This window comes from Mustela lutreola, chromosome 1, assembly GCF_030435805.1.
Source record: "Mustela lutreola isolate mMusLut2 chromosome 1, mMusLut2.pri, whole genome shotgun sequence".
NCBI classification, from domain to species: Eukaryota; Metazoa; Chordata; class Mammalia; order Carnivora; family Mustelidae; genus Mustela; species Mustela lutreola.
In genome coordinates, this window is record NC_081290.1 from 8,132,637 (window position 1) to 8,420,994 (window position 288,358).

Consider the following 288,358-nt stretch of genomic DNA (forward strand, 5'->3'; position numbering starts at 1 on the left):
ATTCATCACATATGCCATGATTTGTAATGCGATGTCTGCATATGTATTTATTTCTTTAGTATTTGTCTTCCCCACAGGACTCTGAAGCCAGGGCAGGGGAAGAATGGGCATTTAGCCGTTCTCACTACCATGGCCTGTAAGGGGTGTTATGGGTCTGGTTTTCTCACTGAGCATATTTAATGCCTACCAGGGTCTGGATAGACGCTCAGTACATTTGCCCAATAAACACAAGAATGACAAAGTTACAGCATGACCTCAGGAAATCAATTTTCACGAATTCAATTAAAAGCAGCTTTTATTGAATTCTGACTCCCTGTGAGGCCTGAATAGAGGGATTCAGGAACTGTCTGCACCAGCATTGGCATCTAGAGCTTTATAGAAAGGGTGAATCTCGGGTCCTAGCCTACCAAATCATGAGCTGTGGTTTAACAATGTACTGGGTGGCTCAGTGGGTTAAGCCTCTGTCTTCAGCTCAGGTCATGATCTCAGAGTCCGGGGACCGGGATCGAGCCCTGCTCAGCAGGGAGCCTGTTTCCCCCTCTCTCTGCCTGCCTCTCTGCCTACTTGTGATCTCTGTCAAATAAATAAATAAAATCTTTTAAAAAAAAGAATAATTAGATTTGGGATCTAATCTAAAATAAACATAAAGGTACACAGAGTTTTAAAATTTTAGAACAGTTTTAAAGTAAGTACAATTGCCTCACATAAAAAAATTAGTGATTAAAGGTAAAATCATAATGATATGTAATAAACCCATTCACAGTGGTGACTCACATGTCAATTATGTTGTCTTCAAAGGCCCAGTGGACTTTCATGCAAAAAGAATTTTTGCCTTTTACTTATTTCAATAGAGTTCATTGATTTCCTGTTAATCAAGATTTTAAAATATCAACTGAGGTTTACTTTAGAATAAGCAAGGACGATTTAGGAGGAGCCCAGCCAATAGCCAGAATCCCAGGGCTGATCAAATGAACTTTGATTCAAAGCAAATAATGTTATAAATTCCATAACTGATCTGGCATTCTCATTGACATGGGAGCCGTCTTTATCAGCCTGAATGTCATAAAGAGGGCAGAGAGAGCAAACTCATTCCGACATGCTAGGGCATGTTTAAGTTCAGCATTTAACATGCCAGGTAGCTGCCAAATAGGAATCTTGCATATTAAGAAAATTTTAATATAGAGACTTAACATATAGAGTTGTACTCATTAAAATTTTTTTACTCATAGTATTGAAAAAACAAAGTAAAGTATAAATTTGTCTTATAAGGCCCCAACTCCAGAACCTAAAAATACAAAACCATCCATGAATTACTAAAGAGAGTATTCAATTGCATTGGGTATGGATTAAGTAGGAAGCCTGAGCTCCCTTCCTTTCGATTGTGTAAATACTTCAATGAGCAGAGAACAAAGTTTCAGTGAATGTGAATTCAGGGCACTCTGCAAGAATACAAGTGTCCCAGGCTTCGAAAGGAACAAGAGACCTGTGGAGGTAATACTCTGGCTGAGGCAACACAGTCTAGAGGAATCCATAGGACTGGACTCAGATCCTGGCACCCATCATTTGTACTGAGGTTCATCTAAGAGTAAATGATAATCATTACCTCAGAAAAGTTTTAAAGGATTCAATCGAGTCCAAATTATTCATGGGAGTCACTATTAACAATGAAAAGAGGACACTAGAATTAAGACTATTTTGAAAGGTAATCAACTCTCCAGAAAATTCCAAGTACTCACAATGGTGTAAAATACCTGCATCTTAACAGCACTCTTAGCAGAGGGTAGCTGCGCATGCCTCATTCATTCAGTCAACAGATATTGATCGAGACTCCATATGGCACTGTGCCAATGACTAGGGACACAAAAGGATATGAAGATCTTGTGAAATGGAACTTAGAGTTTACTAGAGAGAAGTGGGTTCTTTTTAGAATCATAGTCATACCACCAAAAACTATATGAACTGTGGTCAGTATTATGGAAGTGAATCAGAAGATGCTATCGGAATAGACATCAAAAAAAATTAACTTAGATCACAAGGTTTAAAAAGGCTTCTGAGGAGAAAAATAGCATTTCATCTAAGACCCAAAGAATGAGTAGGGAAGTTGGCCAAGGCAAGGAGTTGGGGTAGTCTCTATAGAGGAGTCCACATGGATATAGCTTTGAGTTTGGCAGAGCTGGCACTATTGGACGAGTTGATACTGCAGAGTTGTGTGAATCCAGATGAAGCTAAACCATGAAAAGCCCTTAGGGGTATTTTATCCTGGACCCAATGGGCTGCTGTTGAAGGATTTTAAACAGATGAATGATGTAGTCTGATCACCTTGGCTTCAATATGGAGGCTGAATTAGATGTGACAATAGTGAAAACAGGGAGATGAGTTGAATGAGGGAGTGTCTTCAAACACAGGAACATAAATTTTCCTTTAGCACATTTTTTTTTGTGTGTAGACAACTTTGCCGGAGCATGAAAAACATGAGGCTTGCTGGGGCTTTATAAGCTCACACTCAAGTTCCCTTTTAGACCACTTTAAAGCATGCATTTGCTGAGAGATTCACTAACAACTGTACCTGTTGGTTCATTTGCTTACAACAAATATTTATTAAGATTTCTCCTGTACTAGTTCCCATCCTAGGCACTGGGAATAGAGCAGTGAACAAAACACATGAAGACATTACTCTCTTCAGTCTTACATTCTGGTGGAAGAAGAACTTCCACAAGTAAACAAATAAATACATAATAGAGAATATGACAGTACTTATGAAGAAAAATAAACCCAAGCGGAACAACAGAGTAAGGGAGAGTGGTGAAAATTTGGGGTAGCTGAGGAAGATCTCTCAGGTGAAGTGATTCTTGAGCACAAATAAAAATTAGCTTATTTAGAATCTAAGAGAACTTCAGGGAGGGGAACATAATTAAATGCAAAGGCTATGAGATGAGTGTTGCACTTAATATTGTCCAGGAACATTCTGGAATTATGGCTAAAATTAATGTCATTGCATCATCATCACCATCACCACTTTCCTCCTCCTCACCACCCCCGCAACCAGTACCTCCATCATCATCATCATTCTGTAACTTGGAAAAGCTTCCTCAAGGCTTCATAGTGAGAACCAAAGACCCAATAATTAGAGTAATAACCGACAGACAAGGTTCCCTCATGTCAAAGGAGAGAAACTTAAATTTTAATGAGGCTGAATGATTAAGAGGAACCAAACCAAATGCACAGTGTAAGATGACAAGCTTGCCCCAAATTCAGCAAAATTTGCAAAAAGACACCTGAAAATCATTTGTCATACCCTTGAACAGCTCTCCTTCTGAAACTGCCACCACAAATAGTGAACTGTATCCTCCCTCCGACTCCACTCCTGAACTTAGAGCTTGGGACTTGAGTCTGACCAAATTATAGGAAGGGCACAAAACTGGTAAGTTTCATGTATTCAACCTGAAGCCCAAACCTTCCCCCTTCAGAGTACACTTTTGGTTTATAGGCAAATGCTGTATCTCTTCAGCGGGCAAACTGCAAGGCAATAAAGTCTTCCTTGTCTCTGATCAAATCCTTGCCTTCAAGGATGTTTCTGTTGATAGTAGGGGATGCTGTTCATATCATTCCATCAGAGACAGGCTTATCAGAGCTTAGAGTTCACCAAAAGTCCAAATTTTTCTTTACTTCCTGGTTTTACAACATTTTGGTTTTAAGTTTGGAAAAGAAATCATTTTTTGAGATATTTCCAGTCTTCAGCAGAAATAAGAATCAACTGAGGCACTTAATAAAAATGTCCATTCCTGTGTCAAGATTTTATTATATCTAAAGTGGAGTCCAGAAAGCCACATGTGTAGCAAACATCCCAGATAGTTTCCTGATGCAAGTGGCCTATGGACTGTGCTTTGCAAAATGCTATTGAATGTTTTTTAGTGATTGAGATTTCATACCTCTCACGGTTCATAATCACTGCCATCATTGCATATCTGTGCTCAAATTCAATAACGGGGGCCTTAAATATTATTCTCCAAACAACAAAAATGATGGATGAGTCAAGAAGAACCAACCTTAATCTGAAACCGATGGAGAAGTGAAATCAATGAGTTCCCATTCATTGTCACTTGAAGTATGAGCTAATGACCCATTAATAATTTTTCTTCTTCAACATATCTCAGTTTTTTATTTGGCCTCAATGACGAATCTTCTTCTACTAGATTAAGGAAGAATCCTTCAAATGTTATTTATAATAAGTTTGTTATCTGGCATCCCTAAGAAATAATGTTATGGTTAATTAAGATATATCAAACATGACTTACATAAACATAGTTTGTTTTCAAAAATATGCTTGGCCTTTTTAAAATTTTTTTTATTTTTCATTTTTTATTTCTTTTCAGTGTAACAGAATTCATTGTTTATGCACCACACCCACTGCTCTGTGCAATCCGTGCCCTCTATAATCCCACCACCAGGCTCACCCAACCACCCATCCCCCGCCCCTTCAAAACCCTCAGATTGTTTTTCAGAGTCCATAGTCTCTCATCTCCTTGTCCAATTTCCCTCAACTCCCTTCTCCTCTCCATCTCCTCATGTCCTCCGTGTTATTCTTATGCTCCACAAATAAGTGAAACCACATGATAATTGACTCTCTCTGCTTGACTTATTTCACTCAGCATAATCTCTTCCAGTCCCGTTCATGTCAATACAAAAGTTGGGTATTCATCCTTTCTGATGGAAGCATCATACTCCATAGTGTATATGGACCAATATTCCTTATCCATTCATCCATTGAAGGGCATCTTGTTGTGTATTCATCCTTTCTGATGGAGGCATAATACTCCATAATATATATGGACCACATCTTCCTTATCCATTCATCCGTTGAAGGACATGTTGGTTCTTTCCACAGTTTGGCGACTGTGGCCATTGCTGCTCTGAACATTGGGGTCCAGATGGCCCTTCTTTTCACTACATCTGTATCTTTCGGGTAAATACCTAGCAGTGCAATTGCAGAGTCATAGGGAAACTCTATTTTTAATTTCTTAAGGAATATGCTTGGCCTTTAAGTAATTCTTCACAATATTTCAATATGCCAGTATTATAATAATGAACATTTACTATCTGTGCTCAGAAGTGCAAATTAATAGATAATTTTGGTTAATAGAGTGCTAGGTAACAGAAAACTGAAATAACTATACTTCTTCCTTCAAATATTAATATTTGCAACATAAAAATGTGCTTTCAAAGAAATTTCCCTTGTCTTTATATAAAACATCGATTGATATCTTTATCTTGCTTAATTACTGGGTAGCAACAAAGTCTTTTCTACACAAGCTTCATGCCAAGATGATTATATTCTATTAGGTTTCCAATCTTTAAAAAAAAGTTACTGGATCATCATCCTGTTTTTCTGCCTTAGGAAATAAAGTGAAAGTGATCCTTAATATAGGTCAGCTTCTTGGATATGCAGTGGGTTTTTTCTCTTCCCAAGTAATTATTAGCTCTCTTTATTAACTCATTTCAAAAGAATAATAAGGGCTGGGAGACATCTACTGTCTTCAAAAACATAAACTTGAGATTCACATTTGTAGAAACATAACAAGGGGTAGTAAAGAAAACCTTAATTTTAGATCAGACTCTGAGATTCTGACCTTCAGATGATTTCTACTTTTTATGTTTTTTTCAAGGTGCTTCTTAAAGTAATTAGAATTATTGTGATAAATAATTTTAGTTGGAAGTTAAACTTGAAGGTAGACTAATATTTTTCCATCTGTGTATAGCATTTTTATATTTGGACTCAAAACTCAGAATAACTCTTCTCCCCAATCTACCTACACACCGACATCCCAGGAAAATGGTAACTCTTTAATCAGTTGTTTGTATTGACGATTATCTTGGCCCCAGTTTAAGCACAAGGATTTGGGGAAGCAGTTGTTTTTAAAATTTTTATTTATGCACCTGAGAGAGAGCACACATGCTTACGAGAGAGAGAGAGAGAATGAATGAGCATAGAGAGGGGAAGGGGCAGAGGGAGAGGGAGAAAGATTCTTAAGCAGACTCCATGCTGAGTGCAGACCCAACCTGGGACTTGATCTCAGGACCTCGAGATCATGCTCTGAACCAAAGTCGAATTGCGTGCTCAACCAACTAAGCCATCCAGGTGCCCCTAAGCACACAGAATTTTTGAACAGAATCACAATCATTGCCCCATTTGGCCTGTCAGTTCTTAAAAGACAGTTGACCACAAAATCCAATGAGCTCAAATTCTAAAATCATAAGTAGAATTTTCATAGATGCAGGCAAATTTATTTGGGACCGAGCCTCACGCAGCATCCTGCAATCGAGACGTCAGTGAATCAAGATGTAGTTCTGGGTAGAGTCAGGGCATTTATGGTTTTTCTTCATTTCTCCTCCGCCTTGCCCTGGGAAGTTTTGAAATGAGAAGGGCCAGTGAGTCTGATTCGCAAATCTCCTGTCTTCAGATTATGTTATAGCCCCCAGTGACTCTTTCATGATGACCAATCATTTCCCTTGAAGACAATGAAGGATTTGGTCTTAGCTTAAAAGGTCGAGAAACTAGCATCAGACACTGTAGCCTTTTGGGAGAACAAGAATTTATACAAACAGCAGACAGACATTTTGAGCCTCTTCTTAATCACTTCTTCAATTTCACATAACCTAAGGAAAAGCCACCCTTGTTCTCCTCAGTGTTGTCCGTGGGAGATCATTACACATACACACATTTAATTTTAAATCCTATGTTAAGTGTTTTCTCGGGCCAAGACTTCTTAGCAATATATCCGTTTCAAACATTGTAGGTGTACATCACCAGTTCAAATGAAAGCTTTAGGCACAGTCCTTCCAAAGGGGAGATTCAAACATAGATTACCTGGCAAATGGAGGTATTTATATTCTCCGTTAAGATTTTGAGTTTCTGTTCTAAGCATTGCTTAGACATTCCTTTGGTTGTGCTTTTTAGGTCCCCTGTATGAGGAAGATCAAAGGAAGAGGAAGTTGATCTTGTAAAATGGTGGAAGGACTATAATGACCCAAGACAGTCTAATTTTTGACTTCCTGTTAGCAAAGGAAAAGGCACGTGTCTTTTGAGTTTTTTGGCTCGTCCCAGTCTGGAGCTCTGCTGTGGCGTGTCCGTAGCAGTGACGCAAGACATTGGAGTAATACTGGAAGTTAAAATCTAAGTCTTTTATTCATTCCCCGGAATGCAAACTCCATGAAAACAGGAGTATGGGCACAGGGTTCATATATCTAGAAGGCTTGGAGAGAGGCAGGCACAATATTCAATAATATTCACTGAAGCAAACAGGAGAAATTTACTGAACACTTACCAAGTAAAAACATCCTTTGAGCACTTGTGTAGACTACAAAGATAAATAAGATACAGAAGTTAACCTTAAGGAATTTCTAGTCTATTAGGGAAACTTAGTAAGGGTCAAAATAAAAGATAATAATAATAGGTAATATTGAGAGGTATTGGTTTTGTGTATTTTAATTATTTTAAAAATTGTTCCATACCAATTTAATATAATCTAAAGCCCTGGAAAACACTCTGATATGTGTTGCGTGCTAAATAAATATGAAGAGTTATTACAGTTAAAAATGGCTTTGTTATCTCTGAAGAGATCTAATGCTGGAAACACTATTTCAAGAGGCTAGATTTCCACAGTGCTCTAAAGAGAAGATGGAGGCAATTTGCAAAATCACTATCTTGACCTATCTGCACATTAAAATCACCTTCAGAGTTCTTAAAACTCCCAGTATTCAGGCTGAACCCCAAACCACAAGCGTCCCTATTTTGTAAAGCTCACCCAGTGAACCCATTGGTTGAGACCTTTGTTTCTCATCCTGACTGCACGTAAGCATCCCCAGGAGCTTCTAAAAACCAAATCTCACTCCAAGAAATGTTGATTTATTTGTGTTGAGTAGGACCTATGCATAGACATATTTCCTAATCTCATTTTTTTAACCGTTCTTACTTGAATTCCAGTTAGTTCACATACAGTGTAATATAGTTTCAGGTGTGCAATAAAGTGGTTCAACGCTTCCACACATCACCTGGTGCTCATCACAAGTGCCCTTCTTAACCCCATCACCTATGTCACCCATCCACCCACCCACCTCCCTTCAGGTACTATCAGTTTGTTCTCCATGGTTAAGAGTTTGTTTCTTGGTTTGCCTCTCTCTCTCTTTGTATCCCCTTTGGCTTATTTGTTTTGTTCCTTAAATTCCACATAGGAGTGAAATCATATGGTATTTATCGTTCTCTGACTAACTTATTTCACTTAGCATAATACTTTCTAGCTCCATCCATGCCCTTGCAAATAACAAGATTTCATTCTTTCTGTGGCTGAGTAATATTCTGTGTGTGTGTACATGCGTGTGTGTGTGTGTGTGTGTGTGCGTGTACACCACTTGTTTAACCATTCACCAGTTGATGGGTACTTGGACTGTTTACATAATTTGTTATTGTAGATAATGCTGCTGTAAACATCAGGGTGCATTGTATCCCTTAGAATTAGTATTTTTGTATTCTTTGGGTAGTGCGATTGTTGGGTCATAGCATAGCACTATTTTTAACTTTCTGAGGAACCTCCACTTTTTTTTCAGAGTGACAACACCAGTCTGCATTCCCACCAACAGTGCAAGAGGGTTCCCCTTCCTCTGCATCTTTGTCATCAGCTCTTATTTCTTGTGTTGTTGATCTTAGCCAGTGTGACGGGCGTGAGGTGGTATCTCACTGTGGTTTTGATTTGCATTTCCCTGATGATGAGTGACGCAGAGCTTCTTTTCAAGTCTGTTGGCACCTATATGTCTTCTTTGGGAAAATGTCTATTCATGTCTTCTGCCCATATTTTAATTGGATTATTTGGTTTTGGGCTCTTTATATATTGTGGATATGTCATATCAGCTATGTCATTGACAAATATCTTCTCCCATTTGTAGGTTGTCTTCTAGTTTTGTTGATTCTTTCACTTTATTTTGATGAGGTCCCAAAGGTTTATTTTTTGCTTTTATTTCCCTTGCTTCAGGAGACAGATCTAGAAAAAAGTTGCTTTGGCTGATGTGAAAGAAGTTACTGCCTGTGATCTTCTCTAGGATTTTTATGGTTTCAGTTCTTAAATTCAGTAGTAATGTACACCCAGGGTCGATATGCACAGAGTTAAGGAATAGCAAGAAATTATCTCTAATTGTGGAGAAAATATGGTTTTTGTCATTGCCTATTGTCACCGGTCATTTCTTTGAACTAAGTAATATCCAGTTTAAGAGACTACTCTGTTGCTGTGAAGTGTGTAAACTTGGCGATTCACAGACCTGTACCCCTGGGGCTTATAATACATTATATGTTAATAAAAAATAAAAAATAAATTTTAAAAAGAGAGACTACTCTGTTTAACTAATTTTTCCCAGTTGTAAGTGGTTATGAGGATGATCAGAAAGAATTTCTATCCCTGAACCTTTGACAGGTTGGGCCTGGGCAGGCAAGAAGACTATCCTGGAATTCTTGGCCCTATGAGCTGGCATGCTTACCCTTAGTCATCCCTCTTTGATGGAAAAAGTCTGGGCATGAATAGCGTGCAAGCGTGTGTGATCATTTCAACACAGATGTCACTACCTATACAAACCACCATCTGGAAAGGAAACTATTTACCCCTTGCACATCTTACATGGATAAAACAAAACACTGTGTATTTCAACTCTCATGTGTTTGTAAATACTTCTATTGTGTAATGCATGATACTGTTTGGATGATCAGTTATCAGAACTGTCTTATAAGTGGATCCTTCTGATGTATCATAGCACCTGTTTATAAAGAGAAAGTATTACAAAATCGACTGTTTATTGAAAGACCCAGATACCCTCCATCAAGGGCAAATCACCAGCTTTAATTTTTAAAAAATGTAAATACTAGCATTGCAGCTTTACAATCTTGAGAATTTGTGTGATTTAAAGGTAGAACTGAGAACTAAAAGCAAGCTGAAGGAAAAGGTGGAATAATTAAGGGAATATGATTCTAAATGAATCATCAGCAAAAATTCTAGTGTTTTTGGAGAAAAGAATTGAATCATCCCTTGGCGTTACACTCATTTAATTCAGATCACTTAATATAAAAATTTTCTTATGCCTTCAGATAATTTCACATTTCCGTTCAAATGAGTCACAGGAATGATAGCCTAGGGCAGTTTATTTTGCTAGAATTCTTATCTTTTTTTTCTTTTTTTCAGTTCGGATCCACCTCGACAAAATGTGACAAGTTATTGTGGATTTATGACTACGAAGATCTTCTTTGGAGAAGGCAATTTTGTTGAGAAATGGTATCCAAGATACCATCGCATTTACTGGGGTTTTTGTTCAGCTTCCTTGCATATCCTCTGATTATAGCCTCAAAGGCCAACTGTAGCGTTATAGACCAAGGAAAAGGAAAAATGGATGCAATGGGTCAGCTCCTCCTGGTGCAGACCCGGCTTCCCCTGAGAGCAGTCCTTGTTTAGGTAGAAGGGAAGATCACACACATGTACTAAACATCCCTTGGACATGTCATCCATGTGATTCTCACTGCAATCCCAGAAGTATGGACAGAGAATTATACTGATTTTAAAGGGTAGAAAAAAACTATTTGCGATGACTAAAATGTATGCTGTTAAAATTTGTCATCATATTAATTTTATAGATGTGAATACATAATTTGAAAAAATCGACACCTATATTCCCATCCAATTAAGCTCCTTGTCAGCTAAGTGAGTTATAGGCATTGAGAACAGTACAGGCATAGGAAAAAGAAAATCTGAAAGACTAGACTCAAATCCAAACCTCAAATGTAAAGTCAAACATACTTGGGAAAAGGGATTTTTTAAAGTATGTGTCATATATTCTATTATTTGAAACTTTGAAAAGCTTCATTGCCCATTGATACCCCACTTTCTTTCTTCGTCTTGAACAAATTTTCTTTTCTGGAGCTGGGCACAAATGAGGGTCTTGCTAGTTGTCTGAAGCAGCAACCTAAACCCTTCCATCTGGTGCAAGTCTGGGAGCCGGAGAAGAGAGGAAAAAGATTAACAATCAAAGTCTTCATAACTTTTGAGCAGAAGCTTCCTTAAAATGTGCTGGGTGAGAGAGGACATTGGTGGTGGTGCACAGTTCCTCTTGGGACAGTATGGAATCTTTACTAGACTGTAAGATCCTGACTCATCTGCCCACTTCACCAATCCAAGGCTCCACATCTACCTTCTCCCTGTCTAGGCTCTGACCATACAGTCAACCTTTTTCCAAAGTGATTTTGTAGGCAAGTGTGAGATTATTAATGTTGTAGGTTGTTTTTATTTCCCTTGTTGGGAGAGGTAGAACAGAAACAGGACATGCCACTGGATTGTAATAAATGTTGACTTAATATATTTTTTAAAATAGTGCTGAAAGTTCTCATCACTTCTCAGGGGAAAATGTAATGAAAACTAGGATTTCTTTGCTAATTCATGGAAGGATTCTACACTGCTCTTAGAGTAGCAAAGGTAGCTGGAAATCTCTGTGGCACGGGGATGTTTTATCCCTTTCACACTAATTTCCATGTGAATTCTTTCTTGACTCAATTTTCTTAGGATAATAGTAATATATGCCTATTGTAGAAATTTGTAACATATGAAAATGACTTTTTACAAAATACATCTTCCCACAGTCCAGAGATAATCAATAACAACCTGATTTTTACTTATTTCCCTTCTCTCTCTTCTCTCCCTTTGCCACTCTTCCTTTCTCTTTTTCTTCCTTTCTCAAGAATGAGATGACACGGAATAGTGTTTATGGGAATGTGGAGATAACCAATCTGATCTCCCTTCAAAAACTAGTGTCCTGATCTGCTGGAACACATGAAGCTAGCAGACAGACAGAAGACTCTGACGTCTGCCACGGTGTTGGAAAGGTGTGGCCATGGCCAGGCATAGCAATGGGTGTGAGGGCCTGCCCTTTCAGCTCAACTGCCCACAGTCTTGGGGCCAGAGCCCCTTGTTGGCCTGGCTGAGACTTTCCCAGTGTGGAACCACGGGCTGAGTCTCCTCTTACCCAGTCCTTCTTCCCTCTCAGGAGAGGTACCAGACTGGCACTGCCATCTGAAGTCTGTCCCCAGGTCCCATCACCCCTCTCATTTGTCTTTCACAGACATTATTCTGCCCCCAAGACTTTGCTTCCCAGAGGACCACCCAACACAGTTTAATATCTTCATTCTCTTGCTTAATATTAAATCGTGAGCCTCTCCCAATGGCATTAGAGTATTTTCATAAACATCATTTGCATTTTATGGATTCATTGTATGAAAGTATAGAATGTCCCCAGCTTTTTGCAATCATAAATAATATTATGACGACCATCCTTGTTCAGATTCTTTACATGATTCTGAGATTTTTTCTCTTTAGAAGGGATTCTTCAAAGTATAATTAGCAGCTTAAGCTTGCTGAATTGTGCCAAACAGATATTCAAGAGGACAGTATGAACATATGTACTAACTGGTGTATTCCCCGTTAACTGAAACTTAATGCTCTTCAAAATGGTTCAACAAATAACTTTATCAAGAACTCTTTGCTCACATTCCTGATTTTTAATCACTGCAGTTCTTGTTGTTGTGGGGTTTCCTACAAGGTTGCGTAAACCACTGTACTTCCTCTTCCCCATTCCTGAAATCCAGCCTCTGAAAGCAGAACAACCAGCCCTCTGAGGGGGTGCTGGGTCTTTTCTCCTCATACTTGATGACAGTGTGTCTCTAAAGACGTCAGTATGCTGTACTGCAGCCGTCAGGACTCCAAGGAGACCCAGTGTTTCACTAAAAGGAAATGCTTCATCTACCAGTTTCCCTTGAGGCCACCTTACACTGGCCCAGGATGATCTGGGAACGTTGTGCATTTCTCTGCTTTCTCCTGCCCAGGAGGACTTCTGACAAAGATAGAGAAAGTCATGCCAAAAATTTCCCAGAAACCCAAAGTCCAGAAGCGTAACTGGTTTAATTACATGGATGAGAAAAAACAATTCACCCCAGATGTAATTTAGAAATAAGTAGATGTGGTTTGAAGAAATTATTTAAATTGGAAGTTACTCCTAAGTAGCTCCTAGTGATGGCAAAATAGTCTTTTTTGAGACAGTAATAACAGAAGGCACTTACGGGGACTTTAGTATCTGCCGAGTATTATGCTTAACACTTTATATGTATTAATTCCATCAATCCTTATAGTAACATTATGAGGAGGGATTACTGTAAAGACAAAGAAATGGAGGCACAGAGAGATTTGGTAACATGGCCAAGCTCCCAGTTTAAGTAAGATGCCCAGGGTACCAGAGCCTTGACTGGAGCTCAGTTAGTCTAGATCATGAGCCTGTCCCGTTATCCCTCTACTGAATTGGCATGAGAGGCCACTTCTGTTTAATTTATTAAAAATGGTGATAGAACAAGGACTCATATGTTCATAAAAATGACTAAAATGACTTAAAATGAATAAAAATGAATAAATAAATAATGCTTTAGGCAAAGGCTCTTCTTTATTATGGAATGAATGGGGCACCTGGGTGGCTCAGTGGGTTAAAGCCTCTGCCTTCAGCTCAGGTCTGATCCCAAGGTCCTGGGATCAAGTCCCACATCAGGCTCTCTGCTCAGTGGGGAGCCTGCTTCCTCCTCTCTCTCTGCCTGCCTCTCTGCCTGCTTGTGATCTGTCTGTCAAATAAATAAACAAAATATTTTTTTAAAAAAGAATATTTATTATGGAATGCCAAACAACAAATGTAAAAGAAATAATGGATTAGAAAAATCACCAGTAGAGGGCGCCTGGGTGGCTCAGTGGTTAAGCCGCTGCCTTCGGCTCAGGTCATGATCTCAGGGTCCTGGGATCGAGTCCCGCATCGGGCTCTCTGCTCAGCAGGGAGCCTGCTTCCTCCTCTCTCTCTCTCTCTGCCTGCCTCTCTACCTACTTGTGATTTCTCTCTGTCAAATAAATAAATAAAGTCTTTAAAAAAAAAAAAAAAAAAAGAAAAATCACCAGTAGATGCCAAAACAAGTGGGTGAGATTTTGGTGAGAAACAGTATATTAACATAGTCCAAAAATATCTCCTTATAAACTAGTTATTAATTATGAAGAGGAAAATAGTAACAGCTGTGAAGAAATCTAATGGATAGACAGTACCTTACCTAAATGATAGAAGTTAGCATCACAAACATTGAGATAAATTAATATCATGCAGTTCCTAATATACATCAAGAAACACAATACTACTTTCAGCATATTTTTTCCAAAATACACATGGATTTAATCACAAACCAACACCAGAGAAATCTAAGATGAAAGACATTTTAGAAAATAGCTATACTGTAATCTTTACAAATGTCAAGATTGAGAAGCTGAAGAACTGTTCCAGATTTAAGGAAATTAAAGAGACTTGAGAACGAAATGCAACATGTGAACCTGGATTAAATTCTGGACCAAAAAAACTAAAAAGAGAAAGAAAGAACCATAGAAGACATTAGTAGGACAATTGATGAAATTTGAATATGGAAGGAATATTGGATAATATTATACCAATATTAAATATCCTGATTTTGATAACTTGATTATAGTTATGCAAGAGAATATCCTTATTCTTAGGAAATAAATACTGAAATAATTAAAGGCAGAGCAACACAATATCCAGAACTTTTCTCATATTTACAGAGAAGGAATGATGGCAAAAAGGGGATGAAAATCTCATGGGTTAAATCATGACTGAACCATTTGCCAAAGTTTTTTTTTTTTTTTTTTGTATTTTATTTTTTTTTAATTTCTTTTTTATTTTCAGCATAACAGTATTCATTATTTTTGCACCACACCCAGTGCTCCATGCAATCCGTGCCCTCTATTATACCCACCACCTGGTACCCCAACCTTCCACCCCCCGCCCCTTCAAAACCCTCAGATTGTTTTTCAGAGTCCATAGTCTCTCATGGTTCACCTCCCCTTCCAATTTCCCTCAACTCCCTTCTCCTCTCTAACTCCCCATGTCCTCCATGCTATTTGTTATGCTCCACAAATAAGTGAAACCGTATGATAATTGACTCTCTGCTTGATTTATTTCACTCAGCAGAATCTCTTCCAGTCCTGTCCATGTTGCTACAAAAGTTGCCAAAGTTTTTTATTGACATTAAGAAATTTCTTTTATTTTATCCAAAATTTAAAAAATGATTGCCAAGGGTTGTAGTAAAGGAAAATTTTATACATCCTCAACTTTATTCCAATAATTTAACTTCAGAGTATTTATTCTAAAGAAATGCCTTGGAGAGACACAATGGTTTTATTATGGGATATTCATCAAAACTGGTATACAATTTTGGAAAATTGGAAAAAACTAACACATCTAGTGATATAGCTTTGTTTTACAATTATTCTGTCATTAAAATGCTATTGAGTATTAATGATATGTTAAAGTGCCATTAAATGGTAAAAACAAGATGCAAAATTTTACACCCAGAATGACTCCATTTCTGCATGTGGATGTACATACAAATATACTCACAATCCCATACACATAAAAGGTTACAAAACTATAAATTAAAATGTTACTGTGGTGATTTTAAGGTGTAGGGGAGAAGGTAACTTTTAAACATATTTTTACTTGCATTTTTACTGTACTATGAAAATTTTCTAAAAACAAATATTTTGTAATTAGAACAACACATTTTGTTTTAATTATTGTTTAAAAACAATCTGAGGGTTTTGAAAGGGCCGGGGGTGGGAGGTCGGGGAACCAGGTGGTGGGTATTATAGAGGGCAGGGATTACATGGAGCACTGGGTGTGGTGCAAAAATAATGAATAATGTTATGCTGAAAATAAATAAAAAATAAATTTAAAAAAATGTATTTTGTAGTGAAAAATAATAATTATAAAAACAGATAATTATGAAGACAAAGAGTATATCTTTAAAGAGGTAACAATAAATTATAATAAAATCCCTGCTCTTTTTACCCCCCCATTATATACTGTAACTTCTTTCCAGTTCCACAAGCCCCTGCTGCTGAATATGGTGGGTGGTATTTAGAATATGACCCATAAGCCCTCTCTCTAGTAGAACATTAAAGGAGGTCATCGAGAGGAACTGACCACCAGTTGACCCTTTAGCTGAATCCAGACAACTGGAGGCTCCTCACCTCCTCCACTGCCTTGGGAATGTAGGTTCTGCACACCCATTTACAAGGATGAAGCCTTGAAAGAACAAGAAGTTGTGGAGGCCATCCGGACTACGTATGTGACTGAACCCAGTTAAAATACCTGTATAAACTTTTAAGGTTCTTGCAGGTGAGGTGGAGATCTACTCATTACGGGGCTGCCCAAGACAAGCCTTGTCTGTAAGTTCCCTTGTTTATCAAACTTGTCACCTACCTGAAGTGGCCTGCCTCTTCCTTTGGACTCATAGCCCTTTATGTAGAGGGCCCCATTTTTTAACCAACACCCAGGAATCCTTTTACTATTGCTGTAAACGATGTAGGGCTGTTATAAAGGGGCATGGCCTTATTGCATTTGTTTCCTGAAAACAGAATCAAGCCTGAAACCAAATGTTGCTCATTCTGATAAGAAAATGCAGTGTCGTGGGGCACCTGTTGGTTCAGTCCATTAAGCGTCTGCCTTCAGCTCAGATCATGATCCCAGGGTCCTCGGATTGTGTTCCCTGCATCAAGCTCCCTGCTCAGCAAGGTGAGGGGAAGTCTGCTTCTCCCTCTGCCCCTCCCCTAATGTGCACGCGCTCTCTCTCTCTCAAATAAATAAAATCTTTTAAGAGAAAGGAAAATGCAATAGAGTTTATTATGATCTGTAAAAAGGCATATTCTTATTATATGCTAAATTTTCATATTTTCAATGTCAAGGACTTTGAAAGTTCTTGTGAAAGTCCAAATTCACTTATTTTTCTTGTGGTATTTCCAAGGTTTTCCAAGGTTAGTCCCTTTCATGTTATATAGGCCCCACATTTTAGATAGTATAGGCCTGGAATCAGAAAATAGTTCTGTGATTCTTTAAATTTTTTTCTTTGTCATTCAACTCTGGTTGTATTTGTCTGTAGTTTTATCAGCACACTGCTATAAAAACTATGCATATTTTGCATATGTGCCCATGTGTGTTCATGTGCCTAAAAAGGTGGACACTGTATCTGTTATAGTCTTGGTTTGGGGCTGTTTTACAATCTAAATCGGTCCTAAGGAGGAATCACTACTTATATTACTCTACTAGTAACACATGTTGAACTCTTCTACTAAGTACCACAGTATGACAACTGGCCAAGTATGTATTAAACATATAAGCTACTAGAGATTGGGCCCCAATCTCTGGAATAGTACAATGGAGGCTATGATCTGTCAGAGACTCTGAAGCACAGATCAAGGATGCAGAAACAACATCATAAGGTGGCATTTTATTTCAACTACAAGTCCTCCCTAGTTTTCCCAGTCTTGCTACATTAAGGAGAGTAAATTGGTACCTCTGAGAAGTCAGCTATGTTTTGTAGCCATTCATTTAAACCCTCCTACTCATAATTCTTCAATTATGTGACACTACTGACAAATCAGGAGCTCTCTTGTGTATGGGGAAGGGGGAGAATAAATTCTCAGTATATCTCCTGTGCATGTTCTTCAGTTCAATCTTCTGCTTCATAGCCCAACCCATGTTTTAGAAAGAAGCACTACCTGTGATAAGGGGCATATTTATATTCCCACAACCAGATTCGTCCATTGTAATCTCAGCTTCATCTTATGTAAGCACATGACTCACATGCATTGGTCCCTTTCCTGGAATTTGGGATGAGAGCCAACTCTCAGTTATCTGTGGTATGAGTGCCAGAAATGACTGGAAGAAATGAAATCCATCAGTGATTCCCAACTTTCATCTAAACCCATAGTTTCGACTTCCTCTATGATCCCAATTTTCTTTTACTATTGATTTTAATGAACATAGAAAAGGCCATGCAGAAAAGCATAAGGTCTAGTAAATAAAAAATTGTTAAAAAACCATATGATCATTACAGTTGAATGCTTATCATTTCCATTCTTCACAGCCAAGATTCTAGATAAGTTTTTTTCTGAGCAGCCACCACCAATTCCTTTAATCTAGGGCAATCTGACCTCCATTTTCATCATCCATTGAAAATACTCTTTCAACCCTCTCAACATTCAGAAGTCAAAGCCAGTGGCATTTTCTCTCCTCCTCAGGTTTTTTTCTAGGTTCCTTTTGTACTAGACAGTGTTGTAAATCTTGGCTTTTTTGCCTCCTGACTTTCATGTCATTGTGTTCACTTAGTTGCCATCAGCAAATCCTGTTGATAGGAAGTAAATTCTAAAAACCGCCCAAGTTCAAACACTTCTCATCACTGCTGCTACTACCATCTTTGTCTTAGTCATGTTGTAATTTAAATGGGTGATTAAAATTACCATCCAGCTTATCTTCCAGGTTGGTCTTGCCTCTCTTTAATCTGTCTTCCACAAAGCAGATCAACTGATCTTTAAAAATACAAATTATATCACCACCCCATCACTTACCTTCCACTTACCCTCCAGTGGCTTATTGCCTTGTTAACAGAATGCAAAGCCTATCCCCTCTAAAGTTTCTATCCTTGCCTATCTCTCTGACTTCTCTTGTCCCTGTCCATGAAGCATTCTCCAGCCACACTGATCTGACTGTCTTTTGAACATTAAAGTCCTTGTACTTCCTGTCCAGGTCGAAAACACTTTGGTTCCACAAAGTTCATGCGGCTGCGTTCATTCTCCTCATTTCTCCATGTCTCTGCTCACGTGTGACCACAGAGATGGCTCCCCGACCACCCTCGCTATAGCAGCCCTGAGGCCAGAGTATATCGTGTATTACTACCTTGTGTTGAAACTGCCCATGAGACCTTGTGCAAGTTACTCTGTGCCTAAGTTTCACAGGAGAAGTGAGTCTTACAAAACTAGTCACATACCTCATAGAGTTGTTATCAGGATTTAATGTTATTACATTTTAGGGCTTAACACCGAAAAGTAAGCCCTATATGTGTTTGCTAATATTCTTGTTATTAGTATCCATTTATTTTCTTGCTTTTCCCATTAAAATACAAATTCCAGGCATTACCTGTCTGTTTTTCATTTATTCTTAGGATATAGAATAGTAAAACACAGACTAAGCCTTCAGGAAGTAATTGTCAAATAAATGAATGAATGAAAATATTTCACCATTTCTTTTGCCCTCACTCACTGGCTCCTTTTCTTTTACCAGTTTCTTGCGTGAAGATATTTCCTTGGAGTCACTCATTGGTTTCCTTGGCATTTTTCTTCTACCCTCACTCCTTTGAAGTGTTTAACTTGAAATATTTCTCTGGCTTCAGTTACACTTTCTGTGATGGGAGTTCCCACAATCACATCTTTAGCTCAGCCCATAAGTCCAAGCTCTACACTGGGGAAGCACCTCTAAGTGGATGAAAATGTGGCCTGAGACTCGGGAGACCAGGCAAAGGGTGTAAGTCCTGTAACTTTACTTGCTTTGTGACTCAGAGCAAACCACCACCTTTCTGGAGACTATATCCTCTTGTAGGTAATAATTATTAATCTCTACCTTCCATCTTAGATAGTGCATTGAAAGAAAGAGCTAAAAAAAGTAAAAGTGTTCTGTAAACTGCAAAATAGTACATATAATTTTGAGGTGCTGTCAAGTACCTCCAATATGCTATTTATACATCTATCCTCTGCTGCTGTCTTAGATTCAACATATTTCAAAAAGATTAATTTCCTTTTTCCCCAAACTGAATTTTGACTTTCTCTCATTTTTTATATGCATCACTAGGCACTTTTCATTCTCCCTCTGTGGTATGTCTAAAATTTGCAAATTTTAGATTATGTCTCTTAAGATTATGTCTCTTAGATTATGTCTCTTCTCCCAGACATAATCTTACTCTAAGCTTTCTTCGGTGTACATCTAGGGAGGTCACCACAGCAATCCATTAGTGAGTCTCTCCGCTTCCTGCCTTTCTCTCAATCATTCTCAAATAATCTCATTTCGATATTCTCAAAATCGCATGAGATTTCTATTACTGCTGTCACAAATGGCCACGAGTTTAGCAGCTTAAAATAGAATTTCTTGTCTTATAGTCTTGTAGCTCAGAAGTCCAACATAAGCCTCACCCAGCTACCATCAAAGTGTTGGCACCAGGTAAATATCAAGTTATTGACAGTGCTACATTCTTTTCTGGAAGCTCTGGGGGAGCATGACTATCCTTGCCTTTTCAAATTTCTGTAGGTCACCTGCACTTGTTGACTCATGACCCCCTTGCTTCGTTTTCAAAGCTAGCAACTGTGGGTCAAATCCTTCTCAGATCACAGCTTTCTAACCACAGATGGGAAGATTTCCCTCTTTTTAGGATTCAGGTGATTAGACTGGGCCCACTGAGCTAATCCAGTATCATCTCCCCATCTCAAGGTCTCTAACTGTCATCCCATGCACTGTTCCCTTGGCCAGACAAGATAATATAGCCACAGGTTCTGGGGATTAGGACATGGACATTTTCAAGGGATAAGAATATTATTCTGCCTACCACACCAACATAGTGGTGTCTCTTCCCTGACCAAGAGCTGAAATGATTCCCTATTACCCATTAATGTAAAGTTTATCTTCCCAGTATGGCTTTGAAGACCCTTCAAATTAAATTCTTAGCTATTCCAAAATAGAGATCCTGTACTACTATCAGGATAATCTCCCTGATTTACCTTAGATATGCTATAATTTTCCTAGTGTTTTTGCTGATTATTCTTTCATTTGACATGTCCTAAAATCAATCATTCCTTTGCTATCAAAGTCGTGTCAATTTTCCAAATCCACCCCTTCAATAAAACTTCCCAACTGATACCACCTTTCTCTAAATGGTTTGATATCATGTTGTTTGTGTTTCTTCAGAGGTCATTCACTCTTTCTCTGGTAATAGCACACTGGTTTTCCTTTGGGGGAAAACTTTTTCCCATGAGATTAAAAACTTGGTGGCTTCTCAAATGAAATGAATTTCCCTCCTGGTCGAGGGGTGAGTCTGTGATCTCCGCTAGGCAATCATATGTATCTCACAGGCACCCAAGAAGTAAAAATGGTTGGAATTCACACTTTCTAGAAGGAGCACACTGCTAACAAAATCACTGGAATTATCTTGGTTCTTTGGCTTTTACTTTAATTCTATCAAACCACCCATATCCTTCCTACAAATTTTTCTTGGTTAGGCCAGAATCATTTTCTGTTTCCTAAAATTCAAAGAATCCTAACTGCTGAAGGCTTGCATTGTTCTTTAAATGTATTCACAACTTCAAATTCTTTTTTTAACTACAGTATATTTTACACTTCTTTTGAATACTCCATAACCCCTTGTATATTACTAGATTTAAAAAATGCTTTTCAACAAATATTGGTTGAGTAATTCATAAAATACTGATTTTTTTTTTTTCCCAGAATGAATTGTTCCTGACAGCAAGTTGAGGGCAAGGAACATGACATGAGTTGCTTTGGTATCAATCCTACCATCCCCAGAAGGAGAAATAGAAAGACATTGCTCCCTTCTGATAGATGGATTAGAATCGTCACCACTCTACTGACTGTATTTTTTATGTATAGTTCCTGTATCCCCAATGTTTTTGATGATGTGGTCACACAGCCTCCATCTGGTTAGCATGTAACGGTCTACTCACAGTGCCTGTATTAAATGAGAATAAGCTGTGTTTATTTTCTTAATAGGTATATTGCACTTCAGCCTCATAGGAAATATTTGGAAGACTTTTCCCAAATATTTCGCTGAAATTCAGATAGATTGAATGGGCTCTCTGTGTTTGGTTTACCATGATGAATAGTTACCACTAGCTGGTCACCAGATGGGATATTGAAAAGAGACCCATGTTTTAAGTCTCTTTTTTAATAAGTCCATGTTAGAAATTAATGGATAGCACTTATGTTTTATAATATTTTGTGACCATTTGAGGATAAATATGTTCTAGAAATTGTCAAAGTCAAATTAAGGACCTATAATTTTCATCTTTAGAAAATTGTGATATTCTAACTCTGGTTTCCTGGAATTTTCTTCCTTCTGCAGAATCTCTTAAAAATGAGTAGTTTTGACATTGCTGTAAAAAGTTGAGAGTAATCCTCTCTCATATTTCTTGAAAATGAGTCATTTGACACCTCCAGAGGATCATACCAGATTTTCAACCTAAAGTACAGGAAGGATGAAATTAAATTGAACTAAGATAGAAATGTTTTATAATGAACAATGTTTTAGGGAAATATCAATTATTGAACATGTTACTTTTGAATGTCTAGTGGATATCCACTGTATAGTGGAAATGTTACATAGGTAGCTGCATAAAGAAGTCTAGGACTACAATAGCCAAAATATGGAAAGAGTCCAGATGTCCATCGACAGATGAATGGATAAAGAAGAAGTGGTACACACACACATACACACACACACACACACACACACACAGGGAGAGAGAGCGGAATATTACTCAGCCATCAAAAAGAATGAAATATTGGCCTTTGAATGACATGGATGGAACCAAAGGGTGTTAAACTAAGCGAAGTAAGTCAGTCAAAGAAAAACAAATACCATATGATTTCCCTCATGTGTGGAATTTAGGAAAGCAGATAAACATAGGGGGAGAGAAGGAAAAATAAAATAGTATAAAAGTAGAGAGGGAGGGGCACCTGGGTGGCTCAGTGGGTTAAAGCCTCTGCCTTCAGCTCAGGTCATGATCTCAGGGTCCTGGGATCGAGCCCCACATCGGGCTCTCTGCTCAGTGGGGAGCCTGCTTCCCCCTCTCTTTTTCTCTGCCTGCCTCTCTGCCTGCTTGTGATCTCTGTCTGTCAAATAAATAAATAAAATCTTTAAAAAAAAATAAAGAGGGAGGCAAACCATAAGAGACTCTGAACTACAGGGAACAAACTGAGGGCCGCTGGAGGGGAGGTGGGTGGGGAGACGGGGTAACTGGGTGATGAGCATTAAGGAGGGCACTTGAAGTAATGAGCACTTGGTGCTCAATGCAACTATGGATCACTAAATTCTACCCCTAAAACTAATAATACACTATACTAACTTGAATTTAACTAAATTGAATTTAAATAAAAATTTAGAAAAAGAAGTCTAGGACTCGGAGAAAATATCTAGGTTGAATCACTATATAGATGAGAATTAAAGGCACAGAACCTTATGAAATAAAATAGAGAGTGGATATATACAGAAAAATGTCCCAGATGGAGACCTGAGGACATGCCAGTGGTGGGGGACGGGAGACATTAAGGAAGATCCCACAGGAGACAAAGCAGCAGGTGAAAAACAAGGGGAATGTCATGTTCCAGAAGCCAAGTGGAAAACGTGCTTCCGAGTGTTCTTTTCCTTAGCCTTCTGGGTTCTCAGACTTCGAATAGAGTCAATCTGAGGGCTGTGAGATTGCGAGATTTCATTTTACAAGAATTTTTGTTTCTCCTCAGAAAATTCTAAACTGCATCTGAGCCTTAACTCACAGGATGCCTCTGCTGCCTGACAGGGCCAGACCTCGGGGAGCAGTAGACCTTACTTCTCATGCCAGCTCCACCTTTTACTACCACGGTGCCTCCGGACAAACGATCTCCCCTCCCATCAAACGATCAGAGTTATGCCTCTCTGCCCTATGCATAAGCTAATGAAACGATTCAAGGAGCTGATCAGTGGGTAGAGCACGCTGCAGGTTGTTGAAGTATGTACCAAGGACACCATCACTGGGACTGAGGTTCGGAGGGACCAAACTTTCTTGCCCTGGAGGTCCACAGAAGCCAAGCCTCTCGGTTGGCCCATGCTGAGGGAATCAAGAGACACACTCCAGCTAATGTGTCCTTGCATAAATTACTTCTCTGTAGATATCAGTTCTTTTTAGAAATACTCTTTTTAAATGCTCCTTGAAAGTGTTTTAAAAATAATAATTAAAATTTTATAATGAATGTAGCTCTTTTTTTAATATTTTCTTAATTTTTTTATTTTTTATAAACATATATTTTTATCCCCAGGGGTACAGGTCTGTGAATCGCCAGGTTTACACACTTCACAGCACTCACCAAAGCACATACCCTCCCCAATGTCCATAAGTGACTCTTAATCTCACAAAACAAACTGAGGGTTGCTGGGGGGGGGGGGGGATGGAATGTAGCTCTTTTTAATTTCAAAGAAATTCTTCATGGTGGTAAGCCATAAATATAATAAATTTATATGATGCTTTCCCAAATGAAGACTATTATCTTTCTACCTTTCTAAGTCTTTATATCTAAACACACTGTAGCCCTGTCACTATTTTTACTTAATAAGAAAAAAAAAGAAAAAGAAAAAAGAGAGAGACTCCATTTACCAGTGAAACTCTTTAATGCACAATACATAATGCATTTTTATTTCTTAGTTGTGTTTTTTTTTCCAGTTCCCAACAAAAATAAATAAACATTAACATCTTGTAAAGTACTATATTCTCCTTCAATATCTTAAGGTACACAATTATCAAAGTTGATATTGAACACAAACAAATTGATACAATTCAGTACTCTGATAAAATCCATTGTCAAATAAGTTAGCTTAAACTGTATGCAATACAACTTTATGTTCCATAGCATCTTCAATATAAACTGTATACCAAAATGGCTCTTGAACTTAAAAAGTGCAATTACAGAGTGCAAAAACAGCAAAGAGGAAAATATACGATCTTACAGTTAGTGCCATCCAGTTTGGATAACAGACATGCTTTAGACAAAATTACTTTTCGCTAAAACATTAAAAATTTACATTGCTTTGCAAGTTGTTACTCCCTTTCTCCCATATGAGTAAGAGTAGAAAAAAATCAGAAAATATTGGGCAGCAAGTTAAACACATTTTTTCCCTCCAAAGTCCACAAGGTGGACACTGGAGCAAAAATGACAATGCGGATCAGACATGAGCTTTTCAAAACAAGATTACTGAATTCAACAGAAATTAGAAACTAGTATGTGTATTTCCAATACAAAAATTGACAATCCCTGACAGCATTTGTTCTCAGTACATTGGATAAATATAACCTCTTCTAGAAATATATATAGTTAGAAATCTGTAAAATAAAGAAGATAAATATGAACCCAACTCTTTCCATTGTTTGTAGGAAATGTATATTGACGGCAACCATCTGCTAGGTGTGCTCAGCATTATCCTCATTAAAACAATTGTTTCTGGCCTATTTTCACCCATAGAACACAGTCTAGGCCATATCTCTTTATTATTTAATATCCATTTATAAATGAAGATTTAGATTTTACAGGGGCTAGTTTCTTGAGCATCCTTAAGATTAGAAACACAGCAAACTATTTACAATTAGTTACATACATAATATGAGTTGATATGTTTAAGACAAACCAAGATAACTCTCTTTTTGTAAATAAAATATGTGAATTGCTGTTGATTTCTCAGTAAGTCAATTTGCTTTGACACCATCAAGATCACTTAAAATAGGCAGACTCCATTTACATCTAGTGGGTGTCAGTAAGGATGTGTAGGACCTAAAATGTGTTCTTACACAGCACATTTGACTTCAGCTGGATTAAATGGGAGCCAGAAATATCCTTTTAGATCTCACTGAATTTCATTTTATTTCTCTTTAGCTTGTTTTTAAGTTTCATATATTTTGAAAGAGCTACAAATGACTATAGTTCTATGATCGGGCTCATGAGTACATGTGTATTTGTATATGAATCTGTATATTTTATATGTATTTTATATATGTATATTTTACACACACACACACACACACACACATTCTTCCCCTAAAGGTAAGGGACCAGATACAATACTTTGGGAAAGAGTCTTACAAGAAAACCAGGGTACCAATGAAGGGATCCATATGGAGACAAATCCTGGCACCTGGCAATTCAGAAGTCAGCCATGATTCATTGTCCCTCTGTCGCCCTTGCACCTGCCAGGAAAAAAGGCAGGAAAAGGATAGACCCTCCCTGGCAACTGCGGTTCCTTATGTGGTTGCCCCAAGCACCCTTCTTAACTCACGGAGACCATGTGCTCAAACACAAGGAAAACCTGTCTCTTCCCCCCAGAATAAACAAAAGACAGAAGACAGGGCCCTGGTTTCATCTCAAGTCTCCAAAAGAAGGCATTTAGGTTAAGTCTCTACATTTTACAAGTTTTCAAATGAACTTGTTCATTTGGGAAAATACACTGTGATCTATTTCTTCCATTTCCTATATCAGGAGATTATTTTAAACATATAATCTTAAGTTGTAGAAGGAGCTACTTAACTGCAATGTTTTAAGTTAAAACTCTTTCATAGAAGATGAAATAATTGTATTTCCATCTTTGGACAACAGATAGAATTCTTGTCTTGTGCTTTAAACTTTGGACTATAGTCCCTCAAACTTTGGACTATAATTTAATCTTAGGATTCTTAGTCAAAGTCCCTACAAAAAGAGGTACTCTTGAAGAGAAGCCCAAATGTGGGCTCCAAGTGTGGATTTTTTTTTTTAATTGTCTTGTGAGCAAATTACATCACATAAATGTACTGAAAAGAAAAGCTATAAAATGCCTACTATTTACATGAAAGATGGTATGAAATGAAGTTGTCAATTCATTTAATGCAAGGAGACATTGGAGGTGGATGACGCATGTCCTCAGGAGCTGTGAGGTGGAATAAGGAGCTGCCCACCTGCCTTCCCGAGCACTAAACACAGCCACAGGGAAGGATGGGGGTAGGACGCAGTCCTTCCCAGTTTAGGTTGTCCCCAGTGTGTAGCCTTTAGCCCAGGATCTAGACTGGCTTCTCCTCAATTCCCATTGCATTAGTGTTTTAATACATAACTCCATGCACCAAGTCATACATCAAACTACAATACGGTCAAACCAATCATTGTTAATTGGAGGAGTAGGAAAATACACTTATTGAGTTGATCTGACCATATATTTAGGCTTAACAGAAATCTGTCATCTGTGACACTTCCTGAGCTACAAACTAGACATCATTCACTCCAAGACATTGTGTAGCCAGCAACTAGCTTTGGAGCTAAGGCATTTAGTCCCAGGAAATTATTTCTTACAAAAATATTGACTTTTTTTCTACATTATATATTTCTTATACATTATATATTAGCAAATAGTCTGTCAAAAATAAAACAAAAATAAAAAAATACAAGTATATTAAAAATGTATCATTGTAGACTTAACATGTGATCCAACATAAATATTATTAATAAAATAGGAATAGTAACATTACTAGCCATGCTATGACTCCCTGTCCATAGCTTAATGGCCTCATTCAGACTTGTGACAATGCTGGATCCCTTGACGTCACCCTTTCGTATTCTTTCCTGGGTTCTTTACTTTTCCGATTTCTGTACCTAGAAATATTCAGAAATGAAGCTGTTAGCACCATAGTTAATAGTAATAAGAACAAAGCTTGCTAACAAATAAACCAACATGTGGACTCAAAAGGTGCATCAGCATAGTGTCTCCGGAATGATGAAGGTCAACAGGTTTAGGTTGGACAAGAGGAAAAAAAAGAGGGAGAAAGGGGAAGTGTTCTGTGGTCAGTTGGAAGAGGAAATGGTGAAACACAGTTAAAGGACTTCTCTGAGACTTTAACATGTCATGAAAATTACAAAATTCCAGAAGAGCATGGGACCAAACGTAAGCCTGGGTGTTTCATTCTCTCTCTCTCTCTCTCTCCTTTTTCTTTCCTTCCTTCCCTTCTCTCTCTCAGTATCTCCCTCTCTCTCCTTCCTTCCTTCCTTCCTTTTTTCTTTCTTTCTCTCTCTCGTTCCTCGCTCCTTCCCTTCTTTCTTTTTCTTTCTTTCCTTTCCTTTTTTCTCTCTTCCTCCTTTTCTTTCTTACTTGTTTCTTTTTCTTCCTTCCTTCCTTCCCTCTTTTCTTCTTTCCTTCCTTCTTTCTTTCTCAAAAACCAGTATTTCTGGGGCACTTGGGTGGCTCAGTTGGTTAAGTGTCTGCCTTTGGCTCAGGTCCCAGGATCAAGAATCACGTTGCTCAGCAGGAGCCTACCTCTCCTTCTCCCTCTGCCCCTCCCTCTACTTGTGATCTCTCTCTCCTCTTGCTCTGCTCTCTATCTAAAAAAAAAAAAAAAAAAAAAAAAAAGAAAGAAAGAAAAAGAAAAAAGGAAATAGCAGAGCTAATAGTAGAGTTAAATCCATATGTTCCACCACTAAAACTTCTTCGTAAATATCATTGTAGAATCTACCTTATCCTTCCAAATTATACTTTGTTCATAGTTTTATCTAGTTTGTAAGTCTGTATTGTTTAAAAATAGTCTATAGAAGCAGGTGCAAACCCCCGGCTTACCATCTGCAGAAGTAGTATATGGAACCAGCGACTATGATAAGAAACAAGATAACGAGAATCACAGTCAGCGCCACGTATTCTTTGCTCAAGGGCTTTTGGACGGTTAAAAAGAAGTGCTCGCATCGGACACCAGTGTACCCCACTTCACACCTAAAGAAAAATACGAGAAAAAGATCAGTTATGTAAAAAAGAAATTATTATTATGAATTAGTTGTCTAAGAAGTAATCTCACACTGTCTTGCAAGAATTCAACAAGGTTTGCCAAAAGTTGGGAGACAGGAATCCAGATACTGACCCTAGAGCAGGGCCAACATTGATAAAGGGCACCTCACTGCTCAAAGCTCAACCCTGGGGGTAACAGGACAAGCTGGCTGAGGACCTCCAATGGTGTTTGTAAGGTTTGTAGGGGGGAGGTGCTTTTTGTCTAAATCAGTGCAATTAACTCATAAAACAGGGCTGAGGTAGACGTCCAGTGGAACTGCCATCGCGACAAGTATGAGAAAGAGCCACCCACGCCTTCCCCACTCTGCAACCCTGAAGTGTCTGTATGATTGGAGAGCTACTGTTTGTTCCGTACCTTTAAAAAACTCACTTAATGAAGTTCCTAATAGCTTGTATAACTGCCTGCTAATAGTATGTATAGACTACGGCCCATGGAAATAGAGGTCAACTTCAAAAACTAAAAAAAGTAAAAAAATAAAAACCTAGAATATAGGTTTAGAAAAAACCACAGTTTTTTGTTTGGTTTTGGCATCTTACCTGCAGTAATTCTGACCCATGTCCACCAGGTAGATGCACTGTCCGTGCAAACAGTAGCCGTTCATGTCGGAGTCACACTTGGTTATTGACACTTGAGCCATACGTGGGTTGTCTTCTACCTGAACTGTGATGGGAATGGAAAGCTGGATATATTTTGCGGCTTCCTTTAAAGCATTCCTCCCCCTTTCTTATGATAAACACTGAACTACTGTAGCAAAGTACGTCAGGTGCCAATCAGCTGAAGAGAAATTTTAGGAGTAGGAAGTCGCTGTAGTTATCACATTCTTTACACCAATAAACAAACATTTGGCCTCTAAGGAAAATGTCCCACAGACTAAATAAACAAAGTAAGACCTGGGGATTTAATTCACAAATGAGAATCTTGAAGGACAGAAAAAGCAATTTTAAGACACACAAAAATCATTATCCTCCACACTTGTTCACTTAACCCAAGTTTGCCTGATTTTTTTCAAATCTCAAAATAAGTGTGCTGTACGTTATTCCAAAAGCTATTGCAAACTAAATCCATTAATTAATTCAAGAGAACAAAATTCTACAATGGGTTTTAAGACAGGAAGGCATGTTTTAATGCGCATTCCCCAATTTTTAAAAAATATTTTATTTGTTTATTTGATAGAGAGATCACAAGTAGGCAGAGAAGCAGGCAGAGAGGGGGTGGAGGGAAGCAAGCTCCCCGCTGAGCAGAGAGCCCAATGTGGGGCTCCATCCCAGGACACTGGGATCATGACCTGAACCGAAGGCAGAGGCTTAACCCACCGAGCCATCCAGGTGCCCCCGCATTCCCAAATTGTCAAGGCTACTGTCAAAAACACCAATCAAAGCCTCCTCAACATCTGTAACCACAAGATCTGAACTACGCAAATCCTGACTTACAGGTGTCTTGGATAGACAAATACAATAATGAAAACAGGAGCCTCATTAGAAATAGTGTTGGAACCTGTATATAAAATTCACTTTAGGATGATTTGGCTACTAAAATGTGAAGGATGCTTATGAAATAATCAAACAATAGCATTTTGATTGTAATACTCCTGCTCCAACAAACAAACAAAACAACAACAACAACAAAAAGGAGGGACTCAGACCAAACTTCTAGAGAGCCCAATGATGAAGGAGGACAAGAGAACAAAAATACTATTTTGAGGGGGTACATACACCCCAAGGTTTATGGCAGCATCACCTACAATAGCCAACCTATGGAAACCGCCCAAGTGTCCTGAGGAAAGGACAAAGTGGGGTGACAAACTGAGGAAGGGACAAAGAAGCGGTATATACATACGTATACATGGGTGCGTATATGATGGAATGAAACCTTGCCATTTGCAGTGATGTGAATGGAGCTGGAGAGCATTATGCCAAATGAAATAAGACAGAGAAAGACAAATACTCTATGATTTCACTCATATGTGGAATTTAAGAAACAAATGAGTAAAAGGTAAAAAGAGAGAGAAAGAGACAAATCAAGACAGACTCATAACTCTAGAGAACAAACTGATGGCTACCCGAGGGGAGAGGGTAGGAGAATGGGTGACACAGGTGGTGGAGATCACTTGTGATGAGCACCGAGCGATGTATGAAGTGCTGAATCACTATAGTGTACACTAGAAACTAATAGTACATTATATGTGAACCAACTGGAAGTTAAATAAAACTAAAAACAAAACAAAACAAAACCTAAATAATGGAGTCATAACACAAAGGAGAACAAGAGCGAAGGTGAAATTATTGTGGGAAATAGGTTGGTTCCTCAAGACAACCCTCAACTCAATACTCAGATAAGATCTAAATTAGATCTCCTCTTCCAGTCCCGTCTATGTTGCTACAAAAGTTGGGTATTCATCCTTTCTGATGGAGGCATAATTCTCCATAGTGTATATGGACCACATCTTCCTTATCCATTCGTCCGTTGAAGGGCATCTTGATTCTTTTCATAGTTTGGCGAGCATGGCCATTGCTGCTAAAAACACTGGGGTACAGATGGCCTTTCTTTTCACTCCATCTGTATCTTTGGGATAAATACCCAGGAGTGCAATTGCAGGGTCATAGGGAAGCTCTATTTTTAATTTCTTCAGGAATCTCCACACTGTTCTCCAAAGTGGCTGCACCAACTTGCATTCCCACCAACATTGGAAGAGGGTTCCCCTTTCTCCACATCCTCTCCAACACACGTTGTTTCCTGTCTTGCTAATTGCTATCTCAATGTGGTTTTAATTTGAATCTCCCTGATGGCTAGTGATGATGAACATTATGCTGAGTGAAATAAGTCAAGCAGAGAGAGTCAATTACCATATGGTCTCGATTATTTGTGGAGCATAACAAATAACACAGAAGACATGGTGAGATGGAGAGGAGAAGGGAGTTGAGGGAAATTGGAAGGGGAGGTGAGCCATGAGAGACTATGGACTCTGAAAAACAATCTGAGGGTTTTGAAGGGGTGGGGGGGTGGGAGGGTTGGGAGCCTCGTGGTGGGTATTATGGAGGGCACGGATTGCATGGAGCACCGGTGTGGTGCATAAACAATGAATTCTGTTACACTGAAAAGAAATTTAAAAATAAATAAATAAATAAATTAGATTTCCTGGACCACATCCAGAGTCCTCGGGAGTCCTGGAGGGAACCAGACCACGCATCACTTCTCTTTGGATTCTATGCCTACGCACGGTGGTTGACAGGTATTAAGTACTCCATAAGTATTTTCTGAATGAATGTTTTAACTAGAAAGAAAGGGCATCATTTGTCCCTTTTATAAAAAATAACAAAATATATTGATTATCTACTGAGTACAAAGTTTAAATTTTCCCATTTTAGCCCGGGATCCAACCTCTAATGATGGATTCACAGCAAAGCCAGATGAAATCAGAATCTTATTTCATTGTTTCCTATCTTCTTAAGATCTAATTTTTCTATATAACAAGATGCCCAGTCCCTCTCCCACCAGTTAGTCTTTTATATAAAATTTCCAGACCACTAGTTCATAAGGGCATTAAAAAAATGATTCTAACCTAGCAGTTATCCCCCCCTTTCTTCTACGCTATCACATATCCGTCCTCTTTGAGTACATTTCTGTTACAAACGCGTGATGTGCTGATGCCCTCTGGCAAAGCTGGGCTTACCTAATGCTGTGCAGTTATCTTCAGATTCTCCCAGGATGCACGAAGGAATCACCGTGGTGCCCAGAACTGCTTGGAGAAGATGGAGACCTATTTATTGGGGAGGAAACCAAATATATAAATAGTGCTTCAAAGAAAGAAACCCTGATTAGATTTCCAGATAACCACAGTACTCTAGGGTCATTTTAATTATTTTAAGAATTCTAATTTGATTCATCAAAACCATAAAAGAAACTAATTCATGAAAACAGGCACATCACTGAAAATAAATGAGCCCCTGGCTCCCTATCCAAGGGTGAAAAACTTGGCATAACATTCCTGGTTACAGGGCTGACCTGCTCTAAATGTCAAAGACCTGATTGTGAAGTTTTATTTCTTAAGAAGCTTAGCAATTGATATTGGAGAATTTTCACTATTTTCATCCTCGGAGTATTCAGAGCAACGCTCCAAAGTAGAACCTATCAACAAAAGAAGGCTTTAATCAAACTCAGGTTCTATTTCCGGTGGCAACAAAACAAGACTCTCAACCTTAGATATGTTCCTTGTTGATCTAAGTGCCTACATTACTCTTTGCATGGTACTACGTGCAAAAGTAGGTGTTAATTAATAAAATGTAATCTAAGTAAAGTCAGAACATATCCTATCTAGTATGGGAATGAACGTCCATCCTACATGAACCACGGAGCCCCAGAACCCAGTTTCCATCGGCCCCGCAAAAGTCTGAGGTTCTTTATCATGTATTTACCACTTAAAGATAAACGTTGGAAAACAGGCTCCAGAATGACTCCAGTAGTTTCTGACTTGCAGAGAAAGCAAAAGAAGGATCCTTTAAATTGCACCTGAAGAGGATTTAGCTGCTTCTGTCTAGGAGTCGAGCGTTTGCCCTTCACCCTTCTTTCTAGTCGACAGGAGTAACGGTTGTATAGTAAGTACTAATGGCAGCGAGACCATTAGTTGCCGTAGTTGGCAGCATAAGTGTTGCCAGCATAAGTTGGCAGCATAAGTTAACACTTATGAACACGGACCATGCGCAGACGTGGTTCTTATCCTCCTCATCATTTCATCCACTCGACGAGTCTCGGGAGAAGATGCTACTGTTATCCCCGCTAGACATGAAAGAAAACGGAGCCAAAGAGAGTTTAACTTTCCCAAGGGTGCATAGCAACGCTGTTAATGGGCCACATCATGAACTTGGAAAGGGGCAATAATACTAGAGGATAATAACCATCACCAGACAAACCAGGGTAAATATAATTGAAGCAGGGTATTTAATCCCGTAGGGAGAAAACAAAATATGATGGAAAGGCATTCCTGGGAGAAAGTTCCAGTTATGTGATTTTGGAAAACTTAATTAACTTTTCTGGGTCTCAGTTTCCTCTACCTTCCAGAGTTTGGGGGTGAATTAAATGAAATGATGTTTTTCCAAAATGCCCAGCCTACTGGAGACTCCCATCAGAGTGCATGATGCCCTTGATCCTGCCTCCAGTTTTAGCACTGCACGTGGGTAGTGCCCTCTACTGGTCTCTACTAAGATTACAAATCTCTTTGTATTTGGCTATTTTAAAGAATGATTTAATCCACTTAAGAAAGGATTTTATTTTTTTATTTTTTCTCAACCAGAGATGTCTATATTTTAAGCATATTGCATATTATTGAGGTGCTAAAAACGGAATTACACATCAGCATCATAGCTTATGGTTTCATAATGTTTCAAACTTGACCCTTAGAACAATCCTATTAAGTAGCTATTAACCCCAAACGACCTAGTGCAGTTAAATTAAATGTCTTGTCCAAGACGGAGTATGTTGTTAGTGACCTTAGAAAATAAGAGTTAGGAATTCATCTTTGTTCAGCAAGTCTCATAATCTTTCAGTGATTTGACAACACTGTTTGGAAAAGTTGAGAACTATCTTCTCACTCCATACTTCTCCTGCAATAAAAATACTGCTTCCATCGGTCTTACAGGAAAAATAAATCATCTTTCTTAAATGCCAAAAAAAAAAAAAAAAAAAAAAAAGGCTAAAGTCTGGATTTCATTGTCATTCTAACAGAGATAGAAAAAAGATAACTTTGTCTACATAGCCTTTTGTGGAAGGTGGGGCTAGATTCTCATCCAAGCCAATTTTGTTCTGCTTCTCAATTTGATTCTGCCATGAACTTTTTCTATCAAAGAATTAAACCCTCTAACTCACACAGTCCACTCCACACAAACTGGCGCTCTAGATGTGTGTTTTTACATCCTTGACACGCCTATGCCTAGAAGCTTCCTCAACTAAGAGAAAGGCTTTGGCCAAAACGTTACCAATTCTCTGGCCAACCCGAGGGCCACCGGGCAAACATCCATTTGAAGCTCTTTTCTCCAGCTTTTGTGGAAATCAGAGACTAGCCTTTCCTGTTTGGATTTGCTGACAACAGCAACCTACAACTATTACAGAATTTAGCTAATTGTCTTGGGGTTTTGCTTCTTAGGCTTTTTTTTTTTTTTTTAAGGTTTTTAGTAGTTGTTAGTTTTCCCACTGGTTCCACCTGGTCAGGCCACAGGTGAAATATTTGTCTTTGTGAATTAAAGAATGTTCAGTGCAGGGCGTGCCTCCACAAAAACTGGGCTCTCCTAACCTGTGACGCTCCCTTGGACATAGTCCATGGCTTGGGGATGGTTTCTATGAGAATCGTCTCATGAATTCAACATCCGGGTCTTTTACAGATGAAACTGTACATACTTTTAAATATTTTTCTCAGATGAAAGGCTGCAGTTCCATCGTGGATGTACACAGCCAAGCAAATAGCAAAATGGGTGCGAAATCCCAGTCCCTCTGCACAGCTCTGTTGCTTTAAAAGAGTGATTCTCAGTCTTGCTTCATCTCTGTCCCACGCCCTTGCGAACTCTGGCAGAACAGGAGGACGAGCAGATCCAAATATTGAAAAAGTCAACCCATGGAGAATTCTGACTGATATCCACCACCCTGTCACCCTTAAGAATCACCACTCATTATTTTAAAATTATACCGGGAAGGAATAGATGCTCAAGTCCTATACATATATTTCCTTAATCTTAGAGGGTTTTGTTTTGTTTTCTTTTTTTTCATGATTTAGTGTTATTTGAACAGTGATGGCTTCTGATTCAATTGCAAATACTCTTTCTGAGTTTTTAATCCTTGACCACAGGTCTCTGCTAAGAAAATAATTCACTAGGATATTAAGGATCTGGGATTGTGTCAGTGTACCAGAAAACAGATCGGGTGAAAAACTCTAAGTAACAAAAGTACCTCAAGGCCTGGATGGCTCAATCGTTAAGCGTCTGCCTTCAGCTCAGGTCATGATCCCATGGTCCTGGGGCCCGCATCCTGCTCCTTGCTCAGCGGGGACCCTGCTTCTCCCTCTGCCTGTTTTTCCCCCTTCTTGTGTTCTCTCTTTCTCTCTCTCTCTCTGACAAGTTAATAAATAAAAGCTTTAAGAAATAAATGAATAAAGTATAGAGGAATTGTGTGCAAGGTGGTATGGGGTAAATGATCTGTAAACTCAAAAACTGGCTTTTGGGACTCTGTTCCAATAATGCTATAAAAGTCAAAATTCCTTTAGAGGCCATTATTTCTGTCAAATCTCCAAATGCGTTTTAGGAATTCGAAGCACACCCCTACATCTCTCCGCCTTCACCTTTCAGAGACTGTTTCAATGACATCGCAAATGTGCCAGCAGGAAGTGGTGTAGGTGACTCACAGGATACAAATCACCTCTGCTCTGTGAGTCAGGGCCGAGCCTACATCCTTACACAATGCTGGGCCCCGTGCGTGGGAGAGGCGGAGGATCTTCGTCCGAATGGGGGTAGTAGCACTCAATGCCATGGGCCCCCAACCACTAAGAAGTGTTTGCCCAACGGGAATGCCAGAGGTGGGAAATGTCTTTATTTCACATGGTTTCTTCTGACCTGCCTTCCTCACAACTCCATAGAGGGGCTCATCTAGAAGGAGCCTGGGATCCGGTGATGGGTTGACTGACTGGCCGATTCTGTGAAGTCAACTGGTAATTCTCAGGGATAAAACGGCTCTCCCCAATAACAATGAAGCAAATCAGAGCGAGCCCAGGTAAAAGGAGATCGGTACAGAATGAAAGGAATGCACCTCATTTTCCCACTTTGAACTTTTTTAGAATATTTAGACCAGAACAGTAAACTCATAATGAATCATAATGTTCGCCCAGCCCAAACAGGGAGCAAAATTCGCTTTGTTCATGCTTTTGGTGTGGTCACATGCCTCCCCTGCTCATGGACTGTTAGTTTCCTACCTTCTTCCACGCAGACTATAATTTTAGGATTTGTATGTAACATAGGAGGCTTGTAGGGTCTTGTGGGTGAATAAGCCTTCCACATATCCAGATGCCTTCTCATTTAAGATTAAAATCCAAGTATTAGAAAAGGTCTGGCTTCACCTTGGCACAACAGATCCTGAAAAGAACTACTGTCAGTGTTTCTTAGCAACCGCCTACTTTTCAGAGAACTACAGAGAGAGAGAGAGAGAGAGAGAATATAAACCTTGCCTTTTTCCAGCCACCATTCTCTTCCTACAGTTTTTCAGTGTTGACCTTATAACTAAGCTTCCTTAAATAATAAATGTAAAAACCAGCTATAACTGTTTCAAATAACACAGGATGAAACCAGAAATTGGTATGTTACAAATAAGGACTTCTTTTAATTTTGAGTTGTAAAAGGTAGCCATAGAATCTTCTTGTCAGATGGCAAGAAACGATTTAATAGGCCAGGCTTTTTAATTCATAGGCATTAAATAATACTCTTCAATTCTAGTAGTAATTCCTAAATCATACTTCAGTGTGCTCATACATTTTAGTCTGCATACAAGACCGTACTTAAAGCTATTCAATCATGAAATCAGTGAGTTAAAATGTGAAGATATAGTTTATTTTACCTAAAAATGGATTTAAAGATGCATATCTTATTCATAATGGAAGTGCTCTCCTAAGAGAATGCATATCAACTCTCGTGGAAAGGGTACGATTTATATTCATCTGGGTGTTTGGAATTTTGTGATGAAGAGCTCTCCATATGGGACTCCCATTCTCTAAAAGCCAAAGATTCATCTCTAGAGTAGTATTTCCAATGTTCTATTGAAAATCCTTTTTTTCTTCAAGAAAAAACCCTTCCTACCTTTAGTCTCATCCATCTTGCTCCCCACACCCATTCCTACTGACCCAATTCAGACATTGAAATTATTATTAGATTATTATATCGAGAGACAAATCTCCTAAAGGAGCAACAGTCTGGAATGTTTGCCATAGGCCTTCTTTTCATCATGGCCATATTGTGGCCTGAAGCTTTGAGTACTTAATGGTATTTTTAAAAGCATACTAATGAGCATATCATTCATTCTTTATAGAAGCCTACTATTGAAAGTGAAATTCAAAACAAATAGTTTTAAATAAGTGAACATCAAAAAATGGGTACATAAAAGGTCATTTTAAAAGCCTCAAAGTCAATTACTTTTTTTCTTTCATAGAACCTATATAATGCAACTAGCACTTTGGAAGCTCTAAGAAATTTTACTTTGCGAAAATGTATTTTTTGGTTAACATGGGAAACTTCAACTTCAGTGAGAAACACATATGCAGCTGTGGTGGAAAGAGTGGAAAGGGCTTAGTTATGCCCCATAAACGGGAAATAAGGGGAGCCCCTGAGCCTCGACTGACTCCTAGTAATCACGTATCTTAAATTATATTTGTCCAATAAATATTGATGTTTTTCCGTATGCAAGAGATTGAACAAAATGCTGAAAGGAAAATAAATGCAGAAGACAGAGTTCCTGTCCTCAACTGAGTTAACAGGCTAGAGACGTGTGGGTGTGCAGGAAAGGAGAGAATTCATAGGTGATGCCACGTTTCTGAAAATACCAATGGTGGTGCCGTAGAGAGTAGAAGACATTGGCAGAACAGTGGTTTTGTGGTGGCAGCTAGTGGACAGGAAGGGAAGACCTCATGAGTAAAGGACTTTGAGGTTGTAGTTCCTATATAATCTGTTTCTACTTAGGAGACATTTGGGAATACCATTCTTGAATAAGAGAAGACAAATACATTTATGCAGTCTATTTGAAAGTCATATATGGAAATATGACCATTAAAGGCATAGGAGCCATTCACATGTTCCAAGGGAAATGATATGGAATGGAAAATACCAGAACTTGGGGAAAGAAGTGATGAGAAATGGATAGAAATGGCCAAAGGAACTGGAGGAAAAAGAAGTTCAGGGTGGTGGGATCCAAGAAAGCACTAAGTTTTAAAAGGAAGCATGCGGTGGTTAGCAACACAATGATTGTAAGAGGTATAAAGAGTCATCTTTCTTCAGGACAACTGGTGCTAAAATCAGCAATAAAAATTTCTGACTTGACTTTTTTTTTTTTTTTGCTTTTTTAAAATTTATTATTTTTGTTAACATATAATGTATTATTAGCCCCAGGGGTACAGGTCTGTGAATCGTCAGGCTTACACACTTCACAGCACTCACCACACCTCCCAACGCCGACTTGATTTTTTTAAACACTAGCATTGATTTTGTATTTGCATCCAGCTTACCATTAATATTAATTTTGTTTGCCTTGGCAACTTGAGCACTGATTCAGACTGTGAATTATGAGTGGTGACGTGTTATAGCAATGGAAAATACACGAACCTAGTGGTTCTCAATCTGGAGTAAAACTGTCCACCAGGGACATTGGACAATGTCTGGAGACATTTTTGTCTGTCACGACTGGGTACGCGCTACTGACATCTAGTGGCTAGAGACAGAAGTTGCTGCTAAACACTCAGCAAGGCCTAGGAGAGTTGGCAACCAAGAATTACCTGGTCCATAATGTAAATAAAGCCAAGGCAGAAAAAACCTGTACTAAACCTGTGAGGTATGGAGTCCACTTCTTGTCCAGGTAATACTGTCATCCCCCTGCTCCTGGGTTTCCTTATCTCTGAAAACAGACCTCAGGAATGGGGTAGACTGGGGCAGGGGGAGGGGGGAATGGAATTTAGATTAGATTACTCTAAGGTTGCTTTCATGTCTAAAACAATACTTCTCTTTCTCTTACTATCCATCGTCCAGTCATATCACTGCTTGATGGCTTCCTCTCTGTCTCTCTCTCTCTCACACACGCACACAGTGCAGATATGCTTGAATTTCATTAGGCATACCATCAGTGAATACAAACTATATTAAGTGACAGAAAAAAGAAAAACAGGGAAGAAAAAATATTAAATTTTATTATTAAACATAATTGAATTTTCAACAACCATGGCTTAGACTCAAAGTATTTTGCCTCTCAAGCACATTTTCAGAAAACAGTTTTGAAGTCTACAGATAGCGGTGAGGACTCTGAAAAAAAGTACCATTCCAGTCATGCAGCCAACAATCACGTAGAGCATTTTGGTCAATAACAGTATGGACGGTCAAAGAGAAACACGGCAGGAGTCAGGAGACAGGGCTGACGCGTACAGTCGAATGTGAAAAGTAGGACCAGGGATGGGCACCTCGCAAAGGAGAGAGAGGCGGCCTGCAGGTTCACTTGGGGGTGGTGGGAGGAAGGAGGAGCAGGTCACTAAGAAGGCTTGAAACTTCTCTTCAGTCTTAAAGGATGAGTAGAGCTTGCGCTAAAAGTAAAGTGTGAGCTCGGACACAGCAGAGGGCATGGAGTATTCAAACACGGAACCTTACAACCTGGCTTACTCACTTCTTTGGAAGTCTGTTTTCTCATTTGAAAAATGGAATTGATAAGACGCTTCCTAGCTAAAAAGGGCATTATTGTTAGGATCCAATGAGGCTTTTTCAAAGAAAGTACTTGATGATGACCATAGCTCTAATTTTAAAAGTGCTTTTTATTATTTTATAATAGCATTATATTTGTCACATCTATATACAATAACCTGAAAACACTTTATAGATGAGATACCTAAGACTCAAAGAGGAATAAATCTTCCTAAAAGTATGAAATAAAGGAACAGAGGTATGGACTCTGTTCTTTACACTAGGTCTCTTGACTCAAAACTATAAGGTTTGACATATATAAACATGTGTGTGTTTATCTATATATATGAGAAGGAGGCTTCCGCCTCCTTATCCTGAGGATATTTTCAGAAGGATTTGTTTTTCACTCACTTTCATGCCTCAAATTGAAAATTCAGTATATTTTATCTAAGAAATTATAGGTTAACATTTCTTTTGGGACAATTATCAAATCGTCTTGTGTATCATAAATACTATTATAGGGGTGTCTGGGTGGCTCCGACGATTAAGCATCTGGCTCTTGGTGTCGGCTGGGGTGCTGGTCTTGTTCTGAGATCAACCCTTGAGACCAGCTCTGAGAGCAGAGTTGGCTTGGGATTCTCTCTCTCTTTCTCCCTTTGCCCCTCCCCCCACACCCCTGCTCTCTCTCTCTCTCTCGGCAATGAATGAATAAATCTTTAAAAGAAATTATAATTTATTTTATAATTTTAAGTATAAATAGTGTCCTTGTTAACAAAATCACAGCTTTCACCTAGAATGTCACTGAACCTTTATTTGCCCTGTAACTAAACACCAACTTTACATCAACTGCATTGTCAGAGGACACTGAATTAGTTGTATTAGTTCGTTTTTTCGAAGTTCCCAGAATTGCCATACCAAGGTGATGGCTGTCAGCGTGCTCCTCCCTAAAGATCTCTCCTATTAAGGCTCTGGGGAGTCTTCCCATTGTCTCCAAAGGAATGTTTCCAAAAGCAGTCACAGCCATATTACTTAGACTATTTGCATAGGCCTATATTCAGAGTGAAGCTTGAGAGTTGTGGGAACCACGCCTTAACTTACCATCTCTTCCAAGAGGGTTTCTCACATTTCATTTGCATCTCTTAACTGATCATTAACCAGAAAATCTAAGAGTCTTGGGCAAAAATGGATGGAGGCATTCAAATTCAATTTTTCCAAAGCAACTAAAAGTGAATATTGTCTTTTTTTTTTTTTTTTAAACAGAGAAAACATATTTATTTCCTCAGTGTTAATAGAAATATATTACAGGGTCACCTGGGTGGTACAGTCAGTTGGGCATCTGACTCATGGTTTCAGCTCAGTTTGATCTCGGGGTCCTGGGATCCAGACCATGTGGGCTCTGGGCTCCCTGGGAACTCTGCTTGGGACTCTCTCCCCCTCTCCTCTGCCCCTCCTCCACAGCACTTGCTCTCTCTCTCTCTCTTTCAAATAAATGAATCTTTTTAAAAAATGTGCTGTAGATTCCAACTTAGTCCCTTAATAATACTACATTAAATTCACAACACTATAAAAAGATACAAAGAATAAAAAAGACATAGATACCCTTCTCTTTGATTGATTTACTTAATATACATCAGGCAAATGCAGAAATAAGGCCTCAATCAAGTGATAGAATGACTATGTGGGGGGAAAAAGCCATTTCCTGGGAACCGTGTTGATGAAAAATGCTGCAATATGTTAAGTAAAAATTCAACTATTAAAGAAAATAGTCGTGTGCTATCTGGGCCTGGTTTTGAGTGATACCATAAAATACCATTCTTATACATATGCTTGTCCCCATAACAGGTTTAAAGTTTTGGGGCAGCCCCCAGACCACCCTGAAACTTCCTCATTAGAACCTGTAACTTATATTCTGATTCTGATAATTAAGCCCCTTCGCCTCCCCACACATGTTTCCAGAACAACCACGCTGTTTACTATTTCTAAATCCTTGTAATGCATTGGATTTCACTTAGGGTTCGTCTCCTCACTTGTCCTAGGGCTAATCATACCTACCTCATACAATAATAATTTTTTTAAAGATTTTATTTATTTATTTGACAAAGAGAGAGCACACGCACAAGCAGGGGAAGCGGCAGGCAGAGGGAGAGGGAGAAGCAGGCTCCCCACGGGGCAGAGAGCCCTACTACGCAGGGCTCCATCCCAGGACCCCAGGATCATGATCTGACTCAAAAGCAGAACAGACTAAGCCACCCAGGCACTCCTCATACAGTGATTTTAAGGAATAAATGAGATGATACCTATAAAACACTTGACACACAACATGGTTAGCTCGCATTTCTTGGGCTCTGCTCATTTCTTTCCCACTTCCTGGATTTGGGCCCCCGTGCTGAACCACACACCCCAGTCACCCAAACTGCTTACATGGTAAGATGCTGGAGGAAAGCAGGCAGGTGGTGTCCATACTCAGGCAGTTCATAAGCTCTCAGAGTCAACAGTCAAGTTCTGAGCTGAAGCAATGTCTTACTGAGACCTGTGCTTCTCATATTCTCAGGCAAGAATGTTTATTCTGCTCAGGTCTCAGTTGCTGTACAAAGAAGTAGGACTAACCTGTCTTGGAGATGGTGTTCAGGAACATGCTCAGAAGCCCATTTGGGTATCAGTCAAAGTGTGGGCTTCTAGATAGGGAGCCTTTCTAAACATTAATTGCAGAACTCAAGATGAAAATTGCTCTTCTTTGCTCTGGAGCAGTCACAAAATTAAAAACGGTATTTCAGTTCTACAATTGTAGATTACTTAGAAGTGTGTTATCTAGTTGGGAGAACCTCAATCCTTTTACATAGTAGTCAGTAAGCTAAAAGTGCCAGCAAATCCAAGTGTGAACCTTCTCAGTTCAGCCCTACTTTTCTGCGGGAATTTGGGTCATACTTTCCCACTACAGAAAGCAAGAACATCAATATGAAATATTTATGAAATGTAAAAGTGACCAACTGATCGTGTGAATGTGCAGCAATTTAAGTCCATATGTGTTGGAGACAAGAGGATGAGCTGAAGTCATCTACATTTTCTCCCACAGTCATAAAGAGACCTAAGTTGCACACACACAAAAAAGTATCAAAATATTTGTGAAATCGGAAACAAATTTCTTTTCAAGAACAGACATCTGGGGAAAGTATTTCTAGGTAATCTTTTGTTTGGCGTGGGGAGGCAATTTCAGAAATGCCAGGTAGCCTTGTCTTTTTTACATGTACTTTAGAATAAAACTATTGGACTTGCAGACCTGATTAGGGTATAGAGATATGATAGAGAACTTCAAACAGGAACTTTCCTAGTGGCAGAGAAATATCTAAACAAACTGGGAAAACAGAAACTGACCTAGCTCATTTGGAAATGGGCTTGGCAGCTGATGAAATAGGTGAACTATAATTAAGTAATGCAATAAAGAAGTTAAACACTTTCATGACAACAAAAACACACACAACATACTCTCTAGGTGGGTAGTAACCAGGTTATTCATAGGCTCTTGCTGTCTCAAATCAGAATATTCAATGAGTGGCCCAGAACAGACACAGACATTGTTCCGATGCAACCCTACAGGTGGAAGGGAAAAAACAAAACAAAACAAAACAAAACAAAACAAAACACTGAGCCATTCTGACCTCTAGGTTAATTTCTAACTCTAGGAAGACTGTCTGTCACCTTTCCAATTAATTGTATTCCTTTCACAGAGCCTTCAAAACAAAGATAGAAAAGCCACATTATTTACTCAGAATCTTCTAGCAAGTCATTCTTAGCAGTTTTGGCAGACACCACAGATCCAGTTTCTACTTCTCTTCCTAAACGTGTACAAGTAAGTCCCAACTATGCATAGTATGCGTGTCATTAGGTCTCCAAGCCCTCAGATAAGGCGTGTCGAAATAATGATTTAACTGTCACATCCTGCAGAGGTAGAGTTAATTTGTTAGGGGAATTTGCCTCACTGCAGCCCCAAGAGGAATGCGGGGCTGGCAACTTTTATTTCCTTATTAAAATTTTCCTATACACCTCCTAATTCTTCTTGAAATGGGGGGAATTAGAGAAAAACCATATATCTTTTTCCAAACCAGAGGCGTCACGAAGGATTTTTTTTTTTTTTTTCCCTGTTCACAAGAACTGAATCATCTCAAATACAGAAAAGCAGGCATTAAAATGCACTTATCAATTACAGGCTATGGGCAGCGATACGCAGCAAGAGAAAAGTGCGGGGTCGGCCTCCCTGGGCGCGGGCTTTCCGGAGGAAATCGGAAACCTCCAGGTGCTGGGGGTGCAGGGGCTGGCAGCCCCGCCAGGACCCGCCCAGGCCCCTCCAGCTCCAGTTCTCAAGAGCAACGTTTGAATCTGTGACCCCCGGAGCTCCCGCAAAGCTGCCCCCGGAGACGCCAGCGCCCCCAGAAGCTCGACCAGACTTGATGGAGAAAACTGCCAAGACCGGAGGAAAAGCACTTCTTACCAAAAGGTCTCTTTTGCAGGGCTCTAGTCTCTACTCGCGCTCTAAGTCCCTGTCCCCCCAACAAGACAGAGCAAAACCCGGAATGTTAACCGGGCTTCCCCGGTCTCCGGATTTCTAGAACTGGCAGTTTTCGAAAAGAAAGAAATGAGGCTTTTCAACGTTTTATTCGGCCTGGCACGGAGCCGCACGAAGTGCTGCTGCCGAGCACTGAGGGCAACAGCACGCTTTTCAGTAAAACACCTCCGGCAGCCCGCACCCCTTCCCCGGCCCACCCCGTGCAACGGCCCTGCCCTCCCCCGGCGGGAGCGCCCCACGCACGGGCGGAACCCGCGGCGTCCCGCGAACCCGAGCGCACCCCAGCCTCGGGGGGCGAGCGAGCGCCGGGCGGGAGCGCCCGAGGCCGGCGGGCGGGGCGCCGAGCTCTTACCCAGGCACAGCAGCAGCGCGGGGCCGCGGGGGGCGCGGGGGGCGCGGGGGGCGCGGGGGGCGCGGCGCGGCTCCATCCTCCTTCCCGCGGCGAGCGGCGCAGGGGCCCGGGCTGCGGGGCCGAGGCGGCTGGAGCGCACTTCGGGGGGCGGGACCCGCGCGGGCTGCGGCGCGGCGGCTGGAGCGCGGCGGAGAGCCTGGACGGGCCACCCGACGGCCGCGGGCCCGTGACGCCAGGTGTGTTCGGCGAGTGAGCTCCGCGGCCCGGCCCGCGACCTTTATAGTTCGGGGAGGAGGGGCCAGGGCCCCGGGGCGAGGTCCGAGGAGGCCAGTGTCACAATAGGCCCCGGGGGAGGAGTGGCCGAGACGGTCCGGATGTCACCCTCCCTTTCTGAACACCTGGACGCTTGAGGAATGAGAAAATGCCCTCCTGGCTAGCCGGGGACGACTCCCCAAACTTTTCCATCTGCGGCTCGACTTCTGCGGAAGGAGCCGGGGAGCGGGGACCAGACGGATCGGTTTGCTCTGGGGGTCCCCTGCCCTGGACTGCGCGGTTCTAGCTGCTCTGCGGGACAGGCCCAGCTTGCATGGGTCCGCGCACCGGCCCGCGCTGCCCTCGCCGCGTGCGCTTCGGAGGGCCGTGCGCGTGGGGGACTCGTCACGCCTCAAGTCGGTCTTTCCCGTCTGTACCTCCCCTCCCAGCGGCTCTGCTTCCAGCTGGGGGCAGGCGTCTACCTTTGACCCTCGAAGTCTAGTCCAGAGGAAAAGCCCTGCGTTATTTTTCCCTCTGTCCTGTTTGTCATCCACCAGCCTCTGCTTTTGATGGTGCTTCCACGAACGTTGCCTTAATCCTCTCTCCCCTGAACAAAATCTGTCCATGACGTCCGGCTGCCCTTCAGACGAGCCGGGCCCAGATGTGGCCCAAACCGTCTTTTCACCCTCGGCTCCCACAAGTTCACCAGACGAACTGCCCCACCTCCGCGAGGCTGGACAACTCTCTATGCCTTTGCTTACGCTTGCCCTCCTGGCTTCGCTGATGGGGTCACAGTTTAGGGTAATGGTTGGTGTTTACTGGCGCTCGTGTCAAATCCTCGTTTTGCTGTTACTTCCAAAGGGCCTCGATTTCTTGAACCCACAGGGATCTCTTTTCACGCGGACCTCTTACTGCTTGGGTTGTTTCTCTGTCCCCTAAGCTCGTAGATTTTACATCTGGGACTTCACATGGGATGAAACCACTTTTGATTGCTTTCATTTTTTTTTTTTCTTGTTTGTGAGTCTCGTGTTCAGATCTATATGAATACATGAATTGTCTTACTTTTTCTTGTATTACCTGTAGGGCGTAAGAAGTGAGTCAGTTTAGCAGTAATGAAAACATATTTGAATGGAAAGTTGTATTTGCTGGATGATGATAGCTCCTTACCTTTCTATGTTTTAATTGTTTTCTTTTTATTCTTCTTTCTTTCTTTCTTTCTTTCTTTCTTTTTTTTTTTTTAAATCTTGGCCTTTTTCTTCCTCATCCCAAGGGGTACCTGGTAATGTCCAGAACTCTCACCTTGGAAACAACTACTTCGTCCTTCCCTCACTGGTGAAAACCATGGGTTTTGCATTTAGACTTGTCTGCATGTGAATGAAGTCTTGGACAACATATTTCATCTCTCTCTGTTTCCTCATATGTAAAATATGGATAATATTATCTAATAGGAAGATAATGCAAGTGCTTACCGCAGTGCCTAGCACAGAGCTGGCATGCATTATAAATACTTATTATTGTACATAAACACTGGTGCATAGGATGATGGTACCTGGTCAGTATTCATGAGTTAAGTGAATTAATGAGGGTAGGGTTAGAGACAGGATTTTGAGTTCCTAAGTCTTGCTTCTGAACCTACCTGGAAAACAGGCAGTAACAGGGGCACCTGGGTGGCTCAGTGGGTTAAGCCTCTGCCTTCGGCTCAGCTCATGATCCCAGGGTTCTGGGATCGAGCCCCACATGGGGCTCTCTGTTGAGTGGGGAACCTGCTTCCTCTCTCTCTCCCCCTGCCTCTCTGCCTACTTGTGATCTCTGTCAAATAAATAAATAAAATATTTAAATAAAAATAAAAAAGAAAATAGGCAGTAAGTGACTTCTCACTTAGCTTCTCTTTCATAAAAGAACTAGTGTAGCCAGGAGAGATGGCCCTGGCTGTGGGTTAGCTTCATGGAGCATTGATAGGGATCACAAGTTTGGTAAATTTAAATTTGGAAAAGGGACCCACTGCTGGCTATGTAATGCCTTTTGTTTTACAGATTGCATGGGGAAAAGGAAGAGCTCAAGGGACTCAAAAACTAGAACAGAAATCCCAACCATTGGGTGTCCCCTGGAAATGTTTCCTTATTCAGAGATGCTGTCAGATACTTGCAAGGAGTGACAGGAAGAAGAATCTTATTAGTCCTGATTAATGTCCTGTTTCATCAAATATGGTGTCGTGCTCTGTGCTCAAAAGAAGGATAGGGTGGGAAGGCCCTGGGGAGAATGGGGTCAGGCTGCAACAGTCAACTCCGTGGTATTAATACGTGGGGAGGAATTTTTTCATTTTGTAGCTGATGCCTTGCAAGCATGAGATATCATCATGAAAAAATCCCAGTGCTTATCCCGAAATTTTCCATGGCAGTGTGCTCTCCTCTGCGCTGATTTCACATGGTGTGAAGAAATCTTTTCTTTATTGGTTCTATGTTTACTCAATTTTCTAGCCATTAGTTTTTGAGAATGACTCTGTCATGACACATCAGGGAATGTTTGCTACTGCCTCCGCAAAACAGTCCTCTTTTTTTTTTTTTTTTTTTTTTTTAATAATTGGGAACAATTTTCATTAATCGTTCATTTAAATATATATACATAGTCAGAAGTACAATCATAATTCCTCTTAAAGGCACACACTTAGTTCAAGACAGGACAGTTTGAGAAGAAAATTATGAAGTCATAGGGAATTTCTTAGCTGGGAAGAGACATCAGTTGGATCAGCAATCCCCAATCTAAGTATCGTTGCATTGTGATGATTTTTCCAAGGGCTTAGTAAGTCTAAGCAATATCTATAAACTAAATATCTATCTATCTAATGCTAGTTTAACGTATTGAGCCTTTATTGTGATGATTAGAATATATTCATTTTAAATTGATCCTGAATTCAAGGTGGCTTGGTGGTATATTTTTTCAGCTGATACATAACTAACATGTAACCACCTTTGGGGGGGTCGTGGGGAATATGCTCTAAAAAGAATGTTTTTACATTAAAAGGAGGTCCTTTTACATGTGAGGAACCTGGACTGGGGACTTACACGTAAAGGCCCAGACTGGTGTCAGCACTACGGACCCCAGCCAGAGTGGGCCCCAGGCCTGATCAGAGAGCCAGCATCTGGCCTCAGATGAGAACTGAGAAAGTTTGCAATAATTTCATCTTTAGGGTTTTCTCTCAGGTTAGCCCTCTTTGGGACTGCAGCAGGCATGTGTTTATTATGAAATCACTGCTTTTCAAACTGACAGCTAAGCATACCTATTTTGGTGAATTAGCTTTTATATGACACAAAAGGTTTCAAGTCTTTTTTTTTTTTCAGTTTTCTTTTTTTTTAATTTTTTATTTATTTATTTATTTTTAAAGATTTTATTTATTTATTTATTTATTTATATTTTTAATTTTTTTCTTATTCTAATTTTTTTAATTAATTTTTTAGTTTTTATAAACATATATTTTTATCCCCAGGGGTACAGGTGTGTGAATCACCAGGTTTACATACTTCACAGCACTCACCAAAGCACATACCCTCCCCTTGGCAAGAATCACAGAGATGGAATGGTATTGGATTGCTTTTCTACAGGGCAGGCATTGACAAATCTAGGAAAGTGTCCAAGATCAGAATGCTAAATTTAATATTTAAAATATAAGACCTAGGGGAACCTGGGTGCTTCAGTTGTTGCACTTTGGCCTCTTGAGTTTGGCCGAGGTCATGATCTCAGGGTTTGGGTCTGGGATCAGGCCCCAAGACTGGCCCCGTGCTTGGGGCAGAGTTGGCTTGAGATTCTCTCCCTCTCTCTCTCTACCTCTGCCCTTCCCTCTGTTTTCTAAATAAAATCTTTTTAAAACAATAATTTGAGAGCTTGAACGTGAATTCTCTTCTGTCAGATGCCAACTTTTGAAAAAACATATTTTATTCTAAATTTCGTCATATGGGGCCTTTTTAACAAGTTCCATCTGAATGAAGAATTTATGTCTCTTATGGTAATTTATTTAAATATATGTTTAAATTAAATAATATCTTATAAAATACAAATAAAGCACAAACTTCTAAGCAAAATTCTGGGCTCTCTATTTCCCCATAACCTCCATAGGACAGTGAATGTTTTGCTTTTCTCCTTGACCAAAAATCAACAGAATACAATGCTATTTAGGTACATGTCTCATTTATTCGTTTGTTCAGCAAACATTTATGAATGTGTCTGTAATGGCATTATTATATTGCTTAGATCAGGAGAGATACACAGTTATATCCCTGAATCCAAAGAACTTTTAAGCCACTTAGAGATAAAACAGAGAAAAGGAGAAACATATATTGAATGTAGTGATAGTCTCTTTTATTTAAATAGCCTCTATCATAGACTTTTTTAAAAGGGTCTTTTTCTCTGGACTAATCCATTCTTAATAGATAAGTAGTTTAAGAATTTAAAATGCTGTGTTGCCTGGGCGAGCGTCTGCATTTGGCTCGGGTCATAATCCCAGGGTCCTGGGATCTAGTCCCACATCAGGGTCCCTCATCCGTGGGGTGTCTGCTTCTCCAGCTCCCTCTGCCCCTCCACTCCACTTGTGTACTTTTCATGTGCTCTCTCTCTCTCTCAAATAAATAAATAAAATCTTTAAAAAAAAAAAAAAGAGTCACTTATGGTTTGTCTCCCTCCCAATCCCATCTTGTTTCATTTATTCTTCTACCCACTTAAGCCTCCATGTTGCATCACCACTTCCTCATATCAGGGAGATCATATGATAGTTGTCTTTCTCTGCTTTGATTCAAAATGGAAAGTTCCCTTGTTTTTCTTTCTGTGTATAATTAAAGAAGTAGAAAAAAATAGAAATTGAGAATGCTTTCAAGTCTCCTAAATAGTAAATTACATTTTCTTATTGAGTTACCTGGTAATTTGAGTTTTTTCTTAGATTAAAAGTGTATGTGTGCTGCCGAAGCGAGCACTTAGATTAAAAGTGATTCTGGGGCGCCTGGCTGGCTTAGTTGGTGTAGCGCGCGGCTCTCCATCCCCGGGTTGTGAGTTCATGCTCCACGCTGGTACAGAGATCACTTCAAAATAAAATCTAAAACAAAAAACAAAAAAGTGATGCCAAAACATTTGAAAATTTACATAGCATTTAAATGTTGATTGAATGGTGTGAATGGCTAATTAATTGATTAGATGAGCAGAGTCACTACGAACAATATCTTCTGTTTAATTTGGATCCAGGACTATAGGCGGAAAGGGACATGAAGGTACTTGATATTTGTTCTTAAACCTAAATGTGTTGAGCCTAATAATGCTACTGATAATAGTAACGAATATTCATACCTAACATTTTTAACCACCTCGGGAGCTTAAAATATATTTGCTTATTTATTCCTCAGAGCAACCCTATATTTTATTCCCACTTTACAGATGAGACTAAAGCAAAAAATATTAAGAAATTAGTGCCAGGCCCTTCAGCTCATGAACAGCAGAGACAGGATTCAGATCAGACAGCCCAATGCTAGCCAGCACCACACTCCTCACCCCAAGCTCAGCTGGTTTTACCTGTAACGTTTAGTGCCTTGAAAGTGTGGGGTTTGTTTGCTCTGTGTGGGATGCTTTCATATATTTTCATCAAAACAACGTGTTGGGGGCATCTCTAGTCTCTAACTACTTGCAAAGAGCATTCATGTCCCTCTGTGAATAGTTTTTATACCCTCTCATTAGGAAGGACATTCTATGTTGTTGTTTTCCTATAAAAGAGAAACACAGAGAGAGAAAGAAAGGGAGAAAATCACAGGTGCCAGTCTTCCAGCTTCTAACACAAAAGCACATGTTAATCTCTCTTTTTGACTCTTCACTGTGCCTATGGAAAACATGTTACTCTAAAAAGGTCTCATTAAAACGGCATCTGTGAATCTCATCAACAGAATCCTCCGAAAAATCCCTCTCTAATCCCAGAATGGAAAAAGATCCAGATACTATTTGATCTGAGTTGCTGGCAGATTCTGGGGTTGCTGCTCCTTGGACTTGCCCTGAATTGCGCCCTCGTCATAGAGAAACCTCCCCTCCCGTCACTAGTGCGTGCCCACAGAGCATTAATCACACACACAGTGATGATGAATTAGGAATGCCGCTCTCCCTATATATAGCACTGCTCTTTCACGGTGAGCTGACGCCTACTTGCCTCTAATCAATCAATGCGGCCCGCATCCCTGCTGCTACTCCAACATTTTATGTTAAAATGTTAACTTCCACAAAGTCATTGATAAAATAATCATCTCATGTTTGGTCAATCAGCAAACATGTCTCTTACCATCACGATTCAGCCTTTCACGAACTTCGCATTGTACTGCTTAATCATTTGTGTGATCATTGCAGGATTACATGTGTATTTACGTGGTTTTAGAAGTTTTGAATGTTAGTGTTCTTCTCAGGTGTGAAAGAAGGAGAAACTATACACAACAGATATTTAAGCTTGAAACTGTCTCGTCTTTCAATCTCCCCAAGTTACCAGAATTGCTTTCTAAATTTAAGTTTCAATAAGCTTTACTTTATGAAGCCCCTGGGGTAAAACTATCTAGAAGACAGAATGGAATGCCACAAAAATCCTGGGAATGTTTTATGATTGATATTCTTTTCTTGGTTTAGCATGACCACTCACAAACAAGTAAAAAATTGCTAGCAAAAGCAGCAAACAATAGCTATCAAAGTCTCTATTTCAATGTATGTATATTACTGGTAATATTTGACTTGGAAAATGTTGCCAATAAAATTACACAAAAATAAGATTACACTTTATCTTGCAATGTACCTTCTCTATGAGGAATTATTTATGTATATTGTTAATACTTTGTTGCTTGCTGACAACACACAGGTTCTCATCCATCGCTGCATTTGAAAATCACTTGGTTGGCTTCAGAAAAAGTAGATGCTTGGGCCTTACCTACCCAGAGATTCTGATTCTTTGGTTTGGGGAGGGCCTCAAATAAATATATTTTTATACACAGACAGCCTTATGCTTTAACCAAAATATGGAAGAAGAGAAATAATACTAAAGCGCATATTTTAGATTCAAGTTCTATTTCTGACTGAAAATAAATTGTTGGGTGATCTTGTAGAGATCACCTAACTGCTCTGGCCCAGACTCTTCTTGTCTTTAAAATGTAGGTTTGAATTACATGACATCTAATGGAATGGCTTTCTATGACCTCTGTAATACGGTACTAAGATGGAACCACAGTTTTATTATCCCTCGACTGGCTGTGCCTTTTAGCATTGAGCAATTTTAGGCAAGTGTGCAAATGCATTGACTTAAATATCCCAGAGTGATTGCAGAGATAATGTCCTCAGGATATGCAAAAGTAGTTCATCTTCTAAACAGGTTTCTCCACTTTTCTAAAATCTTGCCTCAATCTCCCCTGGATCTTTGCTTAGGACTTGTCTTCCTATTAAAAAAAAAAAAAAAAAAAAAAATTCTTTCTTGGGGCACCTGGGTGGCTCAGTCGGTTGAACGTCCAACCCTTGATCTCAGCTCAGGTCTTGATCTCAGGGTCATGAGTTCAAGCCCCACTTTGGGCTCCAAGCTGGACACAGAGTCTACTACAAAAACAAAACAAAACAAAAAAATAATAAAAAAATAAAAAGTAAAATTCTTCCCTTTGCTCACAACTTAAGAATCATGAGCTCCATAAACACACACACGGGAATATAAAAATTAGAAAATCTAGGTCCAATTGCAGATAAAGATGACTGTATTGTTATATGACCCAAACCACATTCATAAAGTTTCACTTTCTGGTGGAAAAACAATGTAAGACTTACAGATAATTGTTTCTGTCTTTCATTCAGCTCAGTATTTTCATGGGAATCAAATGAGATAATGTTTAATAAAACTGTGATGTGGATTGCTGATATTAATAAATATCAGACATGTATTTCGTGACAGGATATCTAACAAAGTCGAAGAAGTTTAGAGGACAGCCAGGCTGGTGCTGCGCTCCCCTAGCAGAAAGAGGAAGTGGGAGTTCCACAGAGGAGGCAGACACATCATTAGCTGGAACAGTGAGGTCAAGACAGTAGGAATGGAGGAAGAGATTTAGCAATTATGAGGTCACTGGTAACCTTTCGGGAGAAAGTTCACTCTAATGGAGAGGGCAGATGTCATACCAGATATTACCACGTCATCTGTCTTCTGTGAGCCTCTACACAGGCCTCTCATAAATGGTCAAAACCCAGTGCAAAACTCACATGGTAGAGAGGAGCCCTTCCACATGGGCTTTTGTTCAATCCATACTGAAGTCAAATGACTGGGAGAGAAAAGCTGCTCCTGTTGGGTTTTCGCAGGACATGCATTTCTTAACTTTTCCTTATTTCATTTGGAGGGAAACCACAAACGATTTCTTTTTTCCAATATCATGTAGCTCTAAGAAAATAGCCTCATATACTGTAACAGAGGGATTAGGGACAAAGTGATTTTCTGAGCTATTAAGATTCTATGCTTAGGATCTTACTCACTCCTTATTTAAATGCATCGGTCTCGCCTCTTATTTATTCCTTTCCTGCCTATCCCTATTCTACTTTGTGTGTGTGTGTGTGTGTGTGTGTGTGTGTGTGTGTGATACAAACAACAGATACTTACACACACACACACACAGATATTCATACAAACATACAGTCTTCTGTGTGTCTTTGGTGGGCAAATCTGACTGCAGAGAATCAGACATGAATCGACCTCCTCAGTCTTTATATGGTGCCCTTGGGACTTTGAACATAAGATCGGAAAAATGATGACATGAAAATATTATCAGTTTGGTCACTCCTGGACGCTACTCCCAAGTTCCTGAGACTCGTAGACTGTAAATCCAGACTCGATATTCTTCAGAACTCCTGTCATCTCACCAATCAACCCCACAAATGCCCTGAAATAGGATTAATTTTCTTTCCTCTAAGGGCACCTCCTAACACATACCTATTCGTGAAATCCAGTGATCTTTCTACCTAGGTACCAGAGGAAACCGTATTTTGGGCCTGTTCTTCTTCGTTGAAAGCAACTGCATGCCTTAGATTTTATGAAAAATGAAGTTAAATAAAACCCAAGATCTCGCCAAAAGAAAACCTGAGTTTCACATAAATTTTGAGCCCATTTCTTAGGGGTCTTCTGTCCCATACCCAGATGACAGAATGTCTTTGGATTTGGAAAGCATATCACCCGAATGGCTGTGGGTTTCCAGAAGGAATGGCTGTAAACTGCTTTTCCCTTTGCAGCTACCCTGTGTTGACCAGTCTCTTAATTGATATTAAAGCACCCAAACATGAAGCCACCTACTCTCGGTTACATTATCTGTCGTGCCATAAAACTTAGCAGTTCTTCATGCATTCGTTTCTTTGCTTCTCCCACTAAGAGATAAATTCTATGAAGAAAGGGTCAACAACTATGCTTATTGAATAATGTATATGCTAGGCCATGCTCTAAACCATGAAATTAAAAGTTTTACAACAGTGCCTGGTAAGTAGAATTTCCTCATGAAGTATTGACTATTATTACTGTTAGTAGTGGTTTAAAAGTTGTGTTCTCTTTATTTTTTTATTATTTTTATTTTTAAGGAATTTCTACACCCAACGTGGGGCTCTAACCTATAACCCTGAGATGGACAGTTGCATGCTTTACTGACTGAGACTGCCAGGTGCCCCTAAAGGTTATATTCTTAATACCAAATTCAAATATTCTTGAAGTCAAAATCATGCCTGATTTTGCTGCCTCTAGTTTACTGTCTTGCATATAGTTGGAACCAAATACATATTTGTTGAATGAATTTGCTGATTACCAAAGCTGAATTCCATATTATAAATTATAGGAAGAGAAGGAAGTTAGGTTGGGACTCAGTTGTCCTATATTTGGTAGTGATCAGACATTATGATGTTAATAATTATTGCCATTGTAATTCCTATTATATTAATGATGGGCATATTATCCCAACTAGCTCCTGGACAGGTTTGTTAGACAACTATGAATCAGATTTAGGGCTGATGGTGAGGAAGACTTGTCCATTAAGTAGCCCTCCTATCAATAATTCTCTGCATTCATTAGTACCACTTTCAAGTCACAATGCCATATGATGGGTTTGGGGTGGACCATTAAAATCCTACTGATCAGAAGAAATACTTTAAGCAATCTTCAGAACATGCTGAATAAATATTTTGAACCACATCGAGACTGGTCAGATGATGCAATGACATTTTCTGAAAACACTGCAGCTTCCTTCTATTGGAAACCCACCAGTTAGGAGCTCAACCAACCCAAAACCCTGTCTCCATGTGAGAAAGGACCAGTGGACATTCGGATGCCCATTATTATGAAAATGAACACAGGAATGATCCTGAGACCCGAAAGATGAACATACCTGCAATGTTGTTAGAAGAAGTGGCTTCACCGTGGATTAACTAAATTATTGTTATTGCCACATTTTCCATTTGAAGTATCTGAAATACTTTTACTTGTGCATCCCTCTCTGATTCACTTAGCAACCGTAATAGAAGGCATAAGGCAGCCCGAGTTCTTCAACAGTCTTAGGTTTGATATTAAAACACTTTTTTGATAGACAGGAAACCATTTTAGCATGGAATTTATAATTAATAAATTATTAAAAATTTAAGAGCCATCATACTGCTTTTTTGACCCAGCTACATTTTTTTTCTTGCTAACAAAAATTCTTGCTTCCAACTTCCTCACCCACTGGTCTCTTCATGTGTTCAACCATAATTTTTTTTTTCTAAATACAGTTTCATTATATTTTACAGAGAGTTGTCATCATAAAACCATTTTACCAAAATGTGATCATTTTCATGAGGTTCCTCAACCTCACTGAGTAGGTAGACTTTTCTTGACTGAGACTACAATCATTTTACAGTATGAGGCAGCATACCCAGGAGTGTATATTTGTATATATCTTAAAATTTTAAAAACAATATTTTATCTTGCTCAGGTGTACTCTTGTACAGATCACCTAGGAGATGTCTTCTATTTTATCTTATGTGAAAGATTTAAAAATTGTAGATACTCATTAAAATTTATTTAATGACACATTGATTGGGTACAATATGCAATTTAGAAGAAAAGCAAGTAAATAAGCAATGGTTTTCCTATGGATCCCGGAGCCCTATGAGCTACGTGATGGGTGGGGGACTCCGAGTCTCTATAGTGGTCAAAGATAGGAGAAAGACCATAGGTTTCTGGGGTGGATGGATTCTATGTTGTTACTCGCACTTTTGATACATTTTGTTATGTATACAGGTCTTCCACATAAAATTTCACTTAAACCGATATCATTGGTTAAAAGTTTTGGCAATAACCTCTGTACATTATGATAAAAACCACTGCTTCTGAAATCACTATATAAAATAAAAGATTTCTCATATGATGTTCTATTTACTTTAAATACCTCGAGTACTCGAGGCACAAAGTTGCAATAAAACTCGTGTTTGCCTGGATCCTTAGCATTTTCTTATAATGCAAGTTTCCTTATATTTTATGACACTTTATATCTGGCATCAGAATTTTGGAGTTTATGTTATAAACTTGTGTTAATCCGGTTAGATAATTTACATGGATTTTAATCCCTTTGCTCAAAATTCACTGCTGAATTTTGGGCGGCCACTGTTTTTGTTTCTGATAAGTGACTATATGTATTCTTTAAAGGTTAGGATTGTTTAATGATTGCTTTATTCTTCATGCTTTTGGCGAAAAATAGAGCATTTTCATTTCAGTTAATAGGAAAATTCAAATATTTCTTTAGACATTATCAGTTCATCAAAAAATGGAAAGAGATTGTTTCCAGAGAAGTATGTGACATTTTAAGCATAAAAGTGACATTCCACAGTTTTAAACTAATTGGAAAGAACTTAGACTGGTTATTAGAACTTCCTAAAATCACATGTCTTTGGAACAGGGAAACAAAACCAGTTTATAAAGATGAATCAAGATTGGGATAGAGTTGGGGGAGGAGAGGCATAGGAAGCCAAAGAAGGGAGAGATCTTGTATTGATTGAATATTCACTATGTATGAATAGTATAATAGTCTGTCTTTTAATCCCACAACATCTTACTGAGTAGATGTAATAATCACCAATTTACTGCGACTCAGATAACACCTCCAAGGTCATGCAGTGGTGGTCATGCTAGGTTTGTTAGATCTAAAATTCCTGGCCTTACCTTGTAGTCCCTTTGCTTCCCAAGACCAGTCTACTGGTGTGTGGTTCCCTCAGTCGTCCTCCCCCCTCCTGCCCAGGCACAGGCTCTCCTGCTGATCAGGGTCAGAACCTGATCAGAACATTCCTCCTGTTCTCCCTCTCCTTGGTCCTCTTCTGGCCAATCCCTTTGCGGTTCCTCCTCCCATTTGGGGGCCTATCCCACCCTTTGGTCTCAGCCATCTTGTTCCTTGGCTTGCACTTAACCCTGGTTTAGCTTTAACTTTCGACGACAGGGCGGAAGGCTGCCTTGGGTTAATATGCCTTTTGGTTGAAAGCAGTACTAGAGCCCCACTGGGTCATTCCTCCTACAAGAAAGACATCTCCTCAACTTATGCTCGACCTCCACGAGTAGAGGATTAACATGTATGCAGACACTTCACCTCCCCATAACTCAGGCTTTGGTGAGAAAATACTTAGATCTGAGATTTGAGGGTCTATATTGGCATGAAAATTAGAGGAGCTGGAGAATTGAGAGGCCCAAGGGAGCAGACGGTTTGAGGTGAATAACTATCTCCCAATGAAACCCTCAGGAGCATGCAGAGCTGAGCCACCCCGTTCTCCCACTCCAAGCCATGTATCAGGTAATGAAGAGGGCCATTCAGAGGAGATGATTGTTGGGTGTCATTTGCTTGAAGTGGGAAAGAACTTAGTGGTTGTGAGTGAAAGACTACTGAGAGCATAGAAGGCAGAAAACTCCTAATGTTTTCTAGAAGGGTTTCAGAGGCGAAACAGAAAGTGCAGGAATTGTGAGTAAGTCAACCACAAAGCTATAATATCCGGTTTTGTAGAAAACTGAGGGTATAGGGACGCAGTTCCTTTGTGACCTAACAACAGATTATAATGCTATTGAGGGAAAAGACATTTCTCCTTGCTTTTCAGCCTGAGTAAAAGAAAACAAGGAAGAGCTTTCTTCCAGTGAAGTCTAGATCCTCAGGAATGGAGGTTTGTTGCACCTAGAACCTTACTGACCATCTGGAGAACTCTGGTGAACAGAACGCCCAAAAGAATCTCCTCTTCTGTAGGTCAGAGAAGGACATGGGGAGGGGACTGAATTTCTCCAGGCCACACTAGAAAAGCCTGAGGAACACTTTTAAAGTGTCTCTGCTTTGCCGGAGGGTGAAGCAGGCTCCATATTTCGCACTTTTTTCATATCCTGCAGCACCTGGCTCTGTGCCTGGGAGCATAATCAGTGCCCTGTCAATGTCCTTCAGGTGAGTGAAAGGGTTGGGCATTAAATGGAATGACACCTGTGAAAGCATGAAAGAGGGGGAGGCTTAAAAGCATGGACTTGGAGCCAGAGTTCTTGGGTTGAAATCCTGCTACTCCATTTACCAATAGTGTGACTTTGTCACTTAACTTTTTTTGTGCTTCAGTTTTTCCTGTAGGAATAATAGTATTACTGTGTTTTTAAGATCTTGTGGGTCTTCAATAAGCCTGAAGTGTTTAGAACGGTGCCTGGCTTCTTGTAAGAGTTCAGCAAAGTTTTGCCACTTGGAATTTAGCATTTTGGAAACTATAAACTATAGAAGGTTTTCATTGTTTTTAAAATGACTGAGATTGGATAAAAGGCTAATGTGATATGGTAAACCCACGGCATTCGATTGTTTCATAACTTAAGTCTGACTCTTTATTTTCAGTACCAACCCAGTGCATGCAAGATGGACTCTTCTCTGGAGCATGTGCCCCAAAACCTTGCCCTCAGCACCTGGCACCTCATGTAATTTCATAGTCATTATTTATTATTCTAATAAGAACTATAGGAACAAGGATGACGTCTGTCTTATTTCTGGAACCTAACACAATAATAGCTTAAAAATATGGTAGGTTTACTGTGGCAGCCACAATGCTAAGAGCTTATATAATTGACATCAATTAATATCTCATTCAATCTTCAATGCTTTGAAGCTAACCATTATTGTAATAGATTATTGATCAAAAATATTCATTCCCTTACTCCCACTTTCATATGTAGAAGGTACTTCCCTACCTCTTGAGTCTACTTTCAGCCACGTGACTTACTGGGACAAATGGGAAGTGAGCAGAACTGGGGCAAGCTGAGGCTTGGGAAGCATGTGCATGGATGTCCTTTCCTTCTTGCACCTCTGCCGTTACCATGGAAACCCACGGTTGGTCGAGCCACTGGTCCCCAGAGTAGGATGAGGGACATGCAGAACAAAGACCCAAGTCCCTTGCTGAGCCGAAACCCGTAAAGATCAACCCTCCTCCAGGCAGATTTCCGACTCACAAGGGAGCCCATCCAAAATCCACAGAACTTCCCGGCTCCCTGAAGAAGCACGTAACCTATCAATTTTAGTAAGTTGTATTTTTATTTTCGCTATTTCAAAATGTTTTTATGTTCACTTGAGACCTCTTTGACTTTTGTATCATTTAGAAGCGTGTTATTTACTTATAAAATATCGAGGATTTCCCAGCTATTTTTCTGTTACTTACTTGAAGTTTAATTCCACTCTGCTCTGAAATCATTCTTTATATGATTACTATACTTCGAAGTTTGTTGAGTTATGTTATATGGCCCAGTATGGGGTCTATCTCCATGAATGCTCCATGTGAGCTTTAGAATAATGTGCTCTCTGGTTCTGTTGGGTGAAGTATTCTATAAATGTCATTAGGTCATGTTGATTGATATTTTCTTCATGTCAACTGTATTTTTCTACCTGCTTGACCTATTAACTACTGGAAGAGAGGTGCTGAAGTCTCCAACTATCATAATGAGTTTTTCTATTTCTCTTGTCTATTTCTTCTATCAATTTTGGCTTGCATTTTTAATACTCTGTTTTTAGATGCATACATATTTAGGATTGTTTTGCCTTCTTGGAGAATGGAACCCTATATCATTAACTAATGCTCTTTTTATCCCTGGTAATTTTCCCTATTCTGAAGTCTGCCTTTTCTGACATCAGTTTGTCTCTTCCAGCTATTTTTCATTAGTGTCAACGTGGTATGTCCTTCACCATCCCTAAACTTCTAACTTTTCTGAGTCTTTGTATTTAAAATTAGTTTCTTAAAAAAAAGAATTTTTTATAGATGCTGTGTAGTTGGGTCCCTAACAATCTGTCTTTTAATTGCTGTATTTAGACAATTCTCATTTAAATTGATTTTTTATGTAGTTGGTTTAATATCGACCATGCTTGTAGCTGTTTTCCACCCATTGTATTTGTTCCTTGTTTCCATTCTAGGCTTCTACTATTTTTCTGTCACTTGCTTTGTTCGTGTTTTTTCTTGCCTTTTATCATACCTTGTAATTTTCTGCTGGAAGCTGGACATTATGTATCGGGTTATAGAAACTGAGGTAAATAAACTTCCATGTGAGGTTTTACGGTAATTTGGCTAGGAGTTGGGCTGTATGTAATCTTTGTTGCAGTTGTAGGTGTGGAGGCTTAAAAATTCCTCTAGAGTCTTTGTGTGTGTGTGTGTGTGTGTGTGTGTGTGTGTGTGTGTTCCCTCATTGCTTTAGGCTTCCCTAAGTATTCCTCCTCAAAGAAAGTCTGCATATCTTGCAGCTCTTTCTGCTATAATCCACTCTTTAATACTGGAATCCCATCGCATTGCTATAAGGTGTGTGGGAAGAGAAAAGTTCTATAATCCTATGATGAGATCTACTTTTTCATGAGTCTTTGTCTCTGGGTTGTGAACTTGACAAGTATTCCTTAGCTTGTTTTTTCCTCCGTTAGATGAGTTAAGAAGACTAGAGAGAACTGGAGTGGTATAAATGCTCTTGCCCCAGGTGGGATAAGGCTCTGGGGAAGTATTTCCTGTGGAAAATAGGCATTTGTTATGGAGAATGCTCTGCGTGTATTTCTGTCCTCAGTCAGAGCCAGGAGGGTCTCTTTCTTACCTTTTCACCAAGGAAGAGTTATGGCTTCTGAAGCTAAAACCCATTAAAGGACAGAGCCTCCTACCTGCGCCCCCCACCAACACTACAGCCCTTAAACTTTTCTCACTTCCACAGTATCCCATAATCAGCCTCTAATGAGTCATCAAAATTACCATCTATTTACTAGTAACACTTGATGAATTACCTGTTCATCAAAATTACCTAGTAGTGTACGGCTCCGAGGGCTTCCGCTTCAGATAGAAGCAGCAGATCCCATCTCTCTCCCCATCTGTCTTCTTAGATTTGGGGGTAGCAGTGTGTCCTGGGACCTTAGTTCTCTGAGAGACCCAAGAAAATTTGTTTATTTTTAGTTTGTTCAACTTTTTCTTATTGTAGGTCGTAAGTGTTACCTTCTAAGCTTTTAACATGCTGGAGCTGGAACCAGATAACCATCAAATCATTTTTTAAGTAGTGAAGATGTTAGTCATAAATTACATTCTTACTTGAAATAGATTAATCTCATTCTTAATAGCAGTCCTCAAATAAGCTCTATTCATACATTTTCCAATTTGTAAAAAAAACCATTAAAATAATCTGAGACACAACGATTTTGCCATTGACTATCAGAAGACTATGTGTATTCATCTTCTATCTGTGAACTTATTATTTTACCCTTGGCCCTTTCCCATCCCACATGGAACCTGCGATTTTAATTATGTGGCAAAATCTTTAGTACATCAGAGATCAGATAAAGACAACTTCCAGAGAAGAAGTGCCTATGAACTTATAGTTTGTACCCAGAAACAAAGACAATGTTTGACATGCAAAGATACCATGTAATAACTTCTATTATTTACATCATGTAAAAATAAACAATAATTATGTCATAGATACAGTTATAGGAATATACTGGTAAAAAAAACCACAGGTAAAATGCTTTGGATTTCTTTTATTTATCTATTTGAGGAAATTTTTATGTATTTAAACTCATTCTATTATTCCTGATCATCTCCTTGTTTGAAAAGTCATATAGGTATTGAAGACACACTGAGTAAGCCCCAAGAGATCTGGCCCAACTGAGAGTCATTCCCATTTGAAATAAAAACATGGATTAAAGCTAGCAGTTAGCCTGTTCATATAAGTACCAAATGGACTTGGAGAGATTACAGAACTGTGATTTGGTGGCAGGATCACCCTGGGAAGCCATGGTGTAACCCAGGAACAGACTCAGATCTGTGTCTGTGTTGGAATTTCTGGGCTAAGCAGAAAACCAAAAACAGCCACAGGAATGGAGTGTGCTGCAAGGAAAGAAAATCTTTAAGTTTTGAGTGGTGGTGGACAGACTGTCTCTTCCCTGAAATGAGACAAATAGGGATTTTCTCAAAGGTGAAGATGTTTCCGGGAAGTCCTCTGGCTGACAAGTATAGGGACTGGACTAGATCACAAAGGACTAGTGCAATGTTGTATTTGAAGATGCAGCTGGGGTTGCAGAGGCAGACTGCCATCTACGGGTGGAGGGCAATTTTTGTCAATAGACAATAAAATGGATCAGATAACTTCTTGAGGGTATTGACTCTGCTAATGATGATTTTTTGCTTTTTTTAAAAACTTCATTCTTAAACTCCAGCTCCTACACATCTTAGCATCAAGTTGTTTAACAAACTCAAATCAGTTTTATCTATAGAATGGAGCTAACACAATATGTATCGTAGGATACTTTTGAGGTTGAAATAATTTCTTACATTCAGAAGAATTCCTGGCCCATGTAAGTTATTTAAGAAATATGTCAATTCCCCCTACACACACCACACACACACACACACACACACACACACACACGGTAACCAAGAAACAACTCTTGTCTATGATGAAGGTCATAGATAAACAATATATGCCAAAATGTCAGAAAGGACCCTTTAATTTTATTCCAAAATAAACAAAACTTTAGTAGATATAAACTTCCTCATTGTGGAGAATGTTGCAATGCTGTAACAGTTTAAGCAATGTTTTCATATATGCGTAGTTGTTGGATATCAGAAGGATACTTAATTATAAACAATGACTCTTCAAAATTTAGAGTGGGAAGATCTTTTCCTTTTATAGAAGAAGGTTAACAATAGGACATTTTTTTGAATGTCTAAACTTTGGGGAAATAAGTAACGAAAATAAGAGTATATTTACCATCAGGAACAAGATGTGAGAAAATTTTACATTCAGCTGTTTATATTGCCCTACACATGTAAGCATAAAGGACAAAAAGAAAGAATTAATTTTAATGATTTATTTCTCTTGTTTTAGTTTACCTATTAAGTGTGACATCTATCTTCGTTTTGGTTGTTAATTGAAGTCAATTTAATATTGTATATGCTATAATATAAACTTTGTAAGCTGAAGCTTCATTTTTTCCTTAGAATTATTTTTCAGAAAGCATAACCATTATAACAAGCTTGAAATAGCTGCATATTTATTTCATTCAAGGACATATGAAGTTATTAAATACAATAAAATCCAGAGTAGAGAATCCGTGAAAGCACAATGTTATTCATCTAAAGTTATAGAAATTATAAACACCCATCCTAAACAATAGCAACATTGTAGGCAACCTGAAAGATTCCAGCATCTATAAATTCTGTAGTCATCTACAAAACTGCAGATTAACTAATGTCGACTGCAAATACTCCTTACATTATTTATTCACTTAAACCTTAGCCATAGACCACAGGACTTTACGTAACTTAAACTATAACATGTAATATAATAATGTTATAATTAAACTATAACACATTTTACAAACAATTACTTATATTTACAAGTTCGTTATTTTTTCCTACCTTTATTATCTCTGCTGGATCAACTAATTGTGTTGGTTTCATTAGTTTGAGAACAAATTTGCACTATCAAGATAAAAACAATACCATCTGAAAGAGAATGGGCAATGATTTGTGTCCTGAGCTGAATTTTCTCCTTCCAAAATTCATATGTTGACATCCTAATCCTCAGGCCCCCAGAATGCAACTGTATTTGGAAACAGAGTCTTTAAAGAGATAACTAAGTTGAGGCCTTTCAGGTGGGCCCTAATCCAATCTGGTTGGAGTCTTTCTAGGAAGAGGAAACTTGCACACAGAGAGGTATCAGAGCACAGAGCAAAGAAAATGTGAGGCCAGGGCAGGAAGGCAAGCCCAGGAGACAGACCTCAGAGGAGACCAAAGCTGCCAATACCTTGATCTTAGAGATCTCAGCCTCCAAAACTATGAGAAAGTAAATCTCTGCTCTTCAACCTACCTACTCTGTGGTACTATTTTTTTTAAGATTTTATTTATTTATTTGACAGAGAGAGAGATCACAAGTAGGCAGAGAGACAGGCAGAGAGAGAGGCAGAGAGAGAGGGGGAAGCAGGCCCCCCACTGGGCAGAGAGACCCATGTGGGGCTCCATCCCAGGACCCTGGGATCATGACCTGAGCAGCAGGCAGAGGCTTAACCCACTGAGCCACCCAGGCGCCCCCTCTGTGGTGATTTTTTTTTTTTTTTTTTTTTTACAGTAACCCTAGCAAACTAACATAGATTTGATTCTTACAAACCCCTAGGAGGAAGGTAGAGTTATACTTTTTTTAATTGATTGTTATTTTATAGAAAACACCACCACTACCACTGTAACAACTAAAACACAGGAAACAGCGTTTGAAGCTGGCAGTAAAAAACATCAGAGTCTTGCCTTTGACCTCCAAGTTTCTTATTCCCTTACTGCTCATTATGTACATTGTGATTAAAACCATATTTATGTTGTACATATTTATTTTATTGTCTAACTGAGTATATTGTTATTAAAAACAGTTTATAAGCTATGATAGGGAAAAAAGGCAGAAAGGGAAAGAGAAAAAAAATACAGGTTTAGAACATTCATAAGGAAAATATTTCCACTGAGCAGATAAAAACCATGACAATACCTTGCCATCAACTTGCATGGCTCAAAGTAATAATCAAAGTTCATGCAGATAACACGGAAGACCTTAAGACCTGTGATGAGACAACAGAATGACTGGAGGCACATTGTCAGCACCTAAGGAAAATATGGAAGGAAAGTAAACTTTGGTATAAATGGACACCTTTTCAAAATCGCAAAAAAAGACAATATACTTAAAACACATAGGTCGCATAGAGAACAGACTTGAGAAACACTAGTGAAATCCTGTATATAAGCAAAATTACGGGGCAGAAAATCTTAGTTTCAATTTTGCAGTAATGATAGAAAGTGGAGAGACTACAGTATTTTGAATTAACCTCTCCACTGAGAATAGCTAGAAAAACTGAAGCAAAATGAAAGAAGACATTGATCTGAAGGCATCAGACAGTGGACCAAGCAGTAAGAAACGGAAGAATCCGTATCTGGGGAGAGGGTGGTGAGCCCCCCTGTGGATGGCTCTTCCTCAAGAGGATCCCCCCAGCACAGAGAATAGAGGATGAGGGACTGAAAACCTGAAGGGGCTATTGACACACTTATGAGAATGGGGACAAAAATTAGACTTTAGAACAAAAAGGAGTTTCCTTGTTACCAATTGTCCAGCCTTTCACTGGGTACTTGAAGAGTTACATGCTAGTAGTAAGAAAGAACCAGAATAAACCTGGTCTTCTATTTTACAGTCAAGGAAACTGATACTCAGAGAGGTTAAATAATTGGCCCAAAGTCCTACAATGACTTATAGCAGAGCTGGTATTTGAACCTCGCTAGTCTGGCTCCAGAGCTCATGTTTTTTATTATCATACTACAGTATTAAGTCTTCATAATATTGGCATTCTAAATACAACAACAACAGCACAAATGAGACTTTAGACCAATTTCACATATAAATTTTGATACAGAAATCTTGAAAAAAAACAGAAAAAAATTTAGCAGCACATTAAAAGAGTGATATAAGAAGAGCGGGTATGATCCATGTTAACAGTGCAAAGAGGAAATTTACTAATTTAATTCAAAATATTAATACAAGGACAAAATCATAATAATCTCCATAGATGTTAAAAATTCTTTTGATAAAATGCAATATCCACTTTAAAAAAAATACTTTCAGTAAAACACAAATGAAAAGATGTCTTAATAATACATTAGATGAACTCAAGAGTCTATATTATGTTAACAGAAACTACTAGATATATTTATACTAAAGTGTTAAATGAGACATTATTATTAGCTAGTATAATTATCAGCATTAGATGAGAGAAAGAAATAAGAGGCAAAATATTTGTATAGTGGGAGACAAATTTATCATTAATAGAAGAAATGATTTTCTATCTTTAAAAAACAAGAGAATTATCTCAAACTATTACAATCAAAGAGATTTCAATAAGACAGCTAAAATGAATTCAATTTATAAAATTTGATGGCCTTTCTATATAGAATCAACAGCCAGTTAGAATATAAAATGGAAGAAGATTGGACGTATAAGAATACCAATATGATTTTTAGTATTTATGAGTAACTTTCATAAGAAATGTGCAATAGCTCTGTGAACAAAATATTAAAATGTTATTGTTTGATATAACAGAAGACTTGAATCAATTGAAAGATGTAGCCTAGTCTTGGACAGAAACACTCAACATCACAACAATGTACATTCTTTCTAAAATAAGGCTCTGCATTTGATACAATTGCAAGAAAATAACAATACAATTTTTAAAATAGACTAGGTAAATCAATGACATGAAACAGAATCCAAAGACAGAAAGCACTATGGGAGTAATATAGAATATTAAGGTAACATTGCAGAGCAGTGCATAAAAACAGAAATTACTCAAGAATTATTGGGAAATTCTGAAAGGCATTTAAATAACAAATGACTTTATTTACTTCCTCCTTGCACTAAACCAAGTTTTAGAGGTATTACGTTTTAAGCCATAAAAGTGTTAGGGAGCACCAGAAAAGTGTGCTTTCTTTTCTTTTCTCTTTTCTTTTCTTTTCTTTTTCCTCTTCTCTTCTCTTTTCTTTTTCTTTTCTTTTCTCTTTTCTTTTTTCTTTCTCTTCTTGTTTTTCTTTCGTTTCCTTCTCTTTCCTCTTCTTGTTTTCTTTTTTCTTCTTCTTTTCTTTCTCTTTCTTTCTTTAATTTTAATTTTTTTTTTCCATAACCTCAAATGAAAGTTTCCTCAAGTGTGGAAAAAGAAACAGAAATCATAAAATAAAAGTTGGATAAATTCAATTACATGTAATGTTACAGGTATCAAAAAGCACAATAAAAAAATTTAAAGACAAACAACAAATATTTGCAAGACATGTCAAAAGAAAAGGGGTAAATTCTTTCTATAAATGGTGCCTTATTTCTGACTTATTCATCTGCCCTTGGGTTGATAAAGAAATGGAAATACTAATATCTTTTAAATACAGGAAGAGGTAGGTCTGAACTAGCAACCCCAACTTAAGAACCAGCTATCTGATTTCTGGAAGCTCATCTTTCCATATCTTCCATATGTTTCCACTTCTGCAATGTGATGTATGTGCACGGATAGTCCCTGCAGGCCTATTTGCTGTGATGACACTAGAGGCAATGTAAACGACCATCCAGTGGAGACCAGTTGATTAACAGTGTAAAACTCTCCAATAAATGATGCAGCCTTGGATGTGCTTTCATGAAAAAAAATCTGCAAAGATACATTAGATAAAAAAAAAAAAAAATAGTGTATATAGTATGGTTTTCTTACCTTGTAACATGGAGACCCCAAATGTTTGTTTTAAAACACCATTTTTGGGGTACCTGGGTGGCTCAGTTTTAAAGCATCTGCCTTTGGCTCAGGTCATGATCTCAGGGTCCTCAGCGAGCCCCCATCAGGGTCCTTGCTCAGAGGGAAGACTACTCTCTCTCCCACTCACCCTGCTTGTATTTTCTCTCTCATTGTGTGTGTGTTTCTCTCTGTGTCAAATAAATAAAAAATTTTAAATAAATAAATAAATGATATAAATAAAAACAAAACACCATATGTTTAAATGTTTGCTCTAGTAAACTATTCACTTTGTCACAGAAAACAGGTATAAAATAGACCCATTATGTCAGATTTCACTGGATTTTTGTCATCTCAATTACATCTAAGTGGTTTGAGTACACTTTGTAGAAAGCATCAACGTCTTTTGTGGCTGAATGTCTTTATTTTGTTCTTACTATTAAATGAGGTAGAGTTCCATGGTAGCATCGATTCTACCTAAATATTTTTAATATTTCATTTCATTTCATTCCACTGTATAATAATCTACTCCTCTGATGGGAAATTTGCTGCTATTCTGATTGACTTTTTCAGGCAATCTATCTTCCTTTTGTGGCAAGTTTTAAGAGTTTTGAGTCTTTCATGTTTTGTAGTGTGATTGTAATTTGTTTAGGTGTGGACTTGTTTTTACTCACTTATCTCAAGAGCAGGCGTACGTCTCCACAGTAAAAGTTCATGTCCTGCTTTGATGCTGAAAGCCGCTAGCCATCATTCCTTGAATGCTCCCTCTGAGCTATTCATTCTTTCTGGAACTCTTATTAGACTCACTGTGGAAGTTTTCATGCCTTGCACCTCTTTATTTCCCGGTGCTACATTCTAGGTGATTTCTTCAGATCTTGCCTCCCTTTTGCAGATTCTATTTGTTGTGCCTAAATTACTGATTAATCTAGACGCAGGATTTTATTTAATTCCAAAGATTGTATTTAAGATTTTCTCTTGTCTATTTTTCCATTCTCTGCTTTATTTTATCAGTTCCTTTCTCCCTTGGAACAATTTCAGCTACCCTTTTTAAAAAGCATTTTGGATCACATGTCTTCAAATTACTTGGGTGTTAATTTCACATTTCTTGGGTCAGTGGACGCTCATCCCTGATATTCTTCATGTGTTTTATAATTTTTGTTCATGAGGTCATCTTAAGTGGGAACTATCTTCTCTGGAACACCATCATATACCATTGGCTACGGAGACCTCACTATAAAGCATTATGATGAACTCTGCTTGTGTAATAAGGATCATAGGTTTTGAATCTTTCTCTTTTTTGTCTTACATTCCATTTTTCAACTTGGGATTCCCATACTGCATAAGTACTGTGATTTCAGGCTCCATATCCTTCAAGCTCTGCTTTCTTGAAATTGATTCTGTTTCTACTCATAGCCTAGGTTGGGCATTATTCCAGTGACTGAGATCTTGACTAATATAACTTTTCTAGTCCTTGTACATAAACAGAGCAAAGGTTTTCTAGCTCAGATCTCCAAGCATTTGCTCAGAAGATCTTAACACCCTCAGCCCAAAGACATATATCTATTACAAATTCCAACCACTTATCCTTTTCTTCCTGTATAGCTTCAACTTCTCTATGACTCTGGGACCACTCTCTTTTTGATATATAATGAGATCCCTTTCTTTCTTCTGAGTTCAGTCATGCAACAGCACTTTCTGACACTAAAATCATTTTCCCAGGTTAAGATATAAGCATAAAAATAATGCAATTGTGATGATAGCAGAAAGCAAAGAAAAAGAACTTTACAAAGTTATGTTTTGAACTCCTGTGATGGCATTAGGTCTGGCAGCTGTGCTATGTGAGGAATACGGCAGATCTATAACGCATAGTTTTGCTGTGACAGAGTTGTATTAATGGTAAAAGCACTCTCACCGAAGTGAGATTATTGAAGGTCAGCCTGTTTCACTTTATACTTCAGAGTTTTCAAAGTACTTCAAAACAGGACTGATAGTTGAAAGGCCATCTTACTTTTGAAAAGATATTGCATGCATTACATAATAGCCAATGAGAGGTAAATTACCCAAATCAATGTGCTGAAAGGTAGCAGTTCAAGACAACAGAAAGTGTAGAACATTCCCAGGGCCAACCCAACAAGATTCAGTACCAATTTACATGTCAGAACATTTTCAGACCTATTCTAAAAAGAAAAAAAATTCCCCTTATTTATTGTAGTGAAGGTGACACTAATCAAATTTCATTTTGTCTGACAGGCCCACATCAATAAGAATTAGCATATGAAAAATGTTACTTGGATGACACATAGGAAAAGCCATGACACGTAATTTTAACTACATTGAGATTTATTTCCTCTTTTATTCATGCTTCTGCTTAACAAGCCAGAACAAATGTAATCACATAATTCTGATACCAAGAAAAGTCTTGAGGCTAAATTTTGCATAAACATCTGTATGCACATACTTTGAACAGGAGGTTTTAAGAGCAATCTGTTTGAAAATCTCCAGGGCTAATATTTCAGATTATTTTTTCCTATCTTTTAAAAACATAAAGAAAACAATGACAGAGCTAGAAGCAATATTCTCCTTGCAAAGAAAATGACTGTATTGCTTGCTTTTCATCTTTGCTATCCAAGATCTCCAATGGTGTGTTTCTATGACTAATTGGGAGTGGGGAGGTGGATACAGAGTACCTTTAAAAATATCAATTCCTAGGAACTGTCTCCTGAAATTCTGATTCTCTTGATCTGTGTTGGAGTCCAAAAATCTGCTTTCTAGCTAATATCCCTTCCACATGATTCCTAGGCACAGTAAATTTTGATATAAAAATACCGATTTGAAGAGACACATGCACTCTGATGTTTATAATGGCATTATTAACAATAGCCAAACTATGGAAAAAGCCCAAAAGTCCATCAACTGATGAATGCATAAAGATGTATAGGGCACCTGGGTAGCTCAGTCAATTAAGTGTCTGCCTTGAGCTCAGGTCATGATCCCAGGGTCCTGGGATGGAGGGAGCCTGCTTCTCCCTCTAATTCTGCCTCTCTCTCTCTCTCTCTCTCTCTCTCTCTGTCTCTCATGAATAAATAAATATATAAATATATAAATAACATCTTTTTAAGAAAAGATGTGCATATATAAAAAATTGGTGTATATATACAAATATATGTGTGTATATATATATTTATATATATAATGGAATATTACTCAGCCATTTAAAAGACTGAAATCTTGTCATTTGCAATGACGTGGATGGAGCTAGAGAGTATTATGCTAAGGAAAATAAGTCAATCAGAGAAAGATAAATACCATACAATTTTGCTCATGTGTGGAATTTAAGAAACAAAACAGATGAACATGGGAGGGAAAAAATAGTGAGAGGTAAACCCTAAAACAGACTCTTAACTATAGAGAACAAACAGTGTTTCTAGAGAGAATGTAGGCTGGAGGGGAATGGGTTAAATGGGTGATGGTGATTAAGGAGCACACTTAACTGTGACGAGCACTGGGTGTTGTATGTATGTATCGAATCACTATACTGTATATCTGAAATTAATATTACACCATATGATAACTAACTGGAATTTAAATAAAAACTTGAAAAAGAAAAAAAAATGCTAACAAAACAAAACCAAAATATATCATCCTGCAGTTTAAAATTCATACACTATACAATAGATCTGAACAATTAAATTAGGAAAATACCAAGAACAATTTTCAGGGAGAAATGTCACCAGAGAGGTGATTAAAATGTAAATGAATAAAAAGAAGAATGTCTGAACCATAGGGATTTTGATAATGAATGAACCCTAATATAACGTGATTTCTTATAGTCTGCTGATGGATTAGGTTAAAAAAATAAGCAAATTAATAGAATTTAAAATTTACTTGAATTTAGGTAATTAGATTACTAGATTATCACTAGCAGAAATTAACCCATAACTGGCTGAAATTACGCACAATCAAATTTATTATTCATGAAAGCACTTATATTAGTTGATTGAAGTCTTAAAATTATTGTTTGTTAAATTACCCAGCTCTTAAACCTAATGTTATTAAGATAATCCACAAATTCATTTTCCCTTTTTGCTTTAAAAAATTCATTATTGCAATATAATGCAATATACTTTTTAATCATTATTATATTTAATCAATATGACTTTTTAATCATTATTTTTAATATAGAAAACAATTATTCAATTTTAGTTTTGAAAACAGACAAGAACCTGTGATCCTCTATACCAACATATGAGTAGAACAAGTTTTCAGGGGTGCCTGGGTGGCTCAGTCAGTTAAGTGGCTGCCTTCAACTCAGGTCATGATCCCAGGGTCCTGGGATGGGGTCCAACATGGGGCTTTCGGCTCAGCAGGGAGCCTGCTTCGCCCTCACCCCCAACTTGTGCTCTATCTCTTGCAATTTCTTTCTCTCTTTCTCAATGAATAAATAGAATCCTAAAAAAAAAAAAGAACAAGTTTTCAAAACCTTTTTATTTTATTTTATTGCTTCTTAATTTGTATTGTGTTACGCATTAATCTAAAACAAAAACATTAAACAACTGTCATTTCTATTTTGTTTAGTTTTAATAAATGTGAATATTTATATGATCCTAATAGATATACAGAGAGAAGCATAGAACAAACTCTTTAAGACAGAGAGTCCAGCTACAGTGCACAACAGCTCTGACGTGGACCCTTCCATCAGAAATTGTGTGTCGTGGGGTGCCTGGGTGACTCTGTTGCTAAGCATCTGCGTTTCGCTCAGGTCATGATCCCAGGGTCCTGGGACTGAGGCCCACATCAGGCTCCCTGCTCAGTGGGAGGCCTGCTGCTCCCTCTCCCACTCCCCCTGCTTGTGTTCCTTCTCTTGCTATCTCTCTGTCAAATAAGTATATAAAATTAAAAAAAAAAAATTGTGTGTCATAAATTTGACACATAGATGTAAACATTGTACTTTTTTCCCCCAGTATAAACCAAGAATACCAAAACTCTCTTTAAAACGTCTTCAGTTGTTTTACCATGAAGCAGTTCACAATTTATTTATTTACGAACATCATCCACAAATTTAGTAACAACACACATTTTACAGCAGTTTAATTCTCTGCTGTCATCCAATTTTAAAATTAAGCAAAACCGGATCGAGTTCAATCTTGCAATCATTTGTGATTATTAAAATGTGAGTTGCTTTATAAAGGCAGCTTCTCCAGCTCAGCTTCAGCCTGTGGTTGCAGGAGCCAGGCAGGGCTCCATAAATTTTCCTTCGGGGACATCCAGTTGATTATCCAAGGTGATTCTGGAATTGACTTCGAAAGGAAACTTTAAGCAATTATAATTTGATCATCTTGATTGGGTTTTCTATTCTCCCTGGTTAAGACGTTTTTCTTGGGAGTTGCAAAAAGACAGAGGGCAGTTTTCAAATGTGCAGGATAGTTCTGAAGTACACAGTCGGACAGACGATTTTGTGTATTTCTATCTTTGGGTTTTCTAACCAAAGAAACACCAATATTTTGGAACAGTTGCAGCTCCACAGCAATACAACTGACCTTGCATGAAGCATCTAAGTAACTGTTAAAAATGTGTGGATCTGCTGCGGCAGCTTGCCACCGCTGGTTCGCCACTTGTGGTTGAGGTCTGCCTCACTTCCAAGTTCAGTGCAAGAGGCCTAACAGCCGATTACTCTTTTTCAGCACGCCTCATGATTGCAGGTTGGTCTGAATTTTTCTCATCGTGAATAATCCTCTATTAGCATAGGAGTTAAACTTCTTGTTTGATGTAAAGAAAGAAGATGTTTAAAAAAAGTTTGCACTATCTGGGAATTTACTGCAGAACAGCAGAGCTCTGTACATTTAATAAGAAAAACGTCTGGTATAGAGTAAGTCTGGTCAAGACTTCAGTAAGTCTGAAACCGGCGGTTTATGTAATCAAAAGTTTAAAGTTGCCACTAGTGTATTAGGTTACAAATTAATTTAAAAAAAAAAATCTTCTGTACAGACTCCTGGACGGATAGGTCTAGAAAGCATGCTTTCTAGCACAGTCATGTGGCTTACTAGCTACCATGTTAATATCCAGATCCTTCCAAGCTTTGAAAAAAAAAAAAAAAAAGTGGCATATTTTTCTGTTCACTGATTGCTTGTGCAAGCTTTTTAGTTTTCAAGCTTTCATTTTAAAAAGGAGTAGGTTGTTGGACTCCTGGCAGGTTCAGTCAGAAGAGCATGCAACTCTTGATCTTGGGGTCATGAGTTTGAACCCAACATTGGGTGTAGAGATTACTGAAAATTTTAAATAAGCTTCAAAAAAAAAAAAAAAAAGTGACTGGGTCTGCATGGAAAAATGAAACTACATATGTTTTCTGGTTTTTTTTTTTTTTTTAGATTTTATTTATTTATTTGACAGAGGGAAAGAGATCACAAGTAGGCAGAGCAGCATGCAGAGAGAGAGGGGGAAGCAGGCTCCCTGCCAAGTACAGAGCCTGATGTGGGGCTCGATCCCAGGACCCTGAGATCATGACCCTGGCCGAAGGCAGGGGCTTAACCCACTGAGCCACCCAGGCACCCTGAGACTACATATGTCTTACAAAAACCTCTATGGATCAAAAACTTCAGTAGTTTCTACTATAAATTTTTAGTAAATTTGATTATTTTGGAAGCTAATAAAATGTTTAAGCTAACAATGAAATGTATTGACTCGTTTATCTTAAAAATCCCAGGGACTTGGGGCGGCACCAGGCTCACTCAATCAGTAGAGCATGGGACTCTTGATCTCAGGGTTATAAGCTCGAGCCCCATGTTGGGGGCAGAGATTACTTAAAAAGAAACTCTTTAATAAAATAAAAAAAAAAAATTAAAAGTCCAGGACCAGAGTTGGCTCAGATCAGAGGTTGAAATCTCTTCCCTGTTTCTTCTGCTAATTTAGCAATACAATCAGCCAAGAGAGAACTTGACACCACAGAGTTCCAATAAAAACCCAAGATTTGTGGCACCTGGCTATTTTCTGTTGGTAGAGCATGTGATTCTTGATCTCGGGGTCATGAGTTGGAGTCCACGTTGGATATAAAGATGACTTAAAACAAAACAAACAGGGGCACCTGGGTGGCTCAGTGGGTTAAAGCTTATGTCTTCTGTTCAGGTCACGATCCCAGGTCCTGGGATGGAGCCCCACATCGGGCTCTCTGCTCAGCAGGGAGTCTGCTTCCCCCTCTATCTCTGCCTGCCTCTCTGCCCACTTGTGATCTCTGTCTGTCAAATAAATAAATAAAATTAAAAACAAAACAAAACACCCCAGGGCTGATTTCCATTGACCTGGATTAGGTCACAAGCCTGCCTCTCAGTGAGTAGCTCGTATTGTATTGGGGGTGGTGGAATTCTCTGAGTGGCCGTGGGATCAGGGGTGAGCTAAGGACAGCTAAACCAAGTACTCCCAACCGCCACTGGGGTGCTGTTCACAGAAGCAGCTTGGATGCTGGCAAGGCAAACACAAGAATTGTTCCGACATGCTACCTCATGCCATATATCTCCGTAGCCATGGAAACAAACCACTGGAAGATAGTCCGCTCTGATCAGGTTTGAGAAGCATCTGAAGGTCTGCTCACTCACAGGGTGCCCTCCTGTCCCTCAAGCACATGGACTTCAGCCTGCCTGGAGCCCCAGGTTGCAGACACTCCTGGGCAAAGGCCCAGCTCACTCAGCCAGGCCTGGACCCTGGACCAGAGCAGTGAAGGCTCCAGCGCAGTACTCTAATATATGCCATGTGTGACTTTTCTTTCTTACGGATTTCCTTGGGCTTAAGAGCCCCTTCTTTGCGGTTCTTTTTATTATTATTATTATTATTATTATTAATTTATTTATTTGATAGACAGAGATTACAAGTAGTCAGAGAGGCAGGCAGGGAGAGAGGAGGAAGCAGGCTCCCCACTAAGCCGAGAGCCTAATGTGGGGCTCGATCCCAGGACCCTGAGATCCTAATCTGAGCCTAAGGAAGAGGCTTTAACCCACTGAGCCACCCAGGCACCCCGTGGTTTTGTTAATTCTTAAGAAAGTTCTTGTTGCTGGAAGGTCTGTAGTTTGGCATAATATATTGCCCAATACAGACGGCTGATGGAGGCAAACTATTTTCCCCATTCTGCATCATTTAAAGATCTTTGAACAAAAGCAACAGTTTCCTCAGAAGGTGAGAAAAAGGGAGGAGGGAATAAATCATGAGGAAGGAGAAAACCTGCATCTCTTCGCATTCATACTGAAAGTCAGTAATATTTGGAGGAAAACCATCTTAGTGTTAATTAAGAAAGGAAAACACAGTAAGGTGGTTTTCTATCTATTTATAGCTTAACAGAGGAAGGAACAAACACTATATATAATAAGTTTGTCTGAGAAAACGCGAATCCACAGTAATAATTTGGAATTATGTCCTTGGCATTTCTGCTAAAATTTAGTGGGAGAAATGAGGGTTCCCATAATCCCCCTTTAGTGCCTAATATAATCAGGATATTTCAAGTGCTTAATAATAAGAATTAAGTTGAGAATTATGTTGCGAGACAGATGTTGTGATACTTTGAAAGCTTATTTTGAAATCATCAATTTAGAGGCTCCTGGGTGGTTCTGTGGGTTGAGTGTCTGCCGCCAGCCTAGGTTGTGAACCCGGGGTCCTGAGATCGAGCCCCGAGTTGGGGTGGGTCCCTGCTCAACGGGGAGCCTGCTGCTCCCTTTCCCTCCTGCTCATGCTCTCTCTTGCTTGCTATCTCTCTCTCATAAATAGATATACTCTTTTTAAAAATGTGTGAAAACATCAATTTACTCCAACATAAAGGGACATTCTGAGCATACAGAGGATTTTGTATTTGCTGATGCATGATTTCAGCTGTTAGATCTGCTAAAGGAAGGCACAGAGCTGCTGAGCGAGCTGCGTGAGCTGCTCAGAAGGCAGGTGCGTGCTGGGATCCCGAACAGAACACCTTGGCTCACGCTTGCGTTATGAGCCGCACCCATCCACGTCCGCTGGTAGAGCTCTCCATCCTGTTTCTGCAATGCTTCCTCCATCCCTTGACATAACGCACCATCCACTCTCCGACACTCCCTTCCACGAACGGCTGCATGTGTTCCTCCGAGGTGTCCTGTATACTGAACTGTTTATTTCCTAACCATTTAAAATGTACAAAACTGTGCTTTGGTTTTTGTTAGGTTCTTCTCCCCCTCCTCCTCCTCCTTCTTCTTCAACATATCACGGACAGTTTTTGAACATGGTGCCCCTAATTCCAGTTTTCCCATAAGCCCTATGGTTTTTATTACTCAGTTTTTTAGGGCAATGATTTTTAGGAAGGTATATGTCACATTATTATAAAACCAACTGTATTGAATGTCAACAAAGCTTCTTCAACAGAAGCTCCCATTGTTAAATAATTACAAGTAATATTTATGGAATGGGCACTGTGTTTTAGATTTTTACGTATATTAGCTATCTAATTTAGCTTAGTCTCTCTCTCTCTCTCTCTAAAAAGAGAGAGAGAGAGAGAGTACGCGCACTTGGGCATTAGTTGGAGGCGGGTGAAGCAGAGGGAGAGGAAGAGAGAGAATCTTAAGCGGGCTCCATGCCCAGCAGGAAGCTGATTCAGAGCTCTGGATCTCACAACCCTGAGATCATGACCTGAGCCAAAATCAAGAGTCAGTGGCTTAACCAACTCAGCCACTCAGGTGCCCCAAATTTAATTTAGTCTTAAAATGACCCTAAGTTAGGTGTAATTATTGTCCCCATTTTATAATAGGATTTAAACAGTTAAATAATGTATTCTCCATCACAGAACTAATAAAATTTGGAATTCAAAAGCGAGCTCTCTGAGATTGCAGATCCTGCTTCAAACCAACCGCAGGTCCAAGCAGCAGCCATGGTCAAAGGACTGTGCCAGGTGAATCAGGCCTTGAACCTGGGCGGCCCTGAAGTCTGGTCCAGGTTCTGCTGTTGCCTAGATGTTTGTCATTGAACAAGTGACGTGAACCTTCTGTAATCAGTTTCCTAATCTGGAAAAATAGAGAGCAATCGTAATAATACAGCTACTGTTCATGGTGCACTAACAACTTCTCTCAAGACTCTGTAGGGGAGAAATACTATCCCCTTTCTACAAATGAAGGACTGTGCCAGGTGAATCAGGCCTTGAACCTGGGCGGCCCTGAAGTCTGGTCCAGGTTCTGCTGTTGCCTAGATGTTTGTCATTGAACAAGTGATGTGACCCTTCTGTAATCAGTTTCCTAATCTGGAAAAATAGAGAGCAATCGTAATAATATAGCTACTGTTCATGGTGCACTAACAACTTCTCTCAAGATACTGTAGGGGAGAAATACTATCCCCTTTCTACAAACGAAGGAACTCAGGCTCAGGAAAGTTAAGAAATTAGGTCACAGTGGCGCAGCGAGTAAGGCTGGAGCTGGGATTTAGCCTGAGTCTGTTAAACTCCGGAGACTCACCGGAACCCCTCTCCTCCACAGCCCCCAATAAAACCTTTCTCCTGGCTGCACCTGCAGAGTGAAAGTGAGGCTCTCTATAAATCACTTGGCACGGTGCTCAGTATCAGGTACAAACCCAGTGAACGGAGTCCCTTATTATTACCGCTAGAATTACCAAGGACAAAAATCATTCTAAAACAAGGTAAAATGTAAACAGTGTTTGGGAGATGAAAAAGCAAGGGCAGAAGGGAGCATAAATATCCGGGGAGTCAAAGGAGGGAAGCGTGGTATCTGTCAACAGGCACACAGAGACGGAGAAGGGTAACGAATGTGGAGTGAACACGAGACCTACCGCACACAGGCTTGAGCTCTGAGAACACAAATCTGGTTGGGAGGAGAGCCGAGAGTGACTGAGGGCGTGGGCAGGATGGTGCGTCTGCTTCCAGGTGAGCGTGGGTTTCCCTGCAGAGCACATTCCTAGGCAAAACGGCCTCTGCCCTTCCCGTAGGGCTTGTGTGGTTTGCAGTCCAACAAGGCCCTCTGCAGGCAAGCTGATGGCTAGACTCAGGGCTATGGAGATGAGGCGGGATCTTGAAATCAATCCAGTCAAAGGATCAAGGCTGCGGATTTTAAAGGCCCACAGAAACCCTGAGCAGAAGCAGGCGAGGCGCTGAGGGCACGCGCCGGACCAAAGCAAGGCAAATAAGTAGGACCGGCGCTGTAGATCCTCTATTTTCTCCAAGAAGCCAGATTTTTAAAACTGCATTAAAATATCTAGATTTTTTTTTAATATCTAGATTTTTAAATGTGAGCTTCTTTTAAAATAAACCCCAGGAAGGTCGAGGGCAGAATGTCTGCAGGATCTACTATAGAAGCCGCAGGTTTTCCACACACACCTTTCAGCCAGGAAGGGGATGTGGAGATCATCCTTAGTCTAACTTTTCCACTTCACAGACGAGAAAAATCACACAAAGGAGCCTGACAGAGTTAAACAACCACACAGCTGGACCAGACTGCAAGTCATTTAAGTGTCTGTGCCTTACCCTGATTTTCTAGTGTTGCTTCCAGATTTTGCCCCTCGTGGGACCAGCGTCATTGAGCCTCTTTCTTTAAAGTGTACATGGGACTCGGGTAGGATCGTGAGAGTGAAGTTGTGGGAAGGAGAATGATGATATTTTTCTGTAGATGGGAAAGCCACTCACTGCCCATCCCCTCACCACACTAAACCAGTGTCCCAGTTAGGGGACCAGCACCAGAGAACCCTTCTTCACAGGCTGGGAGGCTGGGGTCAGGGGTTCCCAAGGGACCTCCTCATCCCCAGAGTTGTGAAGATAAACCAGGGTTTACTTACAGTCTATCGTCTCTCCCCAAAATGTATATTCATCTGTCCGTGGGCACATGAACCCTGCTCTGGTCCTACTCGAGGGATGGTATGCCTTTGTTACTAATCAGCAGGTGACAACAGGGAGTTTTTCTGGTTGATCCATGGCAAAGGTTATTATTTTATATATTTTAAGGAAAGGGGCTTTCTTTTCATTTGCATACAAACCAATTAGATATTATCTCTAAGCCCATCAAGAAACCCCCTAACACCAATATTTTCCCTACAATATTGGGAACCTTTTTCATGCAGAGTTTTGATGTGGGACTTTGGCATTTACCTGGTTCAGGTCTAGGCTCTGCTACTGAAAGGCTAAGAGACCTTGAAAAAGGGAAAGTGTGTTCTCCAAGCCTCAGTTACACACTCATGGATTAATTAAAATAATGCTAATAATGCTTTTCAAACGTGTAAGTGCTCATGAATTATAGCTACATTATACTTTATATTTACACTTTAACTTGGCTTGTGAGGAGACTCAATACTGAATCGATATTTCCGTGCAGTTTTTAAGACCTTTAGATGCCATTCTTTCCAGAAGACTGTGAAGCCTAATTAATAGCCTCTTGAAGATCAAAAGAACTGCTGGTTTGATCCTGCCTGACCGCAGTCCTAACTGGATTTCTATCCAAGTGGTTTATGCTCCAATAACACCTGAGACATGAAAATTATAAAGAAAGGCTATGAGATATATTCCAGATAAGATCCAACTAAACAGTTCAATTCTCCTTGTTAGCCTATAATCACACTCCTAATCTTTATGGGATGTTTCTTTGGAGGCTGTGGGAGTTGCCCACAATCTGGAATAGCCATCATGTTCTGCTTTGGCAGAGGAATGAAATAGAACAGTGGGACTCGCTGATTCATGGAGCTATTCTCCAGGAGCCTAGCCTTTGCCTTTGTAGGCAATGAATGGCTTGGGCTCTTGGACTCATGGGCTGAATAACTAACAGAAATCAGAGCTAAATTTGGAAGATCTGCTTCTGAATGTGCTACTAAACAGGACCGCACCAAGGTTTGGACAGAAACATGGACTCACCGGATGAACAGCTTCAGACTTTGACAAATTAAATTTCAACACATCCAGTTCATCTTGGCAGTTGCTAGTGACCTGATGTCACGCAGCCATGATGTAAGCCAGAAAGAGCGGTATTTTGCAATAGAAAGATTCTGGTAACCCTTCCCTTGAGTGTGGGTTGCAGGATATCGATATTTACATCACACTCCGGAGAGTTTGTGACATTTTGCAATACTAGAAGTTAGATGGCTTACTCACAGTCTTCTGCAGACAAAAATTGTCCTTACGTCCAACATCAAAAGCTCAAATCGCTGATGTTTGCTTTGTTATTTTCTTAAGACCTTTTTTTCTTCAATTGCATATAATGAATGGAAATCTTCTTGATGTCACCAAAATGGACCATTCAAAATTAAAGGATTAGATTTGTATTGTGCCCAGAAACACAGAAAGATAATCTATGTTTTAATTTCATCTACTTCAAACATTATAAAAATATAAGATACCAAAAGGCATTTGGGCTGGGTCACCTGGCTGGATCAGATGGTAGAGCATGCAGCGCTTGATCTCACAGTCATGAGTTCAAGCCCCATGGTGGGTAGAGAGATTATTTTAAAAAATAATAATAATTTGGGGACAGAGCTTACAATAATAAGTAATTACACTTTTTTTTTTTTTTTTTGGTAAATTTACTGGTTCAAATGTAACTGATTCAAATGTGAAGTTACAGTGGTTTTTTCCCCACCCCTACCATGGTCCAATATGCTAACTAATGAAGCACTTATGAATATTGATGACTTAAGAATGTGTCCTCAAAGATTAAAGGACAGACACAAGAAGAAGACAAAATGGGAAGTGAATGAAATCGATGAGCCCTTTATCCAGTTTGTTTTAATCAAAGATGCCAGAAGCATGTTCCCAGTCCTTTCCTAGATCCAGCCCACCTAATAATTCATGACTGATAGCTCAAAATGCTGTGTTGAGGCAGGGCCTCCCTGGCAGACTTTTCTCAGGGTCTTACTGCCACAGGGAAAAAAACAGAATAGAAAAGTTTGCAGAACATATTGTTGGTAAGCATTTTTCTCACTGGAGTCTCGCTTACATATGTAAATATTGCCATAGGAATGCCAGAGATTCATTCCTCCCTGCAAAATCCGTTCTAGGTTGATCATTTTGTACGACAGACCACGAACCGTTGGCTTCTCATAAACCACGCTTTAAATTTCTGCCGGCTCACTGGGTTTGGGAGGGGACCTTATCCTATTCCTCAGTGGAAAAAATCTGACTCCTTATTGGTTTCTGTTTTGGTTTGGCAATCTGGAAATTTCAATTCTCTGCTTGTTGTTATTTAATTTTAATTATCTTGGGCTTACAATTTAGAAATATTTATAACCAGATATTTATAACTTTTTTGGTTATCACCTCCCCAGACTCCAGCATTAATTCCTCTTTCCTTTCATCAAGAGGCAGTCCTTAATTAAGCTTTATTGCTTCTTCCGGGACTCTCCCCAGCTTTTTAACACCTTTTTGAAATGCCCAGGAAGGGCACAGCTTTCTAGGTGCGGTCCTGGAGTCACTGGGAGGATCCTTCTCCTCCCCACTTTTTGGTATGATGTAACCTTTGCATAGTTTGCTAGGACAAGAAAGTGCTGACACGCGATTCATCTGCATGAAATTCCTCAGGGAGGAAAAACAAAGCTGGAGAAATACCTTCTCCTCAAAGGAAAGCAGAATGTGAGGTTTTGTTTAGAAGTGAATGGAAAGTCATTAGAAGCTAAAGTTCTGTTAACATTGTAAGAACGCTCATGTTTGATTCTCTTTTAACCCATCTTGTGATCAGAACTGTTTCGCTTCTCTATGTCATGAAGGAGAAAAAACGTCCATAGTTTTAGATTGAATCCAAAAGAAAATTGGTAGGTATCATTATTCTTTAATTCCTGTTTCACTTCCTTGGAAAACAAAATTTTAATTTATTATTCTACAAACCACACATTAAACTATACACCTGAGATGATATCCAGTGGTGTGTCCAGGTGTTCGAGGGGGTACGGGGGGTAGAGGTGGGGTTAAGAGTAATCCCACTTGCAGAACAAATACGGAAAAATTTCTCTTGACCCACTGTCCAATTTTGAAGCTGTCAGGGCCTTGTAGAAAATAAAACCAAAGCCCAAAGAAATTAAAGGACCTGCGCAAGTCTATTCAACTTACGTGGAAGAAACAGGATTAAAGAGGAAGGACCCTAATTCCCAAATAAGTAGTTTTGCCATTGTTCCATTTTTCTCTCGCTATGTGCAAATCTGCTATCAAGTATTCAGAAATGGTAAAGAAAGTTTCCACATACTGTTGGCTGGTGAGAAGATTCCTATGTCCAATTCTTCAGTTTCTATTTCAGGGCCAATGGTCAAATTTTATTAGTAGAATTCTAGAATTGCAGTCAAAATGGATAGTCACCAGGTAGTTCCACTAACGACAGGAAGAGGTAATGACCATAGGCATGAGGGGACCGATGAGTCCAGCACAAAGGTTTATAATCCATGCAGAAACAGAAATGTTTCATCTACTCAGGACCGATATCCAGTCAGCTTTCAGTCATCGAGAACTCTTTAGCTTACTCCATATTTCACAGATAAAGGCTACATAGTATTGTCCCAAGCTGGGCATGATTCGTGTTTGCCTTGGACACTCCATTTTCTTTTCTCTGGTTTAGACTTCAGGCACATGCTTGCGTCCCTGGAGGTGCCATAACACTGACCTCATCCAACAGCTGACACCACATTCTCTCAGACACCGTGAAAGCAGCATGTTTGGGACTAGGTCCAGAGAGCAGTGATCCAAAATACTGGTGGTAGCAAAGCACACGAAGAACCCAAGCTTGGCCTTGCCTTGGCTTGCTGCAAGGTTGATAATGATTCCCACGGACTACACATCTGACATTGGGTCCTTCTGCAGTAGGAACAGTAACCACACGGACAACAGCGACCAACCCAGAGTAGGACTATGAACTTGACTTCTGTCACCAGAGCTTGTTCACTCGTCTCCCATGGCACCCTAACGATGGCAGAGGCCAAAGACCAACGTTGAAATTTATTCTCTCATTTCATCATGATCCCAACTTCCATTATTTTCCAGTCTAGTCAGCTTGGGAAGTTTTGTTGTTCCATTTGAAGATTTCAGTTTGGGGCCCACTGATTTTTATAAATGCCTTGTGAACATTTCTGACAAAGGCCTCACAGTGGTCTTCCTCTGGAACAGATGTTGTAAGGTGATTTCAATTTTAGACACCTAAAACAGAACATTGGTTTCCATGTGAATTTGATGGCTGTTTCTATAGTTAATGGAGAATTACATCTATGCTCTTGGTGCCCTACTCCAAATCCATGGGGTGGACCCATACCCCAGGCTCACTGCTGCATCCTTCTCCAGATGATCGCTTGGCCAAGAGAGCACTTAGCTCTCTTCGAGAGCACCGAAGCTTCCTGGGAGATTCCAAGCCCTTGGCCCGTTTCTCACCAGGAGCATCCTTCCACCCATGCTTGATGACGTAGAGCACTAAAACCAAGACTCCTTGCTCTAGTGGGAGACGTCTGTCATGCCGTTCATATTCTAGATCTCCCTATGGAATTGCGCCAAGGCTAGACCTCAGCAAAGTCTACACTTTGCTCACTTTCTTCCTCCACTCTAGTTTTCCTTACTCTGTTCCAGGGTTCACCTTAGAGCACTCCCTCGGCCAGTGACTTGCACAAGAATCCCCATCTTAGGTTTCGCTGCTAAGGAACCTGACCTCACAAGGAGCCTGACCTCACACAGCAGTCTTGTTAACACTAAAAGGTTTTCCTTCCTTTTCTTTTTTTTTTTTTTTTTCTCTTTCCTTTCTTGGTTTCTTAGGCAACTGATACAACAACAATCAGTTGATAGAACAGATTTTATATCAATTGATCTACAATCGACATAATAGATGTTCTTCTCTCTAAGATATAATTATTAAGCAAACAAACTTTTATTTTGTCTGGTCAGTGTTGGTCATTTTTTAAAATGGCAACTTCGTCAATAGAGTACAGCCGAGGAAATGTATTTGCACTTTTCTCTTTAAAGTTTCTCCCATTACTTCTTGCCTTTATCCTAGTGACATGGATTTAAGAAAATATTACCAGTGTGGATAACAGAAGGAATTTGTATGTGTGCATCAAGCTTATTTTCTTAGGCTTTTAGCAGTCGACAAAACCTCCCGAATAAACCCTTACCTGAAGTCTAAAAAGAAAATGGCCCATGTTGGCCATATATTTTCATTCATTTAATGTTCATTTCTTGATATGTTCATTCAACAAATATTTTCTGAGTGTCATCTATGTGCCAGGCTAAGTAATAAACACTGAATATACAACCGTGAACAAGTTACACTCTCTGCTCTTGTGGGATTCACCAACTTTGATGTGGGCAGACAGAGGAGGATGAAGAGAACCTGTAGATTGGAGCAGTTCTAGTACAATTGCAGGCAAATTTTTACTGCTTGTCTGTGTTTATAAGGAAAAGCATCAAAACAAATATGTAGGAAACTGCCAGATCATTTTTTAACTAAAAAATTACACATGTCAGTGCTTGGTATATTCTAGGGGCTCAATAAATATTCATCAAGTGAACCAGTGCCCAGCGACTTCACATTTTCATTTTTTCCTACCTCTTTCTTATGTAGCAGTAAAAAATAGCAAGAAAACCACTTAACAATAATCCAACGCCAATCCCAATTGCAATGTATTTTTCATAAGAATCCACAGCGTATGAAGTTAAGGTCAAGTGCTCACACCTTTCTCCAGTATAACCAGTAAAACACCTTTTAAAAAAAAGAAAAGAATGCACAGTTTAAAAACCCATAGTGGTAGAAACATACAGAAATGACCAATTTCAAAAAAATAAAAATTTCAATAGAAAATAAGTAATGTAAATTAAAGAGAAAAATGCCAAATGAAAGCCAACTATAAATGTATTGAGGAAGCTAGGTATTTCAAAATAGCCAATTCACTAAGGCCCCATATTAATGTAACTTCCCACACGGGTAGAAGAGAAAGGTAGTCTAGTCTGCTTGCATGAGTTGATCTAGAAAACTGCTAATCTACTCTTTCACAGGAGAATGCCTAGCAAACCAATGATCATAAAAATAGTACTTGATTGCTCTAGAACTTCATATTCCTCAAGAGTGTGTGCTGCCATCTATTTCATCTCATCTGTGATCAATCCTGTGAAAATCCACAATCATCCTTGCATGTTGCTTAAATGCACATTTGGACTCAGTAGTTTTGAGGTGGAGCCCAAGCTTCTGCATTTGTAACAAGCTCCCTGGTTGCAGAGAAGCTGTTAATGTGGGGACCCTATTTTTGAGTAATGAAGGTTAGGTAGTTTAGAAAAAGACTCCTTAGATATTCAAATACAATGAGTCATGTCCAGATGATGTACCCTTTTTACTAGATAAGAAACAGGTGTATGGAAATGTACTATGTGAACCGCAGAGAAACGTGTCAAACGTAAATTCATCTCCTCCCGTCTCTAGGACTTGGAAAGTTCTTTGCAATTACGTGCAGATGGCTTTCTCCAGCTCATGGTGGAATGCGCAAACACCATTGATGCAGTAACTATTGTGGTCTTCCAGGCAAGGATGTGAGAACTTCAAGGCTATGGGTCCTTCTGTGTAGTCAACTAGGAAAAGGACATACAACGTTAACAGATGAAGTGGGTCACACTCTTATAGTAGATTTGTTACACGTATGCAAAGAGAGTTTTGTTACACGTATGTAAAGAGAGTTTTAAATTTAAGAATATTCTTTGGGTGCTCTGCCTTTTAAACTACTGACTGGTTCTGCCTTTTAAACTACTGACTGGTTCCGTCGGCAGGTTATAGTCACAGACTCTAGGTTAATATCATTTAGACGTATCACTAATTAGGGGCTGGAGGTGGATGGATGATTGTTCTGTTCCTTCTACATAATATGGTAGAGATACAAGTTTGCCTAAAGGTGGCAGCATTGATTCTCATTTTAGCCTTGATTCTCCTTTTTTATTTCTCCCATTCACACCTGAGAAGTCAGCACTTAGGGAATCGGGATTTACGGAGATAATGAAGTTGAGAAGGTGAGAATTCCCCGCTTCCTCTTCTGTGGACTATCAATTGAGAAAGGACTTGTAACGGGAGCCCCGTGCCTGATTCCAGAAGAGGAATTTTCATGACCTATACAAGAAGCCAGAAACAAGTTACGGCTCAAGCTTCACACAGTTGAAACAACACTTTTGAATATTAATTGGAAATTTTACTCATTAAGAGACATTCTGAGGAAATAGAGAAAACCCTCGAGATAGACAGAATGAGAAAATTTGGGTTTTGACTTCTAACACTATGCAAATGATATCTGGCAAAACGTCCATGGTCAAGTGTCTACAATCTCTAAGGGAAGCTTTCCTTTGGGAAACTGTCTTGTGGCAAAATGAATACATTTCAGGATGCTTATTCCTCATTCTCTAATGGACCAAAGACATATACCTATGCTATCCTTGGGGCCTATGCAGTGGGGATGATACTTGGGTAAAGCCGTGTAATTGAGTCCTCTTTGGTAAAAATCTAATTACTGATTCTTAAACTTGTCCCAAGCATAATTGGTGACATTCCATTTTGTCTTGTTATGAAAACTTATTTCCCCATTTTTAGTTATCATGTGACACCATATTTGCCTTGCTAGCTAAATAGATGTATAGAATCCTACTTATTTATTCTTAAGGGAAAAAAAAAAAAGATCTAAAAAGGTATATTTTTCTTAAATTTAAAACACCAAATTTTAGGTACTAAGCCACCAATAAGATAACTTCATTTTGGCTGAGAACATACAATATTACCTTAAGATCCACCTTCATTTTGTTGAATGCAATATTGTGAATCTAGAGTCTCATTTTAATAATTAACTCTAAGCCAGTAAGAATTTCCCATTGTACACTGTATTTGGTTCTTCCTGCTCCAAGACTAAATCAATTGAATTAGCCAAGCCTGAAGCAGGATTTGCTAGATAATGTGAGAACTGAAAGAAAACATCTTCAAAGAAAGAGTGTACTAGAGAGCCTCATCTTTCCCCTAAGGAGAAGAATATTAGGTATAAGTTTACAAAAAATTTCCTAAGATATTGGTTGAAGATTTTTAAATTAAATTCAAAACAGAAAAACTGAAGTTCTCCATCAAGAAAACAAAGAAAAACTGTAGAGATGATACATTCAGTCCCCTGTTTTCTATTATTATTCTCTGTAACTTGGAAGACTTTCACTATTGAGGAAGTAAAAAGGTGGTACTGGGTGCACCTCGACGAAGCCAGTTATTGAGGGGAAACTGTTCTTGAATTTTCTAAAGCATTATCCCCCAGTAAAGATCTTTCCTCTTGGCTCAAAGACTCAGAAGACATGAAGATGTTTGACTAAAAATTATTCTAAAGCTCACACAGATTTTCTTTGCCAGTGGGTAGTTATTCAAAACTCACATGGGCAAAATATTTTAAGTGAATTTTTTTTAATTTAAAATCACTGGTGAAATATAGAATGTTTAAATCTTACTAGCCTTTGTATTCAGAAACAAAACATCTGACTTGACCTATTTGCCTGGCTCTGAGAGCAAAATATGGTGTTTTCTCTGTCCTATGTCTTATTACCTGTCTTCACAAGAGGCAATAGTGATTTGTGTGAGGATCGTAACTACTGGGTACACAGGTCTTGGCAAGTCACAAGTTTACCAAGTTCACCTCTGAGAGTTCAAACAGGCTTAAAAAATAATGATGCGCAACAGCAGCCAGAAGCTATTCTAAGAATAATAGTCATGGTGATGATATGCCATTACCACCAACAAACAAAATTGGGTATAAATGGTTTGGAAGTATAACGTATGCTAAAAGAACAACAAAATCCCCCCAAAACAAAACAAGAAAAAAGATCTTTCCAAAGATGGATTAAGGTTTCATCTTGCCATAGTTTCTTTGGCTGCAAAGTCATGGTCACAGATGAAAAGACTGTATCGAAACAGCAGTCAACAAGAATGCCAAAATGGGGACAAACCGTCTTGGGACACGCGTGGCTTATTGGCAGAAAATGTGGCATGTTTCACATTCAGGATCGTAACTGAAAACGATTTCTGTGTCTCTCATCCACTTTGCTTGCCCCTTTTATAAAGGCAGTTCTTTGCGGGCACATAAACTGTCACTTCCATTTAACAACATCTTGCTGAAAGAGTCGATTATCTAATAATAAAATATATATTTCAAAATTTCCAATGTTGCTTTTGATCACAATCCAAATATCTCTCAAAAAGGTTAAAAAAAAAGGCACTTAAAATACACAAGTGTGAAGAAAATACCTTCCGTTTTGTTAACTGTCCAGTTACTTTGCTGGGTTGTGATTGGGGGTGTTCCCGACACAGCTACCTCTGCAGTCAAGGCTGTCATTGCTATATGAAGGAGGGGAGGGGGGGAAAGGCATCTTTAGCAGGTGAGCCTCCTTCTACGTGCAAGCAACAGATTGAAAGTTAGGTGCAAGCTACAGATCCAAAATTCTTCTTAGTCTACTTATTCCCATGTGTGTTCTATTTTAATTCATTTACATTTGAAATCCAAAACCTGACCAGGGCAGTTTCCTGACTGTTTCTCATCCATACCGATTCCAGGGACTACCTTATAATTACGGAAAATAGAAATACATTTATTTTTACGAGAAAGTGGATACGTGGGTTACTAAATCAATCATGAGGCTGCTAAGACACAGTAGTTAAAATGTATCAACTCCTCTTGTTGTATAAAGCAAGCATACAGGTCTCAAAAAAGGGGTTGCAACAATATGTTAGGAAGCCAACCTGCTTTACATAAGAATTAATTCACAGATTTCTTGCTCTGTTCTTTGTCATGAAGAACGAAGTTTAAAAGCCAACTGCTCTTTAATTCAGAGAAAACAAATTCTATGCATAATTTACACGGACACAAAATTAACAAGACAAAAAGGAACTACCTACCTTTGAATAAAAGATAGACTGATATTGAGACTCCGAAGGCCATTTCCTGCTGCTGTTAACAGTATCTTTCTTACCCTCCGAGACTGACGGGTGGAAGGTTTTTATTGCGCTCTCCGGAGGCTTTCTTGCATTTATATTTCATGAAGCGTCATCTGCCAGTTCTTACCAATCAAAAAAATATGTACTCCTGGCAGCAGCTGCAGGTAGAGCCCTCCAGGCGCTAGCACTCTTGTTTAGGATACCTGCGTTATCTAGCAATGTGATCAGGTTTTCTTTTGAAACACTGGTTTCTTGTTACCTGTGGGCATAATCGTGTATGTAAAAGTACTTAAAACAACAAAAAAGAATCGAAATCCGGGAAAGGCCCCATTGCTGGGAACAGACTGATACCAGCTCCAAGGTTGTTCATGACCTACATAGAATTCCAACCCAGGAGAGCACTGGTATTTGCAAACCAGGAAACAGCATCACCAGGCAGTAACTCAAACATTCCTGAAACTGCTGTCACTTACGCCACCTCTCAGTACAGACTGCAAGCAAATCAAGATATTTTGGAATTTAGAAGCAGGGGAAAAAATAAAATTTGGGTAAAAGCAGAGGTTTCATATTCCATTGTAATTGTTTGCTACTTTGTGTTGCTACTACAAGTTCTGTGAAAATAATTATTTTGAAGAGCATAACGTTTGCCTTTATGTGATTCTGCCATTTAAGAGTTTTCTGATGAAATGGAATGGGCTCCCAATTTCCTTAGAGTTATTGTGCTTCCGTCTGTGCTAAAGGGATTTGGCTAGAGAGAACCAGTGAGGTACCAAAATGATAATGATGATGATGGTGGTGATGATGATGAGGTCGTCTCCACTAAGATAAAATTCGGTATGTCTAATGAATAGAAAGTTCTAAATTTAACACGACATTCAAATGTTTCTGTTTATCTAGTTATGATCACTAAAATACCATTTTAAAGGCCAAGATGTGATGATTGCTATTAGATTTTGTGAGTGTAGGAGGTTCCCATAAATTTTCACTTGCCCTAAATTATTATAAATAACCTATATAAATATGTTTTACTGAGGTGGCATGTCTTTCTACCAGGAATTTCAATTGCTCATATTTTCTGGACCTTGAAAACTTGTTTAAGTCAAGATAAGTTATCATTTGCATCGTGTCCATCTAGCAAATTTGGTTTACCAGAAAGGATCTCTTTCACTATTGAAATATGAATTTGGCTTCAGAAATCACACAAGAATGAGCTTGTTCAACTCATTATAACTTGGGCAATCACCACAAGAGTCATCATTTTAAAGTTAAAAGAATATACAGCACTTGGCTTACTTCAAATGTGCCTACATTTCATATTTCTACTTTTGTAGGTCTTTTTCTTTTAACTGTTCATTATTAAAACAATTTCTGGATAATACTTTTCCCAGGCAAATATTATTTGAATTATAAATCTAATCATCCTCCGCATGACTGTGAATTTAAGAAGGAAAACTTTGCAAAGGATTAAATAAACTATTATGACCATTGCAATTGTTGAAGGAAGGTGCTATAACTAATTTTGAATATCTTTATCTGTAAGACTGGGACATAGTACAACAGCCATCTTGGTTGTTAATGGTTAAGTGGAGTTTGCATAATGCTTTACATTTTGCCAAAGACTTCCATGCACATTTCCATCATTTCTTTAGTGATGCTGGCCCCAACGAATCCAGCACCTAACATATGGTATATACCTAATGAATCCAACTTGAGTGAATGAAGAAATAAACAAGAGGTTTTATTTCTATTAAGACATATGAAAACTGAGGAGTAGAGGCTCAAAAGAGTGACGTACCAAATCCCCTAGAGTCAGGACTCAAATCTCTATTCGGGTTCCAGATCTCATGTCCCTTTTACTTCCCCAGCTGTGTTCTCTGTTAGAAATCCACATATGGATCTCAGAGGAATTCTCTGAAGGATCTCCTAAAATCAAACTTTAACTAAATTACCTCTATTCTAAGAATCTAAATATTAAATCAACTGTGGCTTTCACTCATATGTGGGCTGAGAGGAATGGCCTCTGTTCTTTCCTGAGGTTTTCCCACTCTGGTGAAATTAGGCCACTTAACACAGAAACTCACCTACCACTTTCCGGAAGACATACCAGAAAATCGCTCTAGTCAGCTCACACGCGTCTTTCCTCTGGGATCCCACTTACACACTCTTTAAGAGAATCCCCTGCCTTCATTTCTTCAGTCTTCTCACAAAAAGGCCCTTACCCAATCCTGAAGAATGGGGGAATGGGCATGCGAGGTGGCATACTGATACCTTCTTTCTTGAGGCACATCCGAGCATGTGGGAAAAAGGGGAAAGAAGGCTAAGAACCCTCCACTAGCTTCCCTTCTGTCGCTTTTTCTGTTTTTTAAATTTACTCATCTCTCTCCTCTGGTCATAAGCGTCTCTGGAAGCATCTTCCCTCCCCACCCCCTGCCCTCCTTTTCTTTCCTTGCCTTCTTTCTTACTCTTCCAGTAACTCAACAAAAGCCCATTGCTAGCCAATGGCAGGAAATGATCGTCGCGCATTGCTTTCTCTCTCTCGCAACTTACTCTGTAGTTCTCATGTATGCAGTTGCCTTTCCTTCATTCCATATCGAATGCCTGCCACATCCAGGGCCCTGAGCTGGATGTGGTGTTAGCAAGACAAAGACAAATCCTGCATGGACTCCGCCCTCGAGGTACTGAAGGGAGTTGAGGAAAGCACGCAGGGAACTACAGCACTTGGTGGGAACGGGGAACGGCCACGGATGTGCAAATGGCTGTGAGAGTTCAGGGGCGGGACTTCGTCGAATTCTCGTGGCAGTTTCCATGGAGGGAAACTGGAATCACGTGCAGGTATGGAAGAAGAGAAAGGATTCCAGGCCGGGGAGGCGCTGAGGGAAGCAGCATGCTATAATGACAAGAGAAGTGAGCTCTGACTCACATCATCCCAGACCTTGTTTTGAATTCTAATTCCACGTCCACTATCCATCAGGCCCTGGCTAAGGCTTTTCAATAACCCCAAGGGTCGATTTCCTCATCTATCAAATGTAGATTGTCCATAACAACACAAAAAGTAAAGCATTTAGCACCTGCTGGGTGCTCTCTTAAGGACAGCCATTGCTGCTGAGCAAGAGTAGAGACACAGGGTGTGTAGAATGTCAACAAGGTCAGGGAGTGAGTGGTCAGTACATGGTACTGCTTCCTAAATTTTCATCACTAGTCTCTTCCCAGACTGATGTTATACCAAGACTTTATGTATTTTGTCATCACGTGACACTCTTAAACTGAACATAATCTCTTCTCCAAAATCAGCTCCCCTTGTAACTTTGTCATGTTAATCAATGATAATATCTTCTAGACTCTAACAGCAATTCTCCTAATTCACCAAACGTGGCCTCAATTATCCAGGCACTCTCTAAACCTATCTCTACTCACTTATCCGGCTGGATTTCCACCACTGTCCAACACACACCATTCATTTCAGTCTGACTCTTGCTTTCATATATGCTCGCCAAACTCATCCTCATCTCCATATCGTTGTATTATTGTGCAATCCCCCTTCATTCTTTTTATAGAGACTTACAGGAGAAGAAAATTTACTTCTCCAAGTCCCTGCTGCATGGCTGTCATCTTTTTTTTTTTTTTTAAGATTTTATTTATTTATTTGACAGAGAGCGATCACAAGCAGGCAGAGAGGCAGACAGAGAGAGAGGAGGAAGCAGGCTCCCTGCTGAGCAGAGAGCCCGATGCGGGACTCGATCCCAGGACCCTGAGATCATGACCTGAGCTGAAGGCAGCGGCTTAACCCACTGAGCCACCCAGGCACCCCCCCCCCTTTTTTTAAAGATGTTATTTATTTACTCGACAGAGATCACAAGTAGGCAGAAAGGCAGGCAGAGAGAGGAGCTCCGCTCAGCGGGGAGCCTGCTTCATGCGGGGCTCGATCCCAGAACCCTGAGACCATGACCTGAGCTGAAGGCAGAGGCTTTAACCCACTGAGCCACCCAGGCGCCCCGTCTGGCTGTCATCTTTTTGATGTCTACCTTTTACTCACCCCAAATATCCATAAATGAAGTCATGGTACCAACGAACCAACTTTATCTCCGTTATGTGCTGACAAAGTCTTCCTTCTTAACTGGACTTCAGTCAGACTCCTGAGTCGTCATCTTGACGAGGCCCGCTGAACCCAGTTTTAGCAAAGAATGCTGCTAAGTCAGTTTATGGAGGACCCCCTCCCCAATATCTGATCAGGTTCCCTTGTCTTACCCTTGATATCTGGCCTGCCTTCAGCAAGAATCCTGGTAAGCTAGTTTAGCAAGAGTCTTCCTACACTTGAAATATAATCAATTTCCTCTTAGAGTAATTTCCCACCTACTGATCCCCTTACCCTGCTCATTGGATACAGATCCACAGCCATCTTTGCTGTATTTGGAGTTGAGTTCAATTTTTTTCTATTGCAGTCGCCTTGATCCCACTGCTACAGTCTTGGATAAATTATTCCTTACCACTTTTACCAAATATCAGAACAATTTCTCTTTTCCAGTATTTTAGTCTCTAGAAAGATTCCCTCCTGAATTTTAGCTTAGCCAAGGGGCAGAAATCTTCCCAAAATAATTTCTGCTGTACTTTCGGGGGTTGGGGATGGTAAGCTCAAAACTGCAGACTTTACCTTTTCCATGTACATGTATTTTGGGTCAGTTTTGTCTGTTTGGGGGAGTCTGGGGCCCTTTCTGAAATGTTTACTTGGGAGCATTGAATGTAAACTTCTGTCGAGGTTACCACACAAAGATTGGTCTGGACTGACTTTGGAATGGACTATAGAACCTTTCCTTGCATGCTGAAGAAACTTGTACATTTCCCCAGTAGGCGGTAAAGAAATACGTAACAATTCTATCCCTGAAGGTAATATTACACTATATGTTAACTAACTGGAATTTAAATAAAAACTTGAAACCATGAAAAAAGAAAGAGGTAACAAATACATGAAAAAAAATCTCATAAATATCTTAAGGAAGAAAGAAGACAGGTATTCTTCAAATCACTTTTATTATACAGTTGAAATATGATTAATTATAAGTATCTAGACTATTTTCACACAATTGATCAGGGGCACGCACTGATAAAAACATGCACTGGGTAAGAATCGTTATTGGTACATAAACACACCGGCATTCGGCATGAAAACAATACAATTAAGTGAGTAGGGTAGTCTCAAAATAGCCTTCAAGTGACATTCAGGTGTATTTCCTAATTTAAATTGTGTTAGAAATGTGGCATCTACTCTGAGAACCAACTCAACTGCCATAACAAAAGAGGGAAGAATTGGGGGCAACAAAGCAGTAGATTTTCAGTTATAGTCTAAGGTTTAGCTTTGGCACATTATAAATCTATTATTTTCCTATTAATTTCCGAATCTATGAACAAACCTTCATTCTTTAATGAAGTCCTCACTCATACTATACCATATTTTTCTACTATTTGTGGGAAGAAACAACCACAGTTTTGTTTTATATGTTTGGTTTGGATTTTCCATTATTCCTCAAGGGAGGTATTATCCAAATATTTTTCTAGAAGAAAGAAATTACACGTAAGCCTAACATATTCTCATTACATTTTTACTACGGCAAGTAGTCATTCACAGTTTGAAATGACCACTACCTTTCTAAGCAGCACTGCATTTTTTTTTTGCTTTCTTTGTTTACTTTTCTTACCTTGAATGGAGTATCGTTTCTCCTTAAGATGCCTCACAGCATCCATCTGGGAGACACATGAGATCAAGATTTTACTTTTAATATTTTATCTTTTAGCACGTAAGCTCTTTTTCAGCATGTAATAAACAAAATATATAAAAATGGAGCCTGCTTATGTCAAAATCTCAATTATATTGTCCGCGGGCACCCATTTGGCTGATAAGACATCTGTTGAAAGCATACCGTGTGCGATATTTGTGTCAAAAATATATTCATTTATTATGAGCCCTTTATTGTTTAATATTATGAACAAATATTGTTCACAAAATAAACCACTGTTACCAAAGTTTTCACTGGAATTGTTTGTTTTTCTTTTTTTTTTTTTCCTCTAAAACTCAAAATCTGTGAGCAGGAAATGCGTCAAGTTGCATGAATCATCTGATCCACGACGACTCCATCCATGAAAAATAAATACGATGTAGAAATAAATAGCTTTGTAGTAAAATATAAAGGTGTTTGCCCTTTGTCAAATAAATAAGGAGCATGATTTCATTCTGTTTTATTCTTTCCTGTGACCTAGTAAATGAGTTTTTTAGCTGCCAGAAGAGTGTTCCTCAGAAGCATCGCCACCGTCATGGGTCCCACACCTCCTGGAACTGGAGTGATAAAGCCAGCCTTCTTCTTTACAGCTGACGGAGAAAACAGAAAGCCATCTTTATTTTTAAATTTTCCTGAGAATTTTTAAATAACTTGTTAAAAGATAAACTGAGGCATATAAAACATATTTTTAAAGATTTTTTTAAAAGTAATTTTTATACCCAACATGGGGCTCAAACCTATAACCCCGGGATCATGACCTGAGCCGAAGGCAAATGCTTAACCACCTGAGCCACCCAGGTGTCCTGAGCTTGCGACTCTTGATCTTGGGTCCAGGAAGGGAGACCCACATCGGGCTCCTTGCTCAGTGGGGAATCTACTTCTCCCTCTCCCTCTGCCCCTCTTTGGTCTTTCTCTCTCTCAAATAAATTTTTTAAAACTCTTAAAAAAAAAAATAGGAGTTGCAGACTTTATTAACTGACCCAGCTAGGCACCCCAAAAGTTTTTAAGAGTTTATTTGAGCATTTATCAGTCTGTATTGGACAGCAGCGACCTGGAAGTGGTCAGGAGTGCTCCACCAGCGAGGAGCTGGCCAGAGACTCCAAGAGAAGAGGTGGAAATAAAGCAAGGTCATTGTGGATAGGCTATCACTTAGAGCCCAACTGGCTTCTTGCGACCGGTTGTCCTCAGGATTTGACTGTGTAACCTTGAGGCATTTATAGGCTTGGATTCTGGTTTGCTTACATAGGCTGTCATGGCAATAGAGTCCTGTTCCAGGCTCCTTGTTTCATGAATTTAAGAGACTAGAGTGGATTTTCCTTCATTACACAAATAACTCTAAGAACCTCTAAACACTTCAGAATGAGGTAGCCTATAAACACTCACGCACTTAGAGAGATAATCCTGTGTATGTTATCTAATCAGCCTCAGAGGTGGGTTGAATCTCCACGCAGTTGCTTATAACCCAGGAGGGACTCAACTACCTGTAATTCGGTGATCTACTTCTAAAATACATGATATTGGTCACAAAGGGGGAACAGGATATAGACAGTTCAGCACACATAATTTGTTAAATTGACGAATTCCTGTTCTAACAATAGCATCACTTATGTGTGGATAATACGTTTCAGTGCACCTCTAATAAAAATCACCGAACATACTTGAATTACTGAGCATATACACATAGTCTTGTCCTAAGGTATGCAGCCTTCTTATTCAGTGAATAAACTCAAAGAAAATGACAGAGAACTTTCAGCAAGTTTTATTTAAGAATGTTTCACACCCACATTATCACACGTGAATGGCTCCATGCTTTGACCGATGGTTTTATGCTTCACCATGTGAAGATGAACAACGAGGTTTTCCCAGGTAACTCTTACACGAAGTTAGCATCGACAATACTTCTCTAATGCATACTCTGACATTATTAGTCACATGTTATTTAGATGTATGGCCTTTTACAAGTTTGCTCGTGTATGCTTCTATAAGAATCAAAACTAACAGATGTTATCTGGATCTCAAGTATTATTTTTGTACAATTTATACTGCTTTGTTGAAATAGGGTTTGTAAAATTTACACTTACCTTATTTGAAGTCTAATAGTACACTAGAATTTTTTTTTTAATCATAGGAAGAAAAAGGAATAGGGTTCTTTCGTTTAAGCACAAATAGGCTTAAAGACATCACAAAAAAAGGAAAAAAAATCTCGCTAGTATGTATTATCGATTTTCTCATGGTATGTAACAAAGATGAGAATACTTATGATCTGGAAGGTAACAGATTAGTTTTCCAAAAAGCCGCTCTACACATGAACATTTCTTTCCCCCACCACACATCCATCCAATACCAAGCACTAGCCTAGGTCAGTAGCCATCCCACAAATAGCTATGAGTCCGCAATCCTTTCCTCCTTTACCCTGGCTATTCCTTCCACCTGGAATACTCTTCTACTTTATCCAAATAAGAGAATCCTTATTATTCTTTGAAAGCCAATAAAATATTACCTGGCTATAATTTTCCTCAAAAACTCACCAGTGTTCAATTAAAAGCCCCCCTTCCTGTATTTCCGGTAACTTTATACACGACTCTGTCATGGAAACTAACACACTGTGCTGTCTGCTCCCTTTGCCAGGCATTGGTACCTGGATGGTAGCAACCAAGACTTTATAGGTGGGTGCTGTCACCGTTGGGTTTCATCTTAGAGTCTCTCCATGTACAGGTCAGGCATTCAGTGAATTTTGATGAAGTGAACGTAATAGCCTTTCAGATTTATTTATTTTTATCTTTACTTTTTAAAAGATTTTCTTTATTTGTTTGTCAGAGACAGAGTGAGTGCACGTGCGGGGGGAGCAGCAGGCAGAGGGAGAAGCAGGCTCCTGCCCTGAGCAAGGAGCCCGACGCAGGACTTGATCCGAGGACACTGGGATCTTGACCTGAACTGAAGGTAGATGCTTAACTGAATGACCCACCTAAGTGCCCCTAGCCCTTGAAATTTAAAATCTGAAATCAATTTGCAGGAATGTGTCAGTGGATACAAACAGTTTAGTTTAAGCTAATTGAAAATTAGCTTGAAAACCTCAAGCTACTAATTTGCATGACCAGTGCCTTCCAGGAACTTTACTATAGAATTGGAAAAGCCATGGCCTTAAAATATCAATGAATCTCTAGAAGAAATGTACTATGATACTATTCTTTATTCTGATAGTATTTAAAATCATGTATTTGTAAAGTTCTGACTCTGAAATATTAATGGATAAAAATAAAAGACAACTGGATGATGTGATAAATGAAGAATCAAGTACAACTAAATCTTCAAGGGAAAACAGAATGGTTCATTTCACAATCAAAAGGTTGATAAAATTTATGTCAGGGAATCTGCTGTGGGTAGTAGTCATTTTATATAATGCAGTTTTCAACTTTGAAAGGTAAAGTGGCTTGGAATAATGCATATATAAAAGTAGTAATAACCATAGTTACTATTGATTGAATACTTGCGACTTGCCAAGAACTTTATAAGTACTATTTAAATAACTCCTATGGGATTATTTTAATTTATTTTTTATTTATTTTCGGCATAACAGTATTCATTATTTTTGCACCACACCCAGTGCTCCAGGCAATCCGTGCTCTCTGTAATACCCACCACCTGGTTCCCCCAACCTCCCACCCCCCCACCCCTTCAAAACCCTCAGATTGTTTTTCAGACTCCTATGGGATTATTATTTCATTTTAATAGACAGAGAAAGTGTGTCTCCCTGAAGTTAGAGTGACATACCACTCCCTTATATGGTAGAGATGCTGTTTACAGCCAGGTCTGAAACATTCTACGGTTCCATAATTGCACCCCAGCCCAATGCAACCGGAATACCATGACCTGAATACGTAGAAAAGTCCCAAGAAAGACTCATGAGCCAAAAATTAACAGAGTTTTCTCAAAGGGTTTGGAGGGGAGTCTGAAAAAGGAAACAGGAAAGTTCTAGCAAAGTAACTTTCCGACATTTTTACTCCGAGTACTCACAGCTCATCATCTCTGAATTACATACAGCACCTCCGATTACACAGCTGGCTGAGCAGTCGGGAGTTTGCTTTCTTCCTGGGTGTCAGATCAGATAAACCACGGGTCTGCTCAGGTATCATGACACTCCTCTTTCAAATTAGGTTTTTCACAATGTGCTTACTATTGCATTCTTTTGCTCAAAAAAGTGAGGTTTGGGGTTGAGGGAGAGGGATGGGAAGAAGCTGGTGCACGAAACCACACCTGCCTGAGATCTGCACCTTGTGTCTACTTTTCTGCACTCTTTACCAGTAGAAAGTAGCACACATTTATCTTGTCTTGCCCACCACTTCATAGAAATACACTATGTGATGGGTGGTGGGTCTTCACTTGCCCTGGCTAGGGTTTCTCTAGATACTCAGAAGCATTCATTTGCATCAACAGAGCCCTGTGCACTGCTCACTAAGCAGAAGATTATGTCACTAGGAACATATCTGGCCATTCAAATGCTGTTTCAAGTATTTTTTTAATCTTTGAAATAAAGTGGAGGAATATGAAAAATCGAGTTAGTACACAGTCACAAGAGGTCAACTGTGATTTTTTAAAAATTTATTTGACACAGAGAGAGAGATCACAAGCAGGCAGAGAGACAGGCAGAGAGAGGGGAAGCAGGCTCCCTGCTGAGCAGAGAGCCCGATGCGGGACTTGATTCCAGGACCCTGAGATCATGACCTGAGCCGAAGGCAAAGGCTTAACCCACTGAGCCACCCAGGTGCCCTCAGCTGTGATTTTGATGGGAAAGAAAAAAAATATATAAAGTTCTCTATCCCTTTTGAGTTGATTTTCGTGGGAATCTGTATCTGAGAAAGAACTAGAAGCTTATCTGCTGCTGGCTAGGATAAATGTATCATTTATTTCCATAAGAACCAGGATATGGAAGTATTGATTTCCCAAGAAAGGTAGGGAATGTCAGTTGGTACAGATGTCAATGCTCAAAAGAAATTCTCTAGTCTAGTGATTTTGCATAACTATGTCAGGGCTGTCCTATACAACATGTTTACGAAGCAGCAGAAGTGGCTTGTGAGCTGTAATTAGTCAGGTGAGAAAGAGTTAAATTCAATACGTTTGATGCTCTAAAAAGCATCTTCCCCAATTGTGTCTGCAAGAGAGTAAGTTAACAAGCATTATGTCACCAGAATAATCTCTCATTGGCTGGTCTTTCCCTGAGGGCAGACAAAGGTTTGCACCTGCTTGGAGAAGATGATGCTTTTAAAGATTAATCCTATTAGATGTGGGGGAAAGAGTTCTAGATGCTTTATTGAAATGAATTACAGAAGCACTTTAAGGCAAAATTTCCTTCAAAGACTTATTTACTTTGCATTCAGGTGTGAGGGAGTATATTTGTGTGTGAAGAAAAATGCCAAAAATTCTGTATGGATGAGAAGCAGGTACAGGCTTCCCTCTGCTATCCAAAAGTAGAAAGAGCATTCCTAGGAAGCCTTTCAGAAGCCAAAATAGTGTAATCAAAGAAGCATTATGCCATTAATTTATATGGAAAAAATGTTGAGCGTGCCCAGATCTAAAAAATAACCTCGCTTTGGCTTTCCTGACATCTTAGGACATCTCTTGCTAACAGATGCACAAAATAAATGGGGCTAAGCATGGATGCTCACAGACACCGTTCCCAGCTCTGGTGGCTGGAGGCTGATCTGCTGAGTGCAGGTCCCAGAGAAGGAGCTTGGTGCCCCACCTCCCCCGCCGCAGCTTGGTGTGTCCACTGCCTCTGTGATGCTCACTGTGAAGCAAATACTTAACACTTTTTGCTTTGTACCTTTTCTTTATTTCTTTTTTCAGAAAAGCTACAATCCTCATTTAGATGTCTTTGACTTAGCGAAAACAGAAACTAACGTAGTTTTTTTGGTAAAAGCAAAGTGACAACATGAACTTCAAAAAATGGGGGCACATGTATTAGATCTTGAATTAAGATGATTCTAGAGCTACTGAAACTGACAGTAAACACAGATCCTATTGTTATCTGCATGGAATCTGCTCTGGGAAAGAGATTCAGAGGAAAATGACTTGGCCATGCTTCAAGCAGGTTTCTGCAAATAAGGACTATTTTGAGGAAAGGCAACGATTATCATGACAATTTATTTCAGTGACCTCTCTACACACTGTAGACACTGCAAAGTAAATTCTGTAGATTTCCTTGAGGGTGATAGAGTTCTGCCAGCATGATCTAGAATATCAAAGAGTATGTTCAGTTGTACAGAAAGAAAAGAGATGACCACTTAAAATCAGTCACTCGGGAACACAGGACTTGCCTTTGCACATTCTCCTCTTTGTTTGACATACCTTTCCTGCATTTTTCCACCTGATGAATATTCATTCTTCCTTTTCAGATCTGGCTAAATGGGACTTCCTTTGTGTGCTCATTAACTCCACAGGCTGAGTTAACGGTTCACTGACTGACCCATGAAACTCAGCAGTGATCTTGCCTTTGCAGCCATAGCATATGCTGGAACCAACCTCCTGAGAGACGCAGTCACACGACATATGCCTCCTCCCACCTCATGATTCTGGTGCATGCCACTGAGAATCATTTGCTAGAATGAGACTTCTAATAATGGGGCTTGAGGGGAAGTGGGTTATGCATGTTAACAGCAGCAAAGAGGAAGTTTAAAACGTGGTTGAAATTCACTGCTTCGTTAAGCTACCTCACTTGGGGATTTCTGGTTTCCCAGTCAGGCCCCAGGCGAACCCCAACATGCAAATGTTTGAGTCACAATTGCTAATGCCCCATCAGTCAAAGCAAGTCACGTGGTCAAACTCACACTGAAAGTCCTGGGATAAGAAGAATGGTAAAGCCATATAGCCACAGGGACGTGCGCATAGGGACAGAAGAAATACCTGGTCGTATTTTTTTTTAATAAACTACTATAATAGTTTCTTGGTTTAGAGACAAAATCTCTTACCTGCTGCCAGATTCTTTTAAACACAGATTATTAGATCACTTCAGCTCTGAAACATCTGATGAATCTTCACCGTCTTCAGGATAAAGTCTAAACTGTTTATACTTGTGGCAATTAAGGTCTTTTAGGATCTGGCCCTCCACCCGGGTCTGGCATTATTTCCCAAGCCTTGCATATTTTCCTAACTTATTCACTGTTCCCACACTGGCTCCAGCTGGGCCCAGATAGAGTCACCACAAATGTTTCTTGAGGAAGACAGCCAGAGCCACTATCCCTTGAAGCGGATAGTGTAGCTAGGAGATGGATATTAAAAAGATAATCACCCAAATAATAATTGAACTCTGGCTATGAAATGTGCCACACGTGTGAATGTGAGAAGGCCCTCACTGAGCCTTGCATATGTGGGTGGTGTTTATCTAGGCCAGGCCTAGGATATGTGAAGGATAAATCCAACCTTTCCCATGAAACAAAGAGGTGGTATGTAGCCAGTGTTCTTGGTTAGGGGAGGCAAGGTCTGTGCAAGAATGAAGGGGAAGAGTCATGCTCCTGTAGAGCCCAGAAGAATATAGTAAAATTCTGGATATTAACCTAAGAGCAATGGTTAAAGTATTTTTTTTTAAGATGGTAGTAAATTCGGGTTCTCCTGCAGCTCAAGGAGGGAACAGGAATCAGAAATGGGCATCAAAGAAAGCTCTGTAAAGTGACAGAAACTTCCAGATCTGATGGATGCTTGAGGAGTAAGAAAAAGGAGAGAATGCAATGCAGATATAAGGAAATAGTAAAAGCAAGGAGGTTTGATCTGACAATGAAGTTGATGCAATGGAGGAGTTAACAGAAGTTCATTATGACCTAAGCACAGGAGGAAAACAGAGTAGAATGAGATGTGGGGCGGTGGGGGGGTGGGTTACATGACCCCTCAGGGAGGGGGCAGGACATTTAAGCTGGGTGATGGCAGCTGTAGTTATTGTGTCCGGATGACTTTTTAAAGAAAGTCTTTTGTGAATAAACTTGGTTACTTCTATCTGTAGGAACAACCAATTTTATAAAATGAGAAACTGGGAGTGAAAAATGTATACTGCTTAATAATTTCCACATAATGACACAGAAATTAATGTTGCATTTTCAGAAAGTTTTAGGTCCTTGAACATTATTAAATTATTATCCAAGAAATCCTTTTTTACCCTAAAATCCAGAGGCTAATCTGTCATGTTCCTTTTTCTTCACTCTGTGGATGACTATTTTCTTTTGGTACCTAGCTTCAGTCCAGGATAAAGAATTCAGATGGGTATGGCTTGACCAATTTTCCAATATTCTTACTTGAAGAAAACCATGTGTCATGGTCAGGATTAAAACAAGAAGTACAGAACAGAAGCGATTAGGTTATTTCATGTTTAAAATTTGAGGTGATGACAGGGATGATGGAAGAAATGAGGTGTCCAGTCTATGTGTTTCAAAAAAATCCAGGGGTGACATGTGATCACAAGGTGTGGAAAGATTACTCATGAAGGATACTAACAGCAACATAAGAGACAACAAAACGTCTTTTAACAACTCGGGTGAGAATAAAAGAAAAAACGTATGTGACCATTGACCTTTGGTACAGCAACCCATGTTTCATGGCAGGGTATCTCCTGCCATTCTGTGCCATTATTTCCTCTGGAAACATTGTATTCCCACGTTCCTAAGGTCTGGATTTAATACTCCAAACTCTCGCCTAAGGTACTCTGTTAGGAAGACTCAATAGTTCTTCGGCACATAGTGAATTTCTGCTTTGTTACATTATATACTATGCCAAAGTTTCCAAAAGGAATTTCCAGATGTACCTAAACAATTGATTTTCTGGTATGCCTTGGAAGTTGTATTATTCTGGCAGAGTCAAAGAATATATTTGTGCTTTATAAATGTAGTTTCAAGTAGAGGAGGAAGAACTCATGTCTCAAGTTCCTGTGATATTGTTGTATTTCTCTTTGCATTTTGTCCAGTTCTTTGCCACTTTTGAGGAAGTACTCCATAACCCATGTCAGATTTGCAACTAATTTTTAAAACAAACTTCTATCCCCAAAAGGAAAAGGAATGATTCCTTACGTGTGGCAAAACAGCAGATGAAAATTTCCTGTTTTTCTCATACGAATTTCAGCATTCTAGTATACAAGTGTAATTGTCTCAATTAAATGCTTGGAGAATTTTCCCATGCTTCTAAATGCAGGCCATTTATACATGACCTCTCAAACACATCCACTATAATGAAGTGGAGACAAGCTCCAGGAAAATGAAGTACATGAATAACAACCAGAAAAACCTGACTGGCTCAGGACTGGAGAAACAGTATGACTCAGGAGGTAAGATGGAAAACACTCCACTTTCTCATATGGTTGATATAAAAATGACACTTATGAGCACGATGAACCAGAGAGAGTAAAGGGCTCCTTGGCAAGTGAATGGCTCACTGCTGAACTCTAGCAAGGCTACAAGGAGTCAGAGACCCCAAAGGCAATTCACTATGCTTCCTCTTACATTTATCTGGTTGCCTGATTCTGGGGTTTCTACAAGATTTCTACATATATTAGGACATTCATTATCTCAGCACCCTTTGGGTCAGTAATAGGACAGACAGGATTAATCCCCTAATGGAGTAAAAGAGTGAGACTCTGATCCACATTTCTAGATGGATTGTGCTGGTTTCATTAGCTTTGTAAGTTGCACTTACATTCTTCACCTATTTACTGTGCTATTTGTATGTGCAATGTGGCTAAGCCTTTTTTCCCCTCTAATGTTCTCCTTACATTAAATCAAATCTCCATATATCTAGCTACCTGCCTCATAGATGTGAATCCCAGAAGATAATGCTCATTCCACTCAGAACGCATTCAATGGAGTCAAATAGCAAATCAATCACCAAATGAAAATCTGAAATTTCTTTCTGTGAACTTTGTCTATGATCCATCTGTGGAACCTCCTTCCTGACCATGGATGGTATCACTTACCAGTGTCTGTTTCCCTTTCAGTAGGCAGGAATTACTGCCATGTGTATTTCTAGTACTTTACTTAAAGTACTAACTAAAAAGACTAACACTATCTCCCTTTCATTACTTCTTGAGAAAAACATAATCATCATGTACTCATCTCATCCCCCCCCCCCCAGTCCTTTATCCTCAAGCCACCAAACATTCCTATCATACAGTGAGAAATGTGTAAACTAGATAGGCTGTTTGGAGGATTCTCCAAATCTCTTATCAAGGCCTGATGTCGGTAGCCTGCCATTGTCAAACCAAGATGCTAGGAGATAAAATCTCCATCTAGAGATATTTGTACTTTAGTATGGAGCCCTGGGAAACAACTACAAAAGAATTGCATCCTTAGGTGTAAAAGAAGAAGAAGGACTTGAAGAGGCAGCAGCCCTTCTCTTGTTCCTGGGGATGTCCTCTCTGTGCTTCAACTTTTACCTCCTCTGTGAGGGTAGATTGCATAATTTCAAATATGTTCTTCTACAAAGAATGTCTTTAAAGCTGATCTGATTTCAAAGAACGTAGACTTCACAATGAGCACCGTGTTGTAAAATGTAAGTGTGCAGTGAGCCACAGTCAGGGTAGCTGGCTCCCTGAGAAGGATCTCACAGTGACCATGACTACTTGTTTTATGAAATGACCTGTAGAGGCACTAGACCACAGTGTTGGTAACAGTCTCTCTAACAGAGACGTTCGCAAATTTCCATTCACTTTTTTTTTTTTTTTAAGATTTTACTTATTTATTTGACAGAGAAAGAAAGCACAAGCAGGGGGAACAACATTCTATCCACTTTTTAAAAATGACTGGAAGAGGCGAGCCTGGGTGGCTCAGTCAGTTAAGTGTCCGACTCTTGGTTTTAGCCCAGGTCAGGATTTCAGGATCATGTGATCCTGCTCTGTGTTGGGCTCCATGCTGGGCATGGAGTCTGCTTCAGTTTCTTTCTTCCTCTCCCTCTCCCCATCTTGCTTGTTCTCGCTTTCTCTCAAATAAATAAATAAATCTTAAAAAAAAAAAAAAAAAAGATTGGAAGAAATCACCTCTGGGTTAAAGTGTTAGGTTCTCTCCTCCCTTATCCTAAAGCTGGGCTTTTGGGCTACCTTGTAATCATCTACCACAAAAAGTTGGTATTTTGTAATCATCTACCACAAAAAGTTGAACTCTCTCATTCTTTGCACTATATGAGGATACAATGAGCAGTTAGCTGGCTGTAACCCAGAAGAGGGTCCTCATCAGAATTTGACGATGGTGGCACTGTGATCTTGGACTTCCAGCATCCAGAACTAAAAGAAATAAATGCTTATGGTTTTAGCTGCAGTTTGTGGAAATTTGTTAAAGCAGCCTGAACAAGACACATGCATCAAATTAAATGATTAACTCTGAATACTGAGTTGGTGGGGAGTCTCTTTAACTTTTTCTGTTGTTTTTTTTTTGTTGTTGTTGGTTTTACAATACCACAGACTAATAGTTCTGTATAAGTGATCTACGTCAAAAATAGTACCATTTCATTAGAAACTGGCAATACTCTCTTACTTTCCCATCTTGTAGAACACATACTTAGGAGTAAAGAGTACTAAAATCCCTTCCAAAAGAAGCTTACTTTAAATTAAAAGAGATGAACATAGGGAAAAGAAAAAAATAAAAAGGAGAGGGGAAGGCAAACCATAAAACAGACTCTAAGCTATAGAGAACACAGTGAGGGCTGCTGGAGGGGAGGGGTAGAGGGATGGGTTAAATGGGTGGTGGGCATTAAGGAAGGCACCTGTGATGAGCACTGGGTGTTACTTGTAAGTGATGAATGACTACATTCTACTCTTGAAACTGGTTTTACACTATACATTAACTAACTAGTACTTAAATAAAAGCTTGAAGCATAACAAAAAAAAAAAAAAAAGAGGAAGAAGAAACTTATTTTAACATTTAATCTGGAGAATATAAATTCCATGAAAGCAGGAACTTTATCCTGTGCATGGCTATTGCCCCAGTACCTCGAAGGTGTGCTTCATGAGAAATACGTGTTGAGTAGATCAACGAATGACTCAATGGATGTATTGTTACTGGATCTGGATTGTTGTAGGTTAATAACATGCTTGATGTTAACTTGAGTGGCAGCTTTTGTTCCCATTAAGACAGTTTGAAGGAACTACTTCTGTAATGTAAGAGTCACATTAGAGATTTATAAGTACAGAGGAGGATCATACACTTGACCAAGGGTATGACTAAGAAGGCTGAGACCTGCTGTGGGGATGGACAGATAAAAGAAATATAGGACAAGAAGCTCACTGTACAGCGGCATATAATTCAGTAGACAACAGCTGAGTAGAAGTCTAAGGTAGTATAGGATTAAGAACAAAATGAACAAGGCATATGGGACCTGCTACAGGAACTTGGAGAAGGTGGGGATAGGCATGAGTGCTTTAAAGTGGCTTTGTATGATTTGTGGGTGAAGAGCAGACTTGGCCAGAAGAAAGTTGAGGCCAGAAAAGCAACGAGGGACAGGGTGGTAATGCAAAGTTACATACTTCGGGATTAGTTCAGAAGTGAGGATGGAGAGGGAGGTGAGTCATGTGAGCGCACAAGTGCACACACACACACACACACACACACACACACTCTGTCTTTTGCCAGGCACTGTGCTCAGCAAGTCACATACATTAGCTCAGGTGAGGCGATTATTTCATTTAATCTTCATAACAACTTTATAAGATAGCCATTATTATCTCAGTTTTTCAGATGATAAAATCAAGTCTCAGAGAGGTGAAGTGATTGCCTAAGATCATAATTGTTTTATGCAACAGAACCAGGATTCAAAACTAAGTCAGCTTGACTGCAAATTATAATATTTTAAGAAAGATTGGACACAATATCGAAAGAGAAAGGAGGGACAACGTAAATCTCAGGTTTCAAAGGTGAGATACTGTGCGTACAAAGACATCTGGAAGTGACTGTGGTTTTAGTTCCACATCTAGTAGTTTCTTAGAAAATGGTATGGGGCTTCTATAATAATTCTAGACCTCTTTTGTCCTCATATTTTGACTATTGGGTTAGAATTTTGCAGAATAATTCTGACCAGATAGAGTCCCAAATTATAGAGTCCCTTTTGTTGTAGGAGGGCTTTCATGGCTTTGAAGAATGCAAAGTAAGCCTCCAGCTACTTGGGGCATAATTCACGACTGTTTACAATGTCTCATTTCCCTTTTTCAACAATGGTGAGCATACTATTGGGTCCAAAAGACCTTTTGCAGTTTTCTTCTTTGCCTTTGGTCTGCTATTTTTCACCTGGAAAGAGCCCCTTTTTCTCTTTCTCTGTCCACTCTCTACCCTATACACACACACACTTGGGTAAAATTCATCTTTTCAGACTCATCTCAAAAGGATTCTAGAACTGGCGCTTTCACTCTTGCTTACTTGAAAACTCTTAAGAGTCGTAATTGATTCTCTTCTTTCTTTTATATTTAATCATTCAGCCAATCCTTCCAACTCGTCCTTTAAATTCTATCTATCATCTAACCACCTGTTAACACCTTCACCCATTACTGTGTTGGCCCACACCTCATCTTGGATAATTTCTTACTTGGATAATTATAATAGCCTCCTAACAGGTACCCTATTTATATCCTAACCTCTCTAAGGTCTATTTGCCATCAGTAGCAGAGTAATCCTGTTAAAAAGCAAGTCAAATGTCATTTCTTTGCCCCAAATTTTTTTCTTTTTTTTTTTTTTTTAAGATTTTATTTATTTATTTGACAGAGAGAGATCACAAGTAGACAGAGAGGCAGGCAGAGAGAGAGAGAGGAGGAAGCAGGCTCCCCGCTGAGCAGAGAGCCCGATGCGGGCCTCCATCCCAGGACCCTGAGATCATGACCTGAGCTGAAGGCAGCGGCTTAACCCACTGAGCCACCCAGGCGCCCTGCCCCAAATTTTCTAATAGCTTTCCAATGTATTTAAAGTAAAGTCCAAATTTCTTTCCACAGCCCTGCATGATATGGTATCTCTGCTGTTGCTTCTTTGACTTATTCTCCATGATTCTTCCCTTTATTTACTCTGAGCCCGTAACAATGGCCTTATGGCACTCATGATAGCCAGCAGGCACACTGGTCCTCAAGGTCTTCACGCTTGCTGCTCCGTGTGTGGGGGCTAGTCCTCTCCCCTATATCCACATGGCTCCCTCCCTCACTTTGTTCAGGCTGGTGGTGCGCCTTCCCTGCACACCCGCTTTAAGCAACCTTACTCTCTAATTCTCTAGTCTCCCTTATCTTGTTGCGTTTTTGTAACAGCAAACACTTCCTAATATATTATATGGCTATGTATGTATTTGTTTATTATCTGTATTCTCCCACCAGATATAAGTTACCTGGGGGTTAGGACTTTGCCTCTTCAGATGAGTGCCGCGCCTCGAGTGCCTATCACAATGTCTGACAAATAACATTGCTCCAAATCCTTCTGCATTCCAGCCTCAGCCTCTCTCTGGCCTCCAGGAATTCCTGGGAGAGCCAAGGGAGGCTCCTTCCCTTCCCACTGTGCTCCTTAGCTCTGTTTGCAAAGGGTTGTTGTGAGGGACCAGAGAAGTCCCTTGGACTACAGTGCTGGAAATCATGGGCCAGGAAGAAAATCACTAGCAGGAAATGGGCTCAGCTGTTGTGACCCCTGCAAGGCTGATAAAGACCATCCTTGGCATAGTTTAAGAAAAGGGCAAGTTGTAAGCTGGGATCTGGGCCTTCTTTTCTTCCTTACTCTCTATGGCAGTTGGCCTACGGGTCCCCTTTCCCTCCCTCCCTAGGACCGTCCTCTCCCTATCCACATACTCCTCTCCAAGTTTAAGCACTGAACATCATGAAAATTACTCTTCTCATTAGTTCAATGAACTGCTGTTGTTGGTTCTGTGTCATCCCTCTGCAGCCTAGAGGGTGAGGTAGCCCAGCTCCAGGAGGGCATTTGGTCCCATTGCTCTCCCAGCATATCCATGGGAGGGTACAAGAGGGCCCCAAAGGAGGCTCTGAAGAGCAAGCAAGACACTCAAGAGCAGAGAGCAAATAAATAACACTAGGAGGGAACACCCTGCCCATGCCCCAGTACCCACTGTGTCCCATCCTGAACCTAGAGCCCCCACACTGTATTTTTTTTAATTTAATTGAGATATAATTTATATGAAACATTAAACTTAAAATGTACAACCTGGTGATTTGATACATTTATATATTACAATATGATTACCACCCTGTCTTTACTTAACACCTCTATCACACCACATAATTATAATTTCCTCTCTGTGAGAAAACATTTAAGATCTAGTTTTTAAGCAATTTTGAAATATATAATATGGTATTGTTAGCTATAATCAGTATGCTATGCATCAGAGCTCCAGAACTTACTCACTTTCTAGTTGCAAGTTTGTATCCTTTAACATCTTCCTAGTTCCCCAACCTCCCCCCCCCCCCCAGCCCCTGGGAACTACCATTCTACTTTGCTTTGGCGAGTTCAAGTTTTTCAGATTCCACATACAAGTAATACCACACAGGATTTGTCTTTGTCCGACCTATTTCATTAAGCATAATCCCCTCAAGGTCCATCCATGCTGTCACAAGTGGCAGGATTTCCTTCTATCTTATGGCTGAAAATATTCATTTGAATGAATATATATATATATATATATATATATATATATATATATCACATCTTTACCCCTTATCCATTGACTGACACTTTTGTTCCATAGCTTGGCTATTGTGAATAATGCTGCAATAAACATGGTTACACAGGTATCTTTTTGATAACCTATTCTTTTATATTTTATTTTATTTCTTTTCAGTGTTCCAAAATTGATTGTTTATGCACCATACCCAGTACTCCATGCAATATGTGCCCTCCTTAATACCCACACCAGGCTCACCTAACCCTCCAACCCCCTCCAAAACCCTCAATTTCTTTCTCAGAGTCCACAGTCTTTCATGGTTTGTCTCCCCCTCCAATTTCCCCCAACTCACTTCTCCTCTCCATTTCCCAATGACCTCCGTGTTACTCCTTATGCTCCACAAAAAAGTGAAACCATATGATAATTGACTCTCTCTCTGCTTGACTTACTTCACTCAGCATAATCTCTCCAGTCCCATCCATGTTGATACAAAAGTTGGGTATTCATCCTTTCTGGTGGAGGCATAATACTCCATTGTGTATATGGACCACATCTTCCTTATCCATTTGTCTGTTGAAAGGTATCTTGGTTCTTTCCACAGTTTGGTGACATGATTATTGCTGCTATGAATACTGAGGTACAGGTGGCCCTTCTTTTCACCACATCTGTATCTTTGGGGCAAATACCCAGTAATACAATTGCAGGGTCATAGAGTGACTCTATTTTTAATTTCTTAAGGAATCGCCACACTGTTTTCCAAAGTGGCTGCACCAACTTGAATTCCCACCAACAGTATAAGAGGGTTCTCCTTTCTCCACATCCTCTCCAACACTTGTTTCCTGTCTTGTTAATCTTTGCCATTCTAACTGGTGTAAGGTGATCTCTCAATGTGGTTTTGATTTGAATCTCCCTGATGGCTAATGATGATGAACATTTTTTTCATGTGTCTGTTAGCCATTTGTAAGTCTTCTTTGGAACAAGAACCCAGGACCTGATGGATTCCCTGGAGAATTCTACCAAACATTCAATGAAGAAATAATACCTGTTCTCCTGAAGCTGTTTCAAAAAATAGAAACAGAACGAAAACTTCCAGACTCTTTTTAGGAAGTCAGCATTACCCTGATCCCCAAACCAGGCAAAGACCCCACCAAAAAGGAGAATTTCACACAAATATCCCTGAGGAATATGGATGCTAAGATTCTCAACAAGATCCTAGCTAATAGTATCCAATGGTACATTAAAAAGATTATCCACCATGTCCAGGCAGGACTTAACCCTGGGATGCAAGGGTGGTTCAACATTCGCAAATCAATCAATGTGACAGAACAAATCAATAAGAGAAGACAGAAGAACCACATGGTCTTCTCAATTGATGTAGAAAAAGCATTTGATGTAGAAAAAGCATCCATTCCTGATTAAAATGATTCAAAGTATAGGGATAGAGGGAACATTCCTCAACTTCATAAAATCTATTTATGAAAAACCCACAGCAAATATCATCCTCAATGGGGAAAAGCTGACAGCCTTCCCTTTCAGATCAGGAACACGACAAGGATGTCCACTCTCACCACTCTTGCTCAACATAGTACTAGAAGTCCTAGCAACAGCACTCAGACAACAAAAAGAAATAAAAGGTATTCAAATTGGCAATGAAGAGTCAAACTCTCTTTCTTCACAGATGACATGATACTTTATATGGAAAACCGAAAAGACTCCACCACCTAAACTACTAGAACTCATACAGCAATTCAGTAACATGGAAGGATACAAAATCAATGCACCGACTTTCTCATACACTAACAAGGAAAATAAAGAAAGGGAAATTAGAGAATTTATTCCATTTACTATAGCACCAAGAACCATAAGATACCTGGGAATAAACCTAACCAAAAAGGTAAATGATCTGTACTCGAGGAACTACAGAACACTCATGAAAGAAATTGAAGAAGACACAAATAGATGGAAAACCACTCCATGCTCATGGATCGGAAGAATAAACATTGTTAAAATGTCTATACTGCCTAGAGCAATCTATACTTTCAATGCCATCCCAATAAAAATTTCACTGGCATTTTTCAAAGAGCTGGAACAAATAATCCTAAAATTTGTATGGAACCAAAAGAGACCCCAAATTGCTAAGGAAATGTTGAAAAAGAAAAAACACAACTGGGGGCATCATGTTACCTGATTTCAAGCTTTACTACAAAGCTGTGATCACCAAGACAGCATGGTACTGGCACAAAAACAGACACATAGACCAGTGGAACAGAGTAGAGAGACCAGATATGGACCCTCAACTCTATGGTCAAATAATCTTTGACAAAGCAGGAAAAAATATCCAGTGGAAAAAAGATAGTCTCTTAAATAAATGGTGCTGGGAAAATTGGACAGCTATGTGTAGAGGAATGAAACTCAACCATTCTCTTAGACTATACTCAAAGACAAACTCGGAATGGATAAAAGACCTCAACATGAGGCAGGAATCTATCAAAATTCTAGAGGAGAACATAGGCAGTAACCTCTTCGACATCGGCCACAGCAACTTCTTTGAAGATATGTTACCAAAGGCAAAGGAAACAAAAGTGAAAGTGGGACTTCATCAGGATCAAACCTTCTGCACAGCAAAGGAAACAGTCAACAAAACGAAGAAGTAGCCCACAAAATGGGAGAAGATATTCGCAAATGACACTACAGACAAAGGGCTGATATCCAAGATCTATAAAGAACTCCTCAAACTCAACACACACAAAACAGATAATCACATCAAAAAATGATAACCTGTTCTTATTTGCTTTGGATACATACTCAGAAGTGGTATTGTTGGATCATAAAATCAACATACAGAAATCAGTTTTGTTCCTATACACTAACAATGAAAGAAATGAAAAAGAAATAAAGAAAACTATCTCATTCACAATAGTATCAAAAACAATAAAATACTTACAAATAAATTGAACTAAGGAAATGAAGGATCTGTACAATGGAAATTACATGACTTTGATGAAGAAAATTGAAGAAGACACACAGAAAAGTGGAAAGCTATCCCATGCTCATGGGCTGGAAGAATTAATTGTGTTGCAGTGTCCATACTACCCAAAGCCATCTATAGATTCAGTGCAATTCCCACCAAAACTCCAATGGCATTTTTCAGAGAGATAATAACAAAATTGAATGAAATCACTGAAGACCCTGAATAGTCACAGCAATTCTGAGAAAGAAGAACAAAGCTAGAGGCATCACACTTCCTGATTTCAAACTATACTATAAAGCTATAGTAATCAAGGCAGTATGGGAGTGGCATAAAAACAGGCACATAGACCAAAGGAACAAAGTAGAAAGCCCAGAAATAAATTGCTGCATGTAAGGTCAACTATTATTTGACAAGGTAGCCAAGAACACTTCATGTGGAAAGGACACGGTCTTCAGGAAATGGGTCAGGGGAAACTAAAGAACAATACATAGAAAAATGAAATTGAACCCCTGTCTTCTGCTTACAAAAATTAAGTCTAATGAATTAAAAACTTAAACATAAAACCAGATACCATAAAATTTCTAGAAGAAAACATAGGGGGAAAGCCCTTTGACACTGGTGTTAGAAATGATCTTTCGGACACGACACCAAAAGCAAAAGACACAAGAACAAAAATCAACAAGTGGAACTACATCCAGCAACAACAAAAAAACCTTTCTGCACAGCAAAAGAAATGATCAACAAGATGAAAAGGCACTCTATAAAATGGGAAAAAATATTTGCAAATCATGTATCACATAAGGGGTTATTATCCAAAATACCTTATAAAAGTACCTGAAGAATGTAACAACTAATAAACGAAGGAAAAAAATCCAATTAAAGGGGCGCCTGGGTGGCTCAGTGGGTTAGGCGACTGCCTTCGGCTCGGGTCATGATCTCAGGGTCCTGGGATCGAGTCCCGCATTGGGCTCTCTGCTCAGCGGGGAGCCTGCTTCCTCCTCTCTCTCTCTCTCTGCCTGCCTCTCTGCCTACTTGTGATCTCTCTCTGTCAAATAAATAAATAAAATCTTAAAAGAAATCCAATTAAAACATTGACAGATGACACAGACATTTTTCCAAAGAAGACATCTGAATGGCCAATTAGTACACGAAAAGATGCTCAACATCAGCCATCATCAGGGAACTATCTGGCAAGGCATACACACAAAAACCTCAGGACTTGAACCAGGAGACATGCAGAGTCTGTGTGGGGATCAACAGATGGGCTTTCTCACAGGCTTGTCCCTCATTCCTGCAGGTTTGCCCAGAGCGTACTTACCTAAAACTGCCTAGAACTACTACTACTGTTCTCACTACTGGAGTGTCTCTAGGGAGTGCCTGGCCCAGGCCTTTGATCTCCAGCAGAGACTCAGAGCAGCAAGTAGCAACAGCCCCATCTCTTGAGGCTGGAAGGTCCTGCATCCTCTGCAGGTTCCCATCTGAGGTTTCTAGCCCACTTCTCGGCCAAATGACCCAATTCAGTCAAGGCTGGCCTATCCTCTGTTGTTATTCTACGTATCTGGGATCCTCGCCTCACCCACTCTGATCTATCCTTGGTACTCTAGGAACCTGTTCTCAAGAGGTAGGTCACCTGGGGCCAGTATGTGTCACAGCAAGACCAGCAGGGCAGAAGGAAGCTCAGGGATGACCCCAGCTGGCTCCCCTCCTAGGAGCTTGCCCGAAGCAGACCTCACGCTCTCCTGACACGCCTCCCTGTGTGGGTTTCTCTTTCTTGTTTGGTCACGATAGGTGGTAATTCATACGCCTGTCCTATTCGGGACCAGTTGTCGATGGCATCTGAGTCAGGGTAAGACCTAGATCTATTCCCCTTGCTATTTTTCCGACTCCTGAATATATTGCATGGCATGCATTTCAGTAAAAGCATGGCTTAGTGAATTTGAAGGGCTGCACAGAAGACATCAGTAATGATCAAGAGATCAAAAATAAGGTCAGTAAAGAGACCTAAGAATTGGAAACCACAAAGGGACTCGATTTTCAACATGGCATGAAGTTGTCAAAAAGTGTCTAGTTTTCAGGCGCCTGGGTAGCTCAGTTGGTTAAGCACCCAACTCTTGATTTGGGCTCAGGTCATGATCTCAGGATTGTGAGACTGAGCCCCATGTCAGGCTTTGTGCTGGGCATGGAGACATGGGATTCTCTCTCTCCCCCTCTGTTCACTCCTCCACACCCGCTCATATGCACGCTCTCTCTCTAAAAAAAATAAAAATAAAAAACAAAAGTGTCTAGTCTTTACCAATGATTGAATAATAAAACTAAGCTTACTTAGAACTGATGACATTGTGGTGAGATTGTACTATTCACATATTACAAATCTACATATACTTTATCTACAGAGTTCATGGTTAATACTGGACGATCTAAGCCAAGGTATCTTCACTGACATTGGGCGTCCACTAACTCCACAGGAAAGAGCTGATAAGTGGATCACGCTTTGAAACTGACAAAAAAGCAAGCAATGAGATTGTATATGGAGGTTTTCACAGCCAAATGAATTAAGGGTAGACTGAAAGGTGTGTGGGGGCTGGATGAAGAAATCTCTCTCTATTCCGGTAAGAGATCAGTTCTCAAGTTCGCACGTACAGAATGGATCATTCTTCATCCAAGCATGACTTCCCATCTAGAGACTATGGATGGATTCCACACCTCTTTCCCTCCCTGCGGAGTGGACCTGTGGCTATATTCTGATCAATTTTCTTAAAGAGCAGCCACTTGTCTTTATCTCTCTTTCACCTTTCAATGGAAGAAAACATGGATAAGGAGGCAATTCAACTTCAGCTGTGTAGATAAGAAGAGAACGCTCAAGTGGAACAGTGTTATGGGCTGAACTGTGTCTCCCTCAACTTCATACGCTGAAGTCCTAACCATCAGTACCTCAGAATGTGACTACATTTGGTGATTAAGATGATGCCATTAGGGTGGATCCTAATTTAATATGGCTGGTGTCCTTGCAAGAGGAGGAAAATTGGACACAGAAATATACAGAGGAAAGACAATGTGAAGACAGGGAGAAGTTGGCCACCTCTGCGTCCTGGAGAAACAACGCTGGTGACACTTTGATCTCTGACTTTTAGCCTCCAGAATGGTGAGAAATAAATTTCTGTTATTTAAGCCACATGGTGTTTAGTACTTCCTTATGGAACTTTTATCAAGTGAATACAAACAGTTTGAAAAAAGAGTCATCCCTGAAGGAAGAAGAGCTAACTCCAGACGTTAGCAGGAGAGAGCTAAACTAGCTGGTTGAAACACATCTCTTTTGGGGTCCCTTTGTAATGACTACTTAACCTATCCTCCAGTATCATCCTTAGAGGGGGAAAAACAGAAACAGCATTTAAAAAAGAGACAGAGTGAGGCAAACTATGATATATTCACTAAACATAACTAGGAACCAGGGCTTCAGTGTGGAAAACAGCTGATAAAAACCTAAGGGTATAAGTCACATATTCTTCAAACTACCTAACATAGGCACACAAGATATCTGGAAGCAAGTACAGTTAAAAAAAAAAAAAAAAAAAGGTTGCGTCAGAGTCGACACTCTTTTCCAAATAATGTGGCTTCTCTACTTTTATAATTCAAAACTGTTTCATTGACACTGTAATGTACCTTTAGACTTTTCTCAGTAATTTCTATGTATTCCTGTTAACTTTAAGTCAGCGGACAGAATTGCTCTTAGACATTAGCCTCACCTATTCTGACTTTGAGAAAAGCTCCATATTGTTCCTACTTCGTTCCTTCCTCGTCAGCAGTTCTTCCCAGCATTGTCTTGTTCCCTGCGTTGGTCCAGACAAGGAGTGCGGAGGTGTGCTCAGAGACGGAACACAGGGAGGAGAGATGGGAGGGAAGAAGGAGCGAGACGTTCCAGTTCCTTTCGTTCCACTGCAGTCCCTGAGGAATCCCTCATAAAACTGAAGCGAAGCTACTAAAAGCTGCCGAAGATTGTAGAAACATCTGTGTGGTAGCCACGAGGTGCAAATGAGGCCTGAGAATTTGCCAGCGTGAATGAAGTTAGCTGAATTAACAGCACGGGAAGTCAGTAATTAGATCGTTCGGCTCACCGAATCCATTCAGCGAATTGCAGTCATAAAAGCAGTATAGTTATGAGCTTGTCCAGTGCTCCAGACGGCTTCCCAGTCAGAAGTGATTTACAATTCATGCCACATAATCTCTTGTTTCTACCTTATGAAGATACACTCTTCTTTGTGAGAAATGCATGAAGTTTCTTTCAAAGCTGCTAGTAGAAAATGACCAGGTGAAAGTAGATAGGTCCAATTGTTTTTGTTGCTATTTTTAAAAATCTGTATAGCAAATCTAAATTTTTCAAGATAGATTATTTATTGTGTGTTGTTAGTAAGGAAAACAATTCTTAGACACAAAATAATTTTATCACGGATGCTTTTAAATACTGTTTCTTCATGCAATGCCTTAAATTAGAGGGGAGAGGCTCATTCAGGTAATAGAAGGGGAAGGGTGTGCATTTGTCAAATTTTGGAAGCAATGATGAACTATCTTGAATGCTATAATTAAGGAACAACTTAAACCAAAATAGCATTTCAATTTAGTAATAACTTCAAGGCCCTATGAACTCCTCAAGGCATGCAGAGAGGAATGGTTTTGTTGGTGTTGTTCAATGACCTATAAAAATGTTTGTCATAATATTAAAAACTCTCGTCCTATGGTTTGTACATGGATAGGGAATTGAAAATAGTAGGAAAACATGTATTTAGTATGCCATAATTTATTGAAAACATTAGAAACATTGAGAATTAATGTGTTCTATTTATTTTCAAAGACTTATCAAGAGTAGTTTGAACAGTGTTTTGAGTTCTTCTGCTTATACACCATGCAGTACTGGGTAAGTATCTTCCCTACTCCTTGGGGAATTTTAGATTCCTTTCCAAATCTGAGTCTGCTTCCACCATTTTGTACTTGCCCTTTCAACGTCACGAAAGAGAGTTCTTTCAATGTGAAGATTTACGCCAGCACCACTTTCCTCGTTTTCGTGGGTGAGCTCGCCTTCGCGGAGTTCCTCCAGCTGTGTACCCAGCACCTCGCCAAGGGCAAGTGGTGGCGATCCCGACATCCCATGTCACCTACTGCAAACTCTACCGTCCACATCACTGCTTTCCATTTTTTTCCTAGCACTTCCCTCGGTCTGGGATCTCTTTTTGCAAAATGTCATGTGGCTTAGTAGTGGGGGTCATCTGAACCAAGTAAAGGTGTACCACGAATGTAAACTGAAGGAAGGGACGTCATCAGCTGCTGGTCACAGGGCACATCGGTTATTTGCATCATGATTTGCAGGTGGAAGAGTGAGCAGAGGAGTGCACACTGCCTGTGGCTACAGTTAATTCGGCACGCTCCCTGAACTCTCAACTACTTTGTCCTTCCGTCCCTAAACCACGGTAACTGGAATCTGGGCACATTAGACCAGGTAGAGTGAGGACAGGTGGATGTGGATACTGTTATCTAGGCACTTTTAGAACTTACTATCACACATATCCTGGGGGAAACATAAAAGAAATAAGTTTGTGTCTCAAAACTAAAATATTAACCCAGTGAAATACAGAGTAGTGGAGACAACACAGGGTTGAAATTCCAAGTGCCTGGCTATGAACCCACAGTGTCCCATCATGCGTCAGCTGAGGGATGATGCCCAGGCTCCATGTTCCTCTGTAAAATGGGGGATAACAATGCCTTATAGGGTTATCATAAGGATTAAATGAATAATTCAGGTAAAAGGTTGAGAAAGGACAGTAAGCAACTCTCAAACACTATTATTACTAAATGAAAAATAATTCCAAATGATCTGAGAAGAGGGTGTCCCCATGTCAGAAAGCTTCTCCCACCTTCCTTACCCTCCATATAATTTTCTACTAGATCTGCCTGCCTCCTCTCTAGGAATATTGGCAATTTTATGGCGGAGGCGTCACACGATTGTTGGAGGACTGATGAATGGAGAGACAATCTTTTCTCCCTAGGCCACCTTGAGTCATGACCCCCATACCAGGCCACCAGCTCAAGAAGGGCTACTCGATTCTATTCTGGGCTCTGGAGAACAAAGAGGGAAGGAAGCAGAGAATGGAACAGAGGGAAAAATGAGAACGAGAAACACTTGTAGATGAAGGAAGATGCATCTGTTGCACATTATATCTAAATTAAAACAAACCCCTGACATGAACATCAAAAAGAAATATTTAGGGTGATTTATGTCACCTTTCGTCAAGAACTATAGATAGGGTAAGGGAGCTCTCATGCTGTGTCTGATACAAAATATCACTCATAAATGAGGAGCCCGATTCAAAAGTGAGGCCGAAACATCTAATAATACAGCAGATTACTGGTAGGCATCCACATTTTCTTAGAAAGCAAAAAGACAAAATGCCTCCTGGTTTTACAAATCATTAAATTTACATTATTTACCTATTTCTGCTATTTCCCTAAGGGGGTCAGTTAATGAAATTATTCTTTAAAAATTGTTCCCACCAAAGGCCACCTGTTTCCCTTTACTAGCGAGCTGCACATTTCTGAAAGGACGACTTATTTTCGCATTTGACTTTACTGGCATCCACTTGTTTCTGTTGGCTGTATGGTTAGAGCAAAATGCTCACCGATACTCACAAAGCAACCACATTCTTCCGAGGGCACTTTGCAGCCAAGTGCTCCCTCTAAGTTCTGTGGCCTAAGCCAAGTCCAAGTTCCTCCCTCTCAGCCGAGGGATCATCCCTCACCTCAGGTGAAGTCCCGATGAACAACCTGAAGAGCAACTTGTCAAAACCCATCACCCGCCTGCCCCTCTGGGTGCCTGAGTCATGTCCTCGCTGGCAAGGCCTTCTTGACCAAGTCTGGGTCTTCTTAGGGTCCTGGGTCTACGAACCAGGGGCGGGGAACAGGAGTAATATAATCCAGCAGATGGGCATACCTTATGACAGGATTAGAAGACCCTGACCTTCCAAAGGTGGCTGTGTTTTTACCTACTCATTCGGGAGCACTCAGCTAAACGTCCAAGGTCCAAGATGCACCAAGCGTTAGGGCTGGGAAGAGCCTCTGTTATCACTGTTGCCATTTAACTGGTAACATCGCCAACAACCAGAGAGCACATCAGTTCCTAGGTCTAAAAGCACCTCCCAGTCTCCCAGCCTGGTGTTCTTTCCCGGTTATCTTATATCCTTGTTTCTTTTTGCCACTTCCTTTTTTTAAAGTGTCATTATACATTTAGATACCCGTAGCTGCTGTTCAGTTTAATAGATTCTACCAAGTGGAGGGATATGCAATCTGAGGTATATTATCTATGTGTGACTAGTCACACATAGATATGAGCATATGCACACACCCCAAAATGAGCATATGCACACACCCCAAAATGCCCACTTTTTTTTTTTTAATGTTTGTAGAATACCCCCACAAGCCAAAGAACCTTCTGGGCTACACCTAAGAATGCACGGAAATTGTCTGAGACCCATGGGCAAGCACATGAGAGAAGGGTCCTAAAAGATGTGTTGAACTGCTGGGGAAGCTTGCCCTACCAGCATGGTCGAGGTTGTGCACTGCAAATATCTGCTTTTCTTGCCTCATGCTGGGTTCTGCCTATGCTACCTGGGTACATCATAAGCATACAGTGATTTTGCAGTAAGTGCGTGGTAACTGTAATGTTATCAGGAAGCAGAATGACCGTACAAGGATAAGAAATAAAATAAGGTCAGGTTTTAAAATGAAATGTTTCCCTTACTCTTTTTGTGTTGAGAAATTCAAATAAATCATCGATACCTGACATTACTGATTGGACATGACAAATGAAATAAAGAAATGAGGTCACTTCCTAAAGAGTTTGGCACATAGACGTGACACACACATACACACAAGCGCCCATGGTCACATGGAGAGCCACACTTCTTCACGGGAAGCTCCATCCCTAGCAGGGACCGCGGGAATGACAGCCTGTGAGGACAGCAGTGTGTTCTCCCCACTATTTCTTATTTGCACTTCTGTCCCCACAATGTACTGCAGTACAAGTGTCCTTGGAGTTTCTTTTCTTTTTTTAAGCACCAGGCTCAGGCAGTATGCTTGGGTGCCTGGGTGTTTGGTTTCATTCAATACCATGCTTGGACTTGGGTAAACCATTGGCTGATGACCAGATTCTAAGAAAAAATGTAAAATTTGGAATTACTTTAAAAAGGGCATCATCTATTATTCTTTTCAGTTTGTCTATAAAGACACAGGTATAGTTGATACAGTTGTTGACATGGCCTTGCTTTTTTTGGCCAGATGATCAATCCAATATAGATAGTATTTCTAATATGAAAAAAATCTCCATTTACTTGACTAAATTCATATCTTATGGGACATCTAAGATTCCTAGATTATACTGAAAACCTGAATGCCTATAAGCATTTGATGAAGATATTGGAAGGAAAATTGGATTACGGGGAAACTATCTTTGCAGGGGCTCAGTAGAGATAAGGCATGGAGTTAGAATTGTTTGTTACTACTCATTTGATGCCTTATCTCCATCAATGGCCACAGAAATGTTAATCTAGTTCCTCTTCCTCATCCCCTTTAAAACACAAGTAAAGAATGTTGTCTTGAATTAACCAGGCAACTCTCTAGATTTGAAATATTGTTAGGATTAGCAAACACACCCCAAGATGCCTTCTGGTTTTAAGAGTGAATGGCTGAAGATACAGCACAGAGGGCAAAGGACAGAGACACACTTCAAAAAAATCAAAATAATGCCTGGTACAGAAGGCCAGCTGAGTTCTTTCACTAAAAACCTGCATTATAAGGACTTTAATCTTAAAACTAAATATTAATGGTGTAATTATATTTTTCTCCCAGAAGTAAGAGGAGAAAAGAAAAGAAGAAATAAAGAAAGGAAGAAAAGAAGGGAAGAAGGAAGAGGGAGGAAGGAAAGGTAGAAATAAGTGATGATTACACTCCTGTCCCTCAGAGGAAAGAGGTGCAGTGATTAATAATGTAGTTAAAGCCTGCATCAAATACAAAGGTTCTCTTTCCACTATCAAAATCTGCAAAGTAGAATTTTTCATTTGCTTCACTTCTAAAAAGAGATAGAGTTTATTACCTTCAAAGTCCACATCTCCCACCAATTTTGTCTTTCCCGTCACTGGGTCATGGACGTAGTTGATACCCACATCGATTACAGCAACACCTTCTTTAACCATATCTGATGTAATCAACTTTGGAATACCTGAAGGCAAAACAGAGTTGGAAAATACTTCACCTTCATCCTTGAGCATAGCAAAGGTTTATATATCTAATGTTTCATTGTCATGGGTTTAAAAGATGTACAGAATACACTGTTTCTAGGAAGAAATGTGATCATTTGATCATTTCTTGATCAAGCAGAAGAAGAAAGGCACATGGTGGCTTCTGTGCATGAAATCCTGCCTGGATTGACCCTTTCACCTCTGAGATTGCTACCAGACTTCTCCAGATGGGCACCCAGTGGAGTAGCATCCTTTCGTATTTCATGCACTGTAAATAACATGGGGGCCTTTTGGACATGAAGCAGCCTCCTGTCCAGGTTGGGTGGAGTGAAAACTCTTTGGAAATTGGAGGTAGAGAAAAGGAAGGGTGGAGTGGGAGGGGGAAGGTGAATAAAAAGAAAACAATGAGATGATAATAATTTGAATTCTCAGGGTTGTAGTAAATAGTCAAGTACTGCACACGTCATGGTATCACATCAACTCTAAACACAATGTTACCTTGGAATTTCTTTTCATTTTTTCTTGGTTTCTTTGATTCATTATGTTTGTATATGACTTGGAAAGGTATATGATATACTCAGCTCTACTCACTATTTCTCCACTGCAGTGAAAGATAACTTACATCTTACGTTGCCGTTCATTTTCTAGAATGATTTTCTTAACTTTATTTCAAGTCTGACAGTGCCAGCTAACAGGGGTTAATGTTCCAATTATTTTTGTTAATTACTAAGATACCATCCCCAAACTTAGTGTCTTAAAACAACACTTCATTATTACATTTCACGGTTTTGTGGGTTGACTGAGCTCAGGAGTTGGGTCTTCCTTGGGGGTCTTTCACAGAGCTGGAATCTGACGGTGGCTAAGGCTGGAGCTATCCCAAGATGTGACTGGGCTGATTGTGCAAGATGGCTGACTCACAGGGCTGCACTTGCTGTTCGTGCTTGGTGGAGCTCAGTGGGGGCTATCAGCTGGAGCACACAGACGTGGCCTCTCCTGTGGCTTGGGCTTCCCGGCAGCTGGCTTCCAAGAATGAGTGTTCCAAGAAACGGGGACCAGAAGTTGCCACTAGCTCAAGGATGGAAACTGGGAGCTGGCACAGTATCACTTCTGTCATATTCTATCAGCTAGCCAGTGACAGAATCCACTTGGATTTCAAGGACAGAGAGTCCACTTTTTAGTGAGAGGAAAATCAAAGATTTTGCGGCCATCTTTATAACCATCGTGTCTAGGAGGTGATTTACTCATTTTCACATTCTACATCCCTTGGAAGAAAAAGACACATGCTGTGTTGTCAGAGGCTTTCTGCTACATTTAAACTATTAATTTAAACATTCCATGGGGTGCCTAGGTGGCTCAGTCATGAAGTAGCTGCCCTCAGATCAGGTCATGATCCCAGGGTCCTAGGACTGAGACCCGCATTGGGCTCCCTGCTCAGCGGAAAGCCTGCTTCTTGCTCTCACACTCCCTTGATTGTGTTCCCTCTCTCAGTATCTCTCTGTCTCTGTCAAATAAACACAATCTTAAAAAAGTTAATAAACATTTCAGATGGCTTAAATGTCACTTTGTCGACATATGATTTTTAATACAAATAAGAATTTAAAGGCTGGGATGCCTGGATGGCTCAGTGGATTAAGTGTCTGCCTTCAGCTCAGGTCATAATCCCAGGAGAGTCCCACATTGGCTCTTTGATCAGTGGGAGTCTGCTTTTCCCTCTGCCTGCTGCTCCCCCTGCCTGTGCTTGCTTGAGCGCTCTCTCTCTCTCTCTCTCTGGCAAATAAATAAATAAATAATAAAATCTTTAAAAAAAAATTAAAAGCCATAAGGAAATGATCGGAGCTAAAATAGATGTAGCTATCTGATAGGTTCCTTAACCACGTAATAATATAACCAATGAGGCACTGATGTTTGAAATATGTTATTTCTCTTGCTTTCTTATCCTAGCCCATAGAACTTCTTCCTTTTTATCAGGTCTAGCATAGATACTAAGCACTGTTCTAAAGATAGTCATAAATCCTATTTCTTCTTGGAATCCAATAGAAAAAGAAAACATAGCCTTTTGGCTCCCTGAGCAGTGCCACAGCGGTCAACAAGAACAAGCACCTTATGAAAGGTGGCAAAAGGGAGCCAAGAAGAAAGCAGTTGATCCATTTTTGAAGAAAGACTGGTATGATGTGAAAGCACCAGCTATGACCAATGCAAGAAATTTTGGAAAAACATTAGTTACAAGAACACAAAGAACCAAAATAGGATCTGATGGCCTCAAGGGCCGTGTATTTAAAGTGAGCCTTGTTGATCTGTAGAATGATGAAATTGTACTTAGAAAATTCAAGCTAATTACTGAGGATGTTCAGGGCAAAAACTGTTTTACTAATATCCATGGAATGGATCTTATCCACAACAGAATGTGCTTCATGGTCAATAACCAGCAGACCATGACTGAAGCTCATGTTGATGTCAAGACTACTTTGTCTATTTTGTGTTGGTTTTACTGAAAAATACAACAATCAGATTTTGCTCAGCACCGACAGGCACACCAAATTCAGAAAAAGATGATGGAAATCATGACCTGAGAGGTGCAGAAAACAACTTGAAAGAAGTGGCCAAGAAATTGATTCCAGATAGCCTCAGGAAAGACACAGAATGGCCTTGTCAATCTATTTATTCACTGCATGATGTTTTTCTTTGTTAGAAAAGTAAAAACGTTGAAGAAGGCCAAGTTTGAGTTGGGAAAGCTCATGGAGCTTCACAATGAAAGTAGTTGTTCTGGAGAAGCCACTGGGGATTAGACCAGTGCTAAAGTTGAATGAGCTGATGGATGTGAGCCACCAGTCCAAGAATCAGTTTAAAATTCAGACTTTTAGTGCTCACAAAGAAAATAAATAAATAAATAAATAAATAAAAATACCTTATTGAGGTATTTAATTTCTAATCATTCTTTTTATATAATCTAAGCTTGGTGAATCATGTTCTGAACTGCGGGTGGTGTGAACTTTTCTGAACTGTTGTATGGATTTTATCCATTGTTCTTAGTTACTGCAGAGCTCCAAAAGGGTAGTGATCTATTTTAAGCTGTAGTGATCTGAATGGAAGTTGTACAGATGGTTAATGAAAGTAAATATTCTCTTTAAAAAGGAAAAAAGGACATATATATTGATATATGATATAGCTGCAGGAAATATTTTAAAGATGAAAACGTTGATGAAATAGGTATTAAAATCCAGCTACTATGCTTTTGAGAAAGATTCAAATTTCCCTCCCAGCTGTAGTTGTTCATTATGTTTTCTTAGAGAATATCAGACTCACAATAATCAAATGAACAATTTTCAAAATAGAAAGAAATGCATGCTTGACTTTAGTTTTCAGGAAAATTACAAAATGGAAAACCTTAAATACATGATTAATTTTTTCTGAGGATGACATCAGATATGTCCATTTTAGAAAAATCTAGAAAAAAATCTTAAGTTTAGGATGAAAATAAAAATCACATAATCATGACATTCAAAGATAGTAAGTATATTTTTATTGTTTTTCTAGGATATATAAATATTTATGTTATATATAAAATATGATACCTATAACTTTGCCAATATTGTGTTTATGTATCCTACCATTCTGTCATTAAAATTAAATTGTGAGCATCTCCCCATTTTATCAATTATTTGAAACTTAAAACCCACATGAAATAATTTCTTATATAGATTAACATAATAAGTTATACAGTTCTGAAATCTTTCTAATATTTTGCTATTATAATTAAATGCAGTGATGATCATTTCTGTTCAGAAAACTCTGGATGATTTCTATTTATTTATTAATTAATTTATTTTTAACTTTTAACTTTTTTTGTGTGTGTGATTTTATTTTATTTTTTCCAGTGTTCCAAGATTCTGGATGATTTCTTAATTGCAGCATCAAATTTTTTCACTAAACCCTTATTAACATGATGGAGAAACATGGTTGGATGAAAGCTCTCATTGGTATGTCAGGGATAGTTAAATAGTGTTTTCTAAAACTGTTGATCAATGCATCTGTAAGAAGTTCTATAGAGGTTTTCTATGAAAAGTATTTGTTGGTGCCATTTTAAAAATTTTTTATAAAGAACTTGGAAGAACACACTGGCACCATGATGATGATTTCTTCTTTGTTCTCCTTCAGGTCTATTTTCTGCCTTTCTCTGCTCTACTCTATTCTGGGGCTAATCTTACAGAGGTCTTGCATTCTTCTGATATCTCTTGGAACCCTGTGACAGCCATGAGAATAAACTCAAGATAGCCTACTGGACGATACAAATCCTGTGGAGGAAAGCTGAGTCATTTCAGCTGAGGCCATTGTAGACTAGACTCTAGCTAACCAGCTGAAGGCAGATGCTAGAGAAAGCTCAGTCAAACTCAGAAGAAACAAGCCAAGGTCACCATAACTGACCAGCTGAACACAAAATAATGAGAAATTAAAAAAAAAAAAAAAAAAGGTGGCTGTTTAAAGTGATTGAGATGTTTTGGTTTTTGAACACAGCAGTAGCTGCACAGCCTATATGTGTAAATGAACAAAATCAGAGCAGTTAATACGTAGCCCACTTTGGGATGGCGACTGTAAGTAACAAGAGAATTTAAAGAGGAGATAAATGTATAATTCTGACCAGGTGTTGCACTTGATTAAAAATTCATGAAAGGGGCACCTGAGGGGCTCAGTGGTTAAAGCCTCTGCCTTTGGCTCAGGTCATGATCCCAGGGTCCTGGGATCAAGCCTCACATCGGGTTCTCTGCTCAGCAGGGAGCCTGCTTCCCCCACCACACCTCTGCCTGCCTCTCTGCCTACTTGTGATCTCTGTATGTCAAATAAATAAATAAAATCTTTAAAAATAAATACATAAATAAAAATTCATGAAAAACCAGGGATGCCCAGGTAGCTCAGTCAGTGGGGCATCCTACTTTTGATTTTGGCTCAGGTCATGATCTCAGGGTTGTTGGATGAAGCCCTGTGTCAGGTGTTGGGCTGGACATAGAGTCTACTTGAGATTCTCTCCCTCCCTCTCCTTCTGTCTCTCCCCTCTTCCTTCTCTAAAAGAAAAATCAATCAGTCAATTAATCAATTAGGCTATTCTAAGGCAAACAGAGTCCAGATACAAGGGTATAATGTTTTCCACTATGTTTTCAGCGGAGTCTCTCTGGAAGCACTGGTTGAATTCTAGAGGCTACTCTAGAGAAGAATGATTAGAATGGATCCAGAACTCATGTCATGTGGAGCAAGTGCTATCGAACTAGTTGGTTTAACTGTTTACTACCAGTCTGCAACAGGGTAAACAAGCTCATGCCATGATGTAAAACAATTCTCTCACTAAACACACTGTTTAATTCAGCGAGCTTTCTTTTTTCATAGCAAGGCTCTCTCAGTGAAGGAAGCAGGATGCTGATGTATATTCCAGCTCAGGAGCCTTTTCTCCTTGTGGACCTGTGGTTCCTAGAGGGTAAGAAAGAGTCATGGACCAGTATACTGGTCCACACACTGAATACCTCTGCAATAGAAGAATGGTTGAACAATCTAAGGCTGCTTATCTCAGGAAAAACAAACCAAAGAAACCAAACAACTGAAAACAAAAACAAAACCCAATAATTGTGGTAGTGTCATCAATCGGTTAAACTGAATAGGGTAGATTTACTCTAAATGTTTTCAGAAGTAAGAATGAAAGAAGGAGGGAACACAGGGAATAGCCTTCAGCTCATTACAGAGAATATTTTAAGAATAAGAAAATGTTCCACATAAAGATGTGTAGATATATAAAATGGAATACTATGCAGCCATCAAAAAGAGAAATCTTGCCATTTGCAATGGTGTGGATGGAACTAGAGGGTATTATGCTGAGCGAAATAAGCCAGTCAGAGAAAGACAATTATTATACGATCTCTCTGATATGAGGAATTTGAGAGGCAGGGCACGGGTTCATGGTGGGAAGGGAAGGAAAAAATGAAACAAGATGGGACCTGGGAAGGAGACAAACCATAAGAGACTCTTAATCTCAGGAAACAAATGGAGGGTTGCTGGGGGGTTGGGGGAGGGATAGAGTGGCTCGTTATGGACACTGGGGAGGGTATGTGCTATGGTGAGTGCTGTGAAGTGTGTAAGACTGATGATTCACAGACCTGTACCCCTGAAGTAAATAATACATTATGTTAATTTAAAAAATAAATAAATCATACAAACCTAAAGAAAGGAAAAGAAAGAAAGAAAGAAAGAAAGAAAGAAAGAAAGATGCTTTACAATGAGAAACTGTATAATGCCCTTATTCCTCACTAGAAATATTCACAATCAGTTAAAGAAGGAATTGATCTGGGAAGGTTAGTAATGCCTTCCATTTCTATGATTCAAACATTGTCTGTTGTATAGTCAAATTAAATGTCCCTTTCTTTCTCTCTCAACTAATTCATTTCTGATCTTTGCAGAATCAAGGATCTGATTCTCATCCTATCATTCTATTAAAGAAAAGAAAAAAATAATATAAACCATATTTAGTGCTCAAATTATAACAAATGTACATATAAAATCTGTCTCAGATATTATAAATACTCCTAGGCATCTATCTACATTGTTGTCTTGTAGAGGCAAATGATTGGAAGTATAAAGTTGTTCATTAATTATATATTTAAATACACTGAAAAGAAATTTCTTAGACAAGATGTACTTAGTTCCCCAAGTATACAAATGTGATATATTTAAATTCTTATATCTGATGACAGTGAAATAGAATTAAAAGCTATTTAAATATTTGCTAAATATTTAAACACCAACAGGTTTTAAATGCTATTAGGATGTGGAGTCAGAGGTTTTTTTTTTAAGTTGAAAATGAATAGTGATTTCAAATAACTATTTCCTATGAGATTTATTTATCTATGTATTTATTTATTTATTTTGCTGATAATTCCATGGAAACCTATCCTTAATTCTTATATAATTTGAAGGCTCAAGCATTGTATGTGAGAACCGAAACCATCCACACCCACATAGCTTACTGTATACATTAATATGACTTTACTATTCCACTGTCTTCATCAACATGACTATTATTCCAGGAAGCTCTTGCTCAGAAAATCAAAGTTGTAATTAATTTCACTGTCCTGGGAAGTTATTAAGAAACTCATTTTAATTAATATCTAATTATTTAGCTTTTGAGTAGATAGTATCACATGACTATTTGTTCTCCAAGACCCTTGAAAAATCCTTGCTTCAAAATCCTTTACCTTGTTTTACCCACCAATCCTAAACTTTTGTATTATGTTCCTTACCCAATCCTATGCAAGCCTACACATTGAAAGACTTGCCTTAAAACTAATTCCAACATCTAAAGATCCCAACTTTACTTCCATACTCCAAGACACTACTAAGGTAAACTGGCTCCCAGGGAGTTGTTGGGGGGGGCGAATCCCTGATTTGTGGAATTTGATCATTTCTGTGGTATAAAAACTCTTCTATGGCATAAATACCCCTACCATAGGACCTCAAGATGGCAAGCGACATCAACTGAACATGGAATTAGAAAGAGATGCTCAGAATTAACCTTCACAGGTTTGATGATTGTAGGAAGGTCCAGGACACCACTCTTCCTAATAGACCGCCAAGACAGTATCTTCCCACAACTCTGTAACCATAAGCTTAGATAGTTTTATCAATGGATTGTTTGGGTATTTAGGGAGAGCCAAAATTCAACAATAGTGGAGATCCACGAAGATCTCATCAGTAACCACTCTTGGCCATGATTCAAGATCTCAACTCAGAAACTATGGGTACTTCTGTGGCCTCTTGAGCCTCTTGCTGGGATAGGGAACTACTGGTCTCCCTGGAATGATGAGGTAAGTCTTTTACTGAGTCTGAACTTTGGTTTCTTTTATTAAAGCTCCCCAAATGCTGAACTTATTTTGTCTCCAAGAGTAAGGAACCCTTTTTAAGAATCCTTTGATTACTTAATCAGTTAAAAATATTTTATCCTTAGTAGAGATCAGTCTCACTACTTAAAATGAAATTTGCCTATGTCCCTGTCATTTTTGTTTTTTGTTGTATCTCTACATGGGAGAAGTTCACAGGGAGGAGATGTGAGTAACCTGGATAAATCCATTCTTCAAATCAGCTCTAAGAACTGAGAAATTCAGAGAGTGTCTTCTGAACTTTGGGTAATCCTGTGGAAGATCTGTGCCTCAGGTCACTAAGTTAAATTTCATGAGGACATTCTTCATAAAACAAGAACCTTGTTTTGTTCGTGCAATTTCCCCAAACCTTTGTGTTGGGGGAGAACCGCAAATTGGTCAGGTTTGCAACTGGAGAGGGGCCAGCCATTAGATGTGGGGGAGTGAGGTACAAGGTGTACAAATAGCACTTTCAACTGACCAGCCCCAGACTCTCCTGGATTTGCCTCACTCTAAAACCAACACCATTCTCCCCTCTGATACAGACTCCTGCTTCTGACATGCATTTATACTATATCCCAAATCCTTACTACCTCTTTCTAGATGGCATCATTTCACCAAGGATAAATGAAAACTATAACAGCCATTCTAAAGAAATTTTGAGGTGAACAAAAGTGTTCGTTGGAGAGGTTTTTTAGGACCTAAAGGAATAAAATTCCATCCATCCAGTGGTCTGCATTTTTTAATGTTTTTGCAGACGTACTCAAAGGTATTCAGATTCTGTAACTGTTCCCTTAAAAGATGTTTTGGCCATGGCAAACAAAAGATAAAAACCTAAAAAAGGTCTGTCTTCTAGATTCCTCCAAATTTCAACACAACCCTAACAAGCTTCATCCTATTATTCCTCTTCCCTCAGCTATTTCCGCCATTTCCTTCCGAGTTGTTCTTTTAGCTCCTGGCTGGCCAGAACCCCGCAAAGTTAAATCCCCCACAGTACACGGAAAACTGCTTTGGTTTTAAGAGCTAGTCTTGTTCTGAGCTGAAAGCCAGTGTTAAAGATTTTCCGATACCTGGAAAAGTTTTGTTTTCCAAAATAAGCTAAAAGTTAGACTTAAACTAATAGAGAATTGACTGTTTCTTAGGACATTCATCCTCCTAGTTAAAAATCCCAGTGGGTGAGGATAGAGATTCATTCAGAATTTTAGAGCCAGAAATAGAATGTCCGTTTCCTTTCCATATAGCAGCAAGCTCAAATTCGATTTTGTCTTTGTGCCTCCCAAGGCAATATATTTTGCTTTTAGATCTCTATTTTGTTTTCTTTCCTGTCCCTTTAGTTCATAATAATCAATACTTATTTGCGTTCTTCTTAAGATATCAACACTATAACTACCTGGGTCATTACGCCCAGAGTTTACCAAGGCACTTCGCACTTTTCCCAAGCCCTCAGTTAGGGCCTATAGAATCCCAGGAATTCTACGCTTTCATTCAGATGACGATTCAGGGCAGAACACCCATTTCAGAAGATAGGAATCAGAAGCTGAATTTGAAGTTTCTAACAGTTCAAAGTGCTTTTATGTTATGCTGGTCCAGCAGCAGATATCTTCCTGAAGTACATACGACAGAAGAAACATTACAAGTTTAATAAACTAGCTATTAGATTTTACAGAAGTATTTGCTGTTGCAAACTCCTACCTTAATATTTAATAGTTTTCAAAACTCTTATCAGTTGTCCAAGTTCCTGATAAAACACTTCAATTCTATATTCTGGGATATTCAGTAACATATGAAATTTAATTGCCATATACTTATGATATCATCATTAAAAAATTCCAGCTTACAAATATAATTATATACTAAAGCCCAAGGCAGGTTTACAGAGGAAGGCTTGTGTGCTTTTTCCCCAAGCCAATTAATCCATCTATGAATTCATTTCTGAGAGAAAAAAAGACATATTATTAAAACATTTTCAGAAATAATTGGGATAATTATTTTAGGGTAAACTTTTCTCATCAGAAAATTTAATAAGAGGATTTCTGACATGTCTAAGATTTCTCTCTTGTGGGTGGAAATCTCTGATTGGTAAGTAGGCTAACCCTTGAGCCAGCTACACTGAATCACGCTACTTCAAAAGCTATGAATTTCTTACTAGGTGACTCCAAATCTGTTATTGTGTGAATCTTTATATGACATATGTGAAATAAATCACCAGTGTTTTCTTTGTAAAATATAATGAATAAACGTAAGACCTTAAAAACAATGCCACCATGGGGTGCCTGGGTGCCTCACTCAGTTAAGCATCAGACTTTGGTTCAGGTCATGATCTCAGGGTCCTGCATAGGTCTCGTTGCTCAGTGGGGCATCTGCTTGTGCCTCTGCTCCCCTCCTTGTATTCTGTCTGTCTGTCTGTCTCTCTCTCTCTCTCTAATAAATAAATAAAATTAAAAAACAAACAAACAAAAACAAAAACAATGCCAACACCTAAAGCACACACAGAGCACAGTAAGTACAGCCTAGGTGCTAAGTTTACCCTGATATGAAAGTGTAACCATTACCCCTTGAGCAAATATGAGGCTATATCCTTACTCCTCTTAGTGAGAACTCCAACTGAGTATTTTCAGATGCCTATTTGACGATCTCAGAATTGAGTTCACATGAATCAAAAAAAAAAAAAAAATCCTTCCCCTATGAATCCTCCTATCACAGTCATCTTTAAGTCTTTATGAAATGGTTCAGTCAAGACATCCTGATAAAACGAAGCACCATATTTACACATCAATTTAATTAGTAGAGTTCAAAGGGCTGTACAAACATTATCTAATTAAACTTCACAACAATTCAGTGAAGCAAGAGAAGGTTTACCCATTATCCTCATTCACAGAAGAGAGATTCTGAGGTGCTGAGAGGCTAAATGATTTCTTAGTTTCACAATGATGAGTCAGAGGGGAGGCTGGGAACAAAACCAGAATTCTTGTTCAGATATAAAAGTAACACCATGGAAATGCTTATTCAGGTGGATTACTCTTTCAGCTGGAAGTTGTCCTACTACATAAATAACAAGAGTAATTGCAGTGGTATTTGTTTGAATGTATATGTTTCTTTCTAGATTAGAAAAACTTTCTTCAGCATTATTTGTTTTGGAGACAGTCCTGTGATGGCTAAGTGTATCCCAGCTAAGCAGAACCTATACTTCAGTGTCTTCCCCAAAAGTCCCCCTGTTATTTCTAGGAATCCTCAAGAAGCATTTATAAACTAATGAGTCAGTGGCAATGACTACAGAGCATATCTTCTTTTTCTCGGGCTTCTTTGGTTCCTATCAGGTATTTGTTTGGCGACTCTGTGTATCATTAGAAAATATTGTCCATACCAAGGAGGATCTCTGGATGCCTCCAATACTTCTAATCTTTGGGGTGTCAGAAGGGTGCCAGGCTTCTTACAGAGGAGGAGGGCCAGCTAAGGGCCAGCGGGGTCCTGCTCTGTGCCGTATTTCATCATTTAGGAGTATGGAATCCCCTTGTTCTCAGAAGTTCACAGGCTCACTATCAACTTCTGACTTGAATCTTTCCTCTGCAAATTCCAGGGACCTTGCGGGGGCTGGATGCATGCTTCTCTTTTCTTCCTCTCATCAACCAACCTTGTTCCCTTCAAATAGACTTTGGTGGATCTTAGGCATCAGTAGAGGTTGGAGGTCAGTGGGGTCATAGGCAAGGGTCTGTATTACTAACCACTATGCTAAATACAGAGTATTAAAGTTAAGTGGAATGGGCTTCAAACATTTTTTAACCCTTTCTTTAAAGGAAAAATATTTGGGGTACCTGGGTGGCTCAGTTGGTTGGGCATCTGCCTTTGGCTCAGGTCATGATCCCAGGGTCCTGGGACTGAGTCCTGCATCGGGCTCCCTGTTCTATGGGACTGCTTCTGTGCCTCTCTCTCTGTCTCTCATGAGTAAATAAATAAAATCTTAAAAAAAAAAAAAAAAAAAAGGAGAAATGTTTACCAAGCTCAATATGTAACATGATCAAAGCAAGGAGAGATGTACTAGCTGCAAAGCGAAGATGGGGTTGGGTGGTGGGTGCTCTACTGCCAGCCAACAGTGCCTTAGGTTCCCCAAAGTCAAATTTGAAAACAAGTGAGCCCCAATTTCTCTGCTTTAAGGATGCAGCTCCTAAAGGTCAGATAGTCTAGATAATGCATACAAATGAGACCTAGTAATCAGGAAACACAAACCATTTTTTGATAACCCCTATAACTCCCTTTGTCTATAGTCCTAGACCTTCCCTTCACCCACCTCCTTGTGTGCTGATCTCAGACTATTGGTAACCAATATTGTGGCTGGACTGGCCCTTGTGGTTTTTATGATGACTGTAAAACAGCATTAGCAATAAACCACCAGGGAACTCTGAGAAAAAAAAAAAAAAGCTTATTTATATGACTGGGATATTATTTATAAACCAAGGAGCACCCAGTGAGGTCACTGGTAGGGAGTGAGTGCATGGGCCTGAGTGCATGGGATTCTGCTTTTATTGCAGTTCAGGGTGGGAATTTAAGGTACGAGAAGACAAAACTCAAGCAGCCCAAATGCTCAGTTATCAAAACCAACCAAGAGCTCTAAAACAAAGAAGTCTGACAGGGAGAGGTGGCCTGACTCTTCATCTAGCAGCTGGAGAGGTGTTTACTGGAGATAACCATCTTTGAAATGAATGCCTCTTTGAAGTGGATGCCCCAGCAACCAAAGCTCTGAGGCCTAACTTATTAGGCACTCCTATTACAAAAAGGAAAGCCAGCCGTCAGGGCTTACACTACACACACCTCCTTTTAAGCCTTCAAGCAGGGGCTGAGACCCTCTGTGCTTACTGATTCAGAGGAATGATCCAGACAAGTAAGAGAGAACAGAGAAAAAGCACTTACTCCCTGGCTCCTGGATTTCAAAAGACCAACACTTAGGAAAGACAGAGGTACTCAAGCTAGAAAACGGAAGGGCTAAATATAAAGTCAGGAGACTGGAAGAGGTGGTGAGAGCTTAGACTTGAGAGGTTCCCAGGGAGGGGTTGCTAGGCAATGCGCCTTGGGCTGTGTCTTGGAGAGCTGGCAAAAAACCCAGTATTGGTTTGAGATGTTCAAAAACAAAGGGATATTTTCCTCATCGTCTGGGTGGAGACTGAGAAGGTGTCATGGCCCCAAATAATTAAGTGGATGTAAGAAGAGCCTAAGCAGATGCCTCAGATACCTTCTTAGAGTTTCGTGTCACACAGGGATAAAGCCACTGGAAACAAAAGGGCCAGCACATCGGCAGACAGTTGGCCAAGGACCTAATGAGATGAAAGATATCTCACGGGGTGCCAGGTTGGGAACTAAATAGGAATTTATAACAGTGGGAACTAAATGCCCCACCAGGCCGGGGTACTTATACACACCCTCAGGGAAGGTGGAAGGAGAGTCCAGATAGATGAAACTCAAGTTTCTACCACTTTGAATTAAAATCTCAAAGATATTAATGAAAAAGTCAATCAAGACTGGGGGTCGGGGAAGGGGAGGCTAACGGATGTTTAAGGATACAATGGTCTAGATAACTGGTCACCAAACACCTGAAATACTTTCTAGAATTAAGTCAGATCTACGACTACCAGAACCTCAAGCACAGATAATGGACTTCCATCTTTCAAGGTTAAGGTATGTTGGAAAGACAATTTAACAGTGTGATGCTTCTTAAAAGAAAAGAAAATAATAAAGCCTCCGCATGTGCAAATTGGGTGAACTGCATTTCTTCTTCATTGACCACACAAGACCATAAATCTTGTCTGGATTTCTACTAGACAAGGACTGCTCTAGAAATCTTGCTGCTAGACAAACCTCAATAAAGATAAGGATAAACTTGACAGGTTGTACGATGTATCCCATTACGATTTTACTGACCTGTATATCTAGGATAATCCATGACGAAAATCCTAGCCCTGGCAAGTTTTAAGTGCTTTGTCTGCCTCCTCTGTTTCTTGGTCAATATCTAAGACTCCAGTTCAAATCTCAGGCTGTACGTTTAAAACCTGGGTAACCGTGGAGAAATGCCTATTTCAGTCTCGGTTTCTTTACCTATATATCTAGAATAATAACATCATAAACATGGCCAGAGAAGTAAATGAAATGATGTATATAAAGTGCTTCGCACATTGCCTGGCATCTATAAAATAGCCGATACTTGCTCAAGATATGCCAGAGTCATTCACGTATTACCTTGGAGAAAAAAACTGGAAGAAGAGAAAGATACTGTACCTGCGTACATTCTCATTCTGTTATAATGTATCGATAGAGGAGGCAGTGAGTTAGATGGGAGCTAGAGGCAAGGACGGCGACAAACACAGGCAGCACAACATACACAGGCAGCACAACGTCACAACTCAGAAGCCTGGGAGCACTTCACCCAGACTACGGGGCTTCTAAGACCCCACAACATCCTGGCCTTGTAGCTTCCAAGACCCTGGGCTAATTGATCAAGAGCCACAGGAGCAGAACACGTGTTCTCTTCTTTCACCTCTGCCCCAAGGTAACCCCCACACTCATTATAACACATTTGCTCTGAGGTTTTAGCACCCCCCCACCACCAAGGGCGAAGGCTGCCATGACGGTTCTGGTACAAACCTTGTAGGATCAAAAACTTCCCTTCCCAACCTGCGGGAGGATGGCCCCAAATGACTGGAAGCAGCCTTCATTACAGACTAGCTATCCATGACCCAAGACACCCCACCCTCACAAAAAAGTTAAGGATTCCTGTGGCCTCAGGGCACTGCTCCCTCTGGGCTGCCAGCTCTCCCATCTTGAGCATGTATTGTCCTTCACAGATGGCTTTGTGCTCACTACTTTCCTTTTGGCTGTCTTTTTGTGAGCACAAATCCTCATGTAGATCCTTCCTGTGGAAATCGAGGAGCTGAAACCCCCATTCACACAACGCAGTTCACTCCCACTGGTTATTTTTCAAACTGTGAGTTGTGACCCACTAATGAGTCCTAAAATAATCCAGTGGCAACCAGCATTTTCTTTTTAAAGGAATAGCACAGCAGGACGTAGCATGACATAAATCAAAGAGCAAGACACATAGTGAAAAATCTTCGCAAAAATCGGTCTTACTTTATGCATGCATATGTAAGTATACATTAAGTCAAGAAATGTATGATACGTTGCATTAAAGGCCCTGATTCTTTATGCCCATTCCACCTGTAGTCAAACTCCTTACCATGTGACTTTGCACTTCCTTTATTTTAGGAGATGTCTTTTTTCCATGCTTTCAACCTGAACCTAGAGGTGGTAATCAATCTGGCCAATAGAATAAGGCAGAAACGACAATATGCCAGTTCAAAACCTCCCCTCAAAAGGTCGTCTTCTTTCTCCTTGCCCTTTGGCAACCCCCAATCATGATGAGGTCCCGTCGGGGCCTGTGTGCAGGTCCCAGGTGAAGGAGATGCACAAGGTACAGCTACAGTGCATCAGCCAAGCCCAGAGCGGAGTAGAGCCCCCAGCAGACTCAGAGACACATCCGTAAGCCAGTTGACTTACGAATACGCAAATGAATCAATCTGAGATCAGCTCAGCCTAGCCCGGTGGTTCAATCTCCCAGCAAACCAGCAAACCAGACTTGTGAGTTATAATAATGACTGTTATTTTAAGCCAAGAGTTTTGGCATGGTTCACAGTACTACCGCACAAAGCAAAACAAACAAATTGGCCATAACTAAAGTACTTGAAAGACGCAGGTTAGAAATGGACATATATTCTACCAGTTACAATGGGCACTGATTCCAGCGGATCCCTAACATCTCCATGTACGATAGTATGAAAGGTCTTCTACTATTCCTTCAAATCACTGTACATCAGGACTTCTCATTTATGCTGTTATATAACAATCACCTCCTTTTTGTTTCTGGAAATTTAAAAAACATAGACAAGTAACATAGAAAGGTACATAAATAACAAAGAAATAACACAGAAAGTAAAGGAAAAAAATCCTCCCCACACCGCCACCAGTCAGAGTCAACAAGTATCAACATTTGGCATATTTATTGCAAATATTTTTTTCTTAAGTTTATACTTTCTTGCCCTTTAAAATATTAAAGCTGTAGGGCTAGGTAAAGTATCACTCAAACTTAATCTCCATTCTCATCCTCTTGTAGACTGCTCTGTATTCTCCCAATCTTCTAACCTTTTTCTCATTCTTTTGTCTACATGTATGTGCTCATGCATATCAACTATACGTGAAACATTGAGGGGTTTTTAGAACACAGGGATGGAACAGGAGGCACATGCTAGATGTCGGTTACTGGTAATATTCTACTTCTTGGCAAGGGTTAAGTACCTAGGTATTCATGAAGATATTATTATATTGACCATATATTTTGCAAACCTGCTAAACTGATTCATGAATTCTAGCAGTTCTTTTGTATAGTCCACCAGATTTTCAGATAATCATGTTGTCTGAAAATAAAGACCATTTTACTTCTTTCTTCCCAACCTGGATACATTCTATCACTTTGCTTACCCAGTTACACTGGATAGAACTTTCAGTACAATGTAAGATGAAGTACTAGGAGCGTGGTCTTGGTCCCGTTCCTGATCTTAGGGGGTGAAGTATGATGTCAGCTGTAAGATTTTCATAAATGCTATTTGTCAGGTTGAAGGAGTCCCTTTCTCACTCAGATAGTTTTTGATGAACTGATGGTGGAATGATGGACTTGGTCAAATGTGGTTTCTGGGACTATCGAGATTTTTTAAAAATTATTTTTATTTTTATTTGATTTTAGTATGTTAAAATTCTGAATTACATGGATTAATTTTCTAAAGTTACACCTTCTTGCATTCCTTTGATAAACTCCATTTGGTCATGATGCATTATCCTTTCACTATATTAAATTTGGAAAAGTTTGTCAGAATATTTGCATGTATAGTCACAAGAGATAGCGGTTTATTGTTTTCTTATTTTTAAGATTTTATTTATTTGAGAGAGAGAACACGAGTGGGGTGAAAAGAGAGACAGACGGAGAGGGAGAAGCATACTTCAAGATGAGCAGGGAACCTCATTGTGGAGCTTGATCCCAGGACCCTAAGATCACAACCTAAGCCAAAAGCAGATGCCACCCAGGTGCCCATAAAAGTTTTCTATTCTTGTAATATTTTAGTCTAGTTTTGGTATCAGAGCAATTCTGGCCAGCTGGAAAGTGTTCCTTCTTTTTCAGTTTTTCTGTAAGAATTGGTGTAGAACTGGCTTACAGTTCTTCCTTAAATGCTAGGTAAAAGCCGGTAAAAGTCACCAGTAAAGCCATTCAGACATCGAGATTTCTTTGTGGGAGGAACCTTATAAATGTAATTCCTTTAATAGATAGAGGGCTATTTACGTTCTAGATTTCTTCTTCTGTGAGCTTTGGTATTTCATGTCCTTCAAAAACTTCATCCAGTTCATCTAACTTGTTATATTTATTGGCATAAATTTTTTCATCATACTTCTTTATTACCCTTTGAACATCTGAAGAATGTATAATTATATTCACACTCTCATTCTTGATATTGGTAATTTGTGTTCTCTGTTTTTTTTTTTTTTTTTTTTCCCCCCTAATCAGTCTGGCTATAAGTATGTCAAGTACATACCTTTTCTACATATTCTGCCCAAAGCCTTGTGAATCTTGAGTTTTTCTGGTCTGGATAGTAAAAATTAGGCACTATTTGTGGCACTGTGTAGATGCTGGGCACTGTTATCTCTATTCCATTCAGGTGCTTCTTTCTCTGCCATGGATAGTTTCCTTGTGTATGTGCACTCTGAGTACTCAAGAGCTTCCTCTCCCCATCTGAAGTCTCTCTGTGTAGCCTCTCCTCTTCCCTATTGTGTCCTGTGAATTTCAGCCATTATGGTCTTCCCAGACTCACAGCTCATTCTCCTCAGCTCAGAAAGTCCATTCTGCTTTGCTGGGGTCACCCCATCCCACGGCACTGTCAAACCAGTCAAATGGGACAATCAGCTCCAGCATATCTTCCCTTGAGAGCTGAGGGCTCCTCAAGCTCACTGGCCCTAACCACTGAGTTGTATTCTCATAAGACTTGCAGGGTCATGGGATTCCTGGCCAAGAAATAAAAGCACAATTTTCACATTCCCCAGTGCATTCAGATGGAAATTAGTAATATAATCCGGTGCCACTCCAACAGGAGACCTAGGAGAAGAGCCAGGCTGGGTCTACCATGAATCCCACATGAGATGGCACTCGTATTTGTGCTGCACAAAGTTCCTTTCTCCTACCACATCAGGCTGTAACATCATGCCTACCTCAACAATACACATGTTTTAGTGGGAAAACGGTTCTCCTCCATATCTCACTTCTGCATTAGTAGGTTGGTTCAGTGGTAAATATGTGAGACCTTTTGTTTGCATAATAATTAAAATTTAAAAATGTATTTATACATACTGGATATAATGAAAACATTTTTGTCCCAATATAATGCTTGTATTTTAACTGGTTTGTGTTTTTTTTTGTTTTGTTTTGTTTTCTGTTTTTAACTTTAATGGGAACGTTGTTGGTAGGTTTTAAAAATTTGATATGCTAGGGGCACCTGGGTGGCCCAGTTGGTTGAGCTCCCACTCATGATTTCGGCTCAGGTCATGATCTCAGGGCTGTGAGATTAAGCCCAGCATAGGGCTCCATGCTGACCATGGAGGCTACTTAAGATTCTCTCCCCTCTCCTGCTGCCCTCTCCCTCCCACCCCCCAACCCCCGCTCATAGCTCCCTCTAAAATAATAAATAAATTTGATGTGTTGGATTGTGTCAATTTTTTTTTATTGATTTTTCACTTGTGTTTGTATCTTTGTGTTTGTATCTTTTCTAAGAAAGCTTTACTTACTCCAAATTCAGGAAGATATTTTTATATTAAATTCTCCAATAATTTAAATTTTATTTATTTTTACTGTATTCTCTTTATTCCATCTGTAATTAATTTTTATGTATGGTGTGAGGTAGGACTCTAACTGGAGTTTTTCTTTTTCTTAAATGCTAAGTCAATTGTTCTAACACTATATACTGAATTGTTATTTCCTTCAATGTTTAATGACAACACCTCATTTCATACATACATATGTGTGCATTTCTAGGTCTTTAAATTTCCTCTTCCCTTCTCTCTCTTTCTTCTCTTCCCAGAAATCAGTTTGTATAAGACACAATTATTTATTATTTAAAGAATTAATAGAAATTATCTCAAAACCATCTATCACTTATATTTTTTAAATATGAAGAACCCTACCATTTCGATTTATTTTATATTTAATATATTTATCAGATTTCCTACTCCTTGGGTCACATTTGGTCATTTTTTCCCTTTAGGTTTAAAAATATTATCTAGGTTTTAAAATTCAGTGGCATAAATTTATTTATACAATTTTTTATTGTAAAATATTTCACAATCTCATGGTTACATGCAATTAAAATTTTTCTGATGTTACCTTTTGTGCCAACTTTTTTTTTTCCCTTTCCCCCCACTCCCTAAATTTGCTCCTAATGGCCACATATCTTCATAAAAATTTTGGTGTATTCTAATACAAATTGTACATTTATTTTAGTCAGTCTTCCTCTATCATTATTAGACCCAGCTTTCAGGCTCCACTAATTGTCAATTGACTGCTCTATTGTTTTAATAGGACCTTGGGGAATAAATTGCTCTGCAGTCTGAATCAGTTAGATTTAAGCTTCTTTACAGGTATAGTTTTTGAAGCTAGTCTTTTGTTCCACTCCCTGCAGGTGTTGTCTTAGCTCATTTTTCCTTGTTTCTCTCTGTTAAATATATAGCTGACCTGTGGCTTTAGCATGTTGTTCTCAAGGGCTCTAAGCCCCCTCTTAATTGTCTACCACCAAAATCTCCATTATTTCTAAAAGTGCCTTTAGGCTTGAACTTCCCTCCAATCTCTCCAAATAAAGTCATTTGCCTTAGAAAGAGCTCCATTGTTCTCACAGCCTGTCTGTCCCCCTAGGCAAAAACTCCGAGCCATTTCTCCAGGCATGAGTGTGGGGGACAGTGGTCCATAGCTTTAATGAGTTTCAAAGGAGAGCCAGACACTCTGAAGGTCTCAACTGATGTGGTTTTCTTTGTCTCATACTTGTACTCACCCTTCACAATCTTTCTTCACACAGATCCTATAGTATTGTTGATTGAAAATTTTATCTCCAATTTACTGACCATGTCAAATTGAATTACTAATGTTATTTTATACAGTCTCTACTCAGACAGACATATATTTTTGGGGGAGAGCTCACCTTCACATCTTGCCTTCTACACTACTGTTTTAGGGACTCATTCTAGAGGAGATAAACATTCTGAGTCCTTATGAATCTGGAAATTTCTTTGTTTCATCATCACTTCTGAGTGATAGTTTGGCTAGGTATGAACTTATAAATTAAGAGGTTTTTTCCCTCAAATTTTTGAAGACATTACCCCTTTGACCTCTGGCATCCAAAACCATTGATAAGTAATCAGTCTTCACTCTGATCATTGTTCATTTGCAGATACTTTCTTTTACCCTTATCAATGTTAGGATTGTTAATGTTCTGAAGTTTTAATGTTATGTGTCTAAATATAACTATTTTGCTTAATATTTCTCATCACAGAGAATTTTTTTTAAAATCCATATCTCTCTTTAGTTTTATAAAATTATCAGTGATCCTTCTTTAAGGTGCTGTCTATAGTATGCTTACTATCCTCTTCTGGAAGAGTTTCTTAAATTATCATCCATATCCCAAGGCATTTTTTCTAGTTCTTTATATCTTTTGTTTTGAATTCTGAGATAACTTCATTTTATTATTCCAGTGGGTTTATTCTTCTGCTATGCTCGCTGCTATTCAGTTTGTTTTTAAAGTTTTATTTTTTAGTTGCAATACCTATATTTTTTATGACTAATGTTTCTAATTACTTAGTTTTCATAATTATCTGTTCCTGTGGTATAACCCTGTATTCTTATTTTTAAACTTTCATTCTTCTCTCATGGCTGTAATCTCTTATCTTGTTAATGGCATCAAGAGTGCTTACATTGAAGTCCTTTTCTGATCGTACTAGTATGTCTGTTTTCTTCACGGTCAGCTTTTTTTTTTTCCTTTTTTTCTCACTGTCAGCTTTTCTGTTTACCAGGTTTGTTGTTTATCCTTTATTGTCCTTTTTAAAAAATTTTTTATTTTTTATAAACATATATTTTTATCCCCAGGGGTACAGGTCTGTGAATTGCCAGGTTTACACACTTCACAGCACTCACCAAAGCACATACCCTCCCCAATGTCCATAACCCCACCCCCCTTCTCCCAACCCGCCCCCCCCCAAGCAACCCTCAGTTTGTTTTGTGAGATTAAGAGTCACTTATGGTTTGTCTCCCTCCCAATCCCATCTTGTTTCATTGATTCTTCTCCTACCCACTTAAGCCCCCATGTTGCATCACCACTTCCTCATATCAGGGAGATCATATGATAGTTGTCTTTCTCTGCTTGACTTATTTCACTAAGCATGATACGCTCTAGTTCCATCCATGTTGTCGCAAATGGCAAGATTTCATTTCTTTTGATGGCTTTGTGAAGTTCCTATATACTCATTTTCCACAGGGTATCTCCTACGAGGGCATCCTGATCTCTTACAGTAAGTTTGTGGGGGCCTCTGCAGAGGTTGCACTGGGAGTCTGGCTCCTCTGCAAGCCTGGCATGAAGGGCTGCATTCCTCACAGTTCCATTTCCAGACTTGCCCCTGCTAGGTCCCAGCTCCAGACTCCCATAACTATTTAAGCTGTGCTGCAAGAGCCCCAAGCTAAATGGCAGGAGATACTGCTGTCCTTGGCTCAGCCGGGAATGGAAAGCTGGTAGCATCTTTCTCAGCACCCAATTTTACACAGGTTGTACAGATGTGGCTTCAAGCTACTACACAACCTGTGTGGGCATAAAGATGCCAGCACCTTTTTCCAAGCATTCACCTGGGTCCCAGTGCTTTCCTGTCTATATACTGTCTTCACAGCTCAGACTGCTCTGAACTTTATTTGTTCCCCCATTGTTTTTTCCTTTTAAGGAAATATTCTTACTCCAGTCTACAGAGATCTCTTTCTTGTTTCCTAGAACAACCATATTTATGAATTTTTAAAAAAAGATTTTATTTACTTATTTGAGAGACAGAGAGTGAGAGAGAGCATGAGAGGGGAGAAGGTCAGAGGGAGAAGCAGACTCCCTACAGAGATGGGAGCCCGATAAGGGACTTGATCCTGGGACTCCAGGATCATGACCTGAGCCAAAGGTAGTCACCCAACCAACTGAGCCACCCAGGCACCCGATGTTTATTAATATTAAAAATGATTTGCTCTGATATCTGAATTTATAGCAGATAGAATAAGCTATGTTTCAGCAGTGTAGAACTCACCATTATTGGCCAGAAATCATACAAATATTTTCTTTATATAAAATGTTCTTTTTATCAGTAATATAGACAGTGCATGTGATATATAACATTTATCATAAAATATGCAGAAATATAATTTTCTCATACTTATAGAAACAGAAACATCCTATCTAATGGGGTAATAGGTTTTAAAGACTTTGAAAATTGCTCTTGAAGGTACCATGTTGGAGAACAATCTACTGTCTTTCAGTGAATCCAAAATGGCTGGTTTTCTCTCCATTACTTGGTCAGATTAGTTTCTCTGGTTGATACCAGAGGTGGTAGCTGGCTCAGTTTAAGGGCCATGCTGAATGAAAAATAAATCCTACCTTTCACCTCCAGGCACCCACACTACAGCATGATGCCTGAGTTCAAGAGTCATGTAAAACCAGAGACTGTCTGAAGATAGAGCATATTCATATTTCTATTCTGTGTTCTCTCTTGGGCATACCTAATTAAATAGAATGTCAAGTAACATAGCCTGCATTATTTATTTATTTGTTTGTTTGTTTGTTTATTTATTTATTTTTAAAGATTTTATTCATTTATCAGAGAGAGAGGGGGAGAGAGCAAGCACAGGCAGACAGAATGGCAGGCAGAGGCAGAGGGAGAAGCAGGCTCCCTGCCGAGCAAGGAGCCTGATGTGGGACTCGATCCCAGGACGCTGGGATCATGACCTGAGCCGAAGGCAGCTGCTTAACCAACTGAGCCACCCAGGAGTCCCTAGCCTGCATTATTTAAAATGCTATTTCTCATTCTTGTTTTATGCTCTTACTGTTGCTTTAAAAATTTACCTAGGTTAAGTGCAAGTACTGTGCAGTTCACATTATCAGATACTATGATATATTAATGATCTCATGTATTTTGAAGGAACTATTTGAGCATTTACCATAGGATGTCAATGGCCACGGTTTCAACCATTAGAGCAGAGTGTAAGCTGTGGTGATTGAGCAGCTTAGGAATTTAAGCACTACCCCCAAATATCTGACTGATACTCAAGAAAGCGCTTTCTCACATAGCAGCACCTAAACAATTTTCACACAACTGAAATCAAAGCCAAGCAAAACAACCTACAATAAAAAATCTACAGAAAGTTCTAAACAGCGAGGGCACTGAATTAAAGTCAGGAATTCTTAGTTCTAGGTACACAATGACTAGGAGTGTGATCCAAGATAAATCATATGGCTATTTGGACATCACATATAAAGTCAAAGTTATAGAAATCTACTCCCTAAGAACACTTCAAATATAAATATTTCATAAAATATTTACTAACTTTTCCCAACACACAATACACTTAATGCATTTGTCTATTCTTCTCCTTAACAAGTACTTACTGATGGTTTATTATGTGTTATGCTCTGTCTGGGTATTGATAATGCAAAAATTAAGAAGAATGCATGGTCTGTTTTTAGGAGTTCATGATCAAATAGGAGAGTCAGACAACTATAACAGAATACAGCCCTGTGATGTAGAAATGTGTAGGATGAAGAGAGTACTCCATCAGGGAGGGCACACCTAACCTGCCTTGTGGTGGTGAAGGCTTGTCTTCCAGATGACTGTGATGATTCTTAGATGCCTTGAAATGTATAGGGTAAATGAGTAAGAAAAGCTGTTCTAAGCACAGGAACTCAACTCTGCAAAGAAATATGGACTTCAATTAACTGCATAGGTTTAAGGAAACTGAAAAGAGTTTGAGATTATTAGTCTAGGATGCATATTGAGGGCAACAGCGGGAGATGCATCAGGAGTCTGAATACAACCACCAAATCGTGGAGAAAATATTTTATATCCCACTGTGCTCTTAGGAGAAAACAAAGGCCGATTCTCATTCAATTGATCACATTACAGTTCCATTACATTCCATATTTACAAAAGACTTATTCCTCCTTTGAAAAAAATTAGAAATAGCTTAGTTTCATGTGATATTCAATTCTTGGAAAAAAATTAAGGCTGGGTGTTGGCAATGATCTGGCGGGATGGGCAAGACAGAAGTCCCTGTGAGGAGGACTGAGGGGAAACTCACCCAGGTCTGCACATTAGAATCACCTGGGGAGCTCTGAATACTCTCATTGGTTAGGCTGCATCCCAGGTCAACTAAGTCTGAACTTCGGTGGGTGGGACACGAGGCATCAGCATTTTGAAGCTCCTCAGTTGATTCAAATGTGTAGCCAAGGTCGAGATCCTGCTCTAATGAAAGAAGTCAGGTGTATGTAATGAGCTTACACTAGCATAGTATTTATTGTTAGGGGAGAGAGAGTCTAAGCAGATCATAGTGATCTTAACTTGGATTGGGCTCTACATTCTCCCATATTCAGGATCACTAGAGAGGCACAAGTCATAAATAAACCATGGCAAGGGGTCTTTCCTTAAAAATTCTACAGCATGTTCTGTGACCCTCGAAGAGAGAATACCACGAAGGTGTATTCCTTCCCATTTTGCAGTAGAACGTCCTGCAGTTCTGTTGAGGGTTCCAGCACACCTAGGATGGGGTGTGTAGTTAAGAGACTGTGTCTGGCCATGGTGGCAGCAGAGGAAAATGGTGCCAATTTCCTCTTGGCAGGAAACATGGAACCTGATACTTACATGAATGTGTCGTTGGGAGAAGGTGCTGGGGAACATTATGTGAAAATTCACAGACCTGGGGATAAAAATATATGTATATAAAAAATATATGTTTATAAAAAATAAAAAAAAAAAAAAAATAAAAAAAAAAAAATAAAAAAAAAAAAAAAAAAAAAAAAAAAAACTGACTGGATGTGGTCGGTAGTACAAAAACCTATGAGAGACTCAAAAATAATAGCCTAAGTGTGAGGCATAATTAAAAAAGAATTCCACATGGAATCTCTAAAGCTTTAGCGCTGCAAGGAAAATATCCACATGGGAATGTTTTCATTACTTCAAGAGCTATTTGATGAATAGCCACTACGTGCCAGGTACTACAGTAGGTGACGGAGATAAAGTAATGGACAAGATGGACAACAATCTCTTTCCTAACAGAGTCCACATTTTCATAGAGAAGATAGCTAATAAAAAAATAGATACATAATACAATGTCTGATAATGGTAAATGCCAGAAAGAAAAATAAATGGCTGCTATTTTTAGATAGGTCTCTCTCTAATCATATGCCATTTGAATAGAGACATGAATGAAAAAGATTGTTCCTATGCAAATGAGTGGTTTAAGAAACATTTTGGTTTCAAGACCACCTTTTTTTTTCTTAAAAATTATTGAAGACCCAAAGAGCTTTGCTTATGCAATTTATATCCATTGATTACCTTATTAAGCAATTAAAACTGACAGATTGTTAAATATCTATTTAATTCTTTGGAAAAATAATAAAAAATCTATTACATGTTAAAATAAAAATGCAATTTAATTAAAATAACTATTCTAAAGCAAAAAAAAATTGTGAGAAGAGAGGCACTGTTTTACAATTTTGATAATCTGTTAATGTTCAGCTTAGTAGAAGACAGCTGGATTCTCAAATATGCTTCTGTATCCAGCATCACACATATATGTACACCAAAACTTGACAAGCAATACTTTCTCAAAGATTAGTTGCAATGTGGAATTTGAAGCCATTTCGATGGCCTTTCCATATTTTGTAATATTCTAGTCCAATATTGGTCTATCTGGAATTTTGAATGGATTTGGTGACATCACATATTGCTTATTTGAAAAACATCTCTTCATTAAGTTATGCAGATGTTCCAAATGCTACCACCTATCATTATACAATTAAAAAAATCGTATCTGTTAATATCACCATTGATCTCCTGAGAAAAAAACAGAAGTTAGTACTGGGAAGCTGTCAAGGTTACAGAGGAAACATTGCTTTTGCAAAATTCGAAGTTTGATTGAAATCAAACTATAGCCTAACATGGAAGGCTAGTACATGCTACCACAACTCACCCACACGCCTTTTGTACCTACTACCAGTCTTTGCTTTGATATGTTCCCTCCCACTGACAAAAGCAGATCATTGAGCACTAATTCATTTCCTTCAAAGCCAGCAGAAGGATCTGACTCTACCAGGAGACACGACATCCCCCCCCATCCATCTTTCTGTCTAAAGATAATACCACTTCCCTGCAGACTGGAAAGACTGTGATAAATATAACGAATGATCTCACTCTTCACCTGAGACCCCACCCCCCACAAATAGGGAGTGGCCTTGAACTTATAATCACATAACAACCGTTGAAACAAATAGTAACAAGAAGATTGTTCTGTCACACCTATCAACGAACTGAACGGTTTTACTTCTAATTTTGGTCCTCCATAAAGCATAAAAACAATATTACTGAACAATGAGTAAGGCCAAACCTCATAGAGTCTCCTGCCATAGAAAAGCTCAGTGTGTAAGCCAAAATCAGGAAAGAAGGGGCACTTTGAGGGAATGAAGAAAGTTCTCTGTTTTCTTGGGGTAAAGTTTAGTGGGTGGCTCTGTTATCTTGCCTACAGCTTTGTTTTGGGAGAATTACTAGTTGTTTATAACATGCTTTGCAACCTAAGAACCAAACAAAAAATAAGGGCAACACATTCATATTCATTTTGGAAACATCAAAAATATTCAGAACATGGAACTCTGAAGAGGCCTGAGATAAAAGCAGGGAAATTACAGGAATAGTTTTCTGATTATTTTTTTAAATGCTCATTAAAAGCCAATAAAATGACACTAAATACCAAAAAAGTCCAGTACATACTTTTAAAAAATGAACAGAATCCACAAAAGTAGGTTTGAGAAAGCTTTCAGACTCCTGATAGAGTCTGTGTCCTGCCATCAAGACCCTCTCCACATGGTCTAACAGGAGTGTAAGGAGGCGGCCCACTGACATTTCCAAGTTTGAGGGTCACTGATGGACAGAGCCCCTGTCTTTGGGGAATTCAAACGTGCTGTGTGGAACAGACTTGTAAAACGGAAATGCACTGTTGTAAACATATACCAGATATATACAAGATGCCTAGTGAAAAATGGTCAAGGGAAAGAAAACTGCAAAGGTCTTTCTTGCTGATTATTTACAAACCCTTGAAAAGCATATGTCAACCAAACAGCCACTTCCTCTGGGAGGTCACAGGGGCCCCGCACCAATCCTGACAGGTCCCTCTCTCTGTATGCATCTGTGGCCCTGCACTTCCTCACCAATTTTCAAATTCTGCCATTACATTTGCATGTTGCTACATGATTAATAGCTATTTAGACCATAAGCTCCACGAGGGTCGAAACAAGTAAATCTTACAGTACAATCATTGCTTAACCCAGTTCCCGACCTACCAGGTGCTCAATAAAAGTGTGAGGTCGATAAATTGAGGGAGGTGGTGTGCAGCTTTAGACCAGCTTGATGCGTCAATCCTTAGAGGTGGCCCCTTAATCTAACTGGGAGAAAGACAAAAGGAAGGGTTCCATATGAAAATAGGAGACTTATCAAGGCTTCTGCTCTGTGTATTTGAACTTGGTGAAGAGGAGTTAATACGAGAAGTCAACTAAATCCAGTTCGGTAATCACATATTGGAAATCTTCAGATAACAAGTAAATGCTTACGATTTTGAATAATGAATCTGAAATATTTTTTGTGAGATAAGTCTCTTTTTTTCTTGCTAGTGCAGGAGAGAGCCTCCAAGCGAACAGAGAAACCTGAGCAGTTCCTCTCATTTGTGCCTTATAATGTGATTGGCTTGGCCAGCACTGCAGGGCCGCACGGAAGGAACAAGGTTTGAGACAGCCCTACATGCCTCTGTAGGTCTTGGGAGTGTCTGACCTGGCTGCAGAAGCAAGGATAGCAGGAGGAGACAAGAAGTGAGCAGTAATTCTAGGAGTTCCAAATCCCAAATCCCAGGGGGAAGCTTGGATACATACCAGTTATTCCGACCCATGTGGCAGGACAGGACTGAGTACAGCCTGAGTAATTCTTCACATGGGAAAACAGAACGATAGCGGCAAGTCTACATTGGGAATGCGGAGTTAACCCGTCGGGTAGGCAGCTTTGCCATTTGGTCTGCACAAGCATGCCATCTGACTCACTGGGAAGAACTGGGACTCTGGAGACAAACAGATCTCCACCTTGACAACGACGAATTGTGAGATCTCACACTAATAGTAAGACTATATCCCACATTTACAAAAATAAACACAAGAACATTTCCTAGGTTTACTGTAAAAGTAAAATTCAATAGAGGAAGGCAAAGAGCATGGTGATTGGCATACGGTAGCATTTCATGAATGACGACTGCCTTTGGCTTCTTAGTTTGCTAAATAAAATTTCAAACCCAATAGGAATCTTGCAAGTGACTTTCTTTCTGTGTAACTAAAATGCCTGTCTTTTTGAAGCAAACACTTCAAATCTTTTCTTTTTCCAAAAAAAAAAAAAAAAAATCAAGATATAATTAATTTTCACAAGTAAATGTCATTGTTAATCTCCTTTTGGCAATTTTAGCAATTGAATTTAGTTTATGAATATCTTTAGCTATTACCGTAAGGTGAAAAACAAATGTGGCTGAAAGATCACATATAAATGAACTAAAATTGACCTGATGTTTCCTGTTTTAGCCACTACTGTTATGTGACTATGATCTCCAGCTAGTCCCAGGAAACCAATGTCATAATTAGTGAATCATTGTTTTTTTGTCTCTTTGAGGGTTGGGGGGGGGGGAAGTTCTCCTTTCTTTACGTAATTGTTCTAGGATTAGCAGGGTACCAACTAGTCTCCACCTAGAGTTTATAGACCAGAATCCTTAATGAGACACACTTGATGATAAGAAAATATTTAGTGAATATGCAAAAATAAACAATAGGTTAAAAAATCTGGATTTGATTTATAAATTAAATCCTTGGCCATTAGAGTCATACAAAATTTTTTTTTTAAGTTTTTCCAATTGAAACCACGTATTTTGCTAGAAACAAATATGGGTCTATGACCAAAAACAATGAAGATGAAGGGATAATTTTGCCTTTTCTGAAACAGATTATTAATTTCTCAAGAATGTCAGCATCACGCAAGAGAGTATGCTTTTCATCATGGCCACACATTATGAAAGGGACATACATGGCAGACTGTGTTTTAGAAAAGCAGAACTGGAATAAAGATAAAGTGATACCCTACTTGGCAGGGGAAAATGCCAAGTATTGTTTTTTTTTGCCATTTGAATACACGAATATGAAATGTGATTTACTGGCAGAGAGTTATAGAATTGTAGTCACAACTCTTCAAGATTTGCAAATTTAAACTCATGCTAGTTTTTTTCTTCCTCCAATATATTCCTTTGGTTCTATTAAAAAGTGTTATTAATAAAATGCGGAGTGTGACCAACATAACTATCAAGTCTTGAGAAACAGTTGTGCCGTACGCATCTACTATATAAGGCTAGTAACCTTGCTGACCTCCTAGGGATGCTGTGAGATTTGAATAAGACAGTGTTTCAGAAATGCTTAATAAATATTTGTCATGATAATTATTAAAATAAATATGAACATTGGCATGTGTGGCTGGCTCAGTTGGTGGAACACATGACTCTTGATCTTAGGGTTATAAGTTCAAGCCCCACATTGGTATACTTGAAATCTTAAAAAAATAATTAAAATAAATATTAGGAATAATGATATTTAAATAAATAAAATAATGAAATGCCTATATTGAAAGTTCTATTCAAAGATTATTTTAAATCTGTTTGATAATCACTACATTAAAAAATCATACTCAGAAATGAGAATGTGTTAATTATTTAATGTTATAGAAAAAAATGTTAATATCCCTGTACATGCTTTTTTTTTTTTTTTTTTTTTTTTTTTTTTTTGGTAGGTGGAAGTCCTGTACATGCTTTTTAAGAGACATCAAGACATCAAGAACTAGCTAGTGCTGGAGATAAATTTGAAAGTAAATAGGTTTTCCTTACATTTAAAATATTTGTGTAAGGGGGAAAAAAAAGAATGTGCTCCTATTTCTTACAAAGCTTGTTACAGTTCAAATACGGATTTGCCCTTAGCTGACTGAAGCAGAAGGAGGCATTCATGACACGTGTATAGCCCCTGGAGCGTGAAGCAAGAAGAGCTTCAGCAACAGGTAGTGTTCCAGACAGCAGGGCGAAGGTGGAGGTCAGGAGCTCAAAGGAGAGCAGGTAGAGATTTCCCTTTCCTATCTCTTTCCCTCATACTCCACCCCTGCTCCATCCTCTTGGTGCTAACTGAAATCTAGATGATTTCTTTCTACTATATTTTTGAAAATGAACAGAAGAGCCACAATTACCCTCAGTTTTAGCATCAGTAGGTCTTTCCATTTCCCATCTCTCTTTTTTAAAATAAGCTTTACTGAGATGTAATTTATTCCCATACAATTCATCTAGTCACATTTCTTTTCATTTCTTCTTTTCTCCCAAGAAGAGCCATTTTTTTAATTATGTTCAGTTAGCCACTGTGTAGTACATCATTAGTTTTTGATATACTATTCAATGATTCACTAGTTGCATATAACACCCAGTGCTTACCACGACCTGTGCCCTCCTTAATACCCATCACCTTGTTACCCCATCTGCCCACACCCCTCCCCTCTGAAACCCTCAGTTTGTTTCCTAGCGTCCATAGTTTCTCACGGTTCGTCTCCCCCTCTGATTTCTCTGCTTCAGTTTTCCCTTCCTTCCCCTATGGTCCTCCATGCTATTGTTTATGTTCCACATATAAGTGAAAACATACAGCAATTGTCCTTCTCAGCTTGACTTATTTCACTCAGCATAATCCCCTCCAGTTCTCTCCATGTCGATGCAAATGGTGAGTATTCATCCTTTCTGATGACTGAGTAATATTCCATTGTACTTATGAACCACATCTTTATCCATTCATCTATTGAAGGGCATCCTGGCTCCTTCCACGATTTGGTTATTGTGGACATTGCTGCTATGAACATTGGGGTGCACGTGCCCTTTCTTTTCACTACATCTGTATCTGTGGGGTAAATACCCAGTAGTGCAATTGCTGGGTCATAGGGTAGCTCTATTCTTTTTAGATTTTATTTATTTATTTGACAGAGAGAAATCACAAGTAGTCGGAGAGGCAGGCAGAGAGAGAGAGAGGGAAGCAGGCTCCCTGCTGAGCAGAGAGCCCGACGCGGGACTCGATCCCAGGACCCTGAGATCATGACCCGAGCCGAAGGCAGCGGCTTAACCCACTGAGCCACCCAGGTGCCCCGGGTAGCTCTATTCTTAACATCTTGAGGAACCTCCATACTGTTCTCCAGAGTGGCTATATTAGCTTGCATTCTCACCAACAGTGTAAGAGGGCTCCCCTTTCTGCACATACTTGCCAACATTTGTTGTTTCCTATTGTGTTAATTTTTGCCATTCTAACAGGTGTAAGGTAGTATCTGACTGTGGTTTTGATTTATATTTCTCTGAAGACTAGTGATGTTGAGCATTGTTTCATGTATCTGTTAGCCATTTGTATGTCTTCTTTGGAGAGGTGTCTGTTCATGTCTTCTGCCCATTTCTGACTGGGTTATGTGTTTTTTGGGTGTGGAGTTTGAGAAGTTCTTTATAGATCCTGGATATCAGCCCTTTATCTGTAATATCATTTGCAAATATATTCTCCGATTCCATGGGTTGCCTCTTAGTCTTGCTGACTGTTTCTTTTGCTGTGCAGAAGCATTTTATCTTGATGAAGTCCCAAAACTTAGCTTTTACTTTTGTTTCCTTTGCCTTTGGAGACATGTCTTGAAAGAAGTTGCTGTGGCTGATGTCGAAGAAGTTACTGCCTGTGTTCTCCTCCAGGATGTTAATGGATTTCTGTCTGACAATGAGGTCTTTCATACATTTTGAGTTTAACTTTGTGTATGGTGTAAGATGAAACCAGATAAGACTCCGAATCACCAAGGGAATGTTGAAAAAGAAAAACAAAGCTGGGGGCATCATGTTGCCTGACTTCAAGTTCTATTACAAAGCTGTAATCATCAAGACAATATGCTACTGGCACAAAAAACAGACACATAGATTAATGGAACAGAATAAAGACTCCCTCAACTCTATGGTCAACTAATCTTTGACAAACCAGGAAAAAATATCCAACGGAAAAAAGAACAGCCATTTAATTAGCATATGTGGCACCTGGTAGGAAATGAACCATTTCAGTTTAGTAAACATCTCCCACGTCCTTCACTTCTCTGTCGTTAAAAAGTCAACAGCCTCAGAAGACAAATGGACAGAAGGCAAAATCTTTCCAGGAACAGGGAATGAGTCATCTTAATATTTTTTATTTTATTTCATAATTATAAAATAAATATCTCTTGGAGGATTTACTTGGAGAATTCAGAGGAAGATGAAGAAGGAATCAACATTTATCTATCATCTATTATGCATTAGCCAGAAGTAACTACTCCTCTCAAGTTGTATTTTTTTCTTCCCTCTTTGTTTTTCTGTTTGTCAATGAGTGTGTGTGTGTGCATGCATGTGCACCTATTTGGATTTCTACCATAGATACAATCAAATATAATTATTTTCAAATACAATGGGCCATAAGAATTCCTTTTGATTACTACACCATCATTCACAGTAAATGTTCCCATATTGTTGGGTGTTAAGGCTGTTCCCAACCTTTTGTTATCACAGATGAATCTGCGATGGACATCTTTGCATACAGTCTCTGTAAACCTCCTTATAGTTCTTTTTTTCCTAAATATTTTATTTATTTATTTATTTATTTATTATTTATTTATTTGGAAGAGAGAGAGTGTATACTTTAGTGGGGGAAGGAGCAGAGGGAGAAGCAGACACCCCACTGAGCATGGAGCCTGATGCAGGAACTAGAGGGGGTCTCCAATCCCGGGACCCTGGGATCATGAGCCGAGCTGAAGTCAGATGCTTAACCAACTGAGTCATCCAGGTGCCCCTATGATTCTCCTTAGGATAAATTCCTACATTGAAGGAGGAAACTCCTTCAAATAGTTTTTTATTCAAATAAAGTAAATTTGAGGTGATAGCTTAGTGACGTAAAAGAACGTAGGGTACTCTTAGTATACAAGAAGGAATTCTCATTCATTCTGACATGGTATGCCACATTATCTTACCACAAATATCCTGACCAACTATCCTGAGAAGAACATATATTATAACATATCCTTTGGGGGCGGCCTTGTGATTTAATCAGTTAAGTGTCTGCCTTCAGTTCGGGTCTTGAGCCTGGGGTCCTGGGATGGAGTTCCACATCGGCCACCCTGCTCAGTGGGGAGTCTACTTCTCCCTCTCCCTCTGCTCCCCCGCACCTGTGCTCTTTCTTCCTTGCTCTCTCAGTCAAATAAAAAAATAAAATCTTTTAAGAAAAAGTATCCTTTGTCATGCGAGTGTCTATGTGCCATGTGTGTCCACATATGTATGTGTGTGTATTTTCTAAAGAAAAGGAATCACTCTGGTAATTTTAAAAATAAGTATAAGTGGGAATTATGAGACACAATATAAACTCAGTAGAAACATTACTGAAATGCACCTGCCTTTTTTTGCAGTGAGATATCTGATCCAATATTGAGCACCATCTCAAACTGAAGGGCACATACTGGGCTCCTAAGAGTGGATTGCCTGTAATCTGCACACTCAGAGAAGAACTATGAAATTGAGTTTGTTCCAACCACAGTCATAAAGCCCACATTCATACACAGTCCTCATTAATTCTTGGGTTTTGTAACAAAGGTAAGTCACTCTAAAATAAGCAATTAATAATGAGCCAAATCAGAAATCAGTTAGGGGGAAGGGACTTAAGCTTAAGATGAAGGGCCAAGCCAGAAAACTTTCTCTGACGGCAGAAAGGGGTAAAAAGAAATGACTTTCATAGAAAGCTGCCTGAGGAGATCTGTGCCAACAGACCTTACTTCTCAGGGCTCTCCTTCAAAACTAGAGCCACACCTGATGCAGTGAGCCGGGCGCAGTCAGAGTCCACACAGAGTGTTTCAAACACCGCCTCTGTGCGGATTATCACGCAAGGGTTGATAGGTGACATTTTGATCCCCCATTTTTTTTTTAATTTTCAGTTTTTCTGGAGTTTAATGAGATGAGTGGATGTTATTGCAAAGCCACAACTAATAATGACTGGCTACAGATCTAATGAAATCATTTCACTTTCTGCCAGTCAACACACGTTCGGAAGAGACATCCCACAGCACCACACGCTCTGAATCTACCGCAGGAATGATGACTTCACCAAAGGAGGGCTCAGCTTCTTACCCACACTAGGAAGGAGACCTGTGGTATTCTCCTGTTCTCTCACTGAAGACAGTCATCGTTTCTCGGTTGTTCCCCTGCCGCCTCCCTGCCTCGCCTCTGAACCCTGCAGGTGGAAGCTCTGAGTCAATGATGCTGATGCAATGCCACAGGAAGCCACTCTGAGGTGGAACAGCCCCAAACAAGGCCTGATGGAGAGTCTAGGGCTGAAAGGACCTGGAGGAGCTCATCTGCCTCTGTGAAGGGCCTCCTCAACTTGCAAGAAAAATGCTTGGAACCAAGATAATCAACTGCACTCTAAAGAAGGAAGAGCGTTCATTCAGCAGTGAGTTTTCTAGTCTCCAGTGCCAGGTTCTTACAAAAATACAAAGATAAACATGGCGCAGTCCTGGTTACTGCAGGGCACTGTGCCATGGGAGTCACTTCGAGGCTGTCCCCTTGATGCTGTCCCTGTAATTCTCACTATTCTGTGCCCAACACAGACCTGTTTCTCCGTTCTGCTTTTCCTCTTTTATTTTGCTACACTTCAAAATTCGCACGCAGCCGTCTTGGACTCCTCCCACACCCGCTTCCTTCTCCGACTCTTCCTTGGGCTCACACCGTCCACCCAGGATGCGAAGCGACAACGTCCTTCCAGTCTACTTCCTGTTTTTCTATCTCACTTTCAATGCCCCCTGTATTTAGAGCCACATCAGCGTTAGTTCCAGCCTCACCCCTGCCCAGAGGCTATCAGAGGGACCCTTCTGGAATTTAAATATGATCGTGTGATTCCAGTGCTTGTGACTCTTTGAAAGTTGCCCCTGGCCTACAGGATAGAACCCAAAGCTCTTCATTTCCTCTGCTGTCTGGACTGTCCGAAAGACTCAGCCTCATCATTCACCACCCACAGTTGGGCATCTATCATTTCGACAGACATCTAATATTTTCTTTGATACCTGTGTAGCGTTTTAACCCCTCCAATCTGCCAGAAGACCCCTTCCCTGGGATTCTGCCCCGTGTCTGTTCGTTCCGTGGGCTGGGACCCAGCTCCACCATTTCATCAGGGGCGATGAAGCATCTGGGGAGCTCACTCCCCATCTCTCTGTTCTTGGTCCCTCTCTGTCTGTCTCTCTCCCTCTCTGGGTGTGTCTCCATCCTTCTTGGTCTCTATATATCTCTCTTGGTCTTCGTCTCCATCTCTCTTGGTCTCTGTCTTTGTTTCTCTTTCTCTGTCTTTGTCCTTCTTGGCTTCTGCCTCTCTGTCTCCCTTTCTGTTTCCCTTTTTCTAAATGATGGATAGACAGCCAGACATACACAGATACACACACACCCCTCTAATACTGTATTAGCGAACCACATTATACTAGTCTGTTTGCACATCATCTTTTTCTCTGCTAGACTCTGAACTTCTCATGTTCTGGAACTATATTTTACATATCTTTGTTTTTCAGTACCTGATGGAGGGCCTAATAGAAGCAGTGGCAAAATTAATATCTGTTGAAATCACACTTAACTACAGCACTGCTTACAATAGCAGTAAAGGAGAAATAGCATGTGTGTCTATCGAAAGAAAATGGACATGCGGGCAGCTGAGTATTACACAGCCAGTGCCACATGTATTTGCATAAACACATCTCTAAAACACGATGTTAACCAGAACGAGACAAGTTTGCAGAAATGTACAGCATGTAGAAATTTAAAACATCGATAATGATATTCAGATCTGACAAACTGGTTGCTGGTGTCTAGGGGGTAACATTGTTCTTTGGCTCACTTTTATGTGCATTTTTGATATTTTGTCATGTAAAATTGTAAAGACCTAGACATAAAAACATCACAAAGATCATGCCAATAGCTAGAGATACTGTCTTGAAAAGGCTCTTCCTCCCTGTGATACACACATATACAATCAAGTAGAATTAGCCACAAATGACACATAATTTAACAATTTAAAATATATTTCAGGGGCACCTGGGTGGCTCAGTGGGTTAAAGCCTGTGCCTTTGGCTCAGGTCATAATCCCAGGGTCCTGGGATCGAACCCCACATCGGGCTCTCTGCTCAGCGGGGAGCCTGCTTCCTCCTCTCTCTCTGCTTGCCTCTCTGCCTACTTGTGATTTCTGTCTGTCAAATGGATGATTAGAATCTTTAAATATATACATAGATATATATATACACACACACGTATATTTCAAAGGAAATATCTATGCTTCCTCATAATAAAGACAGATCTTTGATCTAATTGCTCTTTACTGAAGTTCTCTTGGATACTGCTGCTGAACACTTACTTTACTCAAGAAAGGAAGTAGATATATGTGTAAAGAGAAGACCCTCCAAAGAAAAAAATCAACCTCTGCTTCCCACATAATGATAACAAGTAAAAACACTTGGTGACGAGAAGGTAAGAACCCCTTTTTCACAAGTCCATGCAGTCATAACAAGTTAAGAACAAAATATATATAGCAAGTTAAGAAAAAGAAATAAAGCCTTGGGATGCTTCTTGGGTGCTGAATTTGGGGGGATGTTTTTGCTTATTGGAGATTAACACGGATCAAGGAAAAATGAACAAGTTCACATGCAACTTTTACAGTCCACATATCCAATTACTGGCAACTTAAATAAGCCTTTTGGTGCTAGATGACAAACTCATGTATTTTCATTTAAAACATATTGTAATTTTAGTCAGAGGGTCACAATACAATGTCAGACTGAAGGGAAGGGAAACTATGTTTATTTCAGACCAGTTCTTACAGCAGCCTGTACAACTAGGATTACAATAGTTGAAAATGCAGCCCAGAGAATTAAATGTGATTTTTAAGATTAAAACTCAATTTGCACCCAGATCCTCTTTACTTTTAAAAAAATTTTAAATATTTTATTTCTTCCAGGGGAGGGGGTAGGAACAGACAGAGGGGGAAAGAAAGTCTTTTTTTTTTTTTCCTTTTTTAAGGATTTTATTTATTTGAGAGAGAGAGAGTGAGAACAAGTGGGGAGGGGCAGAGGGAGAGGGAGAAGCAGACTCCCACTGAGCAGGGAGCCTGCCATGGGTTATGCACAAAGCTTTAAATATCAGTTTTGTTTTTGAGAATACAAGTAACCATTCATTAGCAAATAACTAAAGATCAATCTAATAAATATTACAGGTTCCTCGTGCACATAATCCTGGGTGTTTACAAAGATGTCCCCAGTTGTTTACTGCAATGTTTATAATAGTAAAAAACTGGGAGAAACCTAAATGTCCAATCATCAAGAACTGAATAAATAAATTATACTTACAGCATAGAATGCTACAAAATCAGTAGAAACCATGCTTTAGAAGAATGCATCTGATGAGGAAACATAGACAGTGTAGAACCGTAAAATGCAGAGTCCATGCAAGGTGAAAAGAAATGTGTAAATATGTATATTTCCATGGAAGTATAAAATAAGGGAAGGCTCATTATCACACTGTTAACTGCGCTTGGCTTTGGTTAGATAATTGGGCATGTTTGCTAAGTTTTCATGGTAGGGATGTAGAAAACAACCAATACTCAGGAACACAGCAATAATTAAGCACCCTGGCATACATTGATGAAGCTTATCTGTTGTGGATTAGGGAGGCTCTGGGGATCGGTTGGGGGGGGCTACAACTGGGCAGGGGGAGGACGTGGGGAAAGGGAGAGGGTGACAGACTGAGAAGATGGGAAAAGGTGTATGAGATCAAACCCCCTCACCTAAGTACCTCTCCCTTCCCGAACCCCTCCCAAAGTCAGACTGTTTCAAAAGATGGTGGGAACGAGGGGCGCATCGAGGGACAACAGAACCCACAGCTATGAGCAAAAGCAGGTATCATCCCAAGAAGCCACAAATCTTAAGTAAAATAAAGTTTTTATGAAGTTAGTCTCTTATCTGTAAGTCACTTCCTTTATTTTTTTTATGTTTATGAGGACCAGTCCACTTTGATACTATGTTAATATCAAAGTGACCAAAAGTATATGCCTCAAGTTACATCGAAGGTGTAGGTTAATAATCAACTGATTTATTGTTTCTAAATTTTTGTTTAAATTCATGTCCAGTGGCCCAAGAAGGAGTAACATATAACATATTAGCATATAACACTTATTGAGTGTTTGCAATATGCTAGCCACTGTGCAATGTTCTTTGCCGGGACTGGCTTTAACAACACTACGTTAGACATTATGATTCTTCCCATCAAAGAGACTGAGGCTCAGAGACGGGATGACTTGACCAAGGTTACAAAATTAGCAAGTGGCAGAGCTGGAATCTAAATTCTGGAATTTCTGCTCTAGCAAGGCCTGGGCATTTACACTACTCTGTAAAATAACTAATAAAATTGAGACAAATGACTCATTTAGGAAGGAAGGAAGGACTTCTAAGTGGAGAAACAGAGGCTGAAATGGCAAGATGGAGAATAAGAATTGGGATACGCAAAGGACAATGGCATGAGCGGTGGATGGTGGAACCGACGATTTCCAGGCCCCACCCTGGGAATTTCTCAGTGTCCTGGCACTCGCTCCAAGGAAGATGAAATCCACCAGAAGGAAAACTCTATTGAGAACCCAAGATGATTTTGATGGGAGTGTGTCCAAGTTTGATGTTACAATGGGAGAAGTCGTGAAAGAAGTTGGTTGGTCACCTTTATTTTATGACGAGTAAGTAGGAATACTCCAAATTACTCTACAGAATTGCCTCTTTATCCTGTTTTGTATTGCAGTGTCTATCATTAAAAGTGTTGCAATAGAGACGCGAGAGTTACGGCTGCAAGGTTCATTCATCCTGCTGGAGGGGATGGCTTAGTGGACAAAATGCCAGCTTTCACCAGCTACGACACTCTGCACCCACAGGTTAATATGCAAGTGGCATTGACTCAGCAGCTCATCTCCTGAACGGAGCTAGTTCCACAGTTTACTCATACTGGTGGAGGGTCTTTCAGACCATGTCTGGGAAAAACCTGTCTGTCCTGCTTGAATAATGAGGATTCCTAGAACTGTTACAGACTCAGGATATCCCCCAGTGTCCTGGAAACATGAGACAGAAGTGAATCAAAGGGTCTTCTCATACACTCTCAGCATTGGTACCCTATCCTGGCTAGCTTTCCCTTCTTCTTTTTAAAAAATATTTTATTTATTTATTTGTCAGTGAGAGAGAGAGAGAGAGAAAGCATAGGCAGGGGGAAGAGGAAAGGGAGAAGCAGGCTCCCCGCTGAGCAAGAAGCCTGATGCGGGACTCGATGCCAGGACCTCGAGATCATGACCTGAGCCAAAACTGACACCCAACCAACTGAGGCACCCAGGCACCCCTAGCTTTCCCTTCTTTATCACTAGCCTCACACAAAGCCAACACAGCCTTCCCTTAAACCATTTCTTTCAATTCAACTGTTTAATATTCTTACGATATTTTAGATGTCTATACTAGTCTCTTTCATCATCACCTCGCTTATAATTTCTTAAGCTTATTATTTCAAATCAAATGAGTTCACTTATCCACTTTACGATACAAACTGCTCTTGTATGTACAAATCTTTCACCTTTATGACCTTTTCAACTTACTTTATAATGACAAGCTAGGAATGTTTAGTAGTTACAAAAAATAATGCTACTACTATGTGAATCAATCGGTAGCTAGAATGGTTCTTTATCAAATTATATGCGTAAAAGTTTATCATCTAAATTTGTATCAATTTGAAGTCCTTGTTCCAGTTGTAATTTCAAAATGAATACAACACACGTTAATCGAGTACTCACTGTGTGTCAGATTTTGTTTGAGGCACTTACATACCACATTAAAAAAACAAAAACAAAAACAAAAACCAGTCCTGTCCCTACTACAGTCTAGTGACAGTGACGGACAACCATAAAAAGACGTTAAGGACCATAACCACGGTCCAGGAAAGTCCCCCAGATTCATTCTCTCTGTGAACTCAGAGGTTTTGAGAAGAGACTTGAAGTTTCTTATTTCTAAATGCATAGTTTGACAGAATCTGATTTTCAAATTTGAGCTTCTAAATTAATCTAAATCCTGAATGTGCAGAGAGAGATTTTAAAGAGGAAGTGATCCATAGTTAAACCTATAAGGACAGGACCATGGGAATTTGAGAAACTGGAGGGGTGAGCTGAATACTAACATATGCTGATTTTATTCATGCCTCAGGATCTTCACACAATGATTTCCTTTTTTGCTTTTTTCTTCTGCAAGCCCATTCCGAGATTTCATCACTACATTCTTCATTGCCATCCGTCAGACGTTATCAATCTTTCTGATACATCACGCACCGCTCCTCCTCCGGCTCTCCCGACTCCTCGGTGGGACGGCTTCCATATATGCTGACATTCCAGTTGTGCCGACGATCCAGCCCTCCCTTTTCCGGCTACCTCTGCCATTAGATCACTATCTCCTTCGTTAATACCCACTGCTCATTGCATTTGCTTATTTCCCACACAGAATGCGAGATGTGCTTCATTTTAGTAAGATTTCAGTCGACCTGTCTGGTGATATGGACTTTCTTTTATATGTTAACTTGCTCCTTCTTTATAATTTCACTGTAATTTACCAATATCGACATACTTTATCCTTAAATTCTCCAGGTGATTAGTAAGGGCAGGGAAATGAGCAATCTTTAGTTGTTTCTTATAAGCTCTCAATTTTCTTCCCCCCAATTTCCCATAATCCAAATATTTATTTATTTCTTCAGGACGACTGCAATTTATCTAATTGATAAACATCATCTACGGGACTGTCTTCCAGCATTCAGCATACCTTCGTGTCTAGTGACTGGCATTAGGGCTGGAATACAAGGCCTGTTCACATTACCGCCATTCAAAATGTCCTCCAGCCACCACCGGGCGGGAGTGTGGTGAAACCCATGGACTGTGGATCCAGCGTGGCTGTCTACGACAGCAGCCACCTGCCTGGCGCCCTCTGGTGGTGACAGGATGCCTGGATGATGGGCACTAGACAGAACCTCAGTACTGCTTCTGCACCTGCTGGCTTGGTGCACCTGCTACCTCCTGGCTCCCATTTTATTAATTCGATATAGGCTTGGTCCCTCCTCTCCGTTCCCTTCCCTTAATTTTCCTTTTTCTTTTCTCATTTTATTTTTTAACACCTCGTACTTAGTGCTGATTTAGGCCTTTACAAAGGAGCATATGGTGAGGGTAGAGGAGACACTGAAGGATGATGACAGGGGAGGCCATAATGACTGGGACATGCAGCTTGCTTTAGTCCCAAGAGAATGTCACAGTGCTTGAGAGAGAATCGCCTATCTTCCATTTCCCACGACAAGAAAAACGCAAGCTGAACGCACATCGGGGGATTTTTATCTCACTAGAAGAAAATATCCATTCAGTATTATAACAGAGAAACAGAAACTAAGATCAACTGGTGAAATATTCTTTACAAGTTGTTAACATTAGAGTCAATTAGCGCCTTCTTAAGATAATGTAAATTTCATTCTCTCTAAAGTCTGAGATGAACAACGATGACCCAACGCCCCTAAACTCACCAGCTTCTGACTCTGGCATGTGAATCCAAGTGTTTCTAAAAAGAAGTAAGTTTAATATTTGTCTTCTATGAATACATCAGTTGCTGTGGCAGTATTTCACTTAACGTTATTTGGGGTCCAAAAAAGTTTATTGCTTCTCTAAACGTCTGTCTTCCTTCTGTCAATCCCATTCAAAAATTTGCATTCAGTATCACCTGAATATATATAGTTACTCAGAAAAACTGGAAATGTGGTTAGATGTACCAGCTTACTGGGGACTTCCTAAAAAGGGGGTATTTGTATTTTTACTCTATCAGGATGCAAATTACTCTACCTGGAGTCATCACACATATATTCTGATTTCCAGAGAAGGGCCTATATCAGAATAAGAAAGTAAACTAAATTTGGTTGAAACTAATTTGAGCTATCATTCTCTTCATCAAACTCAATTTCCTTTGGAACTTCTACTCTTCCTTTACAGTTTATAACCACCCAGCAATTCAAATGTGAAGTCTAAAAATCACCAATAATATCTAATTGATAAACAAAATGAAAAAGGCTCTCATTCAAGCCCTGGATAAAGCAAGAAGAGTCACAATCATCTTCAATGTAGAAATGTTATGTGGCAAGAGTAGAGGTAGAAGTACAGGGTAGAATTATTTTGTACGCTTCAAATATAAAACACATTATGAAAAATCATTGATCCCATAAATGAAAACCCAATACCTCTTCTCTGTTCCTCCTTCTCAAGTCCACACTCTTTAAACATAGTTTAAGCACTCTTAAAACCATAGGCCACGTCAATCTCTTGCTCCCAGCCATCCTTGGCATATATCAAAGTCCTTCCCAAGGCCCTACATGAGCTAGCCCTGGCTATCTTTTCAAGAGCATTTCCTACCCGTTTCCCCATAACTCATTCATGTTTAGAATCAACCATATCTCTGAAGGAACTGGCAACGTGCATGTTCATTCTTGTGCTTAATCTGTCATTCCAAAGGCTATTTGGGTTTTCCATAATGAAGTGACAAATGTTAACGTAGGCACAACGAGCCAATATAATAATTGCCCAGAAACAAGATCCGGTCAAGGGAAGTTAGTCATATGTAGGCCTAACTCTCCCAAGAAACTGTTTTTATGGACATGTCAGCAATTAGGGCAGGAATTGCTCTGCTGATGACATTTTACCAAATTAACAGCCACCGAAGACTTACCAGCAGCTACTATGATAATATCTGCCAGCTGAGTATGGGTCTTCAGTTGTTCTTTAGGAGTATATCTGTGAGCTATGGTCACTGTTGCATCACCTGGAATGGAGAAGAATGTCCATTAATGGTTACTGAGCTTTTTCAAAATTTATGAATGTTCCAATTCTAGAGGAGATTCAGTTACAGCCTAAGAGCAGGAAAATTGCTTTGAAATTAAGAACAAATCTAGAAAAGAAAACCTAGATCACCCAGAATATCATACTCTTCAATTACCAGCAGAAAATCAGCTAAGACCATATGAGAGTATGTGCTGACCATCATAAGAGAGCTAAAAGTAAGGTTCTAGAAACACAGCATCAGAAAGTTCTGTATTGATGGGTTAATACGTAAATGCAGGGGATACTCACTGGTCTGATAACAAGGTATGTAAATACTGAAAACAGCAAGATAAGGGCACCCAAAATGGGGCAATGTATTGTGGGAACACAGCTGAGAAATTAATTCTGCGTCTTCTCTTGAGGGTGTCTAGGAAGGGTTCCTAAAGGAGACAGTATCCTTTTTTTAGGTCTCAAAGTATGAGCAAGAGCATACTAATTATGGAAAGAAAGAAAGGGCATTCCAAGACAACAGAATAACCAGAAAAAAATGGACTAATTTTGAAGTTGTGTTTTTAGGAAATGACAAAGAGGTATAAAATAGAACAGGAAGTATTTAAGGAAGTGATATGTGAATAAGAGAGCTCAGCAGCCTGAGGGGTTTGCAGCGCTTCAAGAGTGAGCCAAGGAAGGGGAGTGAAAGACATGCTGGGAGAGGGAAGTCACAGAAGAACTTCCGTTGAAGACCCAGCTGTGTGAGACAGGGCCTTCTCTCTTCTCCTAGAACATACAAATGCTGCACATTTAATCACAACAACGAAAACTCCACGATCTCCATTTTCAGCAAAACTAGAAGACATATTTTTCACAGACACCAAAAAATATTTGAGCACAGGACTGGCACAGCTAGCATACACCACACAGGAAGACAGGCCACAAAGACATGCAGAGAGTGAGAAGGCCAGGAGCGGCTGGTCTCTGAAAATGAGTGCAGAGACATACTGTGTGAAGGTGGAGGGCTCAGGTCAATCTCTCATCTGTAGCAAAGAGAGAAATACATGCGGAAGAAGCCCGCTTGGATCCAGTCAAGCTCATGGCGGCTGGTAAAGGAGAGCTCCCATGGAGGAGCCACTTCAGCAGGAAGCAGTCTGAGTCTGTGTAAGTGGTGAAGGAGGGATCTGAGGACAGCCTGGCACCTCCTCCCCAACCCCCAGCAGAACTACCCTGCGAACAGCAGATCCAAGAAACCCAACTCATTCAATGGTAAGTAACAACAACAACAAAAAGATTTGACACAGAATTAGTAAAAAGATGCCATCTGAAAACCAGCCCGGGAGTATCCAGGGCGTGATGGAGTTGTTCTGATTCTAGTGGTAGTGATGTTCACTACATGCGTTTGTCTAAATTCATGGAACTGTACATCCAAAAGAGTGAATTTTACTCTATTTTTAAAGTAAATAAAAGAATGCATTTTAAAAATGGCAAACCCAAGGATTGCATGGATCCCTGGGTGTTATATGCAAACAATGAATCATGGAAAACTACAGTAAAAACTAATGATGTACTGTATGGTGACTAACATATTATAATAAAAAAAAAGATGAGCAAAAATGAGAAAGCTTGATGTCCACCTACTATCTAAGGACTAGAATCAACAGAAAACATTTAAAGTCGATCAATCAAATAATAGAAGTATAAGAAAATTTAGAAGTATAAGGTAAAACATTAAGAGATCATTTTTATTGGCAAATATCAAGTAGGAGAAAAAAGAAATGGAATCAGGGAAGAAAAAGAAAGTATTCCTATCATTTCTTAAAATTGGAGTATCAATAGATACCATATGAAGAAAAGAGAACTAAGAGTACTGTGTAAAGTTAAAACTATTAGAGTAAAAATAAACCTCCCTAAGTATCAGAAGAACCATACACAAGAAAGAAAAAAAATGTAAAAAAACAATAAAAGCCACAAAAACAAATAGAACAGAAAATAATGACAGTTCACATCTTATATATTTATCATCATAATAAATTTTCCTAAGTTACCTATTTAAAAGAATAATATTTCCAAATTGGCTCACAAAGCAAAAACGAAATCTAATCCTTTACTTTATGTAAGGTATATCTAAAACAAAGCTGTTTGGAAATGTTAAAAATAAAAAATGGGCAAATGTGTAACAGGGAAATGACAAAAAATATAATATGTTCTTATTGTCAAATAAAGAGAAATTCAGCATTAAATAGGACAAAGAAATACACACTATAATGCAAAGACATGATTCAAAAGAGCATACAACAATGACAAATATATAATATATAAAAGAGAAATATAGTTCATGCACAGAAATTACAGGGGCTACAAACTGAAAAAGAAACACATTGTATTTGCTGAATTTAATTCATCTTTCTCAATGCACAACAGTTCAAAGATATAGAAAATGTACATAATATAATTAATGTTATATGCCTGATTGTAATATATCACATTTTGAAGGTAGAACATATATTTTTTCCATGTGACCAATGAATATTTTTTAAGTGATACAACTTCAGATATAAAAAGAATTCAATTAATACTAAAAAAATAGCTATATAAACCTCAGATATTTCCTTTGATCACAAATCAATGAAGTTATAATTATTGAAAAAAGATCAGAAATTACAAGGTTCTTCCACTGGAATTTTTTTGAATAATTCTTGGGTTGGGGCACCTGGGCGGCTCAGGCAGATAAATGTCTGCCTACACCTCAAGGCATGATCCCGGGGTCCTGGGATCGGAGCCCCATATTGGACTGCATGCTCAGCAGGGAGCCTGCTTCTCTCTCTCTCTCTCTCTCTGCCTCTCTCTCTCAAATAAATAAAATCTGAAAAAATAAATAAATAATAAATAATTCCTGAGTCAGAAAGAAAACATAAAATAAGAGTACAGGATTTCTAGAAACATTTATAATGAAATTACTATATATTAGATCCTATAAAATAAAGATAAAAGAAAGCACAGAGGAAAATTCATAGACCTAAATTATTATATCAATAAATTAAATAAGAAAATCAATAACTCAACTTAAAAACTTAGATAAAGAACAAAAAGGAAACAAAAGAAATTAGAAGGTAAGGTGTTAATGTTAAGTAAGTCTAAGACTTCTACTTTCAAAAGCAGTGAGAGAATTCAATAAATTGCCAAGTAGAAAATATACAGTAATAAACAGCTTTCATATGTAACAACACCTTAGAAGAAAAAGTGAAAGACTCCATTATAATAATACAAAAGATAAAATACATATCTTAAATAAATAAACTTAACATAAATGTGCAAAATCCATCTGAAAAAAGAAAAATCTCCAGAACAACACCAAAAGACACAAGACTGAAGAACTAGGCACAGACCTGTACCCCTGAAGCAAATAATACATTCTATGTTAATAAATAAATTAATTAATTAATTTAAAAAAATTCTTGGATAAAAGACTCCATATCCTGAAGATTAATAATTCTATGTTCATTACATATTTAATAAAATTCCAATAAAAACTGGTAGTTGTGCATTGTTTTGGCAGAATATAATTTCATCCTCAAGTCAGTAAGGACAAGTGAAAGACAATAACGGGCACAGGTTTGGAAAGGAAGAACAAGGAGAGGCCATGGGCCTGGTAGCGCTTGAGAGCAGCTGTATTTCGGTCAACGGTACCACTTGCGCCCGGCTACCCTGGGCAGAAGGCTGTGAGGCTCCCTTCTGCCTCCTCTCCCCTTCACTTGCTCGACACCGTCAAGAAATGTCAAGTACCTGCTGCAAACGACCCCACAGCGAACCTACGAAGCATCCTCCCACCTCTCCCTTAAGACAGTCCCCCTGAATGCGGAAAGGTCCCCTTAGACTTTAGTGACCCCTGCGGCAGTGTCCTGCTGCATGAGAGACCCCCCACAAAAATCAAAACCAAACCCCCCCAACCTCGATGAGTTTCTGATTATAACAATATCAACCCACGGAGAGGCTTTCAGCCTACAACTCGAGAGACCAAGGGTGACAGCAAAAGAGAGGTAAACCGGCGGGGGCGTTAAAGGTAAATGTGTTTAAATCATGCCTCAGTCTCTCGGCCTTTGGCCCTTGGTGCTGAGAGCCGCAGTACCTGCTCCCGGGGCTGCAGGCCAGCGAGCCTGAACACTGCCTAGTGAAGCTGTGAGAGGTCTTGTCATTCCTGTTTTCAGGTCTGGCGCCCTCTTACTTTTCTTCCGCGAATCCTCTGGCTCGCTGCCCCTAATCCTAACTCCTCAGCTCTTCCCTGGGGTGACCAGCATGGACAAGCCCCAGCACCTACTCGGCAGAATGATGCGTATCTCTGACCCTCAGATGACTTTTTCCCACACTCAGCTTTATCCTCTTACTGTGCATGTGATACCAGCCTGGGCGAGGGCCTAATTTTTCTAACTATCGCACAGACCCAGATAAAAACTTTTATAAGCAGAGTCTTAAGCAATTTCACGGTACCCGGTGTTTGACATCATGTTTGTAAGATACAGCAAGAGTAAAAAAAGTTAGGACCTATCTCCTGGAATCTGAGAGTTCTGTTAGAACTTAATAATTAACTGCTGGGCAAGATAGGCTTCTTGCTGTATAGAAGTCCACAGTCAATCAAGAATTGTCTACTGGGAGCTGTCTGAGCAGTTTTCTAGGCTATGATTACACTGTAATTTATGCAAAACTGCAGATTGTGGCAAAGAGTTTTAGCAACTAACACAGAGTGCCAATTTGAGGAAAAAAATACTTGCTACTTAAAAAGACGCTAGAACAAACAGCACAATATGCTTCATTTTCAAGTAGCATTTTTTGTTGTTGTTGTTTAAATGACTCGAAATGAGGAGTTTATTTTTGTTGGACGTTTCTAGGTCATTTCCTGCCTTCGCTTATTCGATAATCAAGAAATAATCCCAGAACCATGCTAAGCAACGGAGACAGACAATCCCACATGCTCACGGGAGAAACAGTTATGCAAATCAGGATGAGAATACACAGTGTGGTCAATTCCACATTAAAAGGCGGTATAAGCCACAGGGTCGGCACCGAGCACTACCTTCTCCTGTAGCTGAGAACAGTGTAGGAGCAGTCAAAGGTCTTAGGGAAGAAAGATTCTTGATGTGAGTAGAATTTATTTTGCTTCTGCTTCATTCCCCCTATGTTTTCACCATCCAGGCCCATGGATAACTATTTCCCATAAAAATGCAAGACAGGCATTTATTTAGCCCAGTTAGAAACTTCTTCCTCGCAAGAGCCGAGGTCTCACTTTTTGCAACTTTTATCATGATCCTAGATCTGTCTTCAACAGCAGCACAGAACAAGTCTCAAGTCAACGTCCTTTTCCATGAGGCAAATCTTTAAATACCTGCATTGGTGGATAAAGCAAAATGTCCAGTCCAGTAGGGGCTCAACTCTTACACGTACGCATTTACCTTGTCGTTTTCTCTGGATAAGAGAAAACGGAGTCATTCCTGATATACATTAACTCATTTAATGGTCTGGTTTAAAGGAGAGGCACCTGGTGGCTCAGTCAGTCCAACTCTTGATTTCAGCTCAGGTCACAATCTCAGGGTCGTGACGCTTGTATCGAGCTCCGTGCTGGGTGTGGAGCCCACCTAAGATTCTCACTCTCTCTCTGCCCCTTCCCCCTGCCTCTCCCTCTAAAAAAATAAAAAAAATAAATAAAAATAGAGGCAAAATACTGAGAAAATTATAGACAGGAAAACTCAGTATTCAACACCAGAACAGCATCCAAAGGAGAAAAGCGGCCTGAGTTCTGTTTTTGGACAAATGCCTCTAGAGGTCTAAAGACTCTGGACTGGAAATATGTGTTTCTTACCCTCGTCGTAAGCTGTGATCGCAGCTTGTAGCACACAACAAAAGAGCAAAAACCCCTCTACAGAGAAATACTCTGTATCAGCTAAATGGACAGAGCCTATATATACGTGGTTACGATGACCCTTATGTAAGAACTCGCTACACATCAAACATTGTTCTAGCACCTTACATAAAATTATCATACATTTTCCTATCACACAATCTTCACAAGACACCGCGAGAGTGTTTTTTTATGAGGTAGACGCTAATGTTATTTGTATTTGACAAACGAGGAACCTGAGGAGACGCAAGAAGTCCAGTAATTTGTCCAAAGTCCTACAAACCATCTAAGAGCCCGAATTCAAACTAATTCAGTCTGGCTCTAGCGTCCAAGCTCTAATTATGGCAAGCCACAGCCTCTGTCTGCATCGGGCGGACAAAAGCAACACTGCCCGGGTTCACAGTTACAACATCAGAGCCGGCAACCACGACACCGTCACGTCAGTTGGCAGAACAGCATGGCTGGACAATTGGGAAGCCACTGAGGGATCTTGGATGACACCTCTTTTTCCTCTGGATAAATTCTGCATTCGGATTCCACTGAATCTGAATCTACTGCTGGCCTGTAGCAATAGTACCGATAAGCGGCCAGCTAATGACAGAAAATACTGATAAGGGGCCAGCTAATGCCTGTAATACAAAAAGGTTTTAGCTTTACTTTTTACCGTTTGTAAAATGATCAAGAGGCCATTTTCCAGATCTTGAGACAGTGTGAAACAGTTCTTCATTCTCCCAACTCCTGAATTCCATTTACTGAAGGTCTCTATTTCCTTTTTTTTTTTTAATCTCTCTCTCTCTCTCTCTCTTTTTAAAGACTTTATTTATCTATTTGAGCTAGAGAGGGAGAGAAAGAGCATAAGTGGGGGGAGCAGCAGAGGGAGTAGAGAAGCAGACTCCTCACTGACCAGAGAGACTGATGTGGGGCTAGATTCCAGGACCCTGGGCTGGTGACCTGAGCTGAAGGCAGATGCTTAACCCACTGAGCCATCAGGTGACCCTGTAAGTTTTCTATTTCAACTTCAGTTGTTTTTTTCTAGATTAAATCGCTTAAATAATTTTAGAGAGAGTTACAGAGCACTCAGAGCTAAGCCTGCTTTTCAGGGTTAAAATGGGCCAGGCTTTAAATGTGTTTGTATCCGGTCAAGACCTGTTGGGTCTGATTTGCTATCGATCAGTCCTTCAGTTATCTCCCAGACACCCTGGGCTACTAGGTGGATACAGCTAAGGAATATGGTTTCATTTTTGATTAGTCAAATACCACTTCAAGCTCACTCCTTTTAAACAACCATCTCAAACTACCTTTGAGACAAAGAGTATTAGAGAGGACTAAGTCCTCATCACCAGTGTCTCTAGACATTTAAAAAATATGCCCCTTTATTTGGCCAAAAATTATTTAAGTAACAGATTCATTTATTCAACAAAGAGTATATATAATAATATTCTATGTAGGAATAAGTGTTATGAAGAAAGGAATGCAGAGTAAGTGAATCCAGAATAACAGCACAGGTGATATATTGATAAGGTGGTGGGGACAGCTCGAGGAGGTGACGTTCGGGGAGAAACCCAAAGGAAATCAGAAAAATATTTTATGTAAATAACCTCCCAAAAGAACATTCCGGAAAGGACCCCGACACACAAGCACGTATGACGTGTTCTAGGGAAGCAAAGGGCAGCCGTGGCTGGAGGGCGGTGACGGAGGGTGAGAACGGGAGGAAGTGAGTAAAAACACGCAGCCCAGGCCAGCTCCTGTGCGCCTTGCACATCACGTGAAGGGCTCTGGGTTCTATTCCGACGTCATGTCGTGCTAAGCATCATGGGAAGCCGCGGGTGAGAGAAGGCACGAGGATGGATGCAGAGAAACTGGTTCATAAACTTCATAGTGCTCTGAGGGAAAGACGATGGCTGTCGGCTAGGACCTTTGGTGGAGGTGATCATGGGTATATTTTCAACATGGGTTAATGGGTAAGATAAGGGATGTAAGAGAGAGTGGTAAAGGGTGGCCTGAGCAGCGGGGCGAAGTGACAGTGCCACTTCCGAAAGCAGGACAGACTATGGGGAGTAAAATGAAGACTGAAGGTTTGCATATGTAAGTTTGAAGTGCCTATTGGCCATCCAAGTGGGCGTGTCAAGTGGACGGCGGTTACATGGGTCTTGACACATAGGAAATACAGAAGCTGTTTAAGGCTATGGGACTAGAAAAGATGACCTAGGAATGGCTCTGGGATGACAAGCGAAGCCCTAGGCTTATTGCAATGTTCTCAGCAGTTGTCCTCACCCTGACCACATTAGAATCCTCTATGGAGCATTTTAAAAAATACTGATACTGATACTGATAGGTCCATCTGGAAGATTGTGATTTAATTGTTGTGTTGGGCTCTGGCAGCTGCATTTTTAAAAGCCCCACAGTGATTTCAGTGGGCAGCTGAAGTTGAGGAGCACTGGTTTAGAAGTTGGGAAGAACAGAATGACCCAGAAACAGAGGATGAGAAGAAATATCTAGTGACATAAAAGAAATGCATGCCAGTGGTAGCTTTAATCTGTGCTTAAGCAATAACAGAAATAGCCCTATATAATGTGGCCATTTCATCAAATTAAAAAGCCTGTTATGAATATTATTCAGTTCATTACATAGTTTCCTGCTTATAAGAACCCTCAGGAGAAATTATTTTTCAGTCTTAACACCAAAAACCATTTTATTTATCCTGAGCATGTATTTATTTTTAATTCTAAAAACATGTAATTGGACAACCAATCATTTTTTTCCTGTGAAGGAGCTCTCAAAATGAAATTAGTGACCTAATCATAAAGTATAGCTTAGACTCAAACACATTCACCCAACATATATTCAGCACTAGTACATAAAAAGCAATGTGCTTGGCAGTGGTAATATATCCGTGAAGATTGAATGACAGGCCTATTTTTAATAGCCTTATTCTTGGCTCTTAGTTCTAGGCCTTGCTTCTCCCTTTTAACTATTTCACAATGGCATGGTGTTTCATATACTGTTGTGGCCCACTTTGAATACTTTTTAGAATAAGTATACTGTGATAGCTAGCCTGTCCTCAATACTCACCATGTGTGAATACTAAATCCTTTACAGGTATCAGCTCGCTTAACTCTCCCAACAACCATGCACACTCTGACCTCACAGGGACATGCAGGAACAGAACATGTGTTCAGGCAACGGAACCAAAGAGCCCATGCTCACTGACGCCAAATTCTCCTGCTCCAGGAGTCAGTCTTTTCCATTCAAGGCTGCAGCTATGGTGTGAACAGTGTGGCAGTCATAAATGAAGATATTGGTTTTGAAACCTTATATTTCTAGTATTATTTTCCTATTAACAGGAATGAAATGTTTTGAGTCATTGACATGAATCAGTTCTGCAGGTGACCAAATTCTCCACGGTACCAAATTGCCAAGTCAGGACTGATAGACTTTCTGATTGTGAAACAGATTTTAAGCTATATATTTAAAAAAAAAAAAAAAAAAAAGTGATCAAACTCTAGCCAAAATGGGCCAATCGGCTTAGCCACGGGACAAGGGGTGCTGGCATGAGCCAAAGTACTGTTCTGTCCTTTCTAGCTGCTCTGACTGGAAGGGGTGTGTGTGTGTTGGTAGGGGAGGGGTCTGTTTGTTACAGCTTTATATAATTATGCACTTATTTTCTACTCTCCAAGATTAACAGATGAAAATAAACTCAAGGACCTTCCTACAATGTCCGATTTTGCAAACATGGCTTAAAAGATCAGACACGAATACTAAATAAGTGCTCCCAAGAACCCAAGATTTCTGCCTGCATTTGAGAGTGAAATATTCAGGCTTCTTGAAGTGCACTGCGCTGCTTATAGCCCTTCTCGGCAACCTCTCTGTGGAAAAACGCTAGACCTCTGGAGGCATGCTAGTGCAAACACAGCAAATATCCAGGGGCAAATATAGCAAATATAAATACAGAGATATGTATTTTGTTAGGGAAAAAAAGCAAAAAATGAAAACCAACTTCCAGAGCCAGAGAGTCACAGTGCTTACCATGTTAAAGACTATATACTCTAACACTATATTAAAGTCTCTGAGAAATATCACCGTCAAGTGATTGATTGATTTTTTTTTTAAGATTATATCTATTTATTTGACAGAGACAGAGACCACAAGTAGGCAGAGAAGCAGGCAGAAAGAGGAAGGGAAGCAGACTCCCCGAAGAGCAGAGAGCCTGATGTGGGGCTCGATCCCAGGACCCTGGAATCATGACCTGAGCCAAAGACAGAGGATTTAACCCACTAAGCCACCCAGGTACCCCTAGATTGATTTATTTGATCCAGATTTCCCAAATTTATTTTGAACAACACCTCCCCCTTTAAAAAAAAAATCAAACCCATTTAAGATTTTGTGGTACATCGGGTGCTGCTAAGAATACAGCTTATGAATAGTTGTATTAAAATTTTCATGATACTCTTCCAGGAGTAAAGTAAATTTACCCATTCATTTGTTGAACAAAGACTCTGGACAGCTATTGTGTGAGGTGCTGGAGATAAAATGGGCAGATAAGCAGATGTGGTCTTTGCTTTTGTGGGGTTAACAGTCTAGTGAGTGTGGATGAACAGTAATTAAATAAGGACACTAAGAAATGGTTATCACAAACTGACCAATGACGTGAAGGAAAAGTTCTTCAGTGCATCCATGATGGTGTGTGTGAGAGGGTGAGATGCGCTATCAGAAAAGCCTGCCCGAGGCTTCTATCTGAGCTGACATACAAGACATGAGTAAGAGGGCGTGCCCCTACCTGAGAGGCTGAAGAATGACAGGTAAGGGGTTAAAAAGAGAACGATGAGGGAGAGGGTACAGAGGAGCAGCACTGAGATGCCTTGAAAGTGTAGAGAAATATACACAATGGGAAATAGAAAAAGACCTCAAAATACAAAAAGCAACAAATTATAAGAAGAAGAAAAAAGAAGAGACTTCAGAGATATTTACTGATTAAACAGAGTGCAGCCCACACTATTTAAGTATATTTAGTACCTTTATATAATAACACTCTTGGCACTGACTTTATTTATTTTTATAAACTTAGTTATTTATTTTGGAGTGAGAGCAAGTACGTGGAGAGAGGGGGAAAGAGAGAATCTTCAATTAGACTCCCCGCTGAGTGTAGAGACCAGCAGAGTTCAGTCTCACGGACCTGAGATCTTGACCTGAGCCAAAACCAAGAGCTGGGAGCTCCACCAACTAAGCCTCTCAGGCACCCCTGACTTTATGTTTTTAAATCACTAAATCATCACTTATATTTATGGTATGAATTATTTCTTTTGTAGAGACTGAAATGTTTTCTTCCAGATTTTAGGAATTTCTAATAATTTCAGATGAGATCAGGTGTGTTCAGGGCAGTATGCCATAGACAAAATTTTTCCTAATTTCAAGTAGAAGATAGTTTTGTTTTTGCCTAATAAGTGGGATTTTTTGGTCTGAAGTGAAGAACAGTAGCAGACTTTAAATCTTAAATGACACTTAAATTAAGTGATTTAAGATTATGACTGTCATTGGTAGGAGAGAGGAGATCTCAGGACACCGTGAATGGAGGGGAGGGTACTGCTGGCAACATTAATTGAAAGACATCACCGTGTTTTTCCAGTAAAACACTCAGGATCTATCCTTTTCTTTAAAATTATTTTTTTCCCCCTCAAGCTCCTAATAGATACTGCTGTCTTCTTACAGAGGAGCTGGTTTCTTTGTCATGGAGGTGGGGAATATGATGGTGAATAAGTCAGCTATTTCTCTGTCCTCCTGAGCTTGCAGTCTAGTAGGAAAGCCGACCATTAAACAGTTAGGAATGAATGATTAGTCACCATAATTGTGCCAAGAGCTGCAAAAGAGGTTGAGCTTTCTGTAATAGAATGTAGCTATAGATGGGTGCCTGGGTGGCTCAGTGGGTTAAGCCGCTGCCTTCAGCTCAGGTCATGATCTCAGGGTCCTGGAATCGAGTCCCACATCAGGCTCTCTGCTCAGCAGGGAGCCTGCTTCCTCTTCTCTCTCTCTCTCTGCTTGCCTCTCTGCCTACTTGTGATCTCTCTCTCTGTCAAATAAATAAATAAATAATAAATAAAATAAAATAATTTTAAAAAAAAGAATGTAGCTATAGAGTGGTACCTTGAACATGCAGGCTTAGAGACACTACAAAAAGGGCTGCTTTGTGCTGGTCATAAAATAAATGTCTCATGCTCTGAGGTCATGGGGAAAGAGAGAAAATGAGAGGGAAAGAGAAAAATGTGAACTTTACTTTACCTTTTAAAGGTTAGGGGTGCCTTGGTGGCTCAGTCACTTAAGCACCTGCCTTTGGCTCAGGTCATGATCCAGTGGATCATGAAGCCCCATGAAGTGGAGCCCCCACTTCAGGCTTTCTGCTCAAAGGGGAGTCTGCTTCTCCCTCTGCCCCCTGCTGGTGCTTGCTCTCACTTGCTCTCTCTCTGTCTCTGTCTCTCTCTCTCTCTCTCAAATAAATAAATAAAATCTTAAAAAAATAAAGAAATGAATCAATAAATAATGTTTAATGATGGTTGCGAGAATGTAATAGTTCCAGCCTCCTGATGTAAGAAAACACGCTATTTTCCAAGTACAGTGCTTTCCAGATAAGAGCTGGTTGAATTTAGGAGATGTTAAGAATTAAGTAGTACTCAGGGCACCTGGGCAGCTCCGTCAATTAGGTGTCTGACTACAGCTCAGGTCATGATCTAGGGGTCCTGGGATTGAGCCCCACATCAGACTCCCTGCTCAATGGAGTCTGCTTCTCCCTCTCCCTCTCACCCTGCCCTGGCTTGTGCTCTCTCTCTGTCAAATAAATAAAATCTTAAAACAATGAAGCAGTACTCATATCATTCAGCTTAGAAAAGGAGACTAGAGCAATCATTTTATTTCCTATTGCTTTCTTCAATGCAAACTCGGTGCTGGAATTCAGTAAGGTCTCTCATGGGCACAGAGGCATCACAAGACATACTATCTCCAATCTCTCACCACGGGTCCTTCCAACAGGGTAGTGGGCTGGGAGGAACAGAGAGGAAATGCTTGCCATCCCCCTGCCCCCGTTTGACAATGGTTCACTCCATGAAGGCAGCACACGTCCCACTCCACTCTGCTGCCAACAAGACAAAGTCTCAGTGCCTGTGGGGTGAGCCTTTGCGTGACTCCTGCGTTCCTAGGCGTTCCTATTTGGCTCCTCTCTTTGAAACCCGAAAGCGCCTGGCCCAGCCCGGCACTGGGCTGAGCTCCATCACACAAACCACTCAGATCACACTGCACTGCCTGGAACGTCTGCTCCCGGGTTGCCTCCCGACAGCACCTCCTGGAGGGGAGAGAGAACGGTCCTAGTCTGGCAGGTGTTCGTTTTCACACCTGGAGCCCATTTTCACAAAGGAAGGGCATTCTCTTGGCGAAACATCTTACATTAGGTTTTCCATTCACATAGCCTGCCCCTTGAATAGAAATGACCTGATACATAGAAAGGTGCAGCAGAAGGGCAGATGGAATTCAAAAGCTGAACCTCAATGCAGAAGCCGCATCGGGAGAAAACAGTGTCCAGAGATGAACTCTGCAGATGCGGACTGTCATCTTCCAGACACAGAGAGCTAAGTCTTTTCTACCAGTCTTCCCTGCAGCATCTCACAGGAGAATTAAGTACTGAATGCATATTGTCTGAGCGAAATCCAGAAGACCCCTGAGCCCATAGAACTCTAAGCATAATCGGCTTGCTGTCCCTTTCAAATGCTATTTGAAAAAGTCCCTGTAGAGGGGAGCCTGGGCATCTGACCCTTTGTTTCAGCTCAGGCCATGATCTCAGGGATGTGAGATCAAGCTCGACACCAGCTCCGCACTCAGCCCTGAGTCTGCTTGGGACTCTATCCTTCTCCCTCTGCCCATCCCCCCGCCCGGCCCCGCCTCTCCGCTCACACGACTGTGTTCTCTCTCTCTGGTTCTCTCAAATAAATAAATCTTTAAAAAAAGAAAAAGTTCCTGCATCAATGTAGGAACTGCAATGATACCACAACCTTTCAGCCAAAGGAGAAGCATGTAGCTACATGTCGTGACAATTTTGGGGGAGTCTGTCTACATGGGATGTCCTACATAAGAATAGAAAATACACAGAAAAACACCAACTCTAAAAAAAACGTTGAAATAAAATTAGATTCTGTATTCTTTTGGTGACAAGTAATAATCTTAACACCTGGTCATTATGGTACTTTGTTATCTTGTAGGAAATTCTGTGTTAGAGAAACTCAAGAATGTCTCTCTTGTTTCCTCACAGTAAAGCTAAAAAATGAAGACATTGGGCTGAGACCAATGGCATTCAGTTTCCATTCTGAAAAAAAGGTGAACCTGGGTATACAATCAAGTTCAAAGAAGACACAGTGTCCTCTAGTAGGTCACAACTGTACTCAAACATCGCTATAAGGAGTGGAGCTCAAGAGAAGAGATTCTCCATCGTCAATATCTTTATATCCCCTAAATTAGCCACAGGCTTCCCAAAGCAAATGCAATGTTTGCTTAGAGATGGCGAATTTTATTTCATGCCATTGAATATTTATAATTTAAAACACCCTTACATGTATATTGTGTACCTCTGTATCAACGTCCCCCTTCACCACCAAGACTGTGAGCTCTTGAAAGACAGGAACCATCTCTCACCTGCTCTCTATAAACTACAGAGTGGCTCAAATGCCGTGTCCTCCACAAAGCCTTCTGTGATGCCACGTCCTCAACAGAAGATACTCTCCCTGCAGAACCCCACTGGGTCAAGCATTAGCATTACTTTTTACCTCAAGATTCGAGCACATTCTCAGCCCTTTAAATATTTCAAGCCTTTGAGGAATTAAAATAGGCTCTTTCTCACCAAACAGCTGGGATTGATGTCCTAAATAATCAGGACTCAAAGCTAGCCAGGAGTAGATACATATTAATCAAGCTAAATGACAGTATGGCCATTTTTCTTCTCGTACGATTATCTTTGGCTTTAAGACACAAATGAATCATTGGGGTTCTGAATCTCTTCTGGCAAAGAAAGACAGCGTGAGCCGAACGCTCAACATTGCGAGTGTCATCAGAACAGTTCTATAGATATGAATTTGCCGAGGTAATCCTCCTTCATTATCTCCATTAGCTAACAATGCACATGTAGTCACGGCACATAATTACTGCTCTAACAGACAGGGACGTTTGAAATATTAACTTTCCCACAGACTCCAAATCTTCAGTAAGCAGCTCTCAACAATTCATTATATTAATCATATATGTCACCACACTCCCATTAAATAGGCATGAGGTTAAACACCACTCATGTTGCAAACGGCCCAACATCATTTTTAATATAATTTGTTACGTTTTAGATACTGTAATTATAACGGCACCTAGGTGCTGCTATAATAAGTGGAAAGTTAACTATCTGACCTGTGAGTAACCAGTATTATAACTAATTCCACTTTAATTCAATTTTCAACATGCATTCATGAGAATATTTTATAATATGAAGTATATAAAGTATTTATAAAGTTAATATGCATTATGACAGGGGATGTCTAATTTAAAAATTGCGTAAAGAAGGGAAAGAAGGAATAAATTGATTTTCTTAGACTTAGGAATTTTGGACAATGGAAACTTATCAAGAACTTAACATACAATATACTGACATCTATAAAAAAATTACAATGGAAAGTATGATTTGGAAGAGTATGATGCCATATTTCCAATCAAATACTTTACAGACTTTATAAATTCTACATTTACACAAATTATTGCAGCAAAGACTAGATTTGATCCCAAAAAAGGAAACATAAAACCTACCAGAGAAAGACAATAAAGTTTCAAACCAAGGTGAAGAATACATCCTTAGCCTTGGATCATGTTATTCAAAACATTATGGTTAATATGTCCACAGATTATTGAGTTAAGCATATAACAGAAATAATAGTAACAGCCACGGTTCCCACTGAGCAAGCGTGTACTTAACGTATGATGTCAGCACCAGAATTAGAACTTTACGTTCAGATCTCATCTGATTTTCACATTAACCCAGTGAAGGAGATATTAATATTATTTGCGCTTCACGGATATGGGCAGTAGAGACTCGCCCGGCATAAATATCTCATCCAAGGACACAGGGTGCGGCAGGAGGTGAGTCTGTCCTCCTAAACACAGACAGCATCCAGCTGCCAGCTCTGGTTCCAGCATTTCCTCGTGTGGCCTTGGGTAAGTCACCCGAACCCTCTAAAGTTCATTTCTTTTAGCTGCAAAATGCAAATAATATTAATATATGCCAGAACGACTGAGAATGAAATAAGAGGACTTACCAGAAAGTACCATACAGTTTGTGGAACAACACAATGCTGCTTGTTATGTTATTGATGAGGTAAGAAAATAAAATGTTGAAAATGAAGTAAAATTTGCACACTGACACAGAGTCAAAACCTTCCAACAGGGGTGCCTGGGTGACTCCATCATTAAGCGTCTACCTTTGGCTCAGGTCATGATCCCATGTCTTGGGATCCCATATCCTAGGATCCATGTCCTGGTATCTCAGGTCCGAGAATTGAGCCCCAAATCAGGCTCCCTGCTTGATCGGAAGCCTGCTTCTCCCTCTCCTGCTCCCCCTACTTGTGTTCCCTCTCTCACTGTGTCTCTGTCAAATAAATAAATAAAATCTTTGGAAAAAAAATTTTTTTCCAACAAAAATGGTATACCTAGGTAAATATTTCTGGTTGTTTTAACTTGTTTACCATAGAAATTACTGCATAAAGGCAAATATGAATCAATATATTACATCCTAAGAGACAGAAAAGCCCTAGTAGATTAAGTTGGAAGCAAACAGTAACGCTAGAGCTGTCGATGTTCACCATGAAAACTGTGTGCGTACTACTAGATTTCGCCTTTCAAAGAGCTCCTCGATGTTCACCATGAAAACTGTGTGCGTACTACTAGATTTCGCCTTTCAAAGAGCTCCTCAAGACTAAAGCTTTTTGAAGTTACCTGGCCCTAATCATCAGGCCCTAATTTACTGTGATCCGCACATACATTTTGATTACTGGCAATATTTAAATCCTTAGGCCCAGGAAGGAAAAGGAATATTCAAAACTCTCACTCATTATTTTAAGTAAATGATATGTAATGGCTGGGCTTCTCTTTCCATAGGACTTTGTGGCTTAAGAAATTATTCCAGGTGTCTTATGTCAGCAAAGATCCCAAAAGGAATGCTTAAAAATTTAAGATCAAGACACTGGAATTCACCAAGGTTAATAATGATAAGAAATCTCTATTTCTATACATCAGTGTGTTTGTGTGCATGCGTGTGTGTGTGTGTGTCTGTGTGTGCATGCAGAAGTCTACTGACAACGTAGACTGTTATGTATTTAGTGGCTTTCCACTTTTCTTTATGTTTGTATTGTCAATTATTTAAAGGAAATGTATATGGCCAAAATAATAGTAATAGGGACAAAAGGGCCATATATTTCCAGCAATTCTTTTATTCACTTTCAAGGTGCTCATATCACTAGATGAAGGAGGAGGGAGGCTTTTATTTGCATAAATCCATGAATATACCGAGCCACGTTTCCAAACGTCCTCACTCGACTTTAAGAACGAAGAAAATCACAAGAATATATGGAATCAAGGCCCGACCTACCTCCCGGCCGCTCGTGCTCTCCGTCAGTGTGCAAAAGCATGGCGATGGGCATCCCTACATTCTTGGATCTTCCAGCTACAACCACATTTTTCCCAAATGTTTCAATTCCTTAAAACATAGAGTTTGATTTAAATGAAGAATCAACAATAAGAAGCAAATTAAACATTTGAACAGCCAATTAAAACATTCTTTAAAAACTTCTAATTAAATCTGCATTATTGTGTGGCTTCTCTATAATGTGCCACATTCATTATTTATGAATATTCTTTTTACACTTCAGAGATTTGTCACTTCCTCTGTAACTGTCCTCATTAAAAAACTACACTTTCAAGTTGCCATTAAATTACTTTTAAACATGGAGATTCACATGAAGAGTTAGACATGAAAAGACTTAAAATATATTAACTACTAATTATAAAGTAAGCAAAGTAAAACAATGTTGAGCTTAATTGGCAATCAAACTTTCAGCAAATCTGGAACAAAATAAAGTGGAGGAAAAGTATATATATATATATATATTTTTACAAATATATATATATATATATATATATATATATATATATATATTTTTACAAAGCTCATGCCCTTTACCCTATCAGAAAGAGGTGCTGAACTTCACGGACTCGAAAAGATAGGAAAGATAAAATTTTTAGATATAACACACTCTACTTGGTTTGGGCACAATTGACTCATACATAAAATGAAGAAGTTAGAATTAAGGTTTTTACAAGTAGTAATGTCCTAAGAGGATGGTGCTAGAATCCATCCTAGAAGATAAAAGGAGAAGATGTGGTCAGAAACAGAAGGGACAGTAGGGATGCAGGACAGTCACAAACATAAAGGCAGTATGGAATTAATTAAAGTAGAGACAAACATCTCTCTATACACCTCAAGGGTCCGAGGGTATATTACTGCACTTAGAGCATAATTCAGATGTAAATGCCTCTAGTAAAAACCTAGGATCTTTAGAGATGGCTCCAATATGTTCATCACATTTTGTTTTTAAAGGTAAGGAAAACCACAATTCATTTTGGAAAATGCACATTAAGTGTATAATTTAAAATGAGGGAGACAAACCTACTCTTGGGAAAATTCACTCCTACAAGGTTCAATGGCAGTTACCTGTAACCTGGCATGCGCTCCTCATTTTATTCAATTTTGGATTATTCTTTGACTTCTAAAACGTTACAGCTTTCTACAGACTGAGGTTTTATGGCTTGTCGTTCTCTTTCACTCAGTAAGGAAACGGTTCTATCAGAGCACTGCACAAATGCGTCCCGTGGGCCTCAAGTTACCAACCTGTCCTCTTGATGATTTCCCAAACAGCACTGGCGGTGGCAGGTATGAGAGAACGCTGGTCAAGGCACAGTCTTCCAATGTTGATGATATGGAATCCATCCACATCTTTTTCAGGGGCAATTCCATTGCACACGGTTCGCTCGTCCACATGGTCTGAAACGTAAATACAATCGGTCTGACTTTAAAATGGCCATTTATTCGGAAGTCTTTCCTTGAAATCTGAAGACCCACGTCATGACTTGGCTTCCGGAAAGGTGTGAAATCATCACTCCGTCCTTATCCTCTCCACCGAAACAGTGAGCCGCAGTGAGCTTGGCTGACGGCTGCCACGGACCGCCGCCAGAGTCTCGGGCTGGCGTGCTGAGAGGGGAAAATGTGTGAGATGAAACAAAGCCAATGAAGACTGGAAACCGCCAGGTCCTAAATCTTTGCCTCGATAAGTTTACCTACTTAGCGGTTTAAATCTATGTTTTTCCCATACAAGACATTTCCATGAATAGGCTTCTATTAGATATTTCCAGCATTACAGATTAAAAGGGCCTTGTTAGTATTAAGACAATCATAACATCATTAATGTGCCTAACTTCCTCCCAAATGACATAACAGAAAAGCAGATCACACAGACACACACACACATGCACACACACACAGGCCTCCTTTGTCTAAAGCACTAGCACACTGATATCCAAAAATACCATTTTGGTTTTCTATTTGGAAGGAAAAAAAATAATAAGAGTAATAAACTAATCAAAAGAGACAGGAAATGCTAATCATCATTTCCTTTTGAAAAGTAATAAGTAGAAGTAATAAAGCTTCCCCCAAACCCTACAATAAGCCCATGTGCCTAATATACTGAAAGAAAGGTATTATTTGCTACATAAAAGTTTCTTTGTTCATCACACAATGAATGTCATTTAGATATAATTTTTAAGAACATTATCAAAGCCCAAGTTAAAATTGTTCTCAAAAAGCTACGCCTTGTACCTTAGGTCTTCTGTATTCTAAATGGGATACTACCGCCATTTTACTTTAAATTCGATTTGCCAGCATGAAACTCCAAAGTTTCTTACAGGTATACCAGTAGTAATCTGAATTATGTTCATACAGAAATTGGGTCTTTGTGAACAATCAACAGTTGTTGATGGGGACACCTAACGACTGAGCCACCCAGGCGCACCACAAAATGCATCTCAAAGTATAGTCCTATTGCTGTTAGTTAAAAAAAAAAGTTATCCGGAAAACACTGGGGAGTCACTAGACACAGACAGATCTGGGCATCTGAAAGACAGGAATGGCACTCAGAGAGTTTCCCATTTTGGAGACTTTCCTTAGACACAGGACAGCTAAAACTTGGATAGACATCTGTGGTCCTACGTGCTTAAGGAATCAAGGCACAAAGTTTGAGCTATCACAGCAGCTGAAAATTGAAGGGATATATCCAGAAAAGGAGAAAGGCACAGAGTAGAGCTTCAAAGTGTTATCCATAAATTCTGCCCAATTCTCGGACCCCTAATCAACATACACATGAGAAAAACTCCAAGAAGCCCATCAAGGCTCAGAGAACTACACAGAGATTGCACATGTGGTTCAGCAAAGGCAAAGCAAAACGTGAAGTCCTCAATGTGAGAGGCATTTACAAAAAGTCTTACAGGGTGCCTGGGTGGCTCAGTCAGTTAAGCATCTACTTTTGGCTCAGGTCATGATGCTAGAGTCCTGGCATCAAGTCCCTCTTCGGGCTCCCTGCTCAGTGGGGAGTCTGCCTCTCCCTCTCTTTCTACCCCTCCCCCTCGTCCCTTTCTCTCCCTTGCTCTCTCTCTCTCAAGTAAATAAATAAAATCTTAAAAAAAAGAACCTTATAGCTAACTTATACTTAATAATGGAATGCTCAATCTTTTTCCTCAAGAAAAGAAGACAAGAGTGTCACTCCCACCATTACTATCCAGTGTTTTACTGGAGCTCTTAGGTAATGTGATAATACAAGGAAAAGAAAAAAGAGGTCTAAGATCAGAAAGGAAGAACTGAACACCCTAGCCACAGATAGCATGGTTATTAACGCAGAACATCCTAAAAAAAATTAAAAAAACAATAAAAGAACTGATAAAGTGGATTTTGCAAGAGCACAGAGTACAAAGTCAAAATCAATACAAAAAATCAATTGTTGGGACACGTCGGTGGCTCAGTCAGTGAAGCCTCTGCCTTCGGCTCAGGTCTGATCCCAGGGTCCCAGGATTGAGTCCCGCATTGGGCTCCTTGCTCAGCAAGGCATCTGCTTCTCCCTCTACCTGCTGCTCCCCTGACTTGTGCCCTGTCTCTCTCTCTCTCTGACAAATAAATAAATAAAATCTTTTTTAAAAAAAATCTATTGTAGGGGCACCTGAGTGACTAAGTGGGTTAACACCTCTGCCTCCAGCTCAGGTCACAATCCTGGGGTCCTGGGATGGAGCCCTGCATTGGGTTCTCTGCTCAGCAGGGCACCTGCTTCCTCTTCTCTCTCTCTGCCTGCCTCTCTGTCTGCCTCTCTGTCTACTTGTGATCTCTGTCTGCCAAATAAATAAATAAAATCCTAAAAAAAAAAAATCTATTGCATTTCTGTATATAAGGAGTGACTAATTGAAAATGAAATGTTAAAAATACATCTTACAATAGTTAACCAATCATAACACACTTAGAAGTAAATTTTTTAACTTTGAGGGTAACCTCTACAATGAGAACTAGAAAACATCACTGACAGATGACCCAAGTAAATGGAAGGTATGCTATGTTCATGGACTGAAAGATTCAATAGTGTTAAGTTGTCAATTCTTCCAAACTGATCAATAGCTTCAATGTAATCTCAATCATAATTCTATGAGGCTTTTTGGTAGAGGCTGACTGATTCTAAAATTTATATGACCAGGCACAGGAAAATCCAAAGCAATCTTGAAAGTGAGTGAAGTTGGAGGACTCACAATACCTCACTTCAAGACTCACTCCACAGATTCAGCGATCAGGATGGCATGGTACTGGTGTAGGGATAGGCATATACATCAGTGGAACAGAATAAAGAGCCCAGCTTTAGATTCACACTTATTAATTGCTAAAGCAATTCAATGGAGAAAGGAAAATCTTTTCAACAAAAAGCACTTGACAACTTGACAGCCATATTGGGAGGTGGAGGGGAACTGAACCGTAATCTCTACTTCAGGGAATACAGAAAATTTTATTACAAATGGATTATAAATCTAAACATAAAAGCTAAAACTGAATAGTTTCTGGGTGAAAACTTTAATTTGTGTGCTAGATACAGGCAAAGTTTTCTAAGAATACAAAACGTAAAGGACAAAAGAAAAAAAACTGATCAATTCAGCTTCAGAAACATTAAAATCTTATGCCCATGAAAAGACACCATTAACAACATGAATACCAAGCCAAAGACTGGGAGAAAATATTTGCAAAACCCGTACCTGACAAAGAACTTGCATCCAGATATATAAAGAACTCTCAAAACTGAATCTTAAAAAGAAAATAAATCATTTTTTTTAAATGAGTTTCATACACCAGCAGGCATTCTACAAAGGAAGGTCTTTATATGGGCAACATGCATGTGGGAAAACAAACAGACAAACAAACACAACAGACCAGTGGTTCCCTAGGAGTGAGGATGAAGGTAGGTACAGGGACTGACAGAAAAGGAACATGAGAAAACTCTCTCAATTCATAAGCAAAACAAAACAAAACACTTGGTATTCTGACAGGGGTTGAAGTTACATGAAAGTTTACATTTTTTTTTAAACTTAAGAAATAATACACTGAAGATGTGTGCATTTCAGTGCAACACAAATTTCACCTAAAAACATGCATATTGACCTGTAGTTAATGATATGCACGCTGAAGTTTTAGTTATACATTTGAAGTTATACATCTGAAGTTTTTCATAATAAAATTTTGAAAAATTACAACCAAAAACTACAACAAAAATACAAGCATCCCCCAACATCTTGATCCCTTTACTATGCTCTCCTCTTTTTCTGACAGCACATCAACTTCTAATAAATATAATCGGATATTTATCACATTTACTTTCCATTGTCCATCTCTCCTGCTACTCCACGAGGATAGAAATTTTTGTCTTTTTGACTTTCTTGCCCTGATGTATTCCTACCACAAAGAACAGGGCCTGCGACAAGAGGGACTCAATAAACATTTGTTGCATAAATGATTACTATCATTATTGACTCATAGAAAGAAACTAGACAAAATCTAGGAGACAACCAGGAACAATTAGAACAGGCCACCATAAGGAAAAGATGTCTGATCCTTCTACAACCTCTGAATTCCATCCTTTAAAAACATAATAAAAAACCAAAGGTCGCTTTCATTAAAATCTTTGTCAGTATCTTTGCATCAACATTGTTAAGTAACTGGCGTTTTTACATCTTCCAATATAAAGGTGAAGTAAAAGACTCATGTTTGTCTCTTCTTTATTGATTTCTTCCTTTCAGGACTTGAAAAGTCAGAAATTTAAGGTAGAGTTTTATGCTGAAAGACAAAGTCCACACTCTGAAGACAAATATAGGCCCTTGAAAATGTGCTCATTTATGCACTCAACAAATATTTACTGGGTGTCTACCATGTGCCCAATATTGTCCTAAAGATTTAGGATACATAGCGAACCAAAAAGACAAAATTTTTACCCCCTGGAGCCTACATTCTAATGGAATAAATGTCTTCTTAATCAAATTATTTAGCTATCGTCTCTTAATGAGTTAATTATTTTGAAGGAGTAAATAGGGAGATACTTCTGGAAGCTGTTTCCTGTTCTCAAGCCAATAAGAAATATTTAAATCCTTTGGGTTCCACATCAAGGTTTCGAGACAGAAAATACTTATCAGGTGATAAGTACTTGCCCAACATCATTTACGAGCTGTTTCATCATTGAGGAGTCAGAGGACAAAAAAGGAATGGGAAGTGAGTCTAATCTCACTCTGCTACTCCACCCCCAAATATGAGAATTGGTAGAGCTTGGAGGTGGAGTGGGAGGTACTGTCTAGGCCATAAAGGGGTGGAACTGGCTGGCCCTCCACCCTTCCTTAGTCTCTCTCCTATAGCCACACAAAATTTGTAGCACATTCCTAGGTCGACCTATTTTAAAGGCTGTGAAAGAACCATATTAACAGGAAGTGGGAACCTATACATAACACAAAGGCTGCTGCCTTTGCCCTTCATAATTCTCTTAAGTGACCTCAAGAGTATATGGAGATCTAAAAGTTGCCCTGGTTTAAGCCCTTGGTTTCCTCGGCACTAGACACAGTGACTTCTGTCAAATGTACTACCTACACTCCAAGCAGTGTATATTCTACAGAGGAGAACACTCAGATGAGCGAACACGTCTGCTCTGATGAGCTTCTCTAACACACAAGGGAAAAGAAGAGATGTTGTATTTGGGGGACCTCGCCTGCAAACTTGACAAGAGCAGCTGGTCTCACCCGTGTCCTAACTACCTCTTTCCTCTAGTGCCTGGCACAGAGTTATATGCAGATCAGTACATCTTGTTTGAACTGGTAAATGAATAAAGAGGGTCAGAAGGCAGTCATACAAACAGACCTTTTAAAAAAACTTTCTACAAAGAAATATTCAGATGTTTCAAAGGGCCTTTTGATTTTGGTAAATTCTTTATCAATGCAGAATGCACTCAAAAAATAAATTAGAACATCATGGTAAGGGAAAAAGAAAAAAAAGAAGTGAAAACAAAAAGAAGTAATCACAGTGGTTCCAGGCAATTCTGGATCTTGGAAGATACTTTGAGTAGTCAGGCATCTTGAGTTACATGATGTAACCTGGTTATGAGAGCAATTGCTCAAAAAGAGGTAATTCTATAGATCTCAGTGACCTTGGGGTGGCTTCCACCTAGGAATAAATAGGGAGATACATACGTGGCTACCAGGACCAACCAATCATACAAATATGTAAATCACATCAAAATAATTTACTCAGCATCCACTATAAACCATTAGGCTTAAAAACAAAACAAAACAAAAAAACACTACTCAGTGCTGCCACCACTTGGTTAACATAACCACACGCAGGAGAATTGTTTTCTACTTTGTTCACCTTGCATATAATTTCTTTGATAAAAATGTTACCTGTTAGAAAAAAAAAAAATTTTTTTTTAATGAGAACATGCTATCACAGGGATAGCTTTGTTTCTGTGTAAACATTCAAAGTATGTCACAAATGATTTGAACAAAATACTCTGTTTGAAATTTGGCCTTTTTTTTTTTTTTTGAGGGAATACAGAAATTGGTTACATCATAATTCATGGCTGTGACACAACTTCAATACTGGTTCAAGCAAGGTCTGATTTTAAGTAATTAACTATTTTTCATAATAAGCTAGGCATATGCAAATCCACCACCCAAAACAGAAGTTAGGGCCTTGATAGCAATCTCTGTTCAAGCACACAATACATCCACCAAGCCATCCCTTTTCCTGCTGCAGCATAATGGGAACTTCATTCTACATTCTGTGCTTATCATTCCCTTGACTTCCTTTCTACATAGTTTTATTGCATTTATTTGTATTCCTAAAAGATCTAGTTTTTTAAACCATAGCTTTATTTAAGAATATTTGAATATAATAGACTATGTATACTTAAAGTATATAATTTGATAAGCTTTGCTATATGTATATGCCTGTGAAAACCATCACCACAATCAGTGAGCACATTCACCACTCTGGAATTTCCTCAAACCCCTTTTCCTTCCTCTTTCCTGTCCCCTAACCGCCAACCACCAGTAACCACTTGTTATATCCCTCCAGAATGTATATGTTGAAGCCCCAAATCCTAATGTATTAGTATTTGGAGATGGGGCCTTTGGGAAGTAATTAGGTCTAGGTGAGGTCATCAGGAATGAACCCTCAGGATGGAACCCTCAGGATGGAATTGGTGCCCTTATAAAAAGAGATACAAGAGAGTTTGCTTTCTTTCTCCACCTTGTGAGGATACAGAAGAAAAAAAGGGAACTGTCCAAAAGCCAGGAAGGGAGCTCTCACCAACTCTGACCATGCTGGTACTGATTTCAGATTTTTAGCCTTCAGAATTGTAAGGAAATAAAGCTCCTATGAACATGCATATACAATTCTTCATATTGATATGTGCTTGCTTTTCTTTTAGGTAAATATGTAGACATGAAATGGCTATGCCATATAATGGATATACATTTAACTTTCTAAGACATGACCAAATTATTTTCAAAGGGAACCATTTTGCATTCCTATCAGCAACACCACCTCCTCACCAATATACGGTAAGGTCAGTAGTCTTTCTCATTTCAGCCATTTTAACTGTTTAATAGTTTAATAGAATCTTATTACAGTTTCCACTTGAATTTCCCTAATAACTACTTACACTGAGTATCTATTCATGTAATTATTTCTTCTATGATGAAGTGTCTGTTCAAATGTTTTGACCACTTTTGGAATTTATCCTGCTTGGTGTTCTCTGGGTTTGGTGTTTGTCTTTAATTTTGGAAAGTCTCAGTCAGTATTACTTCAAATCTTTTATTGTTGTTGTTGTTCTGTTTCTCTCTTATCTTGGTATCCAACTCATGAGTGTTAACTTTTTTAAAATGGCCTACAATTCTTGGATGCTCTGGGGGTTTTCCCCGCTTCTTCTTCTTCTTCTTCTTCTTCTTTTTTAAATTTAAAATATTTCTTTGCATTTCAGTTTGAGAAATTTCTCCTGGCATGTTCTCAAGCATATTATCCTTGGCCTGTCCAGTCTACAACTGAGCCCATCAAAGCATTCTTCTGTTAGAGTAGCTTTGATTTCTAGAATTTCTTTTTGATTCTTTCTGAGAGTTTCCATCTCTCTGATTTCCTTGCCCATCTGTTCTTGCATGTTATCTACTCTTTCCATTAGACCCCTTAATATATGAATCACGGTTACTTTAAATTCCCTGTTCAATAATTCCAAAACCTGTGTCATGAGTCAATCTGGTTCTGATGCTTGTTTTGTCCCTTCAAACTGTTTTCATTTGCCTTTTGTCACACCTTGTGATTTTTTTGCTGCCATACCCAAAACTATGGGCCCAGGAGTTTCTCACTCTTAAACTAGCATACTTTGGCCTCCAAAAGCTCATCAAAATTCCATTTAGGAGTCTCTTTAAGATATCAGTGTATAGTCCCAGTAGCTTCTGTTCAATGTCAGTAGATCTTGGTTCTGACTCTGTATTCGCCTCTCTCCAGATTTTGGGGTGGTGGTTTGCCCTACACCCTCAGTTCTCTGATGGTCCAGAAAAGAACTAATTTTCAGTTTGTTCAGCTTTTTCTTGTGGTAAGGACAAAAGGACTTACATTACTCTGGCTAGAAGTTGACTTTTCTCAGGTTGTTTTTATTTTCTTGACAGAGATTGTTGAGAGCTCTTCATATATTCTGTATATTCCTATGTTGTCAGATATATGCCATGCAAATATTTTCTCTTTGTAGTCTATTTTAAAATTTTTTTCTATTAAGGTATAATTAAACTCTAATACTATATTAGTTTCAGGTATACAATGTGGTTTGATATTTGCATATAATGCAAAATGATCACCACAACAAATCTAATTAAAATCCATCACTATACAGTTACATTTTTTTCTTATGATGAGAACTTTCAAGATCTACTCTTAGTAACTTTCATATATGCAATATGGTATTAATTTTAGTACATGCTGCACATCATATGCCCATGACTTATTTTGTAACTGAAGGTTTGTACCTTTTAAGATTTTTGATTAATTTTAAAATTGGGTAGTGTTAATAATCTTCCAACCATGTTACCCATCTTCAAAGCTGTTTCAGCTATTCTAAGTATTTCATATTTCCATATGAATTTGACACTCTGATTGTCTACTGCTACAAAAAAGTATGATGGGATTTTGATTGAGACTTCCTTGAATCTACAAATCAATGTAAAAGTAACTGACATTTTAACAACATTTAGTCTTCAAGTCCATGAACATAGTATAGTGATCCATTGTTTAGGTTTTATTTCATTTCTCTTAGGAATGTTCTAGTTTTTGATGTACAGGTTTTTCTCATCTTTTGTCAAATTTATGCTTAATGATTTCATTTTTTGATGTTATTTAAATTTTTTTCATTTCAATACCTGATGTTTGATGCTAATACACAAAATGTCAGTTGCATTTTCCATATTAATCTTGTATTTTTCAACTTTGCTAAAATCACTTATTAGTAGAATTGGTAGTCCTTTTTTTTTTCTAGGTTCCAATGGATTTTACACATAGACAGTTGTATTATTTGCTTTTTTTCTTCTTCTTACCTTATTGTGCTGCTTAGAATTTCAAGTACAATGTTAAACCAACATCCTTGACTTCTTCCTCATCACAGGAGGAAAACATTCAGTCTTTCATGATCAGTTATATTAGCTGTAAATTTTTCACACATGCCCCTTAATCAGTTCGAGGACGTTCCCTTTTATTATTAGTTTTATGATGGCCTTTTATCAGAAATCAACGATACATCTTACCAAATATTTTATCTGTATCTACTGAGATGATCATATGACTTTTCATATTTAGTTTGTTAACGTGATTAAATACACGTTTGATTTCCTAATTTTAAAGCAATGTTGCATTCCTAGAATAAACCCTTTTGGTCATAAGGAATGATCCCCTTTATTATTGCTAGATTTTGTTAGATTTGGTTAACATCTTTTACATTTATGTTCATAAACGATACTGGTCTATGGCTTTCCTTTTTTGTAATGTCTTTGCCTGGTTTTTGGTATCAGGGTATAGTGGCCTCACATAATGAGTTCAGGAGTATTTCTTCCGTTTTAGCATTATTTTTTCCTTAAATATTTCATAGAATTCACCAGTGAAGCCAACTGGATATGGAGCTTTCTTTGTGGAATTAATTTTAACTACAAAGTCAACTTTTAAAAAAATTTTTTTTTATAAACATATAATGTATTATTAGCCCCAGGGGTACAGGTTTGTGAATCGCCAGGTTTACAAACTTCACAGCACTCACCATAGCACATACCCTCAAAGTCAACTTTTTAATAGAATTAATCACGTTATCATCTACTTTCTTTTAAAAGATTTTATTTATTTATGACAGAGAGAGATAGCAAGAGAGGGAACGCAAGATGTTGAAGAGGGAGAAGCAGGCTCCCCACTAGGCAGGGAACCCAATATGGCATTTGATCCCAGGATCACCACCCAAGCCAAAGGAACTTTTGAGCCACCCAGGTGCCCCACATTACCTACTTCTTGAATGGGCCTTGGCAGTGTGTGTCTCTCAAGAAAGCTGTTTACTTCATCAAAATTGTCAAATTACTCAGCATAAAATTGTTAGAAATAATTCCTTTTATCTTTTTAATTGCCTTAGAATCTGTGTGATGTCACCTCTCTCATTCCTGATATTGGTAATTTGTATCTTTTTTTCCTTGATCAATTTACCTTTTGTTTCATTCATTTTCTTTACTATTTGTTTTCTATTTTATTAATTTCTGCTTTGATCTCTATTATTTTTTTTCTTGTCTTCCCTTTGTCTTTAACTTGCTTTTTTTTTCTAGTATCTTAAGGCAGAAGCTGAGGTTAATTTGGGATCTATCTACTTTTCTAAGGTAGGTATTATTAAGTATAGAGGTACTATATATTTCCTCCACATACTGCTTTAGCAGCATACCATAAATTTTGATATGTTGTGTATTCATAAAAAGTTAAAAATAATTTCTAACTTCCCTTTTTTAAATTCAATACATGGGTTATTTAGAAGGGTGTTATTTAGTTTCTAAGTGTTTGGAAATTTCCAGATATTTTTCTATTAGTTATTTTTAATTTAATCCATTGCAGTCAGGGAAAACACTTTGGGCAACATGAATCTTTTCATATTTGAGATTTGTTTTATGGTATAGAATACATTATTTCTTGGTAAATGTTCTATGTAAACCTAAGAAAAAAATGTGTATTCTGTCCTTTTCTGGGATAGTGATCTACAAATGTCAATTAGGTCAAATTGAAATCCCTATGGATTTTCTGTTTTCTCAATTATTGAGAAACAGGTATTGAAATCTATGATTATAATTTTGGATTTGTCTATTTTTATTTTAGTTTTTTAATTTTTCTATTAGTTTATTATTGCAGCTTTCTTCTTAGGTATGTAAGTGATTAAAATTGTTATTTCTGGGGTGCCTGGGTGGCTCAGTCATTAAGCATCTGCCTACAGCTCAGGTCACAAACCCAGAGTCCTGGGATGGAGCCCTGCATCAGGTTCACTGCTCAGAGGGAAGCCTGCTTCTCCCTCTCACACTCCCCCTGCTTGTGTTCCCTCTCCCGCTGTGTCTCTCTGTCAAATAAAATAAACTCTTCAAAAGAAAAAAGATTGTTATTTCTTTTTGATAAATGGATCCCTTTATTACTGTGGCATAACCTTTTTAATCCCTGATAATATTCATTGCTCTAAAATACACTTTGCCTGATATTAACATAACCATTCTAATTTTCCTTCAATTTGTGTTAACAGGGTATATCTTTTCCATCCTTGATAATAACCTCTCTGTGTATTTACACTTGAAGTGTGTTTTTTGCATGCAGCATACAGTTTATCCAATCTGACAACCTCTGACATTTTATTGGGTTATTTACAACATTATATTTTATGTGATTAAAATTATCATCTTTATATGTGATTTCACTGTTGTCTTCCCCCCCCCCTTTTTCTTCTTTCCTTTAGAATAATTAAGTACTTTTAGTGATTTCATTTTATTTCCTTAATTGGTTTACTAGCTATAGAACTTTATTGTTGTTTTTTTTTTTAGTGGTCACTTGTGCTTCTTTTATATCGACTTTTAATTTATCTCAGTCTATCCTCAAGTGATATATAACTTCCATACAGTATAAAAATCTAACATTAATATCCTACCATTCTTCTCTCCCAACTTTTATGCTATTGTACATTTTAGTTTCATTTATGCTACAAACCACATATTACATGGTTTTTGTTTTCAGTTAAATATCAATTCTAAGATGATTTGAATGATAAGAAAAATATGATATGTATTCACTCACATAGCTACCATTTCCAGTGCTCTTCATTCCTTTGGATAGACATGTATTTTCATCTTCTATCACCTCCTTCTGTCCAAAGGACTTCCTTTAACATTTTTTTGTACTATGGGCCTGCTGATGATTGTTTTCAGCTCTGTCTGGGTTCTCCTCTCCCTAAATTTCTGAAAAAATACTTTATCTTGCCTTTGTTTTAAAAGACAGTTTCCCTGAGTATAGAATTCATGATTGACAGTTTTTTTTTTCCTTTTCAATACTTTAAAGCTCAAACTATTTGCTTGCTTTCTAGCTTACATTGTTTCTAACAAGAAACCTCCTGTCTTTCTTCTTTGTGTTCCTCTATATGTTAATGCAATCCCCCCACCCTCCACTACTTTTAATATTCTTTCTATCACACTGTTTTGGAACAAGTTGATTATGATGTTTCTGGTATAGTTTTCTTCATGGTATATGGCTTGAAGTATATGTTGAGCTTCTTAGATCTGTAGGTTTATAGTTGTCATCAAATTTGTGTGTGTGTGTGTGTGTGTGTGTGTGCATGTGTGTTTTAATCTGAAATCTGAGTCACTTATGAAAGGATACTTAATTCTTATTCATAAAGCTCCAAAAAAATCCCATTCCCTCCTTCTTAAAATCTGCAATCATTCATAACACCTTGCTTCCATGATAACTGCAACAAAAAGAGGAGTGGCAAGGGAACACAACAGCTTTTAGCCATTCTCTGTCCAGAATTGGCTCCAAACAAGTCACTTCCCCTCACAATCCAGTAGAGAGTAGTCACATGGCCATAACCTAGTTGCTCTGAGAAGCTGGGACATGTGAGGGACCATATGGCTATTGGAGAATTTTTTCTGCCACAGAGAAAGGTAGCATTGAAACTAGGAATAACAGAATTAAAATAATTTCAGAGGACATGAGCTGGGAAGAGCTCTGTGAGGTCATGGCATTTAAGCTGAGACCTGAAGGGTAGAAAGAAGTCAGTTCTGGTATGTTTGAAAGAGAACTGATATAGTTAAGGGGTCAGAGGTTAAAGCCCCATTCACGTAATAAATGTGCATTATCCTGGCATGTCTTCTATATAATAAATACTATAGGTATAGAAAGATTTCGGGGGTACAGAGATAGAGGATCCTCATCAAATCTTGAACAGTGTCAGAACTTATACACCACTCTTAGAAAATATGCAGAAGGATGAGACTTGAATTAAAACAAACAAAAAAAGCAGTCGCTGGGAAGTTACAGGTTTCAGTCATTCCAGCAGCAACATTCACTAAAAGTCTACCATGATACAGAGTGGATTTCAGAATAAAATATTAACTGCAACTCTCCCTACTTTGGTGGAACTAGCAGTCCAGTGGAGGAAACATATTACTAAAAAAAATAATAAAATATTCCATGTGGAACTGTCCCACAGAACTGGGCTTTCTTCCTAGAGAAAGAGCAAAAATGTTGTCATAAAGTTCAAGTCAAAATTTGGATATCAGTTAGAAATAAACAGAATAAATGGCTCTACAAACATGAACAAGTCCAGAGTGATGAAATTTCCTACTCTTGTCAAGAACATTAAAAATAAAGCAATAAGTATTCTCTATACATAAATTGTATAATCTCTTAAGAAAAGCAATATGGCCAAGACTTTTTTTCTCCAAATTAATAATTAAGTTTTAGGCAATGCATATATCTATATCCTTACTAATTAGGTCAATATCCCCATTTTTATGCTTACTAATTATTAGAAAAGTTTACCTTTGTTAAATCAACACAATAAACTTTAACTTTTCTTACTCAATTCCTCCAGATTTAATCCTTTAATCCTAGATTTCATTCTAATTTTTGTTTAATCCTCTTACATGAATTGGAAGATGTTAATATCAAAGACTTCAACCTTGATAATTAAAGGGAAACAGTTGAAAAGCTATGTTAGAATGAGATAGATAAGACGGAATGAGTTTTCCCATTCTACCTAATAATTTTGTTTTAGAAATAGATGAAAAGTAGACTTAAGAAAGCAAGAAAACATAAGGAGATGAGCAAGCCTGTCTCTCGGCACCTGCCCTGCAGTCTCTGTTATAGGATGATGATTATGGCTGAACGGACACTATCATTCCTTCTCCTGGCATTGCTTTATGACTCACTACCTCTGACCTCACACAAGATTCTCAGTTCACTTCAAATCCTTAACTATACATCACAGATTGAAAAAAAAAAAATAGCACCTACGGTAAGAATTGCTGTGGGTATTAAATGATTTACTATATAGAAAGCACTTTGGAACCATAGTAAATGGTAAATATTTGCAATTACACATACCAGTAATAGTTGTTGTCATAAAGCAATAGTAAAACACCACATTAAAATATCATTTAGTGCTTGCTGTTTATAGGGTTATATCTGAATGCTTTCATACAGTTCATATAATTGAAATCCACTTAATCCAAACTTCTCCTGTACCAAATCCCATGTTATAACAAATATTTATGGCAAATTTCCAGCACACTTTAAGCTTCTAGATATTTTAATTTCTCTCCATTGTTTTAATTTCTCTTCATTGTTTAGTTAGTTTTAGCCATTGAGAATGGCTCTCAATGTTTAAAGCTCATTATTTCAGCCTTTTTTTTCATATTACATACTGATACATACCCTACAAATGACATAACTTTTAACATAATATGACTTCTATAGATAAAACTCAATAAAAGCTAAACACAAATAATACATGATTAGGAGAAAAAATATACAGAACATGAATAGAAGACATCTTTTTGGCCTTGACAAAATGACCACTTATGATGCTAACAGACCGCACACAGTCAGGATAGGAGTAGGGAAGCATCTCATGTGATTGTTTTTTTTGTTTTTTTTTTTTAAAGATTTTATTTATTTATTTGACAGACAGAGGTCACAGGTAGGCAGAGAGGCAGGCAGAGAGAGAGGGGAGGAAGCAAGCTCCTTGCCGAGCAGAGAGCCCGATGAGGGGCTTGATCCCAAGACCATGACCTGAGCCGAAGGCAGAGGCTTTAACCCACTGAGCCATCCAGGTGCCCCTCATGTGATTGTTTTTATTTCTCTGTAGTTCGTGGATCAGCTTCAGGAATATAGTCAGGCTACATGACTGCAGACACACAGTTATATCCTGACCACTTCCAATCCTGACCAAATCTGTACCCCTTGGGAACATAAAAGGGGATCTGTCCTGAGACAAACTCATTACCACTGAACAAGGCAGAATTCTATCTCATTTCTTTGGTTTTTATCCAAATGAGATGCATGGAAGCTGTTTGTATACTCTGATTAATCTTATGCAAACTTGTCCTGCAACATCAGAATTATAATTCTAAGTTAGAATTTCTTTTACTCAAGATACTGCCCTAATTGTGAAAAATAACCTCCCTTTTCTAATCATGACATAATTTAGAATACAAATTATTAAGCAAATGATAGAAAACTAGAGGTGTGATCAACGAGAATCATCTCATTTGCTCATTTGCTCATTGTTTCACTGGTTTGTTGCAATCGTCTTATCAAGACCTGGATGGGAGGGGGTATCTCAACCTGCTTCCACATAGCCAACCTACCAAAATGACTAAAGGAGTTCCATTTCTTCTGTAACATTTGGAAGCTGATGCTCGGGGCTTGATGAAGAAACCAGAAAGCAGTGTTTTTAACTCCTGCCCATACCAGTTGACCTTCATGATACTCAACTGACAACTGTGTGTATTTCTTACACTGTTTTTGCTGGTTCTTTCACAATAAATATGTACTTTAATTAAAAATAGTATAAACAAAAAATATATAATAAATATAATAAATAAAATACAATAAAATATAATAATAACAATGGAGTGTGAGAAGAAAACAATTGCTATTTCTATAAAAACTAAAATGAATATTTTGGAAAAACTCTCAAGAACTAAAATGAATTAGTAAGGATTTAGCTACAGATAAGACAATCATGAATATTTGGAGGTCTTTTTTTAAGATTTGGAGATTTAAAAAATATTTTATTGGGGCGCCTGGGTGACTCAGTGGGTTAAAGCCTCTGCCTTTGGCTCGGGCCATGGTCTCGGAGTCCTGGGATCGAGTTCCGCACTGGGCTCTCTACTCAGTGGGGAGACTGCTTCCCCCTCTCTGTCTGCTTGTGATCTCTGCCTGTCAAATAAATAAATAAAATCTTTAAAAAAAAAATCTTATCTATCTATTTATCTATCTATTTATTTATTTAGAGAGCACAAACAGGCAGAGGGGAAGAAGGAGAGGGAGAGAATCCCAAGTAGACTCCACACTGAGTGCAGATCCTGAAGTGGGGCTCAATCTCACAACCATGAGATCATACCTGTGTCAAAATCAGGAGTCAGATGCTTAACTGACTGAGCCACCCAGAAGCCCCAGATGGGGAGATATTTTAAAATTCAATATGAATTTTCACTGAGATAGCTTCATCTCAAACTGAAAATGAGAGGCAATGAATCGCAAGTATTATTAATGCCAGAAAATGATTCAAAATTCCAATCAGTAGGTTCCAAAGAGCTGTGGACCCCCATCAAAAGATAGATGAATGAATGAGTATTTAAATGATTTATGTTATAATACACTATTTAAGGTAAATACGCATTGTTTTATGATAACCAGTTTTTTCTGTGGATCAACATACCATATGTCCCAGTATCTTGTAGATTAAGTGGGGTAAGTAATATAGACGAGTCTCCTCATATATAAAATACAGAAGAAAATCCCTTCTCATAAGGCTGCCTTGAGGATTAGATAAAACTCTCCCTGTCAAGGAATAGTTGTCACACGGTACGACACATTACTCATTGGCTAACACTGATGTGCTGGTGAGGGGTAACCTAATAGTTAAAAGAAATGGCATGAGGAGCCAGTCTTCTGGACTCACATCCCAGCTCAATTACTTACCAGCTCCAGCGGCCTTAAGGGAAGTGACTCAGCCACTCCTTGCTTAAAATCCTTCATTAGTAAAATGTCCATAATAGCTCCAACCCCTAAGGGTTATCATGAGGATTCAGTGAAGTAATACATGTAGAAGTGCCAAGACATAACAAATGCTTAATGTAATACATTTCAGCCAGTATTATTTTGCATATTAGCGACTTTTCAGCAAGATAGAGAATTGTCCTTTCTTGCATCGCCTGGGTGGCTCAGGGGTTAAGCCCCCGCCTTCTGCCCAGGTAATGTTCTCAGAGTCCTGGGACTGAGCCCGCATCGGGCTCCCTGCTTGGTGGGGAATCTGCTTCTCCCTCTGCCTGTGGCCCTGGTTGTGCTCTCTCCCTCTAGCTCTCTGGTCTATCTTTCTCTCTAATAAGTAAAGAAAAAAAGAGAGAGAATTGTCCTTTCTTGGAGCACCCAGATATTTGTTATTACCTTTGGTCCCTTTGCCTCTGTGCTTCTTACCATCTAAACTGAACACAGAACAAAGCAATTTACTACAGACAGATCAACAGTGCCATCTAGTGGCAATTCGCCAAATGTAAAATGTTGTCCCAAAATGGTAAAATTTCTACAGACAGAAACTTAATTTTTAAGACAAACTCAATCCAATGTTTTAAATTTGTAAATTTATAAATTTGTGACATTTTTATAACTATTTTAATTCAATACAAAGACAGGTGGGAGAATTTTTTTTAAAATATTTTATTTATTTATTTGACAGAGAGATCACAAGCAGGCAGAGAGGCAGGCAGAGAAAGAAAGGGGGAGGGAGGCTCCCCGCTGAGCAGAGAATCCGATGTGGGACTCGATCCCAGGACCCCGAGATCATGACCCGAGCTGAAGGCAGAGGCTTAACCCACCAAGGAACCCAGGTGCCCCAGGTGGGAGAAATTTAAAAAACCAAACCACAAGAAGATTGCTTGGCATATACAGAAAAAAAAAAAAAAAAAGACTCTTTTTTAATATAAACCAAACAACTGGGTTTAAGCCCACTGCCGAATCTTTTGGGACCAATCTGTCATGTTAATAAACCACTCGGAATTAGAAATGTTAATTTCTGGTACAATTTGGACAGCACAAAACTTACATACTAAGGCAGTAAGTTCTACTGCGGGATAAAGTATCCTGTTAATACCATACAAAGATCTCATGCAATAGCACTATTGAGCTTTTGCTTTCTGCAAAATATACAGAATTCAAAATTACTGTCTTCTGTGCTCTACTGGCAGTCCTGACTGTACTCAGTTGAAATAGGTCTGAATTTCAGAGCCACCATTTAGTTAAAGAACACCAGTCATCAATAACACAGTGCAGATGTCAGATACTGCGGTAAATTAACTGAGTAGTGATTATGTAAGAGCGGTCAGCCCTCTGGTCCTCCAATCACTATGTAAATAAAGATGAGCGTCGGTGAGAACATGTCACTGCCTTCCAATCTGTTGGTGACCGGTCACTGCTCATTCGTTATTCAGCTCAAACATAAGTGACAAATCATCCCTCCTTGTCTCGCAGCGAGCAGCTCAAGAGACATTTCACAAAAATAGATCACTGACAAAGGGGAGTAACCTATAAAGGTCACAGGGCAGCAAAGAAAATGCGGCGACACTGGAAGTGAAGTGAGATGTGGACAGAAGGTCTGGAAATAGGGACAACAAAGCAAAGACAGCAGAGGCCTGGGCCCACTGGCAGGTAAGGACCATGAATGCAGAAGACAAGATGAAGCCACTTTGGGAGGATTCTAGTTGAGCGTAAATGGATTGTCCAAGAACTAGGTGATGCTAGAATGTTGACACGGTGCCCTTTGGAGAAATGCGGCTGTGAGCCACGGGAGCTTAGTGAAGGCCAACTGTTTCCCACAAATGAAGAAGGTTCTTGTGACAAAAAGGATGACAATATCCCAGAGTAAGTGGGACCAGCATAAAGCATCACATTAAAGAAACTCTCAGGGATACTTCACAACTCTGAAAAAAACTACAAACCCCAGGAAGATCGCTAGGCAAATGATTACAAAGGACAAAATGGAAGCTGACCCAAACTTAGAAAGGGATATACAGTCCAGTCCATCAAGGCACAGGAAAGACACCTGCCCTATACTGTATTTTAAGTTACATGATGAGAAGAAGGCACTTGATCAACTCCACTGATCAAGTTTTTTGCAAAGAAAAAACTTTAATTCTTAATGTTTCTAAGTTTATTTGTTTTTTAGAGAGGAAGTGGAGAGGGGCAGAGGAAGAGGGGGAGAGAGAATCTTAAGCAGACTCCATGCCCAGTGTGGAGCCCTATGTGGGGCTCAATCTCACAAACCTGAGAACATGACCTGAGCCAAAATCAACAGTCAGACATGCAACTGACTGAGCCACCCAGATGCCCCTCAAAGTTTTTGGTTTCGTTTGGCTTTGCTTTTTAAAGATTTTATTTATTTATTTATTTGAATGAGAGAGAGAGAGTATGAAAGTGAGCAAGCATGAGAGAGGGAAGGTCAGAGGGAGAAGCAGCCCCCCACACTGAGCAGGGAGGCTGATGCAGGAGTTGATCCAAGGACCCCAGGATCATGACTTGAGATGAAAGTAGTTGCTCAACCAAATGAGCCACCCAGGAGCCCAGCCCCTCAATGTTATTAATGTTTTAAATTATAGTATACTAAACAAATATTTGTCTTACTTTTTTTTTCATCTCCCTATACATTTATGAACCACAGTGAGTTAATGTTTTGGGAGAACATTTCAAAGGTCACAGAACAGCTGTTATTTTTCCTATTGATTTTTAAGATCGGTTCACCTGGTTTCAGCTTACACACTCATTTTTATGGTCTTGCACTACTTTGTAAAGTGAGGACTGCATGCAATTTTTGCGTACATTTTTCTTTCACAAGTTTCAGTCATTGTAAGCATAAGTCATTTGGGATTTGTCAACAATTACGTGTTGACATTTGTCAACAATTACATGCTAATAGCTAGTCCCTTCATGAATGTATTTACTAAATTACTTGTGGTGTCACAATACAATGTCAAAAGATGCCTTTTAATCTAAAACCAAAGCAGTCATGTAGAAGAGCCTTAGGTACCTGGTAGTGGCAACTGAACTAATATACCACTGACTCTTGGGTCCAGATTCAGTTGATCAGTTATATCCAAAAGTTCTTCCTGAGAAACATCCTTAGGTTTTAGAATGATCTCACTACAGATTCCTGGAAGAAAAACAAATACAGAAAGTCACTTGACTAACGAAGATGTGGTTTTCTATTCCTGGTATCTTACACGGTATGCAATTAGTTTCTTCTGCTCCCGTCCAACTGGAAGGAAAGGCCCTTCTACAAAATGATATTCAAAGCACCATTAAAAGGGATTTCTCACATAGTGCAGATGTCTTCTTATGATGCACATGGGTTCTTTTGGCCCAATAGCCCATTGCATTTATTGATGATAAGCTAGTGTTAGTGGATTTGAATACAGTAAAGATACCAATATAGCAGAGTGAACTGGCCAGATTTATTATCTGATTCAACTAGATATAATAAAATTAGGCCTTTTAAAAATAATCGCAATATAGTTGACATACAAATATTACAACCTGGTACAACCTGGTGATTTGACAAGTCTATTCATTTTGCTGTGTCATCACAAGTGCAGATACCACCTGTCACCAGACAATCCTATTACAATACCATTGACCAAATTCCCTATGCTGTGCCTAAAAATGGGACCTTTAGATGTGCAGTGTTCCCCTGACATGTCACCACAGCATCTGAAGTCACGCTGAGTGAATGCAGGAGCAAAGTTGAAGAAAAAGATTAAGAAATGAACATAAACTTTGGTAATGAATCTCTAACAATAATAGTTAAAAACAGTAAATGTTATTCAAATAGCACTTATTTGACAATTATCATTGATAATTATCACATTTGAAGTGTGATACTTCCAGAACACATGATTTAGTAACAAGAACAACAAAAATGCATCCCCACCTACAGCAGAGGCGGCTCTGATCTTCTTCCTGACGTACGTATGACTTGCTGGGTTATCCCCCACCAAAATGATACTGAGGTGAGGTCTTCTGTTCCCAAGGGAAATCCATGACTCCACACCTCTCTGTATTTCTTTCTGGATTTGTTTGGCCATTTCAGTTCCTGAGATAATAACGGCATCGTGTCTGTGGAAAACAAAAGAATAAGTGCAGTACAAAATTCAATAAGGAACAGTCAGTCACATCAAGGTAAGAGGTACAAGTGTGAACTAACCATCTACAACTGTTCAAGTAAGCAGCCATCAATCAGTCCCAGAAAGGCAAAAAGAAATGTGTATACTGAAAGGGCTTTCTTGCTCTTTGTGATCTCAAAGTTAAAAGTGGTGAATTCAGGTTACTCTTACTGTGTATTCATTTTTCTTAAGGTACCTGATAAAGTGTACGATGGTTCTTTCTTCCTCCTGCCCCTGTCCTTTTACTATTGAAAGGCCTGGTGAAAGCAACATCTGTATGTAGCACATGATTATTTCACAAACACCAAAGGCAGATCAACAAATATCAAGAATAAAGGAAAAGGAAGAAGGGGAAGAAGCAGAAGAGGAAAAGGAGAAAAGGAAACCTTATAGCACCTGAATTCTTTCCAGCACGTGTACACTTTTTATTTTCTAATAGGGGCAGGCATCATGAGTGTCAACCAGCACAAACAAAATGCAAATTTGCTACACCTTTCAAATAAGTCAACTGTCCTTTCTAAGAGGTTGGTATGTGTGTGTATATATATATATATATATATATATATATACATATGTATATGTATATGTGTGTGTGTGTGTATACCAAGAATATTCCATTTAAGTCTCAAGAATATTCAAGAATATTCCATTTCAGTCTCAAGAATATTCAAGAATGTTCCATTTCAGTCTGACACCAGTGATCCACAGTGTCCATCCAAGTTCCGACAATTTTGACAAGAACATTGTTCTACCAAGAAGTGATTCTGAAATGTGGTCTATAGATACCAAACACTAAAATTGCCTGAGAAGCTTGGTGAACTTGCAGATTCCTACCCCATGATTCGGAACAGTCTGGAAATCTTCAAGTCTAACAAATCCCCAGACATTCTTGGGCATGACCGTGTTTGAAAACCACTTCTTCATTTCAACACAAAAGTATAGTTTTGAAATAATCATTCCCATAGGTAAACAATTGAGGAAATAAACTGATGAAATAATACAACTTTATAACTGTAGGTAAACTGAATTTTGTTTCTAATATATCTACTTTTCACTAAAAATCCCATAGCTTTCAAGTCAAGGAAAATTATGACAAATTCAGTGTATCAATCTTGCTCCACTGTCCTAATTTTATAATAGCTTTATTGAAGTATAGCTTTATTGAAGTATCTGACATATACGGCACATATTAAAGTGTGCTATTTGGTGTTTTACTATACGTGTATACTTGGGAAACTGTCATCACAATCAAGCAAATGAAACCCTCAAAAGAATCCTGGTGCTCCATTGTAATCTCACCATTCCGCCATTCTTGCCACACTCCCTTCCCTATCCCCAGGCAACCCCTGATCTGCTTTCTGTCACTATACTTTAGTTTGAATTATCATTAATTTTACAAAAATGGAATCATGCACTACATGCTCCATTTTATCCAGCTACTTTCACTCAGCATAATTAAGAGTCATTCATGTTGCTGCTCATTTCTTCTTATTGCGGAGTAGTTTTCCGTTGTATGGATATATCAAAATTTGTTTATCTGCTCAATTGCTGATGGATATCTGGGTTGTTGCCAGTATTTAGTCATGGCAAATAAAGCTATAATAAACACTCATGCACAAGCCACTGTATGCACATATTTTCTCTTGAGCAAATGTCTAGGAGCAGAATGGCTGGTTCGTATGATAGGTATGTTTACATTTGTTTTTTTGTTTTGTTTTGTTTTATTTAAAGATTTTATTTATTTATCAGAGAGAGAGAGGGGGAAAGAGCGAGCACAGGCAGACAGAATGGCAGGCAGAGGCAGAGGGAGAAGCAGGCTCCCTGCTGAGCAAGGAGCCCGATGTGGGACTCTATCCCAGGACGCTGGGATCATGACCTGAGCCGAAGGCAGCTGCTCAACCAACTGAGCCACCCAGGCGTCCCGGTATCTTTACATTTGTAAGAATCTCTCAATCTGTTTTCCATAGTGGTTGTACCATTTTACATTTGTACAGGCAGTACATAAGAGTTCCAGTTGCTCCACATACTTGCCATAACTTGGCAAGGCTGGTCGTTCCAATTTTAGACATTCAGTGGGCTATGTGGTGGTATCTCATTGTGCTGCTAATTTGCATTCTCATAATGAATAATAATGCTACACACCTATTCAGGTACTTACTTATCATCTACCTCTACTCTTTGGTGAACTGTATAATTACATGTTTTGCCTATCGTTCTATAGGTTGTTTCCTTATTACTGAGTTTTGAGAGTTATTCATAACTACTAGGCTCAAGTCCTTTACCAATATATGATTTGAAATATTTTCTCCTAGTCTGTGCTTTGCCTTTTCATTCTCTTAATTGTATCTTTGGGAGATCGGTTCTCAATTTTGATGTTCTTCATTCAGTTTTCCTTTCATGGGGCATGCCTTTGGTGATGTGTATAAAAAAGCTTTGCCTAAATCAAGGTCACAAAGGTTTTCTTCAATGTTTCCTCCTGGAAGTATTATGGGTTCAGGTTACACATTTAGTTCTATGACTTATTTCTATCACTAGTCTGTTGGGACTTTATATCAGGATATTGTCAAATGCTTTTTTTTATGTGTCTATAGAGATAATTATAAGATCACATGTTTTTTCAGTTTTAGTCTGTTAATATGATGAATTACATTGATTGATTTTCAAATGTTAAATCAGTGTGGCATTCCTGGGATAAACCTCACTTGGCCATAATGTACCTATCCTTTCTAGATATTGGGGATTTCACCTAAAATTTTGTAAAATTTTTTGTATCTCTGTGCATGAGAGGTGTTTGTCTATTTTTCTTGTGATGTCTTTGGTACGGTGTTGGTATCAGTGTGATGCTCCCTTCATCGAATGAGTTAGGAAATATCCCATCTTCTTCAAATTTCCACAAGAGTTTGTCCAGAATTGGTATTATCTCTTCCTTAAATGTTTGGTAGAATTAACCCATGAAGCCATTTAGTCCTGGAGCTTTCACTGTGGAAAGTTTTAAAACTGCAAATTTAAGTTCTTTAATATAGAGGGCTATTTATGGTTATTTATTATTTCTTGAGTGAGCTTTTATAATTTATGTCTTTGTACATTCTAATATTAGTACACCATTATATTATAGACTAAATCAAGATACAATACTTATTTCTGAGTTTAAATTTTTATCTTCAAGATTAGATAACAAACTTTTTTTACTATTTACTATGAATTTCTAGTACCCATATTTTACTAATTTATTTAAGTCACCTTTTAATTCTAAGAGAACTAGGTCCTGTTACATTAGAAAATACTAAAGGCTGCAGATATGGCAACTTATTCCAGCATGACTCATTTCTAAGAGATGGTAAAAAAATAAATACTTTCTGGGGCGCCTGGGTGGCTCAGTGGGTTAAAGCCTCTGCCTTAGGCTCAGGTCATGATCTCAGGGTCCTGGGATCGAGCCCCACATCGGGCTCTCTGCTCAGTGGGGAACCTGCTTTCCTCTCTCTCTTTGCCTGTCTCTCTGTCTACTTGTGTTCTCTCTCTCTCTGTGTCAAATACATACATACATACATACATACATACATACATACATACAAACATACATACTTTCCATAAATTAAATTGTGTCAGCAATATTCAGTTGGGGTGAAATACTATATAGAAGTGGTTTATCTGCTAATATACTAGAATTCACTTTTATCATTAAAAACATGCATTTGTGTTTTAAATTACAAAATCACCTGAGCTCTATGTTACATTTTATAGCACATGCATAGAAATGCTGCTGCTGACGTCTTTTATTAGCTGATTCTCTGTTACACACAATAATTGGTTCAAAGGCTGCTGTGAAACTGGCAATCACCAAACAAAATCCAGGATGATTATGCCTTAGAATATTAAAAAGCTGTGTGACCCTGAGAATGTCAGAGTTGGTAATGGCATAAACTCATTCCTCGTTTCCATAGAGACAATCTACATACAGATTAAATGTGACTGTACCCTGTATGTTGGGATCTGAGAGAGTGACAGGGCTTACTTTATAGCACTGATGTGCTAAGTGAGCTTGCTAATTATAGCTGACATGTTATAGCCTGGCTGAGTTGGTGTTTATGGGCAAACACCCAGGAGACTGCCACCCAATTTAAAATAGGATCTTTGAGGATTTTTCGTAGCAGCTGGTTCAGCCCATCAATTCCCTCAGTCCCTGCAGAGCCTCAGCAAGCCTGGTTCGGGGGGAGATGAGACATAAGGATAAACGAAGCAACCTGGTATTAGCGGAGGCCTAAAGTGTGGATGCCCGTACCAGTCCACATGCTGGAAGACCAGTAAACACACATATTCTCTGGCTCACATAGTCTTCAGTGTATAAGAAAATGAGATTTGTCAACATGAGGATTGTTGAAAAATATTGACTATCAATAACAGTGCAAATATTCAGGCACAGAAGCACACAGCTCCTAAGAGTTCTCCCTGGCTCAAGTCAATCTCTGCCAATCCACTTTCCATACTGCAGCCAGAGTGGTTTTCCAATGTAATCATGCCAGTTCTCTGTTAAAACTCCTTACTTCAAGCTCCTTGTTTATTAATTTAATTAATACCAACTGAAAACGTCCTATCTACCAGGCACTATTCTAGGAAATATAAATAGCAATACACAAAACAAACTGCCCACTTTCATGGGAACTATAATCTAGATGAAGACAGTTGTTTTTTTTTTAAAAGAAGACAAATTATTAAAAGGCAAATAGTTAACATTTCATGTGTGAAAAACAGAGGGAAAGGGCATATCTGGAAGCCAGAGTTGTCATTTTAAGGACTCCATTCATTCATTCATTCAAAGAGAATGTGGGCATAAGTGTGAGCAGGGGGAGAGGCAAAGGGAGACAGAGAGAGAGAAGCTCCAGCAGACTCTGCCAAGCACAAGCTGACTCAGGACTCAACCTCAAGACTCTGAGACCATGACCTGAGCCAAAACCAAGAGTTGGACATTTAACCAGGCACAGGGCTTAATTGTCATTTTATATGGATGGGTTAGGTGTCTCTTCTCCAATGAACCAGGTGATATTTTATCATAAATGAAGGAAATGAGAGAATATGTCATGTGGCTATCTGGACAAAATAATTCTAGGCCAAAGGAAGTACAGAGCAGTACTTTAGGCAGGAGTGTGCCTGGCAGTTGATGAATGGCAAGAAGGTTAGTGGCTGCTGTAGAAGCAAATGTACCAGGACAGGACACAAGTCAAAGAAGTCATGGAATATCAGATCACATGAGGTCCCGCAGACCTTCAAAAGGATGTCAGCTTCCACCGTGAGGTAGGAAGCCATTTGGTGATTTTGCGTAGTGCTATGATCCGATTTTCATTATTCAATCACTGGTGAAAATGTGGAAGACAGACCTTGGGAGCAAGAGGGGAACGGGGGCACCAGTAAGAGGCGAGTGCGGTATCCCCGGCAAGAGAGGAGGGGGCTTTGGACAATGAGGGTAGGAGTGTAGGTGCAAAGTAGTCTGAATCTGAGTTAATTCGGAGCATGGAGCCACTGGATTTACCAAAAGTAGGTGCAGAGGATAAGGAAAAGAAGTCAAATATGATTTCAAAATTTTTGACCAGAAAAACTAAGAAAAGGCAATTTTTTTTTTAAATTTTTATTTATTTGACAGAGATCACGAGTAGACAGAGAGGCAGGCAGAGAGAGGGGAACAGGCTCCCTGCTTAGCAGAGAACCACAATGTGGTATTTGATCCCAGGACCCTGGGATCATGACCTGAGCTGAAGGCAGAGGCTTAACCCACTGAGCCACCCAGGCACCCCAGAAAAGGCAGTTTTTTTTTTTTTTTTAAAGATTTTATTTATTTGATAGAGAGAAATCACAAGTAGATGGAGAGGCAGACAGAGAGAGAGAGGGGAAGCAGGCCCCCTGCTGAGCAGAGAGCCCGATGCGGGACTCGACCCCAGGACCCTGAGATCATGACCCGAGCCGAAGGCAGCGGCTTAACCCACTGAGCCACCCAGGTGCCCCCAGAAAAGGCAGTTTTAACTAAAATCCAAATTTCCTGTAGCTTACATGCCCCTGCATGAGTTTTCTTTTGCCTCACTTCTAGAGAACACTACACTCGCCAAGTCCTACATGACACACAGCTGCCTTTCAACCTACCCACCGGGCCAGGTTGCTGTTTCTGGACCTTCACGTGCGCTACTCCCTCTTCCCGAAACACCCTTCTTTCTCCTTCTGACCTCCCCAACGTCCTAGCGCGTCTGTTCCTTTACTCCCATATATTCCTCAAGTCACAGCTTAGAAGGACCCCTGGGAAATGTTCTCTGACCCCTTCTCCCCGGGGAACTGCCTCTGCTATAAGGCCCCACAGCACCCAACTCTGACCCTTCTGTCCTGTGGCAAATCCTTGTTGAAACCAGGCCCAGGCCCCTATGCGTACACACTATACTCAAAGCTGTGTGGGGCAGGAAGTTGACATTAACTACAATGCTCTTAGTATGTGTTTACTAAATATTTATGGAATTATCAGAGTTGAATTGTTCGTTGTATCATAATTTGTTGGAATTCTTATGCTGCCACTGAAAAGAGTAACTCTAAAAACAGCAGTATTGTTGTTTACAGCAGTGAAAAATATTCTGCATAGAGAAAAAACGAGATTAAAAATTGTAGGTACATAATTTTAATTCAAAATGTGCCACATACGGCTAAAGATGAAGAAGGAATATGTAACATAAAATGGTGGGAGGGAGTACTCTGGATATTTAGCCATCTTAAAATGTTTTTTAGATGTTATCCAAAGAGATCTTCTTGAACTATATTAAGAACAGATAGAAAATATCTATAAAACATATAAAAAGGAAAAATAATAATACAACTAACAACCTTACCACCCAGTTTACAGTATCACCATAACCACCAAAATCGTTCTGTAACCCTCTCCTACCCAAACCCTAGCCTCTCCCAGAGTTAAGCACAATCCTGAAATGTGGGTTGATGATTCCACTGCTTTCCTTTATCACCCAATGTGTGTAACTCTAAACATTAAAGATACACTAACATACATGATACATAAAGTAAAATATATACGTATGTTCCATAAAGGTATACACACCAGAATGGAATCGCTGATTATAGGATATATATGTGTGTTCAATTTATGCCAACTTGTTTTCTAAAGCTGCTGCACTAGTTCGCCGGTCCCACCGGTCCGCCAGTGGGGTATAAAAGTTTCTGTTCTGCTTTCTTGATATTGTCAAAATTTTTAACTAATTAGTTAAATGGCATTTAATTGGGCTCATAATATCCATATCCCTAATTACTAGAGGTTGAACGTCTTACAGGCTAATGGGCCATTTTGGGCTCCTCTTCTTTGGAATGACTTTTATTACTTTTGACCATTTTTCTAATGAATTATTAATCTGAGTCTAATTTGTAGGAGGTAATTACACATTCTGAACACTAATCTTATATCAGGTCTTTGTATCAGGTATCACCATTATGCGGCTTGTCTTTTCATTTAGTTTATGATTACATGGGATGAAAAGTTCTTAATTCTAATGAAAAACTCAACCATTTTTGCCTCTGGTCTGCACAAAAAGTGCAAACTCTGACAAATTCCCATCATGATTCTATGACAGGACCCTCAGCTGGTGAAACAAACCAGCTAAGAAACTGCCAGGCACACTCCCTATAGACTACTACTTAAAATCCCACAGTGTTGTATTTAAGCACAGTAAAATCCCACAGTGTTGTATTCAAGGGTAAAGTGATTCTGCAGTCTCAGTGAAGAGCCACTTCTTTAGGACCCCATCACTCTGAGAGCAGGAATGCCCACTCTAATATTCTGACAGGGGGTCCAGTTCCTTTCAATATGAAGAAACCTGTGAAGCATATGTGCCCGAAACCCTTAGAGCTATGTGCAAACAAGCTATAACCCAGTACTAACTAAAGTGTGAATCAAAAACAAAATTAACCAAAAATGCCCACATAAGCCCAGATACTGTAACTCAATTGCAAGCCTTATTAGGTTTATTCTAAAAAACAAAAACAGAAGAAAACAAAAACAAAAACAAAAACCCTCAGCATGGCAGAATGTACTCTCCTCACTGCCTGTGTCAGATTTTAAAAACAAATGTTTGAAAATTTATTTTGTGAATTAGCCTAAAAGGCCTAAGATTGTTTTTGTTCAAAATCTGTTGGAAACTGCTAATAAACACATTCAAAAAATACACCAAAAAAGGGGATTGAGATCTGTAACTTTTAGAGAATTGAACTGCAGGCACTGAAAACAAAGCTTACAAACAGAAATCATATCCCTTCAAAAGCAATGGAAGAAATTTATCCCTTTAAAAGCATGAGAAGCAATATGAAAACTAATTGAACAATAATGGCTTAAATGATACAAAAGCAATTCTGAAAGTCTATTGCTGTGGGTTGAACTGGGTCTCCCAAATCCTCATTCTTTGCACCTATGATTGTGACCTTATTTGAAAATAAGGTATTTGCGAATATAATGAAGATGTAGCATGAGGGCAAGGTCATAGAGTGACCTCGTGGAGTAGAGTGGGCCCTTAATCCAACATGCCTGTCACCCCTATTAGAAAAGACACAGAGACACCAACACAGAGGACTTCATGTGAAGACACGCAAGAAGATGGTCACGTGACCACAGAGGCCAAGACTGGAGCCTTGCAGCTACAGACCAAGGAAAACTAAGGACTGCCAGTAGGGAGAGGAGAGGACAGCAAGGTTCTCTGAGTACCCTGATTTCTATCTGCTGGCCTCCAGAAGTGTGAGGCTCAATTTCTGTTGCTTTAAACCATCTACTTTGTGGTACTGTGTTTACGGCAGCCTTAGTAAACAAATACGTCTATAATCCTAATTTAAAATATTCTAATTTGTGGAAAGAATCTTCTGATGGAGCAATTTTTCATGGAATACATTTATATTTTGGAATGTAATAACATAAAACTGAAAAGATGTGTAATTTTACTGCATCTAAACATGGGAAAATTTAAAAATAAACAAACATGACAAAATGTTTTAAAAGTCCTAAAAAGAAACAACTTCTGTGATGACATTTAACGTATTTGCCAAAGAAAGAAGACTGAAAGGAGACACAAAGACAGCAATTGTGAAAATATTTAGGCTAAAATATCTTCACATTCCAGCATCAAAAAACTAGAATTGAGATTATGTTGCATTTAGCAGCTTGCTCTGAGTGTCTGGCATCTATAGAGAAAGTACTTTGAAAACTAAAAGAACATTGTCTCAAGAAAAGAACAATTTAAAACTCCTAAAAAAACCTACAACAGCAAATTTAATTTTTACATTAAGCTTAAGATTTTTTTTTTCCAAAAAATGATCAGTGTCAAGGTGTTAAAGATATAGCTAAGAATATGCAGCAAGAATTCAGGGTGTGTTGAAAGTTAATGGTCACATAATTAACATAAAAAATTGAATATAATAGAAAGATAAAAACTTCTCAATTGTTTTAATGTATAAGGATATAAATTACCTTTTAAAATGTTAATTTTGAAAACAGCTTTGAACAGTATGCTTTTATAGGTCCTAAAATATTTGTAAATCAGTAAAATATTCCAAATATGCAATTTTCATTACTTTTCAAATTTTTTTTTTTTAATATTTGAGAGAGAGAGAGGGAAAGAAGGAACTCAAGCAGGGGGAGGGGCAGGAGAAGCACAAGCAGATTCCATGCTGAACAGGAAACCCAACAGTGGGGTGGGATCCCAGGACCTTGAAATCACAACCTGAGCAGAGGGCAGACACTTAACTGACTGAGTCACCCAGGCGCCCTATGAAATTTTCATTATTTTAACATCTCTTTTTACTCTTGAAAATGTGGTTTGGTCTAAAACTTATATAGTCACATTGCCATTAATACAAGGGCAGTCAATTTGACCCTAAGAGTCACACAATGCACCCTGTCATTACTAACTCAGGTGACATTTCCTGAATAGGTAATGTTGCAAGTGACTGCCAAAAAAGGCAGAACAAAGAGTTCTCCCTTTCAGTACTCTCCTCCCATTGCTGGGCTGGCACTAATGTGGCATCATCAAAAAGCAATTAAATCACAGTAGGGGGTGGCGGGGGGATGAGTAGTAGAGCAGGATAATGCACTACAAATTACTTACCTCCAGCCAGAAATCAACCAGTTCACCATTAATAGTGTAAAAGGAGATTTCAAAATGGAGCAAGCAAGCCTAAGAAAGTCTCTTTAAAATTGTGTGGAAAGGCTATAGGAGGAATTTATGCAGGTCCTCACTGGAGAACTCATTTAACTTTTTGCCAGCTACGTGCCCTCAGCCTAGACTTAACCTCCTCACTTCAAATCCCTTATTTGTATATTACCCCAACCAATCCCAGTTAACCTACTTTCAATCGGTTTTGCATTGAGGACCTAAATGAGAACTGCACTTGTGACCTTTAACCTTTAAAATTCTGTCCCCTCTTTGTCTCCCTCAGTCAGATTTCTACCTGAATCTGGATCTCCAAAACTGCAATTTTAATTGCCAAAAAAAAAAAAAAAAAAAATGCCTTTGCTTACATATCCAGTGAATTCTTTCTTGGTCATCAGGAGCTATATATAATGAGGTTGGATCCGTCACTTAACTGCTCTGAAAGGAATGCAATTTTCATTATCTATGTAATGGGAATGTTCCCTGTTTAACTTACAGAAAGGGATTTGGCTAAATGTTCACTGGCTGATTTGTAAAAATCACTCTAAGTGACAGATGGTGACATACACAAACCACCAAGGAGCCATCATTTCGTGTTGTTTGCATGAGACTGCTTTTTTCCTCTGTATTTTCCAGGAAATAAACCATAACCATCCTAGTCTATGGGTACTAGAACAAAATGTAGTATTTAATTAACTAAAGCAAAGTAGCAAACAGAAGGAAAAAAAACACTACTTTTCTTGGGTATTAAAATACTCCTTCATAAAAGAGTAAAATAACCACAAATAAAATCTACTCAATTTCTGCAGTACATTTAATATGTATACATGGCTCTTTTTTCTGCATCTAGGTTTTACTATTATTTGCAACCACAACTTTAGAGCTGCAATGGATTGTTTTATGATCTATAAAGATTTTTTAAAAAGTGTAATACAATCATTAGCAATTCAAATTTCTCTGCAGGTCATACCATAGCCTAATCACTATGTATCTCAGTCTCACCTAGAAATTTTCAGTCTGATTAGTACAATAGAAATGAAACGCAAGGGAACCAGGGCAAAATTATATATTGAATAAAACCAATCACTATCACTAGGGAACCTTTTGAAATAAATTTTTTGAAAGTGAGCGAATGCTTAGGAATACCAAGTTTATGTAATTTTAAAAACATTTCATTTCCCATCCTAAATACTACACTTTAACACCTTAAAAGTTATTTTATCAGAAATTATACTTCTGTAAACCAATATAAACAAAACCTAAAGCCCAGTTCTCATTTTGCATAATTCTGTTATTCAATTTTGCAATTTATCTCTTTCAGGTCCCTAACCTGTAAATTAGAACATCAGAAGCTACCTAAACACTCATATTTAAATACCTGTGGTTTTTACTGGCAGTATCTCAAATACTTGCTAATATTACTGTGATTTGTTGCCAACATTTACAGCTGAAGAAAATGCTAAATGTTGTAGAGATTAGTGATCTCCTATCTGAGTTTAAGGATCCCCTAAAACATTTCATGAAGTCTCAGGTTAAGAAATAACCTTCACGGGATGCCTGGGTATTTAAGTGGGTTAAGCATCTGCCTTCGGGTCAGGTCATGATCTCAAGGTCAGGGAGCCTGACTCCCCCTCTGCCTGCTGCACCCCCTGCTTGTGCACCCCTGTTCTGACAAATAAATAAATTAAATCTTAAAAAAAAAAAAAAGACAAAAGAAAAAGTACCTTTCATTAAGGGACTCTGACAAGATAATTTTTAAGATTTATATGTGAAATTAGCTTTCCTGATTCAGAGAAGTACTACGAGATTTAATGTTTTCAAAAAGAGGAACAACAGTGAGATACATCAATAATTAAAAATTGCTTATAGAGCAACGTACTGTGTGTATCATTAAAGTTCCCAAACCCTGTCACCATTTATTTACTGTTAACCTGGGCAAGTTATTTGGTTTCTCTAAGCCTCAATCACCCAATCTATTAGGAACAGTAATAGTCCACTTCAGCTGTTTTGAAGGTAAAATGATATACTAATGCAAAAAATCTCAGGAAAGAATTTAGCAGAATAAAGGTTCACTGAATACTAGTAAGATTTTATTTTTCAACAACACAACTGGATTAAAGGCAATTAATATTTGTTGCAATTACTCATAAACAATCAAAGCAGGGCGGGCACATCTTTTTTTTTTTAATTCAATTAACTAATGCATAATGTATTATTAATTTCAGAAGCAGAGGTGATTCATCAACATTGTACAATACCTAGTGCCCTCATGTGCCCTTCTTAATGTCCATCACCCAGTTACCCAATCCCGCTATACCCCCTCCCTCCAGCAATCCTGTTTGTTTCTTATAATTAAGAGTCTCTTATTTTTTTTTTTTTAATTTATTTGACAGACAGAGATCACAAGTAGGCAGAGGCAGGCAGAGAAAGAGAGGAGGAAGCAGGCTTCCCGCGGAGCAGAGAGCCCGATGTGGGGCCCAATCCCAGCACCCTGGGATCATGATCTGAGCCGAAGGCAGAGGTTTGAACCCACTGAGCCACCCAGGTGCCCCAAGAGTCTCTTGTTTTGTCTCTCTGATTTCGTCTTGTTTAATATGATCTCACTCATATGTGGAATTTAAGAAACAAAAGAGATACAGAAGAGACGGACATCTATTTCAAACTATATATGCCCTAACTTTAGAATTATAAATCTCTGGATAGTCTTTTGGTTCTAGGTACACTTTTTATTGTGAGTAATTACAGAAACCAACATAGATCATTGATCATTTTCAGACCATTAAGTGAACAAACCTTGCTGATATATTGACAAAGCATGACCTGAATCTGAGAATAAAATATCTGAGAGTAAAATATTTCATATGTTCTAAGAACTAGACCTGAATGATACCAAGATGGTTACGTAACCAACTGACTTAATGTAATATAACGCAGCCAACAAAATGTTAGTAAAAACAACATAGAAAATAGACATGATGTAATGTTAAGTGGCGCAGCTTGGGTAAGTGTTCTTGGATAACGCCCAACCTGAGTTCTTTGACACTAATTTAGGTTTAGATTATGTTCCATTCTGACCACAAAGTTTTCTATCTTTTAAGTATTTAATCTGGTCCAAATGGCACCTAAGAGCAAATCTCATTTATCACTAATCATTAATTTATCCCACTCAATGACAGTTCAAATTTCTCCAAAGTGCCAAGCTCTTAAGCCTCCCTCTGTAATTTAATCATTTCCAAGCCAAACTATTTTAAAACCTACCACTGGACTCCACAGAATCCTAGGAGAGTATGTTACAATGGAAAATTATTAGTGTTTTTGTTTTTTCCTGCTTCTAATCATCCAATCAAGGTTTTAAAATGAAAAGATAACATCTGAAAAACAAAGATTCAGGTCATTAAAGAAACTGCTTAATTTTTCCAAACATCATGACTGAGTAACAAGATTTGAGATTACTACTAGTCCTTTTTCATCTACTGACCCATTTTAATCAGAAAATTTATTTTGAAGACATTACATTAGAATACATTATCGCTGAACGGCTGGGACATAGACATAAAACTCAGATATAGATACTAAATGCTAAATCATGTAGGTTCTAAATTTAAAGTGACATTAAGAATTGCTTAGAGGGGCGCCTGGGTGGCTCAGGGGGTTAAAGCCTCTACTTTAAGCTTGGGTCATGATCCCAGGGTCCTGGGATGGAGCCCTGCATCAGGCTCTCTGCTCAGTGGGGAGTCTGCTTCCCCCTCTAGCTGCCTGCCTCTCTGCCTACTTGTGATCTGTCAAATAAATAAAATCTTAAAAAAAAAAAGCTATAGGTTGGACACAAAATTTTGCAAATACTAAAAAGGCATCATAGCAGGAGAAGGGGACAAAAGAGATCTGCCAAATTAATGACTTTAGCAATCACTTTCCAACAGGATAAACATGGAACCAATGCTTAGGATAGCCATTTAATTACTGAAAATGAGTTCAGGCAGGATGACCTAAAGCAGCATTTGGAAAGTTCCTGTTGTAGGATACCTGCAAATCTACTTTGACCATGGCATTAATGTACAAGGTGAGTAACCTCCCTTTCAAATGGGAAAGGATGCTGCCTAGCTGTGTACACTGAAAGCACTGGGCCAAAGATGCATTGATGTTTATAATCTAGTGATATTTTGATTTGTAAACTCACATAAAAAGGCAAAAATAGTAAAACTTTAATCACTAATTTTTTTTTATTTTTAATGTTTTAGCTGTTTAGATAATTTATTTTAAGAAACAATAAGCTGCAACAAATATAAGGGCTTATTTATTTCTTTGACAGTAAATATATGTTCTTCCAATTAATAAGATCTAATTTCTCATGAGGAAATAAGAAATTCACTGTAAATCTTAAAAAAATGAGAGAAAACTTAAACACTTCAACATTTTATAATTTTCAAATTTTGTCAAAGATTATTTCTTGAAATTCCAATTAAAGAAAAAACTTCACTAAAAAAAGTACTTGTATGTTCTCTCAGTATAGGTATCTAAACAAAAATATGAAAAATAATAAAAAGTGCTTTTTTATTTTTCATTTAAGGCTCTAGGTAGCTCAGAAACTGGCAATAAATCTGTTAATGTAGAACAGTCAATACTGGGGAAAGAGTTTATCAAACTCAAAGATAATTTTCAATAAAAATAACACTAAGGCTCAAATTTCAAGTCAATAGGATTGATGTCAGATTAAACCACATTCACTATGAAGAACTAGACAACTAACATGTAACTACATATTAAAAAAGATGACTGAGGATGGGGACAAGTGGGGAGGCAGACAGTGGCGACCTCTGGAAGATGGAATCTCTTCTCTCTGCTGGCCCTAGAAGAGAAAAGAGACACCAATAAGCATCAACACACTGTCCGAATTCCTCCCCACCCGAGACCCAACAGTCCACAGGTGTTTCTCTACCTGACAGCCAACCTCACTTTCATATATGGTATTCAGTGCCAAGAGGATGTCAAAACCACCACCCTATCCAAACTTGATTAGCACTGCCTTAAGAAAATAAAAACTACCAAAAAGTATTATTTATTTTTACAGTCATAACCTATATCAAATGGGGGTCAAAGCAGCTGAATTCGAAGTAATACTTCTTTATAGTAAGCCTAGCTTTCCAGGGAGCCCTAAGTGGCTCACTTTGGCTCAGGTCATGACCCCAGGGTCCTGGATGGAGTCCCTTGCCCAGCTCCCAGCTCCGTGGGGAGCGTGCTTACCCTTCCCCTATCTCTCCTCCTTCTTCCTTCTTTCTCTGACAAATAAATAAACAAAATCTTTAAAAAAAAAAAACAGCTTTCCAATTGTTGCATTCAACTATTTTAAATTATAAAAAGAACATTAATACAATTTAAAAGATTTGAATTATCCCTTTTCTCCTGCACATGTGTATGAAGCAAGTGGCTTCCAGGAAATGTTTGGGTTATAACTGTTGGACTCCCCATTCAATGTACATGGAGAGGATGGGGTGATGGGTTCTTTAGATCAAGATGACAAAGGGAAATTCATCAATGTATACAACCTGGAAAAGGCTATCCTCATTCTGAAAAGAAGCCTTAAAACAACTGAAATTGAAAAAATAGAGTGATTCTCTGCTCAGCAGGAAGCCTGCCTCTCCCTCCCCTTCTGCCTGGTGCTCTGCCTAACTGTATTCTCTATCAAATAAGTAAACTCTTGGGGTGCCTGGGTGGCTCAGAGGGTTAAGCCTCTGCCTTCAGCGCAGGTCATGATCTCAGGGTCCTGGGATCAAGCCCCGCATCCGGCTCTCTGCTTAGTGAGAGCCTGCTTCCTCCTCTCTCTCTCTCTGCCTGCCTCTCTGCCTACTTGTGATCTCTGTCTGTCAAATAAATAAATAAAATCTTTAAAAAAAAAAAAAAAGAAAAAAAAGAAAAAAATAAATAAACTCTTTAAAGAAAGAAAGAAAGAAAGAAATTCTTCCTTAAAAAAAGTGACTATAGGGGGCGCCTGGGTGGCTCAGTGGGTTAAGCCGCTGCCTTCAGCTCAGGTCATGATCCCAGAGTTCTGGGATCGAGTCCCGCATCGGGCTCTCTGCTCAGCAGGGAGCCTGCTTCCTCCTCTCTCTCTCTCTGCCTGCCTCTCTGCCTACATGTGATCTCTCTCTGTCAAATAAATAAATAAAATCTTTAAAAAAAAAAAAAAAAAGTGACTATACTATAGTCCCTATTATATACTATTATTATTATATACTATTATATAATATACTATTATATATTATATAGTATATACTATAATACAATATACTATTATATACTATAATACCTTTAATTCTGCAATTCAAACATAATTCTACAGAATCTGCTTTTCCTAGGTAGTACAGTTCCAAACCAACCGGCAAATTCTTTGGCGCACCAGAGAGAGTCATTCAGCAGAACTCAGAATCAGTTACCCTCTCATATCCTCGTGGAAGACCAAATCAACAGAAACTACATCTCAAGTAAACCCTACTGGAAATAATATATTTTCTTATTTTAGTCACTCAAGTCTGAGAACTAAACGTGTATAAAATGGGAGTTAATCAATTTAAATTAAATAAGCAGCAGCCACGCTTCCACATTACTGATTATTACTTTCTTCCAGGAACTGCGCGGGTCACTGCAGATACAAAAAGATGAAAGAGACACCATCTCTGAGCGCGCCGAACTGCAGTGAACACGGGTTACTGGGAGCCCGGAGAGTCTGAACACAGCATCTCTTCTGGACTCACTGACTCTGGGTCAAGGGACTGTATTTTTAGATGCTCCGGCCTGAGTCGCAACTCCAACGAGCAGAAGGCGGAAAGGCGAAGAGCTCGAGGGCACCGCCGTGCCGAAGAGTGAAACCACACCCCGTTCCGTCCGCGCAGTGCACTGGCCAGCAACCGGTCCAAAGACGTGCACTGACTCTAGGACTGACTATTTCAATCTTAGACTGAAGAGGTTTTGGAAACGCCATACAGAAAAAACCCTAAAAAGATCAGCATCTGAATTTGTGAAACCATCACGAATTTCAGAGTTCGAAAAGACCCCAGAACCAACCAAGGAACTCCGGAACTCGAACACTCGTGAACCATCGGGACCACGCTCGCTCCTTTGTTTGGGAAACAAACCGTAACGCACACGGCGGCAGCTGCCCGAAACCGGACACCTGTTTCCACGGCGCCTCTCCCGGGCCGCGACCGTCCCCCTGAAGCACTCACTGGCCTCCCGCGAGGTGGGACTATTCTGGCGCCTCGGCTCGAAGCCGACCGCGTCCCAGCTGCCGACTGAGGCCGACGCGACCCGCCCGCAAGGCCCTCAAGGCCAAGTCCGGAACCTACGCAGGCCTCGCCCCGCGCCCCCCGGTCGGCGCGGCCGCCCTAGCCTCGGGCGGGACGCGGGAGAGCTCAGCCGGCGCCCGCGGCCCACGCCCCGCCAACCCGCCCGCGGCCGGCGGCCCCGCACGCGCTCGCACCCACACACGACGGCACTGAACGTCCCGGGCGCCCGTACCTCACGCCGCTGCTCCGAAAGCCCCGGAACACGCTCCCGCCCTGCGCCCGCACGCGGCCGAGTCGGCCGCCGAGCAGCAAGGAGCCGCGCGCCGGCACAGCCATGGCCGCAGGTCGCCGGCTTCCGGGCAGAGGCTCCACCTCCCGCCGCGGCCGCCCTCGCCGCTGCACACCGGGCTCCGCCCCCAGCCGGCCGGGCCGGAGAGCCGGTCGCTCCAGCAGCGGGCTTCGGGCGCCATGCCCGGGCGGGGCCGGGAGCCAACCTCAGGACTTGGGGGCGGAGACGAGAGGACGCCGGGAGGCGGGGCCGGGAACGGGGCTCGGAACCGGTCGGGGGCGGGGCCGAAGAGACTCCGGGTCTGTTGGGGGCGGGGCCAGGACCTGAGCGATGTAAGAGGGGTGGGACTGGCCCGGCAGGACGCGGGCGGCTGGCGGGGGCGGGGAAGGCGTCCCTGAGACTCCGGTTAGCGGTGTGACTTCTCACCCACCCCAGACACCTCTGGTCTTCTCATAGTGAGGGCGCAGGTACGGCGTCTGAACTGATCAGCCCACGCAGCGTACCCCTGTCACCCGAGCCAGAGCTGTCCTAGCACCCCCGACGCTCTGTGGAATTGATTTAAAGCCAGAAGCACGTTAACCGCTTCTCGGCTTCTTGCTCCTTTGCTGCCCTTGGGATACCTGGGAGCTGGAGAGGGAAACAAAGGTGTGAGTGTGTGGAGGTAGGAGGGGGACCTAGCTGAAGAAGGCCTGAGCTTCGGGATTTAGGTGGCTCTCCCTTTATGGGAGGATATGCATTGACCAATGTTTGCCATTTTCCAGAGTTGATGACCAAGTTAACACAGCTTAGGAGCCTGCATTGTGTGGTGAATTGACAACTAAGGAGAAAGCAAACTCAACTCCCTTTGAAAAAGTAAAAATCAGACTATGCCGGGATAGGTCAAAAAACAAATTAAAGCACATTTTTAAAAATGAAGAGTTTCTTTGAGCAAAAATCAATTTGAATCAGGCAGCATCCAATCTAGCAGATTGAAAGGCGCTGAGGAGCTATGCAAAATGATAGACTTTTCAGGGTAGAAGGGAGCAGGAAGAAGAAAGTTAGAGTAGCAAAAAAGTGGGTTTGTTATTGCAAAATCACTTTCCTTTCAGGGATGGTACAATACCTGACTAGTGCTGACCGGGTGATTCCTGGTTTCTGGTTTAAGATGCCATATCTAGGACAAAAGAAACTAATGGGGAAGAAGAATTAGGGAGGTCCTTCTAGACAAACTTAAAATCAAATTGATATGAGACAGATTAATAGGAGAAAATCAGATTTAAGACCATATGTACAGGGAACCAAAATCAAATTTAATCGCATGCATATGGAGAATCCACACAGACATGGAAATTCCAAAATCAGGCAACATGATGCTTATATGAGCTAAGGACAGGGGTAGGGGGTCTGAGGATACAAAGGGAGAGACCACTAGTAGGAAGGTGAAAGGAGATGTTTCGGAAAACAAAGTGCCATATTATGCAGATAAGTTTCTTAAAGAGGAATCACTATTAATAGCTCTCTTGCTGGTAAAGCTGGCAGTTGAGGGGGAAGTGAAAAGCTTTTTCTCAATTTGCTGGGTGTGGACTGTTTTCAAGTCAAAATAATTTTCATACCAAAGTGGCCCATCTTGGGGTGGCCTGTCCTTGGCCTCTACACTAAGTCTCAGTTTGATGACATGGGGCTTCACATAAGCAACTCCATTTTGGACCTGTTGCCTTTTGTTTTGTTTTGCTTTAACAAATAACAGACCCAGATAAGAGACAGATACAAACCAGCTGCAAAGGTGAAGGAAAGAGTATTTCTCTCATGGTCAGGCCGCAGCTGTGAAGTATCACAATCTCTTTGACCACTGCTTTCTTACTTAAAATCCTTTTTCTCTAAAATCGTAACTGTCAGAAAATCTGCTGTTTAAAATCATATCCATAAGAAAGAGACATCCTGTTCTTCCTATTGGGCATGATCTAAGTCAATTTCAAACAAAGAAGCAGCCATTATTTCCAACCTACCTAAAAAAACTTCAGATGAGGGATTTCTGAATACATTCCATATCTATCTTGACTTTATCAATTCCAAGGAATAAGCCCCTGGGTCCACTTTGCAGTCCAACCTGATGTTGACCTCTTTACACACAGCTCTTTCCTGCCATTGAGCCTACCAAAATACCATTTTATGTAAATTTCACCTCCACCCTTCCCCAAATCTTACAATAACCTTCCATCTCTCTAACTGATGAGACATTTCTGGGTTCCTCTGGTATGTAGTCTTCCTCATGACAAGCAGTCAGTTATCCTAAATTTCATCTTGCTGTAGCTTTGTCCCCGGCAGTTGTAGTCTGATTAGGCTAGGATAACAGCCAGGAGTGATTATCCCACAGAAGGGATTCCAGGGATTCCAGCCCAGTAGTTATGAGTCTAGCAACATAGGCAGTGTTCTGTGCTCTACGTGGGATGGAAGAAGGCATGCCCTTCATGAAGTCATGTACCATAGCCCATTTATTTTACATCCCCATTATACTAGCATAGCACTGAGCAAAGAGTAGGTGTTCAGTAATTTCTTGAAAACTAATTTATGAAGGCTTATAAGGAATGCATTTATACCACCACATTTCTTTTTTTTTTTTTTTTTGAGATTTTATTTATTTATTTGACAGACAGAGATCACAAGTGGACTGAGAAGCAGGCAGAGAGAGAGGAGGAAGCAGGCTCAACGCCATCCTTCCCTGAGCAGAGAGCCAGATGGGGCTGGATCCCAGGACCCTGGGATCATGACCCAAGCCAAAGGCAGAGGCCCCACTCACTGAGCCACCCAGGTGCCCCTACACCACCACATTTCAAAACATAGCCACATCAATTCAAATCTTTCTTTAATCATCTGGCCTTGTGACGAATATATGACTGTCTCCTACAGAGATACATTGATCAATGCTCTTCCCTATCCTCTACCACAGGCTGAACCCAGACAGCAACTCTTCCTCTCTCCTCACGCATAAATAGTATGTACTTCCTACTAACGAGCAACCGAAATTACATTCCACTCAGAAGAAACTATCATTGTGAAGAGAAGGAAAACATTTTCTCTACCCTCAAGGTCTTCCAGCTGAACTAAAAATTAAATTTACATGAGACGAGTTAGCAGGAGGAACAACAGCTACAACCACCAAGTTTTATTATGTGTGCACAGAGACCTGCTTATAAAATTGAGACACAAAGAAGTGACCAAAGCGGGGAGTTTGTATAAATCTTAGACAGAGATGATAAATTGTTGAGGAATTCACAGGATAAGGAAACAGATGTTTGGGCTGAAGTAGTAGACCAGTAAGTAATAAGATTTATTTTTGCAGTTTTTTTTAACTTTAAAATCAGTATCTCTGGTGATAAGGATGTCTTTTTACTACTTAATGTAGGGAGGTTATCTTTCAAATGAAAGGTTTGTTTTCTGCATCCAAGGAGACAGAGGAGGGGTTGAGTGTCTTTGTACTGGTTGTTTCTTAAGTAATTTTTATTTAAAATAATCAATAGGCTGGGGCACCTGGATGGCTCAGTCAGTTGGGCATCTGCCTCCAGCTCAGGTCCTGATCCCAGGGTCCTGGGTTCAAGCCCTGCATTGGGCTCTCTGCTTGGCGGGGAGCCTGTTTCTCTCTCTCCCTCTTCTTGCCACTCCCCTGGCTTGTGTTCCCTCTCTCTCTCTTTCTCTGTAAAACAAATAAATAAAGTCTTAAAAAAAATAACCAATGTATCTAAGTGGGCCCTATGGCTGTTTCTGAGTAACTCATTAAGGTCATCTTGAGGGAAAAGCCTGCATCAAGCAAAGGAAGACACTCCCCTGTCATCTAAAGGTAGCCCCACTAACAAGGCTACCTACTCTCTCATCTCAATGTGTCCTCCATGGCATTATCCCCAGAGCCTAGCCCAATGGTTGGCATACTAAGTGCTCATAGAATATCTGAATGAATGAATGGATAAATGAATGAATGAATGAATTGGGCCTCAACTCAACAGGAATGGAATGAAATGCCCAATGAACTCCCACAGAGCCACTTCTGAGGAGATTTGGTTAGAGGTACTACTCCTGCCAGAGGTGTGGAGTACATAACTGAACTTTTCCCCCAAATTTTGAGTATACCAGAAAATGTATATGGTAAGTTATTGCCAGGTTTTGGGTGACTATAAGTTTTCTGACACATGTTGGTTTTCTTTTCTTTTCAATTAATGAAACACCCCTGCATAGCATTATGTCTACTGTTCTTACAAATGGAGAAGTTTGTATCAGTCAGCTGGGTTGTACCATGAGAAATTTTCCCCAGGTTTCTGGATGGTGCCCTGGTCATCAGAAATGTAACTCACTTGAAAGCTGATCTAGGCTCATCACGGGACAAGAGTGATATCACCATTTTTAGCTGCTTAACTGAGAAATATGTATAGTAAAGTTGATTTTTATGAATCTGCAGCACCGCAGAGGATGTGAAATGGTTTTTACCTTTGATTAGAAGAATTGTTTGAAGAAGAGACTTTCCCCAAAAGCACTGAATATGAAAAATTATGACCCTATAATCAAAAAAAATTGGATTTGGTTTTTAAATGCTAAGTCAGACTTTCTTATATTTTTCTTTCCTAAACTAAATTTAGCTGCAAACACAAGCTTAATTCTGACCATTACCTCAATAACACTAATCATTAGGGAAATGCAAATCAAAACCGTAATGACACAGCATCTCACATCCACTAAGATGGCTGCCATCAAAGAACAAAAACAAAACCAAAAAACAAGTGTTGGTGAGAATGTGAAGAAATTGGAACCCTTTTGGAGTTCTGCTAGTGGAAACGTAAAACGGTAAAACCACTGTAGAAAACAATATGGATATTCCTTTAAAAATGAAAAATGCGGGGATACGTGTGTGACTTAGTTAAGCATCGACCCTTGATTTCAGCACAGGTCATGAGATCAAGCCTCATGTTGGGCTCCATGCTGGGTGTAGAGGCTGCTTAAGACTCTCTGTTTCCCTCTCCCTCTGCCCTTTCCCACCTGCTTGTGTGTATGCACACATGTGCATACACTCTAAAAAAATAATTAAAAATACAACTACAGTATCGTCCAGCAGTCCCACTTCCAGGTATAAACCCAAAATAATAGAGAAAATGTAGTATATACTTACAGTGGAATGTCATTCATCTTTTAAATGGAAGGAAATTCTGACACGTTCTATAACTGGGTGAAAATTAAGAACACTATCCTAAATGAAAGAAGCCGGTCAAAAAAAAGGTAAATAATGTATGATTCTGCTTATATGAGATGCCCAGAGTAGTCAGATGCAAAGATAGAAAGTAGAACAGTGGTTGCCAGGTAGTGGGGGAAAGGGGAGTAGGAAAATAGTAGAAAAGAAAAGTAGAAACTCTAGAAAACAGTTGTAGAGACTGGTTATATAACAATGTGTTTGTGATTAACACTACAATACTATATACTTAAAAATGATTAAGACAGTAAATTTTAAGTTATGTATATTTTATGATAATTTAAAATGTTTTTAAACATAAAAAGTAGTGACAAATATTTTATTGTTAATTTAGTAATTTTCACGCCCAATGGCAGTGAATAAAAGTTATTGAGCCACAACCTTAGCGAGGTTTTGTATTTTTTTTTTAAACATTTTATTATTTATTTGACAGACAGAGATCACAAGTAGGCAGAGAGGCAGGCAGAGAGAGAGGGGAAAGCAGGCTCCCTGAGTAGAGACCCTGATGTGGGGCTCCATCCCAGGACCCTGAGATCATAACCTGAGCCGAAGGCAGAGGCTTTAACCCACTGAGCCACCCAGGTGCCCCATGAGGTTTTATATTATCAGTCTTTTAAATTTTAGTCAGTTTACTTTTAACAAAAAATATTCACTGAGGTATTAATTTATATTTTCTTGACCACTAATGTGTGAGACATCTGTTAATATTAGCTGTTTTAATTTTCTCTTTTTCAAAGGGTTTGTTTATTTTTTACTGACATAAGAGTTGTTTATGTTTTTAATATCAGTACAATTTTGCCTCTTGCATGTGTGACAAGCAGTCAGATTGATCAGTCTATTCTTTTGTGGTCAGAGTTCACTGTAATACTCAAGCAATTCCCTTCCGTATTTCAAGAGTCTAGAGATGTAGTCCTATTAGTTTATTCTAGAGCTTTTGAAGTTTTGACTTTCATGTTTAAATCTCTAATTATTACAATGTACAGTGTGGAGTAGAGATAAAATTTCTTTAAAACATGTGCAGTCGAGGCACCAGGGTGGCTCAGTACGTTAAGTGTCTGACTTTTGATTTTGATTCAGGTCATGACCTCAGAGTCCTGGGATTGAGCTCCACATCCAGCTCCCTGCTCCGTGAGCAGTGGCCTCCTCCTTCTGCCCCTCCCCCACTCGTGATCTTGCACATGCTCTCTCACTCTCTCTCTCTTTCTCTCATTCAAATAAATAAATCTTTTTAAAAAATGTACAACTAGTTGCACCAAAAGCACTTACCATTCATTCGTCCTTATCTGCAATTCTGGTTCTTTTTTTTTTCAAAGATTTTATTTATTCATGTGACAGAGACCACAAGTAGGCAGAGAGGCCAGCAGAGAGAGAGAGGAGTAAACAGGCTCCCTGCTGAGAAGAGAGCCAGATGCGGGGCTCGATCCCAGGACCCTGAGATCATGACCCGAGCCAAAGGCAGAGGCTTAACCCACTGAGCCACCCAGGCGCCCCCCTCTTCCTTCTTGTATGATCTGTCTATATGGCCATAGGTCTGTCCCTTCCTCAAACTGGCAGAATGATGTGGCAGAAATAAAGATGAGTGAACTTGAAAACAATAGAAACTATCAAAGTTGAAATGTATTTTTTTAAAAAGGCTAAAAATATAATAGGGCATCAATGAGCCTTGGGACAAATTCAAGACACCAAATATAACTGGAGTTCCCAAAAGAAAAGAGATGGAGAACAAAAATCTTTTTAAAGAAATAACAGGAAAATACTTTCCAAATTTGGTGAATATTATAAACTCTAAGTAGCTCCATGAACCCAAAGCTGAAGAAACCTACACCAAATCATATCATAATTGAATTACTCAAAACCAATGGTAAAGTGAAAAAAAAATATGTTTAAAGCAGCCAGGAGGAGAAAAAACACTTTAAGTACAGAGGAGTGTGGGTAAGAACAGCAAGTTTCTCAACAATTTAGCACAGTAGTAGGATATAAAATAATATATGCAAATCCAAGTTAGCAACATGTCCTGTAATAAGTTTTAAAATCAGGAAGTGTGAGACCTCCGACTCTGTTCTTTTTTCTGCCTCCAAGATTATTTAGCTTTTCAAGGTTCCTTGAGATTCCGTATGCATTTGGGGATAGGTTTTTCTATTTCTGGGGGGGGGGGGGAAAGCCTTTAGGACTTTGATAGGCATTTCGTTAAATCTAGTAATGTAAACTGCTTTGGGTATATTGGCCTCTTAACAATATTAAGTTCTCCTTTCCATGAACACAGGATGTCTTTGTGTTTATTTGTGTCTTTAATTTCTTCCAGCAACATTTTGTAGTTTTCAGTGTACAAGTGCTCCTTGGTTAGGTCTATTACTATGTTTTTTCATGTGAACTTTTTGGTGCTATTATAAATGGAATTATTTTCTTAATTTCCCTTCTGGACTGGTCATTTTTAGCAACAACTTTTGCCGTAACAAGTTTCTTTGTCTCTGTCCAGGAGTCTCATGTTTCCTGCAAGTGCTCATGCAACTGTGGCAGGCTAACTTAGTAAATGTAGGTAGGGCAAAATTAACTTCCTCATAAACTCACAGATTGTCATGATAAGGAATGAAAGAAGGGTTATTACTACAGATGCTGAAGGCATTAAAATATTAATAAAGTAATAATATAAGCAGCTTTAATGCAGTATATTGACTATTGAAATAAACAACTTTATTTAAAAACACAAATCATCTAAAACTGACTCCCCCATTTTTTAAAATTTAATAACTGTATGTAGATTTTTTAAATCTATGTAAGTTTAAATTAAAAAATTAGTAATTACTAACCATCTGACAAAGAATCTTCAGGCAGTGGGCTTCACTGATGAATTCCTTCAAACATTTAAGAGAGCAGTAATAACAACCCTATGCAAATCTCTCAGACAATAGAAGAAGGAACACTTCTCAACTCACTTTATAAGGCCACCATTGACCTGATATCAAAACATTACAAGAAAGACCAACTACAGACCAAGATCCCTCAGCAGCATGGTAACAAGAATCTTCAAAACAACACTTAAAAAGAAAATGAAAGAAAAAAGTAAAATGGGAAATTAATGGTGTATAGAATCAGAAACCAATATTTAATACAATATCGACTACAAACTCATTGAAAGATGCAGTGTGGTGTATGAGTCAAATAGGATGCCACCTGAATGCTATAAATCAGCAAGCGCTGAGTCAGCTGCACCTTTTGAACCAGAGGGGTTTCATCCACGTGGAGCACTCGCTTCCATGGGAGAACAGGAGGTACTGAACTTAGCATGCTTGACTCATTCTTTCCAAATAAGTGATTTCTCCTCCCAGGAGAGTCATAAAATAGGGAAAGTAAAGATCAGGAATGTTATGCAAATCGAGCTAGTTCAGTTTAAAAAGAACCATGGGGCTGGCAGAGTGTTTTTCCCATAGGTATTCTAAAATATGAAAAAGAACAACACTAACAACTCACACATATAACAGGAGTCAAACTCGACATCGGAGACTAAGGTCAGGGACAAGGCAGAGGGAAGACCGTACAAACATACTTGGAAAAGATGACCATCAGCAAGCCAAGGAGAGAGGCTTCAGAAGAAAGCCTGAGGACACCTTGAGCTGGGGCTTCTAGCCTCCTGAACTATGAGAAGAACACATTTCTGTGGCTCAAGCCACTCGGTCTGAGGTCTGAGCTACTTGGCTATGGCAGCCGGCGCAAAGTTAACACTCAACCTAAGCTCGGTGATAGGCGGGCAGTGAAGAATCTCGAGTAGAAGAAGGACCTTTTAAGATCTGCTCTTCAGGGGCGCCCTGGGTGGCTCAGTTGTTTAAGCGACTACCTTCAGCTCAGGTCATCATCCCAGGATCGAGTCTCACTTCCAGCTCCCTACTCAGTGGGGATTCTGCTTCTTGCTCTGAACCTTCCCCCTCTCAGGCTTTCTCTCTCTCTCTCCCTCTCAAATGAATAAATAAAATCTATAAGAAAATAAAAAACCAATTTGCTCTTTAGAACAATGACTATGCGATACATGAGATTGTTGGGAAGGGATAGCTGGGGGGTCTGGGGGACTAGTTAGGAAGTTACAACAATGGTGTAGTGAAAGCTGATGAGATCATGAGCAGGGGGAGTGGTAGAGGGAAAAGCAGACACCCTGTTGAGCAGGGAGCCCAAAGCAGGCTTGATCCCAGGGTCCTGGGATCATCACCTGAGCAGAAGGCAGATGCTTAACCTGAGCCACCCAAGCAGCTCTAAGTGAATTGTTTATAAAGTGGGAAAACACAGGAGCGGTGGGTGGGCTCCCCATGTGGCCTCTGGGAAGAGCTAACCAAATCACAGTGATGATGTGTTAACACCAACAGCAAAGGGCAAGGAGAAGATCCAGGAGATAGGCATCAATCCAGATTAAGATCAAAGCATTTGATGACCCAGCAAGGGAAGGCTCAGAGCTGGCAAGGGGTTACAGTCAGGATGTTTGCGGCACCCGATAAAATACCATGTCACGGAGAAGAAATGCACCTCACCCAGGAACACACAGAGGGTCTCTTTGTGGAGGGAAGGCCCGGCATGCCACAGACTGGGTGCAGTCGGGTGGAGCTGGCCGTGGCATCGGAAAGAGCAGCAAGGACAGGAAAGGGATGGACCGATCCTGGCATTATGCCTTGGCTCTGCCCTTAACAGGCTTTATAACCTTTGGCAAGTCAGATGACTTCTCTTTCCTTTCACTAGCAAATCAGGGTAAACATGAGGTGATTGTTATTACGACACTTTATTAGCTAATTAATACTTAGAGGGCTCAGAAAAAGCCCCCTGGAGGTGATTTATAAAGTAAGAGCTGAAGAATGCATAAAAAGGGAACCGGAAGAAAGGTCAAGGAGGTGTGGAGGTGAAAGGTGTTCCCTGCAACAGGGAACAGCATCTGTAAGCCCCTGAGCCCAAACAGAAAATGCTGTTTTCAGAGAACTAAGAAGTGATTTGATACAACTAGAGCATAGAGTTCCATTGGGATGAAATGAGAAAACAGAAATTGCAAGCAGTTAAGTAATTTATTCAAGGTCACATAGCAATAGGGTCTGATCTGTGAATTCAATGTGCCTGTACCAGGACTTGCATTAAATTATTAGTTCTAGGGGCACCTGGTTGGCTCAGTTGGTTAAGTGTCTGACTGGACTTCAGCTCAGGTCATGATCTCAGGGTCCTGGGATCGAGCCCCACATGAAGCCCTGAGTCAGTCTCCATGCTCAGTGGGGAATCGGCTTGAGGACTCTCTGTCTCTCTCTGTCTCTCTCTTTCTGGCCCTCCCTCCGCTCGGGCTCTTTCTCTCCCTCAAATAAAGTCTTTAAACTATTAATCCCATACAGCCTCCCTACAGCACTATAAAAACAAACAAAAAACAAAAAACAAAAAAAAAAACAAAAAACCTTTGCCAAGGGTGGTAAAGGCTTAATATTTCTCAATGTGTTTAGAAAGTCACACAGTGAATATTCACTTGAGCTTAAGTAGAAAAATCCAGGAGAGAATGTTAGAGCAAGGGTCATTAGGTATTAGAATCAGACCTCCAACGCAAGTAAGCTAAACTTAAATAATTCAACTAACAGCCTACTAACCCTTGCTTTCACTCTAGTCCTCCAGAAAAGAAAGAAACCATCTCGAAACGGATTTTGTGACTAACACAAGATCTCAGTGATTAGTTTTTTATTGTAAACTTACTTACCACTCACTAAATAGAAAATGAGCTCGAAAAAGCCACAATAATTGCCTTTATTTTACAAACAAAACCAACCCCAGATCCAGATCCCTCCAGTTTTATAATGGACTAGCAGTTGGGTGGTTGTGTTACATATGATCCGGAGACTGGACGAGCTGGGCCGTCTGTGCCTCTTCCCCGGAGCACCAGTCCACAGAAGATCACACACATTGGCTCTAAGATCTTCTCTTCGTCCTCCCTGTTCTCATGTTCCGCTACAACACGGTAAGCTGAAGAATTATTTTTGTTTGTCCTCCATGTGATTTGCCGGGATTCCCGAATCTGATGTTTGTTGTCTGATGACCGTGGAGGTGTGTGGCTCAGATCTTCCTCTGACAGCGCCGGCCAGAGGAGCTCCGTCAATGTCTCAGGGAGGAGGCTGGCTTCACAGTGCACCTCTCCCTGGCAGTGGTCACCTCTCAGTGTTGCTTTCCTACATTTCCTACATTTCTTGGGTTTCTCTTTGGGCTTCCCGCACCTCTCGAATGCATACTCCCACCTCAAGCCCGAGACTGTCCTCATTTTCCCAGATCTCTCCAAGGATTTGTCACCTGTGCTTGAAGTAGGACTTCCAGCAACACTTCTTGTAGTTGAAGGATTTCTACCCATGGGGGAAGGAAAAAAAAAAGAAACTTTGCTCAAAATTCCTCATAGCTGAAATACCTGTGCTTTGATCTGCCTAAGATAACTTACGCCAATTTGATCACTTCCACGTTTAGTAGGGATAGTTATTACATGAAAGGCATAGTCATGATTCATTCCCATCTATAGCAGAACTTTTATTTAAATATCCCTCTACTGCAGAAGAAAAACTTTCACCTCAGGACCTTTGACATGTAGGGTTCTTGTCTTCAGTCTTTTTAATAATTCATCCTCAGGAGCCAAGCAAATTAATTTTCCACCTTTCAATGCAACTCTGAAAGGAGACCATTTGGATTACTAAAAATGAGAGTACTGTCTTTTAGAAAATGGTTTATTTAAAATTCTAGAGTGATTTAATGGTATTTATGGGTTTAAACAAACTACAAATACACATCAAAATAAATGTGTCCCAAACATTATAGCAACCATATATTTAGGATACAACATTCCACAGGTACTACCACAATTTTCTACCATTGACTATGAGTGATGCTGGTTAAGATGTGAGATAGAATCCTTTCAGCAATAACCAATCAGAAAGCACTTATGACTGTGCACGTAATAGGTACATAATACGTGTAGCTCTATGCACAGGTTCTGTCTTCGCTAATCTGGAAGTGGATCTTCCAAGTTGCCACCATAGACTATCCTGCATATATTGGTTAACAGTCTTTTTCAGCCTTTTTTTGTTTGCTTTTTTGTCCTACTTTCAGAATCTCACTAAAATCTTGCTTATGATTGAGTAGGGAGAGGCTGTGTTGTTGAAATCAAAAGGAACGTGGTCTGTGTTGCTATTTAGGTTCCCATTTAAATTAATTCTGAAGTCTCCATGGCTGGTCACAGACCACAGGACTTCACCTGCTTCTCCAGGGTCTGGAAGTTTCTTAAGTCCAGGCATGACCATCTCACCATAGTTTCAACTCAGAGTGGAAATTCCAGGATTTAAAACTAATGTATTCAATATCCACTTCTGGTTTAAAAAAGAAACTCTTCAGAAATTATAAATAGCAGGTGACTTCCTTGACCACAAAAATCTATAAAGCATCTCTGACAAGTATTATACTTAGTGGCAAAATGTTTAAGAGCTTGTTGAGAGCAAAACAAGACTGTCTGCTATCTCTTGAAGCTTGCACTGAAGATTTTAACCAGTTGTAGTAAGCCTAGGGAAAAAAAAATTACAATAAAGGGGGGGAAAATAACCCTGCCATTAGAAGCAGATGATATAATGGCCTATATGAAAGGTGAAAACTAATTAAAATTATTTTAAATGTGCATCAATGATCTCTACCCTAAATGATTTATAAATTCAGTGCACTTGCACTAAAACTCCCATAATGACAAGCTGGTTGTAAGGTATATTTGAAGGAACTAAGAAGAGCTAAGTACACTTCTGAGGAAGAACAGTATGCTGGGGAGCTTGTCTTTCCACTTATCAAGAACATTTACGGTGCTGTTGTAGTTAAGCCCATACAGCACTAGTGTAGATATAAACATATTAAAGAAACAATGAGAAAAAGAGTCTAGAAAAAAACCCATTAAATGTATGTTATCTTGATTTATTTCAGAGACTGCAAGATGATGGACTTCCCTATAAATGGTGCTCGCACAATTCGTTATCCATATGTGAGAAATAAAAAGTGAATTTCTCCCTCACATTGTAGAGAAAAATCAATTCTGAGTTCTAAAGATAAAAGACAAACTACCCAATTTTTAGAAGGAAATACAAAGTTTTTTTTTTTTTATTTTGAGAAGACTACACATAAAAAAAAGTTATAGTGTAAAAAATTTATTTAAAAAAACACCACAGATACAACTTTTTGCCACATACATGCCACAATGACAGCAGTTAGTATACAAAACATGTTTTAAAAGCTTTTATGAAATAACAAATAGCAAAACAGAAAAAAATGGGCAAAAACAAACTTCACATGGCCATGCTCCGCCTGGCAAGTGGCGGAGCAACGGCACACAAAATCAGGACTTTTAAAAGTCTGTTCCGCTGAGGGACATCGCTCCAGAGGCTAAACTGGGCGAAGCCCATGCGGGGTCAGCGTGGCCTCAGGTCCCGCAGGGTCACAGAAGGATCGGGGGTGTCTGAGTGTCGCAGAGCTTGCGGGTATTGGAACGGGAAAGCCGGCTACAGAGACAGAGCCGACAGTAAGCTCGCAGCTCGGTGTTACCTTGAACCGGTCGCAGGCTCGGTGAGCTCGGAGCGCGGCCGGAGGTCAGGCAGACGGGAGTAACTGGGCGCGGTTCTCTGAGGGCGCACTGAGGAGTGCGGCCCTGGGCTCTCGGCTCCTCCGGGCCGGAGACCAGGAGGCCGCCATTTGTATTCCCGTCCTCCGGAACTCTACGGAAAGCGCTCAGGGAACGAAAGCTCCTGAAAGCAAACCCGAGCGGATTACTCACCCCGGCCCCGGGTAAGGGCGGTGTAATTCCGCCTGGGGCAAAGACACTTGAGAATCACTACACCAGGCCCCTCCCCCAGAAGATCAACAAGAAATCCAGCCTAGACCAAGTTCACCTACCAAGGAGTGCGGTTTCAATACCAAGGAGAGCAGCAGAACTCCAGAGGAGGAGAAAACAAAACCTGTAATCAGGCTTTTCCCCATGATTCTTTAGTCTTGCAGTTAATTTAATTAAAAAAAATTTTTTGTTGTTCTTCTAATATTTTTTAACTTTTACCCTCTTCTCTTTTAACATTTTTAACTAGTTTATCTTAACAATACCTTTCATTAAAAAAATAATAATCTTTTTTGAACCCTCATTATTATAGTCATATTTTATCCTTCATTGTATCTAACTTTATTTTTTGTATACACATAGAGTTTTTTCTTCTAAAAAATTTGGGGTACAGCTTCTTCTAATAGATCAAAATATACCCTAAAAATAGCTCCGGACTTGTTCTAGTCTCCAGCCTGAGCAAAATCTCTCCACTTACTTTTTCTTTATTCTCCCAACAACTTACTTTATCACTCCGTTTTTAGGAATTTAAAAAAAAAATTATCTTTATAGGCATATTCCATCCCTTCATTGTGTTTACCCTTATATATGTTTTTCATTCTTTAAAGTTTTGGGAGGTAGTTTCTTCTAAGGGATCAAAATGCTCCCAAAATTAAATGGATGACTCTGTTCTAGTCACCAGTCTAATATATACATATTTTTATTTTTTGTATTTTTTCTTTATTTGTTTTCTCTTTTTTTTTTTAAATTTTTTTTTTTTCTGAACTTCTTTTTATCCTTTTTCTTCCCCCCATTATTTGGGGTCTCTTCTGATTTGGTTAAAGCACATTTTCCTGGGGTCTTTGCCACCCTTTTAGTATTTTATTTGCTCCTTCATATATTCTTATCTGGACAAAATGACAAGGTGGAAAAAATCACCACACATAAAGAAAAAAAAAGAACAAGAGGCAGTATTGAAGGCTAGGGACCTAATCAATACAGACATTGGTAATATGTCAGATCTAGAGTTCAGAATGACTTCTCAAGGTTCTAGCCGGGCTCGAAAAAGGCATGGAAGATATTAGAGAAACCCTCTCCGGAGAGATAAAAACCCTTTCTGGAGAAATAAAAGAACTAAAATCTAACCAAGTTGAAATAAAAAAAGCTATTAATAAGGTGCAATAAAAAATGGAGGCTCTGACTGCTAGGCTAAATGAGGCAGAAGAAAGAATTAGTGATATAGAAGACCAAATGACAGAGAATAAAGAAGCTGAGCAAAAGAGGGACAAATACTGGACCACGAGGGGAGAATTCAAGAGATAAGTAACACCATAAGACGAAACACCATTAGAATAATTGGGATTCCAGAAGAAGAAGAAAGAGAGAGGGAAGCAGAAGGTATATTGGAGAGAATTATTGTAGAGAATTTTCCTAATATGGCAAAGGGAACAAGCATCAAAATCCAGGAGGTGCAGAAAACCCCCCTCAAAATCAATAAGAATAGGTCCACACCTCGTCACCTAATAGTAAAATTTACAAGACTTAGTGACAAAGAGAAAATCCTGAAAGCAACCTGGGAAAAGAAGTCTGTAACATACAATGGTAAGAATATTAGATTGGCAACAGAATTATCCACAGAGCCCTGGCAGGCCAGAAAGAACTGGCATGATATATTCAGAGCACTAAACAAGAAAAACATGCAGCCAAGAATACTCTATCCAGCTAGGTTATCATTGGAAATAGAAGGACAGATAAAAAGCTTCCAGGACAAACAAAAACTGAAAGAATTTGCAAACACCAAACCAGCCCTACAGGAAATATTGAGAAGTGTCCCCTAAGCAAAGAGAGAGCCTAAAAGTAGTAGATCAGAAAGGAACAGAGACAATATACAGTAACAGTCACCTTACAGGCAATACAATGGCACTAAACTCATATCTCTCAATAGTTACCCTGCATGTTAAATGCCCCAATCAAAAGACACGGGGTATCCGAATGGATAAAAAAACAAAACCCATCAATATGCTGCCTACAAGAAACTCATTTTAGACCCGAAGACACCTCCAGATTTAAAGGGAGGGTGTGGAAAACAATTTACCATGCTAATGGACATCAGAAGAAGGCTGGGATGGCAATCCTTATAATAGATCAATTAGATTTTAAGCCAAAGACTATAACAAGAGATGAGGAAGGACACTATATCATACTCAAAGGGTCTGTAATACAAGAAGATCTAACAATTTTAAATATCTATGCCCCTAACATGGGAGCAGCCAATTATATAAACCAATTAATAACAAAATCAAAGAAACACATTGACATTAACACAATAATAGTAGGGGACTTTAACACTCCCCTCACTGAAATGGACAGATCATCCAAGCAAAAGATCAACAAGGAAATAAAGGCCTTAAACGACACACTGGACCAGATGGACATCACAGATATATTCAGAACATTTCATCCCAAAGCAACAGAATACACATTCTTCTCTAGTGCACATGGAACATTCTCCAGAATAGATCACATCCTGGGTCATAAATCAAGTCTCAACTGGTATCAAAAGATTGGGATTATTCCCTGCATATTTTCAGACCACAATGCTTTGAAGCTAGAATTCAATCACAAGAGGAAATTTGGAAAGAACCCAAATACATGGAGACTAAACAGCATCCTTCTAAAGAATGAATGGGTCAACCAGGAAATTAAATACATGAAAAAATACATGGAAACAAATGATAATGAAAATGCAGCAGTTCAAAATATGTGGGACACAACAAAGGCAGTCCTGAGAGAAAATATATAGTGGTACAAGCCTTTCTCAAGAAACAGGAAAGGTCTCAAATACATAACCTAACCCTACACCTAAAGGAGCTAGAGAAAGAACAACAAAGAAAGCCTAAACCCAGGAGGAGAAGAGAAATCATAAAGATCAGAGCAGAAATCAATGAAATAGAAACCAAAAAAACAAAACAAAACAAAACAAAACAAAAAACCAATAGAACAAATCAACGAAACTAGGAGCTTGTTCTCTGAAAGAATTAATAAGATTGATAAACCCCTGGCCAGACTTACCAAAAAGAAAAGAGAAAGAATCCAAATAAATAAAATCATGAATGAAAGAGGAGAGATCACAACCAACACAAAAGAAATACAAACACTTATAAGAACATATTATGAACAACTCTATGCCAACAAATTTGACAATCTTAATGAAATGGATACATTACTAGAGACATATAAACTACCACAACTGAACCAGGAAGAAATAGAAAACCTGAACAGACCTATAACCAGTCAGAAAATTGAAACAGTCATTAAAAATCTCCAAACAATCAAAAGCCCAAGTCAGATGGCTTCCCAGGGGAATTCTACCAAACATTTAAAGAAGAACTAATTCCTATTCTCCTGAAACTGTTCCAAAAATAGAAATGGAAGGAAAACTTCCAAACTCATTTTATGAGGTCAGCATCACCTTGATCCCAAAACCAGACAAGAATTCCATCAAAAATGAGAATTACAGACCAATATCCTTGATGAACACAGATGCAAAAATTCTCACCAAAATACTAGCCAATAGTATCCAATAGTACATTAAAAGGATTATTCACCATACCAAGTGGAATTTATTCCAGGACTGCATGGTTGGTTCAACATCTGCAAATCAATCAATGTGATACAACACATTAATAAAAGAAAGAACAAGAACCATATGATACTCTCAATAGATGCTGAAAAAGCATTTGACAAAGTTCAGCATCCCTTCCTGATCAAACTCTTCAAAGTGTAGGGATAGAGGGCACATACCTCAATATTATCAAAACCATCCATGAAAAACCCACTGCAAATATCGTTCTCAATGGAGAAAAACTGAAAGCTTTTCCCCTAAGGTCAGGAACACAGCAGGGATGTCCATTATCATCACTGCTATTCAACATAGTACTAGAAGTCCTAACCTCAGCAAGCAAAAGAAATTAAAGGCATCCAAATTGGCAAAGAAGAAGTCAAACTATCACTCTTTACAGATGATATGATACTATATGTGGAAAACCCAAAAGGTTCCACTCCAAAACTGCTAGAACTTGTATAGGAATTCAGTAAAGTGTCAGGATATAAAATCAATGCACAGTAATCAGTTGCCTTTCTCTACACCAACAGCAAGAAAGAAGAAAGAGAAATTAAGGAATCAATCCCATTTACAGTTGCACTCAAAACCATAAGATACCTAGGAATAAACCTGACCAAAGAGGCAAAGAATCTATACTCAGAAAACTATAAAGTACTCATGAAAGAAATTGAGGAAGACACAAAGAAATGGATAAATGTTCCATGCTCCTGGATTGGAAGAACAAATATTGTGAAAATGTCTATGATACTTAAAGCAATCTACACATTTAAAGCAATCCCTACCAAAATCCCAACCATTTTTTTCAAAGAAATGGAACAAATAATCCTAAAATTTATATGGAACCAGAAAAGACCTCAAATAGCCACAGGAGTATTGAAAAAGAAAGCCAAAGTTGGTGGCATCACAATTCTGGACTTCAAGCTCTATTACAAAGCTGTCATCATTAAGACAGTATGGTACTTGTACAAAAACAGACACATAGATCAATGGAACAGAATAGAGAGCCCAGAAATAGACACTCAACTCTATGGTCAACTAATCTTCGACAAAGCAGGAAAGAATGTCCAATGGAAAAAAGACAGCCTCTTCAATAAATGGTGTTGGGAAAATTGGACAGCCACATGCAGAAAAATGAAAATGGACCACTTCCTTACACCACACACAAAAATAGACTCAAAATGGATGAAGGACCTCAATGTGAGAAAGGAATCCATCAAAATCCTTGAGAGAACACAGGCAGCAATCTCTTTGACCTCAGCCACAGCAACTTCTTCCTGGGAACTTTGCCAAAGGCAAGGGAAGCAAGGGCAAAAATGAACTACTGGGATTTCATCAAGGTCAAAAGAAACAGTTAACAAAACCAAAAGACAACGGACTGAATGGGAGAAGATATTTGCAAACGACATATCAGATAAAGGACTAATATCCAAAATTTATAAAGCGCTTAGCAAACTCAACACCCAAAGAACAAATAATCCAATCAAGAAATTGTCAGAGGACATGAACAGACATTTCTGCAAAGAAGACATCCAGATGGCCAACAGACACATGAAAAAGTGCTCCACATCACTTGGCATCAGGGAAATACAAATCAAAAACACAATGAGATGCCACCTCGCACCAGTCAGAATGGCTAAAATTAATAAGTCAGGAAATGACAGATGCTGGTGAGGACGTGGAGAAAGGGGCACCCTCCTACACTGTCGGTGGGAATGCAAGTTGGTGCAACCATTCTGTAAAACAGCTTGGAGTTTCCTCAAAAAGTTGAAAATAGAGCTACCCTACGACCCAGCAATCGCACTACTAGGTATTTACCGTAAAGATACAAACGAAGTCGTCCGAAGGGGCACGTGCACCAGAATGTTTATAGCAGCAACGTCCACAATAGCCAAACTATGGAAAGAACCTAGATGTCCATCAACAGATGAGTGGATAAAGAAGATGTGTGTGTTATATAACACACACACACACACACACACACACACACACACAATGGAATACTATGCAGCCATAAAAATAAATGAAATCTTGCCATTTGCGATGACGTGGATGGAACTAGAGGGTATTATGCTGAGCGAAATAAGTCAATTGGAGAAAGGCAATTATCATATGATCTCCCTGATATGAGGAAGTGGAGATGCGATGTGGGGGTTTGGGGGTAGAAAAAGAATAAATGAAACAAGATGGGATTGGGAGGGAGACAAACCATAAGTGACTCTTAATCTTACAAAACAAACTGAGGGTTGCTGGGGGGAGGGGTTCGGGAGAGGGTGGCTGGGTTATGGACAATGGGGAGGGTATGTGCTATGGTGAGTGCTGTGAAGTGTGTAAACCTGGCGATTCACAGACCTGTACCCCTGGGGATAAAAATACATTATATGTTTATTAAAAAATTAATTTAAAAAGATTTAAAAAAAAATAAAGGAGAGAGAGAAATGGGGCACCTGGGTGGCTCAGTTGTTAGGGGTTTGCCTTCGACTCAGGTCATGTGAGATAAACCCCCCATGGGGCTCCAAGGAGCCTGTCCCCTTCTCCTCCTTGCTTGTGCTATCTCTGTCAAATAAATAAATGAAGTCTTTAAAAAATAATAAAATAAAGAGAGGGAACAGAAAAAAAAATAAAACTACAGTAAGATACCATTAGTCAACAATTTTGTAATTCTGCTAAAACAAGTGTCGGCCAGTAGGGGGAGGAAGAGGAACATTCATAAATCGTAGGCAGACTAAGTCAAGTACAACCATTTGTAAAATTGCATTGTTGGATGAAGTTGAAGGTGTATATACAACCTTCTAGGCCCTGAACCATCTCTGCTGATGAGGCTGTGTCTTCACTTACTGGGGCGGGGAGGGTACCTTTCATGTGGGAGAATTTATTCCCTACTTTGAGGAGGACAGAGGAGAAGCTGAATGTCCTTAAATATGCTGGCTCCTAAATAAGTTTTATTTAAAATAATCAGTGTGCCAAAGTGGCACACTTTGGGGCAACCTGCCTTAGCTCCTACAGTGTAATGTCATCAAGATAACCTATAGAAGCATAAAATTAACTGTCTCATTCTGAAAATTTATTAATATGATAATGAAATGTGAGATCTCAGGTGAATATAATAATTTCATCAGCAACCCGATATTAAAATAACTTTCTGAGATTGTCTTGCAGTCATATTACTACTGTCATCCTTAATAAAAGAAGTACAAACCATTGTAGTCAGTATCTCAAGGTAATTAATAGATTTTGCTCTGCCTCTGCATAGACTTCTTTGATACTCGACAATCTGCATGTATGTCTGGTTTAATTTTAGATATTTCACAGTTATTTTGCTTAAAGCCAAGAAAAAAAAAATCTCTTTAGATCTAGTTTCTTTTTTATGAAACAGTCCAGAGGCTAAAAGGAAAAAAAAAAAAGTTTGTAAGGTCTCAGTAGGCATCTTTGATTTCAGACCTCGGTGGATTTAGCACAATACTGTTCTTTATGGACTGCAATCTGGAGATGAATTTTTATGGCTTTCTCTTTCCCTGTTGAAGACTGAAAGGAAAAGATTATCAGAGGGGTATTTCCAAGTCAATAAGGAAGTAAAATTTATTTTTCTTGTTTGTTTATTTGGGGGGGATGGGGAGTACAGAATGTCATAAATTTATTAACAGAGATATAAACTTTTTGCTTTATTATTTTTTGAGAGTGGAACTGTGCAACTTAGAGTGATCTATAAAAAACAAACAAACAAAAAAACCTCACATGACATCACTTGGATTAAAACCTCAAATCAGTAAACCAAGACTTACTACCTTATCTAAATGCAGTTTTCAACTGCATTCCCAGAATACTGTAATCTTTAACCACTCAAAATGGAATCTCCAGGTCAATATGGAATCTCCAGGTCAATACTCAGAAATTTACTGATAGATGTCTTCTAGGACTGCTTTATCTAAACAACGCATTCCTTGCAAATAACTTCCTTCCTTCCTTCCTCCCTCCCTCCCTTCTAACTTTCCTTCTCTTTTTTTTTAATGCTCTCTTTCTACCTTCAAGAAATTTTTTTGTTGGGGGCACCTGGGTGGCTCAGTAAGTTGAGCTTTGGACTCTTATGTTGGCTCAGATCATGATCTCAGGATTGTAAGATGGAAGGTTCTCTTTCTTTTTTCCTTTTTCAAAAATAAATAAATAAATAAATAAATACATACAATCTTTTTTTTAAAGAACCTTTCTTGTTGTCTTGCTCAGCGGAGCTCCCCTCTACTTGCTACATGGAATGCTGCCTGATTCATTAATCGTTTAATGAAGCCAAGTAGATCTTCAAATTTATTCAGTTGAATTTTGTTTTTTAGCATATCCAATGTCATTTTCAGCTAATGATGATTTAGAGACTATTGTCATGAGAAAGTCTGTGCTTCTTTTTAAAAACCATGTTTGCATAAAGTAGGAAATGAATATGCTTTCATGTATCTTTGTCTTTTATGTCTACTTGCCCAATCATATTTAAGGTCTTAATGGAATCTGCCACTGACTGATAAATTAATAATTCTTGTCCTGTCAAGAGCAGTATGTTAAGCTTCAAAAGTTCTCAAAACTGAATTACTGGCAGTGGCTTATGAGCTCAAGTTCTATTCATTGTTTTGTTAAATGGCCTTGGTTATGTCATATTTAACATTATTTTCTGCACCAATAAGTCAAATCCCTTAAATAATATAGTTACTGATACAGTACCACTATGTGCATAACCTCAGTAATCAGGATATTTCATTTATCCTCACAAGGGGAGGTGTCCTTGAATTGTGTCTATAAAGACTGATAAAAGCCCAGCTTTTAGTGTATCTATCTTGAAACCTTACAACAATGCTGCAAGGATCATTTTTATTTTACTGATGAGGACAACATTGAAACTCAGATGAGGTAAGTAATTTGGCAAGGTCACAAGACGAGGAAGAGACTGTTTTTTCCTTTCAAGTGTGTTTGGTCACAGTGGCCGTAATTTTTCTTTAGCCCACACTGCAGTGGCTCATGGAGAGAGGTCTGAGGGGATTCTGGAGAAGCAAAGGGAAATGGTGGCTCTACCCTATGCTCACAGATGAGGCTAGCGTCACGGTCAACCCACAGGCCTCTTTGATGGTCCTCTATATTGGACTAATATTCAAAAACCTTGGTTCTCCTCCTTGCTTTGTACTTAGATAGCTCTGAGGGCACTGAGTTAGGTGGTCTGTGTGCTTGTTGCTTGTGTGTTTTGTGGTCCAAAGAGCAGACTTCTCTGAATTCTAATTGGCTTCATCAGATCTGAGTCCATTTGATCTGTTCAGGACTGCCCAGGTCAGCCTCATTTTCTTTTCAGAGGACTGCTCAAAGTAAAAGGTACAGTCCTAGTCACCTGTCACTATCACTCTGAGGGCAGAGGATGAAACGTTCCCCCAGGAACGCCATGCACACAGGTGAAGATAAGGTCCCAGATGTGGGCTGGTGAATTTAATAAAATGCTACCCCGAAGACTTCTGCCTCAGCCTCTATTTTATGGAGATGTTTAGATAAAACAGGACTCTCATCTTAAAATTTTTCTGTTCCAGCAGAGATACCACCAATCTACATTGGTATTGCTGGACGTCTATCTCTCATAGAGCTCACAGTTTGTCAGTTTCTGGAATTCTCTAGAGATATCTCAGAAGAACTCCCAAACAAGGAATCATCTTCACAGAATGGGATCACCCATCATTCCTCTTCTTCGGTCCTGGCTTTTTTCCCAGGAAACCTCAGGTGCTGCTTCCATTAATATTTTAATAATCTGGTTTCTCAGAGTCAATGGTCACACTACATCTCACTGTTCTAAGACTGATCTGAAGAAAGAACATCGTTCCTGCCCTCATCGACCGGTGGCCGTCCTCTCAAATACTCCGTCTTCCACTTGCTATCCTGATGTTCCCAGCGGAGGCTGTCTGGTATGCCGAATCTCAACTTCATGTGGACAATTTCATGTGATACCCTCTCTCGCCTTTTTAGTTTGCTAAAGGAAAGCTTTCATATCTATGAGTGTCAACCAAGAAAAGGAGGCAGAACTGAAAAGCAAAGGCCTTTATTTGGAGTTTCCGAACGGCAATTCCAGGAGGGAAGGCAGAGTCCAGTGTAACCAGAAAAGTGCCGCACCCAAGCTGAGGGAGCAAAGATTTTATGAGAGGAAGAAGGGTTGGGGGAGGGGCAGTCACATGACTTGAGTAAGGGAGGAGGGAAAAAAGTCATGACTGGTAGATTGAGCCAAATGTGTTCACACATTGATCAGATACATTGGTGTTGTCTGATGAGACCACTCTTGGTATGCACTCATGAACTACTTTGCTCTCAGATAGCCAGACCACCAGTTTTTCTTCTGGCCACCAACCGTCCTGTTGGTTTTACCAACAACTGCTTGCAAAATAATCACCCTGACTGGCTCAGTTTTAAAGTTACTTTTGTCCAGTTCAAAAGTTCATTGGAAAGGAAAATGGAGCTTTGAAACAGAGCTGCTCGTGTCCAGAAATTGTACACATTCTCACAAGAGCAAGCCAGAGGACCCACGGTGGATGCGGACCCAGACCCTCCTCTTGCTCTTCTAGTCATTCATGTCTTCCCTCCCGTTGTGTGATAAATATATTCGGGTTCACTTGGAAGCTTTCCAGTAATAGAAATCTGAAGAAAAGACTTAAATCTCCTTTGGTTTAACTTAGGAACATTAATAGTAGCTGCATTTATTGACCATTAGCCAGTGTTGGTACCATTTTGGTTCCTCCCACAACCTCAAACTGCCCTTCTGCAACAGGTACATTTTGTTAGTCTAATGAAAAGTGCTTCGAACACTGGAATTCAGGTCTCTTGTGGAAGGTTGCATAATGAGTTGCCAAAGATGTCCACATTCTCATCCCCAGAACCTACACAATTCGTATATAACTTCTACCTTCATTGTAAAATAAACATTGTTGGTGTGATTACATTCAGGATCTTGCAATGGGAAGATTATTCTGGATTATCCTGGGTGGGCCTGATATAATCACAAGGATTCTCAGAAAAGGGATGCAGAAGTCAGAATCAGACAGAAGGGGAGGTAGCAGTGCAGAAGGAGAAGAAAGAGATTGAGAAGGCCATGCTGATCGCTGGGAAGTTTCAGAAAGATGGCCATGATCTGCGGAAGGCTGATGGCCTCTGGAAGCTGGAAAGATCAAGGCAATGGACTCCCTCCTGAGGTTTTCAGAAGGTACCAGCACTGAACCCACCTTGACCTTAATGCAGTAGAACTAACTTCTGACTTCTGACCTCCAGAACTAGAAGAGTGTAAGTTTGTATTGTCCTAAGCTACTAAAGTTGTGATAATTTGTTGCAATAGCAACAGAACACTGGTGCTTGGGTCAGATGGCTCCCCTTCTTTTCCAGAAATTCAGGGGTCACCATCATCTCTTCGGCACTGCTTAGCAATTTACTCAAAATATAATGCTTCATTCTGTAACAACTACATGCAGGAGGTTCTACTCTTGTACCCCTTTTATGAGAGGAGCAATGAGGTTTCGATGAAGGGAGAAATTTGACTTCTAGTCACACAGAAGGCATTAGGAATGGAAAGCCACGGTCAGACCAGTCTGATTCTTCACAACCTCTTCTCTCAAACAATGCATGAACCAGCTGAAGCTTCTTCATCTTTCTTTTCAGTCACCTTGTTAACTTTTCAAGTTAACAAGGCTTATGTAGAGCTTGTCATATTCATATCTTAAAATTTTATCCTGAATGTATATGGAGATGTTCTGCCTCAGACAGATTTCTTATTACCTCCCAGTGAGGCAATAAAGCCGAAGTATCACTTCCTGCTTGCCTCAGGCCCTACGCCTGGGGTAATGTGACAAAAACGGGATGAGTTGTCTCACTCCAAAAAGGGGAGCTGGGGGATACAATCTTCTCTGCTTATAAAGGGGAAGGAGGACTTTGTTCCACGGTCCTCCTTGAAGGGTCTCCATAACTTGCTAAAACTAAAACCCAACTCTAACCCCGTGTTATATAAGTAAATCTTTTCAAGAGTCAGATTACTCCTCCTCTCCACTGATAAGACCTACAGGTGCCTCCAAAGTCTGTGGCTTTATCTCTTTTGACCTATAAATGTTTGCAGGGCTAGCCTTCCAGTCTCCCACCACCCTGAAGCTTAACCTGATGCATGGATGTAACCATTAGGTCCTCTTTTAGGGGATTAGAAAAATTTTATCATCTCTCAGGATCAGAGCAATTCACGAGACAAATGACAGATTAACACTTATGGTATGTGAAGAGGTAAGAACTTTTACAAGATCACTGAGAAACCCAAGGAAGTTTTCTTCCCCACAGCCTAAAACACATTGACCTTGACTTGGGGTTAAGGAAGGAGTTGGCGCTGGCATTTCTGGATCTTCCAGAATGGTTTGCATGTGTTTACCTCGATATTTAAAAATCGCTGTCCTGTCCATCTCCCTCATTCTGAGCAAGTACCAAAGGAGTTATGAAGAGACTAAGATAATTAATTTTCAGGGTAGAGCATAGAGGCTCCAAGTCATTGTTTCTTTTCTGCAGTTACCCAGCAACTTAAGACAAGTGTGGGCTTGTGCCACACTTCCTCCTGCTGAAGGCTATGAATGTGCCCGGGAAATAGGTCCTGAGTCAGAGACAGGCACACACCCTACCTGGCCCTCCCCATAGGTGCACAAATTCTTCTCCCTTTCAGATTGAGAATATGTTCTCTTCCAGGCAGCTCAAATGTTATCCAAGTCATGAGATGACAGCCTTTGTTTCTGCTGTGAAAGCTGGAGGCACTCCCACTGTCCCAGGGGGCATTTAAATCCAAACTTTCAGGTTTAGAAATATTTGAACCATCACTATACTCGTGAAGCACTGGCACAGCATTACACTTGGTGATTGTTATCGGTCCACGTCTTGAGATAAGGAAATAAGACCTTCTCACTTAGACCCTAGGCAGTTGAGACACTCAGCCAACTCACTTTTCCTGCTTTTTCCCCCCATTACACAAATTGTTCGAGTTCTAAGGAAGAATGTAATGTACAGTTTAGCCCCCAGCTTCATTAAGAGGGAAAAGAATGTATAATTGAAAAACCATTTCACAAGATAATTTAAATGAGAGCTCTTTTTTAAAAAACATGTATTAACATTTGCAAAATTTTAAAGAGCTCTGACTGAATAACCGCTGTTTATACGGAAACGAAATGAGTATTTTCTGTAAAACGGAGATTCTCAAGGTGGGGGACTGCAAGGACTTGGAAAAAGCATCAAATACACCTTTGTGAACAGAACTAAGGAGTGCCCGCGCTCACAGCAGTCTCTAGGTGGGTATGACCTACAGTTACAAACTTCCAGTGCTTGGGTATTCAGAAGGAACAACAAATCAAGAAGGAAAAAAGAAAAAAAAAACATAAACTAAACAAGAAACTTTTGTAAATAACTTTATTTTCATGCTAGTTGTAAAAACACATCAATAAATATTTAGATTTCTCTATTTCAAGACATAGAGAAACACCACATAATTAACACTAAACAAGGCATTATGCCTTACAAGGGAAGACATAAAATGTCCAAGGGATATTTAAAACATTGGAGTTTTTAAAACTTCAACATCAGAAATGTTGACCACACACTGTGAAACTCTCTCAATAAATAACAACCGGCATTCTACTCAACAGTACAAAAGCAGATGTGCGCCCACATCCCACGACCTTAACAGGGATGTATTTGCTTGGATTCCACACCACTTATCTCCAGGCTTTACCACGGTGAATGATATGGCATGGTTTCCCCCCATGGTTCCCCCCAGAAATAATAACTTAAATGAATGAAGAATATTTAAGATTTGTCATCTACAAATTAAATAATAGAGCTGAACCAACTTTGATGGAACATGAAAATAACCTCTTAAAAGGTCATTTTTTAAATTTTAAAATAAGAGTACAGCAAATTACCCAATTCATGTCTTTAAATATTAGCTAGGACATTAATATGCTAGGTTTGAGAAAATAAAATAAATAAATAAATAAATACATATGTTTAAAAAAAAAAATAGAAGATTACTCTTCGGCAATAGTCAAATACATTAAAACACAGCCCAGGGAGTCTCAGGAGGTTTTCGTCTTCTGGCCCCATTTCACTAAGTCCGCAACAGTGAGCCAGAGGCTTCTGCCTTCTCTCTGTCTCAGTTGGTGCTGGCCCTGTGAGGAGAAAATTGTTGCCATTAATAGGATTCGATAAATTGACTGCAAAACCCCCTGCCATGTAACCACCACCTACATCACCGCCCCAAGAGACAGAAAATTCCAGGCTCCTGGATCCTAATTAGGAATAAGCAGCCTGTGATCCCAATGGTATTATTAGCTTCAAAAAGCTGGAATGTGATGTCACAGTGGACTAAAAAATTCCATTCGGGATGTCACTTAAACCTCATAGCAAACACTTATAGTAGCTGTTTTTATTTTTCCACATTATTGAGACTTAAAGAGATTCAGTACTCTCCCTGGGGTTACAGGAAAAATCCAAAGTGGAGCCTACGTTACCCTTAGGGCAGGGAATCCTTGCAGAATCCCTGATTTTCAGTCCTTCAGCTAAACCCTTGATAAAAACTGCCGGGGGCACTTGCAGGAGTGGTGACAACTCACTTGTTCAGCATCTTGTTGATGAGTCTCTTGACCAGGGGGGCTTCGGGGTTGAGACAAACCTCCTGCCCATTCTTGAGAGTGGCTCTGCGGAGAGAAGGCAGAGTCCGCGTCGGCGGGGCTGCGGCCGGGCGGCCGGGCGGGGGCAGCGGGGCAGGGGGGCGGCCGGGGCTCAGCGGCGCGGGGGGTCACTTACATGACTTCCGTCTGCTCGCAGTGGGGTCCCGGGGGCGTCAGCACGACGTTCTGGATATTCTTGAGGTGAATCCCCTGCACGGTCTGCAGGCACTGGCAGCGCAGCTCGGCGGCCACGGGCGCCCCTGCGGGGAGAGCGCACGGGGTGAGCGCGGCGTCCCGGGTGGGCGCCCCCCGCCCCCCGCCCCCGCCCCGCCCGGGGGCCGCGGCCCCGAGTGTCACCTGCGGCGCGGCGGCCGGCGGGGAGCAGCAGCAGCAGCAGCAGCGCGGCGCCGAGGAGCCGGAGGGCGCGGGGGGCGGCGGCGGCGCGGGCCATGGGGCTCAGCTCGGAGAGTCGGCGCGGCGGTGCGGGCGCTGCGGAGCGGGAGCGGGCGCGGGCCGAGCGGGCTCTGTGGCTCCCGGAGCCGCGAGAACCGCTTTTATGCCCGGTCGGCGCGGGGAGGTGAGCGAGCCCGGGGCCGGGGAAATTCCCGGCAGCGCAGGTCGCTCCGGGGTCGGAAAGGCCGTGGCGGCCCCGCCCCGCGGTGCAGGGGGACCCGCCCGGCCACCCGCCGGCCCGGCCTCCCGCGTGTCCCCGCGAGTCGGGGACCTTCTCCTCCCTCCGGAATCCCCAAAGGGGGCGGGAGTGGCCTTGCTTGAGTCTGTGCCACTGGGGACTTGCCTCTTGCACGTTAGTTGTCCGGATTGGGGGAGCAAGGCCGGGGGAGGGGCGACATGCTTAACGCGTCAGTGTCGTCTGGTTTGATGGTTTTGCTGAAGCCTGCATAAGTAGACTCTGTTAAAATACATTTGTCATCTCACACTAGACACGAGAATGTTCTCCTTGTTCCTGGTATTTTACAATCACAAACAAATCATACTTTGTGTCATATCCTGAGGGGGTGAGGGGAGGAAGAGTGTGGAGCATTTAATTCAGTGTTTACTTTAGGATAAAGCGTCTTAACCCCGCATACCTCCCTTCCTCTATGCAATTTTGGAACTTCCAGAGCTGGAGTAATTCCATGAACATCATCTTTTCGGTCTAGCGGGCGTGGATTAATCCGTGAAGTAAGGGACTGGTGGTCACGCACAGCTGTTGTGGGGAGGGAAAGATGCATGGGGCTTATGGGGTCCACAATTTCTAGTTTTCTCCAAGCACAAAAGGGTCAGAGGAACCAGGAGCTGATGCCTAGTGTGAGTAGCACCCTTTGCTCCCAGAAACAGCTAGAAGACGTGTTTCTGTGAAATATTTAAGTGCTAGATCAAGATTCTAATCGCACTTCCTGGTTTTATGTTCCCAAATCTCATTTCATTTCCATGTTAGGTGGACTTTCCTGTCTCTGGTGATTTGATATCCTCTCTAGAGAAATAACTGCCATCATATTTTGTATTTTACTGATCTCTAGTAAGACATGTCAAGCTGTTTACACTAGTTTTTGTCCTTCAGGATCTCATTTTTCACCCTTAGTCTTAATGGGTTTTTGTTGTTGTTGGATTACATGTAGGTTTCAGATGACTAGGGTGTGAGTTTGGACGCAGGCCTGTGAGTAGAGTGGGGTTACCCAGTGCATCGGTGTGTAGCAGGTGGGGGAAAAAGATTCTATAGAGATGCCCAGAGGCTCAGAGTGACATTGGGCTCCACACTCCCCGGGTAAGGAATTTGGGTTCTCCCCATGACAGATAACAGACACTAACCTGTCTTTGCCTTGTTTCTTGCCTGTCAAATGAAGATTAAAGGTAGTATCTACCTCAACAGGTTGGAATGGTGAATAAATGTGTTAACGTTTATAAAACACCAGTACATACAATATGCTTTAAATCATTCTTAAATAGTTAAAATAGAAATTGCTTTTTCTACATTACCAAACTGAAACTCACCTAGGAAAAAAATTTTTAAAAAGGAAAACACCTCATTCAAACAATATAAAATTTTTGTACTATATTTGTTTTTTTCTTAAGAGAAAACTCAAAATGAATATTTTGTTGGTTAGTTTAATTGTTCAGTGATTTTATAATTCTAATTTCAGGAATTTCAACTATAAAATGAGACTAAAACTAAAGACGATCCATCTTATTAGAAAAGATTATGAGTGACTAAATTATAAATATAGATTTGTCTTTACATTTTTTCAGTAATCTTCAGTATAATCCTGAAAAAAAAAAAAACCCAAGAAGTCTAAATTTTTTTTCTAAAGATTTTATTTATTTATTTGACAGAGAGAGAGAGATCACAAGTAGGCAGAGATGCAGGCAGAGACAGAGGGGAAGCAGGCTCCCTGCTGAGCAGAGAGCCTGATATGGGGCTCCATGTGGGGCTCAATGTGGGACTTGATGTGGGCCTCAATCCCAGGACCCTGAGATCATGGGGGAGCCAAAGGCAGAGGCTTAACCCACTGAGCCACCCAGGCACCCCAGAAGTCTAAAATTTTTTTAAAAAGAAGTAGAAAGTGGAAGATGACCTAGAATTTATAAAATATTAGTAACAACAATAATTTAGAATTTGTATAGATATTACTGTTATTATCCTTGTTTTTCTGGGATTCTCAAAAATACTGTGGGTTTTTTTTTTAAGATACTGAGAATTATACTAAATGTTCTTTAAATGTTAAAATATGGTTTTATTTTTCTGATTTTAGTTGTGTATCTTCTTATTATAGAAAAATTATGAAGGACAAAAAAAGACACAGATTGTTATGAAGACTTTCTGACGTTTGTCCAAGAAACAATCTATAACAGATCTTCCCATTATTTTTCATCATCCTTAGTTATTTCTATATGTTTATGTGCTCACAAGATGATTAGCAAACATAAAATATTATAATATAGCACTTTAATCTAATAATCAATGTTCTAAACCTGTTGTATATATAAAACCCACTTAATCTTCTGAACTTTGTCTCCACAGCTTTTCTTCACAAAAAAACAAAGGGGCAGGGAATTTAGGTAATTTGCCAAGGTCTTGCATTTAATATAATTCACAGTTTGAGCTCTAGCCAGTGCTGCTCTAGCCACTGCATGTTAAAAAAAAATTTTTTTTTTTTGTCCTAAAACAAGTAATAGCTTCAGGAGAGCAGGTTTGTTTTGTTTTAGTTGGTTAAAATAAATAAAGCTTAAAATAACAAACTATTAAAAATAACAAACTATTCAAAAGTCTCCAGTGTCTTATTTCACAAACCACAAGAAGCTTCTTTTGTGGAATGAATATGATATTCTGAGATTCAATAAAACCTACATTTATCTATCTCTCTGATTTTCCACATCAATGGACTTAGGCCTCCAAAATCAGGTCAGTGGGATGAACACTCTATTCACTCTATCATATTTTAATAATGGAAATATTTTGCCTTCAGCATTAACAGGAGTTACCCAGAACTTTATTCTCTTTATAAGAGAATAATAAAGTTATATTATAAATATTATATAGTATATAGTATATAATAAATAAATATATTATAAATAACAAATTTCTTTATTCTCTTTATAAAGAGAATAAAGTTCTGGGCAAAAAAAAAAAAATCAAAAACCAAAAAACACACAAAAAAACCCAAAAACATATTGTTCAAATGCTTTCCAGATCCAATCCAAAGCATCTGCCTTTACAGTCCAGGTTTGGTGCCGCCTGCTGAGATGATGGAGCCACAGGATGGCGCTCTGGGGAGTGGCTATCTCCACAGGGGCCTCGGAAGTCATGACATTACAACTGCCACGCCCATTGGTTTGCTATGGCTGCTTCAGGTAGAATGACTCTGAGGGAAGAAGAATGGAGATGTCTGGATGTGACATTCAGTCCCTCAATCCACCCACTTCTTCAGTCCAGAGCATTTCGTCCAGTGTTAATGGCCTAAACCTGGTCCAGTCTCTAGCACATTGGTCATTTCTACCTGGCTTGAGCTTCCCCCTCTTCTGGTTGCAGAACCTTGGTTTTCTTTTGGAGACCATCCTTTCTTTCTTCCTCCCAGTCTGGATAGTTCAGGTAGAATGACCCCGCTCCAAAGCTCCAGGAGTGGGCTGATGACCCAAACTAGTACTGGTCTGGGTCTAACCCCCAGCCGAGCTCTGATAAGTACAGGGATAGGCAAGTGACCTAAGACTGACCAGGTCAGAAAAATTTCCTGGAATCTTTTTTTATCAGGAAATGGTTGGAAAAACAAGCCTTTGTTTCCTTGAAGGATTATAACCACAAGAACAGAAACTTGGAACCTCGCTAGGGCTTGAGGAGAGCTTTGTAAAGTAAGCACAGAGAAAAGAATCCTGATCTGGAGTGAGACTAATGACTAAAGAAATTTTGAACTGCAAAATCCAGTGTTACCTCATGTACTTATCAGTCTTTTACTTTTATAAGTGGAATGATTTGCCTTTTCGCAAAGCCATACTGAGTTGGGTTTTGCTACCGATTCCACTTACTGTTAATTACCTTTCTAATCAGAAAGGCAGTTCAACTCCAATTGAATTCCTCTCTCTCTTTGTTTCAACATTGTCATTGATCATTTACTGAGTATGTATAAGGTGAGAATAAAGTTTGGCCAGGAATATCCAGAGGAATAAGACTCGGCTGTCCTCTGACTCTCCATGCAATAGGGAAAATGAATGTACAAATAGAAGATTTTAGAAAGGCCTGTAATTACCATAGTAGACTATTCCCAAGGTGTTAGAAGTGAGGAGGAGCACGTAACCCAACTCTTACAGAGGGGGGTTATGAAATTTGTCAGAGAAGTTTTCCTGATAAAGGTGGTCATTCACGTGACTCTTAAAGATGAGGAGATCTCCAGGTAAACATGCAACACTGATGGGCAGAAAACATTGAGGAGAGGGCCAAAGGAGCAGAGGCATAGCAGTGGGGTCGAACATGGTGAGTCCTAGGAGCAGCAAGCTGGAACTCACTCTGTGAGCAGAGACTGAGGCAGAAGTAGGTGGCAGGCCTCTGACACTGGAGACCCATGTGCTGGTAGGACCCTGTTTGTCGGTCAGGATCCAGTATGAATGGTATTTTAACTGGGAGACCTCTGTAGGCATCTCAAGGTGTTTCCATGGCCCTCCTGCGCAGACACTATGACCTTTATTGGCTATCTACCATAGGGTGGGTGGGATATAACCCAAGATTCAGGATATGTACACAAAAATGAGGCGGTGGTAGATATTGAATTAAAAGACATTTACTAGGTACATGCAAGATACAAGGCACTGTGATCAGTTTCGCAAAAGACATATAGTGGATAAAACTGGAACTCCAAATGTGAAGTTCTTCTTCAATACTAACATGTATACTTTCTTCTGCAACACAGCTAGTCTTTCCTTCTGTTCCCGTGGTAAGGCCATTCTGATGATTTTAACCATCTAGAAATACTTGGTTCATTTCAGTTACCTCTGAGAAACATCCAGTATATTATATTTGGGCATTATTCAATCTATTATGAAATAGATTTCAACATAAATTTTGTATTTCCATTTTCTTAAGTTTTTGGTTAATTCTAAAGAGAGAGAGAGGAGGGGCAGAGGGAGAGGGAAAGAATCTCAAGAAGACTCCCTACTGAGCGCAGAGCCTGATGCAGGGCTCAATCTCACAACCTGAGACCATGACCTGAGCTGAAAACAAGAGTTGGACACAATCTACTGAGCCACCCAAGTAATCCATTTTCTTAAGATTTAAAAAAAAAAAAAAAATTTGTGACAGTAGTAATGAGTTATCAAATTACATTCCATATGACACAAATCAAAGAAATATAGAAGTTCCAAGGTTACAGAAGGATAGGTCAAGAAAATACAGAAAATGAGGAAATGTCTTCATGGAAATATTGTTTATCATATTTGGCTATGACAGGCATGAAAACAGCATGATGACAGTGTTTTGATGCTTCCTGTATTATGGAAGTGAAATTTGAGAAGTTAAGAGATGAACTAGAAACCACAGCAAACACATCATGCATATGCGTGGATACACAGTCAGCAGGGAATGTGACAAATCATCAAAAAACTTGAAGATCAAAGAATATCGTCTGGGACATTTCAACGCTTTGAAATGCGTTAATACATTTTTTATGGCACACACATGGTCTCTTTTGTAAGATGTTCCTCGTGTGTTGAAAAATATGTATGATTTACGCAGTTGTTGTGTGAGGAATCTGTATTACTAACACTCTGGTCAGATTGGTGGATCCTGCTGCTTTGCCCATCTATACTGTTACTGCTTCTTTCCTGCTGTGCCTATTAAGTACTGAAAGAGGCTTATTAGACTCTTTAACTGTGGTTATGGTTTCGTGCATTGCTCCTTCTAGTTTCTCTCTTTATATATATATATTATATATATATATATATATAATATATATATATTTAAATATTTTATTTATTTATTTCACAGAGATCACAAATAGACAAAGAGGCAGGCAGAGGGGTGAGCAGAAAGCCCAATGTGAGGCTTGATCCCAGGACCCTGGGATCATGACCTGAACCAAAGGCAGAGACTTTAACCCACTGAGCCACCCCGGAGCCCCTCTCTTAATATATTTTCATAAATATTCGGTTCACGGAATTTTAGAATTGTTTGACTCTTGTAAAAGTACCTCCTTTTTTTAAATTTTTTTTTTAAGATTTTATTTATTTGACAGAGAGAAATTACAAGTACACTGAGAGGCAGGCAGAGAGAGAGAGGAGGAAGCAGGCTCCCTGCTGGGCAGAGAGCCCGATGCGGGACTCGATCCCAGGACCCTGAGATCATGACCCGAGCCGAAGGCAGCGGCTTAACCCACTGAGCCACCCAGGCGCCCCAAAGTACCTCCTTTTTATTTTGAATCAGTCTTTTTATTAATTTCTAGTCTACTTCTTTCCTTAAGTCTTAATATAAGTATGCCTTAATTAATGTAACAATTATTAACCTATGTACTAAAAATTTATATTAATAATACAGTAACGCTAACAAGTAATGCGTCAGGATATCCACACTAGGTTTCTTTCAGTTAGTTTCAGCATGATAGAACACTTTCAGATCTTTTAATTTCAAGCTACCTGGGTCCCAATATTTAAAATGTGTCTCTTTGAAGAAGCATAGGTTTTTTTGGCCTTCTTTATACAATCTTTGCATAAAAAAGTCAATCTTTGGGGCATCTGGGTGGGTCAGTTGGTTAAGCATCTGACTCTTGATCTCAGGTCTTGATCTCAAGGTCATAAGTTCAAGCCCCACGTTGGATTTAGTCAGCACGTCTTCTCTGTCTCCTCTAATCTGTGACAGAATTTCATTATTGCTTTGATTTTCATGACTTGGCCAGATCTGAGGAATACTTGTTAAGTATTCTGTAGAATGTTTCTGATTGAATTTTCATGATCATTTTCTCATGACCATACTGAGCTTATGTGTCTTGGGGAAGAATACGATGGAGACGAAGTATTCTTCTTACCATCTCATGTTGGGGGCATTCCTAATATTTACACGACACAACGGTCATAATAACCTTCATCACTTGGTTAAAGTAGGATCTGCCAGATTCTCCATTATAATGATATTTTCCTCTTTTTTTCATCTCTTCTTTGGAAGAAAGCAAAAAGCCCAGCCCATACCCATGTGGGGAGGTAAATTAAAACTCAGCTTCAGGAGAAAGATTTGTTTTATTAGGTATTCTTCTGTAAGAAAGATTTTTCCCTTCTTCCCCCGACCCCATCTGCCATTTCTCTTCTTTATTCCTTAATTTCTTTTGTATTACTCAGATATTTTCTTTTATTCCATTTTATCTCCTTTTCAGATTTATAAGTCCAAAATTTTCATTTCCATTTTAGTGATTGCCTAAACATTACAATCTATATTCCTGTCACATTACAATTTTCTTTCAATTAATACGTTCTCCAACAATTGAAGACGTGTATTATATTTTTTAAATTTTTAAAAAATTTTTTATTAACATATAATGTATTATTAGCCCCAGGGGCACAGGTCTGGGAATCGCCAGGTTTACACACTTCATAGCACTCACCATAACACATCATGTATTATATTCTAAGTCCATTTCTCTTCCTACTTATCCTTTGCTATTTTTGTTATGTGTTTTAGTTTACAGCATGTACTTATTTCCATAGATCCTCCTCCTCCTTCTTCCCCTCCCCTTCTTCTTCTTCTTGCTTTAGTAAGTATTAGCACAGATCACTGTCCTTATTAAATAATATAAATTTTTCAAGTTCTTAGGAACAGTCCATTTTTCCACCTTTTGGTCCCAGCCTCATCAAAAGGGAAAGAATCGCATAACTGTTTGAAAATCTACTCACTCAAAGCCTTTAATAGGAGCTCTTATTACAATATTTGTAAAAATCCAGACGTTTATAAAGAACTAACCTTGAATATTGAAACAGCGTGAAAAGCAGTAATGTTTTGTGTGCAACTAGAATTCTCAAGGTGCTTGGGGAGAGTAGTATGTCAAGTATCACTTAAATAAGAGAAAGGTAAGGAAAATGAAAACTAGTAGCAGGCATAAAGTTAGGTGTGACCTACAATCTAACTGTATAACACCTTGGGCACCCAGTAGAACCAAAGATGGAGAAGAATAAAACAAAACTTAGGCGTGTTATTTTTTGCAAAACTTTATTGTCATATAATCTGTAAAAATGTAACAGTAGTTTTAACTTCTCTGTTCCAAGACAGAGCAACACTGCATAATGAACATTAAACAAGGCATTATGCCCTACAAACTAGACATAAAATGTCCAAGGGAAACGTCAACATAAAAATGTTGACCACATAACGTGAAACAGTTTCAATAAATAACTGGCATTCTCCTAACAAGTACAAAAATAGATCCATACACACTGTTTAATTGCTTCCTTTCTCTTCTTCCCTCCTCACTCACCCCATCAATATGCGATGGCACTTGATGATTTCCCTGGAAACACTGGTTTCACAACGCATTTAAAACCCATCATCTTCAGATTAAATAACAATCAGGACTGAGTTATGTCTGATTAAACACATCCACATCTTTAAATACTAACATAAAATATTAAATATGAGCTTTTAAAAATAAATACAAACATAAATAAATAGAACTCATCATAGTCAAACATGCTAAGGCCTTTCTAGATGTCTGTAGAAGGCAACTGTTCTCTTCTTCCTTTTCAGTTCCTGTAAGGGCTTTTCAGGAACCGCCACCAGCAAGCTTCTTTCTTGTCTTGGGGTCAGTTGGCACTGTCCCTATGAAGAGAGAGGGTTACTGGTACAGGTGCTAAGGCACGCTGCTCTGCTCTCACACTGGCGCCTGAGGCTGAGGGATTTCTGTATGGAGACCCTGGCCCAGCCCTGAACCCACAGTACCCACTGCCCTGCACAACAGAGACTTGCTTTTTATTGTGGATGGGCAGGGCTGTGGACTGGCCTCTATTATTGCCTTGAAAGAACTAAAACACAGTACTCACTGTCACACTGGGTTAAATTTTTACATGTAAGACCTCACTTAAACCTCATACAACCCATGAAATAGCTATTATTACCTATACCATTTTGCTGAACCTCAAAGGGATTAGAAAACTTTCATAAGAATCCTGGATTTGAATTTAGGGAGGTCTCAGAGTTCTTGCTCTCCACAGCTAAGCTGCAGAGGTCCATGTTGCCAAAAACCAGGGGTGCCGCTTCTCAGGGCTGAAACCCGTCAGGGATGGAGGGGCAGGAAATATTTTAGCATCATTGGCCAAATCCACTTGTCTTCTAGGAAGACACGTTTACCAACACTCATCTGCATGGGGACAGAGGGCACAGGAACTATCCTCCTGGCACCAGAGCAAATGAATAATCTTACTAGCAGATTTAATTGTGAAATAATAACGATTTTCAGTCCTTCAGCTAAACCCTTGATAAAAACTCCCTGGGGCACTTGCAGGAGTGGTGACCTATGGCTCTCGTCCCACGTGTGAGTAAAAGGCACAACTCACTTGTTCAGCATCTTGTTGATGAGTCTCTTGACCAGGGGGGCTTCGGGGTTGAGACAAACCTCCTGCCCATTCTTGAGAGTGGCTCTGCGGAGAGAAGGCAGAGTCCGCGTCGGCGGGGCTGCGGCCGGGCGGCCGGGCGGGGGCCGCGGGGCGGGGGGCGGCCGGGGCTCAGCGGCGCGGGGGGTCACTTACATGACTTCCGTCTGCTCGCAGTGGGGTCCCGGGGGCGTCAGCACGACGTTCTGGATATTCTTGAGGTGAATCCCCTGCACGGTCTGCAGGCACTGGCAGCGCAGCTCGGCGGCCACGGGCGCCCCTGCGGGGAGAGCGCACGGGGTGAGCGCGGCGTCCCGGGTGGGCGCCCCCCGCCCCCGCCCCGCCCGGGGGCCGCGGCCCCGAGTGTCACCTGCGGCGCGGCGGCCGGCGGGGAGCAGCAGCAGCAGCAGCAGCGCGGCGCCGAGGAGCCGGAGGGCGCGGGGGGCGGCGGCGGCGCGGGCCATGGGGCTCAGCTCGGAGAGTCGGCTCGGCGGTGCGGGCGCTGCGGAGCGGGAGCGGGCGCGGGCCGAGCGGGCTCTGTGGCTCCCGGAGCCGCGAGAACCGCTTTTATGCCCGGTCGGCGCGGGGAGGTGAGCGAGCCCGGGGCCAGGGAAATTCCCGGCAGCGCAGGTCGCTCCGGGGTCGGAAAGGCCGTGGTGGCCCCGCCCCGCGGTGCAGGGGGACCCGCCCGGCCACCCGCCGGCCCGGCCTCCCCCGAGTCCCCGCGAGTCGGGGACGCCCTCTTTCCGCCCAAATCCCCAAAAGGGGCGGGAGTGGCCGTCGCGCTGCTGCTGTCCCTGCGGGGGTCGTGGGCGCCCAGCGGTCCCGGGGCTTGGGGCAGGTTTGGTCGGACCCTTCAGTTCGATCCTTCAGGGGAGAGAACAAACTCTGTTGCAGTTGGAACAGTTGAGGCGGGAATGGCAGCCTCTCTTAGCTACACATCCGCTCACTCTAAACTGGGTTTTGCAGATGGTATCGTCCCCGGGATAAAAGCTCTCAAAGTGTCATCTCAGATGACATGTAAGAAGGTTCGTGTTCTTCGGTGTGTTATCAGTGCAGATCCATCGCACTTAGTCCTGTGCTTGGCGCAGCGGGGCGCGGCTGCAGGGGACGGAGACAGACTGGCCTGGAGCTGAGCCCGGGTTTGTTTGAGGACGCACTTGGTAACCTGCCCTGTTTCTTCTCGGAATTCTGGGACTTCCCGCACTCTAGCAACTCCCGGAGCCCCGCGCGGGTCGTCTAGGAGCCCGTGTTTCGGGGCAGGCGTGCGGGAGCACTGAGGACTGGGTTAGGAGGTCCCGCTGTTCTAGTCCTGGCAGAAGGATTACGGACACCAGAGAGCCAGGACCTCGCGAATCCCACTTGACTCCTCTGAGTCGCCAACAGACAGGTTTCTGAGTATGTAAATACTAGGTTGCTAGGCTGTTCCACCGCGGGGTCATCTGAATGTATCTGGCTCCTGAATTTGATCGCCCAGGGAAACAACTGCCAGCTACTTTAGTTTTCTAAGAATGCCAATAAAACTTTTCAGTCTTTGTAGCTGAGGTCTTCTCACGGGGGCAATGCACTTTTCAGCATCAGTTTTGATATCTCTTTTTAGATTAAAGTGGATAGCTTCAGTAGACTCTCCAAGGTAGCCCAGACCTCACAGATGTGGAAGATATGCCCGTAGTGCCAGTGGGAAGGGCTGGGGGTCGAGGGAGCTGGTCTGCCTCCAGAACAGGGAGAAGCTGGAACCTCAGCTACACCATTTCTTACCCTGTGACCCTCTGATTGTGAGCAATTTATCTACTCTCTCTGGGCTCCTGGTTTTCCTCTGTAAAGGAGAACAAGTAATTAATGCCCGCCTTACAGGGTTGTTACGAGTATTAAATGTGTTAACATTTGCAAAACATCAGCACCTATTGCGTTCTATAAATACTTGTTAAAATAGAAGTTGTGTTTTAAAACCTTCCTGTAATGGACTAAATATGCCATCCACAAATTCCAGTGTTGAAGCCCTATACTTTGTGATGATGTATTAGGAGTAGGGACCCTAGGCCATAATGAAGTCTATATGGGGTTCTGGGGGTGGGAGTCTTAGGATGGAATTAAATGCTTTTACAAGAGGAGACACTCAGAGAGCTTGATAGATCCCTCTGTCTGTCTTGTAACGGTACAGCAAAACGATCTGCAAGACTAGAAGAGAGTTCTCCACAGATATTGAATCTGCCGATCTTGATTTTAGACTTCCTGCCTCCAGAACAATGAGAAATCAATGTTTATTATTTAAGCCAGCCGGTGTATGGTATTGATGAACTGATGAAGGCACTTACCTGCGGTGAATCCTTAGGTAAACAGGGGGAAAACGTCTTTCAATTTGTCTTCTAAAATTTTCAGCATCAGGAATTATGAAAGGAAGGTACATCTATATTCTTTCAAGCTCTTAGAACAGATTTTTAAAATCCATTGTTTGAAATTTTAGTTTCGTATGTAAAATGGGAAAAAGAATAAAAATTCTCCCCAATCCATTTATGGGAAAACGTTTTAGTTATGACTGTCTCTATGCCTTGGGCATTAGCAGCTGGATTCCCAAACTATAGAAAGTATTCTCTGTAATGATTCCCTTGCCCAACCCAAAGTATTGACGTTAGAAAATACACAGGAAGAGTAAAATTTCAATTTGCATATGGTAGCAGCCAAAAGGATGAGACATTCAAGAATTAACTCATTATCTGTGGAATTATCTACAGTGTGACTTATAAGACTTGTTTAAATCAGAATTATTGGCATTCAGGAAGTAAGTAGAAAGGTATTTTTTTCCTTTCATAATATACCACTTTCCATTATTTAATTCATTTAATTCACCCCCTACTAAGTTTCAGAAAATTTTCAGAGCACCAGTGTTATAAAGCCCGCCACGATAAACAAATCGCTTGTTTTAAGATATGCTGAATGCTACTTTTATATGCGCAAGCTCTAAGTCCATGCTGTCACTAACCCAATGAGGTTTTCTCTAAAATATACATTCAGTTTACTAAATTCTATTTTACCCTATAATTGTTACTGTAGCTTTCAGATCTGACAAATACATTGCAATATGCTTGTAAAAGCTTGTGTCGCCCTTTCGCCCTCAGCAATGGTCTTGTTAATCGACCCCAAAGAGTGAGTCTTGTGGCTCTGCTTTATCCTGACTTGCTTGAAAGCTGTGCTGGCAGATTTGCCACCCTCTCCCTCCCATTTCCCAACAGCTTTAGCCTGTTGTGTAATGGTTCTGCTGAAGGGAGCTTGTCACTAATGAGATCAGCTATCACTCTGTCTAAGGGTCCTCAGTTGCACATCTGTGCTAACCCCCTCTTCGCATCTCTACTACAGCTGCTATTTCTACCTGTCTGGTACCCACTCTTCCTTCAAACAGAACCCTAGTTTTCCTTCAGGAATCATCCTTGCTCTTATCAGTCCACATGATTAAGGTGAGATGACTTGGCTTTTGAGCTCCCGACGGGAGTTTGTGACCCTCTGGCAGTGTGGGTCCCTCCTTCCTGCTTGTTTGCTCGCCCAGGCCAGTATGGGCTCAGAGTGGAGCCAGGGATTTAAGATTGGTCAAGTCAGAGAAGATGCCAGTTGTGTTGGAAGAAAGGAAATTGAGAGGCTCTTGCTTCTTGCTGGGATTGCTAAATTGGTAAGATTGAAATTTGGAGTCTTGCCACTGTTTGGGGGAGTCTGCCGGAGCATGGAGCTGCCACAGAGGAAGGCATGGGCCCTCACTGACCTCGGATTATTTGGGACATTATTGGAGCACCTGAATCTAGCTTTGCCCAACCTAACCCACGGACTTTCATTATGATACAGTGGTTGATTTTCTTTCCTTAGGAAGCGAATCTGAGTTACATTGCCATCACTTAAGATAAAAGAGTCCTGAAAAATACTTCCATCTCATATATATATAAAGATCTTATTTATTTGACAGAGAGAGAGAGAGAGAGAGAGAGAAAGAGCACACGGGGAATGGGGGGCAGCAGGCTCCCTGCCAATCAGGGAACTTGATGTGGGGTTTGATCCCAGGACCATGGGATCATGACCTGAGCAGAAAGCAGAGCCACCAGATGCCCCTCCATCTTTCATATTGCTGCTAAAATTATCAACCACAGAGTGATTTCTTCACTATTTAGATTCCTCCCTCCCTTCCTTTCTCCATCTATTCATTCATAAGTTAGGATTTATGAATTTGGAAGCGAGTTAGTTCCCAGGAATACCAAAAAGCGTAAGATGAGTTGTACTACCACCACAGTTTTAGGCTCATAGGAGAAGCAGACATATAAATAGAATATTATGAAGTAACCTGGTAAATGACATGATAGACTATGTCCAGGATATGAGAGGGGCATAGAAGTGGAATCCCTCACCTTGATTCTCATTGGTATGGCCTGAATTCTCAGAGTTCTTTGCAGAAACCTCTCTAGGCCAAGTGTGCCCCTGAACTAAGTCGGAAAGGATGGATTTTCCCAGGTGAATGTGGAGATTGAAGGGTGGGGAAAGCATTCTAGAATGCGATGACCAAATACACAAAGTCAGAGAGGCTAGAATGAGCCTTGTGTGTACTGGGAGCTCCCGATGGCTTATATATTTGGAGTTTCGCCCGGGAGGCAGAACCCAGTCACTGAAGGCTGTGTGTGGATCCCTTTCAGTTGTTACCGCCATTGGAATGCTCTTACACCCATCTGAAGCAGTTTTCATGACTGTACGTGCACAGATTCATCATGTAGTGTGGGATGCAAGTGAATAGAAGTCAAAGCGTGTGGCAGGAAATGAGGAGATAGTGGATTGATTCAGTAGACCTTTACTAAGCCTTCCTGGTATATAAGGTGCTAGGGCAGGTTTTACATGAGATGCAAAATTGGGTTAATGCCAGACTCCTGACTTGACATTCTTTAATATCTATCCAATATACTCCCTTAATTAACTTCTGCTGTTGCTGCCCATGTGATGAAGATGCTGGTGATTTGAGCAATTTGCAATTATTTAAAATCATTTTGGGTCACACCAAGAAACACTCAACATTTTTAAAGAATTTCAAAATTAAAAAAAAAATCTAAGTTCTCACTTGTTTTCTTAAAATGGGTGAATTGTTTCTTAAATGTTCATGGAGATAGTCCTGATGAAATAAATACTGCTATGATCATATCATGCAGCATGAAAAAAGGGTGGTATGACCAATTTACAAAAGAGAAGTAAACACAAGAAAGGGGAAACTTCCCCACGGAAATAGTTTATGTTATAAGATGTTTTTGGAGAATGAAAACATCATGATGATTTTGGCATTATGGAAGCAAAATTTAGGAAGTCGGTAGATGACTGTATAAACCACTAATATAAAGTGTCACACACAGTGTCACACTATGTATTGTAGCCGGGAGAATTATGAATAAAAAATAAAAACTTGATTTTTAAATGCTGTCCATAGTACCTTTTTCAATGTTTTTCACTGCACCTTCATGTATTTTTTTTTCACCAGAAATGCTTTTATATATTTTTTTGTTTTTCTTCTTCTTCTTTTTTTTGTTTTTTAAATATTTATTCATTTGACAGAGAGAGACCACAAGCAGGCAGAGCAACAGATAGAGAGAGGGGGAAGCAGGCTCCCTGTTCAGCAGAGAGCCTGATGTGGGGCTGGATCCCAGGACCCTGAGATCATGACCTGAGCCGAAGGCAGAGGCTTTAACCCACTGAGCCACCCAGGCGCCCTTGTTTTTATTCTTCCTGACTGTGTGCATTCTTTTTTATTTTTTACAGAGACATGCAGAGATTTGCATACCTACATGTGATTGCTAACAAGCAGTTGAAATCTTAGTAAACCAGCATAAGCCAAACAAAACAAACAAAACAAAAAATCCTGTGCGCCACGGTGGTGGTATTTAGGACTTATTTGGTATAAATAGCAGGCCAATAAGTCAGGCCAGGGCAGGAAATAGCAAATTATTAGATGGGGCTGAACTGAGAAGCAGAAATTCAGGAATAAAGCTTATTCTGTCTGTTTTTCTTGGACCATGCAATCTCTCATTTTGGCATTTCTCTCTGTGTCTGCTTCATGTTTTGTGTATTCTGTGTCCTACTGGCTTAGCCAGCCTAAATATTTGTACTTCTTTTAAGGTCTTGGAAAGAGTCCTCATAAGATTATTATGAAAAACAAATCGGTTTGCATGTGTAAAATGTGCCAGAAAGTAAATTCTATATAAAATAAGGAAAATAATTTATGAAATGAAAATAAAATAAAGAAAAAAATAATAAAATAATGAAATAATTAAAATTAAGAATAGCTTTTACAAATTGAAGTGAGTAAGTTGTGAAAAATTTGTACTTCCATAGTTAAGGCTAAATAATCAGTATTATTTTTATAAAGATTTTATTTATTTATTTGAGAGAGAAACAGAGCCAGAGAGAGAGAGAGAGCACAAGCAGGGGGAGAGGCAGAGGAAGAAGGTGAAACAGGATCCCTGCTGAGCATTGATGTGGGGCTCAATCCTAGGACCCCGGGATAATGACCTGAGCTGAAGGCAGGTGCTTAACCCACTGAGCCACCCAGGTGCTCCAGTAATAAGTATTGTTGACTGTTTATATTTAGGAAGTGGGTTCAGGATGGGATTAACGTTCTTTAATACCAAAGAGCAGAAGGAGTAAAAGGTAAAGATCCAGAGAGGCTGAGGATGAAGGAGCTAAGTTTAGGGCTTGTCATAGTAAGGTGGGAAGACAGGTCATTGCTTGAGGGGTCAGGGCTGATGGCAGGGCTGCGTATTTGACAGAAGCGAGGCGGATCTGGGACCACAGTTTGTGAAAGTCCAAAGGTAGTTCATGCTAAAGAACAAAAGCATTGAAAATATCAGAGAATCTCACCTAGAACTGGAAAGCATTAAATGACACTGATCCCAACTCACAGGACTTGATTTTCTTCCGCCATATTTTGTAGCTCAGGGACAAAGCAGAGAAAGACAACGGGAGTGAGCTAGAATGGGGGATTCACCTAGTCTGAACTGCGCAGAGAGTAATGTGCAGAAATGACGAACCACGGAGTCCAGGGTGCGCTGGAAGGTGAATGAGGGAGGATAAGGCACGAGAAACAGAAGCAAACGATGGTGGTGGGGTTTTCGAGGGACTTTTTGGTCCCCATGGATGCCGGGTATGTTCAGTTTAAGTTTGAGAGCAGGAGTGTTGAAAGGATAAAGGGTTCTGGTCTCAGAAGAGCCTTTCATCATTGATAATCTCGTGGCATTGCTCTGAATATGGTGACGTCAAAGGCATGGTTCTGCTTGCGGATGACGAGCTAGCATCGTTCGAATGTTCTGCAGTAGATAGAGGAGGTCACAGAAACAGGAGATCCCATTAGGACAGCTGGGTGGAAAATCTAGAGGAAACGCGGAAGGAGAATGGCTTGGTTATGTACCACATACGATACACTCTACATTAAACGTGTACTTACACAGCTAAATATCATTTAGTGAGCACATTTTGTGTTATTCTTGGTTACTTGAGTTGCTTATCCCAGCAATTAAAAAAACCTCCTTATCCAAAACTTTTACAGTGATCACATTGTTTTCCTCCCTGTGGTTCAGATTTGAAAAATATAGTTTTCAGCATTTATTGCGGTTGGCATTTTCTAGAATGGAGATGTACTCTAGGGGATAAAGTTTGCTCCTCTAGAGGAACAAATCAGAAGGACAAACGAGTAAGTACAACAGTTTTTGGAGTTAGAGCTGATGGAAGTTGGGATATGCTGCTTTGGAATCACTGAGTAGAGGACAAATTACCCAACACTGTTCATAATTAAGACCTGACTGACCTAACTCTGTTTAGGTTTGAGGACTCCTTTTGCTTTCAAGCTTTATGGCCACCCACATAAAACTGGGCGCTGTTACAATCCCTTTTTGTGTCTGACTCAGTGAAGATACAAATAATTAACATGAATACATACTATGTTTATTTCTTCTTCTTATTTTTTACCAAAGGGAAAGTTAAGGCCAGATCTCAATCACCAGATACTCTGTATACGTCTTAGTTTTTTAAACACAGTGGTTGATAAACTTTGCAGAGTTTTTTGTTTGATTTTTGGGGAAATGCGGTTTATATTCACTGTGCTCTATTTTTCTTTACTAACTGTAGCACCCTGGCTTTGGGTTGTGGTTCTGTTGAAAAAAAAAAAAAAACTCTTGCTTGTCTGTGCTGTACCCTTAGTGGGTTGCTTAGTGGCTCAGGGATGTGGTCACTGCTGTTTGGAAATGTGTGCTCTGGGGTTAAGCATGACGGCAAGGGAAGGAGAGTAATTCTCCTTAGGCCCCAATTCTGGGTCGGATGCTGTGTGTGAGCACTTTATAATATCTTTTTAATCATCTTGAGAATGCTATGGGGTTGATGTTATTATTCTCATTTTAGAGACAAAGAGACTGAGATAGAAAATCTTAAAAGTGGAGTTAAAACTAAAACTCAAGACCCTCTGACTTAGAAGTCCATGGGCTCAAGACCCTCTGACTTAGAAGTCCATGGGCTCAGATTGGAAATAAGGAGACCGTGTAAATGTTAAGTCTATGGAGTGCATTTTATTTTACAAACCCTCTTTGAAAACATTGCATTTTTATTTATTTTTTAAAAGTTTACCTATAAGCTTTTTTGGTAAGTTTATTTATTAACTTTTTAGTAATCTCTACAACCAATGACAGGCTGGAACTCATGACCCTGAGATCAAGAGTGGCATGTTCTACCAACTAAGCCAGCCGGGAGCTCTGGAAAACAGTGCATATTTATTTATTTATTTATTTATTTTAAAGATTTATTTATTTATTTGAGAGAGAGAGAGAGAAACAGGGAGCATAAGCAGGGCGAGGGGCAAAGGGAGAGGGAGAAGCAGGTAAGGTGGTTCGATCCCAGGACTCTGGGATCATGACCTGGGCTGAAAGTAGCCGCTTAACTGACTGAGCCACCCAGGTGCCTCAACAGTGCATTTTGAAATGCTCTATCAAGTTTGTACTAGAAGCCAATCAGAAATGTTGGGGTAATGACAGCCGCTCGCCTCTGGAGTTTCAACAGCCCAGAGATTCTCTGCTTACTGTGCCATCTCCACTCCAAATATTTCACCCCATGGAGGTCCCAGAGACTTCCAACGCGAGGTTAGGATCTGCAGATCATATAATCTGGAGGTAGACGATAAGCAGGGTGTGCAAAGGGCCTAGCCAGTTTAAGGTTTCTACCTCTGGTGACACTTCTAACATCTTGGAATGCTCAACAAGGAGGTTGACTCTACTATGGACCGTCAAAGCTTGACTCTGTCATTAAGAGACTACAGTAGTGCTTTTAAGTTTTAAGTCATGATACATTAGTAGGTTGCAAAATCAATCTTGTGGGTTATAACTAGTATTGGGAAATATAGTGGAATTAAATACAATAGGATAGAATAAAAAATATACCATCATGCATCATATATGATCAGCTTGTCTTATTTTGTATAACTTTTGTTGCTTATATACATGGGTCACTGTAAAACTAAATCCTCAATGCACAAGATATAGGAAACGGACCTCTACGAACAAAAATATCCCTTCAGTAATTGTTTCATTAATCCAGGTTGTGACTATACAAGTTCTTTGTTTGTAGATACTGTCTGCTAAGAATTTTCAGTGAGGGAAAAAAAAAAATTGAAGTAATGCCATTTTAATTTCATCACTCCCTGAAAGTTTGCACAACAAGGACCTACAGTAAATTGCAATACAACCTGTGCTTTTCTCGACAGAAATGCCGTCTTTAGATGTTCTTGCCGATAAGGTGACAGCCTTACAATGCTCTCAGCAGAGTTAATCTAAAACAAAGAGGAAAGCAAGCAGAACTTGTTTCAGTCTTTTGGCCTGTTAGGTCATACTTACGGATTATGATATCCAACTAAAGATGTTGGTGGCAAGCCTCAGAAGAGAAATAAGGAAAAAAGTAAAACTGTAATTCCTTACCTCCCATGCTAACTTTTCAAAAAATTTGTTGGACGACTTGCATTTCTATTTTGACACTCAGCTGATTTTCACGGAAGCATCTCTGCTTGTGTGTAAATCAACCCACCAGACTATGACAGCACAAAGTATAGTGATAATAATAACGTAACAATTATAATTATTAATAATCACTAACACTTAGTAAAAACACACCATTTTGTATATTTTTTATATGACATGGGACTGAGATTGTGTGTGAGTGTGTGTGTGTGTGTGTGTGTAAAATTTCCTTATAATCGTAACCCAAGAAATAGAAATTCAAAATATACCCATTTCAAAGATTAGGAAAATAAGGCATGTGTTCCAGGCTTATAAATTTGGACCTTACACTGGGATAAAGAGAAATCTTGAATGTTTGTGCAAGATGAGTGACATAATTTTATCTGTATTTAGCAAGATGATTCTAATGACACTGAAGTGAAATGCTAAGAGGGAAACACAAAATGAGGACAAAACTCTTCAAGAAACGATTATCTACTGTCTCTGGCATGTGTCTACCCCATCCCCTACACACATATTCCACCTACACAGAATGATAAACTCTTCTCTAAAAATGCTATGATTTTTTAGACTTAAGTGTGTTTGTCTCCCTTTTTGAAGTTATGTTCTTCCCTATCACTAGTAAATTACAGCTCTTTGTTCAAGATCAAGCTCATGTGTTGGTTCCTCTATGAAGCAATTACTTTGTTCTATTTGCCTGTACAAATAGCATGATATGGCAAAAAATCTAGTGGGTTGGGAATCAGCCAGATTTCCTCTGCTTTTTACATGTGTGACCTTGAACAAGTTTCTTAAGGGTTTTTGTGGTTGCTTCCTCAGTTGTAAAATGGAAATAATACTCTACGTTGAAGAATTATTGGGGGCATTAGCTATGATCCTTGGCATCTAAGAAGTACTTACATGATGGTACTATTTTATTTGTGTATTTATTTATTGGATTTTATTTATAAATTTTAAAGAAAGATAGAGAACGTGAGCAGGGGAGGGACAAGGAGAGAGAGAGGGAAAAAACCTTAAGCAGACTCCGCAATAAGCATGGAGCATGACCCAGGGCTTAATCTCATGACCCTGAGATCATGAGATGAGCTGAAATCAATAACCAGAAGCCTAAGAGCCTGAGCCACCAGGTACCCCAGTGCTGATACCATTTATAATTATGCTTTTCCAAAGTCACCCAGAATGAATCATTCTCGTTTCCATCTCTTATGGCATATTATTCCTAACCTACATAAACAACTGACACATTAGATTGAGTTATATTAGCTCATGAGCAGGGGCAGAGGCTCATTTTCTTTTTCTTTCTTTTAAAGATTTTATTTATTTATTTGACAGAGAGTAGGCAGAGGCAGACAGAGGGAGAGGAGGAAGCAGGCTCCCTGCCGAGCAGAGAGCCCTACGTGGGGCTCCATCCCAGGATCCCGAGACCATGACCCGAGCCAAAGGCAGAGGCTTTAACCCACTGAGACACCCAGGCTACCCCCCCCAGAGGCTCATTTCCAATCCCCGTGTATAGCACAATGTCTGGCACTGAGAGAGATGACCTCCATAGACTATTGTTGAAATGAATGATGTGGGCCTATCCTGGGGATAGTAATAGAGAGAATGGATAAATATCTGAAAGTTATATGGGCAGACCTATAGGAGTTGATGAGTATAACACTCATTGCCTAAGCAGCAGGAGCAGTCCAACACTCAGAATGAAAACTGATGAAACACAGTAAGTTTCACTGAACATTACGTTTATTTAGCTTTTAGAAAGAGCATGGGACAGATTCAACACTGCATGTGAATAGAACTATGATCAGTGAATTGTGGATTTTTTTCATAACTTTACTGAAATGTTATCTACATAGATGACATTGATGAATTATTTACTTGAGAGAGAGAGAGTGAGAGCACAAGCAGGGGGGCAGCAGTGGCAAGAGGAGAGGCAGGCTCCCCGCTGAGCAGGGGCCTCAATCCCAGGACGGTCGTACCATGACCTGAGCTGAAGGCAGACACCCAAACCACTTCAGACACCCATGTGCCCCATATTTCATCATTTTTAAAAGTCTTCTTAGAGTTTACAATTTTAGGTTAATAACTATCTTTCAGAATTATAAAGATGGTATTTTATTGTCTTCTAGGATGATAGTTTCTGAGGAGAGGTCGGCTGTCATATTACCTTTGTTCTTCTGTTCATAATGTTCTTTTCCCCTCCCCCGCTCTGGTTGCTTTAAAATTGACTGTATCACTTTTTTTTTTTTTTTTTTTCTGGTACAGTTTGATTATATTGTGTCTTGGTTTGATTTTCTTCGTGTTTTTTCTTCTTGGGGGTTATTACATTTCCTGATATAAATTTTATCAGATTTGGAAAAATTTTGGTTATCATTTCTTCAAATAATTTTTCTGGCTTTCATTCCTCCTCACCATTTTCTGAGACTCCAGTTCTAAGTATTTTAGACTGCTTGATATTGTCCTACAGTTCACTGATGGTGTCTGTTTTTAAAAGTCTTTCCTTTCTGTAATTCATTTTGTAGTTCTTTTGCTATGTTTTCAAGTTCCAATTTTTTTTCTTCTGCAGTGTCTAATCTACTGGTAACTCATCCAGTGTTTGTTTGTTTGTTTTTTTTTAAATTTCACCTATGGTATTTTTAATGTCTAAGTGTTTGCTTTGGGTGTTTTTTATTTTTTCCATTTCTCTCCTCATCATGCCCACCCTTCCTTTTATTTTCTTGAAAAATGGATTTTATTAATAATAACTTTTAACATCTTTGTCTACTAATCTATTATCTGTGCCATTCTCATGTCTTTCTCTTCTGCTAGTTAGGGTGATAGTTTCCTGCTTCTTTGATTATTTAGTAATTTTTGATTGGATGTTAAATATTGTGAATTTTATGTTGGGACTGGATTTTTATTTTTTATTTTATTTTATTATTTTATTTTTTAAAAGATTTTATTTATTTATTTGACAGACAGAGATCACAAGTAGGCAGAGCAGCAGGCAGAGAGAGGGAGAAGCAGGCTCCCTGCTGAGCAGAGAGCCCGATGCAGGCCTGGATCCCAGGACCCTGAGATCATGAGCTGAGCCGAAGGCAGAGGCTTTAACCCATTGAGCCACCCAGGTGGCCCAGGACTGGATCTTTTTAAATGATACATTTTTATATTATTTTAAATATTTTTGCAATTTGCCCTGGGATGCAATTAGGCTACTTAGGATCAGTTTGATATTTTCAAGGCTTGATTTTAGACTTCCTTAGCATGGATCCAGAATACACTTTAAGCAAGGATTAAAAATTTGACCCCAGTGAGATGTCTAGGTGGTTCAGTCAGCTGGGCATCTATCTGCCTTTGGCTGGGGCTGTGATCCTGTGGTCCTGGGATTGAGTCTCATATCAGGCTCCTTGCTCGGCCTGGAGACTGCTTCTCCCTCTGCCTCTGCCTGCCATACCCCCTCTGTGCTCTCTCTCACTCTCTGACAAATAAAATCTTTAAAAAACCCCCCCCAAAAAAACCAAAAAACTAAAAATTTGACCCCTGCACTGAAGCAATACTCTTGAAAGAATTCTACTTTTGAGCCTAAATTGTGCTTTGAATTATTCAGGACAAATTTCAATCCCATAAAATAATAAATATGTTGATATTCTCTGTTTGTTATGGAACTTTATTAAAGTCAATATAATTCTACATAAAATGTCATTGGAAACAAGTTGAAAATCTTTAGGTTGCAGAAGAATTTCTTTAGTAATATGTTCATTTAGGGTGAATTTCTTTCTGTCACATCTTTAAGTTATTTTTTCCTCTATCTTGCATTCATATCCATCATAAAAATAAATGAAAAGTGGGCAAATCTTTATGAGGTAAGAGGCAATTTATTCTTTCATATGCTTATGATAAACAATTAAAACAAGTCAGTGGTTATATTTTAAATTCTGAATTGTTCTTATACAAAAACCTTACTTTCTACCGTCCTTCAAGTGGCTTTCTTGAGTCTTCAAACACTGGACAATAAGTCTGAATTTTGCCCTATAAACTCAGGTGTTCAGGAGCATTTAAATTGTTTTTCTTTAAAACTGATTAAATGGGCCTTTATGCCTTCATTCCACCATGGAGAAAATTATTTATCGGTTATTATTGTGTCTCCTTGTTCTTACTTCTCTGTAGTGCAAAGGATTTATTCAAGGCAAAACACCCAGGAGTGTTCCTCTGGACTTCGGCTCGAGCTTATCTTCTATAAAAGGACAAACATTGGCATGGTCATTTGAGATGCAGCACCGAGTAGCTTTTCTTCTGTTCTGTAGCACAGAAACTGTTGCTAAAGTTGGTAGGACCAGGTCTTCCTGGTCTTCCAAGTACATATTACAGCCATTCTTCCAAAGTCCTCTTACCTTCCTGGAAAGAAAGAGCTAGAGAAGAACAACATTGTTGATCTTGGCAGTGTGTGAACGATACTGGGACAATCCTTTCCCTTTCCACTCTTCTGTCTCTGTGGTATCTAGCAGGGAACTAGGTGGAGGTGGAGGATTGATCATGAATTCAAAAAGAAGGTAAGAAAAAGAGAATAAAAGACTCAGGAAGGGTGACTATGAAACAGAAAATTTTGGCCTGGGTAGCCAAAATGGTGGAAGGGCACTAGTCGTGGCTTTTGGTTCTAGTGCACTTCTTTTTCTACATTTTCTTTGTGCTTCTTCTGGATGTTTTCAAACTGATAAGACCATGCAGGACATGGACTATACTGTTTCCTTTTTTCCAGAGTAAGGGTACAGTTCTAAGGTTACACACACATTAATGGACTCATTTATTAAAGAGTGACCACGTTTCCAGGATTGGGTGACACTGAGATCCAGAAATCAAAATAATCTATCCCTTCATTTTCAAGAGCTATAGGGATGCCAACAGGTAATAAAAATCCTGACAGATATTATGTATATAAAGAAATAGGGATAGAAAGAGGAGTAAAATACTATCCCTATTCTTACAGGGCTTAAATTCTAAAAGCTAGGATCGATAAAGAAACAAAAGTGTATCAGGCAAATTCTATATGCCCTTAGACTTAGGGAAGAATGACTCTCTCTCCTTAGCCAAAGTCTGAGAAGACCTTATTACAAGCATATAGAAAAATAAATGTACTGGAGAACATATGAGTACCTCTGCCACATGAGGAGCCAGAGAACTGTGTGGCATCAAATGACCTTTAACATCTTAAACACCCTAAATATCAACCCCTCTTGACTAACAAAGTTTAGATCCAAGGCTGAGTGTCCCAAGCTCCGGAGAGGCTAATGAAAAATAAACGTGGCAGTTAGGCTTTCTTCTAGTCTCTTCTGACCTGGAATACCTAGGAGGAGCTGGAGGTGTATTAAAAACAAAACAAAACAAACAAAAAAAAAAACAAGGGGTGGCTCAGTAGGTTAAGCGTTTGCCTTCAGCTCAGGTCATGATCCTGGAGCCCCATGTCTAGCTCCTGGCTCAGTGGGGAGGCTGCTTTTCCCTCTCCCTCTGTCCCTTCCTGCTGTGTTCTCTCTCTCTCTCTCTCACTCTCTTTCAAATAAATAAAATCTTTACAACAAAACAAAACCTTTAAAACAACAACAACAACAAACTCAGAATATTCACAGCCTAAGAAGCTTGAGTGAAGTCAAGAGGGCCAAGAACCCTTATGACCAATAATTTCCCTTTCCTTTCACTCAGAGATCAGTTAATAGCAGTTAATAAAACCTAAGGAATCCATCCACTGTATGTTTTCTCATTTATTCTCAGTGTCTAGATAGTTTATCAAAGGCAGCTCATTACAGTGTATGAACATGATGTGAAATTCATGGTTCATTTCTGAATCTAAGTAATGTTTTAGGAATCTTATTAACAATTCAAGTCACTACTTTAGCAGAGTGAAACTTCCAAATTTAAATTAATAATAAAGTTATCTAAAGATTAATGATTCAGATAACATCAAGTTTTGCTTGACTGCCTATAGAACACAAATTTTAATTATAAAAACTTAAGAATTAATTTTGCTGAGAAGTTTGTATTCAGGAATAATGAATTTTAACCATAAATATAGCATTAATAATAAAGGATATATGTCTTTATTTTATACACATTCAAATATGGCCTTCATAATAAAACACCCAGATACATGGAGTAATTAAATTTAGTAATCTTTGATGTTTTTCTTACTTTTTTCATTTATTTTTCTTTTTAAAATTTTTTTTCTTTTTTCTCCGAAGATTTTATTTATTTATTTGAGAAAGATAAAATATACACAAGCAGGGGGTGTGGCATGGGGAGAGGGAGAAGCGGATCCCCACTGAGCAGGGAAGCAGACATGGGGCTCAATCTTAGGACTCCAGTATTAAGATCTGAGCTGAGGGCAGATGTGTAACCTACTGAGCTACCTAGGCACCCCTCTTTTACCTACTTTAATCATATAAAATCTATAGCTTTAAAAATTTTTTAAATATTATTTATCAAGGTATATTTGTCAAGATAGGAGGATAGAACTATTCTCTGAACATTTTATTAGCTTGTTTAGAAAGTTTTAAACATTTAGACAGAAAAATGTGAATCTCTGAAATCTCCCCCAAGACCTCACAACTGTTAAATATAGGCCTGAGTTCATGGATATCGGGAGTGTGCATTTGGGGAAGGAATTTTAGAAAGACATGCTAAAACATTGGAGATGAATTTTGGATAAAAGTTAAGTATTTTTATAATTACCCAAATTTGTGCTTATTTTGATGACCCCTCAGAGGATTTAGTGCTTTTTGGAAACAAAAATTATTTATTTTCTATGTTTTTATATATACAGAGTTCATTTTATAGTGCTTGGAATGCAACAGTGCTAAATAAGTTGAAATAAGTTCTTCTTGGGAAGGAAGAGAAATGGAGTATAGATGATAAAATTTGATGGTTGAGACCTCAGATTGGCAAAGCCACACCAAGGGATGAAATGCATGTTTTTCTTTCAAGTAGAACTTCTTGACCAATGAATAAATGGTATTTTAACTATGATCAATCTTGATAACATAACACAATGTGGCATTATTAGGAAAAGCAAAGAATTATCATCTTGTCTTCAGTAGGGCCTCAAACTATTCTTGACAACTTGTGCAATGAGAGATAGGCCTATTTTTTCAGTGGTTGAAGAACCTGATTCTGCTCATTTGTTCTAAGACAGTTAATTTGGTCTTGTTTTCAGCAAATCTCTTTTCATTATTAAAGTAAAAAACACTAGTTCCTTCCACTGATTGAAGTACTCCAAGGTGTAGGAATTTTAACAGCAGGAAGTTCATTTCTCAACTTCTTATGACTCAAGAGACTTCAAATTCTTCATGCGTTAACAGCAGGACAGCCATTGTCATTTCCTGGTAGAAGACTTTCACAGTTAGGACAGGAGTCTGAACTGGTCATCATGTCTTGGGATATATTGTCAGTTGGCTGATCCTCATGGGAAACTTGTAGGAACAATATTGGGTAGTGAGGAATTTGGATTTTAGAGGAAGAATGTGGAGTCAGATAGTCTTGCCAAGTGCATCTTTGGTACTTGATCTTTGGCCACAGCTTCTCTCCTACTGGAACTGCCACAGGAAATGCTACTTCCTGGTTTGAACGACATGTTGGACTCATGACTCAACAAAACAAGAATCAGCAAAATGAAATCTTGTTGCACAACAGACATTACTTAGAGCATGCAGCATTAGGGACAAAAAATCAGTAGGATTCAGCCTGCAATGTCAGATCTGCCTGGCTTGAGTCCACTAAGAGCAGAAATAAAGCAAGAAATGAAATAGTCTGACTTTGGTGCTATAAAGGACAATGGGATGCCAGCTGACTCAAGGTTAGGCCATTTTCCCCCTTCTATTGAAATGGCAGACCTATGGCAAATTTATTCAAATACGTCATGGCAAATAATTTCTCAAAGACAACTTCTTCATGCCAAATATTACCTGTTTGTTTTGTTTTTGTTTTGTTTTTTTGTCCTAGACTGTGAATAATATTAGCTTATTTTGGAGCCTAGCTCTTCCAATTTTCCTCTAAGACAGGGCCAAGTAGTGTTTATTTCTCAGAGAGGCCAAGGCTTTACATGCAGGCCTGGGAATGAGGGGTCAGGGGTCGGGGAGGTGAGGCAAAAGGGCAGGGAGAGAACACAGGGCTCTTTCCCTGATACTCTATTTCTTTCTCCCTCTCTTCCTCCCACTTTGGAGTGGTTTGAGTTCACTAACTGGATAACCGTTGTCATTGAAACCAGAGAATAGAGGTGCCCAGAATTTGAGGGGTAAAACCACTTTGCTTTATTCAAAAGCTTACTCAAAAAACTCCTCTTGATGCACAGGATATGCACACTGATGTCCTAGAGTAAAACATAGTCATAATTTTATTAAAAGCCTGTAATTGGAGAGGTACCATCCCAAAGGTCCCATAGGAGCTCATCCTTAGTCAGCTAGTGTTTCCCACTGTCGCTTACAGTCATTGCTGGGCTCAAATCATTATGAGAGTGGAATGTTGAATTGTTGAAAATTCTGTTAGCCAGTTGTTAATTTTGGGGAACATAAATTTGGTTGTAGTGGAAATTAGCAAATGCTACAAATCTGGGCTTCAGTTTTTGAAAGCTGCTTTCAGAACACACTACTACATATAATCCTTCTCTGCTCTGTGTAAATGTTCTCCCCTCTTCCCTCCCCCTTTCTATAGCCTCTGCTACCTAGCTGCCCTCTGTTCAGATCTGTTGGACATTTTTCCTCCTTTAGTTGGTTTTCTTTTTCATTCTTGATTTTTCTTGGGCTTCACTATTTAAAGAACTTGCAGACACAGAAGATTTTTAAGAGTTTGCTCTCACTGGATTGTTAGAGAAAATGACTCCCCCCCCCCACCTGAGGAGATGTTTTGAGCATATTTAAACATATATGAGAACTATTTCTTTTACTTCTTTTTTTTAAGATTTTATTTATTTGTGAGAGAGAGAGAGAAAGAGAGAGAGAGAGAGAGTGCGTGCAAGAGAGCACAGGCAGAGTGGTGGGCAGAGGCAGAGGGAGAAGCAGGTTCCCCACTAAGCAAGGAACCCGATGTGGGACTTGACCCCAGGATGCTGGGATCATGACCTGAGCTAAAGGCAGCTGCTTAACCAACTGAGCCACCCAGGTGTCCCTATTTCTTTTACTTTAAAAAAAAAACAATTTAAAAAATTTATTGGATTATGAACATAATGTTTTTTTGGGGGGTTGTTTTTGCCTTTGTTGAGATATGATTGACAAAACTAAGATTTTTAAAGTGTTCATTATGATGATTTAATATATGTAAGTGTTGTTAAAATTTTTTTCTTCTACCTAGTTAGTTACCATATCCATTACATCATATATTTATCTTTTTCTTTCAATTTTTTGAGAGCATGTACATTTTAGTCTCTTGCAAATTTTAGTTATATAGCACAACCTTATCAACTTCGATCATTATCTCATGTGTTAGATTCTCTGGACCTTTTCATCTTCAAATATTTATCTGGTATAAAACTATTGTTGGGGTGTCTGGGTGGCTTAATTGGTTAAGTGTCTGCCTTCGGCTCAGGTCATGATCTCAGAGACCTGGGATTGAGCCCTGCACTGGGCTGTCTGCTCAGCAGGGAGTCTGTTTCTCCCTCTCTCTCTACTCTTCTCCTCCCCAGCTTGTGCTCTCTCTTTCTCTCCAGTGCGTTCTATCTCTGTCTCTCTAATTCAAATAACTAAATAAAAAAATCTTAAAAAAAAACCCTATTGTTTAGTTATTCTGATTAAGTAGATCTAAGTCTTGCAAAAATGATGCATATTACATATGAAAAGTATGATCAAATTTCTGGAACACCTTAATAATGGTATCTATCATTTAGCTGATTACATATTTTGTGTTAGACAGTGGGCTAAGTGGTTTTCAAAACTTTGCCTTAATTAGCCCTCACCCCTCTCCTCTGCATTCCTTCCGTCACCCTCGTTTTCCAGGTAAGGAAAGGGAGACAGAGAACCACGAGGTCCTGCAGTGAGTAAGCAGTAGCTGTTGTTCAAACCCAGGAGAACTGCCTTTAGTGTGTGCTGCTCTTGAGTGCTGGCTAATGCCATGTGACTCCAAGTGAGGGGACAAGGGGTGCTCTGTGGAAGACAGTGAAGGACAATATATACATGAAACTTAAAAAAAAAAATCATGAATTAGGCAGATCCAGGTTTTGTAGTGCCTGAAGCTCGGGCAATTATCGAGATGGTCTAAAAGAGGGAAGACAAATTACAGTGTGAGAACAAACATTTATTCGTGGCGCCTGGGTGGCTCAGTGGGTTAAGCCTCTGCCTTCGGCTCGGGTCATGATCCCAGGGTCCTAGGATCAAGCCCCACTTCGGGCTCTCTGCTCAGCGGGGAGCCTGCTTCCCCCTCCATCTCTGTCTACTTGTGAACTCTGTCAAATAAATAAAATCTTTAAAAAAAAAAAGAATAAACATTTATCCTAAATAAGAAAAGTAATCCTACCAAATTATAAACTTATAAAGCTGAAAAATACCACAAAGAGAAAATCCGGTGAAATAGAATATGCTTGTTAAGTAACTACCAGCAGCATCTCTAAAACACTTTGACTCTACATTTGTGGTTATAATACTCGTCGTATCTTCTACAACAAGGACATTTCAGACAGTCATCTATACAAATACTAGAAAGATTTTTTTTCTTTCTGTTGGGGGGTTGATCAAAGTCTGTTTTTATCATGGAGAGTTAGTTGCATAAAGCATGTGACCATGTACAGACGTCCTATTTGTCAGACGTACTTACTGCTTTTGTACTGTTTTCAAGAATCTGATAGATTCTATGGAACATGATTCCAGCCAAATAAAAGAAAAAAAGATATGAAACATTTTCGACCATATACCCTACATTATTAAGATAGTCCTGATATGGGGTGGGGGTTTTATTTTGTGAACTGAGTCTTCTGGTGCAACTTTCCATTCTGATGACCAGAAGAATTTTCCCCAGACTCACTCTGCCTCTTGTGTATTTCAACCTTGTTTCTCCCATGCCTGCAGCGTTTTGGTGGTGTGTGCTTTAAAGCCCTCTCTCCACCACAGGAGTCCGGGTGAACAGGCACAGTGAAGAGAAGGATTTTCCTAGAAGCTATGCTCGTGCCGGGGTGCCTAGTAAAAACAGAAGCATTTATAACGTGACTGTGAACTAGTAAATATATATATGTCGCCAAATCTAAACTAATATCCTCATCTCAACTTCCCCTTAGTCAGATATCAAAAATGAAACATCAACATTTTCTGAAACAAGAGGTGGAAAAAGGGAAATGGGAGCAAGGAAAATTAGCGGTCCGCAACAGTTTGGTTAAAATACAACGGGACATTTTATAAAAATATAGAAGTCGTGCTAGGGCCCCTGTCAAAGCCTTGAAAAAAGGCTGACCTAGTGAAGGGTCCTGGAGTTCGAGCTCAGTAGCTTCATGATACATTCGCCCATGGTTGCCATAAAGTTCTCATCTTCCCCAGTGAGGGCGACATCATTTCTTAAAAAGGTTGTACCAATATTCATCTTTTGGTTTGGGGTAATCACTGGGCCCCTAGTAACTGGTAACTGTGACAAATATGAGAAGATTCTGTTGTATGTTCAAAAACGGGTGAATCAGGTCTAGGTCACCAGAATGATTTTATGAAAAAGTATCATCAGCTTAGGTTTAAAGAGATTTTTTTTTCCTTGACACTAACGTGACGTTTTGATTTCTATCAGTCCTTCCGATCTCCACCCAAACCACTTTCACATTTACTACAATAAAATTTGCATGTAAACATTTTAAATCATTGTATTTCTAAACAAACTTTCATTTGGCTTCCTTTTCTTAAAGCAAAATTAATGTGGGGAATTTTTTCAGTACTGATTTATGCTCAGGGTAACAATGCCCTATCACTATTTTTCTCTAGAGGCATCTGTGACAGAAATGTCGGAGAGAAGGGATTTTAAAGGGAGATTCTGAAATCCTTGGGAAATTCCACAAGTGGACAAGGCCTCATAGCCATTTGGAGAAATGACATGGTCCAAGATTCCATGAGTCATGCATTAGGCATGCAACATTGTAACGGAGTCAACAGAAGGAAATTGGCCTCAGACCAGGAACTCTTGGCTGCTGGGACAGGATAACTTTTCAGGAGAGTTGTCTTGAGGGTTCACTCTGCGTGAGGTGCTTGTGATTCAAATCTAGCTCCTGTTGTGAAGGGGAAAAATACCCCAAAGTCACTTCAGTTGGCAATAGGACTGTTTACAGGCAGGGAAGAGAAAACCTTGAGATCTTAGCCCATATGGTGAGGTGGAGGTTGAAAGAAGAACTTTCGGGAAGTTTCCAAGCAGTGGTGCTATCTCGGTTGAATTTGAAAGGATGTAAAGAATTTCTTCTCATGCAAAGAAATGGAAAAGGTGTACTAGACAGAAAAGTATGAGCAAAGACTCAGAGGTATGAGAATTTAAAAGATGGACGCTGAGGCAGGGAAGAGAGACAGATCCGAAGAGGAGTCTGGAGAGGTGGCCAGAAGGGGCCAAGCAGAGAAACACTTTCATCAGGATGAAAATATAAACTTATCCCAAAGACCACAGCAAGGGGTGAACACTGGAGACTAAAGCTGGGAAAAGACACGACCAGAATCCTATTTTAGAAAGTTCACTTGGCAAAACCGAGGAGGGTAAAGAGGGGGAAAGCTGGAGGTTAGGCCATGAAAGAGATTTCTGTGGTAATCTGGGTGAACGGAAGGAGGACTCGGTCTAGTGCGGGAGGCCTAGGAAGGGAGAAGAGATTCACGATGGAATTTTTAAAAGGTCACGTGTTGGAATATGTCACAAATGCAAGTAGAAGTAGAAGTAGAAGTAGAAATGCTGACAGGACGATCATTCAGTAGAAGTGCTGACTGATGTTTTTTAAAGATTTATTTATTTTAGAGAGTGCATGCACACGTGCTTGAGCGAGTCGGGGGGTGGGTGCAGAACGCGAGGGAGACAAGCAGACCCCCCCAGAGGAGGGAGCCCAATGCGGAACTCGATTCCAGGACCCTGAGATCATGACCTGAGCCGAAGGCAGACACTTAACCGACTGAGCCACCCAGCCGCCCCTCAGTACTGACTGATGTTAAGAAATACTGACGACACAATAGAAGGTGAAATAACCAGGACATAAAATTGTAGAATATACAGAGCACACCGGATTGAGATGAAATCTATCAAAATCTGAACAGCCTTTGTCTCCGGATAGTGAGGTGAGGGATCATTTTTACTTTCTTTTTCACACTTTTCTATGCTCAGAAGGAATAGTATTTGTGATGTAGAACTATGTCAAATGGCAAGAAGAAAAGAAAGGAAGGAAAGAAGGAAAAAGGAGGAAAGAAGAAAAGAGACATTTCAAAGCTGTGAAGATGTACTTCATGGTATACGAGAAGTAAGAATGGTTCCATAAAGAGAGAGTTATGGTTCTCACAGGAGCTTCTTTAACTTAACCTATTCTAGAAGATTCTACAAGATGAGCATTATAGACTATGGCATCCAGGCTGATGTATCGCAGACGGGGGAGTAAACAAGGGATGAGAGCTGGGGTAGGAGACTAACCAAGCTGTGTTCTCCTGACTGAACGTTGGCTTAGCTGTGACTGCTGGGGAGGCTACACAGATTTGAGCTGAGGAGAGCAGCAGTCTTTGAGACTGATCTCTTGGGTAGCCGCTGCCCTGCTGAGTCAGAGCTGGGGCCGGTCATCCAGCACTGCCCAGTCTCTGTCCAGCCCCTCCCTGACTCAGAGCACTTGATGCCTTGGTTGCTTCCCTTTGTTGAGAATTTGAATGTGCTAAAACAGAACACTGTGGTACATAGCCATTCATTAACTGTGTTGGCAGTTGCTTATTCTTTTCTAAGCTTTTAGAAAAGGAACCAGAATTCCCATCACTATATTAATAAAACTGATGACCGTGATGATAAAAATGGGCAATACAATATATTTGCTAGACAGGGTCAAGAGCTTCACTGGGTATTCAAAAGTTCACATTTTGGGTGTGGTTTCTTTCTAAGGAGAGTTAGTTAGTGGCTGCAATTTTCTGTAGTCACTTCCGGTGTCAGAACTGCCTCTGAGGAGAGGCAGGGTTGGTAGGACAGAGACCATGTTAGTCAAAAACCCTCTCCTCTCCCATCTCTTCTCCATGACGTGACTGCCTTATGGACTCAACACTCAGACCAAGGTCTTGGTTCATATATCAGTTCCCTCAAGATGGTTGAAAGGTCCCATTCTCCTGCTCTCATGGCCACTGTACTTCCCCATTACAGCAGTCTACCCCTGCACTTGACTCCTCTGTTCGGTGGCTCACTAGACTGCAAGGTCTAAGGGAAAGAGATTAGATCTTATTCCTGTTGTATTCACAGAATGTACCACAATGCCTGGCACATAACATGATGAAAAAGCACTTAACTAAATAATTAATAACCCTGGTTTTATTAAGTGACATTATCAAGTTAATAAATGATTAAATTCAGAAAAAATACAAAAGTTAAAAACAGGAAAAAACAAATACTTAAAACAATTGCCTGGTTTCATTAGTGGGTGCTTTAATATAAATTTCACGTCTCCTTCCCCCAAACATACGCGCACACAAACACACACACACGCACGCGTCCACCTTCTGTGAGCAACTGCTTACTGCTGCGTTGCGCTCTGGAAGACAGAAGTACTATTAGAATCAAGTGTTTATTTTTTATTTTTAAAGATTTTATCCATTTATTTGACAGACAGAGACCACAAGTAGGCAGAGAGGCAGGTAGAGAGAGAGAGAGAGAAGAGGAAGCAGGCTCTCCGCGGAGCAGACAGCCCGATGCGGGGCTCGATCCCAGGACTCTGGGATCATGACCCGAGCCGAAAGCAGAGGCTTTAACCCACTGAGCCACCCAGGCGCCCCGAATCAAGTGTTTATTAATTATAACGATGGCAAGGGCTCTCGGACAGTGCTCATTATATATACCCAGAATCTGACATGATTCTTGTAAAATAAGAACGGCAGTGGGAATCGATCAAGGCAGTTTCATTCAACAACTGTTTTTTTTTTTCCCCCAGACATAAATTGAAACTTTTGCTAGGGTTCAAAATCCTTGTAATTATTACTTGCACATATGGAAGTAAGGCTCTTAGAAGAAGCACTGAGAAGTACACAATCTCACACTGAAATATTGTTGCACAAAATGAATCTAATCATGAAGAAACCTCAGACAAATCCAAACTGAGGGGACTCTATTCCAGAATAAAGGAGACCAGCTCTTAGATATTGACAACTAAAGGCTATATGTGATCTTAGATTTAAATCTTGAAGTTTTACCTCAGCATCACTCTCGCTGTCCATCCATCTACCAACCTATCCAGCGATCCGTCTACATAAAGAATATCATTGGGGCAATTATCATAAGCTGAATAAAGTCTATTGATTAAATAATGGTATTCAATCACCATTAATTTTCTCTTTTTGATCATTGTAACTCTGGGTAAAAAAGAACAATTTCTTGTTTTTAGGAGTTCCTGGGAAATTGGGTGAAGAATTTTCTAGAATTCTTTATTCTTTTCTTGCAAC

At 39.5% G+C, this 288,358-nt stretch overlaps 5 protein-coding genes and 1 pseudogene across 10 annotated transcripts; 1 reads left to right on the forward strand and 5 right to left on the reverse strand.

Moving 5' to 3' along the window:
• Positions 1-24,351: 24,351 nt before the first annotated feature.
• EREG (epiregulin) lies at positions 24,352-45,462 on the reverse strand. The gene is made up of 5 exons (XM_059159099.1): positions 44,857-45,462; positions 32,215-32,301; positions 29,081-29,204; positions 28,322-28,471; positions 24,352-27,366 (listed from the first exon to the last, which is right to left on the reverse strand). The coding sequence occupies exons 1-5, from the start codon at positions 44,930-44,932 to the stop codon at positions 27,285-27,287; spliced, it is 519 nt and encodes a 172-aa protein (XP_059015082.1). The 5' UTR covers positions 44,933-45,462; the 3' UTR covers positions 24,352-27,284.
• A 35,988-nt stretch (positions 45,463-81,450) lies between these two features.
• On the reverse strand, positions 81,451-89,873 carry EPGN (epithelial mitogen). Its single transcript, XM_059159104.1, has 5 exons — positions 89,720-89,873; positions 89,072-89,161; positions 86,268-86,388; positions 85,376-85,528; positions 81,451-83,982 (listed from the first exon to the last, which is right to left on the reverse strand). The coding sequence occupies exons 1-5, from the start codon at positions 89,760-89,762 to the stop codon at positions 83,928-83,930; spliced, it is 462 nt and encodes a 153-aa protein (XP_059015087.1). The 5' UTR covers positions 89,763-89,873; the 3' UTR covers positions 81,451-83,927.
• Positions 89,874-94,766: 4,893 nt separating this feature from the next.
• MTHFD2L (methylenetetrahydrofolate dehydrogenase (NADP+ dependent) 2 like) lies at positions 94,767-224,551 on the reverse strand. 6 transcript variants are annotated; one of them, XM_059159118.1, is made up of 9 exons: positions 224,348-224,436; positions 221,651-221,684; positions 206,438-206,622; positions 205,538-205,660; positions 185,470-185,622; positions 184,171-184,278; positions 166,542-166,634; positions 123,228-123,353; positions 121,853-122,286 (listed from the first exon to the last, which is right to left on the reverse strand). In XM_059159118.1, the coding sequence occupies exons 3-9, from the start codon at positions 206,589-206,591 to the stop codon at positions 122,021-122,023; spliced, it is 1,023 nt and encodes a 340-aa protein (XP_059015101.1). In that variant the 5' UTR covers positions 206,592-206,622; positions 221,651-221,684; positions 224,348-224,436; the 3' UTR covers positions 121,853-122,020. The 6 variants fall into 6 exon arrangements, 5 of the variants coding, with proteins under 5 accessions (XP_059015118.1, XP_059015127.1, XP_059015101.1 ...); XM_059159135.1 differs by lacking the exons at positions 121,853-122,286; positions 221,651-221,684 and adding an exon at positions 94,767-96,116 and having other exon boundaries at positions 224,348-224,546; XM_059159110.1 differs by lacking the exon at positions 221,651-221,684 and having other exon boundaries at positions 224,348-224,551.
• LOC131818585 (small ribosomal subunit protein eS1-like) lies at positions 124,278-126,218 on the forward strand (annotated as a pseudogene).
• A 26,914-nt stretch (positions 224,552-251,465) lies between the features above and the next one.
• Positions 251,466-253,501, reverse strand: LOC131823163 (growth-regulated alpha protein-like). Its single transcript, XM_059159157.1, has 4 exons — positions 253,099-253,501; positions 252,878-253,001; positions 252,685-252,768; positions 251,466-252,240 (listed from the first exon to the last, which is right to left on the reverse strand). Exons 1-4 carry the CDS (start codon positions 253,190-253,192, stop codon positions 252,225-252,227), a joined length of 318 nt encoding a protein of 105 aa, XP_059015140.1. The 5' UTR covers positions 253,193-253,501; the 3' UTR covers positions 251,466-252,224.
• A 7,897-nt stretch (positions 253,502-261,398) lies between these two features.
• Positions 261,399-263,383, reverse strand: LOC131823170 (growth-regulated protein homolog gamma-like). Its single transcript, XM_059159169.1, has 4 exons — positions 263,162-263,383; positions 262,948-263,071; positions 262,756-262,839; positions 261,399-262,021 (listed from the first exon to the last, which is right to left on the reverse strand). Exons 1-4 carry the CDS (start codon positions 263,253-263,255, stop codon positions 262,006-262,008), a joined length of 318 nt encoding a protein of 105 aa, XP_059015152.1. The 5' UTR covers positions 263,256-263,383; the 3' UTR covers positions 261,399-262,005.
• Positions 263,384-288,358: the final 24,975 nt, after the last annotated feature.

Bases quoted from the DNA above. Each gene is read 5' to 3' on its own strand.
- EPGN (XM_059159104.1), bottom strand. From the start codon at position 89,762: ATGGCCTTCGGAGTCTCAATATCAGTCTATCTTTTATTCAAAG. The intron at 89,162-89,719 runs GTAGGTAGTTCC...TCCTTCATATAG, and splicing joins AGTCTATCTTTTATTCAAAG to CAATGACAGCCTTGACTGCA. The intron at 86,389-89,071 runs GTATTTTCTTCA...TCCTTTTCCTAG, and splicing joins GACAGTTAACAAAACGGAAG to TTGACTACACAGAAGGACCC.
- LOC131823170 (XM_059159169.1), bottom strand. From the start codon at position 263,255: ATGGCCCGCGCCGCCGCCGCCCCCCGCGCCCTCCGGCTCCTCGGCGCC. The intron at 263,072-263,161 runs GTGACACTCGGG...CTCTCCCCGCAG, and splicing joins CGCCGGCCGCCGCGCCGCAG to GGGCGCCCGTGGCCGCCGAG. The intron at 262,840-262,947 runs GTAAGTGACCCC...TTCTCTCCGCAG, and splicing joins TGCGAGCAGACGGAAGTCAT to AGCCACTCTCAAGAATGGGC.
- LOC131823163 (XM_059159157.1), bottom strand. From the start codon at position 253,192: ATGGCCCGCGCCGCCGCCGCCCCCCGCGCCCTCCGGCTCCTCGGCGCC. The intron at 253,002-253,098 runs GTGACACTCGGG...CTCTCCCCGCAG, and splicing joins CGCCGGCCGCCGCGCCGCAG to GGGCGCCCGTGGCCGCCGAG. The intron at 252,769-252,877 runs GTAAGTGACCCC...TTCTCTCCGCAG, and splicing joins TGCGAGCAGACGGAAGTCAT to AGCCACTCTCAAGAATGGGC.
- EREG (XM_059159099.1), bottom strand. From the start codon at position 44,932: ATGGAGCCGCGCCGCGCCCCCCGCGCCCCCCGCGCCCCCCGCGCCCCC. The intron at 28,472-29,080 runs GTAAGATGCCAA...ATTTTTCTTTAG, and splicing joins ATGGGTCAGAATTACTGCAG to GTGTGAAGTGGGGTACACTG. The intron at 27,367-28,321 runs GTAAGCCGGGGG...GAATATTTCTAG, and splicing joins ATATACTACTTCTGCAGATG to GTACAGAAATCGGAAAAGTA.
- MTHFD2L (XM_059159110.1), bottom strand. From the start codon at position 224,451: ATGGCTGTGCCGGCGCGCGGCTCCTTGCTGCTCGGCGGCCGACTCGGC. The intron at 206,623-224,347 runs GTACGGGCGCCC...TGTTTTCCACAG, and splicing joins TTTCGGAGCAGCGGCGTGAG to ACACGATGCCGTTATTATCT. The intron at 205,661-206,437 runs GTGGGGATGCAT...TTTTTCTTCCAG, and splicing joins CAGAGCCGCCTCTGCTGTAG to GAATCTGTAGTGAGATCATT.